The 248,207-nt window shown below is 42.6% G+C and overlaps 8 protein-coding genes, 2 long non-coding RNA genes, 1 other non-coding gene and 1 pseudogene across 59 annotated transcripts; 8 read left to right on the top strand and 4 right to left on the bottom strand.

Annotated features, from left to right (window-relative positions):
* Positions 1-1,648: 1,648 nt before the first annotated feature.
* On the bottom strand, positions 1,649-4,942 carry LOC133247303 (uncharacterized). Its single transcript, XR_009736362.1, has 3 exons — positions 4,778-4,942; positions 3,993-4,184; positions 1,649-1,827 (listed from the first exon to the last, which is right to left on the bottom strand). It is a non-coding gene; the product is annotated as an uncharacterized LOC133247303 (long non-coding RNA).
* Positions 4,375-48,851, top strand: SP1 (Sp1 transcription factor). 2 transcript variants are annotated; one of them, XM_061415921.1, is made up of 6 exons: positions 4,375-4,507; positions 5,565-5,719; positions 6,025-7,540; positions 33,784-33,952; positions 36,704-36,903; positions 37,303-48,851. In XM_061415921.1, exons 1-6 carry the CDS (start codon positions 4,501-4,503, stop codon positions 37,614-37,616), a joined length of 2,361 nt encoding a protein of 786 aa, XP_061271905.1. In that variant the 5' UTR covers positions 4,375-4,500; the 3' UTR covers positions 37,617-48,851. The 2 variants fall into 2 exon arrangements, with proteins under 2 accessions (XP_061271905.1, XP_061271906.1); XM_061415922.1 differs by lacking the exon at positions 4,375-4,507 and adding an exon at positions 5,050-5,472.
* Positions 48,852-48,948: 97 nt separating this feature from the next.
* AMHR2 (anti-Mullerian hormone receptor type 2) lies at positions 48,949-58,686 on the top strand. 4 transcript variants are annotated; one of them, XM_061415924.1, is made up of 11 exons: positions 48,949-49,524; positions 49,807-49,989; positions 50,199-50,390; positions 50,660-50,734; positions 50,880-50,998; positions 51,094-51,324; positions 52,611-52,725; positions 52,868-53,040; positions 53,192-53,339; positions 53,526-53,662; positions 55,093-58,686. In XM_061415924.1, the coding sequence occupies exons 1-11, from the start codon at positions 49,473-49,475 to the stop codon at positions 55,300-55,302; spliced, it is 1,635 nt and encodes a 544-aa protein (XP_061271908.1). In that variant the 5' UTR covers positions 48,949-49,472; the 3' UTR covers positions 55,303-58,686. The 4 variants fall into 4 exon arrangements, with proteins under 4 accessions (XP_061271908.1, XP_061271907.1, XP_061271909.1 ...); XM_061415923.1 differs by having other exon boundaries at positions 53,192-53,351; XM_061415925.1 differs by lacking the exon at positions 53,192-53,339 and having other exon boundaries at positions 55,093-55,183.
* An 8,875-nt stretch (positions 58,687-67,561) lies between these two features.
* Positions 67,562-68,999, top strand: LOC133247296 (3-hydroxyisobutyrate dehydrogenase, mitochondrial-like; annotated as a pseudogene).
* Positions 69,000-75,681: 6,682 nt separating this feature from the next.
* On the top strand, positions 75,682-78,951 carry PRR13 (proline rich 13). Its single transcript, XM_061415919.1, has 4 exons — positions 75,682-75,799; positions 76,378-76,416; positions 76,771-77,135; positions 78,447-78,951. Exons 2-4 carry the CDS (start codon positions 76,398-76,400, stop codon positions 78,489-78,491), a joined length of 429 nt encoding a protein of 142 aa, XP_061271903.1. The 5' UTR covers positions 75,682-75,799; positions 76,378-76,397; the 3' UTR covers positions 78,492-78,951.
* Positions 78,952-84,832: 5,881 nt separating this feature from the next.
* Positions 84,833-106,291, top strand: PCBP2 (poly(rC) binding protein 2). 35 transcript variants are annotated; one of them, XM_061415897.1, is made up of 15 exons: positions 84,901-85,173; positions 87,481-87,623; positions 88,181-88,204; positions 88,294-88,326; positions 88,862-88,978; positions 90,936-91,067; positions 92,024-92,152; positions 93,186-93,260; positions 95,060-95,152; positions 96,261-96,302; positions 97,523-97,595; positions 98,083-98,121; positions 99,066-99,118; positions 99,835-100,004; positions 105,858-106,291. In XM_061415897.1, exons 2-15 carry the CDS (start codon positions 87,555-87,557, stop codon positions 105,892-105,894), a joined length of 1,086 nt encoding a protein of 361 aa, XP_061271881.1. In that variant the 5' UTR covers positions 84,901-85,173; positions 87,481-87,554; the 3' UTR covers positions 105,895-106,291. The 35 variants fall into 35 exon arrangements, with proteins under 35 accessions (XP_061271894.1, XP_061271881.1, XP_061271879.1 ...); XM_061415895.1 differs by having other exon boundaries at positions 99,063-99,118; XM_061415896.1 differs by having other exon boundaries at positions 84,905-85,173; positions 87,504-87,623; positions 99,063-99,118.
* On the top strand, positions 89,385-89,491 carry LOC133248971 (U6 spliceosomal RNA). Its single transcript, XR_009736796.1, has one exon. It is a non-coding gene; the product is annotated as a U6 spliceosomal RNA (small nuclear RNA).
* A 588-nt stretch (positions 106,292-106,879) lies between the features above and the next one.
* Positions 106,880-121,486, bottom strand: MAP3K12 (mitogen-activated protein kinase kinase kinase 12). 4 transcript variants are annotated; one of them, XM_061415870.1, is made up of 15 exons: positions 120,770-121,001; positions 113,035-113,208; positions 112,727-112,935; positions 112,206-112,389; positions 111,823-112,014; positions 111,393-111,551; positions 111,080-111,238; positions 110,277-110,385; positions 109,912-110,021; positions 109,669-109,785; positions 109,413-109,550; positions 108,613-109,237; positions 108,379-108,449; positions 108,016-108,289; positions 106,880-107,626 (listed from the first exon to the last, which is right to left on the bottom strand). In XM_061415870.1, exons 1-15 carry the CDS (start codon positions 120,775-120,777, stop codon positions 107,528-107,530), a joined length of 2,628 nt encoding a protein of 875 aa, XP_061271854.1. In that variant the 5' UTR covers positions 120,778-121,001; the 3' UTR covers positions 106,880-107,527. The 4 variants fall into 4 exon arrangements, with proteins under 4 accessions (XP_061271854.1, XP_061271851.1, XP_061271850.1 ...); XM_061415867.1 differs by lacking the exon at positions 120,770-121,001 and adding an exon at positions 121,285-121,486 and having other exon boundaries at positions 112,727-113,208; XM_061415866.1 differs by having other exon boundaries at positions 112,727-113,208.
* A 1,661-nt stretch (positions 121,487-123,147) lies between these two features.
* Positions 123,148-128,518, top strand: TARBP2 (TARBP2 subunit of RISC loading complex). Of its 4 annotated transcripts, none has more exons than XM_061415918.1 (9): positions 123,148-123,358; positions 123,911-124,075; positions 124,869-124,971; positions 125,567-125,662; positions 126,238-126,310; positions 126,543-126,660; positions 126,956-127,083; positions 127,725-127,926; positions 128,087-128,518. In XM_061415918.1, the coding sequence occupies exons 2-9, from the start codon at positions 123,916-123,918 to the stop codon at positions 128,242-128,244; spliced, it is 1,038 nt and encodes a 345-aa protein (XP_061271902.1). In that variant the 5' UTR covers positions 123,148-123,358; positions 123,911-123,915; the 3' UTR covers positions 128,245-128,518. The 4 variants fall into 4 exon arrangements, with proteins under 4 accessions (XP_061271902.1, XP_061271898.1, XP_061271899.1 ...); XM_061415914.1 differs by having other exon boundaries at positions 123,149-123,358; positions 123,906-124,075; XM_061415915.1 differs by lacking the exon at positions 123,148-123,358 and adding an exon at positions 123,440-123,605.
* NPFF (neuropeptide FF-amide peptide precursor) lies at positions 128,513-132,532 on the bottom strand. The gene is made up of 3 exons (XM_061415920.1): positions 129,563-132,532; positions 129,081-129,202; positions 128,513-128,968 (listed from the first exon to the last, which is right to left on the bottom strand). The coding sequence occupies exons 1-3, from the start codon at positions 129,788-129,790 to the stop codon at positions 128,851-128,853; spliced, it is 468 nt and encodes a 155-aa protein (XP_061271904.1). The 5' UTR covers positions 129,791-132,532; the 3' UTR covers positions 128,513-128,850.
* Positions 132,533-132,625: 93 nt separating this feature from the next.
* On the bottom strand, positions 132,626-228,007 carry LOC133247293 (cyclic AMP-dependent transcription factor ATF-7). Of its 5 annotated transcripts, none has more exons than XM_061415871.1 (12): positions 227,765-228,007; positions 211,869-211,937; positions 162,881-162,977; positions 158,151-158,269; positions 153,843-153,980; positions 149,563-149,720; positions 148,426-148,525; positions 147,783-147,896; positions 147,052-147,204; positions 144,007-144,204; positions 142,628-142,736; positions 132,626-138,121 (listed from the first exon to the last, which is right to left on the bottom strand). In XM_061415871.1, exons 2-12 carry the CDS (start codon positions 211,914-211,916, stop codon positions 137,904-137,906), a joined length of 1,452 nt encoding a protein of 483 aa, XP_061271855.1. In that variant the 5' UTR covers positions 211,917-211,937; positions 227,765-228,007; the 3' UTR covers positions 132,626-137,903. The 5 variants fall into 5 exon arrangements, with proteins under 5 accessions (XP_061271855.1, XP_061271856.1, XP_061271858.1 ...); XM_061415872.1 differs by lacking the exon at positions 227,765-228,007 and adding an exon at positions 227,433-227,738; XM_061415874.1 differs by lacking the exon at positions 227,765-228,007 and adding an exon at positions 226,164-227,399.
* Positions 142,197-161,773, top strand: LOC133247299 (uncharacterized). The gene is made up of 3 exons (XR_009736361.1): positions 142,197-142,304; positions 158,667-158,800; positions 160,583-161,773. It is a non-coding gene; the product is annotated as an uncharacterized LOC133247299 (long non-coding RNA).
* Positions 228,008-248,207: the final 20,200 nt, after the last annotated feature.

Here is a 248,207-nt window from a genome sequence, read left to right as displayed (position 1 = left end):
GGGAAATGTTTTGATTATGTGTTTGTTTTTAGCTGGAGTGCCTAGGGGTCAGATTTAACTGTTCAGTGAAGCGGCTTTTTCACAGTGGGGTACAGACTCCTCTCTGAATCTCTCGGGTGCCTCCAGCTTGCCTCCTCTAGCTCTCAAGAGTGCAGATGGATTGTGTCTCTGGACAGTTTCTCTTCCTCTTTCTCACTATCCCTTAAACCACCTCTGCTTTTATTTGCCAAAAGGTGGGTTCTTCAAGCTGCAGGGACCATGAACTGAGTTTACTGTCAGGCCTGTTCTTGCAGTCTTCAGAAAAGAATATTCCAGAAAGTTGGGCCAGAGTTCAGCTCCAACAATAACTAGGGTTCTTGAGGATGCCTCTCAGCTCTAAAAAGAAACCCCTCCCCCCAGCCTTTCTTTATTCTCCAGCACCTTCAAGACCACCAGAGCCACGGACCAGGACTAGTTGTACTGTTACTAGCTGCCTTCTTAGTACCAGGCAGGGATGAACCTGAACGCTTCTCAGATAAGGAAACAAACCCAGCAAAGATGCAGAATGAGTCACTTTAAATAATAATAGTAAAGAATATCTGTAGCCTGTCCTGAATTTCTCATCAACAGGTTCTGAGCTTCTCAAAGAAACCTGACTTCTTAGAGTTCTTAGTTACCTGGTTTTCAGGGTCTTGAAAAGACTGAGGGATGTATGATGATCCATTTATCTTCTCCAGTCACCAGTTATTTTGTAAATGACCTGAAATGTGCATGATGTGAAAAATCAAGATTTTCTGAGACTTTATTTTCTTGTCAGGGATTCTTTTATCTTTCTAAGATAAAGCTTCTTTATCTTAGAGTAGGTATGACAGGTAAACAGAATTTTAGTCAATGTGTTTTGTTCTTAACAGCTGTTGTTGAAAGTTTACCAAGAAGGAAGTTTACAATGACGTTATAAAAGAAGAGTTTTGAATCATTTGCATATTTTAATTTGTAAAATATTCCTGTTACCAGATTGCTAAATGGGAAATCGCTAAAATCAAAGAGTATCTTCAAAATCAGGTTTGACTTGAAAAAGGCAACCAACCCAAGGCTGAGAATCAATCCTTGGCGTTGTACTATCTGAAGACCTATTCAGAATTTGGGGGACTGGGCTTCCCCTTTCATTTATCAAGTGTTTACTGTGAGCTATATCCTAGGCCTTGAGGATACATAGGGAAAAGGCATCACTTCCGGCCCTCAAGATTACTTTGACTGGAGATGTGATATTTAGATACCTTTAATGGATGTATGTAAAAAGAGCATGGTGGATAGAGTTTACAGTAGCTGGGGGAGTTAGCAAAGACTGCATTAAAATTCATTTTTATCAAAGATAAGAGTTATGAGCCCAGAAGGAGGACCAGCTCAGTGAACTGTACTTTTAAATTTTGGAGACCCAAGAAAGCATGTTTTAGTGGAAAACTTCAACAAAGAACAAAATGAAGGCTAGGAGTGTAGTAGACAGGGAAGGTGAGCCTGAATAGGTGCAGGGCAGACCGATGACCACACTGGAGTGTTAGCACTGAGTGCCTGTGTTCTTATGAGTGGTTTTGAATGAAGACAACCCTCAATCCACATGGCTTTTTTTAAACACAGTCATTAGGAGTTATTTAAATGATTTCACAAACAGTTATGAAGACAAACTTGAAACAAGTTTATTCATTTTTGTTGTTGTTTAGTCGAAAGAAAATCTGTTCAGGTTTTCACAGATGAATTGGACAACATGTCCATTTGCTCTCAGAAACTGTTAATAAACAAGCTTATGTTGAGGACATCCCTCACAGGCCAGGTTCTGAATTCTGTCTCGTCCTGGAGAAGCAAAGAGAGTACTGTGTAAAGGAGTGTGGCTCTTGAACTTCTGGGTCTAAAGCTAGGTCTTTTTTATCATTACCTGGAATAAAACCAAACCCTAGTTCCCATTTTTGGCTTAGACCAGCTTAGAACTATTGGGAAAAGAAACAAAAAAAAAAAGCTTTGAAACTAAACAAAACAGTCATAATTTAAAGTACTGGAGAAGAGCATGACAATTTCTTACATTGGTTGAAAGGATTAAATTAGAAATGTTCAGAGGACTGCGCCACAGTTTTAGTTCCTCCTCCCTCCACCCGCCTCAGCAAGTTTGGGTGTGGTCTTTTGCTAAATACACTAAACAGCTGTTGGAATCTCCAGAGCTTGGTTTACAAAGATGAGCAATGCAGCTTCTTCCCTCCAGGAAGTTTCTTTCCTTCTGGAAGTTTCTTCTCTCAAGTTTCTTCCTTTAGTGCTTCTTAAACTGTGATTTAGGGACTAATCACCTGAAAGAGTTGTGTTCTCTTGTCCCTCTCCAGAGACTATCATTTACTAGGCCTAAGATGAGGTCTAGGAATCTACCTTTTTTTTAAAAAAGCAGTCCAGAGGATACAGATAAAGATTCCCTGATATTCGATTTTGAGAAACTTTGACTTAGAGATGCTAGTAATAGAAATGTAATGCGATGTTTTGTAATAAAGTTATAAAAGAAGATGATACCATGTAAGCTCTCCAGGAAGTACCTGCAGGATTTTTTTTTAAGAGCTAGAAGGAAACAAAAAGCTTTTCTTAAAAAAAAAAGTTTATTAAGCCCATTTTAAAAATTAAGCTCAATTTTATAAATGGTTATACAGGCATTATTCATTTAAGAACTTATAGACTTTCGGTGGGATTATTCTGAGTTGAAATTTGGCACAACTCATTAGCTTTGTGATCTTTGGGAAGTTACTTCCTAGCATCAATTTCTTAACTTAAAAAATACTAATATCTCAACGTACAAAATACTTACTAATAGCCTCTAATACTTACTAATAACTTCCTCATGAGAATGACATTAGGAATGCAAGATACCTAGCTGATCTAGGCACTTAACTGTAGGCTTTTACCTTCTGGCCTTGCCCAGAGAAACATGAAGCCTCAGTTTCGGGGGATCCAGACTTTAAAACATGACAGTATCAAGTGCTTAACTGTAGATAATGAAGTGACAACATATAACATACAAGTGAAAAAAGATATGACCTTGTCACGTTATTGACAAGTCACCCAGGCAGCTGCCACAAAAACTAGGATAAAGGAAAGGCAGAATGGGAGGCCAGAAATTCAGGAAAAATCCTTTTATGCACTTGCAAAAAGCAAGAACTTTATTTTGCTACTTTGCTTACAGCGTATTTACAATTAAGGGGGCAGCGGCAGCGGAAAGTGGCTTATAGCATCTTGATTATGGGAGGTTCTCCAACATAATTTAGCTTCAAATGCAAGCTCTTGAAAAGTTAACCCGCCTTAAGTAGCCAGCACCAGACAAATTGGGAGAATTTAATAAAATGGCGTTTGCTGGAGTCTCACAAAGACCTCGCAAATCGGTCAGCGCGTTAACTGGCTGTGAGAACTCTCACCAGAGCTCTTGCGCCTGTACCCACAGGGCTTACACCACATTCAGAGGCATCCGCCTGCCTCTCCGCCCACCCCTAAAGGGGTGAGACTCGAGAACTACTTTTAAGAGCGGTTAAATTAAGACTCAAACGAGCCTTGGTGTCAAAGCAGAACTTTGCGCCGAGTGGCTCGGCCTGACACTTGTTGAGCTGCACGGTTCAGCTGAAGCGTTGCTACCTAATCACTGTAAAGACGTCCCCAGAGGAGGGCCAAAATGGCGACGGACTCCTCTTGGCACAGCCCTGTTCCCTCCCGGCTCTGGTAACGCCCATCGGCCAAGTGGAGGCGGTGGCTGACTTTCCCCCCAGCCACCTCATTGGACCGAACGACTGAGGCAGAGGCCAATTCTCCTCTGCCCACTCCAGGTTCTTGCCCTCAGAGCTCACGCGGCGCTCAATTGGCTTTTATACACGTCAATTTGCGTCCTATCGCGTCTCTTTTCAGTGTTAATCCAATCATAACTTTCCTGGCTGCCCGCCTGATTTCTGATTGGTTTTGATCTGCTTCATCCTATCCCATTCCTGTCTACTTCTTACCTCCTCCCACTAGGACTTTGCCCAGGCACGTCCAAGCTTCTGGTTGGCTGTTGTTCTGTCATTCCAATGAAAGCTCTTCCAATCCCTACTACTCACGGAGCCCGCCTGGCAGTTGACTGGCTTCTTCCCCAAGCCCATCATCTTTAGTTCCTGCCCACCTTCACTTCCTGCCTCTTTCATTGGCCTCTAAAACTGAGAGGCAGATCTTTTGGGGCGGACACCACGCACGCAACTTTGTCTTACACGCCTTAGAGAGCAAGCGAGCCTTAGCATTGGGCAATCTGCCCGTCTTTCTTCTGCAAGTCCCTCCTTTCTCCCTCCCTCATTGGGCGGGGCAGCAGTAAAGGGGCGGGGCCTAGGCCGGGCTTGTGGCGCGCTGCTCCCTCCTCCTTACCCCCCCCTCCCTGTCCGGTCCGGGTTCGCTTGCCTCGTCAGCGTCCGCGTTTTTCCTGGCCCCCCCCAACCCCCCCGGACAGGACCCCCTTGAGCTCGTCCCTCAGCTGCTACCATGAGCGGTAAGGATGAGTCCACTCCAAGCTTAGGGGTGGGAGGGGAGTGAGGGGGCGCGCGCGAGGGCCGACCGGGCGGTCCCCGCCGTGAGGGGGGGCGGGCGGGAGGCGGCGGCGGCGGCCTTGGTCCCGCCCGGGGCGGAGGGAAGGGAGGGAGAAGGGGCAGTGGCGGGGCCTCCGAGGAGGAGGAGGGGGATGGGCCACCCGCCCCGGGGGAGGGGGCAGCGTGGCCTCGCCCGCCCCCTGCCCGCCCCGGCCACGGGGGACGGGCCTTACCCCCCACTACTCGGCTGCCCGCCTGAGGCTCCTCCTGCCGGGGGCTGGAGCCGCGGGGGCGGCCCGAGCAGAGCAGGCCCCGCCCGGGCCAACCGCCTCCCTGGTCCGCCCTCTGGTCGCCGCCGGCCCCAAGGCCCTCCTCCCTTCCCCCCCTGCCGTAGATTACCCCTCCCCCCGTAAATTACCCCTCCCCCCTACCGTCCCGCCCTTTCCACGCCCCACACCCCGAAACCGCCCTTTCCCTCTAGGGCCCGCCCTCTAGCCGCCCCGAATCGCTTGATTTCTAACCCCTGGACCTCTTTAGCCCCTTATTAATATTTATAAATGTTTCCCCACTCAAACTTTTTATCTGTTCTTTTCCCCTTTCTCCTCCTTTCCTCTTGTTACTTTTTACACTTGAGATTTTCTCTTTCTCCATTTCCTTTGACCCTAGTTTTTAGCAAACTTTCCATCCACCCACATGTTTTATGCCTTATCTATCCTTTTTTTCCCCCAGGTTCCTTTTTCAACATGCCCACCGACCCTCGTATTTCCTGTACCAAAGGCACCTTTTCAGTGTTTTCTGACTTTAATTTTGTGCAAGGGAGAATTGAGGTCCGGTTTTGGCATCACTGAGCCTAGATCACATCCTACTGGTCTGGAACTGTTCCTTCTCCCCGAATCGTTTTTTTAATACTGGCGCCTTTCACCTTCCTGTTAGTCATTTGTTTCATCACAGCCACTTTTACCCTTTCTCACTTGACCTTTTGCTTTCTCCAATTTTAAGTTATTTTAAAATTATTTTTAGACCAAGATCACTCCATGGATGAAATGACAGCAGTGGTGAAGATTGAAAAAGGAGTTGGTGGCAATAACGGGGGCAATGGAAATGGTAGTGGTGCCTTTTCTCAGGCTCGAAGCAGCAGCGCAGGCAGTAGCAGCAGCAGCGGAGGAGGAGGGCAGGTAAGTGATGATCCTGACAGAATGGGGAAGGTGCTGAGAGGCTGTAAATATCCTTAGATGACTGTCTTTTTACAAAAAAATTTTTGGGGAAGGGCTAAACCATTTTCTAGATAGGGAAGTAAGCACAGCTAGACAAGTGACTTGGAGATCCCCCTGAATGAGAGTTTCAACAGTATAGATAGATCCAACTTTTTGTTTGGTTGGGTTTTTCTTTTTTTTCCCCTTTTGCACTGTTACACTGCCCCCTGGTCTGGCAAATGGGTATCACTAAAGTAACTCCTTTCCTCTCCCTTATTTCTGGCCAGGAATCCCAGCCATCCCCTTTGGCTCTGCTGGCAGCAACTTGCAGCAGAATTGAGTCACCCAATGAAAACAGCAACAACTCCCAGGGCCCAAGCCAGTCAGGGGGCACAGGTGAGCTTGACCTCACAGCCACACAACTTTCCCAGGGTGCCAATGGCTGGCAGATCATCTCTTCCTCCTCTGGGGCTACCCCTACCTCGAAGGAACAGAGTGGCAGCAGTACCAACGGCAACAATGGCAGTGAGTCTTCCAAGAATCGCACGGTCTCCGGTGGGCAGTATGTTGTGGCTGCCACTTCCAACCTTCAGAACCAGCAAGTCCTGACCGGACTACCTGGAGTGATGCCTAATATTCAGTATCAAGTAATCCCACAGTTCCAGACCGTTGATGGGCAACAGCTGCAGTTTGCTGCCACTGGGGCCCAAGTGCAGCAGGATGGTTCAGGTCAGATACAGATCATACCAGGTGCAAACCAACAGATCATCACAAACCGAGGAAGTGGAGGCAACATCATTGCTGCTATGCCAAACCTACTCCAGCAGGCTGTCCCCCTTCAAGGCCTGGCTAATAATGTACTCTCAGGACAGACTCAGTATGTGACCAACGTACCAGTGGCCCTGAATGGGAATATTACCTTGCTGCCTGTCAACAGCGTTTCTGCAGCTACCTTGACTCCTAGCTCTCAGGCAGTCACGATCAGCAGCTCTGGGTCCCAGGAGAGTGGCTCACAGCCTGTCACCTCAGGGACTGCCATCAGTTCTGCCAGTTTGGTATCTTCACAAGCCAGTTCCAGCTCCTTTTTCACCAATGCCAATAGCTACTCAACAACTACTACCACCAGCAACATGGGAATTATGAACTTTACCACCAGCGGATCAGCAGGGACCAGCTCTCAGAGCCAGACACCCCAGAGGGTCAGCGGGCTGCAGGGATCTGATACTCTGAACATCCAGCAGAACCAGACATCTGGAGGTTCACTGCAAGCAAGTCAACAAAAAGAGGGAGAGCAAAACCAGCAGACACAGCAACAACAACAAATTCTCATCCAGCCTCAGCTGGTTCAAGGGGGACAGGCCCTTCAGGCCCTCCAAGCCGCCCCATTGTCAGGGCAGACCTTTACAACTCAAGCTATCACCCAGGAAACCCTCCAGAACCTTCAGCTTCAGGCTGTTCCAAACTCTGGCCCCATCATCATCCGGACACCAACAGTGGGGCCCAATGGACAGGTCAGCTGGCAGACTCTTCAGCTGCAGAACCTCCAAGTTCAGAACCCACAAGCCCAGACAATCACCTTGGCCCCAATGCAGGGTGTTTCTTTGGGGCAGACCAGCAGCAGCAGTACCACCCTTACACCTATTGCCTCAGCTGCCTCCATCCCTGCCGGCACAGTCACTGTGAATGCTGCTCAGCTCTCCTCCATGCCTGGCCTCCAGACCATTAACCTCAGTGCATTGGGTGCTTCAGGAATCCAGGTGCACCAGCTTCCAAGCCTGCCCTTGGCGATAGCAAATGCCTCAGGTAAGACTTGAGATCTTTTGCATTTATCTCTAGAGCTACTTAGCATCTCAGCTGAAACCATTGAGTCTAAAGAAGAGGGAGTAGAATCTTTTGAGGGCAGTACTTCTGAGGGCAAGTCAGTTAGAGAAATAGCAATGATTCTAAGTCATTTGGAGCTGACTTAATAAAACTTTTTCCTCTTCAGTTACTCTGTCCAGAAAGGAGCATCTCTGGGCAGTGTCTTTGGGGTCTCTGTACATTCAGTGCCTGGTACTACAGTACAAGAGTGGGCAAACTTTTTCTGTAAAGGGCCAGATAGTAAATAGTTTAGGCCTTATGGGCCACATAAGTTCTCAATTACGTGTACTTTTTTGTTTTTGCAACCTTTTAAAAATATAAAATATTCTTACCTTAAGGGCCTTATTTGGCTTGAGGGTTCTTCTCTGCAGACAGGAATGGATTATAAACTTATCTGTAGGGCAGTTATTAAATCATCAGATATTTCTCACAAACTGTAAGCAGGGGAAAACTGATGGATTCCAAAGGACTTCAACAAAATAAGTTCCCTGGTTAATCTTTTAGTTAACCAGAAGAGCCTACCCTTTGAGGTTTAATTTTTTCAACTCCTACTTAGCTTGAAAGTATTAATGTGTATTTTTAATAAGCTTCCTAGGTGATTTTCTTTTGTTTTGTTTCTTAAGCCTCCTAGGTAGTGATTCTAATACTTTCTAGATTAGAGAGCCACTTTCTAGACTGCTTTGAAAGTAGCGTATGGTTGAAAGGTGGAAGAGAACAGAAGTGGGGCACAGAGTGGGAGATGGAGTGGAAAGGAATTAGAAGTAAGGACTTTGAGGGGGAAAGAGAATTGTCAAGGAAGGAGGTGTATATATTGGAATGTATGTTGAATCAGTTGACACTATTCAGTCATATATTTTGAACTATATTTTACTAGTATTGGTTAATTTGAAATTTAAAATCTGTTTAAAACTGTAAGAATTTATTTAGAGCTTATCATTTTAAATTTCATGGTGATAGAACTAATCTTTAATGATCATGGTGATAGAACTAATCTTGAATGAAGCACATTAGGATACATAGGCATCTTTATATTCTGGGATGATATATAGAAATTATGAGAAGTAGTTTAATACCACTGAACTTCTACTTCTGTTGGTGTATCTGTGGATTTGTTAATTGTTTACTTTTATTATAGAGTTCTTATTCTGTTTAGATTGGCTCTTATGTAAGAGAGGGTAACAAATAGGCAACCATATTTCCTGCCTCCTGCAGTTGAGGAAAATCTGTGGTGGGGAGGTCTGCTCAAGTTCACCACTTGTATGTTTAAAATTACTACATTTTGAGCCTTAACAGACAGAAATTTTCTTAGTGAATTGGAGATCTTAAAATAGAAGCTTAGAGCTGAAAGAGACCTTAGGAATCATCTCATACGCCTGCCTTATTTTCCAGATAAGGACTTTGAGATACTGGGAAGCACATACGTTATGAGACTACTTGCTGTTCTAGTCTGGAGCATTCATTACCTATTAATTTTAACTTGGGACATCCTTTAAATTGTTAAAAATCTTTTGGAAAAGATATCTTTTGTTACTTTGAAATTTAAGGCTATAGAGCTGGCAAGTGTTTATAGGCCAAAAATTATGTGAGTAGAAATGGGAAAAGTTTAATAAAAACTGAACCTAACAGCTTGGAAAATTAGACACTTTCTGGGTAATCTACGTTTGTGTGTGTGTTTTCTCTTTGCTCTTAAGTTATTGAGATTGTTGTAGATAGTATTAATTTGGATCCTTGCAATGTGTAAACGGTTTATAACTGGAGCTCTAAGGAACAGTTATGAGACACTTTCATTGCTAAATCATGGTCTGGGGAAGTCTGCCATTTACTTTGTCATAGAATAGGGCTACCTTCCTAGCTGTTATTGATGGCCTCTGAGCTCTAGAAAACACATGTCTTTTTAAGATAGTAACAGCTTGACATTCACTAAGAAGAGAATGAAGCTCTGAAAGGCCATTTTGTGAGAGTTGAGATTGCTTTATTCATAGTGGTTTTTGAAGATACGTGTTTCCTCCTTTCTGGTTAGTCATAGTTGTGCAACGTTTTTTCCCCTTCAATTGATCTGACTTCAGCCTTAATGAAAGATAATGCAGTCATTTCCTGGAAGCTTAGTGCTCTTTAGCTGTTGCCTGGCTGCTACAAAGTCTCTCATTTTACCTGTTTTTCTGGTATACAGTTATTTTATTAGAAAAACTCAGCCTCTTGGCAGTATGATGTAGTGGAAAGAGCCATGAATATGAATTCATGTTGTAAGATAGGTAAGTAGATAGCATTCTGTAAAGGGAAACATTATTTTTAAATGGTTGTGGAAGACTGCAGCTTCTATGTCACTTAATAGATTTAGTCTTTTTGGGGCCCTACCACGTGGCTTCTTGTAGGATCCTAGTTCCCTAAATAGGGATTGAACCCTTACATCCCCACCCCCCACCTCTAGCAGTGAAATGGAAGAGTCCCAGCCCCTGGACTGCCAGGGAATTTCCACATTTATTGTTTTTAAAAGTCATCTTTTAAAACTTTTCTAAGTTCTCTTGTTGACTTTTATTATGTTTATTTGTTTACTTGAATATACAGGCAAAGGCACAAACTTAGACCCCAAATCAGCCGCCCATCTTAGTGTTCCTGTTTTCAGTTCTGCCGCTGGTGGGTGATAGTGAAGAAAGGACCACTCAGTAACGTGGGGATCTTTTGGCTCTTAGTTCTTGTTATTTTTTAAGTGAGCAGCTTTTCCTTTTTTTTTTTTAACTAACACCCTGTCCCCTTTATTCTTTTATCAACACTCTTTCCTCTCATTTGGTAGTTACACGCTCTGATCTCGGTTCTGGGTTGTTTTGTTTTTTAAGCTTCAAGCTTCAGATTTGTTTCTCAGCCCCGGCTAAGTTCAAAAAACTCTTCCCCAAGGTTGAGGAGGGGCCAGTTTTGAAAGACTTAGTTTGGATGACTTCGTGGGAGTTCTGCCTAATAAAGAGTGCGGGACTGGGCTTTGGCAAGAGAATAAAACATATTTCCTTGATGGCTATAATTCACTCATGAAGCAAATTTCAGACACTAAAAATAAAAATTTCACATCTGCTTAGTTTTATTGGGGTCGGGAAAATGTCTCCTCTTAGAAGTTAAGTTGAATGCGATACCAGAGTTGGTTTGCCAACAGTGTCGCTAAACTTGGGGTCAGATTGCTGAGACCTATTTTGTTAACAGAACAAAATAGTTCACTTGAACATGAGTGTTAAGTAGGTTTAGTTGGTTTAAATGTGTCCAGAATTATCATTCTAGTTAGTGCAAAGGGTCATACAAGAGAATTTTCTATTTTAAAATAATATACTTTTATTGACTATAACATCGTGTTTCAGCATCATTTGCTTTCTTTAGTGTGATTTTATAACTGTAATTTAAATGAGTTCAGTGTAAGTAGAAAAGATCTCCTTTAAAATCTAGGTGCCTTGATTGATTTGGAAAGACTGAGAAGACAGTCTTGAGACTTTTTCAGTTGCTCCTATTTATTCTAGTGGCTTTCTGTCAGTGACGTCATTGTTAAATCACACTGCATTGTGTAATGTGGTCCTTTTAGTTCTTAATTAAATAACAAGAGCACAAGGGTGCCTAGTGTTTTGGAAAAATTTAGTATCTGTTCTATTCTCAGATCTCCCTTTCCCTTTAATTATTCTATATTGTAAAGTAGCATATAAATGTTGGCACTAAAAACGTAGTTCTGCTCATTTCTTGGTTCTAATTGTTTTGTTTTCCCTCGAAAATATTTTAAATGTAAGAGGAACACCTGTAGAAAGGCTGTATTACATAATATTTTGTAAGTTACTGATTGGATAAACATTAATAGATAATAGTTGAAATTTTTCAGTTTGCCGTTTAATTGAAAAACAAGCGTATTTTTCATATTTCTTATGGAAGGTATGTCAAAATAAGCAGGGTGACAATATACAGCCTTGACATACTCCTTTTCCTGTTTGGAACCAGTCTGTTGTTCCATGTCCATTTCTAACTGTTGCTTCCTGACCTCCATACAGATTTCTCAAGAGGCAGGTCAGGTGGTCTGGTATTCCCATCTCGTTCAGAATTTTCCACAGTTTATTGTGATCCACACAGTCAAAAGCTTTGGCATAGTCAATAAAGCAGAAATAGATGTTTTTCTGGAACTCTCTTGCTTTTTCCATGACCAGCGGATGTTGGCAATTTGATCTCTGGTTCCTCTGCCTTTTCGAAAACCAGCTTGAACATCAGGAAGTTCATGGTTCACATATTGCTGAAGCCTGGCTTGGAGAATTTTGAGCATTACTGTACTAGCGTGAGATGAGTGCAAATTTGCGGTAGTTTGAGCATTCTTTGGCATTGCCTTTCTTTGGGATTGGAATGAAAACTCAGCTTTTCCAGTCCTGTGGCCACTGCTGAGTTTTCCAAATTTGCTGGCTTATTGAGTGCACCACTTTCAAAGCATCATCTTTCAGAATTTGGAATAGCTTAACTGGAATTCCATCACCTCCACTCTCTTTGTTCGTAGTGATGCTTTCTAAGGCCCACTTGACTTCACATTCCAGGATGTCTGGCTCTAGGTCAGTGATCATACCATCGTGATTATTTGGGTCGTGAAGATCTTTTTTGTACAGTTCTTCTGTGTATTCTTACCACCTCTTCTTAATATCTTCTGCTTCTGTTAGGTCCATACCATTTCTGTCCTTTATGGAGCCCATCTTTGCATGAAATGTTCCCTTGGTATCTCTCATTTTCTTGAAGAGATCTCTAGTCTTTCCCATTCTTTTGTTTTTCTCTATTTGCATTGATCTCTGAGGAAGGCTTTCTTTTCTCTTCTTGCTATTCTTTGGAACTCTGCATTCAGATGCTTATATCTTCCTTTTCTCCTTTGCTTTTCGCTTCTCTTCCTTTCACAGCTATTTGTAAGGCCTTCCCAGATGGCCATTTTGCTTTTTTGCATTTCTTTTCCATGGGGATGGTCTTGATCCCTGTCTCCTGTATGGATGTGAGAGTTGGACTGTGAAGAAAGCTGAGCGCCAAAGAATTGATGCTTTTGTACTGTGGTGTTGGAGAAGACTCTTGAAGAGTCCCTTGGACTGCAAGGAGATCCAGCCAGTCCATTCTAAAGGAGATCAGTTCTGGGTGTTCTTTGGAAGGACTGATGGTAAAGCTGAAACTCAGCACTTTGGCCACCTCATGCGAAGAGTTGACTCATTGGAAAAGACTCTGATGCTGGGAGGGATTGGGGGCAGGAGGAGAAGGGGCTGACAGAGGATGAGATGGCCGGATGGCATCACTGACTCGATGGACCTGAGTCTGAGTGAACTTCGGGAGTTGGTGATGGGCAGGGAGGCCTGGTGTGCTGCAATTCATGGGGTTGCAAAGAGTCGGACACGACTGAGCAACTGAACTGAACTGATGTCAAAATAGTATTATCCCTAACATTTAACATTATTATATTAGATCTGTAGCACTGAAGCATTATTTAAAAGGTATATGTCCACGCTGTGACTACATTGTTAATGCCATGCTAGGTTTTAAGAATTGGTCCCTTTAGAAGACCCTGAAAAAGTTTCTGAAGAAAGTTTTTTCCTTCAGAGTTGGTTGTAAATCTGGACTATAATTTGAATTTGTACTTCTGCTCCAGTGCTTTTTAAGCTCTGGCAATATTACTTGTTTCACAAGTTTGGGTGTACCTATCTGATTTACTCTGAATCTTTCTCACCCTATACCTGTATACAAAATGAATAATTTAACGTGTACAAAATAAATAATTTAATGATTTCGAAGAAGGGGTTAAAATATAAAATACCCAGGTCAAGACAAAGATGTGCCCTTTATGAGATGAGAGAATCAGTTAAAAATCTGCATGTCTGCAGGAATTCCCTGGAGGTCCAGTGGTTGGTACCCAGGGCCTTCACTGCTGTGGGCCTGTGTTCAATCACTGGTCGTGCTTCGAGGTGCAGCCAAACCAAAACAAAAGCAAAGCAAAAAAAATCTACATTTCTGAGAAAAAAAATTTTAATGGTTTTCATAGTAAATCAAATGTCTGCTGCAAGTAATCCAGATAAGGTAAAATGCTATTGAGATGGAGCTTTTCAGATTATTCCATGTGTTCTTCATTAACTTGACACTGTTTGGATTGCTTAGAAGTTATAGCTCTTTGCAAACATATTGTAATTAAACCAAACTCTCCATGTTAATAGCAGTTAAACTTGAAGATGGCTGGAGTTGGAAACCCTCTTCCCCTCCAGTACTCTCCTTCTGACAACCTAAGGTGTAGAAAGACTCAGTGACTTGTCAGAGGTCATTGACAAAATTTACAGTGACAGGTCTTTTGACTTCAGATCAGTATCATTTCCACTACACCACTGCTCTCTCGTAGAAAAATGGATTTGTTTTTTGACCCAATTCAGTTATTTTGAAGAGTTAAATTTGTAACTTAAGACAAAAAATAGGAAAAAAAAAAAGAAGCAAAAAGCATGGTTAAATCAACAGCCTTTTCATAAACATTGTTATGGATCAGAATTGTTATAACAAGATCTATTAATTTGAATTTATTTAATCTGTAATTAAATGTAATGTAAATAATCAACAATATGAGTACATTAAGGAAGGAAGGAGCAAGATGGTAAAAGAGAAGTCAGAGATTTTCATAATCAGTTGTTTGAAAGCATGAAGGTCCTCTGTGTTATATTGGCGTGAGAGTATTATTCTGGCGCCTCAGTAAAGAATATGCCTGCAATGGGGGAACCCTGCGTTCGATCGCTGGGTTGGGAAGATCCTCTGGAGGAGGGCATGGCGACCCATTCCAGTATTCTTGCCTGGAGAATCTCCATGGACAGAGGATCCCAGCGGCCTGCAGTCCATTGGGTCACAGAGTCGAACACGACTGAGCGACTAAGCACAGCACAGCACATTACCCAACCCTCCTTTTTTTTTCCCCCTACTAGGAAGATGTGATATGTTTCCCTGATTGTTCCTAATTTTTTCCTTGATGGACTTGAGACATTTTTATAGCAAACTTTCTCCTTATTGTCCCTACTATTTTCCATTTTATTCTGAAAATTTCCTTTCGGTGCCTTCCTTCAGCTCTCATATTTCTGATTAAATAGTGTATGTATATCTCTTGATATACTAGGGGATATGGTTTAACAACCTTTTTTTAAAAAAAATTATGTATTTTGAGCTGGGCTGGTTGCTGTGCGTGGGGTTTCTCTAGTTGCGGCAAGTGGGGCTACTCAAGTTGCTGTGTGCAGGCTTATTGTGGTGACTTCTCTTGTTTGTTGCAGAGCGTGTGCTCTAGGGTTCGGGGCTCAGTAGTTGTGGTGCGTGGTCTTAGTGGCCCCTCAGCATGTGGGATCTAGTTCCCCAAGAGATTGAACCCATGTCCCCTGTGTTGGCAGGCAGATTCTTAACTACTGGACCACCAGCGAAGTCCTAAAAAAACCTTTGAGAAACTGTATTAGGGCCTGATTTTGTCCAGGCCCTAGATAGACAATGCATAATATTTCTCACTGGTGATACATCTGAAAGTAATCTGCTTAGGATTCTTTGGCAGTTTCTTGCACTTGTGAAGGAAAATGTACTTTAAATGTATATAGACCACTTGTCTTTTTTTTTTTTATTTTTTGAATCTTTATTCATCCCATTTGTATTAATGAAGGTAAAAAGCCTGTAACTCTGGAAACTATTTGAAAATTTTTTATATCGTCAAGAAATGTTTTTCTTTTGGGATTCTTTTAAAAGATTATCTGTTGGCATTATTATGTTTTGAATGGCCTCCTTATTTATTCTTAAATGCTGTTAAGAAATGCAGTAATACTCACGGTTCAGTTAACTTACATAGGCATTTACTGAACACCAGTGTACTTAGTAATATAACTGCTCCCTACAAGGCTTAAGAATTAGATGCAAAAGTGTTAAGTGGAAGTGGGTTCTAATTTTTGATGCCTCTTTCATAGATAAGTTTATTGAAATTTATTGAGCATTTATTGTATATCAAATGTGTATAGGCTCTTGGAATTCATTGAAACAGATGATGTTGTCTCTTGCCTTCTTGGAGCTCCAGTTCCTGTTGTGCTATAGTTACCTACACTTAATGCATTTTAGGGGGGACCAGTTCAGAATCCACCTGGAATGTGGGAGACCTGGGTTTGATCCCTGGGTTGGGAAGATCCCCTGGAGAAGCAGGGGATCCTACTGGAGTGGTGACCCACTCCAATATTCTTGCCTGACAGAGGAGGCTGGTGGGCTGCAGTTGTTGGGATTGCAAAGAGTTGGATATGACTGAACAACTAACCATACAAACAGTTTTCACAACTAATCCTGAGAGTTACAGCAAAATATATGAGATAATAGGGCCCCACAGTATTTTGGATTTAAATTAGTCTTCTTGTCCTGTGTCATGTATTGTCAGGTTGTTAATTTTTAATTAAAAATGTTGTCCTGCCCTTTAAATACTTTAACTGTTTTTACCTATAATTTTGGTTCAAGTTTGTAAAAACAGATGCATGGCAAGAGGGAAGAGATTTGTATAAATTTTTTGATGTACTTAATGATGTTTTTCTTTGGTCACTATTAAATCCCTGGCATTTATGTAGTTTTAGGGGAAAATTGTTTAAAATGAAAGAATATGCAAGGCAATGTAATTTTTTTTTTAACTGATTTTTTTTTTTCTTATTTATTTGTTTGTGTCAGATCTTAGTTGAGTCATGTGGGTGGGATCTTTCATTGAGGCACATAGACTCTCTAATTGTGGTGCACGGGCTCAGTAGATGTGGCAGATGGGCTCTGTCATTGCAGTGCTTGGGATCATTGCTCTGTGGCATGTGGGATCTTAGTTCCCCAGCCAGGGATCAGATCCATTTTCCTTGAGTTGCAAGGCAGATTCTTAACCACTGGACCACCGGGGAAGTCCCTAAGTAAGTATTTTTAGGAAAAAAACCATGTAACATAAAATTTACCATCTTAACCCTTTCTTAAGTGAACAGGTCAGTAGTGGTAGGTATATTCAGGTTGTTATGCAACAGATTCCCAAAACTGTTTCATCTTACAAAATTGATACACAGTCTATACCTCTTAAGATCTTTATTTCCCCTTCTTTCCCAGACCTTTGCAGTCATTATTCTACTTTGTATTTCAATGAATTTGACTACTTTAGGTATACCGTACAAGTGGAATCATACAGTATTTGTCTTTTTACAACAAGCTTATTTCATTTAGCATAATGTCTTCTAAGCTCATCCATATTGCAGCATGTGACAGGATTTCCTTCCTTTTTAAAAAATTCACTTATTTATCTATTAATATTTATTTATTTGGCTATTCCAGGTCTTCTTTGGAGCACATGATATCTTTAGTTATAGTATGTGAGCTCTTAGTCACAGCACAGAGGATCTAGTTCCCTGACCAGGGATTGAACCTGGGCCCCCTTCAGTGGAAGCAGAGTCTTAACTTCTGGACCTCTTGGTACTTTTAAAGATAAATCATGCTTAGGTAACTGGTAATTGCTTACCTTCTTATTTTGATTCCTTATACACAAATGACCACAGAAAGCAAAGATGGCTTGTTGCTGGCAAGCATTTCCCTTTTTGGAATTGATTCATTGACCCCTCTGAGCCCCAGAAAATGACAAATTGTCCTTTTATCCCATATTGGATATCCTGCTCTTTAGTTCATATAGAGGTTTAGGAAATTGTAGCATGGCCAGGTATCTTGGTGTAATTAATCTTTTAGTCAAATACCTGATCAGAGCTATCTTAATAAAAGCACTAATATATGATCACATTGTATTATTTTTAACTGAAATGTGAAATTCAGATGCATCCAGACTTTAATTACTAATAGGTCTTTGATTTATTCCTGAAAACATCATGATGACTAATTAAAGTCTTAAAATTTTATTAGAATAACTGGGATGGAGGTATTATAAAATATTATTTTATTACATTATCCAGATGTGTCTTACCATTAAAATTTAAGAACTAGGCATTTAAACTTTTAAGAAATAGGCACATGCAATAGAGATTATATGAAATAGGCACCTTCATTTCCAGTACTACTTTCTTAGTATTGAAAATTATTACTCCATGGACTGTTTGGTTTTAATCATTGCTTTGCTTGCAAAGGAATTTGATGCTGTTTAAAGTGGTACTGGGGCTTCCCTGGTGGCTCAGTGGTAAAGAATCCACCTGACAATGTACTGGACATAGGTTCCATCCGTGATCCAGGGGGGATCCCACATGCTAAACTCATGCACCACAACTGTTGAGCCTGTGCTCTAGAGCCCAGGAGCCACAACTACTGAAGCCCACTTGCCCTGGAGCCTGTGCTATAATAAATAAATAAATAAATACATATTTATTAAATGAATAAATATTAAATAAATAAAAGGGGCACTGGGACTTCCCTGGTGGTCCAGAGGCTGGTACTCTATGCTCCCAGGACAGGGAGCCCGAGTTCAACTTGTGGTTGGGGACTAGATCCCACATGCCTCAGCTAAAGATCACATGTGCCGTAACTAAGACTCAGCACAGCCAAATAAATGTTTTAAAAAATAATATTAAATACAAGTGGTACCAGCCAAGAGATTTGTCCATTTCCAAAAAGCTAAGCATCAAACTTAAAGCAGACTTTTTTTTTAAGCCCCGTAAAACCTCAGTATTATAGATAACTTTGTCCAGAATGATTCTCTTGATAACAATGTCACTGTAGGATTACTAATGTTGCATCATCTGAAAACCCCCTCGTAAAAGGAAGACATCCCAGGGCCACTGTAGAGGATTGTTTGGACATACTTGGCATTGTGCTCAGTATGCTCTACAGTATTGTATGTAGAGGAAAACCAAAATTTTGAGTTGACCAAAAAGTTTGTTTGGGTTTTTCCATAAGATGTGATGGAAGAACCTGAACAAACTTTGGCCAACCCAATTAAAGGTTATGTCTGGAAAACATAGGCTTCTGTTCAGAAGTCAGGTTTAGAGGCTTTTTCTAGTTCTGGTTCAAACAGCACCATCAGGCCCTTGCAGTTGCATTCTGAAACCTGAAATGGAAGTTGATGATGAAACCTACTGCTGCACATGAATAGGTGTGTTTATGAATGAGTCATATTGTGTCATGTCTCCTGTTTTCTTATATCCCCTCCCCACTACCCCTATTTCTAATCTCAACCTCCTGTGAGGCATTGGTACTATGAACAAATTCAAGCGCTTGCTGAAGAGAACTTTTTTTTTTTTTGTTATGCTGCTGTTAGGAGGGAAGATGAAAAGACTATTTGAAAGTACAATATAAAAATCCACAAAATTATTGAGAGATTGGGAACAGTTGTTGGAAAGTTATTCTGTTTAGTTAGTACTATTTTGGATGAGAAATAGATGACTGACTATAAGTGGGATCTTAGAGCCAAAATACGGTGGGGTTTTGTTTTAAATATTGTTTTTGCAGATGAACACATCTCATGTCCTGTGTTGTATAAGGTGAAACAGTTTAGCTGGATGAAATAAGTCCAGTTCTGAAACTAGCAGTACTTGAAAATCCTTTGTGAAAGAAAAAGTGTGTCCTGAGTGAGATGCTTAGTATGGACAGGGGTGTGACATGCCAGGATCAAGATCATAGCTTTGCTGCTTAACTGGCTGCATGACTTAGGGGAAGTTCTTCATCCTCTCCTCTATACAAGAGGGTTAGTATAATATTTAGCCTCACAGAATTACTAGGATTAAATGAGGTAGATAACATAATATTGATCCTCAACACACATTAGTGCCCATATCTCAATAGAAGTTCTGTTCTCCCATTCAGTTAAAAGTAGGATTTTGATTACTTAGCTGAAGGCTGCTCTTTAAAGTTGTGTCTAAGATCTTTGCGTTCTTTCTTTCCCATTGGTGTAGTCAATAAACTACAATAACTACAAAAAAGGAAGTAAACTCCAGACAGTATGCTTTGTTCTTTCATAAACCATTCTGGTAAAAACAGTAGTTGAATTACCCATAAATTTTCTCTTCCTTTATCTCTTGTTGGCTTGGTTATAAACTTGGTGTAGACTGTTTGCTAGAAAAACATTCTTGATGAACACTATGTTGACCAATGATAATTAGGTTTCTTAATTTTTGTTTCAACGAGTTATTTTTCTGTCCCTGTGTTCTTGAGTTGTTTGGTTTTCTGTACGTTAAGACAATTTTATTTTTTCCTTTTACCTTTCTAGAACTTGGTTTTACTTTCTTTTTTACTCTCAGCTAATTCCTGTCTCACCTATCTCACCCCCTCACCCCAAAAAAGCCCACCCCTTCAAAAATGATTGTGAAATAATTTAGGACATCTAGGCAGGTTTAAAGGATAATACAATGGATTTTTTTTTTACCCATATCCCAGTTCACAAAATGATATATTACAAATATTAAAGCTCATAAAATTTGTCTGCCCTCAGCAATTTTAAAAAATTGCTGCTAAACTGTGTGGTTTTATCAATTAATGATTGTTTTGATTGTGTGTGTAAACTCACTTGTTTCGATCTTCTGTTGCAAAAGGAGAGTAGAAAATTGAGGCACTGGTTAGGGCTGAACCAACTTAAGTTAGTGATTTTGGAATTTCTTGACTTCTGTTCATCTACAGAGCAAGGATGATGATTATATTCTTCTCAATTCTTTGTGGTAGTGTAGATTCTTAAGTGTACAAGTACATACAGATATCTGAGACATTTGGTAGCTGTTCTCTGTACAATTTTAGGTATGTCAGTGTTTTAGATCTTAAATGCCTACAGGAACAGGGCAGGAACCACCTCTGTTTTTCTTTATACAGAGCATGTTTGGTAGCACAAACCTATGGATACAGAATAACTTATCTAAAGGGAAAACACTGGTTGCTCACAAAGGACTGCTATGTAAATTACAGTTCAGTATGGAAAATGGGAAAATTCAAAGCATTCACTTTATAGAGATCTCTAGAGCTAAAATTAGAAAACTTGTTCATTCACTTAGTCATGTCCGACTCTTTGCAACTCCATGGACTGCGTGCAGCATGCCAAGCTTCCCTGTCCTTCACTTAGTCCTGGAGTTTGCTCAAACTCATGTCCCTTGAGTGGGTGATGCTGGTGTCTGACCATCTCATTCTGTCACCCCTTCTCTTTCTGCCCTCAATCTTTCTCAGCATCAGGGTCTTTTCCAGTGAGTTGGCTCTTCACATCAGTTGGCCAAAGTATTGGAGCTTTAGCATCATTCCTTCCAGTGAATGTTCAGGGTTGATTTCCTTTAGGATTGACTGGTTTGATCTCTTTGGCGTCCAAGGGACTCTGAAGAGTCTTCTCCAGCACCACAGTTCAAAGCATCAATTCTTTGGTCCTGGTCCTCAGCCTTCTTTATGGTCCAACTCTTACATCCATACATGACTAGTGGAAAAACCGTGGCTTTTGACTATACATACCTTTGTCAGCAAAGTGATGTTTGCTTTGTAATAAACTGTCTAGGTTTGTCATAGCTTTCCTTGTAAGGAGCAAGTATCTTTTAATTTTATGGCTGCAGTCACCATCCATAGTGATTTTGGAGCCCAAGAAAAAAAATCTGTCACCATTTCCTTGTTTTCCCCTTCTGTTTGCCATGAAGTGATGGGACCAGATGCCATATCTTAGTTTTTTGAATGCTGAGGTTTAAGCCAGCTTTTTCACTCTCTTCTTTCACCCTCATCAAGAGGCTCTTTAGTTCCTCTTCATTTTCTGCCATTACAGTGGTATCATCTACATGTCTGAGGTTGTTGATATTTCTCCCAGCAATCTTGATTCCAGCTTATGATTCATCCAGCCTGGCATTTTGCATGATATACTCTACATAGAAGTTAAATAAAATAAGGTGGGAGACAATATACAGTGTTGATGTACTCTTTCCAAATTTTGGACTAGTCCATTGTTCCACGTCCAGTTCTAACTGGTAAGGTGGTCTGGTATTCCCATCTCTTTTTTAAGAGTTTTCCAAAGTTTGTTGTGATCCACATGACTTCATTCATGTAGTCAATGAACCAGAAGTAGATGTTTTTCTGGAATTCCTTTGCTTTCTCTATGATCCAGCAAATGTTGGCAATTTGATCTCTGATTCCTCTGCCTCTTCTAAATCCAGCTTGTACATTTGGAAGTTCTCAGCTCACTTACTGTTGAAGCCTAGCTTGAAGGATTTTGAGCATTACCTTTGATGATAGGAAAAAATATTTTTAATTTAATTTTTTTTTTTGGCCATGCTGCTCAGTTTGTGTGATCTTAGTTCCCCAACCAGAAACTGAACCCAGGCCAAGGCCATGAAAGCTTGGAATCTTAACCACTAGGCCACCAGGAAACTCCCTAAATATATTTTTAAGTAACTTGTTGAAGTGGTATTGGTAAAAACATTAAACAATAAAAATAATTCTGAAAATAAAGTAAAAATTAATTGAACTTTAACTATTCAAAGATAATCGTTGTTGAAATTTTGGTAATCATCCTTCCAGCCATGTTTTTGACCTTTGTGTACAATTTACAAAGAAGTCTATATATTTTATTAATACTAAAATAGTATTATACTCTTTATAGTGCTTCATAATATTATTTTTACTGAACAGTATATCATATACATTTTTCATAAATAATAAATATCATCATTTTAAATGATTGTATGGAAATTTCATGGTATGTTAGTGCTGCTGCTGCTGCTGCTGCTAAGTCACTTCAGTCGTGTCTGACTCTGTGTGACCCCATAAAAGGCAGCCCACCAGGCTCCCCCATCCCTGGGATTCTCCAGGCAAGAACACTGGAGTAGGTTGCCATTTCCTTCTCCAATGCAGGAAAGTGGAAAGTAAAAGTGAAGTCGCTCAGTCGTGTCCGACTCTTCGCGACCCCATGGACTGCAGCCCACCAGGCTCCTCCGTCCATGGGATTTTCCAGGCGAGAGTACTGGAGTGGGGTGCCATCGCCTTCTCCGATGTTAGTACTAGGATATGCTTAACTCTACTGATGTACTTTTTTTCCACCCTAAAATTTCATTGTTACAAGTAATGCTGTGATGAACATCATTGTTTATACTTTTTAGATTAAAATTTTATGAAGTGAGTGATTCTATTCCTAGGTATATTTCTAAGAGAAATGAAAACACATATCCACACAAATAGCAGCACTGTTCCTGAGAGCTGAAAGGTGGAAGCAATCTAAGTGTCCAGTGGGTAAACAAAAGTAGTCTATCCATTTGATGAAGCATTATTCAGCCAATAATATTGGTTTATGTGTGTTAATTTTATAATGGCTATGTTGCAGTCTTACTGCTTTCAGTAATTTTTAGTGATTTTCCAGGTATATTGTCATGTCAACTACAAATAATATTACCTACTCCATGCTAATATTTACACCTCATTTCATTCTTGTTAAATAATAGTCACAATAGTAGGGATCCTTGTTATATATTTCACTTCCAGAGGAGTGATTTTAAATTACTGCATACTATTTTATCAAGTTGTTTGCCACAGCTTATTTCTCTTTTGTCATATTAAATACTCAAGTAGTTTCAAGATATCTGTATTTTTAATACAGAATATAATAGATCATACAGTTTTCTCAGTTTAAGTCATTTTCTTAGAATAAGAATATTCCTCAGGAGTATGTTTGCTGATTGGTTCATTACATAATCAATATTAAAAGAACAGAGAACAGAAAGCTCAAAATATATTAAGTAAAATGCATACATCTAAATTATTCATTGCCATAGTAAGCAGAAGTTGAAGAAAACCATTTAGGAAAAGGAGTACATAGATGCATAAATGAGCATCTGTATATTTTCATGGAGTAGCTTTTCTGTCTTTTTTCCTTTTCTCATACTGTCATTGACAGTTTAACGCTGTGATGTATTTCTTTAACACTAGGTATAAATGAGAGTTTTCTGCTTTTAGTATTTATCTAGTAGTCTGGACAAATTAAGACGAAGGGAAATTTAGTTATATTAAAAGTTACCTTTCAGTTTATGGTGGGGGAGTGTTAAAATATCAGCTGTACTATATCATATTACATAATTATACTGTGGGCATTACTCATGCATAAACTTAGCCCTATCATTAAAAGGTACCCAGCATGTAAGTGCCTATTCACATGTTCACTTCAGGCATCTCAGGATAGTATGGATCTGGAGTTATTTTTTTTTTGTGGCTGTGCCATGTAGCATGTAGAATATTAGTTCCCCGATCAGGGATCCAGCCCGCACCCCCTGCCCTGGAAGTGCAGCGTCTTAATCACTGGACCGCCAGGAGGCCTCTAAAGAGTTACTTCTTAATATTGGTTCAGATTTTTATGCTTAATGCTACTGTATTATGATTACAAATTTGTAAAGCTTATTTGTGCAGACAAGTAGTAGTTGAGGGGAAGATGGAAAAAGATAATAATTTGTTGGGGTGGTAGAATTTTTGATATATTCAGCCCCTTTTTTGGAGAAGGAAATGGCAGCCCACTCCAGCAGTCTTGCCTGGAGAATTCCGTGGACAGAGGAGCCTGGTGGGCTACATACAGTCCATGGGTTCGCAGAGTCGGACACGACTAAGTGACTAAACGACCATCACTGTTAATAGTACTTTACTATTACTATTCTACTTATATTTTTAATAATCTTATTCACAGGGGAGAAGGGTAGGGGAAGGGATTGTTGGGTAGTTCGAGATTGATATGTACACACTGCTGTATTTATTTATTTTATAATTTATTTGTTACTTTTGCTTGTGCTGGGTCTTCATTGCCTGCATGTGGGCTTTTCTCTGGTTGCTAAGAACAGGTGCTGCTCTCCAGCTGTGGTGCGCAAGCTTCTCATTGTGGTGTCTTCTCCTGCTGGAGAGCACAGGCTCTGGGCACACGGGAGGCGGTAGCTGCCGCATGTGGGCTTCAGTAGTTGTGGCTTGTGGGCCCTAGAGCGTGAGCTCAGTAGTTGTGGCATGTGGCTTAGTTGCTCTGCAGCATGTGGAATCTTCCCGTACCAGGGATCAAACCCGTGTCCCCTTCATTGGCAGGCGGGTTCTTATCCACTACGCCACCAGGGAGTCCCACACTGCTGTATTTAAAATAGATAACCAAGGACATCCTTGGTGGTCCAGTGGTTAAGACTGCGTTTCCACTGTAGAGGCTGTGAGTTCAGTCCCTGGTCAGGGAACTAAGAAGTTCCCACGTGCCATGTGGCTCGGCCAAAAGAAATAAATAACCACCAAGGACCTACTCTATAGCATAGGGAACTCTGCTCAATATTATGTAACAAGCTAAATGGGCGAAGAATTTGAAAAAGAATAGATACATGTATATATAAACTGTATCACTTTGCTGTACACCTGAAACTGTCAAAACATTGTTAATCAACTATACTCCAGTATAAAATAAAAAGTTTTTGAAAAGGAATTTTATTAGAACATGGTGGTGGTGGTTTCGTTGCTACGTTGTCTTCCACTCTTTTGTAACCCTATGAACTGTAGCCCGCCAGGCTTCTCTGTCCGTGGGATTTCCCAGGCAAGAACACTGGAGTGGGTTGCCATTTCCTCCTCGAGGGGATCTTGGTAGATAGCTACTATTATTAATTTTTCTTCGGGACCCACTAGAGAAATTAATTCGGTCTTGTTACCGAGAGCCTCTAGGACATTTGAGTATGAGATACTTCTCTTTACTGTGTATATCTCTGCTTTGCTTCAGCATTCTTTCATGCTTTTATCGTCACACAGCATCTCCTTGCTATATTTTATCTAGGAAATTTTCTGAAAACATGAAATTTTGTCCACACTTTTTCTTTTCAAAACTACACTGTGCATTCAGAACAGTTATTTTTGCATTACTAATCAACCCCAAGCGAGTTTTAATCGTAATTAATGAATTACGTATAATTTGAAGACTTCAATATGATTATCCTTTTTCAGTGGTAAATCCAGTGAGTAGAAACAAAATGTTAGATTAGTATGCATTTTATTCTTGGCTTTACAGTATTTTATTGTTGCTATTTTAAACACTAATGATTGAATTTGATGTTATAACTCCCTTGCCTCGTACGCTCAGTCGTGTCCGACTCTTTGCGGCCCCGTGGACTGCAGGCTCCTCCGTCCATGGGATTTCCCAGGCAAGAAGACTGGAGTGGGTTGCCATTTCCTTCTCCAGGGGATCTTCCCAACCCAGGGGTTGAACCTGGGTCTCCTGCATTGTAGGTAGACGCTTTACTGTCTGGGCCACCAGGGAAGTCAAAGAACATACTGTGGATAGTAAGGGTACATGTATAGATGGGAGGAAAACAACATTAAAATTAACATTTAACCTTTCTTTCATTTTCTTAATATATAGTGATTTACTGAGCACCTCCTAAGTGCCAAGAACAGTGCTAGGTAATGTCCGTAGTTATCTCAGTATCCTTTTTGCCAGTGAAGGCTCAGACAAGTTCCTTGGCAGAAAGTGATGAAACCAGGAGTCATACCTAGGTTTGCCCAGTTGTACCATGTGCAGTGCATGTAATGGCCTTTATTAATTTTAATCATCAGAGGCTCTCAGTAATTTAAAATGTCAGTTGTTGAATATGAACAGTTAGTTAGAATTAATTGTGTTCATCTGTTTTGTTTTGTTTTTTTGACTCTACTGCTTGGTGTGTGGGATCTTAGTTCCCTGACCAGGGATCAAACCTGTGCCCCCTGCATTGGAAGTGTGGGGTCTTAACCACTGGACCATTAGTTCATCTACAGTGTGTCTTAATTTTTTTTCACCGTGCCGCACCGCTTGCAGTTCTTTGACCAAGGAGTGAACCCAGGCCCTGAGCAGTGAGAGTACAGAGTCCAAACCCCTGATCTCCAGGGAATTCCCAACTTTGTTCTCTTAACCTTTATGTTCCTCCTCCACAGCTTTCCTCTGGTATATATTAATATATATTTGAATGAATTTTATTTTATTTTTAAATTTGTTTACTTGGCTACAGCAAGTCTTCATTGCAGCACTTGGAATTTTTGGTCTTCCATATTCGTTGAGGCATTCAGGATCTTCAGTTGAGGTATTTAGACTGTTGGTTGAGATATGCAAACTCTTAGATACAGCATATGGATCTAGTTCCCTGACCAGTAATGGAACCTGGGCCCCCTGCATTGGAACTCAGAGTCTTAGCCACTGGACCACCAGGGAATTCCCTAAATGAATTTTTAATCATAACAATTTGAATAAGAATAGGTAATTATAATTAGTTTGGAAGGGATGTTAAAGTGAATCCCCTTTCCCAGGATATCAGTATGGTGAGAGCTGGGAGGAAAGGTAAGGCAATTCTTGTTCATTTCTTTGTCTTGAAAAACAGTTTTCACTATGGAATGATGTTGAGAGAGATGGGAAGTAGATGAAAGTCTTGGAATTTACAAGAACTTCAGTATTTTACTAATAATCAAATTTTCAAGTCCTTGGTTTTCTTGGAGATGAAAAATAGGGAAATCTGTAGCTTTGGAATCATGATGGTTGATGGAGAGACATCTGAATTATAGTTTTTTAAATGGTTGCATTTCAAATTTGTGCATATACTGCACATCCATGCCCATCTTTGTTTCTTAAGCCTCTGCCCTTGGAGGGTGGGCTTTTAAAACATCTTATCACTTCGTTACAGTGACACCTACTGGTGAAAGCCTTTGTCATCTTTGTGTAGATTGCCCTGTACTTAAGGAATTAAGGGATTCCCTGGTAGCTCAGCTGGTAAAGACTCTGCCTATAATGGTGGAGACCCTGGTTCAATTCCTGGGTCGGGAAGATCCCCTGGAGAAGGGATAGGCTACCCACTCCAGTATTCTGGGGCTTCCCTGGTGGCTCAGCTGGTAAAGAATCTGCCTGCAATGCAGGAGACCTGGGTTCAATCTGTGGGTTGGGAAGATCCCCTGGAGAAGTGAATGCCTACCCACTCAAGTATTCTGGTCTGGAGATTTCCATCAAATGTATAGTCCATGGGGTCACAAAGAATCACATAGGACTGAGCAACTTTCACTAAGGAATTATCTTCATACTTTCTGAACACTGTTAATATACCAAAAAATGAGAAGATGAATAGACTAATTTTTTTCCTGCTGTATAGTTGTTTTTAATGATAAAAGTTACAGAGTTATACTATAGAAAATATGAGAAAGAGAAAGGGAAAAAAACAAACTAATAGCACTGCCCATTGCAGCCACTGATTTGGTGTGCCCAAATTGCTCTACTGGATATAAATTTTAATGTATGCATTTCTCTAGCATAACTTTCTTAGTATGCCTGTAATGTGTTTCTTGGTTTGTTCAGTAATAATGTAGCATAAGCATTTTTTCTAGGTTGTTGTAATATATATAGCCCTATCATTAAAGAATAATATAGTATAAGCATTTATTCTGAGTTCAATTAATCATAATTTTGCTGACTGCCTAGTAATCCATCTGGTTACTTGAACAGTTTATTTACATTTTAATCCGTTTCTTGTATTGCTGTTGTAAATCATTTGATGAATGTCTCTTCAGATGACTCTTTCCATGTGTTTGCTAAGTTGCCTCAGTTGTGTCTGACTCTTTGCAACCCTGTGGACTGTAGCCCGCCAGACTCCTCTGTCCATAGGATTCTCCAAGCAAGAATACTGGAGTGGGTTGGCATTTCCTCCTCCAGGAGATCTTCCCATCCCAGGGATCAGGTCTTCTGCATTGGCACACAGGTTCTTTACCACTAATGCCACCTCGGAAGCCTGACATTTTCCATAGTTGGATTTTTTTCAGTGAAGAGCATTTTTATGTACTCTGACCTTTCCCCAAATAAATCGTTGGCTGTGCTGGGTCTTTGTTGTGGTGTGCAGGCTTAGTTGTTCTCCAGCATATGGGATCTTAGCTCCTCCACCAGGGATCAAAACCACATCCCCCGCATTGGAAGATGGAGTCTTAATCACTGGACCATTTGGGAAGTCCCATTAATCCTAAATACTTTTTTACCCATGCCTTTTTCTTTACTGGAACCACTGCCCTACTTTAGACTTTTATTACCTCGTTATTATCAAATGGAATAACCAGTATATTCCATTTTTTCCCTTCCAACACTCTCCCTCCCAACTCTAATACTTCTCTTAATAGAGTGTTTTATTATCACTTTATTATACACATTATAGGACAGATATTATACTTGTTGGTTTCATGTTGCGTCTTCCCAAGTGAGATGATGAAGCTGGGAAGCTCTGCAATGGCCAGGATTATATCTAACTCGATCCAGAGCTTAATATAGTGTCTGGCACATGTCCTTATTTGTTGGGTTAAATATTAGTCACATCTTAAAGACATGCCCTATATTGCCAATGTTCCCTACACATATAGGAAACGTGCTGTTTCCCTGGCTGATGTATGAAAGTGCTTATCCATACTCTCTCTGCCATCACCTTTAAAAAAAAATCAGTCATTTAAATATCTGTCTTGCATCTAATAATATCTGTTTTGAAGTTCGTCTCTTCACCTACATCCTCCCTCTCCTCCACCACCATCCCACACTCCACTACATTCTTTCGTGCTGCTGGTAGTCTTCCCTTTGCCTGGAACTACCCTTCCCTTGCCAACATTCTTCACTTGGCTAACTCCTATGCATTTTTTGAAGTTTGGCCCAAATCTTGGTTCCTTTAGGAAACAGGCCTTTTCTGAAATTCTAGACTGGAGAAATTACCCTTTTCAGTTCTGGAAAATCTTTGAATGGCTTTTAGTATAAGGTTTATATCGTTATTTTGAAATTATCTGTTTCTCTCTTCTCTAGTGAACTACAAGCTCTTCCACAGTGAAAACTATTTCTTTGAATCTTCAGCACTTAGTGTAGTACCTGGATCAGTAGACAGTAAATATTTGATAAACATTTTTACAGATTGCTGTTAGAGAGTCCACATGGCACTGTAGGGATAAGGTCTTAAGGAGGTTTGTATATAGGAAACCCTATAGATTATCATTTATACATGTCTATGGGTATAAAATCAGAGAAGGCAATGGCACCCCACTCCAGTACTCTTGCCTGGAAAATCCCATGGGCGGAGGAGCCTGGTAGGCTGCAGTCCATGGGGTCTCGAAGAGTCAGACTCGACTGAGCGACTTCACTTTTACTTTCCACTTTCATGCATTGGAGAAGGAAATGGCAACCCAGTCCAGTGTTCTTGCCTGGAGAATCCCAGGGACGGCGGAGCCTGAGGGGCTGCCGTCTATGGGGTCGCACAGAGTCCGACACGACTGAAGTGACTTAGCATAGCATATGGGTATAAAATATGATGATTAAGTAACAGGAAGTATTTAATGTGTAATTAAGTAAGTTTAGAAGCAAGATATATATATGTGTGTGTATATATATATATATGAATTTTTATAGAGCGTAACTTACTGATGAATTAGCAAGGGCTTGCATTCTGGAACAGAAGGAAATTAAATTTCTGGTGCCCATTCTTTATTCTTTTTAAAATTTTTCATTTATTTATTTTTGGCTGCACTCGGTCTTTGTTGCTGCACTCAGGCTTTCTCTGGTTGCGTTGAGCGAGGGCTGCTCTCTATCGCAGCGCTCGGGCTTCTGTGCTTGCAGCACACGGGCTCGGTAGCTGGGGCACACTGGCTTAGTTGCTCTGTAGCACGTGGGGTCTTTCCAGACCAGGAATCGAACCCATGTACCCTATACACTGTACCACCAGGGAATCCTACACTGTGGAGGTTTTTGTTTCTTGATTTGGAGCCTTATTCTGGATACCTTGTTCCTCATGTATTGTTACCAGTATTCTGTTTCAACATAGCTGAAAATACACAAACATTTTGTGGTCTGAGATATTCTTCTTTGAGTTAAATCTGTTGTGTAAAATGAAACATTGAGAAAACCCAGTGTGTGCTTAATATAGGTATTGTTCTAAAGTTTAGTCTTACTGTATTAATACTTAATGAATTAAAGAACACTATGTTCCCAAAGTCATTTCAGAAAGCAGATAATAAGGAAGTGTATGGGAACCACCCTTTTGGAAATTATTGAGAAGGTTCTTATTTCATCTTATTTTAGTATTACCCAAGTTTTTTTCTCAGAGAAGAATAGGGTGTTTGACTTGCTATGTGGTGGTCTTGAAAGTTCATAACTTCAGCACACTTCTTCACTTTGAGGAAACTAAAAAAGTGCGTAACTGCCATGGCTATTTCAGAAACTGATGCTAGAGGCAACCACTGAGTTGGGCAAGACTGTCATTAAGCTGTGCCTTTGGTTTACTAGTTATTTTAATCATGGAAAGGAAAATCTTTAATTTATTTCATTGCCTAACCAGTACCACATTTTAAGATAAAACTGTTCTTATTCTAAAACTGTTATTAAAAGAGGCAGGGAACAGATTCTGGTCTGATGTTGATACTCTGTTGACATTTTATCCCTTCTTTTTGTTAAATGAAATTAAAAATTGTTCATTCTGTCTAACCCCATTCTCAGTTTTCTTAGTTTGAAAAAATTTGAAATCATTGTGGGGGTCCAGGAGGATATTAATTTTTGACTGTCCATTTTGTAAGAATTGAAAGAGGGTTAGAGATTTAGTTTTAGTAGTTCTGATATCTAAGTATATTATTCTTATGTTTCAATAAAATGGAGACAGGTTTGCTTCTTTTGAGTTGATTGGGGCAAGGGAGAACTTTGAGGATTGATAAGTTGCTTCTCAAATTTTAATGGAGTTAGTTTAGCTTGAAAAATAGATCAAAGAAGATGATTTGCTTATATGCACCACGATTTTATCGTCTCTAAAGACCTATTATAGATAATCGGATCACTAGTTTTATAATTTTCTCTTCTGAAGTAATTTTTGGTAGGTAACTATTGGTAGTACTAACTAGCATCCTACCTTATCTGCTGAGCTGTTAGGGCTTATTTTAAAGGATAAATTCTCCATCCCCACTAGGGGGAGTTTCCACTTGGCCGCACATAATTTTTAAGCAGAATGAAAATATCGGCGTGTCTTGTTCTATGATTTCTCCCTACATTTTTCCACAAGGTATTTCCCTAGCAGTATTTGACGTGTGTACTGAATGTCTGCTGTGTGGCAGCTCAGTGTTTCCTGTACTGTGCTCAGCGACTTCCATATTTGTGTTTCACAGTAACTTTATGAGATCTGTCATGTTTCATCCCAGTTTTACTGATGGGGAAATTGATAACTAGAGAAGTTATTTAATCGTTACCAAAAAAGCTAATCGTAGTGCAGGGACTCATTTCTAGGGTCTGTCATATTTCTAAACTGGTTCTTAACTTGTGCTCCAGTACTTCCCAGTTTTCATTCTGCCAGTATCATGGAAATCTCAAAATTGTCAAATTACATTTATTTTGCTATGATAGGCTGTGCTGGAAGTGCTAGAGTGAGAAACAGAGCACAGGGAGGGCCGCTCATGAGGCGCGTGACTCAGATTATGCTGATCGGCAGAACAGAGTTGAAATGAGGTACAGAAGTCAAGAGCCTGGGTTTCTAGATGTTTATTTATTTAGTTTCTACCCCATTTATTTAGTTTCCTTCTTTATAAAATAGATGAAGCAGGGCAGTTCAACACTCTCCATTTATTAGAATCTTAAGTATGGATATAGAGTTTTTAACTTATTTGCAAAATGCTTTCATAGGTGAATGCTTATTGATAGTAGATTTGAAAGCTGGAGAAGAATGTTAGCTATTCCTTTAAACCATTGCTTCTGTCTATTGGCCTAGAACAGTGTTTGAAAATGACAAATGAGACCCATTAGTAACTCATAAAATCAATATACTGGGTCATGACCAGCATTAAGGGAAAAAAAAAAATAGAGTCTAGAAAATTTCAGAACACACTGCTTAGCATAAGGATAGACACTTTTGTGAAACTCTTTCAATTATATATATATGTACTAGATTACATTGTCAAATATATATATTTTTATTGTATGTTGCAAGTTTGAAAAGCTTGAAAAACACTGTCCTGGAACTTTGTAGAATTTATCTATTTTAATTTTACCAGGAGAGAAATTATAGTGGATTTAAGACAAATTTATCTTTCAAAGGAAATGACATCAAGTAACAGAATGTATGTATGGTGTTTTCTTTTTTGTGTGTGCATTCTGAAAAGCATCTAATCCCAAACCAAAACCTTCTGGCATGTATATAGCTAGCTACGAAGAATTAACTTTCTTCGTAGTGGTTAAGACTCTGTATTTCCGCTGCAGGGGGCTTGGGTTTGATCCCTGGCTAGGGAACTAAGATCCCACATGCTGCTCCACATGGCCAAAAAAAAAAGAATTAACTTTGATCTCAGCTCTTTGGTTTTTCTCTGTGTATCAAAATTTATAATATGCATGTACTGTTTCCTGCTGAATATTCAGAACAATTTTTTGCTCATTTCAGGAAATTTCCCCTTTCTGGTTTTGAATAGTTTCTAGTTTAGAGTCCCATAAAGTCTTATTTTTAGTCACTTCCATTTTGTTGGTTGCATAAGACATTAGCTCTGGGAATGAGTAAGAGATTTGTTGTAACCTCTTTCTATAACAGTATGTAACTTTATCTCATTCTTTTTAATGCATATATAGTAGTCCACATAAGTTTATTGTAATTTACTTAACTAGTTCAGCAGTGGTGTACCTTTTGATTTTTTCCCAGTTTTTTGTTACAAGGCTACAGAAAACTTTACTGTCACTTATGTTTATGTTCTCATGAATATATCCATAGGACATTGTGATTGAAAGTGAAATTTCTTTGAAGATGTGCACTTAAATTTTTAATGATATTGCCAAATTGGCCTTCAAAAAGGTCATACAGGGAGTTCCCTGGCAGTCCAGTGCTTAGGACTCTGCACTTTCACTGCCAAGGGCACAAGTTCAGTCCCTGGTTGGGAAACTAAGATCCCACAAGCTACACAGCTCAGGTGCACCCCCCCCCCCCCACAAAAAAAAAAAAATACTAAAGGTTGCACTAATTTTCACCACCTGCCACTGAGCCATCTGGGAAGCCCTGTATCTTTGCCGATGCTGTGCCTTGTTAGAGTTTTAACTTTTTAACCTCGTAGGTTAAAACAATCATAAAAGTCAAATAGAATTGTGTTTTAAAATTTGAGAATGAGCATGTTTTCATATACTTATTGTTTCTTTGTCTCTGTAGTGCTGATTTTTGAGATTTCAAGTACAGGCAATATCAGTGAAGGTGACTTCAAAGTTTTGAAGAAATGGTGCTGTAAAAGTCAAGGGTCACTGTGGCTGTGATGACCTTCCCACCTTGACCCTTGTACTCTCTTAATTTCAGGTGATCATGGAGCTCAGCTTGGCCTCCATGGGGCTGGTGGTGATGGAATACATGATGACCCAACAGGTGGAGAAGAAGGAGAGAACAGCCCAGATCCCCAACCCCAAGCTGGTCGGAGGACCCGGCGGGAAGCATGCACCTGCCCCTACTGTAAAGACAGTGAAGGAAGGTAAGTTGATTCAGCCGGTCTCTTTAAGAATGTAAGGATGAAAAATTAGTCGATTAGGAGGTAAAAATAAGTGGGGTTTTTTGTTTGTTTTGTTTTAACTTTAAGACTTGGCAGGGTTACACAGGGATCAGAGATAGTACAGTGCATTTGGTTAGGTCACATATGGTCTTGGTTCCAACTCTGGTCCTTTTCATCAACTCTTAGACCTTGGACCTTCAGAGATGCCTGCTTTCTGTTAGAGACAAGGAAGTCAGATGGAGCCAAATGGTCAAATGATTGTTACTTTATGTCTGTTTTGAGATGTTTGTTTGTTTGTTTTTATTCTTTAAAAAAATTCTATTGGTGAGATGGTTTTAACAAGATATCTTATAAAACAGCCTGGCAAAGAAATGGAAACATACCTACTGTAATGATTATTTTACAGTGACTGTGTGAAAATCATGAGTTTCTTTTTTTTTTCCCTCAAAATAGATAAAACTACTTATTCTGGGTAGAAAATTCTTCAATCAAATAATCTAATATCTTCTACAAAACAGACTTCTGATAGATTTTCGCATTAGTGTACTGCCTATACAATATTATCTCTGAAGAGTTCCAGGTTATTTCCTTTTTCTTCAAGTCACTGACTTTGAAAGAGACTAGAAAGTCATATAGGTTTTTAATTACCTTTGAAAAAAGTCTGTTAAAGTTTTGCCCCATTAAAAATAAGCACAGGGGACTTCCCTGGCGATCCAGTGGTTAAGAATCTGCCTTGCAGCGCAGGGGACTCGGCTTGATTCCTGGTCAGGTAATTTAGGTCCCATGTGCTGCCGAGCAACTGTGCTTACACGCTACAACTAGAGAGTCCATGGGTCACAATGAAAGATCCTACATGCTGCAGCTAAGACCTGACACAGCTGAATAAATAAATAAATACTAAAATAATAATAATAATATGCACAGAGTTTCCCTGGTGGCTCAGTGGTAAAGGATCTGCCTGCCAATGCAGGAGACACAGGTTCAATTCTTGATCTGGGCAGATCCCACATGCTGCAGAGCAACTAAGCTCGGGTGCCACAGCTGTTGAGCCTGTGCCCTTGAGCCCCATGCCCTGCAATAAAAAAAACTCATTGCAGCTAGAGAACCTCCACATAGCAATGAAGAGCCAGCACAGCCAAAGTAAATAAATTAAAATTTTTTTTAAAAGAACTTAAGAAAAAAATAAGCACAAAAATAAGAAATGTACCAAAACAAAAAAACAATTTGAATTCTTTGTAGGTTACCCTACATTATGGGAAAAACCTGAATCAAAAACACTTGAGTACATGGACTTCCCAAGTGGTCCAGTGGTTAAGGTTCCACACTTACATTGTAGGGAGCATGGGTTCGATCCCTGGTCGGGGAACTAAGATCCTACATGCTGCATAGCATCCCCAAAAAATTAATTAAAAGGGGAAAAAAAGCTCTTGAGTACAGTAGAGTTTCCCTCTCAAAAAGCTTCAAGTGATTTAAGTTTTTGAAGGAAATTCTATGATTTCCACCTAAGTGTGATTTCATTTCTGTTTTTTTTTTTTCCTGCTCCTCTGCTAATGTGTGCTGTTAAAACCCAAGGCAAATCTCTTTTGGAAATCTCCATAGTGCCCACTAATGGATCACACATGGTACAAATTGGTTTGGCAAAACATTTCAGAACTGATTTCCTGAGAAGAGCTTAGGATTTGCTCCATATAGGGAATTTTTTTTTTTTTTAACATACCTTGAATTAGTTAACGGTCCTTATTTCCCCTCTTTTAACTTTTTTCCATCCCATCTTCTTCCACTGATGTCTCTCATAGTACTTTATCTTTTCAGCTTTTAATCTTTACCTTTTGGCTCTTGACCTTTATTTTGGAGAAAGGAAAGCTTTGTAGTTGTAAAATATTATGTTTTAAAGTTCTCCACCAAATGCTTAATGGAGAGACCCTTTGTTCACTAATAAGTTCCCAGTCAAAAATATCACCACATCACCATATTCACAGTGGCTCCCATGGAAAATGCGTGTATTGAGACTTAACGTCCAGAAAAATACAGGAAAATGCCTCATAGATTTCATAGGTCACCTTGAAAATGACATCACACATCGGAACTGACTATAAAGATTTAGCTGTTGATACTAAAAGTGAAGGCTTTTGGGAATTCCCTGGTGGTCCTGTAGTTAAGACTCTGCACGTTCACTGCAGAGGGCACAAGTTTGGTCCCTGATCCAGGGACTAAGATGCTGCATGCCATAAACAAATTAAAAAAAATAAAATGAAGGCATTTGTGTGCGTGTGTGTCTTGAGAAGTCTTTTTTCTTTTTGTAAGCTTCACATATCTGCACATTTTGATGTTTATTTATTTATAGCTACACTAGGTCTTTGTTGCTCTGTGGGCTTTTTTTTGTCGTGATTGGGGGCTACTCTTTGTTGTGGTGCACCGGCTTCTCATTGCAGTGGCTTCTCGTTGCAGAGCACGGGCTGTAGGGCCCGCAGACTTCAATAGTTGCGACTCCTGGGCTCTAGAGCACAGGTTCAGTAGTTGTGGCACAGACTTAGTTGCTCCATGGCATGTGGGATCTTCCCGGAACAGGTATTGAACCTACGTCTCCTAAGTTGACAGGCAGATTCCTTGTTTTTTTTTTTTTAATAAAAACTTGGATTAGTTTTGAGTGGGTCCAGTAATTACTATGGATATTTTATGACTCTAATTTTTGTCTCTAAAATGAACAAAGAATAATTGTGTTTTCACTTCCAGGGGCTCTGGGGATCCTGGCAAGAAGAAACAGCACATTTGTCACATGCAAGGCTGTGGCAAAGTATATGGCAAGACCTCACACCTACGGGCACACTTGCGCTGGCATACAGGCGAGAGGCCTTTCATGTGTACCTGGTCATTCTGTGGGAAACGCTTCACACGTTCAGATGAGTTACAGAGGCACAAACGCACACACACAGGTGAGCGGGAGCTTGGGAAGGGAGAGGTAGTAATGGACCAGAACGAAAAGACAAAATATACCTCGGAAGTAACTAAAATTTCTGAGCAACTTATGTTTGAAATTGAATGTATGGATCATAAATGGCATTGGAGTTAATCTGAAAACCCTTAAGAAATAAGGATTCTGAAGGTCCTATCTTACTTTTCTGCTACACTTCTTCCTTTCTGAGTACTCTCTAATCTTTACTGCCCCCCCCACCCCAAAAGACAAAAGATAATCACCAGAATTTTCTTGTTTTTAATCACCTTTTAAGATGAGCCTTATTCTGCCGTGTATGGTTTGAAGGGAATGACCTGAACAAGGTACCCCTACTTCCTAAGATGTGATTTTCTCATCTTCTTACTCTTCCTTTACCTAGGTGAGAAGAAATTTGCCTGCCCTGAGTGTCCCAAGCGCTTCATGAGGAGTGACCACCTGTCAAAGCATATCAAGACCCACCAGAATAAGAAGGGAGGCCCGGGTGTAGCCCTGAGTGTGGGCACTTTGCCCCTGGACAGTGGGGCAGGTTCAGAAGGCAGTGGTACTGCCACCCCTTCAGCCCTTATTACCACCAACATGGTAGCCATGGAGGCCATTTGTCCGGAGGGTATTGCCCGTCTTGCCAACAGTGGCATCAATGTCATGCAGGTGGCAGATCTGCAGTCCATTAATATCAGTGGCAATGGCTTCTGAGATCAGGCACCTGGGGCCAGAGACATATGGGCCATACCCATCAACCCTGGGATGCAAGGTAGCATGGGTCCAAGAGACGTGTGGGAGAGTGAGCCATGAGGCATTAAAAATGCATGGTGGTGGGAAGAATTGGGGGTGGGATACAAAAGAAGAGATGGGGTCCTGGCACCCACCTGTATCATCAGTACCTTCTTAAAGTGGGAAACATAGTGAAAATTCTGTTGGTACCACCTTTGGTGCCACCTTTGATGAGCATTTGTTTGACCCCAAACAGTTTCTTAACACTTCTTACCCCAGCCTCCCCCTTCCTGCATTTCCCTTCTCAGCTCCCCCATGATGGATCCCCCCCTTTCCTAAAGCCATCATGCCTTGATAAATATATATGATCATTGAAATACTTTTTAACAAAAACAGATTCTATATTATATATATATATATAAAAGATATATAGAGATGCATTTGCAGGGGTTGGCTGGGAGGAGGAAGGAGACCATTCTGTGACCAAAATACCTTGGTCATTTTTTTTATATTGCCTTATTTCCTTATGGCTGAGCCTTGTTGTGACACATCAAGATTTCTAATAGATGTTGTCTTGGCTTCCCACCAGATTAAGCATTTATATGCTCTGCTTTTAGTTTATATATACATACATAATGTTTTCCTTTCTTAATTTTGTCTTTTAATTTGGGATCAGCTTCTTGCACTCTTTCCCTGACTCAACCCTTTCTGTCTCCCCTTCTCTCGCCTGATCACTTCATATTTTGTTTTTGGTAGTGGTCCCTGGATGAGGCACTTCTGTCATTTTTTAATAAAGTCCTTAGTCCCAGCAGCAGAATGGAGAAGCCTTGAAGCTCAGGCGAATGCTTGAGGTAGCTGTGAAGAGAGTGTTCAAAATACTACTGACGCAGGCACCCTTTTGGTGCTGGAGAGTCAAAAGCACCTCTCTCTTCATTGGCTGCTCTAAGCATCAGGAATCAGAAGTCTTTCTATGGAATTGTACAAGAGACCCTTTGAAAGTTATAGTCTGGGATCAGTTTGTCCAAACTGTGAAAAGATGGTCAAATAATAGGTAGGAGCTTTCAGTAGGAAAATGATGTGCTCAGAAGTGGAAGTGACTCAAGTAGTTCAGTTCAGGAGTTGGAGTGTTTGGACCTTTGTGCAACTTCTTCCAAGGTAGCTCTAAGCTTTGATGTGTGGGCTTCTGAGTTCACGTTCTGAAAGGAAATACACTTCCTCTTTTGAACATCTCCAGTAGTTGCTTTCCCATTATGTTATTACAGAGCATCAGCCAGTGACTCTGTTCTGGATTTCTATTCTGCAGAACTCCAGAGCATGGATCAGTGGCAAGGCAGTGGTTCTTTGATCTTTCCCCTTAACTCTTTGTAGGGTGGCTCCTGAGGGGAAAGGAAGTGCTCATGATCATGGGAATGATAGCCCAGAACAAAAAGAAATCTTGTCTTACCACTGTGGCTTATAGGGGAGACCAGGGAAAACCATCCTGCTTTTCTCCATGGCCTGATTCCTGAAGAGACTGATCCAAAAATTACAGCGGCAGGGAACTCTTAGTGCATTTGGCACTGAGATTTAAATGCAACCAGAGTTGTCCTCAAGGCCCAGCCATTAAAACATTGTCTCTCTTGACTTTCTGGTATCTCGTCAGAGAGCTTTTCACTGTGAGGAAGTGTGGAAATGGCTGTGTGTATGTGTGTAATCTGTTAGATTGGGGATAGGTTTTCTGTTAGCCAATACTATAAGAGACCTGCAATAAAAAATTACCCTAATCTGATAGAAAGTGAAGTGTTTGTGTATGACCGTGTGTGAATGTGTGTTCGTGCTTGTATATATCTACACACAGATGAGAAATTATATTTGAAATTGTTGGAAAATAAATCAAATTCAGATCAAAATGCCTTTCAGGCCCATTACCTAGAAATCTATCTTAAAACCTGGGTATGTTCCTGAGGTCATTGCTTTGCTTTTGCTAAACTAGTTACAATTATGAATGGGGGATATTCTACTGCACTTTTAAAAGAAGAAACTATTTTTGTGTTTGAAAGTGAAACCAACATCCAGATCTATAGTAGAGTCCTAATTCCTCTCATAATTTTGTTTACCTTGACTATAAATAGATGATGCCATGATTCTACTATATATTTTATATAAAATCTATCCAAATTAGGGTTTGGGTAAGTTTGTGTTGTTGTTTAACCTGAAATACAATAACTGTTAATATTTTAAACAAAAGCTCACTCCATTTGGTCCTTTGTCTGCAGACTTAATAGTGTTTTTGACACAGAAGCTATTGCAAGGAGCTTTCCCCTTATCAAATTGCATTAATACTGAAGTAAAAGTTATCTGCCCAGCCATTTATCACACTCTTTGTTCCCACTCAAAGGCAGAACTCTGAACATGTTATTTTATATCTGTAATCATGTACATAGGCATCTTCTGGAGGAAAGGGGCAAGATAACTCACTGGAGTGTGCAGTGTTTTGATAGAACATTTCAAGGAATGGAATCTTCCCCAGAATGAAATTACTAGATGTAATCTAGCTTAATGATGCTGAAGCTTATACACTTTTAGGTTATTTGATGATGGTTTTCTCTGGGATGGAATGCTGGTTTACCCCCAGCTCTTAGCACAAGCAAATTTATATCCAGTTCTTTCCACTTGTCCTAGTTCCTTCTCACCAAGGAAGCTCAAGATTCAGTATCTTGTTTGGCCCTAAAATGAAAGCCGCTACTGCTTTTATCTCCCAGCAGCAGTAAGTCAGTCAGTCTTTTCCACAGCACGTTAACCCACATTCCTTGAGTCAGGAGCTTATTGCTGAAAGTCCCTTCCCCTGAACTTTTTGCCAGAAGAAATTAGTGTAACTGACAGGCATATTGATTCTATTTTTTTTTTTTTTCACAAGTTGCTCTTTTATGTAACTTTCTAATGACCAAACCTTGTGGGGTTGGGGGTGCCCAGAGAAGTGATAATATTATTCCCTTATCCTTTCAGGTTGCCTGTTCACATATATCTGCTTATCATTTGATTGTCTCACTTTTTACCCAGAGCAGTAACAACCCACATCGTCTTCCTTCAGGGACTTCCCAGCGGGCACCCTGTTTATGGGTGCCATGTAGAATGCAGTGTAACAGATATTTTTCAGAATTCAGAATAGAACTCTTGATCCCAGAATGTATAGACTGAAGTGTTGGGTAAAGATTATGACTGGGGGAGGGTTAGAGACAAAGGCTGTAAATTACTATGGCTGATTGATTTATTTCTACTATATACATATATATATTTTTGCTTTTGTATATCCTATATAGGAAACTAAGCATTGTATTTTTTTTTTTTAACAAATCTGAGAAAGCACTATGAACTGCAGATGTTTGACTTTCAGAATATATTTTGTATTGTTAATATCTTCACATTGTGTGAATACTGGAAGCTGCAGATCTTTGCTAGGATGCAATAAATTTATACACTTTTTGAGGGGTTCTTCTGGGGGTATTAATCAGGCCCCTGTTACGCTTTTGGGGAGCTCTGGTGCTAAAGTTTTCATTCAGTTGTAAGTACCCTGATGCCTTTTGGACCTTGGGATCAGATCAAAGGAGTTCTGATCCAGGTACCAAGGAAAATGAGGATAGTCTAGCTGCCTCAAGTGAGGGGCCCTTTGCATAGCTCTCCTTCCCCCTATTCAAGTACCCTCTTGGAGTTGGGAGGAGGAATGTGAAATCTCAGAGTTTCATCTCCCTTAGAAGAGAGCCAGTAACTTATTATGCAAGGATGAAAGGTGGCAGCAGTAGCTTTGGGGAAAGGGAGGAGGATATGGCACTTCTCCAACCCCGGAAAACATTGCTTTTGAAAACTGCTGATAAACTATGGGTAGGTTATTACTTTTGTTTAGGAGCCTGTGTGCTCTGCAGTGCCTCTCTTGGCTCTACTCCTGGGGTACAGACCTCATCTAGGAGGATGAGGAGACCAGCTTTGAGGTTGACCTGTTTCTTTTCTTTGTCTGTCTTCCCTAAACACCAGCTCCCAGGAGGACATTAAGCAGCCTTAAGCTTAAATTCCTACTCCCTCTTGCCAATTTAGCTCACTTGCCTTAGATCGAAGTATGGGAAAGGGGGGAAAAAAATGGGAGTCCCTGGTTTCATTCACCTCCTAGGTCTTCTCCAGTTTGATTTCCCCAAACCCAGAAAGATTGCCTCCACAATGTTCATTTGAGGGAAATGAGTATTTTGTCCCATTTTCTCCCTTCCTCATTATCACAACCACAGCCTGCCTTGTCCCTGCTGAACAAGAAGAGGCATGATCTGTCCCTCAATTCCCTTTAATATCCAAAAAAAAAAACCATAAATAGGTCTCAAGTGAGGCTGCCGTGGGTGGTGAGGACTTTGTTGATACCTCTCCTGGGGTGTGTGTTTTCTCTTCCTCGCCTTCAGGAATTACACTGTGCCTTCTCCACAGAGGAATGGGATTCTCTACCCAGCCCCCCACTTTGCTAGCAGCTGCTCTTAAACAGTGTGCACAAGGGCAAGTCTTCATATTTCTGATCACCCCTTTCTCCCATTGGCATCCCATAGCTCTCACTTGGAATCTAAGGTGCAAAGATTTTGGGGAAAGTTGGGGAAAATGTGCTGAGATTGGTCTGAGGAGACTCCTTCTACACATACCAATGGCAGCTGCCCTAGGGCCTGCTTCCTCTTCCAGAGTCTGTCCTCCTCTGGGAGGAAGGGGCAGTGCTCCGGTCTCTGGTGCCTAAAACAAGTTTATTTCTCTCTCTTAACACTGGCAATAACCAGTCTCCATACCACTGTTGCCTTTTTAAACTTCTTAATAATCTCATGCTGTGTTTGTTGTTGGTTTCAATCCGATTATCACCTGGGCTGTGGGGAAATACTTTTAAATGCTCTCTCATCTTTCTTGCTCTTTTTTCCCCTTGATCTTGTGTATGTATGATGCTAATCTCTTGTCTTAGTTTCTTCCTGCTCTTTTGTATCTTACTTTCTTGTTACTTTCTTGTCTTTCCCCTGCCTTTTGTCTCTGGGTGTTTGGGGGCTTTTTTTTTTTTTTTTTTTTTTTGCCTTTTTGTACAAAGATTAGTTCAATGTAGTCTGTAGCTCCTTTGTAAACCAATTAAAAAAAAAAGTTTTTTAATAAAAAGCCATGTCTCTGGTGTGTTGAGAGGGTTGGGATTGGGGAGAATATGGTTATAACTTCATATACTAAACCCAAAATGAAGTTTTCTAGCTACACTGTTAATACATGTTAATCAGTGCAGTGTCCTACACTTAACTCCCAGGTAAACAATTCATGACCAGATCAGTGTGCCAGGACTACACAGAAATGCAGCAGATCCAGAGGAACAGGGACAGTTTGAACTTTTTTTTCTAAATTAGCTTCTTTTTTGAAATATTTTTAAATTCAAAGGAAAGTTGCAAAGATAGTGCAGAGGGTTTCTATATTCCCCTTTCCCAACTTTCTCCGTTGTTAACATTATCAGGATATATTCTCCAAATTAAGAAACTGACATTGGTACATTACATTAGCTGAATCCTAGGCTTTGTGGGCTTTATCCGTTGATGTCCTTTTTCTGTTCCAGGATCTGTGGCAGGATACCACATTGCATTTAGTTGGTGTGTTTCCCTAGTCTCCTCTGTGACTGACAGTTTCTTAGTCTTATTGGTGACTTTGACAGTCTTTGAGAGTACTGGCCATGTTCTGTAGAGTATCCCCCAATCTGAATTTGTCTGATTTTTTTTTTCTCATTGTTAGACTGAGCTTACAGGTTTTGGGGGGAGAAAAAAGTACTACATAGGTGAAATGCCCTCATCACATCCTATCAAGGGGTGTGTGATAGCCATGTGACATGGATGGTAAAACCTTTATCACCTGGTTAAGGTAGTATTTGCCTGGTTTCTTCACTTTCTCTTTCCCTATTCTTTGGAAGTGAGTCTGCTGCTGCTGCTAAGTCGCTTCAGTCATGTCCGACTCTGTGCAACCCCATAGACGGCAGCCCACCAGGCTCCCCCGTCCCTGGGATTCTCCAGGCAAGAACCCTGGAGTGGGTTGCCACTTCTTTCTCCAGTGGATGAAAGTGAAAGTGAAGTCGCTGAGTCGTGTCTGACTCTTAGTGACCCCATGGACTGCAGCCCACAAGGCTACTCCGTCCATGGGATTTTCCAGGCAAGAATACTGGAGTGGGGTGCCATTGCCTTCTCCGGGAAGTGAGTCTAGCCCACCCTTAATGGGGTTGGTGGAAAGTAAGCTTCTGTGAAGAAACTGCCTCTTTTTTATTAATTTAAACTAGCAAGTACTCATGTATATTTAAGTGGGTGGTTATAATCCAATTATACAATATTTTTGTTGCTCACGTTGTCCCAGCTTTGAACATTGGAAGTGCTTTTGACGTCTGTGTCCCTTTGATATGTCTACATCCTCTTTTTTTTTTCTTGAGCACTTTTTGATACATAAGATGCTTCAGGCTCATACTGTATTTTCCCTGCCCCAGCCCTAGATTGGCCATTTCTCCAGGGAACCTTTGTTCTTTTTATTGGAGAATGGTAGTTCGAAGCCAAGATCTAGCTCCAACATATTTTGCATTCAGTTAATACCAACCTGTGTCTAAAATGACTGAATCTGGATTATGGCCCCTTGAAACTGAAATTGAAGTTAACGCTAACAGCCTTTCCCATTTCCTGTCAGCCTGTGCTTTTACTTGCCTTCGTACCTATCTAAGAATCCTTGATTGATGGTTTATACTGTAACTACCAGCATTCTTGATTATTTTTGCTCATTTGACCCCTTGTGTCCACTTCATCAAAGCACTCAGTCATTTGATTTTCTTATGTAGCTATTTGAAATACAACATTTTAATGTTTGGCTTTACTGGAGGGGTTTTTATGAGGAGGGGCTGTATGTTTTTTGGCCTTAGGAGTCTTATGTGGCCCTTTAAATAGTTCTGTCAGCTATTCAGTCAGCAAACATTTATCGAGCCCTTACTATGTGCTAGGTTGAGGATAAAAGAAGTCCAGGCCCTGCTATCAAATACTTAATAGTCTGGCATAGTAATGTAGAACTGCAAGTTTCCCAGTCTTGACCCCATTTTTCAGCAGATAATTTGCTTCTTATTTTACAGAGAAAACAGAAGCATCAAAGTTCTTCAAACTTCCCTCCAATTTCCCATCAGATTTCCTCAAACTTCCCTCTCTTCTCACGTCTGCGTGTTCGCCAATACCAGTTTGCCCCCTTCTCCTAAGGAGAGAAGTGTTTTTCGTTTGCAGGGCCAAGCCTGCCACTAGGGCTCTCAACCTCATTTTCTTTGACTTCTTTTTGTTCTTTGTTTCAATAGTATTTTCTCCTTTTAAGTCTCTCCTGGAGAGACCTTCCGTCAGCCTATCATGGTGGCTCAGAAGGTAAGGAGTCTGCAATGTGGGAGACCCGGGTTCAGTCCGTGGGTTGGGAAGATCCCCTGGAGCAGGGAATGGCCACCCACTCCAGTTTTCTTGTCCAGAGCATTCCATGGACGGAGGAGCCTGATGGGCTACGGTCCATGGGGTCCCAAAGAGTTGGACACGACTGAACAACTAACACTTTTGACTTTTCAACCATGTTAAAATCTGCCTTTCTGCCCACCTCTCCCATTTTGAAAAGCCTCTGCTGCTGCTTCAAGCTGCTAACCTAATTCTTTGCATTTCCAAAGTGAGTGAGAGTTTAATTTTTCTCTTAGCCACCTGTCTGGCCATCGTTTACCAAGTCGCTCATCAGTACCAGCACCCTGGTTGCCTGCTCCAATGGCCTTTCAGCCCGTAGCCTCTTCGACCTCTTTCCAGCAGTGTGTGTCTCAGTCCTTTCTTCCCATGAAGTGTGAAACTGAGGCACTTCTGGTTTTCCTTCAGCCTTTATATGTTTTAGTCTCCTTCATAGCCACTTCTTCCTCTGTCCCTGGAATAACTGGCATTCCCCATCCTGGGTCCTTTCATTACTCTCTCACCCCTGAACAAGTTGCATTCTCTCTTCTCTTTAGCTATTACATACATGTTGGTGACACCTAAATTAAAATCCCTCACTTTTTTCTCAACCTGGCAGCCTGCTTAGTAGATATTTTCATCTGAATGTCCCACAGATAACTCACTCAACATGTAAGGAAGAAAAATAATCCTTTGTGTTCCTTACCTCACTTGCCATTAATACTCTTGATCATGTATACTTGAAATTTCAGAATCATCTTTTAATTCTCTTTCATCTATCAACATTCATTTGATTACTAATCCTGTCAATATTACTAACAGAGTGTATCTCCATTTTCCCCCTTCTTTTGGGTTTGGTTTTTTGGCCTCTGGGCTTGGAGGATCTTAGTTTCCCAATGAGGGATTGAACCCAGGCCCATAGCAGTGAAAGCTTGGAGTTCTAACCACTGGACCACCAGGGAATTCCCTCCCTCTTTATTTCCACTGTCCTCGCACTCACCCTGGCTACTGCTTAGGTCTTGTAACTGATCTCCCTGAGCCTCAGTCGTCCATCTTTCACGTTGCCACCAGACCCCTGCTTAAAATCCTTTGCTTTTAGGAAAAGTACAACCTTTCCAGTCTGGTCCCAGTTTATCTCTAGTTGTGATTTTCAGCTTCGCGTCTCATACCCTTTTCTCCTGCTCAGTCTCTGCCCCTCCCCCATGGCCTGGCCTCAACACGCTCTTTGTGGTTTATACCTGTATTCTTGCTGCCTTTGTTCTTGCTGTTCCTTGGCTACAATAATCACCCTCCTTTTATTTGTTTTCAGTGTGATTACCTTGAGACAATTTACATATTCCTTTCTCTGTGAAACCTTTGGACACCTTTCTTCCCTTGTCTTCTCTACCCTGAACACAGTTTTAGCTTATTTGATCTTTCTGCTTGTGTAGCTCCTTGTTCATACCCTCTAGCTAGACATAATTTTCCGGTTGCTTATTGGTATTTTCTCCTGCTTTTCTAGACTGAGTTCCTGGAGGGCAAGAATCACATGTATTTTGTAGGTTCAGCATTTAATGAAATACCTTTTTTAAGACTAGGATCTAATATTTTTTGAGTTGAATGGATAAACTCACTTTAGCTTTGTCATCACTGGGGTCAAAAATAAATTATTGGGCCACTACAGACTTTAATCAGGGGATCCTAATGAAGAGCTTTGTGTATGTGGAATCCAGGAAGCCTTCCTTCCTTTGCTGAAGTTCTTTCTCAGGACCTTCCTGATCCCCCAGCTCTCAGATCCTTACCCCTTTTCCTCCTCATCTCAGTTCTGAACTCTGCCCAGAGCATGTAGAGTTCCCATAAACCTGACTGGAATGTTTCTATATTGAGAGACAATATTTTTGCCTTGAGAGTAGTTATCCAAGGCTGTGGGTGAGGAGACTGCCTTCCTGCCTGCTCCTTACCTTGCTCTCCTCTGATAACTCCTGATGCAAGAAGCTCTTTTACCTTCAATTCCCCCCTCAGTCCCAGACTTCAGTTCAGTTCAGTCACTCAGTCGTGTCTGACTCTTTGTGACCCCATGAACTGCAGCACGCCAGGCCTCCCTGTCCATTACCAACTCCAGGAGCCTACCCAAACTCATGTCCATTGAGTTGGTGATGCCATCCAGCCATCTCATCCTCTGTTGTCGCCTTCTCCTCCTGCCCTCCATCTTTCCCAGCATCGGGGTCTTTTCCAATGCGTCAGCTCTTCGCATCAGGTGGCCAGAGTATTGAAGTTTCAGCTTTAGCATCATTCCTTCCAATGAACACCCAAGACTGATCTCCTTTAGGATGGACTGGTTGGATCTCCTTGCAGTCCTAGGGACTCCCAGGAGTCTTCACCAACACGAGTTCAAAAGCATCAATTCTTCGGTGCTCAGCTTCTTTATAGTCCAACTCTCACATCCATACATGACTACTGGAAAAACCATAGCCTTGAGTAGATGGACCTTTGTTGGCAAAGTAATGTCTCTGCTTTTTAATATGCTGTCTGGGTTGGTCCTTCCTTTCCTTCCAAGGAGTAAGCGTCTTAATTTCATGGCTGCAATCACCATCTGCAGTGATTTTGGAGCCCCCCAAAATAAAGTCAGCCACTGTTCCACTGTTTTCCCATCTATTTGCCATGAAGTGATGGGACCAGATGTCATGATCTTAGTTTTCTGAAATGTTGAGCTTTAAGCCAACTTTTTCACTCTTGTCTTTCACTTTCATCAAGAGGCTTTTTAGTTCCTCTTCATTTTCTGCCATAAGGGTGGTGTCATCTGCATATCTGAGGTTATTGATACTTCTCAGTCCCAGACTTAGATCTGGCAAAGGAAGATAGTTGTAACTGAGTGCAGCATTCCACCTGCCTGGACTCCTAGAAGAGCCCAAGGAGGGATGGGCAGCTATCCATCAGCCTCAAAGCCCTGGTCATGCCTCTAGCTGCTGCTTCACACTACTGGGGCTTTGATACCCTCATGTAAGCTCCTCGGAAGACAGACTCCAGAATCATCCTGCATCTAAGCCAGATCATCCCTAGAAAGGGTTTCCAGGTAGCCACCAGCGGAACAGAAGGCTAGGAAAACAGGGAACCAGAATTCCTCTAATTCTCATGAGAGCCAGTTCCACAGTTTCTTCTGGGCAGTAATCTGATGGAGCTGGACTCTTGTCTCTCGATTGCGGCACGGGATCTACACCGCTCTCCTTCCATCTCCACGCTGATGTTCCCTCTACACACTCTGAGCCCTCCAGTCACAGTCTGCAGTTCCTGCAGCTTCATAGATTCTGGAGATGTACTGTGGATATGAGTCACTCCAGGAGGCCCTTTCTGACCCCTCACTGTATCCTGAGTTTCTCCTATGTTTGCTGACCTCTGGTGGTGATAGTTTGAACTGTACTATCTTTTTATAGTGGTTGGCTGACAGGTATTGGTACACATTTTCTCAGTCCATATTCAAATACTGTGTTAAAAGAAAATATTTTTTACTGCTGAATTTTGTATTTTCTTTCAGGCATCATGGCCATAAATGCAAAAAAAAAAAAAAAAGGAAAACAGGACCTGGGCTTTAGAATCAGACTTACTACGTCCAATCCTAACTGCTATTTCCTGACAGAGTGACCTTGGTCAAGTTACCTAAATTCAGCTTTCTTACCTGTAAAGTGAAGATAATAATAACTCAATGGCAGAATTAGATGTGATGATTGTAAAATTCATAGCCCTAGTCGTGCCCTAGCACATAGGTGCTCAATAAAGTTTGTTACCTTTTCTATAATGGTGATCAATGTGATTTTTTTAAAATTTTGATAACATCAAATCTACCTTCATACACCTATTTTCAATGTGATTTTTTAAAAACTCTAATTTTATACAGCTGCTTTCCTGACCCTTGAGTTTAGAAAATCAGGTCAACTCAAAAGTCTAGGCCTGTGAAGCCTGTCTGTGCCCACAGAACCGCAGATCTGAGCCCAGAAAATAAGAGGTAGAAGGGCTTTTGGGAACAGGTGAATGGCTCTGAGCACTTAACCTCACTTGGGTTTCCAGCCTGGGAAGAGCTGACAGCAGCCAGCACTTTTTCCTAGGGTCAGCAAAGGGCAGAGGTTTGGCATCACTCTGTTCTCAGTGGGAACTCTAAGGCCCCCTCCTCCCACTTTACAGAGAAAAGAGGAGGTGGCTGAACAGAGGAAGATACAGGACTGGTTCTCTGCTCCTCCCTCTCTCCCTGCTTTTCCCCACACCCATCCTCTCCCCCACAGCAGCCGTCTCCCCCACAGAGACAGGGAAGAGGGAGGCGGGTGGAGTTGGGGGCTGAAGGATCAGAAGCCCCACGGTGCTCTGTGTCTGAAGGAAGCTCTGGCCAGGGACAGCTGTGCTGGCTCCTGCTGCCCGCTCCAGCATGATGCTGGGGGTCTTGGGGCTCTGGGCACTGCTTCCTACAGCTGTGCAAGGTAAGTGTCTACAGGGAGAAGCAGGGTCTTTCCAGCCACCCATCGTGGGAGGGAGCACTTGAAGAGTGATGAGTGGAGTGGGTGAGTGAGGGTGAAGGGTACAGCCAGGTGTTCCCTTGGTGGGGGTCACGTTCCAGGCCTCTGCTGACCCTGTTTCCTCCTGTGGCTTTACCAGGCTAGCTCTGCAATACGAAACATGTTTTGTCTCTCTCCCGGCTTCTGTCTCTGCCCCTGCATTCACTCCCATCTTGACCCCTCCCCTCCCCTTACCCTGGCCCGCAGCACCCCCCAGCAGGCGGACCTGTGTGTTCTTCGAGGCCCCTGGAGTGCGGGGAAGCACACAGAACCTGGGGAAGCTGCTGGATGCAGGGCCGGGCCCCCCCAGGGTTATCTACTGCCTCTACAGCCGCTGCTGCTTTGGAATCTGGAACCTGACCCAAGACCAGGCACAGGTGGAGATGCAAGGTGAACGGCGCAGCATCTGCCAGGCATACCCGGGTGGGAGAGAGGCTCATCCTGGGTGGGGGTGGCCGCTGAGGAGGGCAGGAGAAATGGAATGTGTGGAGGGAAAGAAAAGGCTGTGAGAGATGGAAGGGATGCCCTCTGTGTTCCCAGACCCGTACACACTCTGTCCCTCCCTTTCTCTCCTCCTTCTCCCAACTCCTCTGCGTCAGGATGCCGAGACAGCGATGAGCCAGGCTGTGAGTCCCCCCGCTGTGACCCAAGTCCCCGAGCCCATCCTCGCCCCAGCTCTACTCTCTTCACCTGCTCCTGTGGCGCTGACTTCTGCAATGCCAATTACAGCCATCTGCCTCCTCTGGGGAGCCCTGGGACACCTGGTTTGGAGGGCCCCCAGGCCATTTCAGGTAGCCACCCAAGGTGCTGGAGCCAGGTGGGGGCTGGGGCCCAGGTTAGATGAGAGGTTAGAACCAGGGCCAATTCTCACCCTACCGCTGTCCTAAGCTTCCCTCCTCCTGGCCTTGAGAAGTTGGTTGCCCTGGTGACTGGAAGATAAGGGGGCTTGTGACCAGGGTGGGGGTGGGTAGAGAAGCAATTCTCTGAGGAGAGGGAGAGAAACAGAGAGCAAGGTTTGGGGCAGGGCTCACCCAGTCTTCTTTCTTGCTCTAACCTCCAGGGGAGTCCACCTGGATAGCGCTGCTGCTGCTGGGACTGCTTCTGCTGCTGCTGCTGCTAAGCAGCAGCATCTTGGGTACTACTCTACCCCACCCCACCTTGTGATCCCCCCCCAAGGCACTGCTCCAGCGCTCTGACCCCTCTCCAGGCTCTCCTGACCCCCATCACTTCCCAGTCTCCATGCCTGGGTACCCTGACCCTAAGGCTGTTCTCTGCCCCAGCCCTGCTGCAGCGGAAGGCCTGCCGAGAGCGAGGTGGGCCAGAGCCCGAGCCAGAGTCAGATTCAGGCAGGGACTGGAGTGCTGAGCTGCCGGAGCTGCCTGAGCTGTGCTTCTCCCAGGTGCCCAGGGATGGCGGGGAGGGGGCCTCTGGGCACTCTCAGAGAGTGTGCTGGAGAGGAAGCCCGGCCCAAACCCAGCACTGTGTCCCCACCAGGTCATACGGGAAGGAGGTCACGCAGTGGTGTGGGCTGGGCAGCTGCAAGGCAAGCTGGTAGCCATCAAGGCCTTCCCCCTGAGGGCTGTGGCCCAGTTCCAAGCTGAGAGAGCGTTGTACGAGCTGCCAGGCCTACAGCATGACCACATTGTCCGCTTTATCACCGCCAGCAGGGGCTGCCCTGGCCCCCTGCCCTGTGGGCCCCTGCTGGTACTAGAACTGCACCCCAAGGTGAGGACCAAGGACTGTCTGTGTGTGGGAAGGTGGGGCGGGGAGTGGTGGCAGCTAGGCCCTGTTGAGGCTTGTTCCTTTGCTGTAGATTGCCTTTTCTCCAGAACATTAAATATGCTTTTTGTTTTTTTTTTCTTTTTATTATTATAAGCAGTACTTGCTAATAATTTTGACTTACAATATATAGACAAGGAAAGGGAGAAATCAAAACAATTCATATTCCCAACCTTAAGGAAAACCAATGTTAAAGACAGATCTCTGGGCACAGACTTCCAAATTCATTCATCTATCCATTCAACTAATATTGATGAACAATATGTTGCTGGAAAAAAACACACCCAGCCCCTGCCCTTTCCAGATTTTACAGAGTAGTAGGGGAGACAGAACGGGATCAAGCAAACACAGAAAGAAATGTAAAGTGTCAAGTGAATTAAGTGCTGAAAAGGTCCTATAAGAAAAGACTAAGGAGGCGTAACTCAAAGGGAGGATCATGAGCAAAAAGGATGAAGAGAAACAGATAGGCAGGGGCAGACCGCACCAGCCTTGTAGGCCTCTAAGGACTTGGGATATCGTCACCTACAGTTCCTCCGCCTCTGAAATCTTGAGTTCTGGAAAGTCTCTTCTTTGACCATATACCTCACAGCCCAGCTCAAAAATCACCACTTTTTTGGTTTTGTTTAACTTTCCGGGCACACTGAAGGCGCTCAATAATGTCTGTAGAATGAGGGACTCCACTGTTCCTTTCCTCCCAGCTGCTCCACACCAGCTGCTCTACCCAATGGCTCTCCCCACCCACGCCCTGCTACGGGGTGACACCCCAGGCCAGGTGACTCATGCGGGTGCCCCCACCTAGCCTACTCGGCCTCTTCTGTCTTTATCCCAAGTCCTGTGAGGCAGTATAAGGTGGTTAAAGGTGAGTGATGCTGGCAGTCAGACTGCTGGGGGGTCAGGTTGTACAACTCTCTTGCCCAGGGATTTCCAGCAAGCTCCTCATCCATAAAACAGGAATGACAAGAGTACCCACCTCCCAGGGTTGTAGTGAGGGTTACAGGAGGCCTGGCACGTGCCAAGTGCTCAGGATACTTAAACTAGAGCTACTATTTTTCCTGTCAATCTGAGTGATGTACACCCTCACTCCTGCATTGCCTACTGCCGTGCTCTGGGTGTGCCGTGTGTAAGTCTGCTGGGAGACGCGGAGGGAAGTCTGACAATTGATCTCTGCTCCTTGGGGTGAATCAGCCTCTTCCAGCTTTGTGTGTCCCCCTCTTTTCTCTGCTTCTCCCCAGGGCTCCCTGTGCCACTACTTGACCCAGCACACCAGTGACTGGGGCAGTTCCCTGCGGATGGCACTGTCCCTGGCGCAGGGCCTGGCGTTTCTCCATGAGGAACGTTGGCAGGATGGTGGGTGAGCTGGGGGCCAGAAGTCATGGGAGTCAGGAGCCATGCTGCTGTTTCTGATTTTCCCTTAGCTTGGAGGGGAAGGATTGGGTCAAAATGACAAAAGAAGAAGATCCGTGCCCCTTCAGCCTGGCTTCTCCCACAGGCCAGTACAAACCAGGTATCGCCCACCGAGATCTGAGCAGCCAGAATGTGCTCGTTCGGGACGATGGGTCATGCGCCATCGGAGATCTGGGCCTCGCCTTGGTGCTCCCTGGCCTCGCCCAGCCCCCAACCTGGGCCCCTAGTCAACCCCGAGGGCCGGCTGCCATCATGGAGGTCAGTACTCTGGAGGAGGGAGAGACCCAGGATGGTGGTGGTGGTGCTGATGACGGAGCAGCGACAGTGCGGCAGCACCTATAGTGTACGGGGTGCTGCTGAGTCTAGTCGGGGGCTTGAGGGTTGCCATGGAGATGATCTTGCCGTCCAGGCTGGTACCCAGCGGTACATGGCACCGGAGCTCTTGGACAAAACTCTGGACCTTCAGGACTGGGGCACAGCCCTGCGGCGAGCTGACATCTACTCTCTGGCTCTGCTCTTGTGGGAGATTATGAGTCGCTGCCCAGATTTGCGACCTGGTGAGGATGGATGTGACAGCGGCCCCCTCCCTGCCCCCCACTGCCCCCCGCCCCCGTGCCCCACGTGCTCATTCTAGACTCACCTACATCCTGACCCAGGAAGCTCTACCTTTCTCCCTCTTGGTCTTTCTACAAGAAGGCACCCCTTGGGCTACCTGACATCTAGCCTCATGTGCCTTTTCCCAGACAGCAGACCACCACCCTTCCAGCTGGCCTATGAGGCAGAACTGGGCAGCGCCCCCACTGCCTGTGAGCTATGGACCTTGGCGGTGGAGGAGAGGAGGCGCCCTCACGTTCCATCCACCTGGTGCTGCTTGACCACTGTAAGAGGGTGCGGGCTGGGGGGCTGGGGACCTGGAGAGTCTCGACATGGGCTTCAGGGACCTATGCACCAGGACAGCCCACCTGTTCCTATCCCTTCCCGTCTCCCACCACTCCTGGCTCATGTTCAGCTGGAGCTGGGCAAACTTGCTCTGTACTCATGTTCATCCCTTTCCACTGTAAGCCTCACATAGCCCGTTCCTGAGACACACACCTTCCTCTTGCTCAGGTTTGCCTTGTCCATGCCTCTTCTCTCCATCAGCAGTTTGCCCTGTTCCTCAGTTCCTTCCTCCAGGAAGCCCTCCTTGGCTTTGCTTCTGGTCTGAGCTCTGCCCCCAAGATGGCTGCTTTCCTGGTACACTGGAGCCCAATATTTGTTTTTTAACATTTTTTTAAAAGTATTTATTCATTTGTTATTTTTGTGTATGCTGGGTCTTCACTGGGGCGCTTGGGCTTTCTCTAGTTGCGGTGCGTGGGCTGCTCGTTGCGGTGGCTTCTCTTGTTGAGGAACATAGGCTCTGGGCCAGCGAACTTCCTTAGTTGTGATGCATGGGCTTATTTGCTCCACACCATGTGGAATCTTCCTGGACCAGGGATCAAACCTGTGTCCCTTGCATTAGCAGGTGGATTCTTAACAACTGTACCACCAGGGAAGAATAAATTTAAAAACATTTATTTATTTGGCTGCATCGGGTCTTAGTTGTGGCACGTGGGATCTCTGTTGCGTCATGTGAGATCTTTCACTGGGGCACACAGACTCTCTAGATGTGTTCCTTGGGCTCCAGAGCATGCAGACTTAGTAGATGTGACTTCTGGGCTTAGTTTCTCCGAGGCATGTAGGATCTTAATTCCCCCACCAGGAATCGAACCTATGTCCCTTGAATAGCAAGGCAGATTCTGAACGACCAGACCACCAGTGAAGTCCCCTGGAGCCCAATATTTAATCCAATAATTTCCTCATTCTGTTTTACACTTCTGTGTTTCTGTCACGACCCAATTAAAGCCAGAACTAGGGATAAGGTTAAAACAGTGCCTGAATAGTGAAATTTCAGGGTTTCTGCTGAAAACAGTTTCCTTACAGGAGGCCCCTTCTGCTGCTACCTGATCTGAAGTTTCCACTGCTCAAGTGTCTGTTGGGTTTGGTAACAAAGGCTAGGTATTGTTTGCAGAAGACGCTGGTTGCCTGAGAGAAAGGAGCAGTTAAACCATTAATGAGTCTGAACTAGCATCTCAGAGGAAAAGGTGGACTCTTTGGAGAGAACTTTTCTCATAAGAGAGGAAATGAAAGGCGTGATTTCGGTGAAAGGGAGGAAGGAGGCTCCAGGAAGGAACAGTAGAGGAGTGTTGAGACCTGGGCCATCAAGGATGCCTTTTAACGCTGGGGCCACTCAGGGTTCTGAAGTAAAGCCTGCCTCCCGGTCATTCTTCCCAGGACCCTGGAGGCCTGAGAGAGCTCCTGGAGGACTGCTGGGATGCAGACCCTGAAGCGCGGCTAACAGCTGAGTGTGTACAGCAGCGCCTGGCTGCCCTGGCCTCTCCTGAGGAGGCCCACCCCTTCCCTGAGGGCTGTGCTCGGGACTGCTCACTTTGCTGCCTGGAAGACCATTTCTCCACTCCTCCCGTCTGCCATTCTCCCCAGTAGGCTGCAGCTGAGTGCCTGCCACTTCACGGTTCAGCAAGGCCCTTTTTCCAGAAATCCTCAACCTACCTGGACTACTTCTCCTGTGTAAATACGCATTTATGTAGATCCTGTGTTTGTTGTTGTTGTTCAGTCACTAGATCGTGTCTGATTCTCTGCAACTCCATGGACTGCAGCATGCCAGGCTCCTCTGTCCTCCACTATATTCTGCTGCTGCTGCTAAGTCACTTCAGTCGTGTCTAACTCTGTGCCCATAGATGGCAGCCCACTGGGCTCCCCGTCCCTGGGATTCTCCAGGCAAGAATACTGGAGCAGGTTGCCATTTCCTTCTCCAATGCATGAAAGTGAAAAGTGAAAGTGAAGTCGCTCAATCGTGCCCGACTCTTAGCGACCCCATGGACTGCAGCCTACCAGGCTCCTCCATCCATGGGATTTTCCAGGCAAGAGTACTGGAGTGGGGTGCTATTGCCTTCTCTGACTATATCCTAGAGTTTGCTCAAATTCACATCCATTGAGTTGGTGATGCTGTCTAACCATATCATTCTCTGCTGCCCACTTCTGCTTTTGCCTTCAATTTTTCCCAGCATCAAGGTCTTTTCCAGTGAGTTGCTCTTCGCATCAGGTGGCCAAAGTATTGAAGCTTCAGCACCAGTCCATCCAATGAATATTCAGGACTGATTTCCTTTAGGATTGACTGGTTTGATCTCCTTGCAGTCCAAGGGACTCTCAAGAATCTTCTCCAGCACCACAGTTCAAAAGCATCAATTCCTCTTGCTCAGCCTTCTTTATGATCCAACTCTCACATCTACACATGACTACTGGAAAAACCACAGCTTTGACGATATGGACTTTTGTCAGCAAAGAGATGTCTCTGGTTTTTAATATGTTGTCTAGGCTTGTCATAGCTTTCCTTGTAAGGAGAAAGCATTTTTTAATTTCATGGCTGCAGTCACCATCTGCAGTGATTTTGGAGCCTAAGATAAGAAAATCTATCACTGCTTCCACTTTTTCCCCTTCTGTTTGCCATGAAGTGATGGGACCAGATGCCATAATCTTAGTTTTTTGAATGTTGAGTTTTAAGCCAGCTTTCATTCTCCTCTTTCACCCCTCATCAAGAGGCTCTTTAGTTTCTCTTCACTCTTCTGCCATTAGTGTGTATCATTTCCATATTTGAGGTTGTTGATATTTCTCCCAGCAGTCTTGATTCCAGCTTGTGATTCATCCAGCCTGGCATTTCACATGATGTACTCTGTATATAGGACTTCCCTGGTGGCCACCTATTTCCCCCATAATTTAGTTTCAACAGCACTCTGAATAATCTTTAAACATAAGTTTCATTCTGTCTTGCCTCTGCTCAACAGTCCACTTGCCTTTTTCATGACAATGCTGTGAGCACTATTTACCAAGGGCTCAGAGAAGTTTAGAATGTGTTCAAGGTCATACAGACTTTAAATAACAAAAAAGGGATTTTCAGCCATTAAAAGTGAAGTTTATGCTGGAAATAGAACTGCCATACGACCCAGCAATCCCACTGCTGGACATACACACCGAGGAAACCAGAACTGAAAGAGACGTGTACCCCAGTGTTCACTGCAGCACTGTTTACAATAGCTAGGACATGGAAGCAACTTAGATGCCCATCAGCAGATGAATGGATAAGAAAGCTGTGGTACATATACATAATGAAATATTACTCAGCTATTAAAAAGAATGCATTTGAATCAGTTCTAATGAGTTGGATGAAACTGGAGCCTATTATACAGAGCGAAGTAAGTCAGAAAGAAAAACACCAATACACTATATATTAACACATATATATGGAATTTAGAAAGATGGTTACGATGATCCTATATGTGAGACAGCAAAAAAGACACAGATGTAAAGAACAGACTTTTGGACTGTGGGAGAAGGCGAGGGTGGGATGATTTGAGAGACTAGCATTGAAACATGTATATTATCATATGTGAAACAGATGACCAGTCCAGGTTCGATGCATGAGACAGGGTGCTCAGGGCTGGTGCACTGGGATGACCCTGAGGGATGGGATGGGGAGGGAGGTGGGAGGGGGGTTCAGGATGGGGAACACATGTACACCCGTGGCGGATTCATGTCAATGGCAAAAACCAGCACAATACTGTAAAGTAATTAGCCTCCAATTAAAATAATAAAAAAGTGAAGTTTATGGAAACACCACAAATAATTAGAAACAGATAATATTATATGAACATATGTTGACAAGCCTAGGGTTATGTTAAAACAAAGATAAACCTATGATCACAAGAAAAGCAAACAAATACCAATTTTTTTCAAAATACCCAACCAAAACTGTCAAGATTATCAAAAACAAAGTCTGAGAAACTGGCACAACCAAGAGGAGCCTAAGGAAACACATGACCTCTTGGATAAAATCCTGGAATAGAAAAAAAGGACATTGGGTAAAAACCAAGGAAATATGAATAAAGTATGGAGTTAATAATCCTGAATCAATATCCGCTTATTTGGGTAACAAATGTACCATACTAATGTAAGAGTTATCAATAGGGGAACAGGGTATGGTGAATATGAAAACTCTGTATTACCTTCTCAGTTTTTCTGTAACTCTAAAGCTGTTCTGAAAAAATAAAGCTTATTTAAAAAAATAAAAACTATGACTTGCTTCAAAACTGTGGAGAGGCCATAAATATAAAAAAAAAACAAGGGGAGGCTTGTCGTAAGCATTACGATGTTTACTTGCAATATTTTGAGTGGATGTGCTGTAATATGTTGTATTGGAGGGATCACTAACAGGAAATTCAGAAAATCTACATGATAATCTTGGCTCTTCTAACTCTGAACTCTTAAGAGTTTATTTATTTAATTTTCTCAGGAAGTTGAATGAATGATTCTCTTGAGTAATTTCCAACCCTATAATTCCACCATTCTATGATAAAATATTAAAGTCCCAGTTTTAAAGATTACTTCACCAAATGCAGTATATGACTAGTATGGCATTGCCATGATTAGTGATTCCATACTCAGGGAGATGCAGTATACAAATAAATAAACTTCTTATAAACTTGGAAACAGAAATCTATGAATAGAATGGCTCATGGGAGGGAAACCGTGTGGCTGAAGACGGGTAAAACGATAGAAAAGGACTGATTTTTTTTAACCTCTTGAATTTTGAATTTTTTGCATATTTTGTATATTAAAATTACATGTTTACTTATTAATTTAAAATGTCTATGCCTAGTGAAAAAAAAGACTGGATGGAAGTATTCCAAAATAATAATTAGTGATTCTGTTTGGTGATGGGACCTCAAAAGCAGTCTTCTTTTTCTTTCTACTTTTCTGTGTTTTCCAAGTTTTCTTTAAGTCTTATGAATTCCTTACAGGATCTAGGAAAAATATGTAAATGAATATGCTATCACCAGAAAAAATTCTTAGAAAAAAAACCCCACAGGTCACTTATAGCACCCTCCTTTGGCACTAAGGGACATGATTTGTAGCATATTTTGTGCTTATTGATACAGTGTTTGCTGAAGTTGTTTCATTTGTGACCATCATATTCTCACCTAGTCTGTAATGGGAAGCATGGAGAGCATGGAGGAGCACAGTTTATATTCTTTCTGGTTTTGTTATAGCACCCAGTTTAGGACTCAGGAGTCCTGAGTTCCTAACCTGGATCTGCCACTAACTTGGGTGGAATATGCAATATGCCATTTCTCCTTTTTTTTCCCCACTTATCCCTTGTTAGCATGCAGGATCTTAGTTCCCTCACCAGGGATTGAACCCATGCCCCCTGCTCTGGAAACGCAGTTTTCACTAGACCAACAGGGAAGTCCCCTGCCCCCACCCACCTTTTTTCCTTTTGTCCTGTGCCAGTTTAATGCCTTCACATACTGCCATAGGCCTGCCTACCTACAGTTCTTAGAGAGCAAGCAACAGATGTCTCATGCTGCTTTATATGTCTATAGTGCCTTCCTCCGGAGAAGGCGTTGGCACCCCACTCCAGTACTCTTGCCTGGAAAATCCCATGGACAGAGGAGCCTGGTGGGCTGCAGTCCATGGGGTCGCTAAGAGTCGGACACGACTGAGCGACTTCACTTTCACTTTTCACTTTCATGCATTGGAGAAGGAAATGGCAACCCACTCCAGTGTTCTTGCCTGGAGAATCCCAGGGATGGGGGAGCCTGGTGGGCTGTCTATGGGGTCACACAGAGTCGGACATGACTGAAGTGACTTAGCAGTAGCAGCAGCAACAGCAATGCCTTCCTCAGGTGTAGGAAAACAACTACAAATATTCTATATCTTCAACCTCTTCTCTGAATGTCCTCTTTTCTTTCTCCCCCCCGTTAAAACGAACCTTGCTTTTCCTGGAGTGTTAACTGTTTTTTCTTTCACAGACACTGGAGGAAGGTGGATATTTTCCTTGCTCTCTGTTGCTGCCTCTAGACCATTGCTCTTTCTCCTTAAAAATCCAAACTTCTCTGAAGTGCATGCCATCAGACCACATGATCTGCGTTGTGGTTATCTGCAGACCTCCTGGTCACTTGTGTATTTGTTGAATATTTTAGTATCTGGTCAAAGTCTTTTTCTTTTCATCATTACTTTTATCATCATTCTTAGTGACTTAAGTCACTATTTTAATCCTTTCATCTTGACCTTTTTCCTTCCAACAAGATTTTCCTTTACCACCCTTAGCTACCAAATCTGCTTCAAGCATTCCATTCTTTGGGTACCAACTCCTGCCTTTTCAGCTCAGTTACTCTAGAAAGCCTCTATTGGCACATCCAATCCATTCACCCTGTCACTTTTTCACTATTCATCTCACCCCTTAAGTTTTCTCTTCTTTGTTCAATTTATCTTCCATGGTCTTTCGTTATAATCGCTACATTCTCAACAGTCTTGCCCCTCTTTCCATTTCTCTTATATTTTTGCAGGCAAACATCATCCCAAGTTAAATCCAGTTCTCTTCCTTTTTCACAGCTGTACCCAAGCATTGGCGTTTAACTGGAAGCAGCTACCACCTGTGCTGACGGGTCTCGCTTTACATGTGGCCCATAGACTTCAAGTCAGTCCTCCATACTGACCGACAATCCTAATACAGCCCCCTAGTTAATTTATTTGCACACTTTATGAGATGACTATTCCTGACCTTCTTCCTCCACCTCACTCTCAACTGATAATCTTGCTTATTTCCCTGAAGAAAAAAAAGATCAGGAGCAAGCAGCAGAGTCACATTTTCCCCCTCACTAAATCTACCAATGCATTTACATCTAGATCTGTGGACTCTGATTTCCCTCCTGTAACAATAGTAACAGCTAACACATGTAGTCTAGGGGTTACTATATGTTCAGCAGTGTTCGGAGTCCTGCATATATTAAGTCATTTAATCCTCACTATGAATTAAGTATTATTATCCCTCACTTTAGAGATGGGAACTGAAACAGGGAAATTTCTTTTGAATTACCTTGTCCAAGGTTACAAAGAAAGTATTCTGGATTCAGAGTATAAGCAGATAGGGTAGGGGTATCCGTGGAGAAAGAGAACCAAGCATGACTTTTCTGACACAAGAGAAGTCCTTTTGGCCTAAGCCATTTTGTGATCTAACCTTGGCCACAGTGCTTGTCCTTGAACAGGTCTCAGTATTCAATTATCTTAAGGGAAATGAGGGAATGTAGGAATGAAAGAAAAGCAGTCAAGAAACAATAGTTCAGGGTAAGTACCTTGGTAGTCCAATGGCTAAGACTCTGCATTCCTCATGCAGGGGGCCTGGATTCAATCCCTGGTTGGGAACTAGATCCCACATGCCACGATTAAGAACTGGTGCAGCCAAATAAATAATTTTTTTTTTTTAAAAAGAAACAATAATCCAGGGATAAAACAGAGTCCCAGTTCCTCGTCAAGGGGTATACATAACAATCTGATACACAGCCTTGAGTTCTGCCGGCTCCCACCAAGGTGGAGAATGGACTAATGACGTTGACCTTTTCTGACCCTTATGACTTCAACCAACTAAAGCTTGGACTCTGTCAACCTCTGCCCCACTTCTATGCGGAATTCAACTCTGTTCACACCACTTCATGAATATGCATGTACAATTAGCTTAAAACTTCCCCAGTCTTGCTGTTCAGGGAAACACTACTTTGGGACAGATTCCCAGTGTTCTTACTTGCTGCAGGCAATAAATCCTTCCTTCTTCTATGGCTTGGTTGTGTCTTTTGGCTTGACACCTACCAAGAGGTGAACCCAGTTTTCAGGTAACAAGAGCTCATGCTTGGTATTTCTCTGGTGGTCCAGTGGTTAAGCGTCCGCCTGCCAATGCAGGAAACACGGTTTCGATCCCTGATCTGGGAAGATCCCACATGTTGCAGAGCACCGAGGCCTGTGTGCCACAACTACTGGAGACCATGCAGCCTACATCCTGTGCTCCCCAACAAGAGAAGCCACCGCAATGAGAAGCCTGAGAACCCCAAGCAGAGAATAGCTGCTGCTTGCCACAACTTGAGAAAGCCCACGCGCAGCAACGAGGACCCAGCACACCCCATAATAAATAAATTTAATCAGAGTAAAAAAAGGAAATACACTGCAATGGGAAAAAGTCTCTTCAGCAAGTGGTGTTGGAAAAGTTGGACATCTGCATGTAAATCAATAAAATCAGAACACATCCTTACACCACACACACACACACACACACAAGGGTCATTCTTTCAACCACTACATTGTATTAAGTGAACTGTCCTATCTAGGGTCAATGTTTTCTCCTGTAAACTTGAACCCCTTTTTTCCTGGTCACTTAGGAACTTTGCTCCTTTGGTTATCCCTTCCATTTTTCTCTCTACTGGATGATTCCCATCAGTTTAAAAACATGCTTTAAATTCTCCCATCTTAAAAAGTCCTTCCCAGACTTCCCGTCCTCTTCTCCCCCGCCCCCCACCCCCACCCTCTTATGATTACTGCTCCATTTCTCTGCTTCCTTGCTTACTAACACTGCTTGGAAGAATCACTTTTATTTGCTGCCTCCACCTTCTCACATATCATTCTCTTCTCAAATTGTGGCAAGCAAAATTTCATCCCTAGAATGTAATTAAAACCACTCCTAAAAAAATTCACTGTTCTTCAAAATCCAATGGCCAGTTCTCAGTCTGCCTCCTACACAATTTATCAACAGCATTTAAACATTTGATAGCTTCTTCCTTGAATCCTTTCTTCACACTTTTCCTCAGATTTCCCACTTACTCACTGGGAAAGGGGAGAATCTATCCTTTCTGTATCCAATTTCTAAATACTGGCAGGCGGGAGTTCAAGTTCTGGGCCTTTTTTCCTACTCTGGCTACCCGTGCCCCCTCACCGATCTTACTAGCTCCTTTAGATACCCCAATAACTCTGGATTGTTTTCTCTTCAGACAAGACCTCTTCCTGAGCACCGAATTGCCTTCTCAACATTTCCACTTGGATATGATAGGTTTCCTAAACTTAACCTTGTCCAAAAATACTTACGTCTGCTCCTCCCCCATCTTCATCTCAGAAAATGACACCATTATTTCCCACTCAATATTCTTGGGTTTATTCTTGATTTCTCTATTCCTTTCACCTCTACATCCAGTCCAAGCCTGCTAAGTTCTACCTTAAAAAAAAAAAAAAAGAACCCATAAATCAACTATACTTCAATTAAAAAAAAAATACCCAGAGTCTGGGGGCTTCCCTTGTAGCTCAATTAGTAAAGAATCTGCCTGCAATGCAGGAGATCCAGGTTTGATTCCTGAGTCAGGAAGATCCCCTGGAGAAGGAAATGGCAACCCACTCCAGTATTCTTGCCTAGAGAATCCCATGGACAGAGAAACCTGGTGGGCTACAGTCCATGGGGTCGCAAGAGTTGGGCACGACTTAGCAACTACACCACCACCACCACCACCCAGAGTCTGACACTGCTGATCATCTCTACCACTTCCATCCAGGCCACCACCATTCTCCCTTGGACCACAGCAGCAACCTCCTAACTGGGTTCCCTGCTTCACTTTAACCAGCTCTCTCTATTTTGTTCTTTTATTATACAGTAGCCATAATAATAATAATAGCAATTTCATAATTTATATAATAATGTTATTACATATTTATTTATATTCTGCCTCTACCACCAAGATATTACCTCTATGAAGGCAAGGATTTTTTCTTCTGTGTTTTCACTCTGTCCCCAGTACCTGGCTAGCTTGAGAAGTATTTGTTGAATGAATGAATGACAGAAGCATGGTAAATCATTTAAGACTTAATGAATGAGCAATATGAGCTTTAAAAGCATTATTTACATGCTTTTTAAATAATCTGAGTTTAGGGAATTTCCTGGTGGTCCTGTAGTTAGGACTCTGTACTTCTACTGCAGGGGGCATGGGTTTGATCCCTGATCAGAGAACTAAAATCCTGCAAGCTAGGCTTCCCTGGTGGCTCAGTGGTAAAGAATCTGCCTGCTAATGCAGGAGACACGAGTTCGATCTCTGGTCCAGGAAGAACCCATGCAACTAAGCCCAGGAACCACAACTACTGAGCCTGTGCTCTAGAGCCTGGGAACCTCAACTACTGAGCCCACGTGCTGCAGTTACTGAAGCCTGGGACCCCTAGAGCCTGTGCTCTGCAATAAGAGACGCCTCTGAAATGAGAAGCCTGCACACTGCAACGAGACAGTAGCCCCCATGCAAGCCCCACAACTAAAGAAAAGCCCACGCAGTAAGAAAGACCCACCACAACCAAAAACAAATAAAATAATTAAAATCCTGCAAGCTGCACAGTGCAGTCAAAAAAAAAAAAAAGAAATCTGAGTTTCAATCTGAGGAAGAATTTCCCAACTAGCAGGTAAGTGAAGAGAGGTATGGAGGATACGGGCAATCTATAAAGGTCCTGCAGGGAGATTAAAAATCATCCTGTGTGAAAGTCGTTTAGTTGCATCCAACTCTTTGCGACCCCACAGACTAGATACAGTTCATGGCATTCTCCAGGCCAGAATACAGGAGTGGGTAGCCTTTCCCTTCTCCAGGGGATCTTCCCAAGCCAGGGATCGAACCCAGGTCTCCTGCATTGGAGGTGGATTCTTTACCAGCTGAGCCACAAGGGAAGCCGAAGAATCCTGGGAATCACCTGAATCTAACAGTAATAGTTCTTAATATAAATGAGAATCATGATACTACTACATGGTAGCATATAAGTGCTTATTATGTGACAGATACACAATTATCTAATCACAACCCTATGAGGTAGGTACCATTGCCACTGTTTTACAAATGAGGAAATTGATGATCCAAGGGGTTAACTTATTCAAGGTCACACCTAAGTGTCAAAGTCACGATTTGAATCCAGGTCTGTCTGACTAACTCCAGAACCATCATGCTCTATTCCTCCATTTGTTCATTCATTCATTCATATAGTTATTTAACAGTTTATTCATTGATACCCTCCTATGTACCAGGCACTGTGTGAACTGTTACCTGTGAAGTGTCCTTCCTTTCAAGAAGCTTACAGTCGAATGCAGGAAGCTAACATAAAGTAATTACTCATTCATGCATGATTATAAGCTGAGATAGATATGCTAAAGGGAAGGCAAGGATCTACTAGCGGCTACAACAAAGGAGTTTACCTGACTAGAGTATCAAGGAGGCTTCCCTGAAGAAGTGATCCTGGAGCTGAGGGCTGATGAATGAGCAGGAGTTAAGTAGGCAAAGTGGACAGAAATGGGGAGAGCATTCCAGGCTGCAGGGGCAGCAAGTGCAAAAGCCCTCCTGCAAAAGGAATCAAGATTTTCTGCAGGGAAGAAAGAGGCCTGGGGGCTGAAGAGCAGAGAACGAGGGGTGAGAAGTATGAGAGGAGAGCAGAGAGGCAGTACGGTCAGACACTGCAGTAATACGATGTTGAGTTTTTTTGGTTTGACAAGTTGGAAGAAACAGACACTTATACAGCTGGTGAGGTGAAAGTGAAAAATGAAAGTGTTAGTTGCTCAGCCACGTCCAACTCTTTGTGACCCCATGGACTGTAGCCCGCCATGCTCCTCTGTCCATGGAATTCTCCAGGCAAGAATACTGGAGTGAGTAGCCATTCCCTTCTCCAGGGGATCTTCCCAATCTAGGGCTGGAACCCAGGTTTCCTGCATCACAGGCGGATTCTTCACCATCTAGGCCTCCAGGGAAGCCTGGTGAGAAGTAAATAAATATAACCTCTATGGAGGATAATTCATCAATATCTATAAAAAGCCAAAATATGTAAAATGACATATCAGGGTTATTTATTCCAGCATTGTTTTTAGTAGCAGAAGATTGAAAATAACACAAATCTCTTTTGATTGGTTAAACTGATTATGGTACATCATATAAAAGAATAAAATGTAGTTGTGAAAAAGAGTGAGGACATACTCTCTACTGATATAGAAACATCTCCAAGATATATTTAGTGGGGGAGAAAAGTTGCAAACTAAACTCTGCATAGTTTGCTGTTTGTATATATTTAAAAGAGGGGATATAAATTTATGTCGGCATTTGCTTGATTATAATGAAGAGAATGTGGAAATGTATACAAGAAACCAATTATGTGGTTATGTGTGTTATGTGAGTTGGGAAGGTTGGGTAAATGGAGAACCGGAGTGAAAGGGAGACTTTTCCCTTTATACCACTTGGTCCTTTTTGGTTTTCTAACATATTACCTATTCAACAAAAATGAATACATTCATGTAAAAATAGTTTCAACCTTTGTCTAAAGGATAATGCAATGCCGCTGAAGAATTTTAAGCAGCAGGGTGATGTCAGAGTTGGCTTTAGAAGACAATTTCCAAGGTTGAAATGTGGAGAATGAATTGAAAGAGGGCCAGAGTGGATGCTGACAGGACAGTCAATGAGACACCACTTCATTCGCACTAGAATGTCTATACCAATAAAGACAGACAGTAACAAGTGTTGGCGCAGATGGGGGGAAATTGGAACCCTTATACATGGTTGGTGGGGATATAAAATGGTGTGGCTATTTTGGTAAATAATTTGGCAGTTCCTCAAAAATGTTAAACAAAGAGTTACCATCAGTTCAGTTCAGTTCAGTCGCTCAGTCGTGTCCGACTCTTTACAACCCCATGAATCGCAGCACGCCAGGCCTCCCTGTCCATCACCAACTCCCAGAGTTCACTCAGACTCAAGTCCATCAAGTCAGTGATGCCATCCAGCCATCTCATCCTCTGTCGTCCCCTTCTCCTCCTGCCCCCAATCCCTCCCAGCATCAGAGTCTTTTCCAATGAATCAACTCTTTGCATGAGGGGGCCAAAGTACTGGAGTTTCAGCTTTAGCATCATTCTTTCCAAAGAACACCCAGGACTGATCTCCTTTAGGATGGACTGGTTGGATCTCCTTACAGTCCAAGGGACTCTCAAGAGTCTTCTCCAACACCACAGTTCAAAAGCATCAATTCTTAAGTCCAACTCTCACATCCATATATGATTACTGGAAAAACCATAGCCTTGACTAGATGGACCTTTATTGGCAAAGTAATGTCTCTGCTTTTCAATATGCTATCTAGGTTGGTCCTAACTTTCCTTCCAAGGAGTAAGCCTCTTAATTTCATGGCTGCAGTCACCATCTACAGTGATTTTGGAGCCCCCAAAAATGAAGTCTGACACTGTTTCCACTGTTTCCCCATGTATTTCCCATGAAAGGATGGGATCAGATGCCATGATCTTCGTTTTCTGAATGTTGAGCTTTAAGCCAACTTTTTCACTCTCTTCTTTCACTTTCATCAAGAGGCTTTTGAGCTCCTCTTCATTTTCTGCCATAAGGGTGGTGTCATCTGCATATCTGAGGTTATTGATATTTCTCCTGGCAATCTTGATTCCAGCTTGTGCTTCTTCCAGCCCAGCATTTCTCATGATGTACTCTGCATATAAGTTAGATAAACAGGGTGACAATATACAGCCTTGACGTACTCCTCATGACCCAGCAATTCCTCTCATAAGTAAATACCTAATAGAATTGAAAACATATGTCAGTGCTCATGTCCCATGCACCCTTGCAGTCAGTGGGTGAGCTAGGGCAGCAAGGCAGCCTCCTTATAGCCCTGTGGAGTGCCTCTAGCCTCCTTACTGGAGTCGCTGGCAGGGGCCAGCCTTGCAGTGGTGTGTTCTACATCAATGGCTCCAGCTGGATTCATTGGACTAGGCAAATGGGGCATCCCATGGCAAAAAAAAAAAAAAAAAAAAATATATATATATATATATATATATATATATATATATCCCATGGACATGGCTATCCGCTTGTTATTTATGATGTGTTTCCTGACGCATACAGAGAATTTCTAGATGCAAGTGAACAGGTAGTGTCTTCTCCAGCAGATATAGCCGGCAAGGATAGAATTATTACAACGTTGCCCACCAGTATCAATGGAATAGAAGCTTATTCTGGAGCAAATGGGATTCCAAAAAAAGCAAAGTAAGGCTCACTATTAATAGACTCTAGTACTGCTGCTGCTGCTGCTAAGTCGCTTCAGTCATGTCCGACTCTGTGGGACCCCATAGACGGCAGCCCACCAGGCTTCCCCGTCCCTGGGATTCTCCAGGCAAGAGTACTGGAGTGGGTTGCCATTTCCTTTTCCAATGCATGAAAGTGAAAAGTGAAAGTGAAGTCGCTCAGTCATGTCCGATTCTTAGTGACCCCATGGACTGCAGCCTACCAGGCTCCTCTGCCCATGGGATTTTCCAGGCAAGAGTACTGGAGTGGGTTGCCATTTCCTTTTCCAATGCATGAAAGTGAAAAGTGAAAGTGAAGTCGCTCAGTCATGTCCGATTCTTAGTGACCCCATGGACCGCAGCCTACCAGGCTCCTCTGCCCATGGGATTTTCCAGGCAAGAGTACTGGAGTGGGGTGCCACTGCCTTCTCCGATAGTTTGGCAAGATTGGCCAAAGAAGTTGAGAAAATGGGAGCAATTTTCAGGGTTGCCCCTGTTTCTGGTGGTGTGGAGGCTGCTCAGTCTGGGGACCTCACGTTTATGGTGGGAGGTGTGCTGTGCCAAGTTGCTTCAGTTGTGTCCTATTCTTTGTGACCTTATGGACTGTAGTCCACCAGATTCCTCTGTCCATGGGGATTCTCTAGGCAAGAATACTGGAGCGGGGTGCCATTTCTTACTCCAGGGAATCTTCCTGACCCAGGGATCAATCCTGTGTCTCTTATGTCTCCAGTGTTGGTAGGTGGGTTCTCTATCAATAGTGCCACCGGAGGAGTCACAGACCAATTTGCTGCTGCCCAAGAGTTGCTGGGGAGCAAGAACTCCAATGCGCTGTATTGTGAAGCCTGTGGGCCTGGGCAGGCTCTGAGGATCTGCTACAACATACTGTTAGCTATTGGTATGATTGAAACTGCTGATGCTATGAATCTGGGAATCAGGTTAGGACCTGACCCAAAACTCTTGGCCAAAATCCTAAATGTGAGCTCAGGACAGCATTGGTAAAGTGCTGCTTATAATCCCATATCTGGGGTGATTGATGGAGTTCCCTTCCCTAATAACTATCAGGGTGGATTCAGAACAACACTCATGGTTAACGATCTAGGATTAGCACAAGACTCTAATGTTAGCACAAACACACCAATCTTTCTGGGCAGTCAAATCCATCAGATCTGTGTGGATGATGTGTGCAAAGGGCTGTTCAAAGAAAGCCTGCTTGTCCGTGTTCCAGTTTCTATGAGAAGAGGAGACATTCTGAGTCTGTCCACCTTTGGCAGTGGACACTGTTGGAAACCAAACTCTATTTCGGAACCTGTTTATCTTGCTCACTCTGCAAGTAAATAGGTCTGTTTGTTTTCAATTGTTTAGGTCACAGTAAACCCTGGGATTTTTTTCACCCATTTTTAGCTGCTTATTCTTTTTTAAATCTATTTAGCAAATATGTAATACCTGAAATTGTTTTCCCTGTAAGCCACTAATGATCCCTTGCTAACTAGCTGACTGGCTTTTTCAAAAATTTGAGAACTTCTCTGGTGGTATAAGGATCCCCCTGCCAATGCAGGGGACACGGGTTTGATCTCTGGTCGGGGAAGATCCCACATGCTGCGGAGCCACCAAGCCCATGGCCACAACTACCAAGCCTATGTGCTGCAGCTGCTGAAGCCGGTGCACCCAGAGCCTGTGCTCCACAAGAAGAGAAGCCACCACAATGAGAAGCCCGGGCACCACAACAAAGAGTACCCTGGCTCACCGCAACTAGAGGAGCCCGAGCGCAGGAACGAAGACCCAGGACGACCAAAAAGATAAAAGATCCCTGAGCATCTTTAAGTAAATTGTTGCATATTTCAATTACTACAATTGACAAATAAAACCTATTTTTTTCAATACAATAAAACCCATTTTAGAGGGAAGAAAAGAAACTGCTCTGAGGGAAGGAGATAGAAAAAAGGAAAGAATAGTGAATTACCACCGATGTCCCTCAGAAAGTTTGTCCCTTTTGTAGTATTCTTGCATTACTGTTGTTGTTCCATCGCTCAGTTGTGTTTGACTCTTTGTGACCCCATGGACTGCAGCACGCTGGGCTTCCCTGTCCTTCACCATCTCCCAGAGTTTGCTCAAATTCATATCCATTGAGTCAACGATGATGCATTACTGAGGTTACTGATTTATTTTCTAGGAGTTGATAAAGCAAGAGAATGCCTTGCCGTATGTTGTATAATTTGGACTCTGTTACATTTATCTTGGTGTGTCCCTCTTTACAACTCCCAATACTTAGTAAGCTTGTTTTTTATATATTTGCTTCCTTGTACATTCTTACTACATATTTTTGACTTCAAAAGTATACCTTTATAACTGTTTCAAAGCCAAGAATGATACATGCTTTCAATAATTATTACATTATTCTAAATATAACCATATAATCTTGAATTCAAATAAATTTCTGTGCTGATAATAAAAAGAAAACATATGGTCACACAAACTTGTCCATGAATGTCCACAGCACCAAAGTACATAATAGGCAAAAATGTAAAAACAATTCAAATGTTCTTCAACTAATGAATGGATAACTAAATGTGGTATAGCCAAACAGTGGCATACTAGTCAGTACTTCCTTCATAAAAAGGAATGAAGATTCATACTACATCATGGGTGAACCTTGAAAATATGCTAACTGAAGCCAATCACGATAGGTCACATATACAATGTTCCATTTGTATGAAATGTTTCAGTTCAGTTCAGTTCGGTTCAGTTGCTCAGTCGTGTCCGAAATGTTTAGAATAAAACAATTTATAGCAAACATTAATTAGTGGTTGCTTAGGGCTTGAGTAAAATGAGGGAGAGGTAAGGAGACAAATGAGGATTCACTATTAATGGGTATGAAATTATTTTAAGGGGGACAAAAAATCTTCTAAAATTAGATAATGGCGATGGTTACACAAGCTCACGAAACGCTAAAAACTATTGAACTGTACACTGTACATGGGTGAATTGTATGGTATATGAACTATATTTCAATAAAGCTACTTTAAATAAGAGATAGTTTTCAAATTTCCCCAGTGGTCCAGTGGTTAAGAATCCATCTTGCAATGAAAAGGAACCAAGTTCAACTGCTGGTGGGTGAACTAAGACCCCACATGCTGCAAGGCAACTAGGCCCACACACCGCAGCTACTGAGCCCGCAGGTTGCAACCACTGAAGCCTTTGTGTCCATAGCCTGTGCTCCACTACAGGAGCCGCTGCAATAAGAAGCCTGCGCACCAGTGAAGACTAGCCCCCGCCTGCCACACTAGAGAAAACCTGTGCGCAGCAACAAAGACCCAGTGCAACCAAAAGACAATAAATAAATGATAAATTCTAAGAGGAATCATGCCCATACAGACATACTCATAATTTCTTTCAAACTCAATGATCTTTCAAGAAAGAAAAAAATCAGATATCAGTTCAGTTCAGTCGCTCAATCGTGTCCAACTCTTTGCGACCCCATGAAGCGCAGCACGCCAGGCCTCCCTGTCCATCACCAACTCCCGGAGTTCACTCAGACTCACGTCCATCGAGTCAGTGATGCCATCCAGCCATCTCATCCTCTGCCGTCCCCTTCTCCTCCTGCCCCCAATCCCTCCCAGCATCAGAGTCTTTTCCAATGAGTCAACTCTTCGCATGAGGTGGCCAAAGTACTGGAGTTTCAGCTTTAGCATCATTCCTTCCAAAGAAATCCCAGGGCTGATCTCCTTCAGAATGGACTGGTTGGATCTCCTTACAGTCCAAGAGGCTCTCAAGAGTCTTCTCCAACACCACAGTTCAGAAGCATCAATTCTTCGGTGCTCAGCCTTCTTCACAGTCCAACTCTCACGTCCATACATGACCACAGGAAAAACCATAGCCTTGACTAGATGGACCTTTGTTGGCAAAGTAAAGTCTCTGCTTTTCAATGTGCTATCGAGGTTGGTCATAACTTTCCTTCCAAGGAGTAAGCGTCTTTTAATTTCATGGCTGCAGTCACCATCTGCAGTGATTTTGGAGCCCCAAAAAATAAAGTCTGACACTGTTTCTACTGTTTCCCCATCTATTTCCCATGAAGTGATGGGACCAGATGCCGTGATCTTCGTTTTCTGAATGTTGAGCTTTAAGCCAACGTTTTCCACTCTCCTCTTTCACTTTCATCAAGAGGCTTTTGAGTTCCTCTTTAACTTTCTGCCTTAAGAGTGGTGTCATCTGTATATCTGAGGTTATTGATATTTCTCCCAGCAATCTTGATTCCAGCTTGTGTTTCTTTCAGTCCACTGTTTCTCATGATGTACTCTGCATATAAGTTAAATAAACAGGGTGACAATATACAGCCTTGATGTACTCCTTTTCCTGTTTGGAACCAGTCTGTTGTTCCATGTCCAGTTCTAACTGTTGCTTCCTGACCTTCCTGAGGCAGGTCAGGTGGTCTGGTATTCCCATCTCTTTCAGAATTTTCCACAGTTTATTGTGATCCACACAGTCAAAGGCTTTGGCATAGTCAATAAAGCAGAAATAGATGTTTTTCTGGAACTCTCTTGCTTCTTCCATGATCCAGCGGATGTTGGCAATTTGATCTCTGGTTCCTCTGCCTTTTCTAAAACCAGCTTGAACATCAGAAGTTCATGGTTCACATATTGCTGAAGCCCGGCTTGGAGAATTTTGAGCATTATTTTACTAGCGTGTGAGATGAGTGCAATTGCGCGGTAGTTTGAGCATTCTTTGGCTTTAAAAAAAAGTTCCAATTCATCTTAAATACTTAGTACAAGCCTGATATAAAATACATCAAAATGTACTATGGTTATGCAAAACATAGTATTGTATGTCAAGTGTATTTCAATAAAATATATAGCAAAAACTTTTAATTAAAAAATTAAAATCTATCAATTTTTGTTCAAGATGATAAACTCAGCATAAGATATATCTTCATATTTTTGTACCTTGCAAATTGGGGGTGTAATATTTTCATTATGGTTTGGTTTAAAGTATTTCATTTCCATACTATTTTATTCTTTGACTCAGAGTTATTTGGAAGACTTTTGCCTTTTTAACTTCCAAATATATGTTTGTTTTGTTGAATGCACACAAGCTCATGTGTCCAACACACAGTGAAGGCCAAACAAACCAGAACATTGGAGTTTGGAACAGAGAAAGGTATGTTGCTGAACTGAGCAAGGAGAATTGGTGGTTAGTGTTCAAAAAACCCAAACTTTTGTGATAGTTTTTGGAGAGGAGTTTTTATAAGCAAAATTGGGGGCTAGGCCTCCAGGGCACATGACTTTCTTCTGATTGGTTGGTGGTGAGGTAACAGGATGGTATTACATGAATGTTGTGCTCAGAAGGAAGTTACCATTCTTTACCTGGTTGGGGGGCTTTTTCCCACAGAAAAACTAAAAAATAAATTGTTATGTATTTCCCTTGAGGAGAAACCAGGGCTCTGCTCTATGACTGCACTATTGTTTTTTAACAGTTCCTCCTTTGCTTCTGCATTCTCTCTCTTCCCTGATTAGTAACTATTTGAATCTGCCCTTTGGAATTCAGGGACAGTCTAGGAAGCTGAGGGCTTCCCAGGTGGCACTAGTGGTAAAGAACCCACCTGCCAGTGCAGGAGGCATAAGAGATGCAGGTTCGATCCCTGGATTGGGAAGATTCCCTGGAGGAGGGCACAGCAACCCACTCCAATATTCTTGCCTGGAGAACCCATGAACAGAGGAGCCTGGAGGGCTACAGTCCATACGATCTTGACAGAAGTGATTTAGCACGCATGCTAAGAAGATGAATCCGTTTTCCTACAAACAAGAAAAGGGGACCAGGAAAAGGCTTGTGGGGCCTTCACGGGTACACGTGAAGGCCCCACAGGGCCCTGCTCAGTTTCATTTGTATTTATATTTTACACTGTGGTCAAAGAATACAGTATGTATTACACAATTCTCAAGTTTCAATTACATTCCTTGAGACCGATTTTTATAAATGTTTTACGTACGCTTAAAAGGGATAAGTAGTTTTTACTTTGGGTGAATGGTTCTACATGTTTATTAAATCAAGCTTGTTAAGTGGGTTACTAAAAAAAAAAAAAAATTGAGGCCATTGCAGCAGTCCAGTTAAGAGATGATGGTAGGCTAGGAGCAGAGAAGATGGAGAGAAGTATAGAGATTCCACATTTATTTGGGAAACAAAACAGATCCTTCCTGATGTTGGAGGGGGATGGGAGGAATGTGGAGAGAGCCATTAAGGATGACTTTCTTGGTTTCTGGTTTATGCAATTTGCCAGATGGCAGATATATGAAATTAAAAAAAAAAATTTTTTTTAAGTTCTCCCAGTTTATTGCCAGCAACCCATCTCCCTCCACCCTCATGCATGCATGCTCAGTCATGTAACCCCATGGACTGCAGCCCGCCAGGTTCCTCAGTCCATGGACTTTTCCAGGCAAGAATACTGGAGTGGGTTGCCAAGGTATATGAAATTGAGATAGGGAATTCTAGGAGAGATTAGACATTTATATTTCCCCCAAAATGTTTCTTTGCTTTCTATGGGGGCTAAGAGGGCAGTGGCAAATATTGAGGCTATGGGTGAGAGCATCTCCCTGCCATTCCTTAAGCCCTCTGTGTATGTATGTGTATCTGTACAACACATCACAGTACAGTAAGTCCCCTATGGAAGAATGAGTTCCATTCCAAGAGTGTGTTCTTAAGTCCAATTAGTTTGTAAGTTCAACGAAGTTAGCCTGGTTACCTAACTAATTTTGGCTATTTAGGCTAACACAATAGGCTATATAGTTGTTCTTCGGTTGCTAAGTCACGTCCCCTCTTTGTGACCCCACAGACTGCAGCACACCAGGCTTCCCTGTCCTTTACTATCTCCTGGAGTTTGCTCAAACTCATGTCCATTGAGTCGGTGATGCCATCCAACATCTTGTCCTCTGTCATCCCCTTCTCCTCCTGCCTTCCATCCTTCCCAGCATCAGGGTGTCTTCCAATGAGTCGGCTCTTCGCATCAGGTGGCCACAGTATTTCAGCTTCAGCATCAGTCCTTTCAATGAATATTCAAGGTTGATTTCCTGTAGGATTGACTGGTTTGATCTCTTTGCAGTCCAAGGGACTCTCAAGAGTCTTCTCTAGGACCACAACTGGAAAACATCAATTCTTCAGCCTTCTTTATGGTCCAACTCTCACATCCATACATGACTATTGGAAAAACCATAGCTTTGACCATATGGGACCTGAGTCAGCAGAGTGATGTCTCTGTACTGTAATAGGTTTATAATACTTTTCACACAAATAATACATACAAAAAATAAGGAAAATAAATTTAATCTTAAAGTACCTTGAAAATTATAGTAGTACAGTACAGCTGGCATACAGTAGTGGTAGTAGCTGGCATACAATAGTACAGCAGCTGACATACAGGAGCTGGCATCACCAGAACAGGGAAGAAAAATTACTGACTGGAGGAGGGAGAAGAGGTGGCCGAGGGTAGAGCGGAGGGATTCGTCAGCAATAGGAGACAGAGGGCAAGCTGCATGTGACAATGTACGCCAGACGCGTGAACCAACTTACCTAATTGGACACGTGAACACACGCACATTCTCATCTTCGAAAGTTCATAACTTGAACGTAAATTCATATTGGAAGGGTGTGGCACCCCCTAGACGAACAGCTCAGAAGTCAAGGGTCGAATTTCCTCTAGGCACTTGGGGACCTCGCCCTGAAACTGCCCAGCCCTCTCCTAGCTTGTTTCTCTGAGCCCCGCCCACGGGGATTTCCGGCTGCCCTTTTGCACCCGCCTCTCCCTGAAGCCCTTGGCTCCGCCCCTACTGCCACTTTTGCCTTCTAGCCTAGAAAGGGAATGGAGTGATTGACGAGTACGTTCTCCAATCCTAACGCAGAATGAACACATATTACCAATTAGACGGTAGCAGGGGCGGATGCTGAAGCCTACGGTGGGAGGGTTACCAGGAAGTGAGTAGAGGCTAAGAAGGACAAGTCCGCCCAGGCAGTGGTCTAAGGGTGACCGGACATCTAGAAACCCCAGTCTCCTTCTTTCTCCATTCCTGGGTGAGGAGTCCCTTCGCAGCTGGGAGTCAGGATCTTTATTTGCCCTTTTGAATGGCGGGGGGGAGGGGGTGTGTCTACTATGTAAGCAACTCCTTTCGCCTCAAGTCAGGTCCTTCTCTTAGCCTGAGGTGGGGGTCTTGTCCCCCGTCTCTCTCCGCCGGGAGCGGTAAAGTGTTTAAGGTCTTTGCGCAGCCTCTGGGTGGTTAAAGTCTTCCGGACTCGGTCATGGAAAGGCAGATGAGTTTATAGGGAGTTTAGGTTTAGGGAGATTGGCGGACTCAGCCTCTCTCCCGACAGGAGAGAGGAGTTAGAAGCCTCCTGCCGTGGCCAGAACTAGTGGAAGGTGGAGGGGCTCTGGGAGCTAGGTTCCTGTGGCTAGGGAACTAGGGATAGAATTAGGTATTGGAGGCGAAAGAATGTGTGGAAAGAAACATTTCTTCCGTGGAGGTCGTGGAAGTTCTCTAAGGGACTGCATAGAGTGGAGCCGAAGTCGTTGGAGTTGGGCCTGGGGCTTGGTCTCTAAAACCCCCACCCACTTGTGGGCCATCAGCTGTTTGCCTTCATTTCTTTCTCCTCAGGCTGAAGGAAACATCTGAACATGTGGAATCCCAATGCCGGTAGGTGTTTGGGGGATCGCTTCTCTTGCCCCAACCCCTTTTCAGATGGGCCACAACAGGGGGTTTCTGCGTCAGTTTCTCCTCCTCCTCTCCATTAACCCGCAAAAGCAAAGTCCTTAGTCGCTGACCCATCTTCTCGTCTTTCCCTAGAGTTCACTGTCTCCATTTCTCCCCTGCCCTGCCAGGGCCCTTCCCTTTTCTCTCTCTTCTGTTAAGTTTGCCTCCCCTTCCCTTCATTCTCTTTCCTCACCTTCCCATTTGCCCTTAACTACTGAGTGATTCTTTTTGTTGTTGTTTGTTGTCAGAGGCTCTGGGCAGTTGTAATCGTAATTTATTCTTTGTTTCTTCCGCCAGGGCAGCCAGGACCATATCCACACCCCCCTAACGCTGGGTATCCTGGAGGTTGCAATCCTGCCCATCCACCACCTGCCAACCCTCCCTTTCCTCCAGGCCCCTTTCCCACTCCCCCAGGAGCACCCCAGGGGAATCCAGCCTTTCCCCCTGGTGGGCCCTGTCATCCTGTGCCACAGCCAGGATATCCAGGATGCCAGCCCTCAGGTCCCTACCCGCCTCCATACCCACCACCTGGCCCTGGCATGTGTCCTGTGAATCCATTGGTTCCTGGTATAGTGGGACCAGGAATAGTGATTGACAAGAAGGTGCACAAGAAAATGAAGAAAGCTCATAAAAAGAAGCAGAAACACCATAAGCATGGCAAGGTAAGTGCCCCTGGAGCCTGGCTGGGAAGGGGTGCCCCTTCAAAGGCACTAAGGAGGCAGGGGAGGGCAAGGAATGGAGGTTTGAAGTCTGAGGATGTGGGACAGTAACTGTGTAAAGGATTCCCACTGGGAAGAATCTGATAAGCCTAAAAATTTTATTAGGCTTATTAGGCCTTCTATCTGGGAGGTGCTAGGCTGAGCCACAGAATGGATGTCAGCATCAAAAGTCTTTCTAGTTTGCCTTTCTCTTCCTAGAACTCCCCACCCCACCCGCACCCCATGCTTGTTTTAGCAAGTTGGAGACACCCACTGAGGTGGTCAAACATCAAGTAATAGAGTCAGTCCTTTGACAAAGCAATGTCTTATATAATGATTAATTTGTAATAATTTGGCCCTAGGTCCTGGAGTTTCTTTTTCTCCTTCAGTGTTCTCAGGGTGTTGTGTTAGTTACATGGGCCCCATTGTCCTACTGTTCAGTAGGGAAACTGAGTTAGAGAGCAGTCAGTGACTCTCAGCCTCTAATAAAACCTGAGTTTCATGCTCAGCCGCAAGGCTAAATATCTTCACTCCAGAGGATTGTTCATTAGCAAGAGTAAAAGTAGCTCTCAGGAAAACTCTGGAAGGAGTGAACCAACCCTGATCTTGAGGAGGCCTTAATTTACATTTTTCTGCCCAATATTTATTTGCCTTATGGCTTTGGATGCTAATTCTAGTTCTTCATCTTTGGTAGAAGACTGAGGAGGAGGAAAAGTGAGCTTGAATGGAGACACTCAAAAATGTTTTTGATGACAGTTTTGATGGGAGTATACATGTAAAGAACCTTGACTAGGACTCTCCCAGCCTCCTCTCCCACCTTCCTCACTTTCTGCCAGTTGGGACTTAGGAAAAAGTAGAAATAGATGCACACACAGCTACTGGTTCTACTCACTTTTCTTAGTCTCATAGCCACTAGGAATGTCCATGCAGCTAATAAATACTATAAGGGACCAGCTGTTTCCTTGTATAATTCTACTCTAGTGCCTATAATTTATTCCTTGCCTAGGCCTTGGCTCAGGTAAAGAAAATTGGGAACTTTCTCCAAATGCAGTATGTTAAATTCTGTGCAATGATTTAGGATGGTTTCATCCATTCCTGTATGCTCACTGCTGAAGGAAATCCTTGCTTTTGCTGTTTAAGGGACAGTCGAGTTGAAGACTCCTGACCTTAGAAAGCAGAGGGCACTGGGGTGGAGGTATAAGGCACCAAAGAATGTCCCACGAAGTAACAAAAGTCATTTGGATCTGATGTATCCTTTCGCCTTTCCCCTTGCAGCATTCCTCCTCCTCCTCCTCCTCTTCCAGCAGTGACTCTGACTGAATACAGGGCCTGGACCCTTCCCTCAAGTCTCTCCAGTTCAGCTCTCCCATCAAGCTTCAGATGCCATCTTGTACTGGGGGAAATTAACTCTTGCTACCCCTTCCCCCCACCCCTGCAATCTAAGCCTCATTCTGCTGTTCAGCATTAACTAGCTAGGACAAATCGGAAAAGAATTGCCACGGGCTAACAAAAGCCATCTTCTCACTGCTTGGATAGAACTTTTAGCTGATGGGTTTGATAGAACTGTTTTTTGAAGATGGTAAGATTTGAGCTAAAATACTAAAGACAAGTCTAAGATCTGTAAAATGTGATTTTTGTTTTTTTTACTTTCTTTTGTAATACTTATGATTGAGGAGATGCTGTGGACATTGAGTTATGGAAAGGAAAAACGATCTGTACCTTTCTTATAATTGTAGCATGCTTGGGTGATTCAGTGGCAAATAAACATTTCCCAGCAGGCCTCTTATTGGTGGTGCTCACTGCAAGGCTGATGGCAGGTCGAGTCTATTTGGTGGATGAGCCCTGACTGCCATTTTGAAAACTAATCTCTCTTCTCTCACTCAGTATGCTGTCTCAGGCCCTCCTCCCACTCTCCAACTGTCAGTCCAAATAAAGCTGTTTCTCCTGGTTTCTGTTCACCTGTACCATTACCTTGGTTAGCACCTTCTACTAGTTCTGCCCTAAAAAAAAGGATAGATTTATCAAGTGGATGGTGGAGAGGAGCTGGGAAAGGCATGTGCTTAGGAACAGGGTCTAAAGCTCCACAGCATGTTTGGGAATCACAGGTATCCATCCCAGTGGGGCTAGATTAGTTCCCTGCTGCCAAGTCGCTTCAGTCGTGTCCGACTCTGTGTGACCCCATGGACTGCAGCCTACCAGGCTTCTCTGTCCATGGGATTCTCCAGGCAAGAACACTGGAGTGGGTTGCCATTTCCTTCTCCAGATTAGTTCCCTAGAAAGTGTTTATTGAGGAAATACTGTGTTCTGGTGCTGAAGGTACAAAGATTTAGAATAACACAGTCTCTGCCCTTCATGGCCTTTGAGAGCTAATGAAGCAGATAGTCATGTGAATATATGAATGGGTTATTATAATATTGTAGAAGTGAATAAGACAGGGATCAAGCAGTTGGGGAGCAAAGAAGGAGTGACAATGCCACTGGGAAATAAGTGAGGTCCTGGCTGGGCCTCAGGATGCATAGGGGTTTCCCTGTTATAAATTACAAAAGCTAACACCCAGCATTCATTATGCCCCAGGACTAAGCGCTTTGCATTTATAACTTGTGTTCATCTTCATGGCAGCTCTATGAGGTAGGTACTACTGTTCCCATTTTGAGGAAGAAGAAAACTTCAGTCAGGATTTGAACTTGGGCAGTGTGGGTCCTGTGTCTGTGCTTGTAACCCAGTGGGTTTCCAGCAGAAGAAGCAGTTTTGTAGAGGCAAAGATTTGTAAAAAGGTGAAGGATGGACGTTGAGGAATTCCTGAGCCGGAGATACCATACCAGAGCCTGATAGCAGGAAGGAGTGGACATGAGCGATGTTTCTTAGGTGGAACCCACAGGGTTTAGGGATTTAAGTGTGGGACTTGAACAGGAAAGTTGTGTTTTCAGTTGACTGGGTTTCATCTATGACTTGTCCTGGGGGTGAGATATATGAAGTCCATGCTTAAATATATTAGATCTAGCTTCTAATTTTATTAGGAAATCCAAGACCAAGCTGGAGAAGGAAATGGCAACCCACTCCAGTATTCTTGCCTGGAAAATTCCATGGACAGAGGAGCCTGGCGGGCTACAGTCCATGGGGTCACAAAGAGTCAGACAGGACTGAGCGATTGAGCACCAAGACCTGTTTTCCAATGTCCTAATTTTGGGGCCATTTTAGAATCTTAGGATTTTCTTCCTCTGTAACACTGTTTTCATTTATTTATTAGCTTTTCCTTTTCCAGGAGGAGAAAGGAAAGGTGGGCATAAGGGGATTGTGAGGTGAAAGAAAAACTGTTGAAAAATAACCACAAATTAAGGAGAGACAATGTGAGATGGCTCAAGGGGGAGAACACAAAGAGAAACAAGTTAGGGAGAAAATTCACCCACCTCCTTGCCCAGTTTTAATCATAAACAGCCCATTTCCCCTTCCTGCCTTTTCTTTTTCTAACAGCACCTTGCTATTTTGCTATCCTTGTTTCTTCAAAAGTCCATTAACTTTTTGAAAGCTACAAGTAATACATGTACCTGGGGTGGGGGAGGGGGTGCGGAATGTAACATTTCTAATAGGATGTTCAGCAGAAAAGTAAGGTTCTCCTCATAGCAGATTTCTAGTTTACGCCCCAAAGGCAACTATGACTACTAAATTATTTTGTGAACTTTCAGAGCTGTTCTGCACATAAGTAAACATCCTGTTTCTACCTTACATGGTTCCTATTGCTTCTAGCCCACTTTATATCAAATGAGAGCCCTGTTTTGGATCTAACATTTTCCCATTTAATTATCTATTGGAGTTGATTCCATATCAGTGTGTGTGTGTAACATTGTTTTTAATAGCATTTTATTCAACCTTTTTTTTTTGCTGGAATTTAAAAATGTTTCCATCTTTGCTATACACTTAACTGCTGTGGGAAATTTCGGTATGTATATCTTTGCCAGAGGTTGGAACATTGGTTGTACATGGCTATTTCTGGCTATGGACTTTTTTTTTTTTTTTTAGGGACTACTTTGTTAATTATCAGACCTTTTCAATAAAGGTTTAGATTTCACGTTTCTGAAGACAGAAATTTCTGAACCACTACTGATCCTTCCTTATAGATGGATTCTATACTCTCCAGGGGCTTCCCAGGTGGCACAAGTGGTAAAGAACCCGCCTGCCAATGCAGGAGATGTAAGAGGCTTGGGTTCAATCCCCTGGAGGAGGTCAGGGCAACCCACTCCAGTATTCTTGCCTGGAGAATCCCATGGACGGAGGAGCCTGGTGGGCTACGGTCCATAGGGTCGCAAAGAATCGGACACGACTGAAGCGACTCAGCAGGCAGGCATGCATGCTCTCCAGTCTTAATCCTCCTTTCAGCCTCCTGTTGCCTTTCTTCAGGCAAATTACGTTAGTTGTCTGGCTCTCTGGAGCATTGGGTTGGCGCGTCCTATTTTGTGCATCAGTGTAAGACTCCAAAGATAGTGGTTCTCAAATGTTTTTATTTTATGCCCTATGTCCATGAGAGGATCTGGAGTTCTACCATTCTGTCCTTACTAGAAACTGAGTATAGTAAGAGTTCCACACAATTAATTGAAAATGGGAAAGGATAGGAAACCCATTAAATCTGAAATGCAAATTGACACTTCAACTTTGAGGACTGTAAGTCATGGGACGAATCATCAATTTGCTGTTTTTCCGGAATCATTTCCCTGTATCAGGGTGTTTTGTAGTCATAGACAAGTTCATTCTTTTGACTAGTTTGGTTCTCCTTCTGAGAAGAATTTATTAATTCATAAAACCATTGAATATTGTTATTGGCTGCATCTTTTTCAAAGCTGGCTGCAACTGTTGGCTGGCCCCACCAGAAGCCAGGTTATTGTTAATAGAGTTATGTTGTGTTATTTTGTTGTTCAGTCACTAAGTCGTGTTATTTTATCAACTTTTAATTTGATCTTTGTTTTGTCTACCATTATTAGAGATGACTTCACAGATAGCCACTCACTTTATTTTTTTGCCACTCACTTCTACTCCAGCTCTTAGAGTCCCTGGGGTGTAAATGACCCAACTGCAAAATCTTGAGGTTAATTTGACCTTCAGCCCAGGCCCTCACTGGGGCTTCCCAGGTGGGTAGACGTGGGTTCGATCCCTTAGGTCAGGAAGATCCCCTGGAGAAGGGCATGGCAATCAACTTCAGTATTCTTGCTTGGAGAATCCTATGGACAGAGATGCCTGGTGGGCTACAGTCCATGGGATCACAAAGAATCAGACATGAAGTGACTGAGCAACCCAGGCCTCATAGTAAGACTGCTCTTTGGTTTGCTTTTCTCTGGGTGTCCTAACATTTTCCTACTTCCTTTACTCTCTTTCAATATTTGCTCTGCTCTTTGCTTTTGTTAAATGACAGACTTCTTTTTATTTCTCACACTGTTCCTAATGCCCACTTATCATTTGGAAGGTGGCAGGAAAGATGTTAGAGTCCCCAAGCTTTCTTTTCCACTTCAGAAAGCTATCTCTCTTCAGATAACTCCACTGAATTGAAGTTGCCCAATAAAACCTGATGAATATAAAGGCCAGAACTGACACCCAAAGAACTTGAATGTGGATAAACAATAACCCCATAGTAGCTGTCTCTTTCAATAGCCTTTTTAAAAATTTTGTTTTGTTCTCTTTCAGAGTTCTTCTCTATTTTTTGAACAAAAGTTTTAATGTGGAAACTTACAGATATGTACAAGAGTAGGGAAAGCAGATTTCCCATAACCTAGCTCCAGTAATTATTAACAGTTTGTTCATCTTTTTTTGTTTGGTTGGTTTGTGTGTGTGTGTATGTGTGTGTTTCACACACCCTAACCAGGAATCAATCCTGAAACCCCTGCAGTGGAAGGACAGAGACTTTTTTAAGCATTTAAAAAATATGACCCAGCAGTGCCTCGCTTTATTTATTCATTTATTTGGCTGTGCTGGGTTGTAGTTGGTGGCACATGGGTTCTTTGTTGCCACACACAGGATCTTCCTTGTGGCATGTGGGATCTAGTTTCCTGACTAGGGATGAAACCTGGCCCCCTGGGAGCGTGGAGTCTTAGCCACTGGACCGGACCACCAGGGAAGTCCCACACTTTGCCAATCTTGTTCCATTCCACATCATATTTTTTCCAATTTTTATTATGAAAATTATTATTATTATTGTTATTTTTGGGCATGCCACACAACTTGTAGGATCTTAGTTCCTTGACCAGGGATTGAACCTGGGCCACAGCAGTGAAGGTGCAGAGTCCTAGTCACTGGAGCGAAAGGGAATTCCCTGAAAATTATTTTTTAAAAGTCTGAAGAACAGTACAATGATCACCTATAAACCTACCATCTATACTCAACAACTGTCAACATTTTTACCAATTTGCTTTATTGATTTAATTGTGAAATATTTGAGTCTGTTCCCATGCATCACGACCCTTCACTTTAAATAGTTCATTATGTACCTCTTAGAACAGCATTTCTCCTGGATAGCCATAATTCCATTACCACACTTAAGAAAATTAACAATACCTCCTAATATTAGCTAATATTCATGTCTGAATTTCCTCTGCTGTCTCCAAAATGTCTTATATAGCTATAAAAAAAACAAACCAGAATCCAAACAAGATCCACACGTTATATTTGATTATTATTGTCTTTTGAATTTATCGTCTCTTTCCTCCCCCTCTGTTCTATTACATTTTCATTTTGATGAGAACAGGCTAGTTGTCTTGTTGAATGTCTTGGATTCTGGATTTGCTGATTATGATATGTTTAACTTTTTCCTTGATCCCTTGTAAATTTCCTGTAAATTGCAAGTTGGGTCTGAAGGTTTAATTCGATTAAGATTAAACACTTGAGAAGAATACTTAATAGATGATGCTATGTACTACCTGCATCTCATCAAGGACTATGTCAGAGTTGTACTATTAGTGATACAAGGTTTGATCACTTGGATAAGGTGGTGACCTATCTGATCTTTCCATTTAAAACTTTTGGGTTCCTTTCTTTTCTTTTTTTGCAAATAATCATGTGGTGATATTTGTCACCAGGTTAGTATCCTTTTCCCTAACAAATTTTCCCTTAAAGCTTTGATGATTTGATGACACTTGCTTAAGTCAATTATTTCATTTTGGGTTGGAGAATGAATGATTTTCTAATTTTTAAATTTCTCTACATTCATTATATGGAATTCTTGAAAAAAGTTTTCCCTTGTTGACTAAAGATGAACTACAGTTCTTCCTAAAAGAAAAAGTGCTTCTTTCATTTTAATTACCAATTTTCAGAGTAAAGAGTTGGTGTAAAAGTGACCTCCAAGGTGGCAAGTTAGCTTTTTTTCCTATTTGTATTACTATAGACTAGGGGTTTGTCCCAGTAGTCTCTTCTCACACATCCCATTTTCCTGTCTGGTTTATCCATGGCGATTGCCAACTCTCTCCGCACTTAAACGTCTGGGCTTTCGAACCAGCCCGCTAGGGGACACTAGTTTCCTCCCTGCCCCCACACTGCCGCTCTATCATGCTCTTCGCCATTTGCTACCGGTTGTTCTCGCTGGTGCCAACGCTGTCCACGGAGCCGCTCTAGGCTGTTGGGAGGCCGTCCGCATTGCGTGGGGAAGGTTTGGACGACGCAGTCGCCTCGCCGGCCCCCGGGGCGGTTAGCGCTTCCGGGGTCGGAGGGTGCGCGGGGTTGAAAGCGGGCCGCTCCGCCCCGTCCCCCTCCCAGACCAGCAGAGGCAGCAGCCGGAGCAGCCGCAGCCTGCGCCCTCTCCCGCCCGCCCGCCCTCCGCCCGCCCGCCCGCCCTCCGCCGCCCTCCACCCGCCCCGGGGTCTCTTTCCCCCTTCCTCCTCCTCCTCCTCCACCCCCCCCTTCCTCCTCCGCCCGTCCGCGGGGCCCCCCTCGCCTTCCCGCCCGCCCCTATTGTTCCGCCCCCGGCCTCCCGCCCTTCCCCTTCCCGCCCGCTCCCCTTTTCCCCTCAGTCGCCTCGCGCCTGCAGGTAAGCTTCAAATTTTTCCCTCCGCCCGCGGCTATGGCTCTATTTCTACTCTTGCCATCTTTCTTAGCGGGCTCCGGTCCTCGTCACGAGCCCCGGCCTCGCGTAGTCCCGCGTGAGCGCCTGCTCCCTCCTTCTGCTTGGCCGGCCATTCACGCGAGGCCCTGGCTCCGACGAGGCCTAGTAGGCCTCGCGCAAGGCCTCCTCCCCTTCCCCCCGCCTTTTCCCGGTGGCGGCTGCGCAGGAGTCAAGGAGGGCGCGCGCGCGGTAGGGGGGGGGCGGCGGTGGATTTGTTGGTTGAGGGGGGTTGGGGAGGCGATGGCCGGCTTGCTGGCCGGGCGGGTGAGCGCGGCTCCCCGCGGGGGTCAGGCGCTGGCGCAGCCACTCGAGGAGGCGCTACTAGTCTGGCCCCTCCCCCTGGATCGCAGCGCCCCCCCCCGACCGAACCGTTTATTTTTTCCTTCTCTTTTTCTAGTGGAGGGATGGGGGGGTACATTTTTTGAGTGGAAAATGCTTGGATGGCCAAGGGGAGGGGGGCTGTGGAGTTAAAGAAAGGGTAGACGGGCTCCCAGTTACCGAGTTATTCAGGACGTTTTCTCGGGGTAACGAATTTTGAAATTACAAAATGCCTGCCGCTATAGACCCAGACCGAGCTATTTATAGGAGAAGGGGTAATGGATGCAGGATTAACAGCTGGATTCCTGGGGTTGGGTACACTTACATTCTCCTAGTCAGGAGAGAAACATGACAGGGATTTCTTGAGTGGTTTGGTGTTGGAAATGCACCTTTGTGGCATACCTCAAGAAATGGCTTCAAATAGGTTTCCAATTTTCTTGCCTTTTCGAATTTGCTTTTGTCATGGTATTTGTAAAGTGCTTCTTATTCTGTGAGTGAGGATAAGGGATTAAACTGCCAAATTTTTTCCATGTCTTACTAAAGTCGTCCTTACAGACCCAACTATTTTCTCCCTACCCCCAGTACAGTTGTTTTTCCTTGAGTGAAAAGTGTTGAATTCTGGGATTTTTTTCAGCAATTATATTCTGAAAATGGGGGAATGAGGTTCTTTGGGGATGCAAAGCCCTTCTTTTAAGTAATCACATACTTGAGGTAGCCGTGGGGCAGCTTGCTATATACAGGATGGTCTGGCAGCCACTTAACACTTTTAGGATGTTTAGGATACAGCTTTGTGTTACAGCAAAGTTGAAAAGGTGGCTGGTTTTGTGAAGGAGGAAGACTGGCTGTAGGAGAGATCATTGATGTTGTTTTGAAGAGGTGGCTACTAAAAATGTCACTGGAGAAATTTCACCACTTTGGGGAGGTCCTTTTCAAAACTAACACTGTTAGGTCCTAAGGAAGCATTGTAGGCTGATGTATATTCAAAAGCATTCTTTATCCGTTAAAGCAGAAATGTTAGTAACATTGCTTTAGTGCTTACGTGGGGAAAGGGCCTCAGTAGGAAAGTCTCATTACTGCTGTTGCTTAAAACAACCACACAATAAATTTTTAGAGATACCAGCTATCATTTTGATTTCTTCCTTTGGAAGAAAATTTAAGATTAAATAATTTGAATAAAGACTTGAGTAGTAACAGGTTAATGCGGAAACAGGTAAATTCAGATCTTGAGTGACTATCAAGTTTGGTTGGGAAAAGACGACTCAGGCTGCACTTAATGTATTGAGTCATTTCCCAAAGGGGAATGTGGAACCCAGCTTGCATAGAAGGCATTTCAGATAATGCCTTTTTCAGTGAGGTTGTTGATTTAAATCTTTTAAAAATTATTTGGTGACGTGTATTCACATTCAGAATTTTAAGGTGAAGATACATCTTAATTTTTTTAACCTAAAAATTGCTGCCAATAAAAACATTTACATGTGTCCTTTGTAGCTTTCAACCTGAATGGCTTCATAATAGGGAAGCCAAAGTCATAGCCCTCAGTGTATAGTTAGCTTGAGGTTTGCCCTCATGATTTCCAGGTGTTTCTGTATTCTTTGGAAGCTTATTCTGCTAAAGGACAACTGGTGCAGGTTCAGCAGTTCCCCTTAGAACCATTGCCAATTGAAGGAATCTTTCACATCCTGAGAGTCAGCGGAAACCCTATCATTAATGAGAGTAGACTGGAAAGTTGCTTTATATACTTTGTAACAGAATCTGAGCTGTTAATGCAGTGTGCTGGATGTATACAAGCCTGCCGACTGATACACTGTCATTTAAGGAAGAGAGTCAGCTAGAAAACATTGATAATGACTAAAGTAACATTGGGAAGTATTTCTATTGTTTCCTACTCTGAGTTTGGTCATGTTTGCATTTCAGTTTTTGGCTTTCACCCCCACCAGTGACCAAAGACTTGACCACTCAAAGTCCAGCTCCTCAGAACACTGCTCGACATGGACACCGGAGTGATTGAAGGTGGATTAAATGTCACTCTCACCATCCGGCTACTTATGCATGGAAAGGTATGCAACAGCTTGGGAAATTGGGTCATAGTAACTGCTAGAGGAGGGGCCAGGAAGAGAGGGCATGGATCTTGGAGCTCATCAGATTAGCTCTGTGGGAAGTCTGGCTTTAGCACTCCTCCTCTGGTGGACTAGATGAGACTGTAGTGGGAAAATGGACAGACTTTACTAGGAAGCTCCACTGAGCACGAAAGGCTTAACCAGAGGCTAGAGCCAAAACTATCTGGATGATAAGATTTTTCTCATGGATGTTGTTATAGCTTGTGATAGGTAGATTTCCACTGCCCAAACAATTTTGGGTAACTTTAAGGTGAACTGGTATTTGATATTTTTAAAAATGATTTATATTAAAGACAGCACTTTATTACTCCACTATTTCTTGACAATTCTTTGATAGCTTCCCTTATGTTTTGAGCAAAGAAAATAATAAGCCTTTCCATTCCCCTTCCCAGTGAATCCTAGTTTTTCCATTGCTTTGGATTGTTTTAAAAATTACTTTTTGTGATAACCAATGCTTCAAGTTTCCTTGTATTTGACACTAGTATTCTCCATTGTAGGAAGTTGGCAGTATCATCGGAAAGGTAAGGCATTAGTTGAACTCTTAATCACTATTTAGTCAGCCTGGGTTTAAATAATAATTGGAACTCATTTTTGACTTTCCCTCTTTCAGAAAGGAGAATCAGTTAAGAAGATGCGCGAGGAGGTGAGTTATTGAGGATGGAGGGATAGGGACTGTTAACTTGGAAAGTTAGACACTTCTAAAACAAAAGCAAAGTTTCTGTTTAATGAGAGATTGGTAGGGAGAAGTTGTTTTTTTTTTTTTTTTTTTTTTTTTAATATTTTGGGTGCACTGTGGGAACATGGGATCTTAGTTCCCCAACCTGGGCAGTGGAAGCATGGAGTCTTAACCACTGAACCACCAGGGAAGTGTCCCAGAAAAGGGAAGATCTTAATAGGAGAAGCTGGTATTTTTCTGGCTTGGGTTATTTGTATGACAAATAGTATGCTGGGAAATGTTTTAGGAAGTCTGCATTCAAGACTTAAAGCAGCTTCTGTAGTTTGTTGGAGGATAAATATGGAGCTGTATTTTAAATGATGTTGATGATGCCTTTTATCAGGATCATGTACATAGGCAGCTTCTTGCCCGTCTTGTTTAAGAGGGATTATTTATATATTTGTATGTGTGTCTGTGCTTAGGTTTTTTTGTCTATTAACCTTTTGGCTCTGTTTCTATCCAGAGTGGTGCACGTATAAACATCTCAGAAGGGAATTGTCCTGAAAGGATTATCACTTTGGCTGGACCCACTAATGCCATCTTCAAAGCCTTTGCTATGATCATTGATAAACTGGAAGAGGTTTGTTGTTCCCTGCCCCTCATTCTTTATTTTTTATTGCTTCTTGATAGCTTAGTGATTTCCAAGAGCTTTTAAAATTGAAGAACAGACTAGGTCATAAAGCTCTGTAAATGGGTTCTTTACTCCCATTCAGCATCCCCAAAATTGGACCATTTATAGTTAAAAAGTCACTTCAGTTGGTTAGAAAAATACCATTGGCCATAGAAGAACATGAGTTTGAACTATGCTGGTCTGCTTGTACTTTGATTGTTTCAATAAATAATGTATTACAGTAGTATAAAATATGTACTGTGGAATTACAGTCAGCGATTGGTTGACTCTGTGAATGTGGAACTATGGATAAGTTACACTTGGACTTTTGACTGGGGTGAGGGGTCAGCACCCCTAACTTCCAGCTATAGTTAGAGTGCTCACTTTGGCAGCACATATGCTACAATTGGAATGATACAGAAGGGATTGATGTGGCCCCTGTGCAAGGATAATACACAAATTTGTGAAGCATTCCATATTTTCCCAATTATGAGTCATTGGGGGTTTACATATACAGTGTAAGGAATATAGTCAGTAATACTGTAATAACTTTGTTTGGTAACAAACGGTTACTAGACTTACTTTGATCATTTTTTTAATGAATTTAAATGTCAAACAATACTTGTACACCTGAAACCATAGTGTACATTGACTGTGCTTGAATTTAAAAACAAGAACAAAAAAACCCCAAATAGTTTGTTATTAGGGACTCTAAAAAATGTGAAAAAACAGCATCTTTTACTTCTTTACCAACAATTTGAAGGTATGCCACCATTGTGTTCATAATTATGTCCCCTGACTCTTAGTTGAGTGAACTAAATTAATATGGATTTGTTAGGAGCCCTGCTAAATACTAATATACTCTATAAATACAGGTAGGCAGTTACACATTTAAAAAAAAGCCTGGTAACTGTCAGAGCTATACTTGGAGGGGAGGGAATAGTTATCAGAAGCAAAATGTCAATAGTGGGGATTTTTTTTCTGTTTATTAAACTTTCTCAACCTTACAGTGCTGAACCATCATTGCCCTCGGTTCATCCAGTTTTCAGCCTCCCAGCTTCTGTAGTAATGCTGCTAATAATGCAATTGATACTGCAGGCAGAGGAGGGCTTCTGGGCTGTTGCTAATGCCTTAATGGTGCCTGAAATCTTACTCTTGCCAAGATCAGAAATGTTATCTTTCTGACCTGTAAGACCTTGCTAATCCAGAGCTTGTAGCTTTAAAAAAATTCAGAAAATCTATTCATACTTTAACAAATAAGAAACATGGTCTTGACTTAAGGGGCTTATGTCGGAGAAATTCCCAGGTCTATCTAAATACATACTATATACATAGAGATTAAGCTAAATCCTCAGAAGGATAAATTTAGTTAGTTTATAGACAAGATGCAGCATATTGTTATGGGAGAGATTATGGGCTTTGAAGCCAATACAGTCTTTTAGTTTAAAATCTACAACTTTTCAGTTGTGATTGGGGTAAGGACTCAGCTTCAATTTCATACCAAGAAAAAAGGATAAATAAAAGTACACTATTTTTAATCTCTACCTAGTTTAAGAGGACAAAATTGGTCACTTGAATTTGGGTTGCATTGTCTCATCTTTTCATGTTTAATGTTGACTTCACCAGTATTGTTTTATTTTGCTGAGAAAACTTATTTTACTTAACAAAATAAGTTTTCTCTCTACTAAGAACACTGCTTCTGGCATGAAGGAACATATATTAAGGCTAAATCTGAGGATATTTGTAGGCCATTTTATTTTTTTAGTAATAAGTTGTTATTGTTTGGGGCAGGGGCAATGTTTAAATGTTGTTGGAGATCATGACATAATATGTCCCTTATAAGGTTGTTTTATGCCAGTTAGGGGATCCCAGGGATCTGTTTAAACTTGTATATTCTTGTGGTGTTTTGACTAATTTCTTTTTGTAGGACATCAGCAGCTCTATGACCAATAGCACAGCTGCCAGTAGACCCCCAGTCACCCTGAGGCTGGTGGTCCCTGCTAGTCAGTGTGGCTCTCTCATTGGGAAAGGTGGTTGCAAGATCAAGGAAATACGAGAGGTTGGTTAATTTGTGCTCTTTCTCTTTTTGAAGTGTAAATTCTAAATGAGCTTCCTCTACTAGCTTTTATTATCTAGGAAAAGTTAGCATTTATTGAGATGAAGATTTTTATTAAAGTAATAGTCCTAGAAGACTATAATTTGGTTGATATGCATATTTTTCTTAGATTTCATATATTTCAACAACAGTAAATCAGAAAAGTTAGCCAGAATTTCCAGCTATTGCGTGGGACCTGTTGGTGACTTTTCCATGAGGCTACATGATCCTTTTTTATGTCTAAAGAACTTACAATTTGATATGTAATAATATCAAGTGTTTTTCTTGGCCAAATTCTTAAATAGCTTGGAAGAAATGAAGGTATATTGGGATATAGTTGTAATTCTCCCTTCAAAATTATGAAAGTTAATGGTGAATTATGGGAGCTTTTATTTATATCTGGGAGTTACCGAATTGGATGTTGGGATGAAATTTGAACAGCTCCTATTCGAATTGGACTTATCTGGGAGCCTATTGTACATACTATGTGAGCAGGGATTTTTATTTTGCTCATTGATATATTCCAAGTACCTGGGATGGTGCTTGGCACATAGAATGGGCTTAATATAAACATTTGCTGAATAAAAGGTGGGTGATATTTATGAATATTTTGTTTGATGACCCACAGAGCTATCATTAAATGAGAGGAAACTGTGTAGAAGGACCTTTCTCTTAAGAGCAGGTTAAATTTAGGCTGTTATTCAGGCTTATTCTCAGCTTTCAGAGGCTAATTTATTTATAACTGTGATTAAACAATCTTATCTGGAATAAGGAAAGAGAGGGGAGGGAGGATTAAAAGGGTTAGATAGGAGATGGGATAAATGTTTACTGAGTTTTAGACTCTAAAATTTCTGCAGGGAGATGTAAATGGTATGAATGATCTGTTTCTCTGATTTTTAAAATTTCTTTTTACCCCAAAGAGTACAGGGGCTCAGGTCCAAGTGGCAGGGGATATGCTCCCCAACTCAACTGAGCGGGCCATCACTATTGCTGGCATTCCGCAATCCATCATTGAGTGTGTGAAACAGATCTGCGTGGTTATGTTGGAGGTAAGCCCTCAGGCTCATGCTGAGAATGGGGGGGAGGGTGATTTAGGGAGACAGACTGATCTATATTTAGTAAGACTAGAATTAGGTGAGGCTGTTAGAAGCCTCACATGGGGGTGGGGAAGAGGTTCCCTGAGTTCATCTTTTCCTTCTCCCAGCTTTGACTTTTCTTATAGTCCAAGCAAAAATAGAAACTTAAGCAGCAGTGATCATTTGGTTTATAGCAATTTTAGCAGGGTTGGTAGGGGGAAGATTTGCTACTTGGAATTTGAGGACAAAAGATGTATCTGGGGTCTTGAGAAGCTAAGTTAAATTGCCTTTCAGGTTACAGTATTTTGGCTACATGCAACTTTGATATGTTTAAATTAATTTCTATGTTATAAGGCAGGATTATTCAAAATGATCTATAATAACAAAAAATATCCATAGTAGTGTTTCTGAATGACTTACGAGGTCCTGGTGGATGCTATTCAGTTAACAAAAAGAATAATAAAATTAAGGAGAATTAAACCTTTCTAGAATTGTCATAGGGAATTGGTCCCATATTGGTGAGAAAGGAAAGTAGAACTTTTAGGTAGAGTTTAGGAAACTATTGACTGAATCATTGAGCTATTAATGGAAAGTCCTGAATTACCCTAGATAAAAAGTTTGGGAGCTTTATTTCCTATTTGATTTTATTTCCTATTCAGGTCAAAATGTAGTTACAAAGGTACATGGGTACATCTAGAGGTTTTGGTTTTTTGTGTTAATTAGCACAATTTGAACACATGGAAATAATGCCTAAATTATTACAGGGGAATCTGCCTTGATGAGAATTAGTGTGAACTGTATAGTCCACGGACCATCTTACTGTTTTAGAGGCAAATAACTGCTGATGATTTGAGATTAGATCTAGCCAGAGACAAAGTTGATAGGTGAAGGGGTGGAAATAATAAAGTTTTTAATTTAACTGACCTGTGTGAGCTTAAGCCACACAGCTGAAGCAGCTTTGAAACCTTATCTCTTTTTGTTTTTTTCCCCTCTGACTCTCTCCCAGTCCCCCCCGAAGGGCGTGACCATCCCGTACCGGCCCAAGCCGTCCAGTTCTCCGGTCATCTTTGCAGGTGGTCAGGTAAGAAGTTTTTTATTGCTGGGCTAAGGTGAACAAGATTGTATTTGAAATGTCAACTTTGCCAGCAGCACACCAGGCCACTCTGCATGCTTGCTGAAATCTGTACTCTGGCCATAGTTTGACCTGCTTTCAGTTTTATTTTTTGTACTGAAGAAAGCTATGAATGCCACCTTATTATTAGCAGGCATTGGGAGTTTTGTAGGCACTCGGAAGAGGTAATCTACTTAGTAATTTAAGGTGGGTTGGGTTAGAAGAAAAGATAAAATTGCTTTGATGTCACTGCTGTCCCTACCCCCACCCCATCCATGTTTTTTCATGTGTGGGGTGTTCTTTAGAGGTCCAAATAAAACATAATAAGGAGTTGGACCTCTGAAATAGATTCTTGGATGGTGGTCTCAAATTGGGGGCTCCTGAAATTGAGTGTCCTACAAACTTCCCCTTTTCCCCACCTCACCTCCCCTATTCCTACCCCTTCACTCCCAAATTCCAGTGTGTTGTCCCTGGGCTCTTAACCTCAAACACTGGTTTGAACCCACATGGCATAACTGAAATCAGCTGGGGTAAGGGTTCAGTGTCTAGGAGCGGGAAGAGCATGTTGGGCTGTGACCTTTGGTGTTAGAGTAAGAACACCAAAGCACCCCTTGGCCTCTCCTCCTTCACCAACCTAAACTCTGGATCCTTGGTACATGGTTTATTCTGAAGTTAGAGTTTTATGACAAAAGGCACTGATTAGCACCATGTTAGTTTTATGCTTTTTGGTTAGCGTTTGAGGCATAGGTCAGTTTTAAAATAATTGGGATTCAGGCTGAAATAGTGACCTTCATTTTGGTAGCTGCCTAAACAAGTACAAGTGTCCCTTTTCCTACGTGGGGCTGACCTGTTAACAAACGCAGATAACTCACCTATTTCCATCTTGTATTTAAACTGGGGGAGCTCTTAGAGTCCATCTCATTCCCATTCTATTGAATTGTCATAAAACTGAACAAGTTTTGGGGAACTTAGTTTGTCTTGTAATTCTGGAAGCTTTCATAGGAAGTTAATCATATCACAGTTTTGTACTTTTTAATACTAGCATTGTACAAACTGGTTTGGTCAAAGTGTGCTTCATGAGTCTGGGTAGTTAGGCGGATAAACAAAGGCCCAGAGTTAGAGTAGCAGGTTTAGCTTCAGGTGTTTTCCCTTCTCCCCTGGAACTACAAGTTCCTACTTTTCTGGATTCTTCCAGGTCACTTGGGATTATCTAGAGTCCATACCGCACAGCAGCAGTCCTCTCTGTTTACAATTCTACCTTCATTTCCCTTTCCTTCCTTCCCCTTCCCACTTCCCCCTTCTTACCTCTTTGCTTTCCTTCCCTCCCTCCCCTTTATTCAGTTGACCACTCTAAAAGCTTGCAGCTTCTTCTTCCATGAGTGGCCCTGTCTTGGATTATTCCCATGGGCCTTTTTAAATGGACCAGTTTATGCATTGTCCACAGGTGAACCTGTGTCTTTTGTTCCTTTGTGACAAAGTGGGCTCTATAGGGGTGCAGTTTAATCCCACATTGACCAGGAGCTGGCATCAGCTCTGTTGCCCCACTCCTTCATTCTTACTGAAAATAGTCCAATTGTGCAGTGTGAAATCTGCCACTATAGGTAACTTTTTTTTTTAATTCACTGATTGCAGCTCGTTTCAAATTGTGTTGTGAGCTCCTTTTTAAAGGAAAAGAAAAAATTAAACAACTTTTTTTGTGTGAATTTCATGCTGGTGACAAGGTGCCGGATTGACAGCCCTGGAGACTGAAATCCTCTATTTATCCACAGGACAGGTACAGCACAGGCAGCGACAGTGCGAGCTTTCCCCACACCACCCCGTCCATGTGCCTCAACCCTGACCTGGAGGGACCACCTCTAGAGGTGAGAGGGGATGTTCAGTCTCCAAGGCTCACTCAATCCTTCCGCCTCAGCCGAGACTGCCAACACGCGGGGGGCCAGTGGCGCTGGTGATTTTTGTGCTGTGGACACCACCTGTCCACGGGGACCTGGACTGACCCCCCCCACCTCATTTCACACAGGCTGCGTAGCCCACCAGATGGTAACACCAACTCTTTTTTTTTTTTCCCTTTTTTTTTTTTCCTTTTTTTGTTCAACCCCTTTTCCCTGTCTCCTATTCCTCCTACCCCATTTTCACCTTCCCACCCCCACCTGGGTACACTTCTGGGGGTACTGGCCACTGTGATGTGAGAAGCTTCACATCCTGTTAACCAGCTGCTCCTTTCTTCCCTTCCTGATTCTCCTTGCCCCCCACCCCATTGCCCTAAAGACCCAGCTCCCTTTTTGGGAGGTTATGGTGTGGGGGGAGGAGGGCGTAGTGGGAGCTGCAAGTGCCTTGTATGGAGGGGAGGTGGGAGAAAGCAGGACCTAGAACATAAGATTTTTTCTTTTTTTTTTTTTCTATATGTATTCCTATGGTCAGCTCCCTAGTGCTAGGGACCCAACTAGCTTCCAGTGCACTTAAGATCATTAGGCAGATGTAGAGAAAAGTCAGATAGGAAAAGGGAAGTGTTTTGTTTTAACATGCCGTGTGGGTCTGTGCAGATATAAAACATGTCACCATGATTGGTAGAAGGGTTGGGGTGGTTGAGGAAAAAAAATCATTTTCCTCCTAGGCCATCTTGTACAAAGGGAGAAAGAAGGGGGCTCAGGCAATCAAGGCATTGTTTAATCCTATCTCCCACATTTTCGTTAAGAAACAAATGTGTTATTTTGTCTTTGATTGCAGGGAACATGGCTCCCTTTATAGGCATCCTGAAATAAGCCATCATATTTAGGGTATAAAGAAGGCCAACTCGGGTCTGACTGTATTTGTGAGATACCATCTACTGCTCAACCCCTGGCCTCCCCATTCTCTGGTTCAACTCTGGCTTCCTGGCTAGTTGAAATGTCTCCCCCTACCCCCCCACCCCCCAACTGGGTGGCTGTCCGTGATTGGTTTTTAATAGGAACTGTTTTCCTCCTTTTGTAGGCCTATACCATTCAAGGACAGTATGCCATTCCACAGCCAGATGTAAGTTTTGTTTTCACTTGTTTTGAAAAGCTCCCTCTCCCTTCCAAAATTGTCTCAGTCCTTTCTCCATGTAGGCAGAAGTGAGCTGGGTCTCAAACATTTGCAGTCTTGTTTCCCTCACAAGGTGAAGTCTGTATTTTGGCCCTTAAATAATCTTTAATCAGGAAAAAGTAGCACCTTGTTTTGAAATTTAATCCCTGGAAATTATAATAGATTATTCTACTTTCTCCCGTGTTACAGATTACTCTGAAAGAGAAATGTTCCACTGTTTACCGTCATTGGTTATCCCAGGGCACAATGTAAATTCACAGTGGACTGTGCATCTTTGCATGAAGTCCTTTCTATGGAGGGAGGGTGAGGGAGTGGGAGGTTGGGTTCGCTTTTGTGTACTCAGTCTGAGGTGGTAATGTAAAAAGCTTCTGGAGGGGTGGGAAAGGGACTTATTTACACAGGGAGGGTTAGGAAGTGAAATATTTGGATTCAACTCAGTGAAATTCCTTGTCACTGAAAACTCCAATTTAAAAAGTGCTGGTATTTAGACTTTTAAGGGCATTTCCTTCTGCACTTACTCTCTGCCCTTACTAACCTTTTCAGGTGCTGAGCTTTAGATTTGAAAAGTTGGAGTTTGGCTTTTGGTTAGTGGTAGGCCCCCGGAGGAGAAGTAGACTTGAAGAGAGATGGTTTTACAACAGCCAGGACAGTTTATATAGATGAAGAAAAATAGCTATAGAAATCATAGGGTCAGGGTTGCTAAACCCAGTTTGGTTTCGCCTTAATCTCTCCTCCTTGCAGTCTCCCTATCCCCTCATTTCCTTCCCTCCTCCCAGTACTGACGGAACCCTGCATGGTGTGTTTTTCCCTAGCACCACTGCACAGTTTGTTTACCTAGCCTGTCTGTGCTTGTCCCTGGGGCAACTGTTGCAATGGCTGCAAACACCTTCATTAAATAGCCCACAAGGGGGTGGTTGTCAGGCGGTGCTGCTGCATTTCACACACCCCAAACGCATATATTCTCTTTGTACTGATACTCTATTTCTAACCCTCACCTTCTTGTGCCCATCCCCAGGATTGTGATACCAGCCCCATTCCTTAGCCTCTGTCATAGTTTGAGTAGTAGCCAACTTTGAGGATCAGGAGCTCTACATTTTCCAATTTGAATGTGCTTGAGCTTTGGCTGTGTTACTCTTTTAATGTCAACCTCTTCTGTTTCCTTCCTGCAGTTGACCAAGCTGCACCAGTTGGCAATGCAACAGTCTCATTTTCCCATGACGCATGGCAACACCGGATTCAGTGGTATGGATACCTCAGTGTTGATTTTTGTAAGGTGTAGTACAAGACAGAGGCCAGCCCCAAGGTCTCCATTTGACATCTGTTTAAAACAAACTTCATTACCCAGCGTCCTGCTGGCTTAAACTTGGCTGTTTTCTATGGCTAAACCGAAGGAGGTAATATGTTTGTTAACTTGGTTTTCATTTGGGGTGAGTTATTCTAAAAGAGAAAAAAGAAAGGCCCTTGGAAGGTTTGGGGTGAGATCTGGGGATGCTTGTCAGGCAAAGGGTAGGCTGATATTTCTTCTAACCCGTCCTTATCGCTGCCCCTTTGATCTGATTGGCACCCCCTTTCTCTCCACCAGCTATTCATAGATCTGGGTAGAAACAATCCATTTGTGTAGTGTGTTTTTGTTTTGTTTTGTTTTTTTGGGCTTTTCTATATAAGGAATAACTTGTCCGATAGGGTTAGGATGAGACCACCAAACTCATTTTCACTTGTATCTTAACAGGCATTGAATCCAGCTCTCCAGAGGTGAAAGGCTATTGGGGTAATGATTAAAAAAAAAATCTGTAGTATTCTACTGTTATATTAATAAACTGGTGGGAGTCTTGTTTCACTGCCCATGACATACCAGCAGAACATGCACATGGCAAAAAGGAGCTGAGAGAGCAAAGCGGGGGTGGGCCTGGTGCCCCTGAGGGTCCCTTGATGGATCTGGCCTACCCCCTTCTAAAAATGTTGTTTCAGCAGCCACAGCTGAGAGCAGGACTAGACTTACAAGTTAGCCAGCTGGCCTTGTCTAGTCCAGGTGTCATATAGATGGGTATGGGTGTTTGCTGATAGGATTTTTTTTTTTTTTTCTTCTTTTTCTTTGGAAAGCAAAAACCAGAACAAATTATTGAGCAAAGGACAGGGAGTAGTTTGGAGAAATGAAATTCCCACACCTCACTGCCATTTCTTTCTCACTGACCTTTAAGTGTAGGTTAGGGTAAGGGTGTTGGGATTGGTTAATCTGGTATAGGTATATTTAAAGCAACTCTGCATGTGTGCCAAAAGTCCATGTTACCCAGTAATAGGCATGGTAGTGGTGCTGGTGATAGCATCAGGTGAGATAAAATTGGGATACAACAATAGGAAATCCAACCAGAAAAGGGGAGAAGTGCAGAAGTACTTGGTTAGATTTCGGTCCTGAGAATTGAGGATACCACATCCCCTTGCCCCGTGCTTCCACCCCCTTAGACCCTAATAGCCTGGGCTTTGCAGGAAATGGCATGAAATCAGCCTCTTTTGTTGGTACAGAGGAACCTTTCCAGCATTATTTCTACACCCCTCTCCCCCTCTTTCCTCTTTGGAGGCTTCCAAGTTAGAGATGAATCCCAACAGCCAATGCTGGGTTTCCAGTTCATTTTCCTTCTGTTAGGTTAATGTGCAAACCAGCGGGAGTTGTATGCTGTGCCTTGAACTTCTTTGCTGTCTTCTGTCTTTTAGCAGGTTTGGATGCATCTGCTCAGACTACTTCTCATGAACTCACCATTCCAAACGATGTAAGTAAAAACAGAGGTTGGGCTACTCTTAACACCTTGGGGAAGAAAATGGAGTTACAGGCACTAAAATTCTTAAAACTGTAAAATCTCAAATAAAAACTGATGGAGATTGATGAAATTATTGTGTGAGTTATCTTGAGCCAGAGGAAACTTTTTGTCTCAAATAGAAATTCCCATTTGCTTTTGCATCTTGTAGAATCTGCATATGTAATCCCTAATGGAGTGGTCATTAGATGTTATCTGTGCTGTCCAACATGGTAGTCACTAAGCACATGTAGCTGTTTGAATTGAGAATAATAAAATGATAAACTCAAGTTTGTCAATCTCACTGGCCACATCAATGTTCAGTAATGACATTATTAGTGTCTACGGTATTGGAGAGTGCAAATGTTGACCAATGGTTTACTTTTTTCCTAGGCAAAAGCGTTAGAAATTAGCCAGAATCCTTGTCACTATAGTAAAGTAATAATCATGGCAGGATGAGTTAAGGCATCTTTATTGCCAAAAACAGAATAGGTTTATCATCATCTTTGCACTGCTTTGTCTTTGGAATTAGTACTCTGAAAGAAATGAGCTAATGGTCCTAGGAGTCACTCAGTTCAGAGTTGAATGCCATGTTTGTGGGCCTGAGGTATAGAAGCCTGAGGGGTGGGGTGGAATGCTGGGACCTAGCCATGCAACTCTTAATTTGGTATGCCTTGTTTTTCTTCCTTAAGTTGATTGGCTGCATAATCGGGCGTCAAGGCGCCAAAATCAATGAGATCCGTCAGATGTCTGGGGCGCAGATCAAAATTGCGAACCCAGTGGAAGGATCTACTGATAGGCAGGTTACCATCACTGGATCTGCTGCCAGCATTAGCCTGGCTCAATATCTAATCAATGTCAGGTAAGGGTTCCCTATCTTTTGTGTTATTGGTGCCAACACAAGTAATGTGTGTGTTGGGAAAAGTTACACTGTAATATTAAGTATGGGATTCTCTGGGGGATGGAAATGGGAAGGGTAGAGATTGCAAAAGAAAAAGTATCTAGCTCTACTTCTCATCCTTTAGTATAGGGGGGGAAAGTAACCAGACTGTAATGAGTTTGCATGGGGTTGGGGAAAGGGAAGTGGATTGTTTGCATTTGACTTTTTGTTGGTTTGGGGAATGGAAGGTATGGAGCATGTCTTCACTTTGTAGGACTGCTCTGGCTGGAGCACCCATACTGACTTAAAACCAAATGTAGGTCTCATTGTAGGTGTCATACAGACTAATACTTCACTGAGTTTAGGCTCCCAAGCACCCTTAATTGAAATAAAGATAATGACAGCAAGATAGTTTCTTCGAAGCAGTCATTACTGTTTATTCTGAACACATCCATTTGTGCCATTGTGTTCCATTGTTTAGAGCTTGTGTGAAAGGAGAGGTACAGGTATTGGAAGTTTCTAGAAATGCTTAGTATTTTCTTTACCCCCCACCATCTCATCTCATCCCTTATTGACCTGCTGAGGTTTTACTTTTCTTATCCAAAGGTAGCTAATGTTAACACACACAGTTGCAGCAGCACTGTTACAGTTAATGGGCATCTTGCAGGGCATTTTGTATTTCTTGCTTTCTCAGCACATGTGCTTAAGTCATGTTCTTAATTGCTTACTAACATCTTAAAGCAGCCCATTCCGTAAGGGACTTAGTTTTCCCTTTTATGTAGACTTTTACCTAAGTTGTTTCTCTCTGTCACAATTAGTTGGTCTCTGTTGTGTAGACAGATTTTATGGGTTCCTAAATGTGTAGTGCAAGGGAAAGGAATTCATAAGTATGGTATGGGGTCTATTTTTTGCCATGCTTACGCTGACCATATATTTATTCCATGGTCTTTTATCCCCTGTAAGAATTTATCAGTTTCCCAGTAGTGGTTCCATCTGTTATCATATCTCGTTATGCCTTGAGGTATTTTCTTGTCTTTGTGTAGAAAAGATTTCTATACCTAGATCTGCTTTCTATCGTCTTGCTGTTTGCAAGGGTTTGTTTCCCTGTTTCTGACTGTGGTGCTGTATTGTTAAGAGGCAAGAATTACGTTCTTGCAAGCTGGACGTGTCTGCTTGAGTAGATGTGCACTGAATATTGTCAGATAGTGTTTCCATGTAACCTGCTTGCCTGACCCCTCTACTGGGTTGATGGCTAAGTCTTAAGGAAGCAAAACTTGGGTCCGCCTTCATTTCTTGATTTAGTCACTCTTTTCAGGACCATCCTTTTTACATGAAACTGCCCAAGCTGTGGATTTGGGTCAAAACTTTAAAAAAAACTTGATTTATTAACAATCAAGGGCTGTGCATGCACGCAGCTAACTCATACTGGCCCAATTTGAACACAGAAAGAAGACTGATTTTATTATGAATACTAGGCAAGAAAGATGTCTCTGTTTTTAGTAATAGACTTTGAGAGTTTCTGCTGATTGTGGCAGCTTTTATGGATTTTAACTGTCCTTGGATTTAGGTAGACAAAATGGGGGTCTTGAGGAGCCTCCCTGCCTTGGAAGAGTTAGTCTTATGCCATAGGATGTCCAACAGACTTCAGCACATACCTGCAGTTCTGGCATAGGCCCATGGAGGCATTGGGAGCTACAGGTCATCACTATTACTTAGAGCTCATTTTAGAAGTAGAAGTGATGTTTTTAGTTCATTAAACTGAATTTTTCAGCAGTGCATGAAGTTTCTCTTCTCTAGTTTTGTAAAGTCTGTGTAAGAAGCATGGTCAGTTAAACAAAAGAACCTTCTTTTCTCCTCACCCATCACCAGAAATAAGGCTTATCTATGCTTCTGTTTTCAGCAATTTTCATTGAAAATGCTACAGAGTTTGAAATGAGTGACCTACTTTGGGCTCTTGTCCCTTTCTATCCTGATATATTAGTTAGTTGACTGGCAATGGAAACAAATTTTGATATTAATTACAGGGGAAAAAAAAACAATTTGAAAAATTCTCGGGGTTAGTGTCCCAAAGCTTCACAAGTGCTTGGTGGATGAAACATTTATTTGTTTGGGAATTGATGAGTATTCTTTCATTTTCTGCTTGAAATCTTTTTCTGCCTTTTGGGTTGCATCAGTATGTCAGGTACATTAAAGTGTGTGATGTCTTTTCTCAGTCCGTCAGCCTTTTCTTCACGTAGAAGTTCTCGATAGCATTGGAATGGAATTTGGCAAAGTATGCATTTTTAGAGGGTGGGACACAGAATAAAAGCTTGTCACAAGCTGATAGAAGTTTTCTTAGTTGGCAACAGAGGCACTTACTGATAAGCGGATTTTGTCCTGTACTTTGCCCTTTTGTGGTCTTCCCTTCCACCCACCCTTTTTTTTTTGTTCCTTTTTTTCCTCTGTTACAGTTTAGAAAACGCTAAACCCTCCTCCCAGGCAGCCTCCGTCACGATCCCCGATCACCTCAGCATCAACCTCTCTCAACCCTCCACCCCTTCTTCTTCTTCTTCCTCCTCCACCACCACCCCCTCGCTCGCCACAGCGGGGACCTCCGACGCACCCTCCAGCCTCCCCAACCCTCTTCCGACCGCCCCTTGTGTCTCCAGTCTGCTTGGCATGAAACCCATCCCTCTCCTGGCTCTAAATGTTGTGTCTGCTGCTAAGGGTACCGGGGCTTCAGCTACCACCACCACCACCTCTGCTGTGCCATGTGTAACTAACAAACTGAAAGGCGAGAAACAGAGATTCTCTCCCTACTGATGGCATATGTCTTGGGGCACCCCCTCAAGTATTTCATGGTTTTTTTTCCCCTTTGTTAATATTGGTGAGAACCAAACAATTGTGAGCTTGTGACCGTTTCCTTTTTACTGTTTCGGGGGGATGACAGGGTGGGGGTAGGGGCTATGGGAAACTGTGTTTAGGTTTAGGCCATTTCTGCTGAGTGCCTGTTTCAGAGTCTGACTTGTTGAATTCTTTATCTAGAGCCACAGTTCTTGCTCTTCTTTCTCATTCTGTTACTTTTTGTAGCTTTATTCTGCCTTGCAATATAACAATGTGTTAGGCTCTGTGTTAATGAATAAAAAATTCTCAGTTAACTTTTTTTTTCTTTTAATTATTTCATGGTTAAGTTATCAGCTGTCCTCCTTGGCCAGATTTGTGTTTCTAGTTGTAATAAAGTTGCCACAGTAAGAACCTTAGTTGACTGCTGTGTAGGAAAGAAGTTTTTTCTTTACCCAGAATGGGGAGGCAAGTTGGGAAAAGTCTAATAAAGTTTGCCAGCTTCTGTCTGCATTCCTCTGAACTAGTATTACTTAAATCTCAAACAACCAACCAGTGACATTGCCTCAAATTTGGCAAGATCCTGCCTGTTTATCCTAAATCAACTCTGATTACTCAAACAGGACCCTTTACCCTTTTATCCCCACCAACCTGTCTGTACCAACCCTGTCATAACTTAGAGGATTAAAGACCTGTAAGATCAACTTTAACTCATTGATCCACTTAAGATTGTTCTAAATTGTCCAAAGCCTTATTCTTTTTTGTATCCCAAGATCACAGTTCTCTCTCCATAAGAGTAGAGATGCCCTGAGTAAAATGGGGGAAGGCCTCTGATAGTCTCCACTTAGCCTGAGTGTATATTGCCAGAGTAATGAAAGTACAGTGCTCTTAGGGCTTAGGAGAACCAGTGTGGAGACTTTTTTTTCTTGGTGACCTTTTCCCACATCCCCCTTCGGCTTACATTGTTTAAAATACCTAATTATATTGTAGTATATTAACTACAGTATATTGTTGCCCTTAAGATTGGGGCTGTAAACAAAGTCTGTATGAAGGACTAGTGGGGTGTTTCATTGTCCAGATGGGGGTTTTGTTGGTTGGTAGATGATGCTTTATCATGTGGTGCAGTGCCCCTTAGTAAGCTTTTTTAATACCTTGCTGATACCATCTCTCCCCAGAAACCTTTTTTTTTTTTTTTAATTTTTTACCTAGTTCTTTACCTAATGAGTACTCCCTGAAGGATTGCTGGGAAGAAAGTCAGAGGTTTTTTTTCCCCTAAGTGCTTGCTGACTAAAATCCAGAGGTCCTTGGTGTTCAATTTTTTGTAGCAGCCTACAGCTCCCCCATGTGGTCTTTCTTTTCTAGAGTCCTTAATATATTTTAGTTGGGTTTTCCCTTTTCTTTGTTCTCTTTCCCTGCCACCCCCAATTCCTGCCCATACTGGGTGTAAATTCTGGACAATTCTTTTTGAGTTCTTTTTGGTGTCAGAGTGCCACCACCTTCTTGTGTGAACTTACTAATTTTTTTAAATCCTAGATCTGTTTGCAGCAGCTCCTTTCCTGAACCTTCAGTTCCTACTTAAGTCTTTGATTAATGGTCTGTTTTTTATGTTGCCCTAGATCATCCCATTTTGAGGTTGGCAAGAATCTGTCCCCTATTAACTGTTCTCCTTTATACTGAGGTCAAAATACCATTTCTGACTTGAAACTATATGCAGTTTGTAATTGAAGGAGCTCTGTGTTTCCTGGCTTTCCTCCTGGCCAGTTTTTCAATTTGCATTATTCTGGAAGAGATTCAAATGGGGAAGTATTCATGTTCTCTTGACAAGGAATGCCATTACATTTAAAATCTTTACGAAATAAAGTTACAAAATGCGGGGCTTCCCTGGTAGTCCATTGGTTCAGATTCCACACTTCCTTTGCAGGGGGCATGGAGAGGTTCCACATGCCCCAAGGTGAGGGTGTGCTGTGCTTATTAGGTGCTTAGTTGCTCAGTTGTGTCCGTGGGCCATAGCCCGCCAGGCTCCTCTGTCCATGGGGATTCTCCAGGGACGAATACTGGAGAGGTTTGCCATCCTTTCCTCCAGGGGATCTTCCCAACCCAGGAATTGAACCCTGGTCTCCTGCATTACAGGCAGATTCCTTAAACTGTCTGAGCCACCGGGGAAGCCCTGAAGTGTGCTGCCCGCCCACAAAAAAAAAAAGTAAAAATGAGACTGGGTCTTAGACATTTAGCTCTGTTCAAAATGGGAGCCAGGTCTTGCTGCCTACCTAGTATCAGAGAAGCAAGCTGATCACTGAACACCTAAAAGACCTTTCCTTCAAAGCCCCAAGCTGGATTCCAGGACTTCGAATGATCTATTTGAAACAGGCATTGTTGCCAGAAATATTTGAATGGAGAGTTTGGCCTAATAAGACCACAAATTGGGGAGCCCTTAGAGCAAGCCTAGGGAGTTGCTGAAAATGGTTTTGATTTCCACTCCAAGTCTTGAAAACTAGACCTAACAATTGTAGGTTGAGTATAATTCTTAATCCAAACTTACTATATTTGCTCCCTCTTTAACATGGCTTAGTTATAAAACACTAGTATCTCTTAATAGTAATAGTCTTTACATTGATAGAGAAACCCAGGACTGTTCTGTGAGCTTAGAAGAAGCCAAAATAAAGCTGGGCAGTAAAGTTTCTGTGTATTGTGACCCCCCTAAGAGGGGGCTTTTGTGTGTGTGGTCTGTTTTTGAGAGAATGCTTAATGTATCCCACAGAGATACTACGAAGAGCATAGTTTGAGATAGAACTATGGTTCTGAGGTTAATTTGCCCTAGGAAGCTTGGATTGCAGGGCTTATATAGGACCATGGTACTGGTTAACTCAAGAAATCTTAAAATCAATGTCTCCCTTGATACGGAAACAGATTTATGTACTCCTTCACATCTTATCAACCAGACTAAGTTTTGGAGGTGAGGTACTGCCGGGCACTCAGGAAACTAACTTCGAGTTTTTTTTTGTGTGTGTGTTACAGGCTTTCCTCGGAGACGGGTGGCATGGGGAGCAGCTAGAACAATGCAGATTCATCCATAATCCTTTCTGCTGTTCACCACCACCCATGATCCATCTGTGTAGTTTCTGAACAGTCAGCGATTCCAGGTTTTAAATAGTTTGTAAATTTTCAGTTTCTACACACTTTTATCATCCACTCGTGATTTTTTAATTAAAGCGTTTTAATTCCTTTCTCTGTTCAGCTGTTAATGCTGAGATCCATATTTAGTTTTATAAGCTTCTCCCTGTTTTTTTTTTTTTTTTTTGGCTCATGAATTTTTTTTGTTTGTCATGGAAATGTAAGAGTGGAATATTAATACATTTCAGTTTAGTTCTGTAATGTCAGGAATTTTTCAAAAAAATTAAAAGATGGACTGGAGCTTTTTCTTTGTGAATAGAAACTGGATGCCACAGTGATTTCATGTGGGTTTTATTCTGGTGTCTTGCTGTTATTTTTGCACCTTTTATCCCTCAAAAGGGTAAGGACCCTGCTTGGGTTTTTAAGCGTTTATTCCAGTGCAGATGTTTTCTTCTGTTTTACCACTCCCATCTTTTTCTGGAGCCCTTGAGCCTGCATTGCAGAGTGATCTTAATAATAGCTATAGCAAGCTGGCTGTGCCCTTGGTCCAAGAGAATGGGGATTACAGTTTTCTAAGACATGCCTGCAAAATGTAAGCAAGCACTTCCCACTGGAAGGGTGCACACGCATACACACGGAAGCAGCAGAATTTGTCTCACTGGGATTCACCTTCCTGGGAATACCTACACCCTTGTCCAGAAATTCTGTTTAATAAGGATGGATATTTTCTAAGGTCTGTCCTAGTACAATCCTTTATAAAGATAGACCTGTTTATACAGGTTTTAGGTTGGTGCTCTAAGTGGTTAGCATCACTTAAAGCATAAAAGGAGCAAGTCATTCAGCATTGTAGGTAATTTCCAAAGCCCACGGCTCCTACTTAACCATGCAAGCTACCCCATTCATTCACCAAGAAAACCCTCAACAGCTGGGCCTGCATGGAGTGGTTATATTTCAAGGTTTTTCACAGGGGTTACAATATGACAGTCCCCACCCCAGTCAGGCACCAAGATAAAAGTAGGGACTTAAAACAATACCCCGGTTCTTCAGCCTGAGCCATCACATGCTTTCACAATCTCCTGGCCTCCCCTGGGCCCTAAGCCAGGGCTTGGGCAGAGAAATGGAGGGACAAAGAAATTACATTGCCACCTGAGAAACCTCAGAGGGGAGGACCCAGCCTTAGCCTCCCTCCTCCCAAGTGCAAAATGTGTAAACAGAGTAAACAGAAAACAAAAAAAAGTGCAGTCTAAATGGCTCCCTTTCCTGCTCCTTAGGGTTTGGGCAGAGAAAGTAAAGGAACATAGGCAAGTTGGGCTTTCATGTTGCCTCACCACTGGTTGAACTCATGGGGGTGAAGCAGGAAGGGGCCAGTTTGCCCTTAACCATATCTCTAGGGCAGTATTTATCCTTCATTTCCACAGCTGCCAGTGTCCCTAGAGTTTATCAGGTGACTTGGTTAGGGGTCAGTCTCCCTTGAGCCCAACTTACGGCTGGGACAGCCCTGTCTTTATTGATTATGTGGCGCATATATATTACTTATATAAATATTTCTCTATGTACAGGGATGAGGGTGGCTTTCACGGAGGGAGGGAGGCTGGGGGCCGCAAGGCTTCACCGCTGTTGGCGTTGTCCAGTTCAGTGCTGTCACAGTCTGAGTCCTCAGGGTTGGGAGGGCCCTGGAAAAAGCAGAAAGGCAGTGAGGTGAGACGCCATCTCTTGGCAAATCGCTTCCTTCAGGATCCACTGACATCTTTGTAGTAACAAGTTAGTGATTTTACTGTATCTAAATTTCAGTGGTTCAGGCCATTCTCCAAGGCACCAGACTGTCAGGATTTCCCCCTGGTTGCAATTTATAGGTAGCATGCAAGCAACCTTATTAAGTACTCTAAATCTCCCAGAGTCTATCAGGTGAATATCTGCTCTTCAGTATGGGAGGGAACAGCTTCAGCTACAGAGTGACAGAGGTTAAGTACCTCTCTCTCTGGCCTGTGCATCTGTCAACCCAGTAGCCCTCAAATGATCAGGCTGTCTCCTCCCTGGTCAGTACCTGGTTGGTGTGACGTACCTGCTCCCCTCTGAGTAGGTCGTGGTGTGGGACGGGCAAGGAGCTGGGTTCTGGGCCAGTAACCACCTCAGAAGCTGGTGGGTCCAGTGGGATTTCTGAGCCCTGCGAGCACATGTCATCAGACCGTTCATCCGGCCGCTCATCTGTGTTGGTACTGCCAACTTCAGGTGTGCCACTGGGGGAAGGCTCACTAGCTGTGCCCTCCTCCCCATCTGATGGATTCTCTGAGCTGAAGGTAGATAGTGACTGGCGCATTTTCAGGCCCTGAGGCCACCTGTTTGTGGGAACAACCAGGGTCACAGCTTGACTACACCTTGCAGTGGAAAGCGAAGAATGCTGTTACCTCCTAATTCCATCACTCACCTCTGGCTTGAGGCCAGTTCCACTTCACTGTCCACCTCTCCTTCCTCTTCCTCTGATGAGATGCCGCGTTTCTGCAGGAAAGATGAGTGACTGGTCAGAGGAGGAAAGAGGTCAAGAACTCAGGATAAGGAAACATGGTTATATAGTGTTAGGAATGGCTTGAGAAAAAGAACGGAAGGTGGGAGCTACAGTGGGGAGAAGGGAAGGGGAAGAGGTCAGGCAGCATCCGTTTACCTGACTTCGGGTGACAGCAGCCCTGTACAGCAGTGCGGCTGGGGTCAAGTGCTGGGACCCAGCCCGGCTTCCTCCCCGTCCCGCCGTCCCTTCCCTTCCAGTTCCCAGCAGCCCTACACTGTCACCAGGTCCTACTGGTGGAGGCGGCTCCCCTTTGGCTCCCCCTGGTGAATCCGGGCTGGTGGAGCCAGGTGCTGAGCCCTCGCTTGGGGGCGTGTCTCCCCGGGCTGGAGGTGGTGAGCCAGGATCCCCAGCTCCCCCTGTAGCCCCCCGGCCCCGGGCTCCCAATGCTGCTGACAGCAGATCTGGCGACGATGAAGACATCTTTCGGAGCAGGAGATCATGGTGGAGCCCACGGAGGGCTGGAGGGCAGGCTTCCCAGGCTGAGGGTCCCCCGCCTAGCCCCACGGGGCTTCCTGGTCCCCCAGGTTCATGGGGTGGCACAGCTGCACGAAGCCCAGGCAGGTCCCCACAGCTGCCCTTGGCGCTGGCCTTGCGGTGACGAGTCTTGCCACGGCGACTCCGTCCTGGTGAGGGGGGGCCCTTAGCACACCCAGGAAGCCCCACCCCACTCAGGGCTGCATCTAGTTTGGGTAGCAAAGACTCAGTCTTGAGGATATCTGGCCTGGTGGGAGAGGGAAAGTGCAAGTTGGAGATTTAACACATTACTTAGGCAGTAAAAGGCACCTCTCTCCCACCTAAGTATCGTCTTCCTGGCATTCTTGAGCCCTACACCTGTCTCTCCAGCACCCCCTTGCCATTCTGGAACCGTGGCACTTGTCAACTCTGGTTGGTCCTACCTTTTGCTGTGGGGCGACAGTTTCTGTGGGACATTCCTCTTCTTGATCAGTTTCTCCATCGTGTTCCCGTGCAGCAGGCCCCGGGAAGGGTGTGACTTCAGCAGACCTGGACACCGCCGCTCTAAAGCTTGCTCCCTCCTAAAGACAAAACGCCTTAGGCATGTGACGAGGGAGCTGGGCCAAGGCTCAGTAGACTCTGGGAGTCAGGTACAGCTTCAGAAGATGGGAATTGGTGCGTGAGGGCGTGTGTGGTTACCTGAGTAGCTCCCGTTCCTTCAGCTCCAGCTGCAACATAAGGGCATTAAGTTCCATGTACAGGTTGTTGGCTCTCTCCAGTTTCCGCTCATAGTGTTCCCTAATGTCCAGGGCATGTCTGAAATGGGTAGAAGTGTTCAGAGGTGAGCTGGCTTCATCTGCTGCCATCATTTATCCCAGTCTCTGGGAACCGCTCTACCAGCCCTGCAGTTGGTGAAGTCACCTTGCCAAACACAGCACGCACCTGAGCTCCTCCCTCCTCCGCATCACCAGCTCCTCTTCTAGGCGGTGCAGACAGGTCCCTTCTGACTTAATTTTTTCAAAATGCAGCTTTACCTCTTCACGCCACTCTGCCTGGGGGTGGAGAGACATTTCGCAGTGAGGGACATCCCTTTACCTGTCACACCTGTAGGTGCCTGTGCTGCTGCAGACTGTGGTGTGTGGCAGCAAAAAGGATTGGGGCACGGGATCAACCAAGACAGGTCCCAGCCCTTCAAGAGCTGATCTACCCATCCCCAGCCACCCTTCTTCCCAGCCTCCCCTCAAAGGGTATCATTATCTCTGCAAAGAGAGGGAGCCGGGGCATTCATCTTCCTCTCCACAGCACACCTGGGACTTAAAGTAAGTCTCCTGGGGTGTGGAGAGTACGTCGGCTGAGGCAATGTCCAGATGCAGCAGGATCTGTCGGAATGATGGGCGGTTTCGAGGTTTGCTGTTCCTAGATGGAATAAAGTTGGGGGGGGGGGAGGCATTTCAGGAAGGAATTAGAGCACCCTTTCCCAAAGTGTGTCCTGGTCCTGGAGAATCCAACCCTAGAATGTTTGCTGTGACAAAAGGATTCCCTGGTCAACTAGCCAGGACATGTTACAAGCTGTCTGTAGTAAGTCAAAGTCCTGCAGTAAGGAAACCTATTTAATCCTATCTTGCAACTTGTTTGCCAAAACAAACCTTTTTGAGTAACTCCATTAAAAAAACACTTTGGGAAATGGCTTAGTGAAAAATTAGAAATCTCCCACCTTCCTCCACGGTCTAGGTTCCAAACAAGGATGCAGGGCCCTGGCCTTCCAGGGAGTGTCCTGAGGCAGTCTACTTGAGGTCTAGCCAGCCGTGCTTAGCGGCTGTGCTGGGCCTGCACTGGCACTTCATAAGCACCCTCTCTATCAGATGCTGCTGTCCCTATTTTGCAGATAAGGAAACAGGTCACACACACCCCTGCAGACTACTGGTCTCCCCAGCTCCTCTCAGTTCTTTATCCTAGCGCCCCTGATCCACACTCTGAGTCCTAGGGTCTTGGAGAGCCGTATCTGGGAGCCCAGTTCCCCTTTCCCTGTTGAGGATTCTGGGCCTGGATGCCCGGATCCTGGGCTGGCTAACCATCATCCATACTCCCTTGCTTCCCAGGTGGTCCTTACCAGCACTGGCGAAGCAGGATTTTGAAGCCGTCTGGGCAGCTGGAGGGCACAGGTAGATGGAGACTGTTGCTTCCCACACCCCAGATGATGGCTGAGGAATCTACGTCTTTGTAGGGGATCTCACCAGTCAGCAGCTCCCACAGCACCACGCCAAAGGACCTAGGGATGAGAGGGGACAGCACTTTGGAGGAGGCCCTCCTCCAGAGGCCCTGCTCACTGCAGGCTCATCTCACTTGCACTCAGGCCCTGGAACAACCCTCTCCCCACCCACCGCTGGCCACCTGCCACCTTCAGTCCTCAACCTGGCCCTCACCAGATGTCAACCTTCTCAGACACAGGTTCGTTGCGGATCACTTCAGGGGCCATCCAGGCTACTGTCCCTGCAAAGGACATCTTGGTGCTCTTGTCACTCAGCTCCTTGGAAGTGCCAAAATCGGAGATCTTCACCACATCGTCGTAGGTGATTAGCATGCTGGTAAAGAGTGTAGTCAGCTGGGGTCCGCGCCCCTCCACGCGCCTCCTCTAGCTGCAACTCTTACTGTTTGAAGTCGTTTGGGACACCCGGAAATGGAGGGCTTACCACAGCCTTCTCAAGATAGGGCTGTCACTTGGGAAGGGTTTCTGACATGGCCATGTGGACTTTAGGACAGGGTCTGAAAGCAGGGAGATGGCCACACTGCCCTGGGTGGGGACACCTATGGGAGACTGCACAGGCGCTTCTCCCTGCTCGCTCGCTTACTCACTTGGGGGACTTGAGGTCCCGATGGATAATCTTGTGCAGGTGCAGGTAGTTCATGCCGCCGGCGATGCCCATGGACCAGTCAACCAGCAAGGAGGGCGTGACGGGGCGGCCAGCCCGCAGCACCTCGTACAGCTGGCCCTGGGCGCAGAACTCCATGAGGATGCAGTAGCAGGGAGCCTGGGTGCACACACCCCTGGGAGCCGAACACAGTGGGATGAAGGCCTCAGCCATCCCAACAGCCCCGTGCTTCACACCTGGTACCCCCTTCCCAACTGTGCCATTTTGATACCCACTTCAGGAAGATCCCTTGCTACCCAAGTAGGTCTCTGCCCTCAGAAGAGTGCGCTGAGGGGAGAGTACCACGGCCCCTGCCCTGGACCTTACTTGAAGGTGATGATGTTTGGGTGCTTCAGCTTTCGCAGGTGCTTGATGTCAGTTTCCTTCAGGTCCCGCACCTTCTTCACAGCCACCTCCTCCCCATGGAAGCGCCCCAGGAAGACGGCGCCCTGGGCCCCTGAGCCCACCCACTGCAGGTCCAGGATTTCCTCAAAGGGGACCTCCCAAAGGTCTGTGGACAGGAGGCACAGTGCCATAGGCTCAGAGAGCCACACTCAGGGCCTTGGGGTGGTCAGGCACTGGGGAAAGCCTGGGGTTGGCTGAAATGACTCAAAGAGGGTGAGGTAGAAAAGCAGCTAAAACAGGCCAAGAAGGTTAGATTTGAGGGGATGGAGGAAATGAAGAGGTGGCCTAAAATAAAGCTGGGGACTCAGCAGCTGATGGACAAATAAGGGGCGGGGGCTGGGCTCGGGGGGGTGAAAGGGTCATCGGGCGACTTTGGTGCGGCTGTCCAAACACATCTCGGGCTCAGGGAGACGGGAAAGGGCCCCCTTATGGACACAGCCTACCTTCCTGCTGCTGCTTGTGCTCCGTGGAGTAGGCTTTGCCGATCATGGTCCACACAGGGCGCAGGCAGCCGAAGAGGCCCTCCAGGAAGCCGCTGCCGCTCTGGCACTGGAGCCGTACCTCATCCGCTCGGACCCTGGACGCCCGACTCTCAGGGGACCCAGTGGCTCCCCCTGGGCCCCCTGCATCCTGCTCGTGGAGCTGCAGGACACTGTTGGCAAAAGGCTCAGGGGGCGGCTCTCCACCTGGGGAGGGGCTGGGCCCGCCCCCGCCCTGACCCCCGAGTGGCACTACGTCTCGGAGTACACACTGGGTGGGCGTCAGGTCCTTCTCGGGGGTGCAGTCGGAAGTGTCTGGGTCCAGCTTGCGCATGGATGCCTCGCTTAGGGTGGACACGAAACCCCCAAAGGAAGGGGAGGGTGTGCGGGTCTCATGGAGGCAGGCCATGGCCTCTGGGCCCCAGTGTGGTGGTAAGCGGTGGGCCCTGTGGAAAAAGAGGGAGGAGCTGTCAAAGCCCCAGGTGCCCAGCTCAGGTACATAGAGGCAGAGGCACAAGTTGGGGAGCTGGGCACACAAGAACACTCCTAGAAGTAACACATATTTTAGCTTCAGGTACCCATCTTCCTCCAAGTTTCAGCTGGGACCCATCTTGGGGAACCTGATACACAGGCTTCCTCTCTAGCATCTATTAGTAACATAAGTCTTCCTTCAGTTCAGTTCAGTTCAGTTCACTCAGTCATGTCTGACTCTTCGCGACCCCATGAATCACAGCACGCCAGGCCTCCCTGTCCATCACCAGCTCCCGGAGTCTTCCTTACTCAGGTATATAGGCAACATACCTAAGTATCACTCTCAGGCGGATACAGCTAACAGCCCTGCTAAGGTAGATACTGGGGAAGTATGTCCCAATCTCAAGTATGGTAACAGACTAGATCCCTTCTCCCTGTAAGAGTGCTGTAACTCACCTCTGGAAAACATGTTTCTTTCACTTGAGGCTCACATGCACACGAGTGTTGTATTAGGGTCTTTCAGATACACAACTTTTACTTTGAGTCTCAATCTTACACATGTTAACAGTACATGCAGGCCTCCCTCACACCGAAGCAAAGACAGATGACACTGCTCAGACTCTGCCGCTCAGGCACTCTCAATGACATTTCCACCCCTCCTGTGTACATGTGATACACCTGGGCCTCACACTCATGTACTCGATATGTGATCCTGCTGAGAGTCTTATCCTAAGGCACACTCAAGGCTCACAACTGGGTCTCTCAGGTGCTCACAGCTACACACCTGGGCTGATCCAAGCAACAGCTGATCAGCTCTGTGCCCAGCACAGACACAGAGGGAAAAAGGTAGAACTGTCCGAGGAGGAGGCAGAAGCTGTCAGGGCAGGCTGTGTAGCCTGCTCGCTTGGTCCCCCCTCTCCACCATCCCCCCACCTTGTCCCTCCCATTAGTCCAGCTGCTCCCTCAGGGCTCACTTAGAGAAGGGCCTATCTCCTTTCCTCTTCATTACTCTGTCCCCTACTACCTAGCTTTCCAATCAATGGAGATTTGTCCCAATTGATAGCTGACCTCAGCCAAGCTGTATCTGAGCCTTGATTTCTCCAACTGCACAAAAGGACAGACTAGCTATCGTTCAGGCACAGCAGATTTTTCAGCCTGACGGAAGTCATCTCATCTCCCATCTCCCACATCATCTTACCAGTTACCAGATTCTGAGAGGTAGGGATTTCGGAGGCCAAAATGCCTCTCTTAACACTACTCAGTATAGTAGCGTCCCTCCTTGACCCCTTGCACCGGAGCTTCTGAGTCACTACTGGAGAGGGGTGGCAGGAATCTACAATAAAAAGGACTCCCTGGGTGGGGATGTATGCACAGAGAGGCTTGGCACCTCTGATGGGCTCAGCTCTTGTAACAATTTCCAGGCCTCTCAAATACCTAAGTGTTTAACAAGCACCTGAGGTGATTCTTATGCCTGGCACATCGGTAAAGACCAGAACCAATGCCTTACTAATTTCTCCTCTATTCCACATTACTGCCTTAATCCAGGCCTCAGTAGCTGTCACGTGACCTAGGACAACTGCCCCTTGAATGGTCTCCAAGTTCTTCCAAGATCCCCCTCCACCCCATTCTCCACCCACCCTTTAGAAGGGTCTTTCTAAAGCACAAATTGGCCTTTTGGAGCTCCCCTTTTCTTCAAACCCTCTAGTAGCCCCTCCTTGGTCCTGTAGCCTCACCTCCATGCTCTTGGCCCCTCCCCAGCCTCATCTTCCATTGCTGTTCGTACCCAGGCCCTACTGAACTGAGCCTGTTCCCAAGGTTCATCAGGTGTTTGGGCCAGGGCACCTAATGAGAATGGCTCACACTTATGGAAAGCTGCCGCCCATATTAGCCTCTGTTATAGGTCCATTAGCTTATTTAATCCTAAAATCTCTTAAATTAGGCGTCTAAGTTACTCTCATTTAACAGAGGTATTAGAGGTCTTAAATAACCTGTCCTAAGTACTTCAGCTAGGATGAGGCTCCAGCTCAGTGCCCAGTCGTTCTCAGTCTGGAAGGCGCTTCTCACATACCATCTGTTGTCCTCCAAGTTTCACTTCATCCTGGAAGTGCCCCCCCTCCCCATGCTCTGAGTTAATGTCCAGTCTGAGCTGTGCTTCCTGCATGATGGCTCCCACCATCCTGGAGGCACAGTACGGTCGGGCGTCCTTTGAGAGCCTGTACTCCTGAGAGTGACGACGCCACACGGGATCCCAGGGCTTCCAACAGCATCCAGAGCGCATGAAGGTGCCCAGTTAGGTGCAACCACTGTTCTATGCATCCGAGGATCGTCCTAAGGACCACATGTACTAGCTCCCTCACTCCTCAGAACTCTCCAGGGAAGGAGGTATTATTATAGGTCTCTTTACACTCTTGAGAAAACCGAGGCTCAGAAAGATGAAATCCCAGCCTCCGGACCCCCAACATATCCTGCGAGATAACGGCGGCTTCAAGGAGTGAGATGCACATAGTAAGACAAACGACAGGCCAAGCAACGTGCCAATTCGCTGGAGAACGTCCGCGGGAGGACCCGAGGGCTTTTGCCTGTGCCTCCTCAAGCCGGCCGCCCCTTTGGGGCCGCTGAGAACGAAGGCTGGGGCTCCCGGCACTCCGCCCGGGCGGGTCTGCGGGGAGGGCTGGCGGGACTGGGGCGCTCAGACAGCTAGAAGCCAGAGTGAGGGCGGTTCGCAGCGGAGAGGAAGGGGTTACGGCCCCAGCGCCCCCTCCCCCTTCCCGACCTCCTTCCTGGCCGTCACGTGGAAAGGAGCTGGGGGCGGGGCGGGGGCCCGGCCGTGAGAGGAGGGTGTCCGGGAGGGGACGCAGCGGGTTGGGGGAAGCGCTGGGCGCTGCGGCGTAACCATGACGACTGGACCCGAGGCGGCGCGTGAAGTCACCGGGACAAGATTAGCCCGGAGTCACGTGAGCGGCGACCGCGGGGGTGGGGCCGCGCCAGGGCCCCGCCCCTGATCTGGGCTGGCCCACGTGCTGGTTGCGGGCTCGCAGGCAGGGACCACCGACCCCAGCCAGCCACCGCCTCTGCGTCCCGTCTTCCCCATGTCCACCCCCGTCCCCGAGTGCAGCGGAGAGAGAGCTGTGGTGGTGAAGAGAGGGGACTTGGGTCGGCATTGGGGGTGCGGTGCCATAGAGAAAGCAGGAAATGGGAAAACGGGGAGACTGGACAGGAGAAAGGGCGAAAGGCAGACCAGAAAAGGAGGGCCTGTCTAGCTGAGAAACAGAAGAGCGTGAAACACTGGGAGAGGCAGTCCTAAGAAGGATGGGCTGAAAAACTGATTTGGGAAGCAAAGGACACGGAAAAAGGAGCTGAATGAAAGGGGATTGAAAAACAGGAGATCTGTGCCCTCCCTGATTCCTTTCGTATTTAGAAGCTGAGTTCTGAGTAGGTACAACACCTGGCTTTGTAAAGGAATTTTTCAGCTTTCATCTGGTGTTTGGCAACCAGGAGGCTTAGGCATAGAGAGGGTGACACGCTCCACGACACTTGAAGCCGATCTTCCCTCCAGCTGCCCAGGCCTCCCCAGGGGCCCCTCCTGTATCCAGGGCCGGCAGCTGGGGAGAGAGAGAAGCCATTTCACCTGTTTGTCTTTTCGGGCAGTGGAAGAAGCTGAAGAAGTAGTGGATGGGACCAAAGAAAAGGGAGAGAACCTAGCCAGGCTCAACCCACCCTTTCCTGGTTCTCAGGCTAATGACAGCTCTTCCAGATTGACCTGAAGGAGTGAGTGTGGTGTGCACGTGCGTGTGTGTGGTGAGGGGAGTGGAGGTGGCGGAGCTGAGGCCCCAGGGAATTCTAGTGAAGGAGAGATTCCTCTCTCCTGGCCCACACCCTCTCTGTGTCCTTTATCTCTGACCTGCCAGCTGTGTCCCACTGCCCCCCAGCTGGGCCCTGGCGCCGAGGCTTTGGAGGGGGATATCACGGCTAGGAGCCCCTGGCCCAGACACCCGGTCACCGGGGGGGAGGGGAGCTGTCTCCCTGGCCATCAATTATGCAGAGTGTGGGGGAAGGGCTGGGATGTGACGGGAGCGGGTGGACCTGTCAGTCATTCTGTCACCCATGTTTATCAAATGCTCACAGTGCAGAATTCTGCTTCAGATTGGGTATGGGGCAGAGTGGCCCGTAAATTATGCAAAAGAGGCTCTGTGGGCACCGGGGAGGGGGGGCCCCAGATCAGTTTCAGGTACCAGATTCTCTGTTTGCTGGTGGTACTGTGGGGGCAGGGAGTACCCCCCCCCCCAACCTTGGTTCTCCTGCCTGAAAGGCTGGAGGCCTGTGGCAAGGCAACCCTTTAAGTCCTTTCTCTCTCCCTCCTGTTTAACAGCAGAATGTCAACGCCAGGCTGCTTGTCTGGCTGTCTTGGGGGTTCAGTTGAGAGGCCAGGCCATCTGTCTAAGTCTTGGGCTCCCATAATGAGCCCTCGCCACTGTCTTGGACTCTGTTTTGCACTCAGGAAAGGGAGGAAGATTCCCCATCTCTCTTGAGTGGGGGTGTAAGGAATGTCTTCCCAGGGAAAGGAGCCCCAAGACACTCCTGAGAGAATAAAGGACTCTAACCCCTCCTGGCCAAGGGTCCTGGCGCCAGGGTTATTCTCAGCTGGAAAGAACTGTAGCTTGTCTGTTGTGTCCTCCTGAGGGGGGAATGCTTTCCCCTGAGAGCCAGGGTAAAACTGGAGATCACCCCTATCTCCAGGCCCCCAGGCTCACACAGGTCCAGCCCCTAAACCTCTAGCCAGCACCACTTCTTCCGGTAGAGTGGGTACCGAAAGGGCTGGGAGGGAGCAGTACTACTTAGGAAAAAAGGAACCAGCTTTGGATTTGGAGAGATCAGAACTAGAACCTTGGTTTTGCCACGAATTAGTTTAAGGACCATAATCCCTCTGAGATTCCCACCCCTACCTTATGGGGTAGTGAGGGCTAAGTAAGATGATGTAGGGAATGCCATGAGCACAGTGCCAGGCTCCTGGCTTTGTCTTTCTGGTTGGCTGGACACCAGGTCTTTGTAGATTCTGGAGTCTGGAGAGGCCGTCTCTTCTCTCTGGTCAGAAGGGAGACTTGGGTCTCCAACCTTCTATTTCCCCAGGACACAACTTGTTTTCAGGTCCCAGGGGAACCAGGTCCCAAAGGCAGTGGTGTGCTAGAGGCCCCCCGTCCTTCCTCTGCAAATCCTTATGTCCCACCTCCTCTGAACTGAGGGGGAAGGCCTCCTTCTCTGCACCCTGTCGTCACCCCATGGCTCTCGTGGCCCAGGATCACCCCTCAGCCCTACCGTTAAGATGTGAGGGGAAGGGGAGGCAAATAGCAAGGTATGGTGGCTCATAGGGGTCCCTGCTACTCAGGACTTCAGGTGAGCCTGGAAGAAGTTCTGTGTATTTTTAACAAATTGTTCCTGAGCCGGGTGCTATTGAAAAAGATATGGAAGGACAGATAGAAATGTATAACCATTGCTAAGTAGATGGAATTGTGGGTATTTTTATTAAGAAATTTAAAAACCTATTTTAAGTTGAAAAAGAAGAAATGAAAATTACAGAATGCCTATTATTGATTTCTGTCACCCAGCCTTGGACAGTAAGACAGGGAGGGAACATGGATGACCTGAGAAGCAGAGTGGTCTGGTTGAGGGCCTGCCTCTGCTCTTGACCACAGTCTCCAGCTGGGTGACCTGGACTACGAGACTTTTTGTTGGCCGCGTGGCATGAGGCGTGTGGGATCTTAGTTTCCTGACCAGGGACTGAACTTGTGCCTCCTGTATTGGGAGCGTGGAGTCTTGACCACTGGACCATCTGCAAAGTCCCTGCCTGAGACTTAACAAACCTCAGTTTCTTCATCTCTAAATGGGGGCTCACTAATTCACACGGTGGCAATGCAAGCTATTATGAGGGTAAGAACACAGGCTCTGGGTCAGACAGACCTGGATTCAAATCCTAAACTCTTTGGCCACTGATTTTTTGATTTTGAACAGATTACTTAACTTCTTTAAGTTTCAGTTTCCTCATCCCTAAAATAGAGATGATGATCACACTACCTCTCAGTATTGTTATGAGTGGTATTGAGATAATCCAAATAAAGTTCGTGCGCCTGTTACCTGGCATACAGGAAGCTCCCTATAAACATTAGCATATGGAAAGGACCTAACAAGCAGCAGTAGGTTTTTATAAATGGTGTCCCTTCCCTTCTTTCCCCTGTCTGCCTCCTCAAAGCAAGAGGCAGCGGGGAAGGTACAGATGGAGAGTTGGGTAAACATAGGGGATAGAAAAGGGAGTAAGGAGAGAAGGAACCAGAGGAAGATCCTTAGTCTACTCTGGAGTAAGCGCCCCTGCCTCCTCATCACCTTTCCCCAACACACAGCTGCCCCTAGTTCTTCTGGGAGCAAATGAAGCAGACAGACCAGTGTCTGTGGCCAGCTATCGTGAAGCTCCTGTGTCCCCTGCTGGTGTCATTTCCATACTATTCTCTGTTCTGCCCCAACAGGGACTCCTGAAAGGGTTGATTCCCTAATCCTTTCTCCCAGCCCAGCAGGGCAAGGTGGGACTGCCTGTGCTAAGTCACAGGGCGAGTCCATGTAGTGGGTACTAGAATTTAGGGTCCTCTTCCTGGCAAAGCCAGAGTAGCACATCATCACCTCTCGGGGAGGAACCTACAAACAGCAGTTGGATTTTAGACGGGTTCTGCCTTCCTTAGCGGAAGGACACCCAAGAAGTCCTGAGCCACTTCTTTATGTAAACTTGACTCTCCTGCCTGTAACTGGGTTGAATTACAGGGTGGATATTTAGTTGCTTGTTTTCACAAGTGCTGGAGTTAGTGTCTCACACCATTGGTCATCCCAGCATCCCGCAGTCCCTATAGTGAGTGAGTGGATGGGCTGCCCGGCTGGAGAGCGCAGAATTTTTTTCCACCCTTAAGTGTGAGATAGGACAGAGCAGGCCCTTAAGCTTCAGAGAAACTTCAGTGTCTGGACAGGAAGACCCAGGGCTTTTACTCAGGTCCTTTCCTTCCTGAATCCCTGCTACTTGCCTTCCCTAGGTATGACCCTCTGGCTGAAACAGCAGAACTCTCAAAGCCATGGAGTCCATTCTGTGAGCTGGAAGGGAAATGGTGTTTAGAGGGAGGCACTGACTGTGGCTTGAGAGGACCCTGAGTGCAGGAGAGACCTCGTGTGCACCCCTTCCTAAGGCCCTGACCCACTCTCCTCCCAAGAGGGAGCTAAACGGTGGGACTTTTCCTTCAGTTCTAAGGGACACCCCACTATTTCCTTCCATTGTCCATGCACACTCTGACCCCTTAGCCAAAGCCGTGGTTAGAGGAGTTTTAACTCTGTGGAAAGGATTCTTGCTTATTTTTAGGCCAAGGAGTTTAAAGAGTGTGTAGGGAAAAGGGAGGAGGTTCATGAAAGGCCTGGGCTGGGGAAATGGGTTAGAGGAGCCAGAGCAGATGGAGAGATGGAGAAGGGAGAAAGCCATATATGGATGGGGGAGGGGAAGATGACCATCACCTGGGCATCCAGGAACAGGTGCTGTCTGCCTATAATCCTCAGGTCCAGCCTGCAAAGTGTGCCTGTGCGCGCGCAAGGGGTGGGGAGGGGGAGTGAGGGGCCTATGAGGCCTTGTCCTTCCTTTCCTTTCCTGTGGGGCCGAAACTCTTCCTCCTCCTCCTTCCCATTCCCTCCTCCTGAGGGTGAGTGGGAGGAGAGGAAGATGTTCTCTTGCCCGCTGTCCTTTAAGTCTGTCCCCCAATCATCCCCCTACCCCCACCCCATACACTCCTTTCCAGCTTTGGAGGCCCTTCACCTCCAAGCTGGGCCGCGGCGTCCCTCAGCTCGGCTCCCCTCCTTCCCATCCCCACAGGCGGCGGGTCCAGGTCCCCAGTTCCTCCATCCCGTCTCAGCATCCCCGCGCCACCCTCCCCACACCCCTCCACATCTTGCGTCCCGACCCTCCCTGGGACCTGGATCCCAGGACCCAGACCCATCCCTGCCCCCCACCCTCCACAACTCGGCCCGGCTCTCACCTCGGGGGCTCCGCGGCCGCAGCACAAAAGGCGGCGCTGCTGCAGCTCGGCTCCGGATGCTGCTCCCGCCTCCTCCTCCTTCTCCTCCTCCTTCCCGCCTCCCCCCGCTGCCCTCGACCGGACCAGGGGCGCCGTCACAGGCGATGCTCGTGAGGTGTCCGGGTGCACGGGTGTGTCAGTTCCAGCTTTCTCCCCCCACCCCCCGACCCCAAACCCCGTCCTCACACGGCTTGAACTCCCGCTCCTTCCGAGGCCCCCGCCCCAGGCCCCCCGGGACGGACACGCCCTGAGCGGGGGATGCTGCGCTGGAGCCACGGCCTCTTAAAGGAGCCCGCTGCTGCCATCCGGCACGCTCCAGGCTAGTCCCTGGCCCGTCTGGTCCTCGCACCTCCCTGCTGGCGGTGACCTGGAGCGATCCCACCCCCGACCTTAAGCCCTATGACCGGTCTTATAAGCTCCCTCCTATACCCTGAAACAGCAACCCCTCAGATGGGAACCCCCTCCTCCGCTCAGCGCTCTTGCATCGCTCCCCCTGTCAAACGATCTTGCCTGTCTTCTTTTCCCTAATTGCCACCACTCCGGGTCCACCAATTGGAATCCACTCAGCTCAACGCCCCGTCCCTTTCCAGTGTTCCTGGATGACCCCTCGTTTTTATTCCAAGATTCCATCGGACCTCTAGCCCCGCACGGAGCAAGCCCATCTCGTCTCTGACCCATTCCCAGAACCCTCATTAGAGTCAGACATTTTTCGTGATTTCTTTCCCTCCAAGGTCACAAAAATTTCCCTACATCTTTCACGCTAGTGGCTGAGACTTTGGCGAGGAGGAAATGGAACTCTGGGACCCAAAAATACGGGTTCTGTTCCGCACAGATTAGTCGATTAATCTTAAGAGGCCAGAATTCTCTCTTGCCCTCTCTTTAGCTGAGACCCGGGACACATGGCAGAGGGAATAAGACCACTATGTGCCTTAGTCCTTCTAATCTTGTCCCTTATAGCTCGATTCTCAGGCCCCGGAGGGTATCTCGTGGTGTAAGGGGAAAAGGTGTAGGTCCATTCTAAAAAGGCTTTAGAAAATAAGCGGAAATCGACAGCCTGCAGAATTAATGAGAAGGGTGGTGAAGGACAACACAGGAAAAAGAAGCAGGTTCTATAAGACGAAGGCCCGAGCGCCAGAGGATTAGGCCAAAGGCTGAGGTGGAACTGAGACTGAGGTGCACCAGGATTTACAACAGCCCCAGCTCAGAGGGGCAGGGAATAGTCGCCTCCCGCGTCCAGGCAGGGCCCACCCTCCTAGACTGCAAAGTGTCAGCAACCGACAGCGGCCTCTCACCTGGGCCAATCACAACCTTTTCTCAAGAAAGAGGCGGAGTCAAGAGGGTTGACTCTTCCCTTGTCCCCGCCCCTTTAGATGAGGTAACCAATCGCAATCCACCTGGAGCGAGCACGCAAAATCGGGACTAGCCAATTATGCCGCGAAACTTTTCGCGCATGCTGCCTCCCAGCTGCGACAGTGATGGCGCGCGAGCTCCTGGGTTCTGTAGTTTTCTCGGTACCCGAAGCATCCCTCCCCACCTTCCTAGGCTTGAGTTCGCCCTTACTGCCCCGCCCCCAGCCGCTTCCACTTTGCTGGTACGCATGCCCCGAGTTCCAGCCCGGGGTGAGGAGACGCGGAAGGAAGGAGGCGGGACGTTGTTAAAAATAAAAAAAACAAAAAACCACCCTCAACTCGGGAAGCGACAGTGGAAGGGTCCACTCCTCCCAGAAGGCGGTGCTGCCTGCCTGAACGAACCACGCGGAGGGTTGTGGGGCGGATAGCTCCCCTCCTGATGGAGGCTCATAGCTCCCCTCCTGATGGAGGCTCATAGAGTCCGGTGGGCGGGGGACTCCATATCCCAGCATGCCCCGCGGTGGGCCCGACCGGCCGCGACTTGGGGCTTGGCCCCGGCCCTAGCTCGTCGGCGGTGTATTGGGGCGCGTGGAGGCTGCAGTCACGGTGGCGCCTGCGGGGACGGAGGAGGGAATGAGTGAAGAGGAGCAAGGCTCCGGCACTACCACGGGCTGCGGGCTGCCCAGGTGAGCCGCCTGGTACCGATCCCTGCAGGGCGCAGAGCTTGGCGCGGTGCGGAGAGAGTAGCGGCGCGGCCCCAGCATGCATCTGGCCTGAGGGTTGTTCCCGGCAAGCACTGGGGTAGTGGGCCGTGGTTCCCGGCATGCACCCCGGCAGTGGCCACTGCCTCCAGCTTTAGCTAGTTGGGGTTGGCCCGGTTCCCAGACTGCACTGGGGCACTGGGCTTTATGCCCCCGACATTCAGTGCATTTGGTGGGTACTGGGTTCCTGGCCTGCACTGTGTCAGGGGACATGCACTTCCAACCTGCACTGGGGTACAGGATCCCCCGCCCTAACTGAGACAGGAACAGTGCTTTCCCTGCTTGCCCCGGGGCAGTGGACCCTGCTTTCCCAGCCTGCACCTCTACTCCACTTTGACCCCAGCCAGTGGCTGCCTGAGGTTTCCTGGACCCAGTGTCCCCCATAGTGTGCGTGGGTCTGATAATGGCAGTGCTTGGCCAGGTGGGTGCAGAGAGGGGAGATGTGATGAAGGGTCTGTGCCCCTACCCCCAGTATAGAGCAAATGCTGGCAGCCAACCCGGGCAAGACCCCGATCAGCCTTCTGCAGGAGTATGGGACCAGAATAGGGAAGACGCCCGTGTACGACCTTCTCAAAGCCGAGGGCCAAGCCCACCAGCCTAATTTCACCTTCCGGGTCACCGTTGGCGACACCAGCTGCACTGGTGAGGAAGGCTTGGGCAGCCTGGCTGGGGTGTGCATTCACAGGGCCCCATTGGCTTTATTGCTTGGAGTCTCTTCACGGTCCTCTTCTCCAAGACCAGTGAGGGAAGGAGAAATTTTTGGGGAAAAATCACTGACTGGATTGGGAGAACAGGTCTGTGAGGAGGTACCTAGGACTTAGGAGAGTTAGAAGAGCAAGCAGAACTGGCACAGTGATCGGGCAGATCGTTGTCATCCTAGAGGAAAAAGGAGATAAATCGAAATCTCAGTGCAGCATTTGGGGGAATGAGTGCCTGCTGTGCTGGACTCTGTTCCAGGTGCTTAATCAAATTCCACTTAATCTTAAACCTTGGTCGAATCCAGTGATGTAGATGGTAGTATTTTCATGTTGAATGCGAGGAAACCAAGAGAGAGATTCAATGGCTGGGGCGAGACCACATTCCTAGTAAATGGCAGACCCAGGCTTTGACTCTGGAGCCTACACTTTTACTATTTTTCCAGCAATCTCTATTGAAAGAAAGTGCTCCCCAGAGGAAAGTAGGACAGAGCAAAAACTTCCAGGTGGCTAACCTCAAGGACAATTCTACCTGGCATGACTTGATTTGGGGAACTTGTGGAAAGATAAGGGCCCTTCCTTCTAGCAGTTAGAGTAACACTTTCAGCGTTGGGCAAGGGGAGGTTGGTGAGATGGGGCTTGGTTGATTCCCTCTGGTTGTGAGGAGAAAGGCTGTGGGATGCTGGTTTCTTTTCCATCCTTCTAGTGACCTCCAGTATTGCCCACACCCCCTCTCTTAGGTCAGGGCCCCAGCAAGAAAGCAGCCAAGCACAAGGCAGCTGAGGTGGCCCTCAAACACCTCAAAGGGGGGAGCATGCTGGAGCCAGCCCTGGAGGACAGCAGGTGAGGGAGGAACGGCCGAGGATCCTAGAGGCTCTGTCAGGAACCCAGGCCCCTGCGTCAGCCCCTCTGCCCCATAGGCTTCACTTGGTGACACTGAACTGCCTTGACGTGGCTGCTTCCTGAGAGCTTCCCCTGAAACCTGAGCAGGATGTTTCCAGGGCTCCTGCTGCTGTGAGGGATGCTGGGAGGCAGTGACCAGCCGCAGTGTGGGGTTGTGGCTGTGGTTTGGGTCCCAGGTTGGGCCTGGGGAGGGAGAGGGGTGGAGGCTGAGGCTGGAGGGGGTTGCTCCCCAACATACTTCTCCTCTCCAGCAAGATGTTGTTCCCTCTTCTGCACTCAGGTTGGCGTTGGTTGCTCCCACGGTTCTTGGGTAGGAAGAAACACCCCTCCCACTTTTCTTAGTATTTTTGATCAAGTGTTTGACACCAGAAGATCTCAGGTGGAACTGGTGGTTGAGCTTCCCTGAGGTTTTGGCTTCGGTAGAAAGAGATTTTCTTAGGGGAGGGCAGCTCAGGAGGACCTGGGTCCCCCACCTTTTATTCCCCACCACCACCCCATGTGGGTGTGAATCAAAGGCCCCCTTCCCCTCGGGAAGTTCTTTTTCTCCCCTAGATTCTTCACTGCCTGAGGACGTGCCAGTTTTTACAGCTGCGGCGGCTGCTACTCCCGTTCCATCTGCTGTCCCAACCAGGTATCTTGTCTCTCCTGACTGCCTGAGGAGGGTGGAAAGGGGTCCTAGCTCCCGGCCTCACAGCCCTTAGACCCAGGCTGGTCAGGCATGAGGAAGTCTGAGAGTGAACAGAGGATGGAATAGTTGGGGACCAGAGTTTGAAGAATTTGCACCAGCTGGTAAGCTCTTGAGACAGGAGGTAATTTATAATTTGGCAGTACCACGTGGATAGTATTTGACCACGCTAAAGGTCTTCTTGGTCCCATTTTCTTCTGAATTGGCCGCATGATGGTCCTCTGTTTGAGTCCCATCAGGTGCTTCTGGGGACTGGATATACCCTCCTCTCCACTGTCCTGTCTAGGTGGTGATCAAGTGTTCCAGAAAACTGAAATGAGCCTGGGACCTGGAGGAGACCTCGTCGGGGGGAGGGGGGGGAGGGGGCGGGAGGCGGGCTTGATGTTTGGAGAGACAGCTGCCTGCCTGGTGGGGAGCAGGGAGCTGGCAGTGGGGAAAACAAGAGCAGGGCGGAGGACTCCTGGGCAGCCGCAGGAGGAGCCAGCCCCCTCAGCTTTGGCCCTGGGCCCTTTTTCCTTCAGGAGCTCCCCCATGGAGGTGCAGCCCCCAGTCTCTCCTCAACAGTCTGAGTGCAACCCGGTCGGTGCTCTACAGGTGTGCCGCGTCCTCGTTTCCCATGCCTGCCTGCCTGCCTGCCTGCCTTTGCTTTTACCCGGGGCTGTGGGGGAAGCTGATCGGGGGCGGGTACCCTGTTCTGAGGGCTTTTCCCACCCACCTCCCTTTACTCCTGCTCTAACCTGGAACCTGAGACTCCCAGGATGGGAGCGGGGAGGATGTGAGGACTCCTCTCTCACACTCTTGCGCGCCCTTGTTTCTCCCTTCCAAGGAGCTGGTGGTGCAGAAAGGCTGGCGGTTGCCTGAGTACACGGTGACCCAGGAGTCTGGGCCAGCCCACCGCAAAGAGTTTACTATGACCTGCCGAGTGGAGCGTTTCATTGAGATTGGTAACTGGGCGGAGGGGAGTGCTTGTAGTGACTACCCCGCAGCACTCCAGCCCTGGCCAGGGGCAGCTCCCAGCTTCTCTCTACGCTCCTGGCTGAGACCCCAGCTTGGCTGCTGCTTCCTTGCACCCTTTCTTGCCCTCCTCTTCTGGCCAGCCAGGTTCCTGGGTGCCTGGCAGGTCCTGAGCTCCCCTTTTCAATTGACAGCCACTGAGGGGACCCTCAGCCCAAGTTTAAGCTGGGTGGAAGCAACGGGTCTATTGGGAGCCATAATTCAGCAGCCCTCTCCCCTGTGCAGGCAGTGGCACGTCCAAAAAGCTGGCAAAGCGTAACGCAGCGGCCAAAATGCTGCTTCGAGTGCACACAGTGCCTCTGGATGCCCGGGACGGGAACGAGGCAGAGCCCGAAGACGATCACTTTTCCATTGTGAGTGGCTTGTGGGCCATGCCCCATGCTCCATCCTCCATGCCAGGGCAGGGCACTGAGGACTCAGGTCTGTGACTTGGAAGTGAGCCTCCTGGGCCCCAGGCCTCCTCCTGCCCATTTTCCTTCTGGACACAGGGACCCCTGGGCCCCCTTTCAGCCTCAGCTGTAGGCCTGCGTGGTGAGTGCTTTGGGGGAGGGAGCTGGCCCAGGGCAAGGGACCTGTAGGCTTCTGTTATTGGAATAAGAAAGGCTGCCTGACCATCTGGTCCACAGTCTAGTAGTTAGAAGGGGCCACACAGGGATTGGGCTTCCCGGTGGCTCAGTGGTAAAGAATCTGCCTGCCAATCAGGAGACATGGGTTCGATCCCTGGATCAGGAAGATCCCCTGGAGGAGGAAATGGCAACCCACTCCAGTATTTTTGCCTGAAAAATTCCATGGACAGAGGAGCCTAGTGGGCTACAGTCTGGGGGGTTGCAGAAGAGTCAGACAAGAGACCAGACAATCCAGGGATTGACTGGCAGGTGGGAGGCAAACAGGAGGAAGCATTCTTTGGGCTTTTCTCTCCTTGGGCATAGAATGTCTCTTCAGGGCCTGGTTTCAGAGCCCCTGGCTGCATCCTTCCCCCTCCCTGTCTTGTCAGGGTGTGGGCTCCCGCCTAGATGGACTTCGGAACCGAGGCCCAGGCTGCACCTGGGATTCTCTGCGGAATTCGGTGGGAGAGAAGATCCTGTCCCTCCGAAGCTGCTCCCTGGGCTCCTTGGGCGCTCTGGGCCCTGCTTGCTGCAGTGTCCTCAGTGAGCTCTCTGAGGAGCAGGCCTTTCATGTCAGCTACCTGGATATTGGTATGGCTAGTCGGGGATCGGGGGCCGGGGGCCGGTGGGGACTAGACCAGAGCAAGTATGGATGGGAATGAGGGCTCGGGAGGGCATGACAGTGACATGGACCCGCCCCGGTGCTGCCCTCCTGCCCAACACTGCCTCCCTCTTCTCTCTCGGTCTCCAGAGGAGTTGAGCCTGAGTGGGCTCTGCCAGTGCCTGGTGGAGCTGTCCACACAGCCGGCCACCGTGTGTCATGGCTCTGCAGCCACCAGGGAGGCAGCCCGTGGCGAGGCTGCGCGCCGTGCCCTGCAGTACCTCAAGATCATGGCGGGCAGCAAGTGAAGCCACGACAGGACTCATGAAATACATCCTCTGCTCCCTGCTCTTCCTGCGCCCGGCCTGTGCGCCTGCCCAGCTCTGGTACCGCCTGGAGGTGCCACCTCTACCTCTGACACAGACTGCAGGCTGAGGAGGGCACAGGGTCAGGAACCAGGGACCACAGGGCCTCAGCTGGCCCAGGTTCTGCCATCATGTAACTGGTGATGACCAAGGGGAATGAAACTGGGGGCTCTCCCATTAGAGCCCCAAATAAATGTGCTGCTTTTTGGATTCTTCAGTCCTGGTCTGTTTCCCTGAGTGGTCAGCAGCAGAGGGGGTTAGCGCCAGCTCACGTGCCTGGTGCGCCTCCCCACTCTGCTCCCCACGCGTCCCCATGTTTGCCTTTCTGGTGGGTGCGCTGACATCTGGGCACACCATCGCCTGTGTTCCTGGAGAGTTGGGTTTAGTGGAGGTGGGGGAGGCTGTGGTTCTTGTCTTGGGACTCCCTCCCATGTCTCATGCGGATGCAGACACGCGCACACGGATTCAGAAGCCAGACAGCTTTATTTGCAGGGGACACGTGGCAGTTTGGGGCGTGGGCCTTGCATGCAGACCTCAGAGGATGACATGTCACTTCTTCCCAAAGCGCTGAGGGGCAGCCAGGCTCCAAAAGGGGGAACTCAGCCCCTCTCCAGCTCGAGGACTCAGTCTTTTGTTGCTCCAGGAGCCCCGGGTGTTTCTGCCAAACCTTAGGAGAGATCCACCCTCAGCTATGGGTCCTCCCAGATCCCCCCTTTCCTCCTCTCCTCCCACTCTTCTCCCTTCAGCCCTGGCCTTGCCTCTGACCCTCCTAGACTCACCTCTGGGGCTGAAACAGGAAGGCTGGACTCCGGCCGGGTCTCTGCATGGCCTGGAGCAGGGAGCGCAGGAGCGACCTAGGGGTCTGAGCATCCTGTGCTGGGTGGGCGCCGCTGTCTTCCTCCTGTGGTATAGAGCCATCCAGGAAGGAAGATGGGTAAGGGCCTTGGGCATTTAGATCACAAGGGGAAGGGAGTGACCTCCAGGACAAGTTGTAGGAGGCTAAGGAGTCATTTCCTCAGATGTGAGGACCCAGTGACCCTGGGAGCCAGAGTATTTGAACCTGGAATGTAAGTCTCAAGCTTTTGTTTTTAGTCAGTCGTGTCCGACTCTTTGTGACCCCCGTGGACTGTAGCCTGCCAGGCTCCTCTGTCCATGGGATTCTCCAGGCAAGAATACTGGAGTGGGTTGCCATTTCCTTCTCTAGAAGTCTCAAACCGAGGTCCAGGAAAATGGTGAGATGAGGACGGGCATGCTCACTTACCATGAAGATCTGGTCTCCTCCATCCCGGCCCCCTGGTCCTTCAGCGTGGCTCCAGTCTGTTGCTAACAGCAGCACCAGCAGCAGCGCTGCTGCCTGCCTGGCGTCCATGCTGCCATCTGCCTTGCTGTGGCCACACCCGCCTCTTATACCTGCTGTCCCCCTGTTCCTCACCTCCCACAGCCGCCTGAGGGGCAATCTAGAGAAGGCAATGGAAATGCACAGCTCCATTAAGAGCCGCCTGGGACCCCCCTCCCCGGCCCCTGTGGGACTTCCTGCTCTCAGCCTCCGGCCCCAGCCCCTAAGCTTAGAGTTACAGACTTTATTAGATGCATAAATCCTGTCTCCAGAGCTCAAGAAGCATCATTAATTGCAGATGCTTTGTCAGAGCCCTGGGGGGCCTTCAAGAACTCCCAATCCCTCAACAGGTTGGAGAGCTCCCATGGATCACCTCCTCTCCTTGCTAGCTTGTAAAATAAAACACACAGAAAGCCCTGTCAGGCTAGGCATCATGTTCTGGAAAGGAAGGAGGAAAGAGCCAGGGTGATCCCGTCCGGGGACTTGGGAGGCTGCAGGCAGGGCCTCCTGGCCCATTTACACCCACGTGGACCTGCCTCTTGGAGGGTTAAAAATGGAGTCACTACTCTGAGATGTGCCTGTGGAGAGAAAAGTGAGGTACAGGAGACAAAAGCAGTCTCAGAGCCCCCCAGAAAGTGGAGATTGCATCAGATGTTTGGAGACAGACCCCATCTTCACCAGCACTGCTCTGGACCAGCCCCACTTCAGAGTACGGAGCAGCGCTCTGCAGCCGAAGCACTGCTGCCACCCTGCGGCCACGGCTGTGCACGGTCGGCTTGGCCATTTTCTCTCTGGAGTAGAGTTCAATGAAGGCGAGGTCCCAAGGCCCTGACGTCAGAGTCCCAGAAAGGCAGGGGCAGGATCCTGGGGTTAGATTGTTGTTTTTGTCTACCTCCCTCTAGTCGGTCCAGCCTCTTCCTGGCTCTGCCTCTGACTGATTGGGGCAGGTACCTAGAATCCCCCTTAGGAAAAATCAGTCACCGCCTCTCAGGAAGTATTCCCTTCTGATCCTAGTCCTTCCTCAGAACTCCCGCCAGTGTGGTTCTTTAGCTGATGCCAGAGAGGTCTCATGATATAAAGTGCCTATGAATCAGCTTTGGGCGAGATGCTTAGCTCTCTGTAAGTGAAGTTTCTTCACTTAAAACATGGCAGCATTAAAAGGAAGCACTTTCAAAGGGGAACATTATTTGAGACGCTTTTGGTAACCCTGGCATAGAGGAGGGGTCCTTAAAACACTAGCTGTGATTGTCTTTGCACATCCGGGTCCCAGGGAATTTACCATTTCCTGAGCAGTCCAGACAGAATCATCCTTGCAAGGAGTTGGCTTTCATCTTGTGGCCTCCACCAGGGGTTCTGGTTTGCCCCACTCTGAGCGGACCTGTCATCTCACATTACAAGCCTTTCCCGTGTTCGAAGACAGATTGTGATTCTTCCACTCTGTAGAGTTGGGAAGCATTCACTTTCTTTAAAGTGAGGCATCTAGAAACCAACTCACACTTTGGAAAGGTAGATGAGAGCAGGTTTTGATCTGGGTGGCCTAGATACTCGTTTCTATCCGTGCAACCTCAGTTAGGGTGCGCCTTTCTGCGAGGTTTGTCTCCTGGATGGTGCGAAGCACAGAACCTGACCTTCATCGTCATCATGTCTTAGAGTTTCACCACTTCTCAAAAGGAAGTGTCATGTCCACGGGTAGATGGTTTTCCATGGGAAATGGATCGTGCACCATACTGAGGTCCTTGTCCGTTCTTATCCGACTAAGTTCAGAGGAGCAGGGTCTGAGGTGGGTGGCACGCTGCAGAGCAGCTCCCGGGTCGAAAGGTTTTAATGCAGCTGTTAACACTTCACTATGTGCCTTGGTCAAGAGTCTCAACCTATACCTCATCATCCGTGACAGGAGGCAACTACTCGTTATCCAGAGCGCTTGTGAACGGTAATTTAATGAATGCCAAGCATCTAGCACTCCACCAAGCACGGAGCGGGCTCACCGAACACGTTTATCCTGTTATTTCTCTGATCACTTACAGATGGATCTGAGCTGAGGCTGATTCAGAAAGGAGCTGTTCTAGCTGCTTCCTGTGTCCCGGATGGAGGTGATGGGCCTCTCCTTCGGCGAGAAGTTAGAATGGGTTAGTTCTTCTACCTTGGCAAACTGTCCTGCTCTCAGTTTCATCTCAGCCTCCAAAGCTTCTGTCTCGGCTTTGGTATTTGGCCTTCAGCAACTCCCTTTGCCATTCGCTGGATTCTCGTGCTCTCGACCACAGTGAGGACCACCCTGCCTTCCTGCTCTCCCGCAGACTGGAGCTCTCTGTTTGTGTAAGTTGCACCAAACATCAGCCATGAACTGCATGTAAATCACCTCTCCTCCTGGACACTCCCCTGGGGGCAGCTGGCTATCTCCTAGTCGGCTTCTTCAGCCTGCTCACCCTCCTCATTTGTGGTATCAAGAAATAGAGATACAAGACATTGGTAGTGCCTGCCCACACCGCCTCACAGTTCCTGAGCACTACCTGTTTTTCTTGTGAACTACCTTATCTGCTTCTAAAGAAACTCCACCTCTCATTTCTAGATTCTCTTCTTCCCACACCCATAGACTCACAGAATGCTTCTCTAAGTCTTCGTGTACTCCTAGCTTCTTGAGGGTAGGGCTTATTATTCTCTAATTGTGGGGAAGTGGGGACAAAATGCTGAAAGGCTAAGAGGCCACTTCACCTGCCTTCCAACATCGTCTGATCTCCGAGTTCTTTCTAGGCGGGCTCCCATGATGCCGAGGACCCTTGTCCCCAGGGCAGAGCTGAGCCTTCTGGTGTGTTATGTAATTCCTACAAACCACCCACCTCCTCTAGGCTGTGTCTTCCCCTGCATAAAAAGAAGGGATAAGAATGCCAGTTCTTTCTGTCCTAAGAATTGGGAGAGTGAAGATCCCAGGCATGAGAGCCCAATGAGTTCCCAGAAAGAATGGGACTTGTAGATTGAAGCATCAGACAGGACAGTGGTTCTCTTCATAGTTTAATGTTATATTTGCAGCATAAATAAGGCACAATATACGTCAGGGCAAGGCTGGGAGAGGGAGAAGGCATGGCTGGGGTGACTGCTATGTGGCGAGGGGAGAGGAGGAGGGACGGGAAGGGAGAATAGAGCGAAGCCTCCGCCTCAGCCCCGTCCCAAGGAGACTGTGAGAACCTGCTCACAGGGATCATGCTGAAGTGGGTGGGGGGAGAAAGGAAGACAGTTTTGTAACAAAACAGCCTGTAGCACTGCATCCTCCTGCCTGTCAAAGTCCACCACTGGGGCCCGGGGAAACCCAGACCCAGAGTCAAGTTCCTTAATGACATGGAGAGGTGTTGCTACATGTCAAAGATATACAGATGAACAGAGATAGAACCATAGATACACACAGCTTTCTTTTCAACAGATACTATGTCAGGAGACTATGGCTTCCACTGCTGGGGCTGGAGGCTCATCTCCCTGCCTGAAAGGTGTGTTAGGGGGTGGGGTGGGTGGGAGAACAGGACAGCTGGTCCTTCCTGTAACAAAGAACATGGAGTAATCCGTTTGCGAGGGGGTATGGGCCAACTCCTGTCCGGATCCACGCAGGACAGGTTTTGGGGGTAAGTAGAGGAAGACAAATCTAGGTTTTGAGATGAGTGATGTTGTTATTGTTTTAATGGCAGTGGAGGGAGGGACTGGACAAAATGGAAAAATGTTAGTGCTACGGCAGAGGATGGGACACCCGACAAGGATTTCCCAGCTCGCCCCTAAGGCAATGGTTCTCAAACCTCAGTGTGTCTGAGAATGGCTCTGAGTGCTTATCAGAGCCCATCCCCAGAATTTCTGATTCAGTATGTCTGGAATGGGGCCCGAGCGTGCATGTCTAACAAGTTCTCAGACGATGGTCCTGCTGGTCCCGGACCACATTCTGAGAACCACTGCCCTAAGGGAGTCAGTGAAACTAGTGCTCATAGCCACTTCTTACAGCTAAAACGGCACTCACCAGAGGTTAATGCTGATGAGACAGCTCTAGGCTACCAGCCCCCATTAAAAAGAGAAACTCTGTGATACAAACCTGCATCTGCCAAGGACGGAAGCTGCCCTAAGCTGCCCTACACTCTCCAGCCCCTTCTCATTCTGGGGAAGAACTTTACCCCAAACAGAAACGAATGAACGGCTCTGGAGGGTGGGAATGCTGGCCAGCAACCATCTCTGCTCATTCCTGCCGGGTCACCGCCCTGGAGTGTGGCATTTAGGCCTGTGTGCGCCTGCATGCGTGCATGCAGAAACAGAGAAATCAGTTCTCTACGATCAAGGGAATGATTAGGGTTGTGGGAGGCTGAAGTAGGACTGCGGGGCAGGATCCTTTAATTTGCCTTAGGATCCTCACCTGTCCTGCTCTTCCCTCCACCCCTGTCAAAAAAAAGTCTAAAGAAAGCAGAAAGAGCGTATCAACAAAGGCATATGTGATATACAGCTAGAAGGACTGGATTCTAAAGACTGGTTATGACATTAAAAAAAAAAAGAGTACATTTCCTTCCTGTGTATACAATGTATAATATTACTGAAAAATAATGATTTCGGGATGGGAAGGAAGTTAGGAAAGAAATGGGATCTTTGTGGGGAAGAGCTGTCTCAGGGCTAGCACCTTTCAAGGAGCCTCTCAGTGTGAGCGAACAGGGGAGGAATACTTTGGTGTCTGCTTGGTGGTTCAGGCTGCAGTTGGGGCGTTGTTATGGTTAAGCACCCTGTCTACCAGGATGGGTGGTGCTGGAGGGCAGTAAATCAGGAAAGGAACTGAACAACAGAACAGCCATAGGGAAGGCAGCAAAATGCAGTTCAGTTAGGCTATCTCCTCCTTACTGCCACCAAGAGTGTAGAGTCTAGGGCTCAGGGCCAAGGAGGAGAGCAGAGGCCAAAGGAAGCCAGATTTGGGACATACAACCAACAGGGAAAAATGAAGCAAAGGAGGTCCTACTCCTTCTAGTCCTTCCTAATAGAGTGGGAGGCTTTCTCAGACTTTTCAACTCTAAACAAGCTTTAAGACGACGTGGCTGAAAGTCTGTGAACCAGAAGACGTGGTTCTGGCCCCTCCTCTATGGCCTTGCATCTCTAGCAGCTGTGTCCTTGGGGTGAGTGGGAGGACTGAGTCCTGTGTTCACTTAGGAAAGTCCCAAGGCATCACTCTTCCTCTTTCAGAAACTGTCTTCCCTTAGAAGTGAAAGTGTTAGTGGCTCAGTTGTGTCCAACTGTTTACAACCCCACGGACTACAACCTGCCAGGCTCCTCTGTCCATGGAAGTTTCCAGGCAAGAATACTGGAATGGGTAGTCATTCCCTTCTCCAGGGGATCTTCTTGGCCCAGGGATGGAAATCGGGTCTCCTGCATTGCAAGCAGATTCTTTACCATCTGAGCCACCAGGGAAGCCCATTCCCAGCCGCTTTCAGAATGTGTCCTCCCTTAGGCCCATAGAAAGGCCATGGTCCTTCAGAAGGAGTAAGTGACACCCTCCATGATGTTTGTTCTGGTTCAGATGGGTCTGGAAGGCAAGGAGCGGGGTGAGCGGCCACACAGCTGGCTGCAGTCACAAGGTAAGTGTCATTCTCCTTGACTACAGGAGGGGCTTCAGCTCTAGCAATTGCTCTGCTTTCTCAGTGAGACCGAAAACCAACAAGAGGGCTGTACGGGTGGGGGCGGTCCTGTCGCGTCCCTTCCGCAGCTCACTGCTGCTCCACTAAGGTTCTGCCCATGCCTCTCAGGTCCCCAGGACTAACTTCCCACTGACGAGAATGAAATAAGGACTTACTTAGACATGGGGACTAAGAAATTAAGACCCGCTCCATAAATTAGACTTCCTACCCAGGGAAGACCAGCAGGGACTCCAACTTCCCTCAAGGTCAGGCAGTGAGGCAGCACACATGTGCAGTGCCAGCCTGATCCTTAACTTGAAGACACTTGACTAAAGGGGGAAGAAAATTAGCCAAGGGCCTTATGAAGGCTCCTTAGGAGCCATAAACGCAGTCAAGCTTTAGGGCAAGGCTACTAGCGGGAAATCAAGGTAACAAAAAAATGAAACACAGCTAAGGCAGGAGAAAATCCCAGAGAGCAACCATCTACAGGAAATGTCCTGAGCATAAGTATGGCTGTGAAGTTTTAAAGGCAAGCAGAGTCCCTGGAGGTGGTCACCTGTATCCTGACCATCTGTTGTGCCGTTTGCTAGTCTGAGTCACCACAGGGGCTGTTCCTGTTGGGTCCTAGGTGGGGGAGGATGAGAAAACCATGTTTCTCTCTCCTCTTTCTTCACCAGGTGTGGCTTCTTCAGCACCAGCTCTGAACACAGGAGGGGAAATTAAAAACAAATGCAGTAAACATGTCATCTGGCTGGCTCACCAGTTTATCAGTCTGAGGAGAAAGGGATCTTGCAGTTTAGACCATTTCCTCATTGCTCTCTGACAGCCAATTTTGGAAGATAAGAAAGGAAGCTGGCAGTTACTCTGTATGCATGTATAAGATGGAAGTAGGAAAGAGAGAGAGAGACAGAGAGAAAGGGACATTACTGGCATGGGCAGATGGCAGAAAGTGGCTCTGGGACAATTGGAAGGGATTCATACTGAAGGGCTATTAAAGCTGACCTATCTATCCACAGGCCTCTGGCTTTGGACTGCTTCCTATGGCCTTGGTAGAAATTGCATAGTTCAGAGCCAAAGGAAGACGAGAAGTCTTAATGGGGAAGAAAGAGGGGCAAGAAGGATAAAAATGTCCCCCCTGCAACCCAACTTTTCAAAGTAAGAATGGCTGAGAGCAATAGTCACTAATTTCCCAGCAGGTTGGACCTTTCAACAAACAGGGCTCTTTGGTGGACATCAGTATTCCACCTCCCCTTCCCGCGCCTCCTTCCAACCTATCTCATACTCAAGAAAACCCACTCCGGACCTTGGCTAGGATGCCTGAGTCCTGGGGCTTAGACTACAGAGAAGCATCACATCCAGGGGGCAGAGAGCAGAAAAGAGCGAAAGAAACACTACAGAACCAGGAGACCTAGAGGCCAGGCTTGGAGTCGCGCGCGAGAAAGAAGGTAGATCAGTGAGGCTCGTTTGTGCATATAAGACCCTTGCTCATAAAAGACGACAGGCATGTGAGGCTGAGAGATGGGGGTGAGGGGAGTGAGGGAGCACAAAAGTCCCCCACATGACAGCCTCCAGAGGGCTGCATCAGAACCAATTACAGAAGAGAGACAGAGGCAGGGATACAGGCAGGGGGATGAAGAGACAGAGACACAGGAGTGTAAAGATGACCAAAAGGAGTATGTACGCTTTGGCTGATATGCTGTTGTAAAACATAATCAATCCAGTAAACTGATGGAACAAGCTTTAAAACCACATTGTTCCTGTCTGTCCTGGAGGATAGAGCAGGGGTGGGGAGGGAATCAGCCAGTCAGATCCTGGGTGTTTTCTCTTTTCACTACTGAGCGGTATCTAATAAGGCCATAAGATGAAGGTGCTAAGGCTTAGTGGGAGGTGGAAAAGACTTCACCACCAGACTGGGAAAACTCAAGAGAAAAAATGAGGTACCCAAATAGCTCTGAAATAAATGAGAAAGTACTAGAACTTTTAAGATTTCATTTCTTTTTGTTTTTGGTGGCTGGTAGGGAGAAGGGCTAAAGTTTATGGAAGAGCTGGGAAATACTGCTAATTCATACATTAGAGGTAACCTTACATTCTCCGTAAGTCAATGTTTTAACTAGAATTTATGAAGGGGAAAATGGGACCAATAAGCAGCTCCTGGGAGATGAAGTCCTGAGTCCACGGGGTGGCTAGGGACGGGGCAGCAGTGATGTGCTGTCAACTCTAGCCTCCCTCTACCGAGCAGGAAGTGGCATGCTGCTAAGGATCAAGAAGGTATCATCCATGGCTGGGTGGGAAGAGAGGCAACTGAGAAACTGAATCCCAGAAGTGCAAGCGTTAGTGTTAAGAGACAGGTACACGTGCATGGGCAGGGTGATTGTTCAGACCATCCATAAAGGCCTCTGGCTGTGGGTACATCAGAAACTTCCCTCTTGGGGAATGATCTATGTGGCTCTGGGGCTGGGAGGCTCCTAGTACAGGTGTCAACGTACATGACTGTGTGAGAAAAGCCCCACATCTGACCATTACTCACAACACGCAATTCCCTCCCCCATATTGCCGTGTCCAAGGCAGACGGGAGAGCATAAGATGACGTCTCTCTTGACTCTCGGGTGGGCGAGCTCTGGCTGGGGACCCCTCCACCAGGGGAGGCATCATCTGCCCGCAGACTGAGACTGTGGGGTCATAATCACATGCGACTGTATGGGCATGCCCAGTTCTGTCCTTTGGCTGGCCATTTGAGTGAGCACTGAGGTGGCCACAGCTTCGGCTGCAGAGCGAACACTGAGGCCGTTGCTCGGGGCTGTTGCTGAGCTGTGTTGAATCACAGGGGCTGGTGAACCCGTTGGCTCTGAGCTTTCCTTGGGGCTTTCTGAAAGGAAGCAGGGCAAAATACAGAGCAAGTGGTTAGGAAACAGAATGTGGACATAGGCAGAACTACCTTTCCCTGAAATTCTAAAGGGCCCCAAAGGAAAACGAAGCCCATATTTTTAGTGGGAGAAACTTCCCAGAATCTTGGCTTCTAAGGCACAAATGGGCTAGGAAACCACTAGTTGTGAGAAGGGAAGTAAGCTAGGCCAAAATTCACCTATTCATCCCAATAAAGCAAATCCCCAACATGTTAATTACACTACCTGGCTTCTTGGTCTCTGCATAGTTCATTAACCCATTGGAACACTCTTCCTCTTATTCATGTCTTTAAAGGTGATTTAAAATAAATCTCTCTTTTTAAGCTATACTCTCATTAATGCTCACAACACTGCAATCATTCTATTACTTTTAATATTCCTTTAGCATGGAGTTGCACTAAGGATCAGTTCAGTTCAGTCGCTCAGTCGTGTCCGACTCTCTGCGACCCCATGAATCGCAGCACGCCAGGCCTCCCTGTCCATCACCAACTCCCAGAGTTCACTCAGACTCACGTCCATTGAGTTGGTGATGCCATCCAGCCATCTCATCCTCTGTCGTCCCCTTCTCCTCCTGCCCCCAATCCCTCCCAGCATCAGAGTCTTTTCCAATGAGTCAACTCTTCGCATGAGGTGGCCAAAGTACTGGAGTTTCAGTTTTAGCATCATTCCTTCCAAAGAAATCCCAGGGCTGATCTCCTTCAGAATGGACTGGTTGGATCTCCTTGCAGTCCAAGGGACTCTCAAGAGTCTTCTCCAACACCACAGTTAAAAAGCATCAATTCGTCGGCGCTCAGCCTTCTTCACAGTCCAACTCTCACATCCATACATGACCACAGGAAAAACCATAGCCTTGACTAGACGGACCTTTGTTAGCAAAGTAATGTCTCTGCTTTTGAATAGGCTATCTAGGTTGGTCATAACTTTCCTTTCAAGGAGTAAGAGTCTTTTAATTTCATGGCTGCAGTCACCATCTGCAGTGATTTTGGAGCCCCCAAAAATAAAGTCTGACACTGTTTCCACTGTTTCCCCATCTACTTCCCATGAAGTGATGGGACTGGATGCCATGATCTTTGTTTTCTGAATGTTGAGCTTTAAGCCAACTTTTTCACTCTCCTCTTCACTTTCATCAAGAGGCTTTTGAGTTCCTCTTCACTTTCTGCCATAAGGGTGGTGTCATCTGCATACCTGAGGTTATTGATATTTCTCCCGGCAATCTTGATTCCAGCTTGTGTTTCTTCCAGTCCAGTGTTTTCCAGCTTGTGTTTCTTCCAGTCCAGTGTTTCTACACTCAAATCATGTTATGAATGACCAGTCCTTGGCCAAGGTTGTTAACACAACCAACTACATGAGGTCTGTCAGACCCTCCTGATTGTCAACTAGCTAGGCATTAATGATTTAACACATTTACTCTGAGTTATACCACTCCATGTAAAGTGACAGTAACATTTTACTACTAAACAAGTGTCTGAGGTGCATACAAAGATATCCACATGCTGCTCAACGTTCAGGGAGTTTCATTAAACATTGGATAGCCTCTCTGGCTCAAGATATCCACATGCTGCTCAACATTCAGGGAGTTTCATTAAACATTGGATAGCCTCTCTGGCTCTTTAAACAGAGATGTGTAGAGTAAGGGCAAATTCCAAGTTGGTTGTATTTTTGATCTCCTGATAAATGCCTGTGTCTTCTTTCACAACTTAAATATTACCTCCTCTGTGAAGCCTTCTTTTTGTTATGCTCAGGAAATTTAACTATTTCATTGTCTGTGCTTTCAGAGCATACTTCATTTATTCACTGAAGATTTACCAGGTATTGGCTGTGTGCCAGGCACTGGGGTATACAAAGAATAAACAGGCTTCCTGTCCTCAGGAGTCCCCAGTCTAGGGGCTCTTCGGCACATTTGTGCTTACCTTACCTATGAGTCTCTCAAAGATAGGACAGCGTCTCGGCTGGTCTTGTGTCAGGCACTCACTGCAATGTCCACACCACCCAGTAGGAACTAAATATATCTTTGCTGTAACAAGTGATTTCAAAGACTAACTACCTGTCAGAGTTCTTACAAGGACTGAATAGAAACCCTACTGTATATAGACTTCATACTGATAAATGCTCAGTCCTTGTCTTCCTTAGCTCATCAAAAGGATTTGAAATAGCTAATCACTAAACTCCCTGAAATACTTTCTTATCTTGGCTTACAGAACACCACACCCAGCTAACTCAGCTGGTTTTTCTCCTACCTGTTTGGCTGCTCATTCTCAGTGTCTCTTATGGGTCCCTTCTCATCTCCCTGACCTCTAAATGTTGGAGTACCCAGGGCTCAGTCTCGGAACTTCTCTTTTTCTACCTATGCACTCTGTCTTGACAATAGCATCTCATCCAGTTTCATGGCTTTAAAAACTAACCATCTTCTGCTGACTGCCAAAGTGGTACCTTCAGCTTTTCCTTGGAATTGCAGACCCATACAACTGCCTGGTTGACAGCACCACCTGCAAGCCTAAGAGGCTTCCAAATCTGAGCTCCTAATACACCAGCGAGTCCACTTGTTCCTACACTTGCCCCATCTCAGTCAATGGCAACTCTGTTCCTGTAAGGTGCTCAGGCCAAACAATTTGATGCAATTTTTTTGGGGGGGTGCAATTTTTGATTCTTCTTTTTCCTCACATATACTGTCCCATCTAGCCATCATCAAACCTTGTTACTCTAACTTCAAAATCTATCCTGAATTATATCCCTTCTCACCACTTTCACTACCACCAACCGGTACAAGGCTCCATCCTCTTTTGCTCATAACCGTGACAGTCTCTTAAGCAGACTGCCTGCTTCTGCCCGTTCATTCCTCATTCTCTACAGAGTGACCCTGTTCAAACTAAGTCAGATCAGTCACGTTGCTATTGTGCTGAAAACCCTCTAGTGGGTCCCCAAAGCAGAGCGAAACCTGAAGTCCTCTCTATGACCGATGAGGTCCTCCAGAAAAATGCTCCCGTTGCTCCTCCTGCCTCATCTCCAAATACTCTCTAGTCCCCATTCTCTCCAGTCTGGCCACACTAGCCTCCCTGATGATTCTAGAATGTGTGAGACATGCTCCCACTTTGGGTCTTTGCATTTGTTGCTGCTCTTGCTTGCAGTACTTTTCTCCCATATTAATGTGTGGCTAGCTCTCTCAATTCCTTAAAAGTCAAAAAACACCTCATCTAAAATTTCAACCCTGCTAACATTTCATGTTCGTCTTCCCTGTTTTGTTTTTTTTCTTCTAAGCACTTACTCTTATCTGACATAATATGTATTGTACCTATTTATCTCGTTTATTGTCTGTCTCACCCACTAAAATATAATCCCCTTACGGGCAGGGACTTTAATCTATTTGGTTCCATATTACGCCCTCAGCATGTAAAACAGTGCCTAGGACAGGTTCAATCAATATCTGCTGGATGAATGAATGTACTCTGAAGTACACATTAAAATTAAAATTGTTTCTCATTCACTAAGTCGTGTCTGACTCTTTGTGACCCCATGAACTGCAGCACGCCAGGCTTCCTTGTCCTTCACGATCTCCCAGAGTTTGCTCAAACTCATGTTCATTGAGTTGGTGATGCCACCCAACCACCTCATCCTCTGTCACTCCCTTCTCCTCTTGCCCTCAATCTTTTCCAGCATCAGGGTCTTTTCCAATGAGTTTTTATTTAAATTAAATGTAAATAAAGATGTTTAAAATTGGTGATGTGGTCACTCTCTTTTTATGGGAACATATCTTTGAAATGATAAAGACAGTTAGTGGAAAAATAATTTAATATATCAAAATTTGATAGCCAACATTTCTATGAATTTAATTTGTAAAGGGAAATGATTAGTTTTTACTGTCCATAAACAAATTATTCACAGTAATTTTAATTTCAGGATTGTGCTTATCCTGAGCATGACTGTGACCAGCTCTTCCTAGCCCTATATTATGCGTTCACAGATTACAAGAAGAAACCAACATTATCCTGTCATTAGAAAGATAAAACATATCACCAAATCTCAATGCTTGACAAACCCCAAGGTATCATCTGCTGTTATATCCTCTTTAGACTAAGATGGTGGCTTTGGAATAAGGAAGAGCTGGATGTGAATCCTGGGTCTGCCACTTCACCAGCGGTGTAACTTCAGGTAAGAGACTAATATGAGTGAGTAGAAATGGAAGTAATATCTATTTCATGAGAGAACTGGGAAGATGGTTCAGTGCCTCATACAAAACAGGTACCCAATATATATTGCTACCCTTTATCTCCAAAAGGATAGATAATTAGGATAACTACGCTGTTCTCAAAAATTTTTTTTGGCAGGACTGGTTGTTCCACAAAGGCTGCTCACTCATCTGTCTGGGCCCCCCAGAACATTCAGAATGGGGTTATAAAATTATAAACAGTTGAGACACTCATTACATGCAGTTTACTGACTGACTGACGTTGCTTAGGTTGTGAGCCACTCACCCAAATAGCCTTGAGTCTTTTTCTGTAGTGCTGTGACTGGGCAGTCTTTATGAGCTAACAGTAGCTGTTTCAACTGAGCCACCTCATTGCGTAGTAATGTGACTTCATTCTGAGGAGAAAGGTAAGAAAAGAATATGAAGAAAATGCATGCTCCACTCTTGAAGCCCCAGTGACTATCCTCAGAGTGAGGACAGAAGGCTGCCTGGATTTTCTCCTTCGAATCTAGAAAAGATCCAGCAAGGCTTCAGACAGCCCAGGGCCAACATGGCCACAAATTCAGTGACAGAAGCTGCTTTCAATGATAGTAGGAATTTTACACAGAAAACTTACTCCTTTGTAGGGTAAATATGATTGTACAAAAATTAATAATACATATGTCCTTTGACTAGTAAAGCCTACTTCTAGGAATCTATTTAACAGAGCTATTTACTCAAGCGCATACAATGTACACTGCAGCACTGCTGTTCTGGCAAAAAATTAAAAACATTATAAATATCTGAATCTTATAACCAAACTATAGAATGCTACATTGTACAGCTACTGAAAAAAATGAGGTAGGTTCTCTGTATACATGACTAGATCTCAAGAAGATAACTGTTTCATGTTAAAACAGACATATAGTCCCTCTATGGCTCCCCAACAAAAGCTAAAAAATGAAAAAAATATTAGAAATATATATAGATCTGGTAGGTACAAACTTATCTACAAGGAATAGAATGAGACTGGGAAAGACATACTGAAGAGAGACTTTATTTTTAATCTATACTTCTGTGTGTGTATGTATGTATATACTACATATATGTTATATAAATATATTACCTTTGTAACTGAGTATTTTTAAAAAATCAGAAGAAGGGAATGATATTCAAGAAAATGTCTGGATTATAACTGTTCTATTTGTACTTGTGTGGTTTTTTTCTTAAGTGAAAGAAAGCTCATTCGGGGAAGAAACACACTTCATAGACAGAGTTAGGCCATCTCAGAAGGTCAGAGAGGCCTTCTTTCTTTCTTTATTTTATTAAGCTGCATTATCTGGACAAATACTTTCCCTCTAGGTGTTCCACTACCAGTCAGATTTTACTGATGATTTAAGAGAGCACCCTGGGGCACTTCATTTATTTTCCTTCATCCAAAAGGGTCTATGGATGACTCATTCTGTAGCTGATTTGGGATTAGATGGTGAGTGTCCTTTCCAGTCCCCAGGGAAGAGATTTCAAGTCTGACTGTTAAGACATTCGTTCTGTATTCTTCCTGGCATATGTTCTGAATCCATCTTAATTTAAAGAATTATCATCTTCTACTATATTGTCCCACTTTCTCATGATTCAACATCACTTTCCAGATTCAACAATCCTAATAAGCACCCAGGACCCACTCACACTCAGCTGAATGTTCTGAGAAGTGAGTTCCTCAGCCTTCTTCTCTAGGGAGGACACCCACAGCTTCCGCTTTTGACGGCAGCGGGAGGCTGCAGCCCGGTTGCGCTCCAGAAAGCGCTGTCGCCGCTCATCTGGATCTTCATCAACCGTGCGCCGACGTCGACCTCCAGTACTAGGAGTGGGTTGGGCTGGTGAGACCTGTTGCCCAGAAGGAAGAGGAGTTACTTGAAGATCTGCTTAAAGGATCTACCAGCCTCTGTCACCATAGCAAGTCTCCTCACTCTGTCCCTTAGCTTCTCTTTTGCAGTAGTTCCTCATTCTGCCTCCTGTTTCCTTTCAGTCTTCTCAGTTCCATACTTGGACAAACTATAGTTCAGTTGGAAACTGATTGTTTCTGAGACAGACAGACAAAAATGAAACTAGGATCATTTTTTGTTTCTTAACAGTGAATATGGTGGGCAGGGAAATTATAATCAGGAGAAGTGTCAGGGGAACTTTCAGGGAGACTGTGGAATAAAAAATTGGAGAATTACTGACTTGGCCAAGCAATACAGACAAAACAACTGCATGCTGTAAGTTTCAGAAAAGGAGAAGAGATTTTACCATCAGTGAGATATGAGCTATCATGGAGATATATGAATTAGCATATTCTTTTTTTTGCTGTACCACGAGGCTTGAGGGATCTCAGTTCCCTGACCAGGGACTAAACCTGGGCCGTGGCAGTGAAAGCCTGGAATCTTAGCCATTAGGCCACCAGGGAACCCCTAGTATACTCTTTTTATTTATAATCAGTTATTAGTCATACTCAACAATGGCCCTGCTTCCTGCTTTGTTTGTTCTGTTTTTAAAGAGAAAAACATTTTTAAATCCCTTTACAAATTGGTGATTTAAGACCATCTTTTTTTATTTTTTAAAGTTTTTATTGAACTTATTCGATTTAGCTTTTTTTTTTTTTTTAATGTGTCTTTGGTCTCGAGGCATGTGGAACTTAGCTTCCAGACCAGGGATCAAACCTGTACTCCTTGCATTGGAAGGTGAAGTCTTAACCACTGGACCACCAGGGAAGTCCCCGAGACCATCTTTTTTAAAAAAAATACTTATTTTCGGCTGTGCTGGGTCTTTGTTGCTGCGCGTGGGCTTTCTCTAGTTGCGGTAAGTGGGGTCTACTCTCCAGTTGCTTCGTGAGGCCTTCTCATTACGGTGGCTTCTCTTGCTGTGGAGCATGGGTCCTAGGGCACTCGGGCTTCACTGGTTGTGGTGCACGAGCTCAGCTGACCCATGGCATGTGGGATCTTCCCAGACCAGGGATCATCAAATTGGTATCCCTTGCATTTCAAGGTGTATTCTTAACTACCGGACCAATAGGAAAGCCTTTATCTTTTGTTTTTAAACTTTAGGCTGATGTCTCTTGTTTCTAAAGCACTTTTGAATCATCCTCCTTTTCTGTTAGCTGGTATGTACTCAAAGAAGATAGACCAATCTTATAATAATGGCCAAAATTAAAATATAGAAAGGTTAGCCATCTGTATAAAAGAAACTATGTAATGTAAAACAATGCCAAAAATTAATTCTTCCCGAATCTGTTGCTATTAGAGAACATCTATATTGGTAGTTTCCAAATGCCAGAGCTCAAATCAGTTGCATGAGGATAAACATAAACTCATAAGAAAACAGAATCTTATTCTACTTTAGGCCCTACTGAATCATAGTCTCCAGTAATACAGATAATGAAGAGATAATTTTAATTATTCAGATTAATAGTCTCTCCCCCAAATGAAAAAAAGTGGAGAAGAAATTTCAAACTCATTTTAATGAGCTACAGGCCTTGGGGTTGCTGCTTCTTACTGTACTAAGGGAAGTTTACATAGATTCTCTTGTGATTTTCAACTTGCTCTTTGTTCTAAGCTCACTGGTGCACACGTAAAGACTGGCAATTGAGGGGGAGAATGGGGAAAAGGAAATGATGGATTCCTATTCTCTCATAGGCAACTTAATAATACATGCAGGGAATGGAGGTAAGAGAACAGACCAAGAGAAACTTGGGAAGAATAAGAAGGAAAGGAATTAGTGGTAACTAAAAACGAAGTCATGTCATTTCCTCAAGGGGAAGCAGCACAGTTTGGGCAAGGGGGCTGCTGCTTTACCATTTCTAGAAGGGACTGGCATCAGAAGGGGTTACAGGAAGGTGGGCAGGCTTAGCTTCTAACAAGAAAACTCAAATGAAAGCTTTTGTTGTTGGCCAAGCTTTAAGGCAGCATATGGTCATTAAATGTTAGGACATGTGGTGGTAACTGATGAAGCAGGTGGTGACATCAGGAAAAGGGGATGGGCCAAAGACGTAACTCCACAAACTAATACCAGGTTGTTGTCACCTAACCAGTACAGACAATATGAAACCAAGGCTTACTCGGTTTCCAAAGAAACTTAGTAAAACTGAGGCCTCCTTGAAAAAAAAGAATTGGGCTTCTAAAGAAGATCTCTCTGGCTTTTTTAAGACTTTAATTTCTCCTGATAAAAAAAGATTAAATTGATAAGGAAAAAGTGTTTTTCAGGGTATGTGTTTGTTTACTGAGCCATCTTAATGCTGTGACATCATATTTTATTAATATATTGTTGTATAATATATTGTATCTGATTTTTGTATAAATATAATCAGTTAAGTTTTTTGGGGGGTTGGTGGGGGTTAAGATAGGAGAGACTAGAGACTTTGTTGTATAAAGTAGCTTGAAATGAGGTTCGGTCACATTTTAGAGGGCTCTACAGATAGAGCGCTCACATGTAGAAATAACAAAAAAGCAGAAAACAAAAACTGAGACCTCCTCTGTGGCAGTTCTGCATTATCCAGTCTGCTTGCATTTGTCTAACAAAAGGACAGATAAAGCAGAGTGCATTTTGCTGTCAAACTGTCAACAAGAAACAAAGTGCAAGTCGAAGCCCAGAAGGCTGAAATCCATTCCTCCTTCATTTTCCTGCTCCTTGAAAAAACAGATATGACCTAAAGAGTAACAGCGACAAGCTGGTTCCCCCATCAAGGGTCTAACTGACCTGTGGCTGGGCCGGGGATGGGGCGTCAGGGTGCTGGATGAGGATCTGGCTTTGCTCTGGACGGGCTGTCACCATGGTGCTGGCAGTCCCCACCACCATTCCACAACCACCATTGATTGAGGAGACTTGGTGGGTTAGGGTAGCTTTTAGTCTCTGTGGTAAAAGATAAGAAAAAATAGCTTGTCAAAGGTGAGATTTTATTAAGGGTGAGAAAAGTGGGCTTAGATTTTATTACTGGCCTTACAGACAAAATTCCCACAGTGATTTTCCCTTAACAAAGGGATTAAAAGAAAATGACATAGAGAGAAAGAGTGCCCATGATCCCTAAAATACCTACTCTGTTCCCTCATTATCATCCTGGGCACAGTTGGAGGGTGGGGGTTGTTGAACCGATAGAGTCCAGATGAAAGCTCTACCCTGGAACCTGGCCAGGGGCTGGTTACGCAGTTATTCACCTCTTGGCCAGCTCTCCTGCCCACTCATCCACCCTCCATCTGTCACCCTGGAACTGAAACAGCAAGAGTTCCATCCAAACAATCTGTGCTGCTTCTTTTCACTGCCATGGCCTGTGTACCAGGCTCTAAAGGTGGAAGAGAGGAGATAAGAGTCATGAATCAGGGTCTATTCTTCTCCAGACCCGGCAACTGGGTAGGTCTTTTAGCTCTGCAAGCCCCAGAAGATACCACTTCTTTCAGAGGGGCCAGCATTGCTCCAGGTTGGGATGTACTTACCATCTTGGCTTCTGATGGCATAGGGTGGCCAGAGGGAGAAATGGAACCACTGCTGTTAACTGGTGGGCCAGGGATACCAGGAATGTTGGGCACCATAGACACAGGTCTGGCCAGCTGGATCAAGAAAAGGAAGAAAAATCAGAAGGGGACATAATGCTATTAGTGGGGCAACAACTTCCCCAAATGAAGTGCTTTTGAGGCTGGCACATTAGGGCCTGTTCTATGCACCCTGTCCATGGGGCATGCAGAAAGTCTGGGAAATACCTTCCCTCATGGAGCACCACAGGATAGGGGATCTAATCCTTCAGTGCTGTGACAGTTTCTATGGGAAAGGCTGAGACTGTGTCTTGAGGAAAGTGGTGGGCAATTTGTGAGGTACTTAGTGCCAAGTGAAATAAGCCAATCAGCAGGCTGGCAAGATCAATTCCTAGACCAGGAGCCAACGGTCCAGATGAGCCTTTGTCTAGTGTTCCATAGTGCTGGATTGGCAGAGGTTAGTGAAAAGTATGGGCAGGCCGCCATGCTCAACTAATACAGACCAGAGCCCATGTTTCCCTGGGGCTCATGTGTGTTTATGAGCATTCAGGTGGAAGGGAGGGGTTCGTGTGTTGGTAGGGTTGGCTGCCCCAACTACAGAACTCACCGATATAACAGAAGGCATCTGTACTGGAGGCCCTGGCAGCACAGGCATGGTCTGTCCATTAGCAAGATGCATGACGAGAGGGAGGGAGCCGGTGGGAGACCTAGAGGAGATATAAAGTGAAATGCTCACAATACAGACTCTTTTGCCAATGATCTTCCTCCTGTAATTATAGCAGATTTCCCAGTCTTTTCTAGTTATGGTAACACTGTAAAATGTTGACACTCTCATGATGGCAGATAAAGCAGGGAATGCTACTTACCTTACCTTATAGATGGAGAGAAATGGCAAGACCTTTACACCTTGCAAATTAAGCAAACATCACTGAATTCAAGTGGGTGGGAAGCTAACTACTGAGTTTAGAACAAATAAATAAACATTCCTACACTGGCATGTATAAATTCTGTGCTATCTTAGATAAGGACTACTTCTACAAAAGTTGCCATTTTGCAAGGCTGTGTCATATGATAGCCAAATCTGAGTAAGTTACTCCTGTTCCTTTCCATGTTTTGTTCTACTCTAAGAAGGAAGCCATTCCTTTGTATTTTTCTTAATGGGTCTAGAGAACAATAAGCTTTCAGAGGCTGAAGCCTGACAACAGCCTCTTTAACCCATGGGTACCTGGAGACAGGATCTTAAGTCATCCCATTATGAAATCTGCATGGGCCACGCTAGGAGTGAAGACAAATAGACAAAATTAGGGATAGCAAAGACCAAGAGCCTTAACTGGGACTCAGGGGAACAACCAGACTTAAAAAAGATGACTTAATAGGTTTCAGCCCCTCATTCAGTAGTTCCTCCATAAACGTCTATAAAATTGAGGCCAAGAACTAAATATATACTTCCCTGTGTGACCTCAACCATTATAATGAACTTCCTAAAGTTCAAAGGATTCTTCTTTTAGGCTGAATAAGTATTAAACCTCCAAATTAAGGAAGTACACGCTCAAATAAATACTTGCTTGCCTACCAAAAAGGTAAAGAAGATTCTGTTTATGGAGTGAAAAAAATTCATTTTGAAACACAATCTCAGTAACTTGTTTTCCTTGAGAATTCAGAAACAGTCTCTATTTTATAAAATAATTTCATACAGAGCAAAGAGATTTAAGCTTTGCTGCTTCTCCCTGCTCTCTATACTTACCCCAGTTGCCTGTTAGATGGGGGAGCCTGTGTGATGACGGAGGTTGGGGAAGGAAGGGTTGGGTGAAGTGGATCATAGCCCAAATGGAGAGGCAGGGAGCCCGGGCGTACGATGGTAGGCGTGGGAGTAGAGATCACAACAGGCTTTGGGGCAACATCCTGGGGAGAAGAACCAACAGATCACAAAATGCTTTAAGGGGTGCTTATAGGGAAATACAGAGCTGGTAAAATCTAGTATCAATTTATTGGAAAGAGCACTCAGGCTACTAAGGTAAATCGTGACCTGATTCCATGGTGATCATGGATCCACACCTCACTAACCCATTCAGAAGGAATGATGAGTTAAGACCTTTGGTTATCTCCCTTCCAGGGATAATGGCAATATGAGTGGGATGACAGTTGGAAGACCACTTGAAATCTCTGTAGAAGCATTACAGTATCATATAAATTCTAAGGAGTGACATAATTTTTGTTTGTTTTGGGGCCATGCTGTGCAGCATGTAGGATCTTAGTTCCCTGACCAGGGATTGAACCTGTATCCCCTGTAGTGGAAGCATGGAGTCTTAACCACTGGACCAAAAGGGAAACCCCAGGAGCATTATAATTTTTCATAATCTAGGTACTTTCATTCTAAACCTGATGCTCAAGTGTCCACTGATCCCTAATGGGAAAAGACAAGCGTAAGACTGGCAATAAGGCAATCCAGTATCTCCCATAGACCACTTAAAAAAAGGGCTACGGAAGTCTGAATAATGACCATATTGTGATAAAACAAACTGCTTCCCATTGTTAACCCATTAGGACCTTAGACTGCCAGTGCCCACAGTGGCCCTGAAAACATCTCTAAGCAGCCTCTAGGACCTGGCTGCTGCTGGAAAGAGGAGGAGGGGAGGATAGCTGCAATGTTTATGGAGGGGATAGTTCTGAGATGTTAGCAAACTAGTTTTGGAGAGGTTAAGATGAGGTACAGATGCTCTATCCACAGTGGATACTAAATAATAACCACAGTAGAGACTGGAAGGGGCCATAAGGAGACTCTTGAGGTTCTGATAATATTTTCAAAGTGTTGGTTATATACACTGTAGACTGTGAAAATTCAGTAAGCTGTATACTCACAATTTATGCGCTTTTCTGTATGTGTACTATATTTAAATAAATTTATAAAAAAAAAAATCTCACAAAGTGTTTGCTTCAAAAAAGTAACACTAAGAATTCTGATAAATATTTCCTTCGAATCACTTAAAAATGTTCCTTTGGGAAGATTTTTTTTCCTAAATGGTTTAATGTTCAATTTATGAATTATGTGATTTTTCATTTTCACTTATTAATTGAAGTAGTACAACATATATGATCTAGTACAATATACATAAAGTATATAAATTTAAAGGATAAAACACAAATACATATGTAAAATAAAAACAAAGCCCATTTTTAGCACCCCAGAACATTCTCCTGTGTTCCTTCCTAATTCATACCTTCCCTCAAGAGGTAAAGGGTTTCCTCCACTTAAAAATAAATAAATTAAAAAAAAAAAAAAAAGAGGTAAAGAGTTGAAGATGAATTCTATCATCTTCAAATAGTTTTGCCTCTTCTTTACTTTTTTTTTTGGCTATACGGCATGTGGGATGTGAGCTCCCCGATCAGGGATCAAACCCATGCCTCCTACATTGGGAGCTCAGAGTCTTAACCAATAGATTGCCAGTGAAGTCTCAGTTTTGCCTATTCTTGAATCTGATATAAATGGCTTCACATGGTACGTACTTTTGTGTCTGAAATTTGTTGTTGTTCAACATAATGTCCACATTGCTGTATATATCATTAGTCTATTCTTTTTTTTAATGCCATGTGGTATTCCATTTTAGAAATATACCACCATTTATTTATTCCCTTGTTGAAAGACATTTGGACTGCTTCCAGTTTTTTTACTATTATGAATATGAATTAAATTGAAGAAAGTGGGGGAAAACCACTAAAGCATTCAGGTATGACCTAAATGAAATTCCTTATGATTATACAGTGGAAGTAAGAAATAGATTTAAGGGACTAGATCTGATAGACAGAGTGCCTGATGAACTATGGAGGTTCGTGACATTGTACAGGAAACAGGGATCAAGACCATCCCCAAGAAAAAATAATGCAAAAAGCAAAAATGACTGTCTGAGGATGCCTTACAAATAGCTGTGAAAAGAAGAGAATCGAAAAGCAAAGGAGAAAAGGAAAGATACAAGCATCTGAATGCAGAGTTCCAAAGAATAGCAAGGAGAGATAAGAAAGCCTTCCTCAGCGATCAACGCCAAGAAATAGAGGAAAACAACAGAATGGGAAAGACTAGAGATCTCTTCAAGAAAATTAGAGATACCAAGGGAACATTTCATCCAAAGATGGGCATAATAAAGGATAGAAATGGTAGGGACCTAACAGAAGCAGAAGATATTAAGAAGAAATGGCAAGAATACACAGAAGAACTGTACAAAAAAGATCTTCATGATCCAGATAATCACGATAGTGTGATCACTCACCTAGAGCCAGACATCCTGGAATGTGAAGTCAAGTGGTCCTTAGAAAGCATCACTACAAACAAAGCTAGTGGAGGTGATGGAATTCCAGTGGAGCTATTTCAAATCCTGAAAGATGATGCTGTGAAAGTGCTGCACTCAATATGCCAGCAAATTTGGAAAACTCAGCAGTGGCCACAGGACTGGAAAAGGTCAGTTTTCATTCCAATCCCAAAGAAAGGCAATGCCAAAGAATGCTCAAACTACTGCACAATTGCACTCATCTCACATGCTAGCAACGTAATGCTCAATATTCTCCAAGCCAGGCTTCAGCAATACGTGAACCGTGAACTTCCTGATGTTCAAGCTGGTTTTAGAAAAGGCAGAGGGACCAGAGATCAAATTGCCAACATCTGCTGGATCATGGAAAAAGCAAGAGAGTTCCAGAAAAACATCTATTTCTGCTTTACTGACTATGCCAAAGCCTTTGACTCTGTGGATCACAATAAACTGTGGAAAATTCTGAAAGAGATGGGAACACCAGACCACCTGACCTGCCTCTTGAGAAACCTATATGCAGGTCAGTAAGCAACAGTTAGAACTGCACATGGAACAACAGACTGGTTCCAAACAGGAAAAGGAGGACGTCAAGGCTGTATGTCACCCTGCTTATTTAACTTATATGCAGAGTACATCATGAGAAATGCTGGGCTGGAAGAAGCACAAGCTGGAATCAAGACAGCGGGGAGAAATATCAATAACCTCAGATATGCAGATGATACCACCCTTAGAGCAGAAAGTGAAGAAGAACTAAAGAGCCTCTTAATGAAAGTGAAAGAGGAGAGTGAAAACGTTGGCTTAAAGCTCCACATTCAGAAAACTAAGATCATGGCAAATGGTCCATTACTTCCTGGCAAATAGATGGGGAAACAGTGGCTGACTTTATTTTTTGGGGCTCCAAAATCACTGCAGATGGTGATTGCAGCCATGAAAGACGCTTACTCCTTGGAAGGAAAGTTATGACCAACCTAGACAGCATATTAAAAAGCAGAGACATTATTTTGTCAACAAAGGTCCGTCTAGTCAAAGCTATGGTTTTTCCAGTGGGCATGTATGGATGTGAGAGTTGGACTATAAAGAAAGCTGAGCCCTGAAGAATTGATGCTTTTGAACTGTGGTGTTGGAGAAGACTCTTGAGAGTCCCTAGGACTGCAAGGAGATCCAACCAGTCCATCCTAAAGGAGATCAGTCCTGGGTGTTCACTGGAAGGACTGATGTTGAAGCTGAAACTCCAATACTTTGGCCACCTGATGCGAAGAGCTGACTCCTTTGAAAAGACCCTGATGCTGGGGAAGATTGAGGGCAGGAGGAGAAGGGACGACAGAGGATGAGATGGTTGGATGGCATCACCGACTCAATGGACATGAGTTTGGGTGAACTCCAGGAGTTGATGATGGACAGGGAGGCCTGGTGTGCTGCGGTTCAGGGGTCGCAAAGAGTCGGACACGACTGAGTGACTGAACTGAACTGAACTGATGAATACAACTGCTATGAACATCCTTATATACTTCTTTTGGTGGACATATGCACTAATTTCTCTTCCATACAGACTTAGAAGTGGAGTTGCTGGGTCAGAGAATAGGTGTAATTTATATAAATCCTCTAAACAATGAACATTTATTTAAACATAATCAATCCTTCTGTATCACACTGTGTTTATACAACTATCACATCAAAACATCATCTACCAATTAAGTTTTAGATGACTCTTGGTAAACAGCTTTACCTTCTCCTTAAGCGGTGGGGAGCAGGGGCTAGAGGCAGGACTGTCAGGTGGGGATGAGTCTACCTCCACTGGCTCTTCTTCTTTGATTTTGATGTCTGGTGTAGAAGGCAGAGACATGTCAAGGGGCCCAGAAGCAGCCTGTTAAAAGAGAGAAATGAGCACAGTTCAATCCCATGATTCCCTTCAGGTTTAATCTATATCTTCCCAGTTAAAAGATGAGTGAATATACTTCTAAGAAGTTCAATCCTTGGTCAAAGCACCAAACTGAAAGTCAAAGAAATGTGGAACCCAGGTTTTACACACAACTGTGGCCAAATCGTTTAACTTCTCAGGGCTTCTGTTTCCCAACTATAAAATGAAGTTATTTACACCTGCCTCACCATGGATGAACACTGATAAAGATTCTGAAAGGAGGGGAAAAAAACCTTTAAATGCCTATGAAGACCCTGAAAGGAGAAAATAAAAAAAAGATGTCATTTATCCATCACATTCTATGATTATTTTTTAGGAAAGCACAACAATTTCTGAATCCAGTGCGTTCCTATTCTCAACCAGCTCCACTGGCTACTAGAGAGCTGTGAACACTTTTTCTGCCAATCAGAATGACTAGGTTACCCAATTATCAAAAGCAAACAAAAAAAAGTTGGCTATTAAAGTACTGTCAATGAAAGAGGAAATATCTTTTCTGGGGAACTCTCCATGCTTGATGGTGTTCTCACCCCCAAATCTGATGCTAGACGCTAGAAGCTAGGAAGATAGGGTTTTGGGGTAACAAAGAAAGGAAAGGCTGATCATTTGATCAGTCAAAGAAACTAGAACTTGGGACTAGGGGCAGGACTGGAGAAAACTAGAAGGGAAAGAGTACTCTTCTGGCAGTGGTGCAATCACCTCACAGAACTGGGAAGCCATAAGTGGCTTTGAAGAGAACAATAAACCATCTAAGATGACCCTGATACTGCACAACAGGGAGGCTGGCATTGCAGTTCAGTTTCATGACAAAGTGGATTCTTGGTTCTATTCTTCCCACATCCTAGGCTTCTTGGTGAAAGAGGAGCTTGTTTTTAATTTATCCCTTGCTATTTTAATCACTAGAAATCCTGGTATTTGAGTGAATTGAAGATAATCTGGTATCTACTACATTAGAGAAGGTGGTAATGGTTCTTTCTCTCCAATCTGATAAGGATGAGCAACAGCAAAGATGGTTTCAATTTCTGCCCTCATTTTTTTCTACACAGATGTCAGGTCCAAGTGGGCTAATTCTTGGATCCCTGAAGTCAGAGGGTGGTGGGAAGGAGAGGCCTCTTAAGTAAATACAACCACAAGTTTAAAATCTCCTAGAGGCATCTCCTAGAAAAGTTGTGGTTCAGAGAAGTTTTGGGCTCATAAAACACTCCTGGAGATAATTTTCCACTGAGCCTATGCTTCTCATCAAGAAGAGGTGAAGACCACTCCTGACCAAGCAGGGAGAAACACCAAGAGATGCCCAGTGAGTAAAGGCATGACTGACTGTGTCAACTGAGCTAAAAGGGCAGTGGAAAAGACTTGGAGCCTTTAAAAGGAGGCTAATTTTCTTGAATTTCCCTATAATGAGTTTGGTTTAAAATCCTTCACAACCTGGTGGAAACAATTTGACTGATTTCTTTGGGGCGAGGAAGAAATGACAGGGGGGATAAAGTAGAGAAACTGTAAAATAAAATTATACCACATAGATTGTAAGCAAGTGACTGATAAAAAAGAATGACGAACAGACCACCACAAGTTCTGCCATTTGAAAGGAGAACTACAAATATATGCCACTGAGTTTCCTCCCACTTTCTTTTAATATGTGGGAGATAACAGGAAATGAAGATGACAGAAAGCTATAGAACTTGGAAGGACCCCCAGTGATAGGAACACTTCATTCTTATAATTTAAGATGGATGGAAAAATTGTGCACAAACTCTTTTGATTTACCTGCTGATAGCTTATAGTGAATGGTGTTGGATTTGTGGCCTCGAGAGGAGAGAATTTCGATCTGGGGCCAGAGACAAGGCTTGATCACTCAGAGTTTTGTGTAGCAGAAGTTTTATTACAGTGAAAAGAGACAGCTTCTGACATAGACATCAGAAGTGGGCAATGAGTGCCCCAATCACTAGTTCGGGTGGGGCTTTATATACTTTTTCAGTTGGTACCATCAATAGATCAAAAGAGTATCTTAAGGTTGTAAAGGTCTTATCAGACCCACTGGGACAACATAATCTTAAAATAATAGGATTAGTCAGAAGGTTTCTGTTAATGGGAAGCATGTCTCCAAGAAAGATACATTGTTGCTGCTGCTGCTAAGTCAATTCAGTCCAGTCAACTCTGTGCGACCCCATAGAGGGCAGCCCACCAGGCTCCCCCATCCCTGGGATTCTCCAGGCAAGAACACTGGAGTGGGTTGCCATTTCCTCCTCCGAGATACATTGTTGTTATATAATAATTATATACTATATACAGAGCTTAAGGAAAAACACACCATTGAGCAAGATGTGCTGTTCTGTTGTGTAATCCTTAGCTCTGGACTTAAAGTTGGTCTCAGTAGAAACAGATTGTTGCCATAACAACTCAGAGCTTTCCAAGGGCCCTGGTCTCCTTATCAACATACCTAAGAATAAGCTCTCTCACTGCTATCTCCCTCTTAGAGGGGAAGAGTCCTCCCTGGAAATTTTTTCTTAAGTCTTGGCTTTCCTGTATTCTGGTAAGATTCCATGCCTCACTGCACCCTGCAATTATGGGAGGTACACGTGTTAATGTGTATGTTCTGAGATAGAGATATTGGAATTTTTTCTGAATTATTATGGAAAAGATACCTGATTTTAAGTAGTGACTAATAACCCAGAATTATAATTCTAAAATAGAGTAAACTTTAACTTTTTCTTTTGCCCCCAAACCCCTTATTCCATGGGAACTATTTTTCTTTGACTCTGCTTCTTGAACTATTTCCTCTGATCTTCCAAACTAAAGGATTCTCTAGGGATCTTGAATATAAAGGTTAAAATCAGGATCACAGCATCTCAGAATCTGAAGTGATTCCAGTATTTTAATCCTCTCCACAATATCTATCCTAAGAGACCTCCATATAATTGGACATACCTTGTGATAGCTTCCTATCCTGATCCTATTTCTACTTCTAGGCCACAGAGAGTAAGTTTAACCCCTCTCTTACACAAAAACTCTTCAACTATTTGAAGACTGCAATTTTGTTTCAATAAAATTTCTTTTCACACTTCCCTGGTGGTTCAGGGGTTAAGACTCCACATTCCCACTGCAGGGGGCATGAGTTTGATTCTTGGTTGGTGAACTAAGATCCCAATGCCACTGCTGCTGCTGCAGCTAAGTTGCTTCAGTCGTGTCCGACTCTGTGCGACCCCATAGACGGCAGCCCACCAGGCTCCCCCGTCCCTGGGATTCTCCAGGCAAGAACACTGGAGTGGGTTGCCATTTCCTTCTCCAATGCATGAAAGTGGAAAGTGAAGGTGAAGTCACTCAGTCGTGTCCGACTTTTAGTGACCCCATGGACTGCAGCCCACCAGGCTCCTCCGTCCATGGGATTTTCCAGCCGAGAGTACTGGATGGGTTGCCATTGCCTTCTCCCCCAATGGCACTGGGTGTGGCCAAATCAAAATAAGAAAATAAAACAGGAGACAAGTATGATCCTTTCTATGCAATAAAATGTGTATGCAGGAAAAAAAAAAAAAAGCGGTTTCTTTAAATGTTCCCAAAGTGACCTAATTTCTGATTCTTTCACCATCCTGGCTGATCTCCTTTGAAAGGCTTTTAAGAACATCCTTCCTTAAGCTTAATGTCTTGACTATTACTACAGAGTTACTCGGAGGTAGGAGTTACATACACTGAAACAAAGAAGAGTCAAAATTCAGTAAATGTCTACTGATTGGCTGACTGAATAAAACAATCCAAGTGAGAAGTCTGATTAGCGCAGAAAAGAGTGGGATTTGGCAAAAAAAAAAAAAAAAAAAAACCATTATATAACAAAATTTGAGTAACATATCCAGAACAAAAATAGTTTAAAAAATAGATTACTGAACAACGTCCACTAGAAGGGCAAGAAAACTGGTTTTTGATGAAGACCCAACACTTGTGCTTATCCATCACCTGGACGCCCTAAAGACTTGAATGGCTGACAAGGATAAGTGAGTATTATCTGGTTCTATAGAACCAAGCCCATAATTTGTTGCTTTAACCAATTATGCAAATTATCCCAGGGCACAGTGCAAGTTGCCTAGATCTGAACACCACCAGTTTTTTAGCAAAAGTCCCGCCTCTTGCCTTTTTTTCATCTTCATCTGCAGCTTTTTTGAATTCATGTTCAAAGGAGTTAGCTAGTTCATTGAAGAGTCCCACCTCTTCACAGTTCTTCAGGAATCGAGTTGGAGTAGGAGTTTGATCTGTAGACATGAAAAGAAAAGGAACCTTTATTTTAGTTTTGATCTGAGATTAAAACTAGAGAGCACATCAAGAACACATTTTTATTCTTCTGTTTGGAAAGAATCTCTATGTTTAGGCAGATTTGCTTTTATGGAGCACTAGTCAGTAAAGACTGGTGTTAGGCCACCAGAGGGTGTCTGTGCTGTGTTGCCTCAAGGCCAGCAGAGGGACGACAGAACAATGTTTCGTTGTGTGGCTATCTATATGTAACCACCTTTCTCTCAGAGGCTGGTTTCAGCTCCCTCACCCCCAAAACAAAACAAAAACTGCCCACCCAGGTGGAGTCTGTGAAACTTTTAGGTGGGAAAATCAAGTACAGTTAAGTGACATTTTCTCTTTACACTTATTCTCTGCTAGGTCTGAAGTGAGTAGGTGTAAGCAGATGGACACTAAAATCTGATGAGGAGAAGAGACTGAGGATCAGATGGCTGAGTCTACTTGCTAAAGCTACCAAGTAAGAAATGGTGCCTTGTTTTTCAGCTGTCACTAAGGTAAGAGTCTGTTACCTTCTTGAAGGCATTCCAGGCACATCTAGGGGCTGGGGAACAAGATAGCAAGATCGTGAGCTAGAAAAGGAAACTGCAAACAATAGACCTCACTGCATGGAGACCTGGGACCAAGAGCAAATTCCGGAAACCAGGATATTTGGATTTAGATTTGCCAGCCAAAATATCCTCTCAGAGGCTGCACAAATCTTTCCTCAGCCCGCTGCCTCTGCCCTTGGGAAGAAGGAGGCTCTGGGTAACCCACGGGAACTTTTCAAGCAACTTGAATTTTAGATTTGAGCTTCTCTCTCCCCATCCTGTTTTTCTAGTTTTCCTCTCTTGCATGCTAAGTTGCTTCGGTCGTGTCTGACTCTTGGTGATCCTATGGACTGTAGCCCACCAGGCTCCTCTGGCTATGGGATTCTCAAGGCAAGAATACTGAAGTGGGTTGCCATGCCCTTCTCTGGGGAATCTTCCTGACCCAGGAATTGAACCCATATTTCTTATATCCCCTGCGATGACAGGTTCTTTACCACTAGTGCCACCTGGGAAGCCCCTTTTCTCTCTTAGGTCAGTTGTATCTTGTTCTCTGGTCCTAACTCAATTATGACGGTTTTCCTTGCACTGCTAATCACCTTGGGGATTCATTTCATATTCCAAACCACTAAACCGAATGATAGGGATAGAATGATGTTTAAACAATATTTTAAGGAGTGAGACCTGGGGCTAAAATCACTCCTCCTAGCATGATCAATTGGGAATAGTCCAGTGGGATTTTCCATGGAAACAACGTAACTTTTTTTTTTTTTAATTTAAACAAAACTTCTTCTGAATCAGAGTGTTTGGAAAACTTACCACTAACCTCCCAAAATAGTTTTAAAAGGTTCTCTGGCAGCTTTGGTTGGCCAACGATAAAGCCACTTTCCCTCCATCCCCGGGTGAGTGGAGGTAATATTCCCTTATGCATAGAGAGTACTTCAGTAAGGGCACATTAAAAAATCACAACTCAAGTGGAACAGGACGGGGCAGCTAAGGGCATGGTTACAGCAGAAGAGGGCCTTTTGGATCTCTGATCTGAGGCTCATATAAACTTTTTCCATTCTTGAACAGCCAGCCAGAAAATGTATATAAGAAAACCCTTAGCTTGCTCTGATGATTCCAGAGAAATCAACAGGTGTTTATTGAATGCTTTCTGTGTTTTGCTGCTGTATGTATAAACTGTGTGTACATTTGGGGGAGGGGGAGAGGGAGAGATAGAAGTATAGGAGTTTGGGCCAAAAAGAAGTATGGTTCTTGCCATAGAGAACTAAGAGGATGTTTTATAGTTGAAGAAATAAAATTAATTTATATAGAGAGTATCACAGTATACAAAAGATATGTGCCATGTATGGCACAGAATAAAACTATTACAGAAATAAAGACAAATTAATGGCGGAGCAATTAGGAAAGATTTCAAGAACTGGGACTTGAGCTGGGCCTTAAAGAATGGCTTCAGAGGGTAGATGAGAGAGAAAGATTAGTAGGCTAAGAGGAGTCAGGCAGGTGAAGGCACAGAGAGAAGCAGGTATGGCACCAATATATAGATGAGGAGAAAAAGGTATGTGCAGGTCAAAAGACAGTCATGTTAGGGACATAAGTTGCATTTAAAGATGGGTAAATACCGCAGGGCAAGGTTATAGAAAGCTTGAAAACCCAAATAAAAATAGCCTTAAAGTAAGAGAAAATAGGAAGATAATGACAGATTTTGAGCAGAGGACAAGAATTTCAGTAAGTCTGGCTTTTCAACAGAATGCAAGATGGATTAGAATGAGAGACCAGTCAAGGAGGCCAGCTAGAAGACTATGGAGGGATTCAAGCACACTGATGGTGGATGGCAGGAAGCACAGAAAGGAACACAACAGTCAGAAGTGAAGAAAGAATAAAACGATACAAGATTGTGAGAATATTGATATCACTGAATATCAAAGCGGAGGAGCTGGTTTTGAGGACAAGGAATTCCTTAACTGACAGTCACTGACATGAATATCTGAAAACAGAAAGATAGCCAAGTAAGTGTTCAGTAGGGGCTGAAATACATGTGAGGTACCAGGTCTTAATTTGGAGATATGAGAATCACCAGACTAGATAGGAGAGCTGAAATGGGCAGTGGGATGAATGCCCTGAAACAGAAGGCAAAGAATAACAGGAAAACAGTTTATCTCTTTGGGACTGTCCTGTGTCATTTTCTCTCCCCACCATGGAGGGTGGCATAGGCATTTCCACACATTTGGAATAACCTCTCCAGCTTGATAACTCTGCCCCAAATTTGGTGTGTGTGTTCAGTCATTAAGTTGTGTCCAACTCTTTGCAACCCCATGGACTGTAGCATGCTGGGCTTCCTTGTCCTTCACTATCTCTTGGAGTTTGTCAAATTCATGTCCATTGAGTTGGTGATGCCATCCAACCATCTCATCCTCTGTCGCCCCCTTCTCCTCCTGCCCTCAATCTTTCCCAGCATCAGGGTCTTATTTTCCAATGAGTCGGTTCTTTGTACCAGGTAGCCAAAGTTTTGGACCTTCAGCTTCACCATCAGCCCTTCCAATGAATATTCAGGGTTGATGTCCTTGAGGATTGACTGGTTTGATCTCCTTGCTGTCCAAGGGACTTTCAAGAGCCTCAAATTTACCTGTTGCATAAACTTCTTCGATCAATTTCACTTAATAATAATTCTCTGAGTACTGATGCTGTTTGTATTATTCACTTATACTTGACTTAAAAATACTAAAATTTTTTCCATATATACATGCCCCAACAATAAATTTAAGTATGTGTTGCCTACATACATGTTTATGTCCTCTCCACTCTTCCAAGGACCTTCCCCAGGCTTTCTTAAGGATCACTAATGACAATGTCCCCAACTTAAGTCTTTTTCCAGGAATTACAATCCACAAGCTCCCAGCAAAGTGCCTGGTACACACAGTAGATATTCAACAAATAATAAGGTACAGGAGATCTGTAGGGCAAGCCCCTTCCTTCATGTACAGAACTATGGGAGGAGGTTCTCTCTTTTCTCCTCTGTGTCTCAAGCAGCACTTTGGCTGGTAGTACTTAGAGAGATTGGGCTTTCCAGGTGATGCAGAGGTAAATAATCCACCTGCCAATGTAGGAGATGTGGGTTTGATCCCCACGTTGGGAAGATCCCCTGGAGGTGGAAATGGCAATCCACTCCAGTATTCTTGCCTGGAAAATTCCATGGACAGAGGAGTCTGGCGGGCTACAGTCCATGCGGTTGCAGAGTCAGACATGACTGAACACATGCACACTTAGAGAAATTGTGCCTTACCTGAATTATTAACTGATACTATACAATAATCATCATTAAATTCTCCACTGGTTAAACATGGAGGTAAGCTTGCTTAACTCAGGCTAAATCAGAACCCTTTGTGGTAACAAAAGAAAGAGCCCACTTTGTCTGCCTGTCTAGCTGAAAACAGCATGAGAGAACTGCTGCAGTGTTTGAGAGGAGTTGCTAAGAATGCTCCCTTGAGAATGGCACAGGCAAGCAAAACAGTATCTAGAGCAACCGGTGAGAGGTTCCAGACGCCCAACTGCCCTAGAAAAGCCCACTGTTTGCCCTCAGTGGTCATAAGGGAAGTTGAATTTACGAACCAACAACCTGCCTGCTTGGGGGGAAACTGACACCCAGTGGAAGAGAAGCAGCCAGGCCAGGCCAACTTCCTTGCTCTCTTTTGTTCACCCCTTTGCTGTGGGTAGGGAAAAATGTCAAAGGCATCTTTTGTCTGCAAATCTTCCAAACTCTTAATAAAAAGGCGGCAAGGAGGGAATAGACTGAAAACAGCTAAGACAAAAACCTCAACACACCCACCTCAAAAACCGCAGAACCCAATCTTGTATTAAAAACTGAGAGAGTGGAGGGCACAATAGAAACTTGGGAGCTTTTAGTGTTCCTTTCTCCTGATTAAATGCAGATCACATAAGGGCTCTTAATGGGAGAAGGGGAGTACAGCTCCCGGTACATCTGGTCCCTGGTATTAATCTTAACTGTCTGGTGATATCAAGGCACGTGGCTTCTGGGGCAGCAAATACCTGCGATGATGACTGAGTCAGTTCGGGCTGGGCCAAATTTCAATGTCATCTCATGCTTGTGTTTATGAACTGCCAGGTGGTCCTCGTTTGTAAATCTCTGAAACGAAACAGAAACAGAGATGTGAAAAAAAAAGAAGTGACTCAGTGCCCTTTTAAAAATGTCCTACCAAACATCCTACAGTAAGGTTGGTCCCTGGAAAGAGGGACTGGAGAGGGAATGGGAAGGAAGAAAAAAATGGAAATGATGGAAAAGGAGAGGAGATGGATTCAAAAAGAGAAAATAGGAAAGGAGAAAATGAAGCACTAGAAATCTGGAGGAGAGGGGAAGGGGAAGACCGTAGCACCAACTGCTCTGTATTACCAGGTCCAAATGAGAGAAATGGACAGATTGTTGGTGAAGTGGGATCCAGGCAGGAGGTTCCAAATGAAAAAAACATTAAGGCTAGCTCGTAGCAAGCAAGGGAAAAATAATGTTTAATAATGATAATAAAGAAAGGAGAAGGGAAAGGCTGGGTACTGGTTGGTCATCACGAAAATATAGGAAATTCAGAATGAAGCTCTCCATGGTAGGGCTGAACTGGACTATTTATGAGGGGCCTAACAGAGAGATAAATTATGCAGGATTAGGAGAACCATTTAACTTCCTGGCCCCTACAGTGCTGCAGCAGGCGCCTGCCCAGCTATTTGGCTGAGGGTTTTAATGAGCCAGGATGGAGCTGTAGAGGACAGAGGCCCATTGGCCAGAAGTAATGGCACACACCAGCCCCATCGGCCAAATGCTGTCTCCCTTCATCGGGCAGCCCGCCTGGGCTCCATCAGCCATAAAGGGGGCCAGTGCAATGCTGTTGACTACATAATGGTAGAATAAAAATGCAAGCAAAAAAAAAAAATTTTTTTTTTTAGGGTAGGGGGAAGCCTGTAGGCAGGATGAGGAAAGAAAAAGGAGATGGTATGGAAATTTTATTTATTTAGGGGTTTGGTGAAAGGACAATGAAAATGTGAGGCTAGGTCTGCCTCAGTTTATGACTAAGTGAGACAGGGTTATTGGACAGTAATTTATGCTCCCCCCCTTTCTTTAGAAGGGGGTGATGAATAGAACAGATGAACAGCAGTAATTCAAAAGAATGATACCCTCAAAATTCCCTTTGAGGCTGCCTGGCCATGTTCCTTCATTAAAACATGCCTGCAACGCAGTAACAGCTTGGATGCCGCAGTTTTCCACAGCTCTTTCACTAGCCAGGCTCTGAAACATGGTTCTATTCGTCTTTTTGTTTCTAAAAATAATGATTGGTTAGTCCTCTTTTTTCACTCTCATTAGATAGATACACATTTCCCACCAAAACTCGTCCTTTGGCTCTCTATCCACAGCTCTTCTTGACTTCAAACCAGTCAGGAGTTGGCTCCATCCTAGCACCTATCTAGGCAAGAAAGCAAAACTGAACTTTTAAAATTTCTTTATTTTACCTAAAAGTAGCTTTCCCCACATTTTCTCTAAGCTCTATCATAACTGAAGCTTAAGACCTAAAATCCTTCCAGGCTAGGCCTACAAGCCTGAAGGGTAAAGGGAATTTTCAATTAAACATATTAAGAATCAAGAAGTAAAAGAATCAAAAGAAGACTGCCTTCGTTGTTTCCAGTGGATCCTGGACAAAACTGAATAGAGTGTGTGCATATTTAGCCAAGAACTTTAGTTTTCTCCATTGTTGGCTAACTTTAGGCAACGTAGACATTGATTATTATCATAGGCATCAACTTTTTCAGTCACAGATTTTTCCCTAAGGAAAGGATGGAGAGAGTGGGAAAGGGGGGGAATAGTCTTTTAACCATGGGTATGACATTTCTAGGTTAAACAAATCAGTGCAGAGGGTTTGGGATTGCTGGGTATTTGGTAAAAGGAAATGAGCAGAACTAGTCTACGAAAGAGGAAAAACAATCACTTTACAGGGACAGGAAGGGTAGCGGATTAGGGTATATGTTTTCAAAATGTACTGGTGATGTTATGACAATCTTTTTTCAAAAATACATTTATAGGTACTTCAAGGAAATTATCTGTAGGTAGTTTAAAAAATGTGGCACAATGTTCTAGAATACACAAGGATGACTTTCAAGCAAAAAGTCCTTTTCTACTATCAGAAGTCTAGCTTGGAGAAAGATTTTAAATCTCCAGGCTTTGCTCTAGTTAGGATCATTTAGTATTTTAAAAGGCAACTCCCCTTCTTGTTACAACTTTTCTGCATAGTTGTGATCTGTTTGTTCTCTAGTTCTTGTTCCTCTCTGCTACACAACCCCACTCCCTTCACATCACCCTATTCCCCTTTCAGTGGTTTATTTTTCCAAACCAATAGCTGGTGTCTGAAGAGAACTGAACATGACTAAAGGGATCTCCCACCCATCAGCATCTCATAGGGTTTTGAAAACTGTGATCATAGGAAAAAAATTACATTTTCATTTTCACTAAACTCTGAAATTTAGCATTCCTAATTCATCAAAGAAATTGCACATATTCTCATATTACATTACAGTTATTATAAGTATCTCAGAATAACCTTTCTACTCATCACTATTTCAAAATTATGATAGTCACCAGACCTACCACTAGAACTTACAGACAGTATTATGCGTAAAAAAGCACATGTATTATCAAATATTTTAAAAATATTTTGATAACTGTATATAAAAATAATCACTTTGTTTGTAATCCTATGTCTTTTATTTTACTGATTTAAAAATATTATTCTGAGGAGGGGTTCATAGGCTTCATCAAACTGCCACTGTGGGTTACGACACTACAAAAACTAAGAATCCTTCTGAACTAAATCATAGTATGCTTCAGAGGAGGAGCGAAAATGGCAGGAGGAGGAGCTTAAGAAGCAGGGCACTGGCATGGTTTGTCTCCAGTCACCTCTCCCTGCCAGAGTAAGAAAGAGAATAAAAGTTTACTAAAGTTTTTTTTTTTTTTAGTGAGAGTGTCGAGGTTTTTTAAATTTCCAGTTGTGTTGGTGTTTGTTGCTGCACACGGGCTTTCTGTAGTTGCGGAGGGTAGGGGCTACTCTCTAGCTGTGGAGCACAGGCCTCAGGCACACGCGTGTCAGTAGCTGTGGCCCAGGGGTTCGTTAGAGATATGGCTTGAGGGTCCCAGAGCACCAGCTCAGCAGCTGTCATGCGGGGGCTTAGTTGCTCCATGACATGTGGCATTTTCCCGGACCAGGGATTGAACCCATGTTCCTGGCATTGGCAGGTATATTCCTGTTCGCTGCACCACCAGGGAAGTCCTAAACTTTTTTTTTTTTTTTAATCAAAGCGAATGTCAATTTGGCTATTATTTTCATTGTTCCTTATATTCTCTCTTGTTATATTTAAGAGTTAACTCAAGAATTCTCTGTGAAGTGTCAGTCACTCAGTTGTGCCTGGCTCTTTGCGACCCCATAGACTGAAGCCCACCAGGCTTCTCTGTCCATGGGATTTTCCAGGCAAGAATACTGGAGTGGGTAGCCATTTCCTTCTCAAGAGGGTCTTCCTGATCCAAGGATTGAACCCGGGTCTCCTGCACTGCACACAGATTCTCTGACTGAGCTATGAGGGAAGCTTCTAGGTGAATCTTGAACAACATGCTTAGGAAACCATACCTTTAAAAGCAATTTCTCAATTAAAAAGTCTAAAATTATTAAGTGATAAAAATTTGACCTTATTAAAAATAGATTATTCTATTGAATTAAATAAAATGGGTAGAGACGCTTCTTAAAAAGATCTCCTTTTTGAATTATTGCCCATTTAAAAATCCAGCTCTCTCATTTGTTAATACAGTTAGTGAGTCTTCCTTTGTTCTTTGCTCTTACCTATTCCTAAGGTTTTGGCAAAGAGCCACTCAACTTAGGGGAATATTCACTCTGGTTGTAGAGTAAAAAATGATACTTTTCAATAAATGTATAGATATTAACCATTCCAAGACAACTGAGGGTTGATATTATTCAAAATTGGACTGAAGAATTTAAGTTATACTGGATCACAAAGGCAGTTTATATGCCTTGGGAGAAGATGTAAATAGTAACACAATAAAGTTAAAGAGTTGAGAGTCTTATTTGCCCAAATAAATGAATCAGGACAGCTTCTTGGCATAAATGGGAGAGGGAAAGTATTATGTGCTAATTTGCACCATAGCTAGAGCCCAAGATGACTTAGATTCGCCCTATCCAATGCACTTGAAACGTGGCTGAGCCAAACTGAGGTGTGCTGTCCTGCACTGTGCACACAAGGCTTCCCAGGTGGCGCAGCGGGTGAGGAGTCTGCCTGCGATGCAGGAGACACCGGAGACATGGGTTCCATCCCTGGGTCAGTGGGTGAGGAGTCTGCCTGCAACGCAGGAGACACAGGAGACATGAGTTCCATCCCTGGGTCAGGAAGGTCTTGGAAGAGACATGGAAACCCACTCCAGTATTCTTGCTTTTAGAATTCCATGGACAGAGGGAGCCTGGCGGGCTACGGTCCATAGGGTCACAAAGAGCTGGACACGACTAAAGAGACTTAGCACCCACTCACGCACGTACTAAGTCAAAACACAGACTGGATTTTGAAGACTTAGTATGAAAAATGAAAGACAGAACATAAAATATCTCAATTTTATTTTGATTCTATGTTGAAATGATATTTTGAATATATTTGCTTAAATAAAATATATTAAAATTAATGTCACTTGTTTATTTTTACTTTTTAATGTGGCTACTAGGAAATTCAATGCTACTTATGTAGCTTGCATTTTGTGACTTGCAATATATTTCTTTTGGAGAGCTTTGATCTAGATAACATGCCTGAAGATCCAATGGGAATTTTAATCATGTGCCACACTTGATTTTTTGTTTTTTTTTCCTCCAAATTAACTTTTTTGGCCTTACTGCACAGCTTGTGGGATTTTAGTTCCCCTACCAGGGATGGAACCCACGTCCCCTGCAGTGGAAGCACGGAGCCCTAACCACTGGACTGCTAGTGAAGTCCCCAAACCTGATTCTTTCCCCTCAAACACTTTCTCTAAATACAGTTTACACTCTATGGTAGTGGTTCTCAATTAGGGGCAACTCTGCCCCCCAAGGGACACTTGGCAATGTAACATTTGCTTATTACAACCTAGGGAATGCTACTGAACTATAGAGGGCAGAGGCCTGGGAGATGCACTGGACAGCTCTCTAAAATAAAAACAAAATTATCTGACCCCAAATGTCATTTGTGTCTCTGCTGAGAAATTCTGCTTCAAGATAACAGGGAAAAGAAAAAACAAACAAACAAAAAGGCTGTTTTTTAGTTTCCTTTGCCGAACTGCCAACACATGTTTTTTGGATATGAAACTTGGAAGGAGAAAAACACAGGCAGAAAACTCGCAACCTCATTTCAGAAACTGGCTGATGTACTGCCAATCTGCAAATACTTAGGAGAGGGAAATTAGGAAGATGAGACAGAAGGCACTGTAATTGGGAGAAGAACAGACTAAATGCAGTTGTCATGCACTGCCTTGTTAGTAGCAAAGAGGTAACACCAAAAAAGCAAATCGGCTATTTCCTTTTTGGCTATTTTGGATTTTCACTCCTCAACAGAGGGAAAAAAAAAATCAAGAAAGGAAATTTTTTTAGTTTAAAAAGCATAAAATAGACTACAGGACTATGAGGAAGTCAATCGGAAAAGTGATATTAGTATCAGAATGGGCACAGAAGGTACAGTTTTGGTAAAAAATACTTTCCATTTCTAGGAGGTTTCATTCTCACCCAGTCTCCTGTAATAAGAAACTGGACTCCCACCTGCTAGCAAACGGACTAAATAAACAGAACGAAGTAAAAAGTTAGGAATGGCCTGAAGAATAAGCACAGTGGGAACTGGAAATCAGGAATACATGTCAGTGAATGAAGCCTTAAGTTTTTAAAAAGTTGATGTATAATGTATATAAACTGCAAAAATCTCAAGTGTAGAGCTCAATGAATTTTTATATAAGTATGAAAAGAAATAAAGTGAAAGCGTTAGTTGCTCAGCTGTGCCTGACTCTTTGGGATCCCATGGACTGTACTGTGTCAGGCTCCTCTGTCCATGGAATTCTCCAGGCAAGAATACTACAGTGGGTTGCCATTCCCTTCTCCAGGGGATCTTCCCGACCCAGGGATTGAACCCAGGTTTCCCACATTGCAGGCAGATTCTTTACTGTCTGAGCCACAGGGAAGCCTACGCTGGTGTAATCACAACCCAGGTCAAGATATAAAACATTTCAGGCACCCCAGAAGGAACCCTCTTACCCCACTTTTCTTAAGCTTTTAAATTAAATAGTTATATAAATAGTTATATAAAACTTAGTACCTGGCACACAGCATATATTCAGTTAGCTCTCCTCTCTTTCCCTTTTTAAATCTTAAGGTAGACAGGTATATTTAAAAATTAGTTTTTCTTTGTAGAGTAATTCTAAATGAGTCAATGCAGAGAGAGTTTTTTTCCTAATCCCGTTAAGACAAGTTTCCCAGACACTTGTTGAAACAGCACCGCTAAACAGAATTGAAGAGAAGGCTCAGGGCAAATGAGAGCTTAGCCCAAACTAAAGATAAATTTTTGTCTATTGACTTTGAGCCAGGCATAAGCATATGGGCATTAGAAATGTAGTAGTTTTAAGCTAAGTCCTTGGTAAATTTTTGTGACCAATGAAATTTCTGTGCAATATGCGCTCCACCCTTAGCCAAATTCATTCCTGAAATGTTGTTTTTGGCCACCACAGCTCCAGTTTCCATGTGGATTTGCCTCACATTTTAAAATGCTCTTATATCCTGACCTATGATTAATTCACGTCCCTTTCCTTGTTTTAGAAGAGTAGACTGGGGGAAGGAGACAAATCAGAACTCTTTAGTTACTAGGAAATGAGTCCTGGATGCCTAAACTATCAGGGAACTGAGTTTCTACTTACGATAGTCTAAAAAATCACTTACGCTGAAACCTAACTACACTCTTCTCCAAAGTTTGTGGGTTTGGCAGCACTTCATGAACAGAATATCTTTCTTTTATTATAATATCTACACTCAAGCATATCCTGATGAAAGAAAATAGTTTGAAAAAGCAGGAGAAAACTGATAACTATAGGTAGAAAGCTCTAGAATATAGTGATATTGGTGCTGAGCAGGGTGGAAGGAATAGCTGACCTTTTCAAAAACACTATTTAATCACTTCAACTGATCACGTATTCTGAAAGAACAAACTGGGAGATCTCCAACAGTCTTACGCTTCTCACCCTCACTGGAGAACTTCTATTCCCAATGCAAGATATCATTTAGGTTTGGGAAAGTGGGGAAAGGGAGAAGGGAAGGGACTAAACACACACACCTCAATCCAACATAACTTTCATTTGTACCTTAGTTAATCTTAGGTTCCTGCTTTCTACTTCAAGATGCTGCTGTTTATGAAATGAGTCACACATCCTGCTTTGAATGCTTCATTGCTCTTGAATGAATCATTTCAAAGCACAGGATTGTTCAACAAATAAATACAACCACAGCAGCAGCAGCAGCTCCTAGGCTGCATGTGTGAGCAAGGTAATTTATAGAGGAAAAATAAGAACAGGAAACTTCTTCCCAAAATATTCTAAGAGAAAAATGTTGTCAGGGGAATGAAGGATATAAACTGAAAGGAGGGGGAAAAAAATCCACCAAACTGTACCTAAAGAAAATCCTTCTGTCTGTGGACTGAGATATTTTCTGCTTGGAAAAGGCTGTTTGAGTATCTTAAAGAGAAGATTTTGGCAGATGACTAAATTAGTCCATTGAAAAAAGAAAGAATTTTTAGAGGAGAGATATTATTTGATAGTTGGCCTGGCAGAGAAGCCATCTGATAGAATACAAGCCCCTCAAGTGCAAGAATCCTCATTCGTTTATGGAAGTACCACGAGCACTTTGAACAGTACCTGCGCACAGTGGATGCTTAATAAACATTTGTTGAATAGATGCCAACTAGCATATCACATTAAGGGCGACAAAGCACCCCCAACTTAGAAAACTCTTATTCATGTGTACAATGGTGCAAGCATTTTCATTATCAATATTCAAAAGGGGAGTTGATATTATTATAAATATTAGGTCTTTCCTATAGGACTAAAGGCTGGGCCCAGTGAGGACCAAGAATACCCTAATGGGAGGAGCTTAGAATAAGAAATAAATAGAATTTCAAAAATTAAGACAACATGAAAAGGTCAAAACAACAGCAAAAGGGATTTAAATCACTGAGAAGAATTTCTCGACTCTGAGGGTGAGGGGGCTGAAATTGTTTCCAAAGGAGATTTTCAAGGAATGTAAAATGTATTCGTTTTCTGGACCTCTTTTATTTTTATAACTATTTTCTCCTGTTCTTCCATTAGTGCTTTCTATCCAGGTGAGTCTCTCCTGATCTGCAAAATGCACTTGTTTTCAATTTTGTGCCTACACACAATCCCTCTACTCTCAGACATGCCTTCCTCTCTTGCCTCAGTTTATCTAAATACTATAACCTTCCAAGGCTCAGCTGAAACCCAACTGCTTTTTGAAAGTTTCTCTAATGATTCTAACCTTCAGTAGTCTAACTTCCCTGAACTTGTATGGCACTTTGAACAATCTGCTCCATATAATTTAGAATTCTAGTCTACATGGTCTCACTGTTTTTATCCTTTAAAGTGGACTATAAACTACCAGACAGTTAAAAGTGTATCCTACACTTACTTTTTTTTTGGTCGTGCCAAGTGGCTTTCAGAATCTCAGTTCCCCAACCAGGGACTGAACCAGGCCCCAGCAGTGATGGTGCTGAATTCTGACCACTGGACCACCAGGGAATTCCCCATACTTATTCTTTACTCTCCCAACCAACCCCATCTTGGGGCTTAACTTGGCAGAGAGCACACAATGGCTACTCAATAAATTCCTTTTCCAGTGATTCAGTTAAGTCGCTCAGTCGTGTCCGACTCTTTGTGACCCCATGAATTGCAGCACGCCAGGCCTCCCTGTCCATCACCAACTCCCAGAGTTCACTCAGACTCACGTCCATTGAGTCGGTGATGCCATCCAGCCATTTCATCTTCTCTCGTCCCCTTCTCCTCCTGCCCCCAATCCCTCCCAGCATCAGAGTCTTTTCCAATGAGTCAACTCTTCGCATGAGGTGGCCAAAGTATTGGAGTTTCAGCTTCAACATCAGTCCTTCCAGTGAACACCCAGGACTGATCTCCTTTAGGATGGACTGGCTGGATCTCCTTGCAGTCCAAGGGACTCTCAAGAGTCTTCTCTAACACCACAGTTCAAAAGCATCAATTCTTTGGCGCTCAGCTTTCTTCATAGTCCAACTCTCACATCTATACATGACCACTGGAAAAACCATACCCTTGACTAGACAGACCTTTGTTGACAAAATAATGTCTCTGCTTTTTAATATGCTGTCTAGGTTGGTCCTAACTTTCCTTCCAAGGAGTAAGTGTCTTAATTTCATGGCTGCAACCACCATCTACAGTGATTTTGGAGCCCAGGAAAATAAAGTCTGACACTGTTTCCCCATCTATTTCCCATGAAGTGATGGACCATTTGCCATGATCTTAGTTTTCTGAATGTTGAGCTTTAACCCAACTTTTTCACTCTCCTCTTTCACTTTCATCAAGAGGCTTTTTACTTCATCTTCACTTTCTGCCATAAGGGTGGTGTCATCTGCATATCTGAGGTTATTGATATTTCTCCCGGCAATCTTGATTCCAGCTTGTGCTTCTTCCAGCCCAGCGTTTCTCATGATGTACTCTGTATATAAGTTAAATAAGCACGGTGACAATATACAGCCTTGACGTACTCCTTTTCCTATTTGGAACCAGTCTGTTGTTCCATGTCCGGTTCTAACTGTTGCTTCCTGACCTGCATATAGATTTCTCAAGAGGCAGGTCAGGTGGTCTGGTATTCCCATCTCGTTCAGAATTTTCCACAGTTTATTGTGATCCACACAGTGATTAGGTCAAGTTTTATATAGTGGTATAATTGTTGAAAAGCTTTTATCACCTTTAGATTCTAAGACCTTTAACAGGTACACTTTCAGAATGATCTGCTCCCTTTCCATCTCCATTTCCAAAGTATATTTCACTAAGCAAATAAATGAGAATCAATGTATCCCCCTATTTTGTTAGACACCAGGTTCCCTTTATTATAGAAAGGCACTTTGGACACTTTCAATAACTGCAGTTATATTGTTGTTGTATGAAAGGGCATTCAAGCCATGGCTTGCGGATCAATTTACTGTCTTTGGGTATCTGATTCCATCACTGAATTTTGGTTGATGTAGCTGCAAAGTCATGTCCAACTCTTTGTGACCCTATGGACTGTAGCCCACCAGGCTCCTCTGTTCATGGGATTTTCCAAGCAAAAATACTGGAGTGTGTTGCCATTTCCTTCTCCAGGGGATTTCACCACCGAGGGATTGAACCTGGGTCTCCTGCATTGCAAGCAGATTCTTTATCAACTGAGCCACCTGGGAAGGCCTCAATGAACTTTACTACCAACTAAAATGCTCTGTGCAGAAAAATATCAATTCATCAACAGCAACCTTTTCCTTCTTCACTCCCCAAACCACCAGTGGTAGTTTTAACCACATCCTTTTAAGCATTTTCTTTTAGGATCCCAATTACTTGAATTTTATTGGGCAGAATATCAGCAACACACACAGAAGTCAAGCCATGTCAAGAATGGATTCCTCCCTTTACAATGTTTGCCCTGGAGTATCTGACAAGAGGAAAAGGTACATTACAATCAAACTGACAAACCAGTTGGCATTTGGAAAAAGAATATTCAAACCTATTGTCAACACTGAATTGCTGGATCTTCACTGTTAGGATCTGGGATTAACACTAACGCATTATTCATAACATACAGACGAATGATGCAAAGTTTTAAATGCTAAGCCACACCTGATCACTCATTTTTATTTTTGTTCCTGTTCCCTCCTCCTGTTTGTGACAAATGTGAAAAATCATGAGCCCCATGGGTAGTGTTTTTTGCCAAGTAAGTTACAGGTGCCTAATAAATCACAGCAGAAAGGAAAAGAGCTCCAAAGGTCATACAGGCCAACTCCAACCAGGGACTGGGCAGTGTAGAAAAGGGAATGGCAATATAATTTCTTGTGAGTTTTATAACTGAATAAAAATAGTATTTTATTTTTACTTTAATTTATGAATGTTACTTACTATGGGACTGAGAAATATAATCTTACTTCAGGTTTCAATGTACTTAGAAAGTCCTGGTCATCTCAACTTCTAAGGGATTCCGTAGTATCACAGTAAAGCAGGAAGTGTAAATCTTTCCTCCTCCTCTTGCTTTTTTTTTTTAATTGTGATAAAATACACATGACATAAAATTTACCATATAAGCTGTTTTACCTGTACAGTTCTGTGGTATTAAATACATTCATATTATTGTGCACCCATCACCACCATCCACCCCCCCATAACTCTTCCTCTTGTAGAAATGTAACTCTATACCCATTAAAAAGTAACTCCTCATTTTCCCCTCCCCACTCTCTGGCACCCACCTTGATATTTTCTGTCTCTATGATTCTGACTACTCTAAGAACCTCATATGAGTGAAATCATGTGGTATTTGTCTTTTTGTGACTTATTTCACTCAGCACATCCATGTTGTAGCATACTGCAGAATTTCTTTTTAAGGCTGCATGAAAACCCACTGTATGTATATATACCACATTTTGTTTATCCATTTATCAGTAAATGGACAGCTGGGTTGTTTTATATTTTAACTACTGTGAATAATGCTTTGAATACAGTTGAATAAACATCTCTGCTTTTAATTCTTTTGGGTATATACCCAAAGTGGAACTGCTGGATTATATATCAACAAATAGTAATTCTATTTTTAATTTTTTGAGGGAACTATCATACTGTCTTCCTCATTGGCTGTACCATCTTACATTCCCACCAACAGTGCACAAGGGTTCTAATTTCTCCATATCCTTGACAACACTTGCTATTATCTGGGTGGTTTTTTTATGTTGTTGTTCTTGAAGCATCCATTCTAATGGGTGTGAAGTAGTTATCACTGTAGTGTTAATTTGCATTTCCCTAGTGATTAGTGATATTGAATATTTTTTCATGTGCTGGTTGGCTATTTGTATATCTTTTTTGGAGAAATGTCTATTCAAGGCTTTTTGCTCATTTAAAAAAATTATTCACTTTTAATTGGGGGATAACTGCTTTACAATGTTGTGGTGGCTTCTGCCATACATCAACATGAGTCAGCCATGGGTATACATATGTCCCCTCCCTCTTGAACCTCCCTCTTCCTCCCATTCCATCCTACACCTCAACGTCGTCATAGAGCACCAGGTTGAGCTCCCTGCGTCATACGGCAAATTTCTGCTATCTATTTTACATATGGAAATGTGTATGTTTCAATGCTGCTCTCTCAATTCATCCCAGCCTCTTCTTCCTCCACTGTGTCCACAAGTCTGTTCTCTCTGTTTGCATTTCCATTGCTGCCCTGCAAACAGGTTCATCAATACCATTTTTCTAGATTCCATATATATGTGTTAATATATGATATTTGTTTTTCTCTTTCTGACTTATTTAACTCTCTATAATGGGCTGTAGGTTCATCCACCTCACTAAGTGACTCAGATGTGTTCTTTTTTATGGCTGAATAATATTCCATTGTATATCTATGTGGAGAAGGCAATGGCACCCCACTCCAGTACTCTTGCCTGGAGAATCCCATGGACAGAGGAGCCTGGTAGGCTGCGGTCCATGGGGTCACTAAGAGTCGGACACGACTGAGTGACTTCACTTTCACTTTTCACTTTCATGCATTGGAGAAGCAAATGGCAACCCACTCCAGTGTTCTTGCCTGGAGAATCCCAGGGACGGGGGAGCCTGATGGGCTGCCATCTATGGGGTCGCACAGAGTCAGACACGACTGAAGCGACTTAGCACCAGTAGCAGCAGCAGTATATCTATGTACCACAATTTCTTTATCCATTTGTCTGTTGATGGACATCTAGGCTGCCTCTCTGTCCTGGCTATTATAAACAGGGCTGCAGTGAACACAGGGGTACATGTGTCTTTTAGAATTATGGTTTTCTCAAAGTATATGCCCAGCAGTGGGATTTCTGGGTCATATGGTAGCTTTATTCCTAGTTTTTAGAGAAATCTCCATACTGTTCTCCATAGTGGCCATATCAATTTACATTTCCACAAACAGTGTACTACCAGGGCTTCCCCTGGTGGCTCAGCATTAAAGAATCTGCCTGCCAATGACAGTGATACAGGTTCAATTTCTGGGTTGGGAAGATCCCTGGAGAAGGAAATGGCAACCCACTCTAGTACACTTGCCTGGGAAATCCCACAGACAGCGAACCCTGGCAGGCAAAAGTCCATGAGGCTGCAAAAGGTCAGACGCGACTCAGCAGCTAAATAACAACAGTGTAAGAGGGTTCCCTTTTCTCCACATCCTCTCCAGCATTCACCATTGGTAGTTTTTTTTTTTTTTTATGATGGCTATTCAGACCAGTATGAGATGATACCTCCTTGTGGTTTTGATGTGCATTTCTCTAATAATAAGAAATATTGAACATTTTCCATGTGTTTATTAGCCACCTGTATATCTTCTTTATAGAAATGTCTGTTTAAGTCTTCTGCCCATCTTTTGATTGTTTGTTTTTCTGCCATTGAGCTGCCTGAGCTGCTTGTGTATTTTGGAGATTAATCCTTTGTCAGTAGCTTCATTTGCAATTATTTTCTCCATACTGAGGGTTGTCTTTTCATCTTGTTTATGGTTTCCTTTGCTGTGCAAAAGCTTTTAAGTTTAATTATATCCCATTTTTGTTTTTAATTTCCATTACTCCAGGAGGCAGGTCATAGAGGATCTTGCTGTGATTTATATCAAAAGAGTGATGTTTTCCTCTATGTTTTCCTCTAACAGTTTTATAGGTTCTGGTTTTATATTTAACTCTTTAACCTATTTTTATTTTATCTTTGTGTATGGTGTTAGGAAGTGTTCTAATTTAATTCTTTTACTTATAGCTGTCCAGTTTTTCCAGCACCATTTACCAAAGAGACTATCTTTTCTCCACTGCATATTCTTTCCTCCTTCTCAAAGATAAGGTGCCTATAGGTACATGGGTTTATCTTAGGGCTTTCTATCTTACTCCACTGGTCTATATTTCTGTTTTTGTGCCAGTACCATACTGTCTTGATGACTGTAGCTTTGTAGTATAGTCTGAAGTCAGGAAAGTTGATTCCTCCAACTTCGTTCTTCTTTCTCAAGATTGCTTTGGCTATTCAGGGTCTTTGTGTTTCCATACGAATTGTGAAATTTTTTGTTTTATTTCTGTGAAAAGTACCATTGGCAATTAGATATAAAGTGAAAAGTGAAAGTGTTAGCCACTCAAGTTGTGTCTGACTCTTTGCGACTCCATGGTCTGTCCATGGAATTCTCCAGGCAAGAACTTGATAGGCATTGCATCAAATCTGTAGATTGCTTTGGGTAGTATATAGTAATTTTCACAATGTTGATTCTTCTAATCCAGGAACATGGTCTATCTCTCCATCTGTTCATGTTATCTTTGATTTCTTTCATTAGTGTCTTATAGTTTTCTGCTCTTTTGTCTCCTTGCTGCTGCTGCTGCTGTTGCTAAGTTGCTTCAGTCGTGTCTGACTCTGTGCAACCCCATAGACGGCAGTCCACCAGGCTCCTCCATCCCTGGGATTCTCCAGGCAAGAACACTGGAGTGGGTTGCCATTTCCTTCTCCAATGCATGAAAGTGAAAAGTGAAAGTGAAGTTGCTCAGTCGTGTCCGACTCTAGCGACCCCATGGACTGCAGCCTACCAGGCTCCTCCGTCCATGGGATTTTCTAGGCAAAAGTACTGGAGTGGGGTGCCATTAGGTAGGCTTATTCCTAGTTATTCTTTTTATTGTAATGGTGAATGGGACTGATTCCTTAATTTCTCTTTCTGATTTTTCATTGTTAGTATATAGAAATACAAGGGATTTCTGTGTATTGACTTTGTATCCTGTGACTTTTCTAAATCACTGATTAGCTATAGTAGTTTTCTGATCATACCTATAGGGTTTTCTACAGATAGTATCATGTTGTCTGTAAGTAGTGAGAGTTTTACTTCTTTTTCAGCCTGAATTCCTTTTATTTCTTTTTCTTCTCTGACTGCCATGGCTAGGACTTCCATAATTATGTTGAATAACAGTGGCAAGAGTGTTGCCCATTTTTTAATTGGTTGCTTTGTTGTTGCTGAGTTTTATTTTTTATATTTTTAATTTTTATTTTCTTTTTTGGCCACACTGTGTCTTTACTGTCGTATGAGGGCTCTCTCTAGCTGCACTGAGCATGAGTTACTTTCTGGTTGTGGTGCGTGGGCCTCTCACTGCGGTGGCTTCTCTTGTTGTCAAACGCAGGCCCTAGAGTGCCTAGGCTTCAGTAGGTGCAGCTCACAGTCTCTACAGCACAGGGTTAGCAGTTGCGTATACAGGCTTAGTTGCTGCACAGCATGCAGGATCTTTCCAGACCAAGGACTGAACTGGTATCCCTTGCGCTGGCAGGTGGATTCTCAACCACTGGACACCACTAAGGAAGACCTGTTGTTGAGTTTTAGAAGTTTTCTATACATTCTGGGTATTAATCCGTTATCTGATATATGATTTGCAAACATTTTCTTCCATTGTGTAGGTTGCCTTTTTACTGTGGATACTGTCTTTAAATGTATAAAAAAAATTTTACTTAAATAAAATCCAATCTATTTTTTTCTTACTTGTTCCATTGGTGTTATATCCAAGAAATCACTGCCAAATCCAGTATCATGAAGCGTTTGTCCTATTTTTCTTTTAAAAGTTTTCTACACAGTCATTACATATTTTTATTGCACTGAAACTTTTATTAACATATAATATCCTTCTTTATCTTTTGTAACTTTTTTTAACTTTCACTTTGATCTAAAATCTATTTATTCTTATATCAGTATAGTCATCACTGTGCTCTTTCAGTCACTACTTGCATGGAGTATCTTTTTTTCATCTATTCATTTTCAATCTGTTTGTGTCTTTGGGTCTCAAGTGAGTTTCATATAGACAGCATATAGTTGGATCATGTGGGCTTCTTTTGTTTTTATTAAAGTACAGTTATTTACAATATTTTGTTAGTTTCAGGTGTACAGGGAAGTGATTCAGTTATATTTTTTCAGATTATTTTAAATGATAGGTTATTACAAGATATTAAATAGTTTCCTGCAATATACAGTAAATCTTGTGGCTTATCTGTTTCATATACAGTAGTGTTTATCTGTTGAGCCCATACTCCTAATTCATGCCCTTACTTACTTTCCCCTTTGGTAACCATAAGTTTGTTTTCTATGTCTGAGTCTGTTACTGTTTTGTAAAAGATTCATTTGTATTATTTTTTAGATTTCACATATAAATGATATCATGTTGTCTCTCTGTCTTATTTATTTCATTTGGCATGATATTTTCTAGCTCCATCCATGATGCTGCAAATGGCAATATTTCATTCTTTTTTGGATCATGTGTTTTTAGCCATCCTGCCAATCTCTGTCTTCTGAGTGAAGAGTTTAACCCATCTATACTTGAAGTAATTCCTGATAAGGAGGAACTTACTTCTGTCTATGTGTCTTCAACATGCCTTATAGTTTTTTACCCCTCATTTCCTACATTACTATCTTCTTTTGTTGATTTTTTGTAGTGAAAAGTCTAAATTTCTTTCTCATTTCCTTTTGTGTATATTCTACAACTACTTTCTTTGTGGTTACCATGGGGATTACATTCAACATGCTGAAGTTTTAATACTCAAATCTGAATTTATACCAGCTTAACATCAATAATAAGCAAGAACTCTGCTCCTTTACAGTTCTCTGATGATCTCTTTCCATTGCTTATGTCACACAATTAAAATTTTATACACTGCAAACTCCCAAAACATAAATAATTCTTATAAATGCATGAATCTCTTAAATTACATGGAAAACAAGATTTGAAGTGACAAACCAAAGTTACAATAATACTATCTTTCACAATAGAAATGTTTTTCTTTAAATGAATTACTGTCTTAAATCATACAGAAAACAAGTGCAATTCCAAGTCATTCATTCTTGTAGTAATATTAGCTTTATAATTGCCCATGTATTTACTTTTCTAGAGATTCTTACTAGTATTTCTCCAAATGGTATTGAGTTACTGTCTTGTACACTTTCATTTCACTTTTCAGGACTCCCAAGCATTTCTTTCAGGTTGGGTCTAGCAGTCACAAACTCCCTCAGCTTTTACCTCTCTGGGAATGTCTTAATTTCTCTCTCATTTTTGAAGGGCAATTTTGCTGGATATAGGATTCTTGGTTGACAGTTTCTTTCTTTTAGAACTTTGCATACATTTGGTCAACTGTCTTCTGGCCTCCAAAATTTCTGATCAGAAGTCTGCTTGTAATCTTATTGATGATTCCTTGTATGTGATGGTTCACTTCTCTTTTGGTGCTCTTATGATTCTTTGACTTTGAAAATCTGCTTATAATGTGTTTTGATGTGGGTCTCTGAATTCACCTTCTTGGAGTTTGAGATTTTTGGTTGGGAAGTGGTCAAACATTATTTCCTCAATGTTTCTCTCTGTTCTGTCCTCTTTCTCTATTTCCTGCCTCCCTCCTTCCCTCTATTTCTGGACTCCCACAATGCATATACTGGTCTGCCTGATGGTATCCCAGGGGTCCCTTAGGCTTTGCTTGCTTCTTGTCAGTATTCACTTTCTGTCCTTCACACTTGATAACTTCCAAATTCCTATTTTCCTTTTTTGGCCATGCTGTGCAGCTTGTGGGATCTTAGTTTCCCAACCAGGGATCAAATCTAGGCCCTGGCAGTGAAAGCACTGGGGCCTAATCAGTGGTCACCTAGGAAATTCCCCAAACTCCTATTTTCAAATTCACTGATTCTTTCTTCTACCTGCTCAAATCTGCCTTTGAAACCCTCTAGTGAATTTTTCATTTCAGTAACTGAACTTTTCAGCCCCAGAATTTCTTTTTAGGTTTTCTATCTCTTTATTGATATTTCCATTTTGTTCATACATTGTTTTCTTGGCTTTCTCCACATCTTCCTTTAGTTCTTTTGAGATTTAAGACAGGTGTTTTAAAGTCTCTGTCTAGCAGATCTGCCATCAGGTCTTTCTCAGGGACAGTTTATGTTGATTTTTTTCCCCCTTTGAATGGGCCATACCTTGCTATTTCTTTGTATGCCTTGTGATTTTTTGTTGAACACTGGTTACTTGAATCTAATAAAACAGTAACTCTGGAAATCAGATTTTTTTCTCCCCTTTTCCAGAACTTGCTGATTTTTCCTTTTTTGTTTGTTGTTTGTTTGTTTTTATGATTGTTATAGAGTTTTTTTGTGTTATGGATCAGCCTGAGGTGTAAATTTAATGTTTTCTCAGGTCTTTCCTGATCCTTTCCCCAGGCATGCACAATCACTTTCTAACTTTCCACATATATGTGGTTGTTTTTGAATGTCCTAGACTTTAACAATATGAGGAGATTCAACAAAATGGTTACCTGTTTACCCCTCTGTGATCAGAGCAACAATCAGCACCCTGAGATACAGCCCTGATACCTAGAAGAAAGGGTTCTTTTTGCCCATCTCAGCTCCCTCACGTTCTGTGTGCAAACTGCATGCACAGCTGCCTGGCACTGGCTAAGGGTGGGAGGATAGGTAGTTGCTACTGTGTACAGCCAAACTTGACAGAAATAGCCACAATTTACCCTTCAATTCTTCCCCTGGAAGTTGTAAGCCCTCAACAGACTCCAAAGTTCTAAAATAGTTACATCAGACAGATTCTGCCTGTGCAACTGCTGCATAAGCGGGGAAACAGATTCCTGGTCCTTTCTACTTTGCCACTTTTCCAGAATCCCTCCTTCTCTTTTTAATAATATTTTTTGACTTTTTTTTTTTTTTTCAGTAAGGCCATAAATTAATTCTATGTCCAATGGCTTTAAAAGTAGAAATCTATATAGCTTATTAGGCTTCTCTGGTCCTGAGAAGACTGTTGTCAATTAATGCCTTGCATACTAGATTGTTTGGGGGAAGGTAGGGTGCTGGCATGGGGTCTGGGGACAGGCAATAAGTTTGGGGAATAGGTTTATTCCCCAGTAGGTTTATTAGCTTATAAACCCCAATAGGTTTTAGTTTTAAAACCCAACCCTTATTTCCAATGCTTCTTCCTTGCCTCCCATCACAAAGGCTGAAAAGCCAGATACTTACTTTTCCAGTTACACATGCAGCTAAGATTAAATCTGTCATACCGTTCAGGCCAATGAGACACAGAAAACTACTGGGAGTCAGGGTAGAAGACTGCATTTCTGGGAAAGCATTTACTTCCTTACAAAAGGGAAAGCTGCTGCTGCTAAGTCACTTCAGTCGTGTCCGACTCTGTGCAACCCCATAGACGGCAGCCCACCAGGCTCCCCCGTCCCTGGGATTCTCCAGGCAAGAACACTGGAGTGGGTTGCCATTTCCTTCTCCAATGCATGAAAGTGAAAAGTGAAAGTGAAGTCGCTCAGTCGTGTCCGACTCTTAGCGACCCCATGGACTGCAGCCCACCAGGCTCCTCCATCCATGGGATTTTCCAGGCAAGAGCACGGAGTGGGGTGCCATTGCCTTCTGGTGCTATTCCTTTTTTCTTCCTTATCTGACAGTGAGGCAACAAAACTTGAGAGTGAAAGGTAAAATAGATAAAAAAAGGGCAGAGCAGAGAGGCAGAAAGAGCTGTCTTCAACAACCTTGCTTAACTGCTCCACCTTAATTCTTAGAACTTCTTGTGTTACATGTATTTATAAAGTTTTAAGTTACTGTTAGGTATCAGCAACTGAAACCATTCCTAACCCATACATAATGGTTTTCAGAATATAGATTTTTCCTCATTTTCTATTTAAGGAATGTGGATATGGAATATGCACTAAAATATCTTGCTCTATGTCTTCAAGAATATTATCAATTGTACTCTACTGCAGAATTCCATTTTCACTTTCACACAGTATACCAAATAAATTATTCTATCTCATCATCAGCTATAGCCTCCCGGGCTCCTTAAAAACAATGGCTACACATTGTCTGGGCTTTGGGAAGGAACAAAACAGTAAGAGTGAAGCTACCTATGATGCTGCTCTTGAAACTGAAGCAGTTGAAGATTACTAAGGTATGGAGGCTGAGTCTGAACCACATCTTTTCTTATTCCTGGCTGCTCCTCTTCCTCAATACTTAATGGCTGGCTCTTCATTAAACACCAGGATACTCTTGGGAACTATGCTAAGGATTTAACAACAGTAGATCCATTATCTTTCTTTAGATGGCAGCTACTTGGATAGATTAAATGCTCAACAAACTTTAAAGGACCAGTGTCTAAGAGCACAGAAATCCCAGGGACAATTCAGCAGGGCTGAGTCCTGTGTCAGTTACATGGTTAATTGCTTTCTCCATAGCTCTTGCCTAATGGTAGACCTTTTAGTATTTTACTTTCCAGATGTAGCCACTTAGTTGGGGTACCATTAAAGCTCCCTAAGGAACAGCTTTAGTTCTTAACCAAGCAAGGAAAGCTTCTTTTTGGGTCAAATGATTACCACACAGTCCTATTACATTCTTACTGATATTACAAGCTTATATTTTTCAATCTCATTTCTCTTCCCAAATTCTTACTAGGATATTATGAACTCTTAAAAAAAATCAAATACTTTTATTTTTAAATTTCCTACACAGTAAAAAAAAAAAAAATGTTGTCATTCCTGGGACTCACACATATGGGTGGAAGGACAAACATGCAGTGTGAACAGTGTGGACCTTAACCATTAAAGTTAGGAAAATCTACTACACTGTGTTTTTCTCTTGGGGTGCAAAAAATTTCATTATGGAAAAAGAATACTCTAACACATCTAAACACATCTCAGATATGCAGATGACACCACCCTTATGGAAGAAAGTGAAAAGGAACTAAAGAGCCTCTTGATGAAAGTGAAAGAGGAGTGAAAAAGCTGGCTTAAAACTCAACATTCAAAAAACTAAGATCATGGCATCCCGTCCCATCACTTGATGGCAAATAGATGGGAAAACAATGGCTCCAAAATCATTGCAGATGGTGACTAGAGCCATGAAATTAAAAGATGCTTGCTCCTTGGAAGAAAAGCTATGCCTAACCTAGAGAGCATATTAAAACGCAGAGAGATTACTTTGCCAACAAAGGTCTGTCTAGTCAAAGCTATGGTTTTTCCAGTAGTCATGTATGGATGTGAGAGTTGGACCATAAAGAAAGCTGAGCACCAAAGAAATGATGCTTTTGAATTGTGCTGTTGGAGAAGACTCTTGAGAGTCCCTTGGACTGCAAGGAGATCCAACCAGTCAATCCTAAAGGAAATCAGTCCTGAATAGTCACTGGAAGAACTGATGCTGAAGCTCCAATAGTTTGGCCACTTGATGCAAAGAACTGACTCACTGGAAAAGCCCCTGATGCTGGGAAAGACTGAAGGCAGGAGGAGACAGGGAAGATAGAGGATGAGATGGATGGATAGCAACAGCGACTCAATGGATATGAATTTAAGCAAGCGCCGAGAATCGGTGGACATGGAAGCCTGGCATGCTGCAGTCCATGGGTTCACAAAGAGTCAGACACGACAGTGCAACTGAACTGAACCAACTGAAACACATCTTGTAAATACAGGAGATTCTGAATGCTTACAATAAGCTGAGCAGAGCATATATGAGTCACAGAACAGAGTATACAATAACTAAAACCCTGCCTTGTAAAGGCATATAGAACTTACTACTGTAACAGTTAAGCCAAAAGAAAAATTAAGCTGAGGGAAAGAGAGAGAGAAAGATGGAGGGGAGAGCGGAAGGAGAGAGAGAGATCTGTCTCTCTAAAAGTGTGCTTAGATTGTTGGGGCAAGCTTACAAGATTACACTCACTCACTCTAAATAATTCCAAAACACAGCAATGCATTTTTGTTTTAAATAAACTATCAAATCTTAAGTGCCCTGAGCCTTAGCAACCACAGAAGAGGTTACAGGCTGATAAAGAAATGGGCAAAGACAAAGACTCAAATGGTTTGGCAGCCTCTAGAATAAACCATCTTATAGCTGTTAGGGGAAGCACACTGACTGAAACCACCCAGCCTGGCCAGGTACCATAGTAACCATCTGAGTGAGTTATTTTATGACAGGAGGTCCTGGTAAGGAACACATAACTAAAAAGCCACTACTAACCAGAAGAGTTTGGGAAAGGTCAAAAGGAGACGCCACGTGTCCTATCACCTCCCAGAATCCTTCTTGCTGACATCTATCTGAGCTGAGCAATGTGTGCACCACCAGGAAGGACTCTGAGTCAGAACAATTGGCCAAAGACAACCAGGAAATGAATCCCACACCATAAAATCCAAGACTGCTAGCCATGTGGCAGAGCAGTCCTCTTGGGTTCCCGTACCCTACTGCTCTCCGCCCGGCCCTCCTTCCCAATAACGTCTCTTGCTTTGTCAGCTCATGTATCTCCTTGGGTAATTCATTTCCGAGTGTTAATCTTTTGGGCCCCGGAAGGGTCCCCCTTCCTGCAACACAGATATACTGATTCTGCCTTGCCACCTTAATTTAATGCAGCAAAAACTTCTTACCCCAATTTGTTGACATATTTGGCTGATATATTTTTGTGTCTAAATAGTTTTTAAATAAAACCAGGCAAATGGTAAACTTACTAAACTTTGAATGTTTGCTTTTTAGACATTAGAGATAAATTTTAGAATGCTGGCCACTGAATAGATGTCTATAATAAAAGAACACAGGCAGGCAGAGGAAAAGAATGGAATCTATGCTGCCTAACAGTAACACTTATCCACATGCTACTTGACTTTCATAGTGATCCAAAATAGCAACAACATCAGGTAGTGGGGAAACTGCCCCTGCTAACCTCTCCAGCCTCATCTTCTGCTGCTCTGCATCACAATTTGTGCTCCAGCAACATAAAACTATATGCAGTTTCTCTGAACATGATATGCTGCTTCATTTTTTTGTATATGCTGTTCTCTTATGTGCAGAATACTCTTATCCACCTTCTGTCTGGCAAATTTCTACTTATCTTTCAAAACCAGTTAAAGCATCATTTCCTCCATGAAACCTTCCCTGATGTTTAACAGACCTCTCAATACTTGTGAATACTTACAAGTAACTACATTTTTATGTCTGCTTCCCCTATGAGACAGTGAATATGTTGATGTCTTACACATCTTTCTGTCACAGTATCTAGTGTTATGCCGAGCACATTGCAGATATTCAAAAAATTTTTTTTAATTAAACTGAATCCACAAAAGCTAAAGAGAAGATCTGAAGAAACTGAGAAAATTATTCATTGACTAGTTTCTGTAAACCTGTTTCCAGGCTTACTCAAGTTTGGAGGTATCTAGCAAACTACACAAAGGGAAATGCCTTGATTTTAACAATGGATCTTTTTTGTGCACACAGTCTCTTACTAGAGACCTTTGTGAAAACCAATAGTCAATTTTTGATTGTGGTTTAAAATGATAACAAATTGCTCCAATTACATAGAACCTACATCCATTCGGTGGTAACGGGATCCTCTTAACCATCATATCCCATTACAGCATGTCCATTCGTCAGTTAGGGGAAGATAGGAGAGAAAGGATAAATATAAAAGCCATTAAGCATACCAATGGGTGTCAGGGAGGAGTTAATAAGACTCTGGTACTCCTAGTTTCCACTTTTTGGCAACAAACCACTACTGCAACATGGTAGGCCAATAGTGGCTCCCATACTAGCTCACTAGAGTTGACAAAGTACCACAAACCTGCGGGCGTAAATAACAATTTATTGTCTCATAATTCTGGAGGCCAGAGTTTGAAATCAAGATGTCAGCAGGGCTTGCTCCTTCTGAAGGATGTAAAGGGGAATTCAACCCATGTTCCTCTCCAGCTTCTGGTGGTTTACCAGTGATCTTTGGTGTTCCATGGCTTGTGGCAGCATAACTCCATCTTTTATGCCCTGGGTATACATCTGTGTCCCATTTTCTCTTTTTATAAGGACATCAGTTACACTGAATTGGAGACCTACTCTACTCCAGTATGACCTCATTATCAACTAATTACATCTATGACCCTATTTCCAAATAAGGTCACATTTTGAGGTACTTGGGTTTAAGATTTCAACATGTATATTTAGGGGCATAATTCAACTCATAACAGCTCCCCAAAATATGCCCATGTCCTAATTCCTAGAACCCATGAATGTTACTTTATGCTACTGCTGCTAAGTCGCTTCAGTTGCGTCCGACTCTGTGCGACCCCAGAGACGGCAGCCCACCAGGCTCCCCTGTCCCTGGGATTCTCCAGGCAAGAACACAGGAGTGGGTTGCCATTTCCTTCTCCAATATGTTACTTTATATGATGACTATATTAAAGGTTTTGAGATGAAGAGGTTATCCTGGATTATACAATTAGGCTCTCAATGCCATCACAAGCACTGCTGTTAAGACAGGTGCTTATAGACAAAGAAAAAGGTGATGTGAAGGCAGAATCAGAGACTGGAATGATGTGGCCACAAGCCTAAAAATGCTGGCAGTCATCAGAAGCTGGAAGAGGTAAGGAGGTAAGGAAAGGATTCTCCTGAGAGCCTCGAGAGGGGTTGTGGCGCTGCCTGCACCTTGATTTTGGACTTCTGGCCACCTGAACTGTGAGCATAACAAATATGGTGTATATTAAACCAACTATCAGTAATCAATAGTCACTTTAAATGTCAATAGTCTAAATACATCAATTAAAAGAGATGATCAGAGTGGATCAAAAAACAAGACCTGGACTTCCCTGGTGGCTCAATGGTAAAGAATCTGCATCAATGGAGGGGACACAGGTTCGATTCTGGGTCAGGGAAGATCCCACATGCCACAGGACAAATAAGCCTGTGCTCTACAACTACTGAATCAGCGCTCTAGGGCCCACAAGCCACAACTACTGAGCCCACATGCTGCAACTACTGAAGCTTGCAGACTCTAGGGCCCGTGCTCTGCAAAGCCCTCACACTCCAACTAGAGAGCAGCCTGTGCTCTCCACAACTAGAGAAAGCCCGTGTGCAGGATTAAAGACCCAGCACAGCCAAAAATAAATAAACAAATAAACAAATAAAACAAGACCCAACTATATGTTGTTTACCAGAAACTCAGTATAAGTATAAAGACATATATAGATTCAAAGTATGGGATAGGGAGGGGACGAGTATATGCCTATGGCTGATTCATACTGATGTATGGCAGAAACTATTCCAATATTGTAAAGTTAAACCACCACAATATTTTCAGTTCAGTTCAGTTCAGTTGCTCAATGGTGTCTCTTTGCGACCCCATGGACTGCAGCACGCCAGGCCTCCCTGTCCATCACCAACTCTCAGAGCTTTCTCAAACTCATCTTCATCGAGTTAGTGATGTCATCTCATATTCTGTCGCCCCCTTCTCCTCCTGCCCTCAATCTTTCCCAGCATCAGGGTCTTTTCAAATGAATCAGTTCTTTGCATCAGGTGGCCAGAGTATTGGAGCTTCAGCTTCAGCATCAGTCCTTCTAATGAATATTCAGGACTGATTTCCTTTACGATTGACTGGTTTGATCTCCTTGCTGTCAAAGGGACTCTCAAGAGTCTTCTCCAACAGCACAGTTCAAAAGCATCTATTCTTTGGTGCTCAGCTTTCTTTATGGTCCAACTCTCACATATATACATGATTACTGGAAATCCTCTAATTTTGACTATACAGACCTTTGTCGATAAAGTAATGTTTCTGCTTTTTAATATGCTGTCTAGGTTGGTCACAGCTTTTCTTCCAAGGAGCAAGTGTCTTTTAATTTCATGGCTGCAGTCACCATCTGCAGTGATTTTGGAGCCCAGAAAAATAAAGTCTGACACTGTTTCCACTGTTTCCCCATCTATTTCCCATGAAGTGATGGGACCGGATGCCATGATCTTTGTTTTCTGAATGTTGAGCTTTAAGCCAACTTTTTCACTCTCCTCTTTCACTTTCACCAAGAGGTTCTTTAGTTCCTCTTTGCTTTCTGTCATAAGGGTGATGTCATCTGCGTATCTGAGGCTATTGATATTTCTCCTAGCAATCTTGATTCCAGCTTGTGCTTCATCCAGTCCAGCATTCCACATGATGTATTCTGCATATAAGTTAAATAAACAGGGTGACAATATACAGCCTTGATGTACTCCCTTCCCAATTTGGAACCAGTCTGTTGTTCCATGTCCAGTTCTAACTGTTGCTTCTTGACCTGCATACAGATTTCTCAGGAGGCAGGTCAGGTGGTCTGGTATTCCCATCTCTTGAAGGATTTTCCAGTTTATTGTGATCTACACAGTCAAAGGCTTTAGAGTAGTCAATGAAGCAGAAGTAGATATTCTTCTGGAATTCTCTTGCTTTTTCTATTATCCAACAGATGTTGGCAATTTGACCTCTGGTAAGACTAGGGATCTCTTCAAGAAAATCAGAGATACCAAAGGAACATTTCATGCAAAGATGGGCTCAATAAAGGACAGAAATGGTATGGACCTAAGAGAAGCAGAAGATATTAAGAAGAAATGGCAAGAATACACAGAAGAACTGTACAAAAAAGATCTTCACGACCCAGATAATCACGATAGTGTGATCACTCACCTAGAGCCAGACATCCTGGAATGTGAAGTCAAGTGGGCCTTTGAAAGCATCACTACAAACAAAGCTAGTGGAGGTGATGGAATTCCAGTGGAGCTATTTCAAATCCTGAAAGATGATGCTGTGAAAGTGCTGCACTCAATATGCCAGCAAATTTGGAAAACTCAGCAGTGGCCACAGGACTGGAAAAGGTCAGTTTTCATTCCAATCCCAAAGAAAGGCAATGCCAAAGAATGCTCAAACTACTGCACAATTGCACTCATCTCACACACTAGTAAAGTAATGCTCAAAATTCTCCAAGCCAGGCTTCAGCAATATGTGAACCGTGAACTTCCTGATGTTCAAGCTGGTTTTAGAAAAGGCAGAGGAACCAGAGATCAAATTGCCAACATCCGCTGGATCATGGAAAAAGCAATTGGGTGGTAGTTTGAACATTCTTTGGCATTGCTTTTCTTTGGGATTGGAATGAAAACTGACCTTTTCCAGTCCTGTGGCCACTGCTGAGTTTTCCAAATTTGCTGGCATATTGAGTGCAGCACTTAACAGCATCATCTTTTAGGATTTGAAATAGCTCAGCTGGAATTCCATCCCCTCCATTAGCTTTGTTCATAGTGATGCTTCCTAAGGCCCACTTGACTTCACACTCCAGGATGTCTGGCTCTACATGAGTGATCACACCATCGTGGTTATCTGGGTCATGAAGATCTTTTTGTATAATTCTTCTGTGTTTTCTTGCCACCTCTTCTTAATACCTTCTGCTTCTGTTAGGTCTATACCTACTTTCCTGTCCTTTATTGTGCCAATTTTTGCATGATACGTTCCTTTGGTATCTCTAATTTTCTTGAAGAGATCTCTAGTCTTTCCCATTCTATTGTTTTCCTCTATTTCTTTGCAATATTGTAAAGTTATTTTAAATATTATCTTCCAATTAAAATAAAAATTTTAAAAAGTAAGGGAATGGAGAAAAATACCATGGTAACACTAGTCAAAAGGAAGGGGAGGAGCTATATTAATTTCAGACAGAACAGTCTTCAAAGCAAGGAAAGTCATCAGGGCTAAAGAGAGGCATTACATAATGATAAAGGGATAAATACTCCAAAAAGACAAAAAAAAAATTCTTTAATATGTATGTACATAACAACAGAGCGTCAAAACATGTGACCCCAAAACTGACAGAACTGCTAGGAAAAACAGATAAACCAACTATTAGAGTTGGTGACTTTAACATTCTTCTATCAGAAATGGACAGATCAGCAGGTAGGAAATCAGGAAGGACACAGCTGAACTCAACAACACCATCAATCAACTGAATATAATTGACATCTATAGAAAACTTCATCCAAGAATAGCAGATTACATGTTCTTCTCAAGTTCACATGGAAGGAACATTCACTAAGACAGACCTTAACAAATAATCATACACTATCTGCTCTCAGATCACAATGGACTTGAAAAAGAAGAACAAATTAAAGCCAAAGTAAGTAAAAGAAAATTAATAAAAATCAGAACAGAAATAAAATATAATTAAATACAAGAAATCAATAAAGCCAAAACCTGATTCTTTGAAAAGGTCAATAAAGTTGATAAACCTTTAGACAGGCCAAGAAAGAGAGAAGACACAAATTACTAGGACCAGATATCAAAGAGGGGCATCACTCCAGATTGCATGGATGTTAAAAGGATAATAAAGGACTATTATGAATAATGCTATGTACACAAACTTGATAACCTAGATGAAACGGACCAATTCCTTAAAAGACACAATCTGCTAAAACTCACACAAGAAGAAATGGACAATCTGAAAAGGCCTGTATCTTTTAAACAGATTGACTCAACAATTAACAACTTTGAAAACAGAAAGCACCAGGCCCAGATGTGTTCATTGCTGAATTCTACCAAACATTTAAGGAATAAACTATACAAATTTTCTTCAGTCTCCTCTAGAGGACAGAAGCAGAGAGAAAACTTCTAACTTATTCTGTGAGGCCAACATTACTCAAATACCCAAACCAGAGAAAGACATTACAAGAAAATATGACTACAAACCATTCTCTCTGATGAACATTAATGCAAAAATCCCCAACAAAATATTAGTAAATCAAATCCAACAGTGTATAAAAAGTTATACACCACAACCAAGTGGGATTTATTTCAAGTATGCCAGGCTTGTTCAACATTCAAAAATAAATGAATGCAATCCATCACATCAGCAGGCTAAAGAAGAAAAATCTCATGATCATATCAATAGATAAAAAAAAAGCACTTGACAAAATCTTGCATGAATTCATGATAAAAACTCTCAGCAAACTAAGAGTATATGGGAACTTCATTAACTTGATAAACAACATCTACAAAATACCTACAGTTAACACTAAATGGTGAAAAGCTCAAAGCTTTTCTGCTAAAATCAAGAACAAAGCAATGACATGCCCCACTCTCACCACTCTTTTTCAACATTGTACTGGATACACTAGCTAATGCAATAAGATAAGAAAAGGAAATAAAAGTCATAGAGATCAGGAAGGAAAAAAGAAAACTGTTTGCAGTTGACATGATCATCTATGTAGAAAATCCAAAAGAAATAACAAAAAACTCTAAGAATAAATTATAGCAAAATTTCAGGATACAAGGTTAATACACAGTCATCATCTGTTTACTATATACCAGAAATAAACATGTAGGGTTTGAAATTAAAAACACAATGCCATTTACATTAGTACCTCCCCAAATTAAATACATAGGTATAAATCTAACAAAATATGTGAAAGATCTTCATGAGAAAAATTATAAAATTCTGATGAATGAAATCAAAGAACAACTAAATGGGTATTTATTGTAAAGATGATATAATTTCTTCCCAACTTGATCTATATATTTAATGCAATCCCAATCAAAATCCCAGCAAATCCCACAAAATTATTGTGGATGTCAACAATCTGATTCTAAAGTTTATATGGAGAGGCAAAAAACCCCAAATAGCCAGCATAATACTGAAGAAGAACAATGTTGATGGACCAACAGTACCTAACTCCAAGATACACTATAAAGCTATGGGTAATCAAGATGTAGTATTGGTGAAAGAACAGATTAAAAGATCAATGGAACAGAGCAGAGAGTCCAGTAACAGACCCATCTAAATCTAGTCAATTTATTTTTAACAAAGGAGCAAAGACACAAACATTCTTCTCAGGTGCACATGAAATAGTCTCCAGGATGAATCACATGTTAGGCCACAAAACAGTCTTAATAAGTTTAAGAATACTGAAGTCATACCAAGCATATTTCAGACCAGAATGGTATGAAACTAGAAATTAGTCACATGAAGAAAACTAGAAAATTCACAAATATGTGGAAATGACATATGCTACTGAACAACCAATAGGTCAACAAAGAACTTGAAAGAGAAATAAATTCCTTTAGAGAAAGTAAAATGGAAATATAAAATACTGAAATTTATGGTATGCAGCAGAAGCAGTTCTAAGAGGGAAGCTAAGAGCAATAAATGCCTACCTCAAGAAATAAGAAAAATCTCAAATAAACAACCTAACTTTATAGTTCAAGGAACTTAAAAAAGAACAAACAAGGCCTGAAGTTAGGAGAAGGAAAGAAACAACAAAGATCAGAGCAGAAATAAATGAATTAGAGACTAAAAAGACAATTAAAAAGATCAGAGAAACCAAGAGCTGGTTCTTTGAAAAGATAAAATTGACAAACATTTAGCTAGAATCACCAAAAAAAAGAGCACTAAATAAAGTAACAAGAAAAACCAAACAGAAATGAAAGAGGAGACAGTACAAGTGATACCTCAGAAATACAAAGTATCATATGAGACTACTACAAACAACTATAAGTCAACAAACTGGACAACCTAAGAGATATGGATAAATTCCTAAAAACATACAAGTATCCAAGACTGAGTCATGAAGAAATAGAAAATATGAACAGACTGTTTACCAGTAAGGAGTTTGAATCAGTAAACAAAAGCCTCCCAACAGACAGAGGTCCAGGACCAGATGAATTCTACCAAGCATTCAAAGAATTAATACCAATCCTCAAACACCCAAAATATTAAAGAAGAGGGAATACTTACAAACTCATTTTACAAGGCCAGCATTACCCTGACACCAAAACCACAACACCACAAGAAAAGAAAATTATGGGCCAATATCCCTGATAAACATAAACGCAAAAATCCTCAACACCATATTAATAGAATTCAACAATACCTTAAGAGGAATCATATACCATGGTCAAATGGGATTTATTCTAGGGATACAAGGATGGTTCAGTATCCAATACACCAATCAGTGTGATATACCACATTTACCAAATGAAGGATAAAAAGTATTCCATCATCTCACTAGATGCAGAAAACATATGACAAAGTTCAACATTAGTTATGATAAAAATTCTCAACAAAGTGGTATAGAGGGAACATACCTCAGTGTAATAAAGGTCACACATGACAAGCCCATAACATCATACTGAACAATGAAAAGCTGACGTTTTCCTCTAAGATCGGGAACAAAACAAAACACCACATTTACCATTTTTATTCAACACAGTATTGGAAGTCCTAGCTACAACAGTTAGGCAAGAAAAAGAAATACAAGTAATCCAAATTGGAAAGGAAGAAGTAAAACTGTCATTATTTGCAGATGATACATAGAAAACCCTAAAGACCACCAAAAAATTCTTAAAGTGAATTCAGCAAAGGCTGAGGATATAAAATCAATATACAAAAAAATGTTGTATTTCTACACACTAATAATGAACTATCATAAAGAAAAATTAAGAAAACAATACCATTTATAATTGCATCAAAAAGAATAAAATACCCAAGAATAAATATCACCACAAAAGTGAAAGGCCGGTACACTGAAAACTCTTAAGACACTGACAAAAGAAACTAAAGAAGACACAAATAAACGGAAAGATAATCAGTTCATGGACTGGAAGAATTAATATTGTTAAAATGCCCATATTATCCAAAGCAATATACAGGTTCAGTGCAATCCTTACCAAAATTCTAATGGCATTTCTTACAAAAAGAACAACCCTAAAATGTGTATGGAAGCACAAAAGAATCCAAATAGTCAATGAAATCTTGAAAAAGAACAAACCTGGAGGCATCATGCTCCTTGATTTCAAACTATATCACAAAGCTATAGTAATCAAAACTGTATGATACTGGCATAAAAACCAACATACGTATCAATGAAAGAGAGCCCAAGATAAACCCATGCATATATTGCTAATTTATGACAAGACTATACAATGGGAGAAAGGGGAGTCTCCTCAAAAAACAGTGTTTGGAAAACTGGACAGTCACGTGCAAAGGAGTAAACACTGGACCACTATCTAATACCAAACACAAATATTAAAATTCAAAATGGATTAAAAACTTGAATGTAAGACCTGAAACCATAAAACTCTTTAAGGAAAAAATAAGAGGCAATAAGCTCCTTGCCATCCATACTGCTGACTGTTTTTTGAATCTGACACCAAAAGCAAAGGCAGCAAAAACAAAAACAAGTGAGAATACAACAAACTAAGAAGCTTCTGCACAACAAAGAAAATCATCAACAAAATGAAAAGACAACCTACTGAATAAGAGAAAATATTTGCAAAACATATATCTGATAAGGAGTTAATATCCAAAATATATAAACAACTCATACAGTTCAATAGCAAAACCTCACACAATTCAATTAAAAATGGCAGAGGATCTGAATATTTTTCCAAAGAAGACATACAGATGGCCAACTGATACATGAAAAGATACTGAACAACACTATTCCATATCCATGGATACAGAGAGCCAATCATATATGGAATCTTAAAACAAAACAAAACCCCACCAAACTTATAGAGAACAAGTTGGTAGTTACCAGAGATGGGGGGTGAAGGGGGTCCAAGAGGGGAAGGGGGTCAAAAGGCACAAATTTCCAGTTATAAATAAATCATGGGGATTGAATGTACAGTATGGTGACTACAGTTAATATATTACATATTTGAAAGTAGCTAAGACAGAAAGTTTTCATCACAAGGGAAAAAATTCTGTAATTATGTAAGGTGATGGATGTTAACTAGATTTACTATGGTGATCATTTTACAGTATATGTAAATATCAAATCATTATGCTGTACACCTAAAACTAATATAATGTTATATGCCAATTACACCTCATTTAAAAAAAGAGCAAAAGCAATACGATAATCTTTTCAACAAATAGTTCTGAAATAGTGCTTTTCAACAACTTGAAATCCATAAGCAAAAAAGTGAATATAGACACAGACTTTAAAACCTTTTGCAAACTAATTCAGAATGGATCATAAACATAAATGTGAAACACAAAACTATAAAACTCCCAAAAGATAACATAGGAAAAAACCTAGTATAATCTTGGGTTTGGCAATGACTTTAGAGGTAACATCAAAGGCATGATCAATGAAAGGAATAATTGATAAGTTGGACTTTGTTAAATAAAAACTTGTGTTCTGTGAAAAACAATGTCAAGAGAATGAGAAGGAAAGCTTCAGCTGAGAGAAAGTATTTGCAAAAGACACATTTGATAAAGGACTGCTATCATACATATAGAACTCTTAAATCTCAACAATAAGGATGGGGCTTCCCTATTGGCCCAGTGGTTAGGACTCTGCACTTCCACTGCAGGGGGTGTGGGTTTGATCTCTGGTTGGGGAACTAAGATCTCACATGCTGCTCAGTGCAGCAAAAAACAAACAAACAAAAACTCAACAATAAGGAAACAAACAACCAAATTAAAAAACAGGCCAAAGACCTTAACAGACATCTCACCAAAGATATACAGATAGCAAACAAAAAACCTATAAAGAGATGCTGCACATCGTATGACATCAGCGAAATGCAAATTAAAACAACAAGCGTATACCACCACATATCTATATTACTGGCCCAAATCTGGATCACTGACAACACCAAATACTGACAAGGGTGTGACGCAAAAGGAACTCTCATTCATTGCTGGTGGGAATGAAAAGGGACAGAGTCACTTTGGAAAACAATTTGGCAGTCTCTTGAAAACTTACGTCCACACAAAAACCTGCACATGGATTTTTACAGCAGCTTTATTCACAACTGCCATGACTTGGAAGCAACCAAGATATCCTTCAGTAGGTTAATGGATAAATAAACTGTGGTACATCCAGACAAAGGAATATTACTCATTGCTAAAAAGAATTGAGGTACCAAGCCATGGAAAGAAATGAAGGAATCTTAAGCATTTTAAGTAAAAGATGGCAATCTGAAAAAACCTACATACTATATGATTCCAGCTATGTGGCTTTTTGGAAAAGGCACAGCTATGGAGACAGCAAAAAGACAGTGGTTGCTTGCAGTGGTGGGGGGGATGAGGGGAAAATGAATAGGTGGAGCACAGAGGATTTTTATGGCAGTGAAACTACTCTGTGTGATAATATAATGATGACTATATGTCATTATATATTTTCCAAACCCATCAAATGCACACCAACAAGAGTGAACTCTTAGGTGAGCTGTGGACTTTGGGTGATTATGGCGTGTCAGTGGAGGTTCATTAGTTGAAACAAATATGCCACTCTGGTGGGGCGTGCTGACCACAGGAAAGGCTACGTCTGTAGGGAAGCAGGGAGTATATGGGGAATCGCTGTACCGTCCTCTCAATTTTGCTGGAAAGCAATCTTAAACATTTTTGGAAACCACCAAGAAAAGTAAATTGTTCCAAGTTTATTCTCAGAGTGCTTAGAAAAGAGCCTGAAAAATTAAGCCTGAAGTAGAATGAATACTCATTGCTTGTATTTCAAATGTGAAGACAGAAAAGCATGGTATAGCAGAAAGTCCAGCTTTCAAACAAGAATTGTTGTGTGTGTGACAGAGCTCCAATCTAATTATGCCCTAGCCACTGATTTTTCTATCACCACTTCCCCTTTGTTTCAGAGACAGCATCCACGACCTTCTGTCCATGTGGTGGAGGAAGAAATAGCTTACCAGAAAGGCTTAGCCCACTGCATTTTACTAGATAAAGAAAAAACAAAAAGCCATTCGACTCTGACAAGCCGATTATTGTCTATGGAGGAGCAAAATGCCTCCCTTAGGACTGCAAGGTACAATATGTTCAAACCTTTAACCACTGCTCTGCCATGAGCTGCTATACGTGCTCATACATAGAGCTGCACACAACTCTCTCCTCTGAGCAGTCACATGCATAACTGAAAGTACAAGCCTCCAAGAAGCCCTGTCTGGCTGTAGCTTTAAATGCATATAAAGTAAAATTAAAAGAATGATGAAATAGTCTCCCCTTTTCACTTTTGCAATTATCTAGGTAAAAATTAAAAGGGAGGAAAAGAAAGACTGAAGAGGGAATAGGCAAATTACTGAATCTAACATGATGCCTTAGAGAACATATGTAGACATCTAGACCCCAGAAAATTTTAGAGTAACTACTTTTACTGTTCCCTTTCAACACCGTTTAAGTGGACTGCAGTCTCTTCCTTAATCCCAAGAAATACCTGAAACTGAATAAACGTTAACACAGTGAAAAAAATTAATGCACACAGATTGCCACCATGTAAAAAAAAAAAAAAATGATGCTCACTTAACTGACAAATGTCTGTAATATTATTTGCCCACTCTGGTATTATACAGTTATCTCCACCTACACACCACAACAGATCTTTAAAACAATCTCAACAACTCTCTTCACTTGAGTCAAATAACCTATGGCAGTGAAAGATTTTTGTTGCTGTTGTTGTTTTCGTCAGTAAGCTTAAGAACGGAGATACAAAAAGGAGGTAACTGAGGTTAGCATTAAAATGTAGGGCCTTTTTCTTTAAAAAAAAAAAAAAAATCATCTATCCTGCTAAGCTGTCACTGTCTACCTGATAACCTCTTAGGAGCCAAGTTTGCAGTTTCTGTTTGATAGGTTGTTGCTCTGAATCACCTCTCCTTTGTATTTACAATTTTACAGAAACTCTTGGCAGGAGACAGACACACACACATGCACACAACTTGTGTGTGCATTGTCAGAGGTATCCAACAAAATAAACAAATGAGATCTCTGGACATCCAGAGTTATCATTTTGATAGTTTGTGACCTTGCCCAATAGGGAAGGCTTTCTCAGCTCTGAAGCCAAGAATTTGACTTCATTGTCAGAGGTAGAAAAGAAAAGACTCCAGTCAGACATATCCTGCAGCTGAATGTAGAATTAGTTTCACACAGTCCACAGTTATATAATGAATCACTATCAGAATCAAGAAGGAAATGTACATTTTAAGCAACTTTCCAGTAAAGGATGAAGACATTCAGACAAAACATACAAAGAATACCTTTGCTAAAAACATCAACTATAGAGTCGAACACGACTGAGCGACTGATCTGATCTGATCTGATCTGATAAGACTCTCCAATCTCTTTTGATCCTTTATGTGTTCATGTACATATTTTTTAAATCACAAATTATTTCACATAAATATTTCCATGTATCTACTTGGTTATGTGATTCCACTTCCAATGATAAAATGTCCACTGCATCAACACACCACAGTTCATAAGAGAAAAGGAAAAAGTAGATCCATGGAAGTGTTACAAAGTCAAAGAAGGAAAGAATGTGAGATCTGAGTGGAGACGAATTCTATTAGTCAACAAGTTAAGACCTTCCATGCAATCATACCTCCAGAAAGTCAGAAAATAAATGCACTATCAACCACTAGGCAGATCACATATCTCGCTACACTGGCAAGTAAGTATTAGTCGCTCAGTCGTGCCCGACTCTTGGCGACCCCAGGACTGCAGCCCGCCAGGCTCCATTGTCCATGTGATTTTCCAGGCAAGGACACTGGAGTGGGTTGCCATTTCCTTCTCCAGGGGATCTTCTCAACCCAGGGTTCGAACCCGGGTCTCCGGTACTGCAGGCAGATTCTTTACTGACTGATACTACACTGGTAATACACTCCAAATCAAACTGTAATTCCACCTTAGTCATGTTTCCTCTTGCTACCAATCAGTATTACAGCCACAATAACAAAAGCCCCACTGCTACATGGCACTATATAAAGCAAGACACCCAGATACCATCCTCTGCATCTTACAGCCATAAAACTAAGAAGGGAAAGAAGGGAATATAAAACAGGAAGTGACTAAGTCTACGATTCACAAAGATGACACCACAGTGTATCTTTGGGCCTATTAGTGGGGAAGGCTGAAGCTATGGTTTTTAGGTCACAGTTTTCTAGTTCTATCTACATTTCTGGTTAGTCAAGAATTGGTTTTCTTGCCCATCCTAAAATCATGCCCCTGCTACTAAACAGTGGCTGTTTGCCTCACAGAGAGTTAGATACATCTCAGCAGCATTCCCAGGCAGATAAAAAAATGCAGATTAATAAGGCTGTGGCAGTTGCATAGATGGCTCTTCATTTTAGTAAGAACTCTTATCTCTTCATACAGGCAGAGCTCAGCTGTTGATCCAGCTCTCTCTGGTATGGCAGCCAGATGTCTGTCTAGATCAGTAACAAACTACAGCTAGGACTTAAACTTAAGAGACTGCATTTGGAGCAGTGCAAAAAACCCCACCACTTCTTTTCTTGTTCTGTGCTAGGTGTGCATATTTACATGTTTATGGGAAAGAATAAGGCAGCAATTTACCCTAGAAAAAGTGGTCTGAAGTCTGTCTGGCCTTATAGGTCCATCACAAAGTACTATATGACCTTGTACAAGTTATTTAACCTCTCTGAGCCTTAATTTTCTCCTCTGTATTGTAAAATGAAGATAATATTATACTGTCCCTCAGGGGATTTCTAGGCTAAATAAAATAATATCTGTAAACTACTTCTGCACAGTATGTAAGAGCTCAGTTAGCTTTAGTTATTATTATTCTGCTGTTATTAGACATGGATAAAGTTAAACCATTTTCTTTGCTTTTGTTCTCTCCCATTTCCCCCATATGATCTCCACATAATTCCTGTACATTATATAAACACAATATTTCCTCTAAGTTGTAGATGTATGTATGCATACATACAATGTTGGTCTGCACTAACTGATGTTAACTCTAAACATTATTCTATAGAGCCTACCCTAGGTTAGTGTTCATTTTTACCATTAAGTCATCTCAGTTCAACAAGTAAGCAAATTAAGTAAGTACTGAGGCCAAGAATCAGAGAGGGCAATGGCACCCCACTCCAGTACTCTTGCCTGGCAAGTCCCATGGATGGAGGAGCATGGTGGGCTGCAGTTCATGGGGTCGCTAGGAGTCGGACAGAGTGACTTCACTTTCACTTTTCACTTTCATGCATTGGAGAAGGCAAGGGCAACCCACTCCAGTGTTCTTGCCTGGAGAATCCCAGGGACGGGGGAGCCTGCTGGGCTGCTGTCTATGGGGTCGCACAGAGTCGGACACGACTGAAGCAACTTAGCAGCAGCAGCAGAGGCCAAGAATGAATCTCATATATAGCCAAATCTAAAAGGTAAAGAGTTAGTATCTCTATGAAAAGAGATCTTACCTAATACTATGGAGTTAACATTCTAAGTGACAGGAAACTTGAATCCCAGAACTAAAGAAATCATGTCACTCCATTTCTCCCATATTTTATCAATCTAAAATGTCCATGGGAATTCCCTAGTGGTCCAGTGGTTAGGATTCCACGCTTTCCCTGCCAAGGACACAGGTTCAATTCCTGGTCAGGGAATTAACATCCTGCAAAGCCTGGAGGCACAGCCAAAATAAATAAGGCAATGGCAGCCCACTCCAGTACTCTCGCCTGGAAAATCCCATGGATGGAGGAGCCTGGTAGGCTGCAGTCCATGGGATCACTAAGAGTCAGACACGACTAGGTGACTTCCCTTTCACTTTTCACTTTCATGCATTGGAGAAGGAAATGGCAACCCACTCCAGTGTTCTTGCCTGGAGAATCCCAGGGACAGGGGAGCCTGGTGGGCTGCCATCTATGGGGTCACACAGAGTCGGACATGACTGAAGTGACTTAGGAGTAGCAGTAGCAGTAATAAGAAATAAAATTTCCAAACCAGGACAAGCAGGAAATGTCTCTATCAAAAAAGAATTAAGTTGTTTCTAATGTTTATTGGTGCCCTTAAAATTTATGGTGGTGGTTTTAGTCGCTAAGTCGTGTCCAACTCCTTGCAACTCCATGGACTATAGCCTGCCAGGCTCCTTTGTCCATGGGATTTTTCAGGCAAGAATACTGGAGTGGGTTGCCATTTTCTTCTCCAACGGATCTTCCCAGCCCAAGGATCAAACCCGGGTCTCCAGCATTGCAGGCAGATTCTTTATCGACTAAGGCCACCAGGGAAGCCTTAAGATTTATACTTCTTGGGAATTCCCTGGCAGTCCAGTGGCTAGGACTTGGTGCTATCATTGCTGGGGCCAGGGTTCAATCCCTGGTTGAAGAACTAAGACTCTGCAAGCCATGCATCATGACCCCCCCACATCCCCCACACACAATTTTTACTTCTCAACTAGTATCTAGCAGAAGGAAGTCAAGATAGCCCAAACAAAGCTAACAAGTAAATTTGTTTGTTTTTGACATCCTCATAAGTTGCCACGTCTCCTTTGCTCAGAGGCCATTCCTCCTAAGCCAGTTCTCATCTGCTCTGTTGTGTCTTTGTGACTCTTTGTGGCCCCATGGACTGTAGCTGGTTGGGTTCCTCTGTCCATGGGATTTTCTAGGCAAGAATACTGGAGTGGGTTGCCATTTCCTAATCCAGGGGATCTCCCTGACGCAGGGATTGAACCCACATCTCTTATATTTCCTGAATTGGCAGGCGAGTTCTTTACCACTAGCACCACCACGGAAGCCAGATCTCATCTACTAAACCTTAACCCAAATAAAAACATCTATTACCTTATGTGGGCTTCCCTTCTGGCTCAGCTGGTAAAAGAATCCGCCTGCAATGTGGGAGACCTAGGTTTGATCCCTGGGTTGGGAACCCCTGGAGAAGGGAAAGGCTACCCACTCCAGTATTCTGGCCTGGAGAATTCCATGGACTGTATAGTCTATGGGGTCACAAAGAGTCGGACACGACTTAGTGACTTTCACTTTATTACTTTATGTAGCCAATATTACGACTGTGTTTGTTAAACTAAGTGTGATTGTCAGCTCCCATTTTTTAAAATAATATTTACTTACATGAATAATTAATTTAAAAGTACAGGAGTTTATTTACACTGATTTTTTTCAATCACAAATAAGGCTGCCAATGGGAGAGGAGAGACTTTATTGCTCTCAGCTTCAACAAATGAAAAGGAATCATAGGTTTTACTTCCTCTCACCTTGCCCAGCCCTAATACTTTGACTCCCCAAACAGTCCATTCAGCGTTCATCCAGTTCTTGTTCCCAATACGTAGAATCAGTAAATATGTCACCAGGCAAGCCAAGTCTTGAACATCAGAGAGACTCCCAGTACAGCTGGCCACGTAAAGCTCCCTAGATTTGATTCTTGTACTTTGAGAAAGACCTCAGAGCTATGACTTGACATGGCTTAATCTTCTCTCCTCCATTTCCCAGCTATTCCAAATTATATGGTTATCTGCTCACGACTTCAAAAAAAAAAAAAAAAAAAAATCAGAGGAAGGCGTGATTCTATACGATATTCTGGGCTTAGACGGTAAAGAGTCTGCCTGCAATGCAGATGACCTGGGTTCGATCCCTGGGCTGGGAAGATCACCTGGAGAAGTGAAAGGCTACCCCTCCAATATACCTGCTGGAGAACTCCACGGACAGAGGAGCTTGGCGGGCTACAGTCCATGGGGTTCGAAAGAGTAAGACAGGGCTGAGCGACTAACACTTACACATCTTCACTTTGACATGAAGACAGTAAAACAATCAGTAATTAGCAGAGTCTGAGATGGGGTAGTGGATCAATAGGTGGAATAACGGGTTTTTTAGGGCAGTGAAACTATTCTATTTGACATGGTAAATGGAAGATACATGTTATTATATATTTGTCAAAACCCTAATGTAAACTCTGAACTTTGGTTAAATAAGAATGTATCAATATTGGCTCATTAGTTGTAACAAATCTACCCCACTAATACAAGATGTGGAAAGCTGGGGGTGGAACAAGGTGGGGGTATATGCTTACTCTCTTCTCAATTTTTCTGTAAATATAAAACTGCTCTAAAAAAATAAAGCCTATTTATTTTTCTTAATTAGAGGAAACATTGGTTAATAATCCCTGTCAGGTACAATGGCTAATAAGAGCCAAGATAAGCAGTAAAAGAGGAAGGCAAAAACATAAAAAAATTAAGACTATGGGGCTTGATTTCAAACTGGAGAGGACAATAACTAAAGACAAGGAAGAGACTTGAGAAAGACAACTCTTGCAGCACTTTCATAGTGACTGGTGTGCAAAACACTAAAGCAAATGTTATCTCCCTCAGAGAGAGAGAAGAGAAGCCAAGCTTATACAGGGGACTGAGATACTCAGCAGAAAAACCACCACCATTAAGCCTCTGGCATACTTATGAGTGTCACCCTGATGTCTCTCCCTGTGGCTAAGAAATCAGAGCTCGTCACTGTAACTGAGTCTGCAGCCTGTGCTGGTGCCAATCTTTATAGTAGCTTGAGGTATTTTTCAGGAAAAATCAAGGGGTAATTGACCAGTATAGAAAGAGGATCTGACCCTTGGGAGGAGAAAAGAGGCATTCCTTTTGCCATTGGATGATTCTCTCCGGAATAACATAAACGGCTCTCAGAGAGATTATGTATTTGATAAGCAGAGCTGCAACACTGACAGCCAATCTGCTGAATGCCGCACAGAGTACTCAGCTTTCTACAATGACTCAAAGGACACAGCAAAGCTGCACATTTATTCTGCTGACTTTCCTTGCAGAGCTCCTTAAGTTTTTCAAAGGCAAAAAAGGAAGAACTCTCTCCTTCCAATCCAAGGAATTGCAAATTTCACCTGGGATCTAAAGACAGGACCAGGTGTGTCCCAATTCTGACATCATCAATGGGAACAAGAAGATTTAAAAGCTGGAATGATGGCTGGCAATTTTAGTCTTTAGAGCAGAAGTTGGTTCAGCTCTTCAATCTGCCAGCAGAATCGGCAGCCACACAGGGCACATGGTGTGCCAGACTGGGAATGGGCTAATTTCACAAAGTTCATTCTCATTCCCTCTGTACTTTCACATGACAATTGCAAATAGTCCAGATTCTTACCAAAGCACAATCTTAGGTAGCATGTTTCACTGCACAAATAAACTTGAAAGTAAAAAAACAAAGAGATAAATCCCCAAACTTCCATCTTTTCTCCATGATGCTTTCCTTCTTGAAATCCTTTCCTTAACCTGATAATTTTATGTGAAGACTTAAAAAGCAAAATCTATCTACAATAAACTATTGATAGCAGCATTTCTCACTCACAATTTGTATGTCACTTCTTCAAGATGAGATTTTTAAAAGAGAAAAGCTTTCTATATATCCTAACTGGGATGTAACAGCCACGTGTGATAATTTATAGGACTTCCCTCTGTGGTTAAATAGACAAAAGAAAATTAAGCTGAAGAGTTAAAAGATACCCAATTTTAAAAAAACCTTTTTTATGTTACCTTATGGTAAGACAAGGTTAAAAACATTAATATTTAGAGGTAATTAGTTTTATTTTGGTTTTCAAAAACATGCATTATTGTACTGAGCAAGGACCCTAGAACAGATACTGGAGGAAGGAGACTAGTAATGACAAGATATAGAATAGAAAATTATAAGCAGGCTAAACCAGAATAATATGTTCCCCCAAACAAAATACATAACCCTTTTTAGAAAAACGAAGAGGATAAAAATTAAAATGTTTTGCTCTATAAATAATATGGACAAACAACATATGCCTTAAATTTTAGACATAACCCAAAGTCTAAAATTTTAGCTAAATGCTAAGCATTTACTAACACTTGCAACTATAACTTTTTCAAAGGGATTTATCACTTAGTTATAAAGACAATTAAGACTGAAACCTGGCCATGACCAAACTTCAGCTGAAGGGGCTTTTCTTGTATTATAAAGTCCAATTTAAAAGGGGCATTTTGTTTCATTTAAGTCACCAGCATAAAGTTAAAAAGCTTAAGTTTGCCCAGTTACACCCTTTGAGCAGAACACTGAAGTTCTCTTTCTTCTCCTATGAAAAAGCATTCAAAGAACATCTCTTGCACCTTGTTCATAATGCACAATTTATCAGCATTTTGTTTCCTTTCTAAATGGCTGGGAGGGAAGAAGAGCTCCACAGCCACTGTGCGTGGTTAGTAATGGCGCTTTTACTTGTCATTGTACAAAGCCTGTTAAATATTTACAACACAGACAGCAATAGCTAGTCCTAAACACCCAGTTGTGAGTTTGAATTTTTTTAGAAATAAATCTATGACAAGTTTTCTCCAGCAAAACGCCAGAAGACTCTCCTAACAGCTTCAAGAGACCCAGCGGGTCCAGAGGAGCAGTTATAGGCCATCTGGTGATTACTTATTATTATTTATACAGCACTGTAGATGTACACACAGATGTGTTATGAATCCACATACCGGGTAGGCCTTAACAAGGGTTTCAGACAAAATGCAACTGCTGAGCAAGTCAATCTGCATTAAAGAAACATGCTAACCAGACAGAGGGAGCACACTGACTGTTCTTCAATCTGCCTCATTAGCTGGAGGGGTATTTGATAAAAGAATGAAGAATTCTATATAATGCTGACAATATCTTGTAAGTTAACAGCCTAGCAATACGTATGTGGTTTTGCAGGGGTGGCAAAAGAGGGATGAATGAAAGACAGGCTCTCCGATCTAGAAGGCAGTATATAAACTCAGCAGTTTGTAAAAGAAGGGACTAGGAAAGAGCCCCTTCTCCTGACTACGGATGAACTGAGATGCAAAGATAGAGGATTTTTTTCCACCAGGAATATTCAGAGAACAGTTTCTGGGCTCCCATTCCAAATATTAAGTCATATCCAAGGAAAAACAAGAGTGAGTAACTGAAAATTTTCACCTTAATTTCTTGAATATAGCTCCAATTAGGTTCATACAACAGTCTCTCTTTTTGGCACACTGGAACAGGGATGCTTTTAACCTACTATGCTCTTAGTAACATAATAACAAATACAACACAAAAAACTAAAATAACCAACCACTTGTTTCTAAGGGCAAGTGTCAAGAGTGCCAGATCTGACATGAGAAAACTAGGGTTTAATTTCTTGCTCTTAACATGTCTACATTTTTTTCATCCCAGTCCCAGTTTTCTTCTTTACTATGTATAACAGTGGTCTACTTCTATTACAAGATTACATAAAACTGCAGCATTCTCAGAGTGGACTGAAAGTTACTGCAAAATCAACATATTATTACAAAAAACAAGGTTAGCATTTGGCCTAATTGTGTATAATGCAGTGTATTTTCAGCAGCCTGACAGCATGCAGGCACTCTTACCAGATGGGAACTGGATGAATTATTGAATGAAATATGAATTATTAAATAAAAATTTGAATTTTTTTAAACTCTTGGCAGGGAGTGAGAAAAAAAGGCTTATTTGTTTGCCTGAAACCGTCCTCACCTGTCGAAGCATGTAAAGATAGCACATATCACCACAAATGGTATTTATGTACCAGAGCCATTTTTTCCTATATTATTCTCTAATTCAAGATGCTCCTCTAACATAAAGAATTAGTAACAGCACCAGTCATTCTTCCCTGCTTTTCTTTTGTGCCAATGCCAGTTAATAGGAAAACTTGCCAAAGGGACAGAATTAAAAATCCAGAGTCCCATAGTACCAGTAGGGCCCACTTAATGGGAGGGCTGGGATAACAGGAATAATCTCTATAGATGTGGGTTATATAGGCAATAAAATACACACCTTTGTAGCATGCCAGCATTTAACCAATCATAGAAGCTATTTGTTGCCTCATATATTACAAAGCAATAGAGATTTAAGGGATAATGTTCATGGAGGCAGAGGATACAAAGCAATAAACAGCACTGGAGGTTGGTTAAATGCCAAGTGAAGCCAGGACTACAGCACCATAAACATTATTCCTATTATACGACAAGATAAGGAGGTAAAGAAGCAGCCCTCCATCCCACCACAACTAAGGCTCTACTGCTACCCTTGGCCTCAGAAAGGGAAAGCAAGCCCTGGAGGTCTATGAGCTAGTTATACATTTCATGTCTCAGAAAGATACGAACAGAATCTCAACCTGTACCTAAATGTTCTCTGGGAGAAGAAAAGATCTGGTAGTAGATATCCTCAAGGGGGAAAAAAAATACAGCTCCTCAGGGTCACAACGGACAGAGAAACAATCAAAGCATTTTTCCTTTAAAGGACAAAATTGATACTGAGTGGTTATGATAGAAACCTTTCTCAATGGCTAATAATGGGATGATACTAATTGTCCATTAATAGTATCTTCTCAGAGGAAATGTGTTCCTGTTCTTAAGGAAATAGACATTCTAAGTAAAAAGCTTATACAACCAGCTCAAAGGCTTGATTATGGTAACCGGAAAGGCTACTTAAATCTGCATAATTTGTACTGCAAACCAGTGCCATGTGCCTGAGAAGGAGGTATAGGAATATAGAAATTGTTGACACTTGGTAAAAAAATCGGACTAGGAACTACCTGGCATCCAGTGGTTAGGACTCCGTTCTTTCAGTGCCAAGAGCCCAAGTTCAATCTCTGGTTGGGGAACTAAAATCCCACAGCCATGGGAAAGAAAAAAAAAAGTCGTGGACAGAAAGTATCCAAAAGGTTAGGTTATCTAACCGTATCCACGTGAAGTAACACCTCAAATTCAAGATTACTGACACAGACACAGTAATAATTTTTCCTGCTTCCACATGCAATAAGAACAATTTTATAATCCACTTTCAAGTAAAAGTGCCCCTCAAAGCTTTAAAAACATATGACTTCCTAGATTTAGAATCAAACTGTATTCCTATTATTTTAATAACACAGAGGCAAAGCTATTTACAGTTACAGAATTTTAAAATAGATGCTATCTTATAAACATTTCTAAGACCCATACACCTCAAATTCAACCAGCCGTTTACCACAGAGTAGTATCTGGGGCTCTGTTGCCTTAACAACACTAACCCATTCTCTAAAGGCAGTTCTACTAACTATTACTGTTACCACATTCCAGAGAGAGATATTAGCAGGGATATTACTTTCCCCAAGTTCCTCTTCCTGAGGGTGATGAGGGCTCAGGGGAAACAGAGACTACAGGAGAAGAGGAATAAGAGAGCTCAGAAAACCCGATCACCTGTCTTTTCAGATAAGAATGCAAAGAACACAACCTTCAGCAACCATCTTTTTTTAAAAAGTACATGTAGCGTATTTAGAACTCAGCTGTGTCACATCAGACTTACTGTTGGGAAGTGGATCATGAACAGAATCCAAAAATAACAGCCATTAAAGACCTAGCAACCAAAACATGTTTACGTATCCATTGAAGGCCCGGTGGTTTTGATTATATGGTGGACAGCATAATCCGCTAGTCTATTTTAGGTGAATTTTCCTTTCACCTCCCCTTAATATTAAAGTGTAAGATGATTTCTGAGTTTAGGGGTATACAGGGTAAAACCTGGGCAGAGAACAAATATGTAAATAATTACAAGATTCCTACAGGTTTTGCTTTATGCATAGATCTCTTGAAATATAATTTGCTTTCATTCCTGCTTCCTCTAACTGGTAGAAGCCACTGATTTTTGAGGTTTCTATGGTTGCTGAGTAGTAAACATGCCTTGCGTAAATTACCATGGTCCTTATTACCTCTCCTGGGACTTATATAACCTTTTTATTATTCTTCCATTTCTGGAGTAACGACTTTGAATCAATGATGATCGATTATAAATAGACTTGAAGGCCTCAAGGAGGCTCCAGAATGAAACCGTTTTCAGGGCATATAAGGAAGCTGGAACAACAAGCCAAGGGTAGTTCACTTTACCAAATTTATCTTCTCTGCTAGATTTTCACTATTTTATATAACATAAAGTAATCACAGTAAATCTTATAGAGACCTCTCTAGAGTTATTACTAGATATTGGGGGAAACTTGAAAGGAGACTAAACATAACTAAAGAACTGCAGTCTCGCATGATTATAAGGCTTTGGACATGCAAAGGAGGTAAAGGATGAATCACGCTACCCCAAAGCCTTAAGTTACAGCTTTTTATCCTTTTTTTCTATGAAACAAGTAACTCGAATCCAAAAGAAGGTAGCAATCTCCCTCAGTTCAACATTCACTGAGGGGAAAAAAAAGCCTTCAGAACCTATGCCAGAGGTTACAGGAATCCTAATAACCCAAATACCAACAAACAATTTCAGAAATGGGAAGGAGGAGTAAAAGAAGGAAAAGGCTTATGGTAAACAGAACCCGACAACACAAGAAAGAACTAAAGTAAAGAGTCTCTGTTTTCCTACCTCTAGTTCAAAAATAATGCAAAACAAAAACAAAACCCTTCTGGGATCTCACAAATCTCAGTGAAAACTACTTTTTTCTGATGAGACAGCCTGAAGAAACCCTACTGCTATATTTTCTTTCTTAGAGAGTTTAAGAGATGCTCTTCCTATGTATTCCTTTATTTTTATCTTCCATTTTTATTTATTTAAGTCCTTGTCTGGGTAGTCTAAGCATACAACATCTAAGTGGGGGCACTGAGCAGCTTAAACAGTCAGTGAAGAAAAATCTTTTCATCAAAAGTGCAGACTCTTAAAGTGAGAGAAGTATTGAAAAAAAAAAAAGGTACCAGGTTTCAATCATGGGAGTCACAGTAAGTACAATTACCAACAAATTCACACACAAAAATTTGGATAAATCAAATTTAGGTGTGTACTTCAATAAGGCCATCTGAAAAGTGAAACAAATTCCAAGTGGCTTCTATTGAAAAAAAATTATGTATATCTATATAAACCTTACAATGATAAATACTCAAGAGTATATTGGATTTTCTTAGTCTTTTATGAAATTTTTAGCATTTATTGGAATCTGGAATCGCCCTTCTGACTGTTTCTTATTATCAATCCACCCCATCCCCCTCTCATATTCTAATTCTTAGGAACCTCTGGAACTTAACTCTTTTCTTTTTATACTTCTCTAAAGTATTTACAATGTTTAATAGAACTAGTCTGCAATCTCACATACTACCTGTAAGTGTCACTGGACAGTCACATGACATATTCCTGTGTGTGTGTGTGTGTGTGTGTTAGTCGCTCAGTCGTGTCTGACTCTGTGACCCCGTGAACTGTAGTCCACCAGGCTCCTCCATCCATGGGATTCACCAGGCAAGAATACTGGAGTGGGTTGCCATTTCCTTCTCCAGGGGATCTTCCCGACCCAGGGATTGAACCCGGGTCTCCTGCACTGCAGGCAGATTCTTTATAATCTAGCTACCAGGGAAACTCTGGACATATTCCTAACTGAACAGAAATTCAACCCTTCAGGCTCCAGAAAATCAACTCATGAGGGAAATAAAACTTTCTTGGTAAGACTTTCTTTGTATTCCTTTCTTCATCCTTTATGGAACATGGCAGAAGGGGAGGGTCTAGGAATAAGAGTTAAGAAGGTATTGAATAAAAAAGTGAAAAAAAAAAAAGGCAGTTTCAACAAAATTATTTAAAAAGTACATGATGAAAAACTGTTTGATATATAATGATATTCACATAAACCATGACATGGCAGCTAACACACAGGAGGCATCTAACGGCATCAGACAGGGAAAATGGCTGAGAAATCCTGTGTTTATATGTTGCTGTGAGAGCTTGGGTTCTGTGTTGGATTTGTCTTTCCTGGACAGGTATTTGCCTTAGCTGCTAACAATGAGTTTCTGGGTCAACAAACAAAAGAAACTATTTTTTTCTTATTTACAAAATCCAAAATAGGCTCTGCCAAATAGAGGTTCACAATGAATGGGTGCATTTTCAGCTACTTATCCAAATATGTTGAATAGACTTTTATATTCATGAAGGCTAAAAAGAAGATACTTCTAAACTTGCTTTGTATTTATATAAACAGCTTTAGAAAGGGTGCAAGAGCAACATGTATTCCTAAACACAGTGTACTGGGAAACAAACACCAGCAGAATAACAATATGAAAGAGAGCAAGGCAGATTTCATTACAGTAGAGTGCCTACCCTTCCTCATAACTTGGATTTACACACTGCAAATCCTCTGATCTGATTACCTCCAGTGATCACGTAAAACACCGGCTTTAAACTCTTTGCCTTAGTGATAAAACAGCCACTTTGATTCACAACGAGACATTCTCAATAAAGTATATTGTAAACGTACCTGTCCACAGCCCGGGGCATTGCACACAAACGGTCTGTCGTCTCCCATATTTCATAGAGCAGAGCGGAGCTGAGGAGGGGGAGGTAGGGGGAAAAGTTATGTTAAATACGCTGGAGTCAAAAAAAAAAAAAAGTGCTTCAAAAATATCAAGCCCAGAAACAGGTGTTCCAAGAATGCTGTCTATCAAAGCTGTAAACACAGGCTACTTTGGGGAGACCCATTAGACAGGTGGCATATGATCTACTGTGCCTCAATTGAAACTTTTAATTAGAAAAATGTAGACCTGAAGAGTCAAGGAATTTCAAACCTTTTGCTATTTTCCCTCTTTCTGCTATAGTATATAACACACTTCTCCAGTCTGCTGAATTACAACCAGTGTAGTTCCCTACGTCAATAAATCCACTGAACGCTTGATGCGGAAGCCATATTTCTGAACTAGAGAAGACCAAAATTTGTCATTTAATTAATTAAGGGATTATAGGAGGGGTGCTCCATTTTACAGGGCCATAATCTGGCTCCCTGGTGTATAAACTATGAGACTGTTGGCAAGGGCTGTTTATCCCAGATTATTGCCAAAGAAAACAAAGCACCCATCCTATTGGGCTACATGGGAAATGATTTTCATTAATAAAAAAATAAAAATAAAACCTTTCTCTCCCTACGGGGAGCCTCCTTCTCCCCCCACCAATCATCTGTGGCAAATGGAGAAATATCGGTGCCCTTCCCCCCTGATTCTATTTATGGCTAGGTTTTTAAAAGCAGCAATAAAACAAATGTCGACTCTTTGGGGGTTTACTGGGTGAATATGTTCCGGCTGTTTGTGCTGCTCTCGGCCAGAGTTCTTGGGCTGCTCCGTTGCAGCCAACAGATGTGAGCTGCTGCAGGGGATAAAAGAAATGGCACTAAAAGGCATCACCATCCATCCTCTCTGTTCTCTGAAGAATTAACAGGGTTTATACTGTTGCTGTTTTTTAATTATTGAAGCTAAATTCTTGAAATGTTGATCAAAATTCTTTGTCAAAGAACAATAATTCCAAATGTATGTGTTGGGGGAAATTTCTCACATCCTAACTAGGAATAAAAATAGAAGTGGAGATGAATAGATTAGAAATGTAAATCATAGTAAAAATATCCCTAAAAGATGTACCATATTTTGAAGGAGTAAAACAGAAAAAAGGGAGGGTCACAAAAATAGTCTTTTAAAATAAAACCCCTAAAGGACATTTTCAAACATCCTTCTACAAGAGTGAAAGCTGTATGAAAGAACAAGAACAAGGGAAGATGAAAGAGAAGAACTACAATCTGAATATGCCTAGAAACGATTTCAGAACTGTAGCCAAACTTTGAATTTTTATCTTGAAGATAAACCAAAATGTCAGGTTAACCTCAGTCAGGTCTACATCAAAATAAAATATTAAAGTGCTAGATGGAATCCGACAATCAGAAACTTAAAAACATGCTTAAAACTCAGATGGGAGTGGAAACATCTCTCCTACTCTGTTAAGACTCACTCTGGGGTTGGATGCCCGTATTTCTGGTAGTCTGATCAGTAATTCCACAACTAATCGGTGTTTAAAATTGTGGGATGCCCATAAAATAGAAAGGGCTTCTTAGTAATCCTTCAGTGTGATAGAACAGGGTCTAACTATGAAGGAAACTGATGCTGCAGCACTGCTGTAATGGAAGAGAGCCTGTATGTACATAGGTGTACACAGATTTATCTCACATTTAGCCAGGATAAATTGCTTCAATAAATTCTGTTCCTGGGAGAGGCCAGTTCAAGCTGATGACTGGGTACTGGGAAAATGAGAGCTTTATTCTTCACATAGCCCCAGGACAAGGGGGTTTTCTGGTTTGTTTGTTTATTTTAAATACATCATGATTTTTTAGCACTTTCTATAACTACATCATAGTGCAAAAAATAAATACAAATATCAATATATAACAGTAAATAAATGCAAAGACCAATGCCACTATGGCTGAAAACTCAGAACATTTCTGGAAAGCAATTATCTCCGGAAAAATCCTAACAACTGCTATGCTAGAGATAATTCTACTTCCTAGTCCCAGAACCTGCTTTCCTAATATAATCACTAAATGAGAATTTTATTCCAACAAGATCCTCTAACATATTTTTAACCAGGAAGCAAGCTACAAGGTCTAGAATAGATATAACATAAAGAACCAGACAGGATTCCTAATTTTTTACCTCGGTTGTTTTTGGAGGCTAAGTTTTCTCAGTTTTCTACCGATTTAGAGGGAAAAAAGGGTCTTGGCTGAGGAATGGGACCGTACTGGAATGGTTTTCCTCAAACCACAAAATTCAAAATTTTTGATTTTGCACAGTCACATCACAATATATGGTTTTTAAATTTTATTTCATTGCACCCTTACTAAAAAATAGAGATGAAAAACTATGATTTTCTAAAAGTGGGGAAAAGGGCAAAATAAGTTTGGGGGAAAAGCATTAAAATGTAACAGAAGCAAGCACTCTCACACCTCTTAAATACTCAAATTTGACAGTCACTATCTAGGATTTCCTGCTTCCTTCCCATTTTGCTGGCTTTTGTTTGCCATTTTCACCAAAGGGAGACCACAATGGGAGGAAGAAGGCCCTCTCTTTTACATACCTACAATTCTCCTTCTTCTTTTTGGGCTGCAACACAACGCATGTGGGATCTTAGTTCCTGACCAAGGATCGAACCAACGCCGCCTGCACTGGAAAAGCATGGAGTCTAACCACTGGACTGCCAGGGAAATCCCCCTACAATTCATTCCCTCAGTCTCTTGCCTTCTTTCATTTCCATCATTCTTGCTTTTAGCTTCAAAGTGATATCTCTTAGAAGTATTTAACTACAATAATGATCTGTCTCCCCACTTAAAAAAGAATTTCCAGTTAGCATCCGTTAAAAAATTTCTTTCATTCCCAATCTGCTGTATCAACTGCTGCACATAAAGAATGCGATTGCTTTAAGTCTTTGATACTTAAATCTCTAATTATGAAAGGTCGAACTGATGCCTTCTCAAAAAACAAATAGCAACACATTTCTGTAGTACAAAGACTGAGACAAAAGGTGAAATCTTGAATGATGATGCTGTCATTCACTAGAATTTAACTCAGCCCATCTGTAACTGTACTGCTTGACAAGTAGATCACGTGTCCAGGCATGGCACTCAAGTCTGTGGTCTGTTTCTCAATCTATTCTTCAGGATGAAACTCAAGCATTTTACAGAACTAAGCAATAAATAACAGAGAGAGGATACACATATTTAGAAACATTTCCAAGGAAAAGTGAAATGCTCTCAATGGAGATCTCAAAACAGGAAAACAAAGATGCAAAAAAGAGCTGTCCTAGGGGCCAAGATAAAAGCTCACACCCTCAGATTCACCAGAATGCATGAATGATAAGAACTGGTATTCACTTAAAAGAGAGAAAGTTATTTGAATGCTGACAGAGAGAAAAGTGAAGAAAACCCTAGGTTTAGAGAATGATTTTTAATGACTGGGGTCATTTAATAGAATCTTTCTTATATAATTTTGTCAGAGCTAGAAATATACCCTAAAATGTATATAAAATGTATATACATAAGTATACATATGTATATCTATCTGTTCTTTTTTTAAATAGAATGAGGATGGAGTCTGTCACTGAGGTCTACAAAGTCATTTCTCTGGAACTGGTGGTAATATGATCATTTCTTTAGTAACCAACTGATGTTAATAAGAAAACCCAACTTTAGGTAAGCAATAAAAGCCATGGTAAGGAATAAAAGCCACGTACCAACACACCCAAGCGCCTGTTTTAGGTTCCTAATAACAAAAAGCAGATATTCCTAAGTACAAAAAAATGAGAAGGGCATATACAACATAAACATCAAAGATTCATGAAAATCTAGAAGGGGTTCAGACTAACTATCATGCATTTTCAAAAACATTACTAAGAAACTACTAAGTGCCAGGCAAAGTAGACATAAAAACAAAGACAATAGTCCTTTGCAAAAAAACAATCTTTCATCTGTGTGAAAAAAAAAAACCAGAACTAGACAGTAGTCAGGGCTTCCCTTGTAGCTCAGCAGGTAAGATTCTGCTTGCAATGCAGATCTGGGTTCGATTCCTGGGTCGGGAAGATCCTCTGGAGAAGGAAATGGCAACGCACTCCAGTATTCTTGCCTGGAAAATCCCATGGACAGAGGAGCCTGGCAGGCTACAGTCCATGGGGTCGCAAGAGTCAGACACGACTTAGTGACTAAAACACCAGACAGTTAAGCAGTAAAAAACAGATTTTATTTAGGAGCATTGCAACAGAAGCTAAGAGACTTCAGTACATAACTGGGCTCAGTTTTAAATATACCATCAGTGAGTGGGAATTTATAGCCAAGGTATAGGGTGGGGGTCAGTGACTAGAAAATTACCAAGAGGAGACATAAGGGATAAGGAAGAGTCTGGTTAAACTAACCTAACAAGATTCTTCCTGAAGACAAGCCAGGGTGATCAGACATCACCTGAGGGATGGTAGAGGATGAAGAACCTGATCAGATATGAGCGTGGACAGATTTTGAGGGGGAGGGGGTTCTTGGTAAACTGACTTAGCAAGGTTCTTGCTAAAATTCAATTTTACAAGGGAGATGGGCCTAAAAGAAGGTTCAGGAGCCTGACTAAAGTTTGGCCAGGCAAAGAATCCTATTAACTAGCATGAAACGTGCCAAGTTAAGATAAGAATGATGGCTTAATTTACAAGTTCAATTAGTTAGAGGTTGATCAGTGTACATATTAGATCTCTTATTATTTCTCCTATTCCTTAAGATCATTTATCAAATTATTTTGCTAGCAATTCCAGAATATATATACATGAGCACAATAGAGATGGTTAGGTCTTGGTAAAATATTTGACAAAGAGATGTATGAAACTAATAACTAAGATTCATCTTTGGGATCAAAAAGTAAATTTATAATTAATATATAATTATATATTAATAATAAAATATATTATTAATATATAAATTTACTTTTTAAATTAAAAAGTTGATTAATTCACTGAACACCTTTATTCAGCACCTAACACACACTCTAGGCTCCAAAACTCAATGAGTCAGACAAGATATCTGCCCTCATAGTGCTTACTTAAGAGTCTACAAAGATGAAACAAATACAAGTTAAAAATAATTTCACATTAATAGATAATTGCTATAAAAGATGCAATGGTAATGTGTTAGTAACAAGGAGTGGACTACTTTAGTTTCATACATAAAAAGGAAATGGCTGTATTATCTGTGACCAGAAGGAAAATGGGGTAGAATATAGAGATTCAGTTTAAAACTTCTGGAAGCCCTTTCTTTCTTAACACAGTTGATGTTCAATAAATGTTTATTAATTTAATTTGAAGTCAGTATTCAAGTATGCTGCTACTGCTGCTAAGTTACTTCAGTCGTGTCTGCCTCTGTGCGACCGCATAGACAGCAGCCCACCAGGCTCCCCCGTCCCCGGGATTCTCCAGGCAAGAACACTGGAGTGGGTTGCCATTTCCTTCTCCAGTGCATGAAAGTGAAAAGTGAAAGTGAAGTCGCTCAGTCGTGTCTGACTCTTCACGACCCTATGGACTGCAGCCTACCAGGCTCTTCCGTCCATGGGATTTTCCGGGCAAGAGTACTGGAGTGGGTTGCCGTTGCCTTCTCCGATATTCAAGTATACTTTGCTGAAATTTTACACTTATCTTTCCAAGTTTTGCAGAAAGCTGCTGGGTTCACAAGACAACTGCGATGTAGATTATTTATGTAGTTAAAGCAATATATATTTAAGACATTATTTTAAATACATATTTACAACTACCTTGTGCCTAAGGAACTTTATGTGACTACACCCAATCAATTCTATGTTCTTATCATACAAATAACATAGAAGAAGTTCTACAGTTTTTGGTTAGAGTGTTAAAAATGGGGAGAAGAGAGGTATTCATCAAGTTAATTGACCCTTGAAAACAAAACCTAGACCACAGATTTTAAGATACATTTTCAAGTATAAAAGAATGCTTGCTAATCAAGGATGCAGCAGACAGGGAACCTTAATATGAGACTTTGGGGAGTACATTATTTGGACAATCTTTCTGGAAAGCAATCTGGCAACGTTTATATTAAGTGTCTTAAAATGTTTTATATCCTTTGAACAAATAATTCTTCTTTTGGGACTTTATTCTGAGGCTAAAGCCAGAAACATGAATAATCTATATATGAAAATGTTCACCACAGTCATATTTATAACAAAAAAAGGAAAAGGAATTAAATAAAATGTTTACAAAGGATGGAAAAATATAAATTGAAACACTGTCTTACAATATATATAAGTTGTTAATAATAACATTTCTCAAAGCTATTTAACAACATGAGAAAATGCTATACATTAAGTGCTATACATTAAGTAGGATACAAACTTGCACATGCACCATAATTCCAAATCTATAAAAAAGCAAACAAAATAATAAGCACAGAACAAGATGAGGGCAACAACATCAAATGTTAACAATGGTTATCTCTGGATAGTAGCAGTCTAGATGACTGTATTTTCTTCTTTCTACCTGCAGTGTTTCCCAAAGTCTCTACAATGATCATAGATTGCTTCTAATAAATCAAATAATAATATAATTTAATAATAAAAACACTGATTTGCACGACTATAAAATGTCTGAGTTTAAAAAAAAGGCTTGTATCTGCTAGACTATTCTAAATCACTAACAGTATAGTATTTAAAAACCATACAAAGTTGTTCACTCTACATTACAAAGCAACAGAACCATAGAATCAACTGATAAGTTCAAAATGGACTACCAAAAAAGCTTTCTAAAAATATAAACTAACAGCATCATATATCAATAGAAATAGATGTGGTAGAAACTCAGATTGATACACAGGGTAAATCAAGCATTTCAAGATAATTCCTTCTTTGTTACCCTCAAGGATCCATTTTCAGAAACCCATGAATGCTGCCTAACAATAAAAAGTAGTACTTATATTAAAACACCTAGAAATTGCCCAACCATTCATCACAAAGGGAACAGAGCTGAAATCAAGGTACAGAATGTCTTTCAGTGAGCTACAAACAAGCTAAAACATTCAGACACCCAAACAGAGCTCTATAGGCTCTATGCCCCTATGATACTGAAAAGAAAAAAATTATACACAGCTCTCTTCTAAGAACATAACTCTGGTTACCAAGTTTCAGATTCTAAGATAATTTAGCTGCTGCTAAGCAAAGAGCACAAACACTGAAGGGGTCCACCACAGCAGTCTCAACATTTTATTATACACACAGTAGGACACTGTGTTGCTGTGACTCGAATTACATCCAGAACACTGACTTAAGGAAAAGATTCCAATAAACATATGAGACTATAATGAAGGTATTTAACCCCAGACACCATAGAAGACTCAAGTTTAACTAGACAGTAGATTATTTAGGAAGTGAAATTTCTGTTCATAAAATCTGGGTTCATTTGCCACTGTATTATTTAGCATAACAACAGTTTAACACATTATTTCATTAGCAGGTAAACCAAATGCCTCAAAAGGATTGCATAAAAAGCATGTATACTTTTATAAACTTAATTAGCCTTTTATAAGGTCCTTTGCTAACTAACAAATTGGAAAACTGAGGTAGAGAGTTAAAAAAAAATAGGCAAAAGGTAAGTCAAGTAGTTGAAGTTGGACTAAATCCTAGTTACCTGTTCTCACACATCCCAAAGAAGATATAAAAATGGACACCATATCTTTTTGTAATACCTGAAAGTTGTATGGTAACTTGCATATTGTATGACTACTTTCAACTGAATAGCACATTTCCAAGTTTACACACAAGTGTTTCTTATATAAATGAATGTCCAGAAACATGACTTTGAAGGACTACAGTTTCTTGGAGCATTATTTTTGTCTAGGAAAATTAAATAATATTTATGGCTTTAACAATAAGTATGTTTTATCATAATAATTTTTAAACTCATAAACCAGTTACAGTATACATCAAGGATTGGCAAACTCCAGCCCATAGGCCAAACCCAGCCTGCCACTTGGTCTTTTTTGGTCCACAAGCTATGAGTGGTTTTTACACTTTTAAATGGCTGAAAAAAAAACAAAGGAAGAAAATTTTGTGACGTGAAAATTTTATGAAATTCAAATTTTAGTGTCCATAAATAGTTTTATGAGAACACAGCCATGCTTATTCTCTGCATGTTGTCCCTGGCTAGCTACTTTTGTGCTGCAATGGCAGAGTTGTAGTTATAACAGAGACCTCATGACTTCAAAGCCTAACATATTTACCAAGAGGCCTTAGTTTGCAAACTTTTGGTATTATGATAACTATTATTAATTAAAATACAAGGTTAAGATATCCCAAATACGACAAATGTCAGAGTGCTTAATAATAAGGACTTATATTAGGACTACTCAAGTACCAATTTTTTTATTTGACTTCTTAAAATTTAGAAAATAGATTTTCTTAAAATATGATTAAGCTATCTCCAGGGTTCTCAATCTTTAGCATATTCATGTAGACACAGTGTAAAAATACAGATCCCCAGACCTCCTCCTGGATTCTCTTGGCTTTGGTGCCCAAAAATCGACACTAAAAAACACCCTGGGTAATTTGGATGCACGTGGTCAGTAACCCACCCTTTGAGAAGCATTAAGATGGTTGGATATTCCTCCTACATGATAAACAGCTGTATTTTTCAAGTGTGGTTCTCAAAGAGGGCCTCAGGGATCCTTACAGGTCCTTGAGACCCTCCCAGAGGGTTCATGGGTATTCAGAACATACATGGGCAAAAGACCTGTTAAGAGGCAACATAAGTCTGGGTGTTAAAAGTTCACAGATGTGGTATCAGATTCTATATAACAGCCTACTTTTAAGAAGCTATCACTTTTCAGATTTTGATGTAGTTATCAAAGAAGAAAGATTACCAACAGTTATCTGAAAAGAATCTTTTCTTTTCCTATTACATATCTGTGTAAGCACAGGTTTTCTTCAGATACGTCAACCAAACAACATATTGTTAACAGATTAAATGCAGAAACAGATACGAGAATACGGATGTTTTCTATCAGCCAGACATTTGATGTTCTTCTCCCCAACTTTTTAAAACTATAGATACATTTATACTGTTATTTTAAAATAAGTATATGAAATATTTTAAAATTTTCTCCATTTTAATTTCTAATATGGTAAATACAAGTAGATACAATAAGCAAAAGCTCTTTGGAGTCCTCTTTAAGAGTGTAGAGGGGTGGGTACGAAGACCAAAAGCAGTTTGAGACCCACAGTTTGAGAAATAAACAGTAGAGTGCCCTGAACTGATCAAAGAGAAGGTTAAAATTAATTTCTGGATTTCAGGCTCAGACATGCAGCGACAGGTTTCAAAGAAAGGAGCCAGTTTAAATAGACCAAATAGTTTTGTAGCAAATGACTGAAAACAGATGGGAGTGAGAATTAGGCTGAATCATAAGTTAGGCAACACATGGTCAAAGCTTAGAAGCTGTATGGAAGTAGCTTCATACAGGCAATTACTAGACTAGAACTTTTTAAAAACCTCTCCAGGCTTTTGGAGGATTCAAGGAACTATTCTGAGCTATTCTCAGGAAGGTTAATAAAGCAAAAACAAAGAAGAAATAACTTGCTAAAGTGATAGCAAGGAAGCGGAGTTAGAAACTAGAGAACATTATACCTATCTATGCTTGGTCTCAATAAGATTTTAGAAGTAAAAAAATTCCTGGAAACTGATAGGCTGTCAAAAATCTGGTGTTGTGTTTTGTTTTTTTTCCTACTCATTTTCAGGTAAAGTGTGTTCCCTGAAACAACAAAGCAATAGCAATCAAAGGGCCAACACTGATCTTTGAGGATAAATTTTAAATCTTCATGGACTTAAACAGGCTGCAAACAACAACAAACCTGATAGACTTTAATATTAAACCCGAGTATGAGTTTGGTCCCAGATGGGAAATAGCTATAATATCCCACAATGATAATCATGGAGACCCTCAAAAGTTCTCAAGAAAAAAATTTATTTTCTAATACTGTCCACATACTGGCAACACAGTGACCTATCTAGGGTATTGCAATGTTCAATGACTTTCAGAAGTCCCTAACATAGGTATGTAAAATATTAGCAAACTACTGCTTGACCAAAACTTAAAAAAAATTAAATGGTGCTATGAAAGACATACCAGTACCAGAAATACCAGAAAAATCATGTTAAATCCTAGTTTTATTTAAGTTTGATAAAGCTTAAATAAACATTACTGGCAAGAAACTTGGTGACAACACAAATCATTTATAGCAATCGTGTTATATTCAATAAATCATCCTGTTTTTATAATAAAGGCAAGCATATTCCTATTTCAAAAAGAATGGTTATATTCTATTTTTTAATCTGAAAAAGTGACATTTATCTTACCTGGTAAATTTTAAGCCCCAAATAAAACTGACCAATTTAGAACATAAATCTCTCTCTGTTAGGTCAGAAAGAAGCACCATACTAGATAAGAAGATATTAGTAAATAACTTCACTCAAAGAAAACAAGTTGGGTTTTGTGAGGAGATGAGACTATGGCAGAACAAAACTATTCCCAGGGAAGCCCAAGACATAAACTCACAAAGTAACTTCTCAAGCTAAATCTTGGCTCTTGTTAGACTTTCACAAATTGATATTTATTAAGGATAAATGCAGTACTGAATTAGAGAAACTTTTGGCACAGTCAGGTTTCAAATACATGAAAACATTTAGGATTAAATTCACCAAAAGATGAGACGCTAACAAAGTTGTGAGTTTGTAATGAGTTTTGTTTTCCCTCATGACACTACTGTAGTAGCTCACCTTTGGTTTATTTATTTTTTTTTATAGCGACTTTATTTATTTTTTTAATTTTATTTTATTTTTAAACTTTACATAATTGTATTAGTTTTGCCAAATATCAAAATGAATCCGTGGTTTAGTTGGGAATCTTTCCTAGATGTCTGCTTCAAAAGTTTTAAAAACTGAGTAGTAAATTTGTCTTTTCATAAAACCTCTCCTGAATTTTAACATTCATCCTTCCTCTCCAAGGAAGCCAAGGAGTTTATGTTTACTTTCAAAGCTGAACTGAAATTTGCTTCACTGTATACAGGCAGTGAATGTATTATTCAGATTTTTTTTTCCCTTAAGTTTCTCAACAAAAGGACAAACAAGAGAACCAAAGGAAACAAAATACTATGATTTAACAGAAGAAAAAAAAACAAAACCAACCACATTCTTTCAACACAGTGTCCACCAGGGAAATTCTGAAGAGAAAATGTCATGATAAAATACTTTAAGACATAAAATGACTCCAATGCAAAATATTTGTTGTTGATGACTTTTGTTCTGCTTTTAGCTCACAGGAATTATTATTTCTTGTCATTTATGTTCCTTGCTTTTTGTTTATCCATTCCCACTGGGTCAGTAGAACCATTTCAATTTCATTTTCTTTACATTCTATTTTTCTTCTTGATTCTTAAATAGTAAGTTCCTTGATCTGAGCCTCTACTTATGAATTTTGGGGCTGGAAAGGACTTTGAGGGGTCATCAAGTCCGTATTTCTGCTTTCTAGGAAAATTCATAATTACAATCTTAGATGGATGAGAATGTTATCAGAAGAAAATGTATTCTGTCCCTACAGCGTGCTACTTCATTCCACACAAACATTTCCATACAGAATGTGCAATTTGCTAAAAATGAAAGTAAAAATTAAAACCCCAAAAGAGGAAGATGCTTTAAAATTGCATTTATCAGCTAAAATTGCTCAAACATAAATTGAACTATCAGGCTAAAATTAACACACAGTAAAGTTGTTGGCTGCCAACATAAAGTCTTCAGTCCCTAGAGATGTCTTCTGATGTTTTATCTCATTTGTAAGCACCATTTTCCCTACAGAACAGAGCAAGACAAATTTAGACCACCACACTAATAAACTATAATTTAAATATGTATTTACATATATGGGCTTCCCTTGGTGGTAAAGAATCCACCTGCAATGTAGGAAACAACAGGTTCGATTCCTAGGTCAGAAGATTCTCTGGAGAAGGAAATGACAACCCACTCCAGTATTCTTGCCTGGGAATCCCATGGACAGAGAAGCCTGGTGGGCTACGGTCCGTGCGGGTTGCAAAAGAGTTGGACAAGACTTAGCAACTAAACAACAATATACATATATATGTGTACATTTTTTCTTCACAAGTGCTATAGTTTATTTCAAACATAAAACATAGAGATAAATGCAAATTCAACTGAAATTTAAAAATTAATTATATAAATGAACTGGATCTTAGGCTTTAAGAACAGAGGTACTGGAACTTCCCTGGTGGTCCAGTGGCTAACACTCCTCACTCCCAAAGCAGGGGGCCTGGGTTTGATCCCTGGTCAGGGAACTAGATCCCACATGATGCAACTAAGAGCTCACACAACTAAGACCCTACCCAGCCAAATAAATAAAATCAATGTTGTGTTTGTTTTTTTTTTAACTATTCAGTGCAGTGAAAAAAGAAGCCCTACTTGCCCCTGTACTTTGTATTGATCAGATTATATCAAATGTTATATTCAGATCTAAATAAGAAATTCTAAAAACTCAAGCAGGTTGACAAGGAGGCTGAACTTTATTAAAAATGTAACTTAAGGAATGGTTGAAAGAATATGGGATATTTACCCCAGTAAGAGAGAAGTTTTAACAGGACATAACTGTCATCAAACATTTGAAGGGCTACCATGTTGACAAGGAATTAGGTTTATCTATTGTAGCTTCAGATGGCAGGAGTAAAGAGCACCACAATGTAAAGAATGTTCTAAAAGTAGAGCTCCAATAATGGAACGGGGTATCTATGAAGTAGGGATCGCTTCCTCACAGCATTCAAAAGTTAAAAGACCATCCACCAAACATTCCAAAATGATGTATTTCCACATTTCAAGAATATACTTGATCCTAAAAATAGGCCTGCTAGGGGAAGGCAACATTCAAAAATGAGAAAATTAAAAATCATTTTGTCATGTTTCTAGAAATGGAAGACTTTCTCCCATGAACTCTACAATCATAGTACCACAATCAGAGAAACCAACAACGAAAGAAATACTGTTTTTCTTTTTAAATGAATCCTGCATTTGTTTTTCTCAAAGAAACAACATACGCACCTTAACTTTCGTACCTTTATCAAGGGATAAGGGACAATTGTATGCCAGCCTGCCAACTAGTTTCAAAAAGAGAGCTGTTTTTATTAGACATTTATATGGCAATGCTATTTGCTCCACCTAAAACTTCCTTTCAAAAAGGTTCCTCCTCATCAGACATGGATAGGAGGCTACTGTATCACTGACTCCCTCCTACTGCAGCCTAGGAAAAACGCACTCTTGACGTGTACAAAACAGTAACTTGTGAGAATTTCAGAGCAGCTGTGTTCAGGCAGAGCCAGGGACTTAAAGCAGCAGTTTGAGCGTTGGTTGAAAAAAACAAATTTAATTCTGAACTGGAAGTGGGAAAGGAAAGGAGATGAAAGAGGGAGAGGAAAGGGACAGGGAAGAGAAAGGAGATATACAACGGTATTTATTAACATTTTAAAGCCATGGTAAGCAAAAATGCTTAAAAGTTACAACACTGAAACTATCACAGGTTGTACCCTTTGATCGACAAGTTTAAAGATGAGCAGTGTTTATTATACTCTAGCCTTCTGCTAGGTGGTAACACTAACGAGACAGTGCTCAAGTCAAAGCCATCACAAATTATAGGATGGAAGAATAAAACAAGGAACTTTGCTCTCATTGGAAATTTCTTTGTGCTACTGCCAGGCAAACTGTGAAAATGTCCGAATATCCAATAGCAATGCTCTGAATGTGAAATACTGGAACCCAATTAAGTAATTAATGCTGTAAGGACAGTAATTAATTAGTCTCAATGTGCTGCAGGGGTAAGTTCCTGGCCAGGAGGATAAACGGTTGTTGAAAACCAAAGGTTAGTACAAAGCAACATACTCTGGTTTCTCTTCATATAACACCGTTACTGGTATTTCAGATGTCATTTTGCTTCCAAAAGTAAAAGAAGGAATGTAAAAGACAAATCTGTGCAACAGCAAAGAAGTTATTAATTGACTGTACTAGCTCGTTATTAAATAATAAACAAATATCAAACAAAGGGCAAAGACTTGTCCCTTTTTTGTATAGAATTAAGAACTGGTAAGACTACTTAGTATAGCTGCCAGACTTTTCTTTAGCTTCTTTTATTACTGACATGTTACATTTCGCAATAGTCTCCACTTACCTTATATCCTCCATGTTTAAGTACAAACTGTGTTTGATTTCCCCAACCCTTGCCCCTAAGATATTATGACATATCTGTAGCTTTCTGATCTGGACACAAAAGAAGAAACTGAAAATTTTTCACTTTCCTGAAATACGTGTCCATTTTATTTACACCACTTAAAAAAAAACATAAGCTAGCTAAAACGAACTGCAACCATCCATTTGGCAACTCAAGTGGGAAAGAAACAATTAACAAAACAAACTTCAGTATAGTACATTTTTCTGTGCTTAGAATACCTATAAAGACTGATGTCTCTGCAAGAATTACTTACACTAATGCAAAGTTTTTAAACATAGGAATCAAGTGAGCTTGTGGAGAAAACTCTGCGTACCCCCACAAAACTACACTTATTATGACACAACCCTCAGAGGTACTAAAACACTCTGGTAAGTAGAAAACAAACTTTTAGAGTCAGGAAAGTAGCAACGCGGGAATCTGGGTAGGAGGTGCCCTGGGCAGTAAACACCCCAGTCAGAGAACATAACAAGCAATTCAGAGCAACATATAACTCCCGATGGGGCTTTGACTTGGCCACCGAAGTCCCAATCCCCCATCCCTGAGCTGAGGAACAGATGAAGTCGGCAAGAGGAAGAGACGGAGAAAGGAAATCAGAGTAGAAGTGATGAAAGTGTTCTATTTTTCTCTTTACCACTATCCCAGCTTTCTTGCAGGCTGGTTACCAGACTGGATGCCATATTCACCAAAAGCTCTAAAATCACTTCTCAGACTTCTGATACCTAAGCTAAACACCTGTCCATATCAGCCGTCTCCCAACCAAATACCTCTCCTACCCTTCTGGATTCCCCCATACCCTACCCAAAGTGATGCCTTTTGGCCACTACACCCACCCCTATTAAATCTTCCTGAACTCATCCACTTAATTTTCTTCATATCCATACTTTTTCTCTGATATCTTGTCCCTGATAGGTTTTCTTATAATTCAATAGAAATGCCACACTCTCACTTCCACTTACTCCTTCCTATCTTCCCAGCAAAACCAAATGCTATGTTTTCACCTACTCAATCCTACCTCCTGCCTATTACCCCTAACTCTTCCAATGCCCAGCCTCTAACCCCACTCTTTGGAGAAGTCCAGCGTCTTCAATCAGTTTAGTACCCTTCCCCTTTCTCCCATTCCACCCCATTCCAGGCTCCACTAGACTTCCATTCCCTCAGGATTCAACTCCCCTCTTCTTGCCACGCCCTGTGCCCCCCGGGGCTACTTACCCCAAGTTCTCCCCACACTTCAGGCCTCTGGCCCCGCCTTCCCCCCCAAAGGAAGGAGGCGGGAGGAGGGAGAGAAGAGGGGCGTCACTCCGCAAGGTAAAGATGACCTCTCATTAGTAATTGTGGCCGCCAATCGTAGCTTCCTTCTTTCTTATTGGTCGGCGTTAGTCCATGCCCCACCCTCTTCCTCAGACAGGGCCCGGCCACCGCCTCAGCGCCCCCGTCCAACACATACTGGGAGGGGAGCCCCCGGTCTGGGACGCTGGGATTGACCAGAGTTGACGGGGAGACGCCCGTCAGGTCATGGACTAGTTAATGTTAACAGGACTCACCCTCTGGTAGCTCCGTCGCCTCCCGCCCGCCCGCGATCGGTCCCACAATCTATCTCCAGCTCCTTCTTTCCCCCCTCAGCGGAGCAGATACTTTTCTCTCGTCCGGCCAGGCGCTCTCACTTCTCGCGAGACGTAGAGAGGGGTTGGAGGAAGGGCGAGATCCGCCGAGCCAGGTCGGAAAGAAGCCGAGGGGCCGGGCTCCGGAAAAAGAAGGGGCGCGACTTTCGGTGGGCAGGGCTAGGGAGGAAGGCTGAGCGAGTTCCCTAGGCGCTGGTCACACGTGTTCGACTGCAGAGTGTAAGGGGAGAAAAATAAAAAGAAGGAAAGGGAATGCTTACAGGTGCCTGTAGTAATGGAGATCCAAAGTATTCTCATACTAGAGAATTAGATTATTACAAAAGAGCACACTTTAAAAACAAGACAAGGTTATATACCTCAATAAAGCTGTTTCGGTTTTTTTTTTTCTTTTTTTTTTAAGAACGGGGGAAGGGAATTCCCTGGCCTACCAGTGGTGAGGACTCCGCGCTTCCACTGCAGGGGCCACGGGTTCCAACCCTTGGGGATGGAACAAAGATCCTGCAAACCCTGTGGGACGGCCAAAAAAAAAAAAAATTTTTTTTTTAAATCGTTTTAAAGGGGGGGAAAAACCGAGACAGCTACACAAGGTGATTCAGTGTGCCAAACAGTCGAGTAGTTGCATTTTCTTCTTGGCACTTAGAATAGCATCACTGTAGCCGTAGTCTCTGCTCTCTCTTTGTGTGTATGGGGGTAAGGGGTTGCTGTATATGGAGGTGGAGAGTTCTATCATTTTCTTTTGAGTATCTTTACAGTGGGGCCACCAATCCCATTTTACTCAGAGTTGTAATAATCAAATGAGATAAGCTATATGAAACTTGTTTGGTATTAAAAGGCACTATACTTATTACGCAGAAAGTATTTTAACAAATTCTTAGAACATACTGTGTACAAAGAACTAGGTGTGGGGAGAAGAGTAGACAGACCAGGTCCCTACTCTGGTAGAATTTACAGTTTTAGCAGGGAGGCGGTTGTTGTTTAGTCACTAAGTCACATCTGACTTTGCGACCACATGGACTGTAGCCCTCCAGGCTCTAATGTCCATGGAATTTCCCAGGCAAGAATACTGGGGTGGATTGCCGTTTCCTTCTCCAGGGCATCTTCCCCACCCAGGGTTAGAACCCATGAATTCTTTACCATGAGCCACCTGGGAAGCCCTTCCATGGGGAGCGGGAGACAGTTAATAAACATAAATATTTCAGTTAGTGAAGAATGCTTTCAGGTAATGAGACAGAAAGTGACCAAGAGTAGGAAAGCAACTTTACTTCTGCATTGAGAGACCTCACTGAAGAAGTAATCTTTGTATTGAGTTGAACAATGAGGAGACAGCTGTGGGAAGATTTTGGGTGAAACATCAAATGTAAAGGCTGTATTTAAAATTTTCTCATGTTGTTACCAAGGTGGTAAATTTTATATTATGCATTTTTTGTGTGTTGTTTTTTTTTTAACCACAACTTAACAACAACAACAAAAAACTTTAAAAATGTTATGTAATTATAAAGAGGGTTAACTCAAAATATTACCTATGGAATCTATTTTCTCTCAGGTAACTTCCTTTTGCAGCTTTATATTACTCAAATTTCTGAACTTCCTGCCTAGGATCTCATTTATCTTCCTAGCCTCTGAAAGGTAGACAGAATCCAGGTGACTTCTCCCTATTGTACAATTATGCTCATTTTACATGCCAGCAATGTAATGCTCAAAATCCTTCAAGCTAGACTTCAACAGTAAGTGAACCGAGAACTTCCAGATGTACAAGCTGGATTTAGAAAAGGAAGAGGAACCAGAGATCAAATTGCCAACAAACATTGGATCGTAGAAAAAGCAAGGGAATTCCAGAAAAACATCTATTTCTGCTTCATTGACTATGCTAAAGCCTAACTATGTGGATCACAACAAATTGTGGAAAATTCTTAAAGAGATGGAAATACCAGACCACTTGACCTTCCTCCTGAGAAACCTGTAGGCAGGTCAGGAAGCAATAGTTAGAACTGGACATGGAACAATGGATTGGTTCAAAACTGGGACAGAAGTACATCAAGACTGTATATTATCACCTGGCTTATTTAACATCTATGTGGTGTACATCATGCTGAAATGCCAGGTTGAATGAATCACAAGTTGGAATCAAGATTGCCAGGAGAAATATCAGTAACCTCAGATAAGCAGATGATACCACTCTAATGGCAGAAAGTGAAGAGGAACTAAAGAGCCTCTTAATGAAGGTGAAAGAGGAGAGTGAAAAAGCTGGCTTAAAACCGAACATTCAGAAAACTAAGATCATGGCATCCAGTCCCATCACTTCATGGCAAATAGATGGGGGAAAAATGGGAACAGTGGCAGATTTTATTTTCTTAGGCTCTGAAATCACTGTGGATGGTGACTACAGTCATGAAATTAAAAGATGCTCCTTGGAAGAAAAGTTATGACAAACCTAGACAGCATATTAAAAAGCAGAAACATCACCTTGCTGACAAAGGTCCGTAAAGTCAAAGCTATGGTTTTTCCAGCAGTCATGTATGGATGTGAGAGTTGGACCATAAAGAAGGCTGAAATCACGATGGTGTGATCACTGACCTAGAGCCAGACATCCTGGAATGTGAAGTCAAGTGGGCCTTAGAAAGCATCACTACAAACAAAGCTAGTGGAGGTGATGGAATTCCAGTTCAGCTATTCCAAATCCTGAAAGATGATGCTGTGAAAGTACTGCACTCAATATGCCATCAAATTTGGAAAACTCAGCAGTGGCCACAGGACTGGAAAAGGTCAGTTTTCATTCCAATCCCAAAGAAAGGCAATGCCAAAGAATGCTCAAACTACCGCACAATTGCACTCATCTCACGAGAAGGCAATGGCACCCCACTCCAGTACTCTTGCCTGGAAAATCCCACGGACGGCAGAGCCTGGTAGGCTGCAGTCCATGGGGTCGCTAAGAGTCAGACACGACTGAACGACTTCCCTTTCACTTTTCATTTTCATGCATTGGAGAAGGAAATGGCAACCCACTCCAGTGTTCTTGCCTGGAGAATCCCGGGGACGCGAGAGCCTGGTGGGCTTCCGTCTATGGGGTCGCATAGAGTCGGACACGACTGAAGCGACTTAGCAGCAGCAGCAGCACGTGCTAGTAAAGTAATGCTCAAAATTCTCCAAGCCAGGCTTCAGCAATACATGAACCGTGAACTGCCTGATGTTCAAGCTGGTTTTAGAAAAGGCAGAGGAACCAGAGATCAAATTGCCAACATCCGCTGGATCATCAAAAAAGCAAGAGAGTTCCAGAAAAACATCTATTTCTGCTTCATTGACTATGCCAAAGCCTTTGACTGTGTGGATCACGACAAACTTTGGAAAATTCTGAAAGAGATGGGAATACCAGACCACCTGATCTGCCTCTTGAGAAATTTGTATGCAGGTCAGGAAGCAACAGTTAGAACTGGACATGGAACAACAGCCTGGTTCCAAATAGGAAAAGGAGTACATCAAGGCTGTATATTACCACCCTGTTTATTTAACTTATATGCAGAGTACATCATGAGAAACACTGGACTGGAAGAAACACAAGCTGGAATCAAGATTGCCGGGAGAAATATCAATAACCTCAGATATGCAGATGACACCACCCTTATGGCAGAAAGTGAAGAGGAACTAAAAAGCCTCTTGATGAAGATGAAAGTGGAGAGTGAAAAAGTTGGGTTAAAGCTCAACATTCAGAAAACGAAGATCATGGCATCTGGTCCCATCACTTCATGGGAAATAGATGGGGAAACAGTGGAAGCAGTATCAGACTTTATTTTTCTGGGCTCCAAAATCACTGCAGATGGTGACTGCAGCCATGAAATTAAAAGACGCTTACTCCTTGGAAGGAAAGTTATGACCAACCTAAATAGCATATTAAAAAGCAGAGACATTACTTTCCAACAAAGGTCCGTCTAGTCAAGGCTATGGTTTTTCCTGGGATCATGTATGGATGTGAGAGTTGGACTGTGAAGAAGGCTGAGCGCCGAAGAATTGATGCTTTTGAACTGTGGTGTTGGAGAAGACTCTTGAGAGTCCCTTGGACTGCAAGGAGATCCAAGCAGTCCATTCTGAAGGAGATCAGCCCTGGGATTTCTTTGGAGGGAGTGATGCTGAAGGTGAAACTCCAGTACTTGGGACACCTTATGTGAAGAGTTGACTCATTGGAAAAGACTCTGATGCTGGGAGGGCTTGGGGGCAGGAGGAGAAGGGGACGCCAGAGGATGAGATGGCTGGATGGCATCACTGACTCGATGGACGTGAGTCTGAGTGAACTCCGGGAGTTGGTGATGGACAGGGAGGCCTGGCGTGCTGCGATTCATGGGGTCACAAAGAGTCGGACATGACTGAGCAACTGAAATGAACTAAACTGAACTGAACTGAATTGAGCTGCTAGGGAAGACTCTTGAGAGTCCATTAGACTGCAAAGAGATCAAACCAGTCAACCCTAAAGGAAATAAACCCTGAATATCAGTCATTGGAAGGACTGATGCTGAAGCTCCAATATTGTGGCCACCTGATGTGAAGAGCTGACTCATTGGAAAAGACCTTGACACTGGGAAAGATTGAAGGCAGGAGGAGAAGGGGGTAACAGAGGATGAGATGGTTGGGTGGCTTCACCGACTCAGTGGACATGAATTTGGGCAAACTCTAGGAAATAATGAAAGGCAGGGAAGCCTGGTGTGCTGCAGTCCATGGGATCGCAAGGAGTCAGACATGACTTAGCAACTGAACAGACAAACAAAGGTGAAATAGGAATGTGCAGTCGCTTGTGTTTGTGTGAAGTGAGAAAAGTTGAGAGTAGTCTTGGCTCCAATCTGTTGTTGTTTAGTCGCTAAGTTATGTCCAAGTCTTTTGCAACTCCATGGACTATATAGCCCACCAGCCTTTCTGTCGATGGGATTTCCTAGGCAAGAATACTGGAGTAGATTGCCATTTCCTTCTCCAGGGGATCTTCCTGACCTAGGGATTGAACCTGAATCTCCTTCATTGGCAGGTGGATTCTTTGCTACTGAGCCACCAGGGAAGCTCTGGCTTTCAATCTACTCTCTCCTAAAACAATTCCTACTTAAAGGAATGCAATGATAGAAACAGACCCTCAATGTATGTGGAAGATTTGTGTATAACAGAGGTGGCATTACAAATCAGAGAAGAAGGGATCCACAAGTTATGCTAGGCCAACTGATTATTACTCTACACATACAAAATAATATAATAGCTAATGTTTATAGATCTTACTATGTTCCAGGCACCATTCTATGTGTATTACATGTATTCATTTTTCTCCAAATGTATATCTCCAATCCATATATCTCCCCTGAATTACAGACTAATATTTCCAACTGCCTACTTAACAGATTGACTTGGATGTCTAAGTTTGGTATTTCAAACTTATCATGTGCCAAACAAAGTCTTCCTTTCTCTCCCACATGGGCCCCTTCCCTAGTCTTCCCTGTCTTAGTAAAAGTTACCATTCCCGTTGTATATTTTTATTGTGATAAAATTCATATACCATAAAATTCATCTTTTGTTTTTTTTGGCTGCACCATGCAACTTGTGGGACCTCAATTCCCTCACCAGGGATTGAACTCAGGCCATGGCAGTGAAAGCACTGAGTCCTAATCACTAGACCACCAGGGAACTCCCCAAATTCATCTTTTTAAAGTGTATATATAAATCAACTATATTTCAAAAATAGAGTATACAATTCAGTGATTTTTAGTATATTCACAAAATTATGCAGCTATCACCAATAGCTAATTCTAGACCATTTTCATCATCCCCAAAGAAACCCTATTCTCACTAGCAGTCACTCCCCATCACCTCCATCAGACCCTGGCAACCACAAGTCTACTACCTACTTTCTGTCTTTGTGGATCTGCCTATTACAGACATTTTGTATAAATGGAATAATATGATGTGTGGCCTTTTCACTTACCATAGTATTTTCAAGGTTCATTCTCGTTGTCATGTGTATCAGTCAGTACTTTATATCTTTCATGGCTGAGTAATATTCTATTGAATGAATATACCAATATTTTTAGATTTTTTTTCACTTGGACCATTAAAAAATTTTTTATTGAATTTATTACAATATTGTCCCTGTTTCATGTTTTGTTTTTTGGGATGAGAAGCATGTGGGATCTTAGCTTCCTGACCAGAGGTCTAACCCACACCCCCTGCATTGGAAGGCAAAGTCTCAACTACTGGACCACCAGGAAAGTCCCCAGTATACTAACTTTTGTTTATCTGTTCATCAGCTGATGGACTTTTGGGTTGCTCCCACTTTGGGGCTATTATGATAATATGACTTTGAACATCTATTTACAAGTTTTTACAGGGACATTGTTTTCAATTCTCTTGATACATACCAAGGAATGGACTTACTGGGTCATATCTATATCTATGTTTAACTTTTTGAGAAACTGCTATACCAATTGCAACATTTTACTTTTAACAGCACTATATGAAGATCCCAATTTCTCCACATCCTAACACCAACACTTTTTTATTCATCTTTCTGATTCTAGTCATCCTAGTGGATGTGAAATGGTATCTTATTGTAATTTTGATTTACATTTCCCTAATGGCTAATAATGCTAAACAGTGCTTCATGTGCTTATTGGCCATTTATATATCTTCTTGAAAGAAATGTTTATTCAAGTCCTTTACCCATTTTTTAATTGGGTTATTTGTTTATAATTATCAAGTTTGGATGGATACCAAACTTGCTAAATTGCTATTGCTAATTTCAATAGCAAACAAAATCTTTGCTCTTTTATAGTTTTGCTCTTATTTCCTTTCTCCTTTTGTTGTTGTAACCATATATATTTTAATTGATATTCTCTATTTGTGCTGCTGTTGTCATACAAATTACATCTCTCCACATTGTACTGAGGTAGGGGATAGATAGGCCGAACAGCTGTGACTAGTTTCCCCAGGCTGAGCCACTATCGCTGGTCTCCTGCTGATGCTTCAGGATGGTATAACAGTGGGAGCATTGGGTCCTGATTGGGTGCATTCTTGTGGATTTTCCAGCCCAACACATGCTCAGAGAAGGCCCTCAGGCTAGGGGAAGGGCTGAAGGAGAGAGAAAATGCTACTGGAATCCATTCTAGCTGAGAGATTAACATGCACACCAGGACCAAATATGGAAATGATTGGCCAGAAACAACCCAGAAAACTGCCCCCATATAACTGACTCCAAGTCTGCCCATGTGTTCTTCCACACACACTATGCTTCTCATAAACACTTTTATCTTTTTCACAACCTTGGTCTCTTTGCTGAATTCTTTCTTCAAAGAAGACGAGAACTGAGGTCCTTCTAGCTTTTCACTGCCAGAATCAGTATGATTATCAATATAGATTCATGATTATTATTTTATATAATTATCTTTTAAATACTATAGGAGCGACAGTGTTACAAACAAAAATTATGTTTATACCATCTTTTATATTTACCTGCTACTACTTTTAATTTTTTCATGTGACTTAGAGTTACTATCTAGTTGACCTTTCACTTGAGCCTAAAGAATTCCGTTTAGTATTTCTTAGAGGACAAGCTTGCTAGTGATGAATTCGTCTCATTTTTATTTATTTGGATATGTCTTAATTTCTTATTCATTTTTGAAGGAAAGCTTTGCTGAATATAAGATTTTGTTTGACAGTCTTTTTCTTCCAGTACTTTGAGTATGACACCCTACTGCCTCTAGCCTCCATGGTTTCTGATGAGAAATTGTATTGAGAATTCCACGTATGTGATGCGTCACTCTTCTCTTGCTGCTTTCAAGATTCAATCTTTGCTTTTTTGACGGTGTGGTAATCATGTGTGTAAGTAAGGATCTGTTTGAATTTTTCCTACTTGGAATCTGTGGAATTTCTTGGATATGTACATTAAGTTTTGTCATCAAATATGAGAAATTTTTGGTCGTTATTTCTTCAAATATTTTTTCTGTAATTTTTTTCTTCTCTCATCCTGCAGTACAACTGATGGCATATCACAGGTCATTTTTCTTCATTGTTTCTGCTTATTCCTCAGACTGGATCATTTCAGTTGACCTGCCTTCAAATGCACTGTTCTCTCTTCTGTTTGCTCACATCTGCTGTTGAGTCCTTCTCGTGAATGTTTTTATTTTTGTTATTGCATTAATAAACACCAGAATTTCTATTTCCTTCTTAAAAAAATTATTTCTATGTTTTTACTGATATTCTCTATATGGTTAGACACTCTCTTTCATTTATTTCTGTAGACGTGGTTTATTTGAGCTCTTTGAATATATTTATTTTTAACTGAGGTAACATTGGTTTACAACTTCATATAAGTTTCATGTGTACAACATTATATTTTGACTTCCTTGTACACGACAGTGTGCTTACACCAAAAGTATAGTTTCCAACTCTGTCACCACAGAGTTGGCCCCATTAATCATTTTGCTCTCGGTCCCCCACCACTCCATCTCTGTTCTTTCTACATCAATGTGTTTGCTTTTGTTTGGTTTTTTCATATATATACGTATAATTTCACATATGAGTGAAATCATACGGTATTTGTCTTTCTCCATCTGTCTTATTTTACTTAGCATAATACCCACAAGTTTCACTCATATTGTTGCATTTGGCAGATTTCATCTTTTTAAAGGCTGGATAGTATTCCATTGTGTGTGTGTATGTGTGTATCACATGTTCTTTATCTGTTTTTTGAATATATTTAAGATGTTTGTTTGAAAGTCTTTGTCTCGTAAGTTCATTATCTGATCTTTCTCAGAGACAGTTTCTATTGGCTACATTTTTTTATTTGTATAATCTGTATTTTCTTGTTTCTTTGAATATCTCATAATTTTATGTTGAAAACTGCACATTTAAAATAATATAATGTGGCAACAATAAAAATCAGATTCTTCCCCTCCCCCAAGGCCTGTTTTGATGCTGTTTGGTGTTGGTAGTTGTTTATTTTAGAGGATTTTCTGAAATAATTCTGTAAATTCTGTATTCTTTGTCATGTGTATCCTCTGAAGCCTATGCAGAGTTAGCCTAGCAGTCAGGTAATTAGTTGACAGAGATTTTCTTAAATGCTTGGAACCAACATTCTTTGCCAAGGGACTCTGATTTCATATTGGGGTTTGTCTTCAACATTCAGCCAGGCAGTTCACAACTCTGCCTTAAGCTTCACTTTCTGCTTGTACAGAGCCTTAAGTTTAGTCAGTGGTGAGAGTTTAAGAGCTTCTAAGGTCTTTCCTGACCATGCACCCAAACTTATGAATGTGCATGGCCTCCTAGACTCCTAGGAACATGTCAGAACATTCCAAACCCTCAGATCAGATCAGTCGCTCAGTCGTGTCCAACTCTTTTCGACCCATGAATCGCAGCACGCCAGGCCTCCCTGTCCATCACCAACTCCCGGAGTTCACTCAGACTCACGTCCATCGAGTCAGTGATGCCATCCAGCCATCTCATCCTCTGTCGGCCCCTTCTCCTTCTGACCCCAATCCCTCCCAGCATCAGAGTCTTTTCCAATGAGTCAACTCTTCACATGAGGTGTCCCAAGTACTGGAGTTTCAGCTTCAACATCAGTCCTTCCAAAGAAATCCCAGGGCTGATCTCCTTCGGAATGGACTGGTTGGATCTCCTTGCAGTCCAAGGGACTCTCAAGAGTCTTCTCCAGCATCACAGTTCAAAAGCATCAATTCTTTGGTGCTCAGCCTTCTTCACAGTCCAGCTCTCACATCATACATGACCACAGGAAAAACCATAGCCTTGACTAGATGAACTTTCGTTGCCAAAGTAATGTCTCTGCTTTTCTTCTTCTTTTTTTTTTTTTTTTAATTTAATTCTCACTGCTTCATACCCCTCAGTTAACTAAATTTTGTTCTTCTGAGTGGTGATTCTCAAATTATTTAACAACAGGTTTATCATGATATATCAACTATTCAGAACATATATTTGTATATCCTATGAGTGTTTTGTTTAGCTGCTGGATATCAGTTCTAATTTTTTCTCATGTATGTTCTGTTATTTTGTTTTTTGTTTTTGTTTTTTTTTAATTTACTTTAATTTCCATCCTGAACCCTACTCCCTCTTCCCTCCCCATACCATCCCTCTGGGTCGTCCCAGTGCACCAGCCCCAAGCATCCAGCATCGTGCATTGAACCTGGACTGGTATCTCGTTTCATACATGACATTTCACATGTTTCAATGCCATTCTCCCAAATCTTCCCACCCTCTCCTTCTCCCACAGAGTCCATAAGCCTGTTCTATACATCAGTGTCTCTTTTGCTGTCTCGTATACAGGGTTATCATTACCATCTTTCTAAATTCCATATATATGCGTTAGTATACTGTATTGGTGTTTTTCCTTCTGGCTTACTTCACTCTGTATAATAGGCTCCAGTTTCATCCACCTCATTAGAACTGATTCAAATGTATTCTTTTTAATGGCTGAGTAATACTCCATTGTATATATGTACCACAGCTTTCTTATCCATTCATCTGCTGATGGACATCTAGGTTGCTTCCATGTCCTGGCTATTATAAACAGTGCTGCGATGAACATTGGGGTACATGTGTCTCTTTCCCTTCTGGTTTCCTCAGTGTGTATGCCCAGCAGTGGGATTGCTGGATCATAAGGCAGTTCTATTTCCAGTTTTTTAAGGAATCTCCACACTGTTCTCCATAGTGGCTGTACTAGTTTGCATTCCCACCAACAGTGTAAGAGGGTTCCCTTTTCTCCACACCCTCTCCAGCATTTATTATTTGTAGACTTCTGGGTCGCAGCCATTCTGACTGGTGTGAAATGGTACCTCATAGTGGTTTTGATTTGCATTTCTCTGATAATGAGTGATGTTGAGCATCTTTTCATGTGTTTGTTAGCCATCTGTATGCCTTCTTTGGAGAAATGTCTATTTAGATCTTTGGCCCATTTTTTGATTGGGTCATTTATTTTTCTGGAGTTGAGCTGTAGGAGTTTCTTGTATATTTTTGAGATTAGTTGTTTGTCGGTTGCTTCATTTGCTATTATTTTCTCCCATTCTGAAGGCTGTCTTTTCACCTTGCTAATAGTTTCCTTTGATGTGCAGAAGCTTTTAAGTTTAATTAGGTCCCATTTGTTTATTTTTGCTTTTATTTCCAATATTCTGGGAGGTGGGTCATAGAGGATCCTGCTGTGATGTATGTCAGAGAGTGTTTTGCCTATGTTCTCCTCTAGGAGTTTTATAGTTTCTGGTCTTACGTTGAGATCTTTAATCCATTTTGAGTTTATTTTTGTATATGGTGTTAGAAAGTGTTCTAGTTTCATTCTTTTACAAGTGGTTGACCAGATTTCCCAGCACCACTTGTTAAAGAGATTGTCTTTAATCCATTGTATATTCTTGCCTCCTTTGTCAAAGATAAGGTGTCCATATGTGCGTGGATTTATCTCTGGGCTTTCTATTTTGTTCCATTGATCTATATTTCTGTCTTTGTGCCAGTACCATACTGTCTTGATAACTGTGGCTTTGTAGTAGAGCCTGAAGTCAGGTAGGTTGATTCCTCCAGTTCCATTTTTCTTTCTCAAGATCGCTTTGGCTATTCGAGGTTTTTTGTATTTCCATACAAATTGTGAAATTATTTGTTCTAGCTCTGTGAAGAATACTGTTGGTAGCTTGATAGGGATTGCATTGAATCTATAAATTGCTTTGGGTAGTATACTCATTTTCACTATATTGATTCTTCCAATCCATGAACATGGTATATTTCTCCATCTATTAGTGTCCTCTTTGATTTCTTTCACCAGTGTTTTATAGTTTTCTATATATAGGTCTTTAGTTTCTTTAGGTAGATATATTCCTAAGTATTTTATTCTTTCCGTTGCAATGGTGAATGGAATTGTTTCCTTAATTTCTCTTTCTGTTTTCTCATTATTAGTGTATAGGAATGCAAGGGATTTCTGTGTGTTGATTTTATATCCTGCAACTTTACTATAATCATTGATTAGTTCTAGTAATTTTCTGGTGGAGTCTTTAGGGTTTTCTATGTAGAGGATCATGTCATCTGCAAATAGTGAGAGTTTTACTTCTTCTTTTCCAATTTGGATTCCTTTTATTTCTTTTTCTGCTCTGATTGCTGTGGCCAAAACTTCCAAAACTATGTTGAATAGTAATGGTGAAAGTGGGCACCCTTGTCTTGTTCCTGACTTTAGAGGAAATGCTTTCAATTTTTCACCATTGAGGATAATGTTTGCTGTGGGTTTGTCATATATAGCTTTTATTATGTTGAGGTATGTTCCTTCTATTCCTGCTTTCTGGAGAGTTTTTATCATAAATGGGTGTTGAATTTTGTCAAAGGCTTTCTCTGCATCTATTGAGATAATCATATGGTTTTTATTTTTCAATTTGTTAATGTGGTGTATTACATTGATTGATTTACGGATATTGAAGAATCCTTGCATCCCTGGGATAAAGCCCACTTGGTCATGGTGTATGATCTTTTTAATGTGTTGTTGGATTCTGATTGCTAAAATTTTGTTTAGGATTTTTGCATCTATGTTCATCAGTGATATTGGCCTATAGTTTTCTTTTTTTGTGGGATCTTTGTCAGGTTTTGGTATTAGGGTGATGGTGGCCTCATAGAATGAGTTTGGAAGTTTACCTTCCTCTGCAATTTTCTGGAAGAGTTTGAGCAGGATAGGTGTTAGCTCTTCTCTAAATTTTTGGTAGAATTCAGCTGTGAAGCCGTCTGGACCTGGGCTTTTGTTTGCTGGAAGATTTTTTATTACAGTTTCAATTTCCATGCTTGTGATGGGTCTGTTAAGGTTTTCTATTTCTTCCTGGTTGAGTTTTGGAAAGTTGTACTTTTCTAAGAATTTGTCCATTTCTTCCTCGTTGTCCATTTTATTGGCATATAATTGTTGATAATAGTCTCTTATAATCCTTTGTATTTCTGTGTTGTCTGTTGTGATCTCTCCATTTTCGTTTCTAATTTTATTGATTTGATTTTTCTCCCTTTGTTTCTTGATGAGTCTGGCTAATGGTTTATCAATTTTATTTATCCTTTCAAAGAACCAGCTTTTGGCTTTGTTGATTTTTGCTATGGTCTCTTTTGTTTCTTTTGCATTTATTTCTGCTCTAATTTTTAAGATTTCTTTCCTTCTACTAACCCTGGGGTTCTTCATTTCTTCCTTTTCTAGTTGCTTTAGGTGTAGAATTAGGTTATTTATTTGACTTTTTTCTTGTTTCTTGAGGTGTGCCTGTATTGCTATGAACTTTCCCCTTAGGACTGCTTTTACTGTGTCCCACAGGTTTTGGGTTGTTGTGTTTTCATTTTCATTCGTTTCTATGCAAATTTTGATTTCTTTTTTGATTTCTTCTGTGATTTGTTGGTTATTCAGCAGGGTGTTGTTCATCCTCCATATGTTGGAATTTTTAATAGTTTTTCTCCTGTAATTGAGATCTAATCTTACTGCATTGTGGTCAGAAAAGATGCTTGGAATGATTTCTATTTTTTTGAATTTACCAAGGCTAGCTTTATGGCCCAGGATGTGATCTATCCTGGAGAAGGTTCCATGTGCGCTTGAGAAAAAGGTGAAATTCATTGTTTTGGGATGAAATGTCCTATAGATATCAATTAGGTCTAACTGGTCTATTGTATCGTTTAAAGTTTGTGTTTCCTTGTTAATTTTCTGTTTAGTTGATCTATCCATAGGTGTGAGTGGGGTATTAAAGTCTCCCACTATTATTGTGTTATTGTTAATCTCTCCTTTCATACTTGTTAGCATTTGTCTTACATACTGCGGTGCTCCCGTGTTGGGTGCATATATATTTATAATTGTTATATCTTCTTCTTGGATTGATCCTTTGATCATTATGTAGTGACCTTCTTTGTCTCTTTTCACAGCCTTTGTTTTAAAGTCTATTTTATCTGATATGAGTATTGCTACTCCTGCTTTCTTTTGGTCCCTATTTGCATGGAAAATCTTTTTCCAGCCCTTCACTTTCAGTCTGTGTGTGTCCCCTGTTTTGAGGTGGGTCTCCTGTAGACAACATATGTAAGGGTCTTATTTTTGTATCCATTCAGCCAGTCTTTGTCTTTTGGTTGGGGCATTCAGCCCATTTACGTTTAAGGTAATTACTGATAACTATGATCCCGTTGCCATTTACTTTATTGTTTGGGGTTCGAATTTATACACCATTTTATGTCTCTGCTTTTGAATACGCTATCTAGGAAGGATAACTTTCCTTCCAAGGAGTAAGTGTCTTTTCATTTCATGGCTGCAGTCACCATCTGCAGGGATTTTGGAGCCCAGAAAAATAAAGTCTGATACTGTTTCCACTGTTTCCCCATCTATTTCCCATGAAGTGATGGGACCAGATGCCATGATCTTCGTTTTCTGAATGTTGAGCTTTAAGCCAACTTTTTCACTCTCCACTTTCACCTTCATCAACAGGCTTTTTAGTTCTTCTTCACTTTCTGCCATAAGGGTGGTGTCATCTGCATATCTGAGGTTATTGATATTTCTCCCAGCAATCTTGATTCCAGCTTGTTTTTCTTCCAGTCCAGCGTTTCTCATGATGTACTCTGCATATAAGTTAAATAAACAGGGTGACAATATACAGCCTTGACGTACTCCTTTTCCTATTTGGAACCAGTCTGTTGTTCCATGTCCAGTTCTAACTGTTGCTTCCTGACCTGCATACAAATTTCTCAAGAGGCAGGTCAGGTGGTCTGGTATTCCCATCTCTTTCAGAATTTTACAAAGTTAGTTGTGATCCACACAGTCAAAGGCTTTGGCACAGTCAATAAAGCAGAAATAGATGTTTTTCTGGAACTCTCTTGCTTTTTCCATGATCCAGCAGATGTTGGCAGTTTGATCTCTGGTTCCTCTGCCTTTTCTAAAACCAGCTTGAACATCTGGAAGTTCGTGGTTCACGTATTGCTGAAGCCTGGCTTGGAGAATATTGAGCATTACTTTCCTAGCGTGTGAGATGAGTGCAATTGTGCGGTAGTTTGAGCATTCTTTGGCATTGCCTTTCTTTGGGATTGGAATGAAAACTGAGCTTTTCCAGTCCTGTGGCCACTGCTGAGTTTTCCAAATTTGCTGGCATATTGAGTGCAGCACTTTCACAGCATCATCTTTCAGGATTTGGAATAGCTTAACTGGAATTCCATCACCTCCACTAGCTTTGTTCATAGTGATGCTTTCTAAGGCCCACTTGACTTCACATTCCAGGATCTGGCTCTAGGTCAGTGATCACATCATCGTGATTATCTGGGTCATGAAGATCTTTTTTGTACAGTTTTTCTGAGTATTCTTGCCATCTCTTCTTAATATCTTCTGCTTCTGTTAGGTCCATACCATTTCTGTCCTTTATCGAGCCCATCTTTGCATGATATGTTCCTTTGGTATCTCTGATTTTCTTGAAGAGATCTCTAGTCTTTCCCATTCTGTTGTTTTCCTCTATTTCTTTGCATTGATCGCTGAAAAAGGCTTTCTTATCTCTTCTTGCTATTCTTTGGAACTCTGCATTCAGATGCTTGTATCTTTCCTTTTCTCCTTTGCTTTTCGCTTCTCTTCTTTTCACAGCTATTTGTAAGGCCTCCCCAGACAGCCATTTTGCTTTTTTGCATTTCTTTTCCACGGGGATGGTCTTGATTCCTGTCTCCTGTACAATGTCACGAACCTCATTCTATAGTTCATCAGGCACTCTATCTATCAGATCTAGGCCCTTAAATCTATTTCTCATTTCCACTGTATAATCATAAGGGATTTGATTTAGGTCATACCTGAATGGTCTAGTGGTTTTCGCTACTTTCTTCAATTTAAGTCTAGCAGATATTATAATCCTCAGATTTTCCTTTTAAATTTTTTGGTAGCCTATTATTTATTTATTTATTTTTTACCTCAACTGCTGTCCACCACTACAGGCAGCTGTAATGTTGAAAAATTGCCTCATATTATTTTAAACAAATGCCTCCAGGAAACAGGCTGTTTGCATGAGGAAAGCTCTGAGTCAGATCAAATAAAGATAGCCTTGAGTGGCTATCTTCCAGAGAACCACCAAGCAGTTCGAATAATGACAGTTCTCTGAGGATGAGGCTTTGAAGGCGCTCCAGCCCCATTCTGCCCCCTCCATGAGGCTATGAGGCTGTGGGTTTTTGCCGTGGTTACAGGATTTTGGTTTTCAAGGTTATCATGGAGCTTGGAGGAGGTGAAGATGGGAATAGGACAGATTAAAATGCCACATAATTCACTGTTCTTACTGAGATTCAATCTTTTTTTTTTTTTTGCATAAACTCTCCCTTCATTGTTGCAAACTTTTGGTTAATTTCCAAAGTTTTAAGAAAATTGATCCTGACAATTATGCCAGTGTTCTCATTGTTTATGGAAGAGTAGATTTTTGGAGATTCTTATTCCACCATTTTTGCTGATGTCACTCCTTCCAATTGTTTTAAAGTCAAATTCTTTAGAGTCATCCTTGATGTCTCTCTTTCTCAACATCCTATATCTTTACAAATCCTGTAGAGGCAAAAAATTTTCTACTTTCAAAATATATCCAGGGTGCCACCAATCATCACCACCTTCTCCTTTCTAATCACTCATTATTTTCCAACAACACCACCTCCTCACGTTTCCTAAGACTGCCAAGCATGGTCCTGCATTTTTCTACCAGGTATGCACATTCCCTTACTTCCTTCAAATCATGGCTCAAATGACATCTCCTCAGAGATGCTCCTCTGACAACCCCATCACTCTATCCTCCTCATCTTGGTTTATATTTTCCTAGCACTTATCTGACACTATATTTACTCATATTTATTGTTTTTTTGCTCCCATTAGGATGTAAGCTCATAAAGTTAGGGACTTTGTTATGGAGTTTATTGTTCTATCTTTAGTGCCTAGAACAGTTGGCTCATGTTGGCAACCAATAAATTCTGGTTGAAAGTATGTCATTATCTTTCATTTGCTTCTCCAGATCCACTCTGCACCATTTTCTCAGTGTCTAGTATGGACATTAGTGGACTCCTCTGCCCTCTGGATTCAGCCTGTGCAGAAGGAAGAGGGACATTTGGAGGATGGAAGGACAGCAAAATCAGAGTACCTATTTCACAGGCTCTTCCCTGCCAAATTGCTTCAGATTTACCCTGTGCCTAGATCTGAGATCACTATCTTTCCAATAACCACCACCTACCCTATTCCTGCCTTTGGGCCTCAGTGTTATAACTGCTATTACTACCCTCAGGATGTTGTACTACCTCTTATGGTTCCCCTTTACCTATCCATATCTCTGTAAATAACCCATCTTGTATCATCCTAATTTAAAAGTAACATCTGTTTCTTTGTGTCTCTGCCTCATACAGATGAATAATCCTAAGAACAACCCTACGAAGTAGACATTATTACCATCCTCATTTTAAGATTCATCTGAGTCTCACAAAGATTAAGAAACTTGCCCAAGATTACATAGCTAGTAAGTAACAGAGGTAGAATTTACCTTAGAAAAAAATATAGGAGAATACTTTTATGACAACACAATAGCGAATGAATCCTGTGTGTGTACTCATTGGAAAAGACTCTGATGCTAGGAAAGATTGAAGGCAGGAGGAGAAGGGGACAATAGAGGATGAGGTGGTTGGATGGCATCACTGACTCAAGGGACATGACTTTGAGCAAGCTCTGGGAGTTGGTGATGGACAGGGAAGCCTGGCGTGCTGCAGTCCATGGGGTTGCAAAGAATCGGACACAACTGAGCAACTTAACTGAACAGAAGAAACAGAGCTGGGATTTACTTCAGGAGAAAATATGGGAGAATATTTTTATGACAACGTGATACTGAATCCTGTGTATGTGCTCAGTTGCTGCAGTCGTTTCTGACTCTTCACAACCCTATGGGCTATAGCCTGCCAGGCTCCTCAGTCCATGGAATTCTCCAGGCAAGAATACTGGAGTGGGTTGCCATGCCCTCCTCCAGGGGATCTTCCCAACCCAGGGATCGAACTTGAGTCTCCTGCATTTCCTGCATTGCAAGAGGATTCTTTACTGCTGAGCCACTGAGGAAACCCCAGGGAATGAATCCTGAAGAAAACTAAGAAGCATACCTATAAAGTAAAAGACTAAAAAAACTTAAACTCTCTATATCAAAAGATAACATAAAGTAAAGAGATAAATCACAAACTAGAAGATATTTGCACTCCACATAAAGGATTAGCATAGAGAAGATATAAAGAACTCCTAGAAATTAATTTTTTAAATTTTATTTCTGATTGCACTGGCTCTTTGTTGCTGCATACAGGCTTTCTCTAGTTGTGGTGAGCAGGGGGTACTCTTCCTCACATCTTACTGCGGTGGCGTCTCCTGTTGCAGAACACAGGCTCTAGGGCATGTGGGTTTCAGTAATTATGACCTGTGGGCTCTGGCGTTTGGACTCAGAAGTTACGGTGCTCAGGCTTAATTTCTCTGCAGCATGTGGAATCACCCCACACCAGGGATTGGACCCATGTCCCCTGCGTTGGCAGGCAGATTCTTATCCACTGTGTCACGAAGGAAGTCCATGGAAATTAGTTTTTTTTAAAAAGCATAAACACCACAGTACAAAAATAGACTGGGCAAAGGATAAGAAGGGGAAAACAGAAGAGGAAACCCAAATGGATGCTAAACATTTAAAAAGATGTTCAATCTCTCTAATATCAGGGAAGTGAAAATTAAAATAATGAGATTCCATTTCATACCATTTGCCAGATGAAAACTTGGAGAAGTGCAGTAATTGTTGGTAAGAATATAGCTGGTGGGAATGTTAAGAATAACTACTTTGGAGAACAATTTGACAATATTTCATAAAGCTGAAGATACATATAGTCCATTACCTAGTATTTTCAGTTGGAGGAATCTTCCCTAGAGAAGTATTTACTCTTGTGCACAAGGAGACATGCATACTATGTTCATGGCTACACTGCTGGAAACTCTCTCAGTGGGAAAGTGACTACCATGGAGCAGTTAAAATGAGTGAATAACATTGACACTTACAAAGATGGGGGGCTTCCCAGGTGGTTCAGATGGTAAAGTACGGCCTGCAATGTGGGAGACCCATGATCATTCGCTGGGTCAGGAAGATCCCCCGGAGAAGGGAATGGCAACCCAATCCAGTATTCTTGCCTGGAGAATCCCATAGACAGAGGAGCCTGTTGGGCTACTATCCATGGGATCAGAGTCGGACACGACTGAGGGACTAACACTTTCATTTACAAAGATGGACTGCAGTCCAGTGGATAAGACCACTGCTTGAAACTGGGTTCCATCCCTGATCGGGGAACTAAGATTGCACAAGCCATGGAATGCAGTAAAAAAATTTAAAAAGCAAATAAGAAAAAATCACCGCCAAAAGTTTCACTCCTACTCATCCTCTGGCCAGCTTTCTATAACCATGGATGAGCCTTCACTCTCTAGAAATCTGTACAACAAAATCATACGGTATGTACTATTTTTAAAAATCCAGCCTCTCACTCAGCATAACTGTTTTGAGATTCATCCATACTGGTGCATGTACCAGTAGTCCATTCTTTTTTATTGCTGAGCGGTATTCCATTATTTGGATACACTGCAGTTTGTGTACAAATCTTTCTGTGAACATATACTTTCATTTTCTTTGGGAAATACCTAGGAGTGGAGTTTCTGAATCATATGTTAGATGTGATTTATTTTTTGAAATTTCCAAATTGAATATATCATTTTTCATTCCCACCAGGAGTGTATAAGAGTTCCATTGGCTCTAAGAGGTGTGTGGTGGCAGCTCATTGTGGTTTTAATTTGCATTTCCCTAGTGACTAGTGATGTTCATCATCTTTTCAAGAGTTCATTTGCTATTTACATGTCTTCCTGGTGAATTATCTGTTAATAATTTTTGCCAATTAAAAATATTAGGTTGCTTGCCTTCTTGAGTTATGAAGATTATTTATAATAGTTTACACATAAATCTTTCTTCAGCTATGTGTTTGGCAAATACTTCTCCCCAGTCTATGGCTTGCCTTCCTTTTTAATTTATAGTGTCTTCTTAAGAATTTAATTAATTGTTTTTTGGGCTGGGCTGGGTCTTCATTGCTGCACAAGGGCTTTCTCTAGTTGTGGGAAGTGAGGGTTACTCTCTAGTTGCGGTGCTCAGGCTTCTCACTGTGGTGGCTTCTCTTGTGGGGCAGGGGCTCTAGAACATGTGGGCTTCAGTAGTTGTGGCACACGGGCTCAAGAGTTGAGGTTCACGGGCTCCAGAGCACAGGCTCAGTAGTTGAGGTCCACAGGCTTAGTTGCCCCATGGCATGTGGAATCTTCCCGGATCAGGGATTGAACCCAGGTTCCTTCCTTTGGCAGATGGATTCTCAACCCCTGGGCCACCATGGA

The sequence above is a fragment of the Bos javanicus genome, chromosome 5 (genome assembly GCF_032452875.1).
Source record: "Bos javanicus breed banteng chromosome 5, ARS-OSU_banteng_1.0, whole genome shotgun sequence".
Taxonomy (NCBI): domain Eukaryota; kingdom Metazoa; phylum Chordata; class Mammalia; order Artiodactyla; family Bovidae; genus Bos; species Bos javanicus.
Note: the sequence above shows the minus strand (reverse complement) of the source record. Positions and strands in the feature narration are given on the sequence as shown.

Excerpts from the sequence above, each read along its gene's own strand:
- SP1 (XM_061415921.1), top strand. Across the intron at positions 5,720-6,024 it reads GCAGCGGAGGAGGAGGGCAG|GAATCCCAGCCATCCCCTTT; the intron begins GTAAGTGATGAT and ends ATTTCTGGCCAG. Across the intron at positions 33,953-36,703 it reads TGTAAAGACAGTGAAGGAAG|GGGCTCTGGGGATCCTGGCA; the intron begins GTAAGTTGATTC and ends TTTCACTTCCAG.
- AMHR2 (XM_061415923.1), top strand. The coding sequence starts at position 49,473 with ATGATGCTGGGGGTCTTGGGGCTCTGGGCACTGCTTCCTACAGCTGTG. Across the intron at positions 51,325-52,610 it reads TACTAGAACTGCACCCCAAG|GGCTCCCTGTGCCACTACTT; the intron begins GTGAGGACCAAG and ends GCTTCTCCCCAG. Across the intron at positions 53,663-55,092 it reads CCTGGTGCTGCTTGACCACT|GACCCTGGAGGCCTGAGAGA; the intron begins GTAAGAGGGTGC and ends CATTCTTCCCAG.
- PRR13 (XM_061415919.1), top strand. Across the intron at positions 77,136-78,446 it reads AACACCATAAGCATGGCAAG|CATTCCTCCTCCTCCTCCTC; the intron begins GTAAGTGCCCCT and ends TTCCCCTTGCAG.
- PCBP2 (XM_061415877.1), top strand. The coding sequence starts at position 87,555 with ATGGACACCGGAGTGATTGAAGGTGGATTAAATGTCACTCTCACCATC. Across the intron at positions 88,979-90,935 it reads TCATTGATAAACTGGAAGAG|GACATCAGCAGCTCTATGAC; the intron begins GTTTGTTGTTCC and ends TTCTTTTTGTAG. Across the intron at positions 96,303-97,522 it reads ATGCCATTCCACAGCCAGAT|TTGACCAAGCTGCACCAGTT; the intron begins GTAAGTTTTGTT and ends TCCTTCCTGCAG.
- MAP3K12 (XM_061415866.1), bottom strand. Across the intron at positions 110,022-110,276 it reads AGACTTACTTTAAGTCCCAG|GCAGAGTGGCGTGAAGAGGT; the intron begins GTGTGCTGTGGA and ends CTCCACCCCCAG. Across the intron at positions 109,786-109,911 it reads CGGAGGAGGGAGGAGCTCAG|ACATGCCCTGGACATTAGGG; the intron begins GTGCGTGCTGTG and ends TACCCATTTCAG.
- TARBP2 (XM_061415914.1), top strand. The coding sequence starts at position 123,306 with ATGAGTGAAGAGGAGCAAGGCTCCGGCACTACCACGGGCTGCGGGCTG. Across the intron at positions 123,359-123,905 it reads ACGGGCTGCGGGCTGCCCAG|TATAGAGCAAATGCTGGCAG; the intron begins GTGAGCCGCCTG and ends CCCTACCCCCAG. Across the intron at positions 125,663-126,237 it reads CCATCTGCTGTCCCAACCAG|GAGCTCCCCCATGGAGGTGC; the intron begins GTATCTTGTCTC and ends TTTTTCCTTCAG.
- NPFF (XM_061415920.1), bottom strand. The coding sequence starts at position 129,790 with ATGGAGCTGTGCATTTCCATTGCCTTCTCTAGATTGCCCCTCAGGCGG. Across the intron at positions 129,203-129,562 it reads GAGGAGACCAGATCTTCATG|GAGGAAGACAGCGGCGCCCA; the intron begins GTAAGTGAGCAT and ends TCTATACCACAG. Across the intron at positions 128,969-129,080 it reads TTCCTGTTTCAGCCCCAGAG|GTTTGGCAGAAACACCCGGG; the intron begins GTGAGTCTAGGA and ends ATCTCTCCTAAG.
- LOC133247293 (XM_061415871.1), bottom strand. The coding sequence starts at position 211,916 with ATGGGAGACGACAGACCGTTTGTGTGCAATGCCCCGGGCTGTGGACAG. Across the intron at positions 147,205-147,782 it reads TGCCATCAGAAGCCAAGATG|AGACTAAAAGCTACCCTAAC; the intron begins GTAAGTACATCC and ends CTTTTACCACAG. Across the intron at positions 138,122-142,627 it reads AAAGACTCAAGGCTATTTGG|AAAGCCCCAAGGAAAGCTCA; the intron begins GTGAGTGGCTCA and ends GCTTCCTTTCAG.